The sequence below is a fragment of the Sparus aurata genome, chromosome 11 (assembly GCF_900880675.1).
Source record: "Sparus aurata chromosome 11, fSpaAur1.1, whole genome shotgun sequence".
In the NCBI taxonomy this organism is placed as follows: Eukaryota; Metazoa; Chordata; class Actinopteri; order Spariformes; family Sparidae; genus Sparus; species Sparus aurata.
Window position 1 is genome coordinate 10,521,080 of NC_044197.1, and position 265,395 is coordinate 10,786,474.

General features: G+C 42.9%; 8 protein-coding genes and 2 long non-coding RNA genes across 12 annotated transcripts; 6 read left to right on the forward strand and 4 right to left on the reverse strand.

Moving 5' to 3' along the window:
- Positions 1–952: 952 nt before the first annotated feature.
- LOC115591295 (mitochondrial coenzyme A transporter SLC25A42) lies at positions 953–10,008 on the reverse strand. The gene is made up of 8 exons (XM_030433164.1): positions 9,691–10,008; positions 9,096–9,243; positions 7,278–7,389; positions 6,973–6,998; positions 6,235–6,401; positions 3,045–3,161; positions 2,765–2,916; positions 953–2,649 (listed from the first exon to the last, which is right to left on the reverse strand). Exons 2-8 carry the CDS (start codon positions 9,180–9,182, stop codon positions 2,324–2,326), a joined length of 987 nt encoding a protein of 328 aa, XP_030289024.1. The 5' UTR covers positions 9,183–9,243; positions 9,691–10,008; the 3' UTR covers positions 953–2,323.
- A 631-nt stretch (positions 10,009–10,639) lies between these two features.
- On the forward strand, positions 10,640–19,238 carry LOC115591294 (MAU2 chromatid cohesion factor homolog). Its single transcript, XM_030433163.1, has 18 exons — positions 10,640–10,935; positions 11,257–11,340; positions 11,541–11,636; positions 11,914–12,008; positions 12,585–12,612; positions 12,823–12,978; positions 13,184–13,330; positions 14,076–14,166; positions 14,324–14,427; positions 14,575–14,652; positions 15,653–15,718; positions 15,853–15,936; positions 16,375–16,424; positions 16,527–16,604; positions 16,696–16,807; positions 17,425–17,515; positions 17,647–17,774; positions 17,905–19,238. The coding sequence occupies exons 1-18, from the start codon at positions 10,702–10,704 to the stop codon at positions 17,977–17,979; spliced, it is 1,797 nt and encodes a 598-aa protein (XP_030289023.1). The 5' UTR covers positions 10,640–10,701; the 3' UTR covers positions 17,980–19,238.
- A 3,707-nt stretch (positions 19,239–22,945) lies between these two features.
- gatad2ab (GATA zinc finger domain containing 2Ab) lies at positions 22,946–48,868 on the forward strand. 3 transcript variants are annotated; one of them, XM_030433387.1, is made up of 11 exons: positions 22,946–23,160; positions 39,678–39,986; positions 43,267–43,390; positions 43,541–43,672; positions 43,891–43,962; positions 44,128–44,244; positions 44,347–44,562; positions 44,717–44,966; positions 45,091–45,479; positions 45,601–45,829; positions 46,207–48,868. In XM_030433387.1, the coding sequence occupies exons 2-11, from the start codon at positions 39,691–39,693 to the stop codon at positions 46,338–46,340; spliced, it is 1,959 nt and encodes a 652-aa protein (XP_030289247.1). In that variant the 5' UTR covers positions 22,946–23,160; positions 39,678–39,690; the 3' UTR covers positions 46,341–48,868. The 3 variants fall into 3 exon arrangements, with proteins under 3 accessions (XP_030289247.1, XP_030289246.1, XP_030289248.1); XM_030433386.1 differs by lacking the exon at positions 22,946–23,160 and adding an exon at positions 23,306–23,462; XM_030433388.1 differs by lacking the exon at positions 22,946–23,160 and adding an exon at positions 23,306–23,462 and having other exon boundaries at positions 44,347–44,547.
- Positions 48,869–50,638: 1,770 nt separating this feature from the next.
- Positions 50,639–98,067, forward strand: yjefn3 (YjeF N-terminal domain containing 3). The gene is made up of 6 exons (XM_030433800.1): positions 50,639–51,484; positions 81,902–82,010; positions 91,310–91,420; positions 95,427–95,540; positions 96,873–97,023; positions 97,307–98,067. Exons 1-6 carry the CDS (start codon positions 51,417–51,419, stop codon positions 97,501–97,503), a joined length of 750 nt encoding a protein of 249 aa, XP_030289660.1. The 5' UTR covers positions 50,639–51,416; the 3' UTR covers positions 97,504–98,067.
- A 4,039-nt stretch (positions 98,068–102,106) lies between these two features.
- On the forward strand, positions 102,107–124,793 carry cilp2 (cartilage intermediate layer protein 2). Its single transcript, XM_030433750.1, has 10 exons — positions 102,107–102,426; positions 110,018–110,095; positions 111,860–112,129; positions 112,328–112,510; positions 113,798–113,953; positions 114,038–114,355; positions 114,866–114,974; positions 116,314–116,471; positions 118,342–120,767; positions 120,852–124,793. Exons 1-9 carry the CDS (start codon positions 102,363–102,365, stop codon positions 120,753–120,755), a joined length of 3,750 nt encoding a protein of 1,249 aa, XP_030289610.1. The 5' UTR covers positions 102,107–102,362; the 3' UTR covers positions 120,756–120,767; positions 120,852–124,793.
- LOC115591616 (uncharacterized) lies at positions 104,829–106,393 on the reverse strand. Its single transcript, XR_003985985.1, has 3 exons — positions 106,115–106,393; positions 105,478–105,563; positions 104,829–105,163 (listed from the first exon to the last, which is right to left on the reverse strand). It is a non-coding gene; the product is annotated as an uncharacterized LOC115591616 (long non-coding RNA).
- A 144-nt stretch (positions 124,794–124,937) lies between the features above and the next one.
- On the reverse strand, positions 124,938–129,848 carry LOC115591615 (Rieske domain-containing protein). The gene is made up of 3 exons (XM_030433751.1): positions 129,237–129,848; positions 128,517–128,632; positions 124,938–127,388 (listed from the first exon to the last, which is right to left on the reverse strand). The coding sequence occupies exons 1-3, from the start codon at positions 129,424–129,426 to the stop codon at positions 127,290–127,292; spliced, it is 405 nt and encodes a 134-aa protein (XP_030289611.1). The 5' UTR covers positions 129,427–129,848; the 3' UTR covers positions 124,938–127,289.
- Positions 129,849–155,796: 25,948 nt separating this feature from the next.
- LOC115590816 (granzyme B(G,H)) lies at positions 155,797–158,471 on the forward strand. The gene is made up of 5 exons (XM_030432260.1): positions 155,797–155,916; positions 156,823–156,973; positions 157,154–157,286; positions 157,443–157,670; positions 157,771–158,471. The coding sequence occupies exons 1-5, from the start codon at positions 155,859–155,861 to the stop codon at positions 157,921–157,923; spliced, it is 723 nt and encodes a 240-aa protein (XP_030288120.1). The 5' UTR covers positions 155,797–155,858; the 3' UTR covers positions 157,924–158,471.
- Positions 158,472–163,956: 5,485 nt separating this feature from the next.
- LOC115591531 (uncharacterized) lies at positions 163,957–174,813 on the forward strand. Its single transcript, XM_030433605.1, has 10 exons — positions 163,957–164,086; positions 164,285–164,447; positions 164,592–164,724; positions 164,884–165,111; positions 165,232–165,402; positions 172,785–172,929; positions 173,094–173,250; positions 173,443–173,575; positions 173,774–173,998; positions 174,103–174,813. Exons 1-10 carry the CDS (start codon positions 164,029–164,031, stop codon positions 174,280–174,282), a joined length of 1,593 nt encoding a protein of 530 aa, XP_030289465.1. The 5' UTR covers positions 163,957–164,028; the 3' UTR covers positions 174,283–174,813.
- Positions 174,814–216,418: 41,605 nt separating this feature from the next.
- On the reverse strand, positions 216,419–240,794 carry LOC115590817 (uncharacterized). Its single transcript, XR_003985837.1, has 3 exons — positions 240,623–240,794; positions 240,065–240,189; positions 216,419–216,812 (listed from the first exon to the last, which is right to left on the reverse strand). It is a non-coding gene; the product is annotated as an uncharacterized LOC115590817 (long non-coding RNA).
- Positions 240,795–265,395: the final 24,601 nt, after the last annotated feature.

Genomic DNA, 265,395 nt, shown 5'->3' on the forward strand with positions numbered 1-265,395 from the left:
ATAAATAATGCAAAGGATTTTCAATAAATATTAACAAATATTATGCAAAGACGGGGCATGACTTCTTTTTCTTACAAATTTCAGTTCATGATAATTCTCTGTCAATTGCACTATAACACCGGATTTCTGATTTCAGTGCATCTTTGCGCGGAAATAAACGGAAGAAATGAACTACATTAATTATTTATGTCATGTTTCAGTGTGTAATTAGACCCTTATATTGTTTTGTAGCAAATTTGTATAAATTCAATAATTCTGTTGTAGAATCAAATGTTTTGTATCATTAACCACATGGAGAGCAGCACTTTTTCTACATTCAGAGAGTTGCGAGATATTTTACACCTAATATTTGAATTAAATAAAACACAGAGGGATGAAAGAAAAAAATTTAACAATCAAAGTTGTGTCAGTGAGCAGAGGGCAGGTCAAGTTCAGGCCACAAGGTGATCAGAGCCTAACTAACCTCCATGATGCGTCCAGGAGGCAGCGAGAAGAGCCGCCACCCAATGCTGCCATCTACTGACAGTGAGTGGACAGGAGGTCCCTCTCTCTCACACACACACACACACACACACACACAGGTCAGATATGATTCATCAAATGTAGGTAGTACAAACACTGTAATTTTACATTGTAATATAAATGTGACATAATCAGTTATTCATACTTTAAGTCCTAGAATTTAACCTGTCTTTCAAGGGAATTGGAGGAAACAGAGAAAACAACACATGCTTCATAAAGTGGAAATGTAATTAAGACCAGTAAATAAACAAATCTGTTGTTTTACCCTTAAAATTGGCTGTCTTTGTCTGGTCAGTTAAAACCTGTCATATCAATCCCGGTCCAGTTCAAATGTCAAAAATTAAGACCGTCTTTCATGTCGCTGATGGCGTGATTAGCTCTGCTTATCTCATGGCACCCTCAAGTGGACAAAAGGACTCATAGCTCTCTCTGTTGTTGACGGACACTTTATTTTATGGTCGGTTTAACTCTGAGCAACTTGAAACTCTTTGGAAACACTGAATCTTTGAAAAGTACATTAGCAGTGAAAGTATAATTACTCCTTAAAAGGTGCACTGCGTAGTTTTGGAGAAGACATGTTAATCAGGAGAGAAAGATCTTCATTGACTGACAGTTTGTTTAGTTTGTTAAGACGTAAAAATAAAATGATAAAATAAAGGGACAACACAATTTCATACTGTTTTACTTTGTTTATATGTTGCGGACCCTGCCACCTTTCTAGCTTCAAACAGTTTTTGGGGAGCTTATTTTCCCCTGAGAACAGCTTGTTTATTCCATTGTGGAAAGAATATATATTTCTGAGTTTGTATTATTACCTCATTAGTATTGCAGATATCAAAATTCTGAGTTGTAATTTCCTCTCCAAAACTAAACAGTGCTCGTTTAATCACATGACACTTATGACTGAGTTTGGTGCTTTGGCATATTTTTAAAGTTTTTCCGGTAAACAACACTTTGCGATCAAGTCAAAGCAATGATGAACAGAGCGGAAACATATCAAATCTCAACTTGTGTATGAACAAAGAAAGGTATATATTTAGATTTATTTCTTATATATTTGATTAGACTCCACTTATTAGACATTTTAATACTACATCACGACTCCTCAGTGCTGGATGGACAGTGAAACCACAGTCCTGCTGACATGATCACCCTCCCTTCCGTACAATCATTCGCTCCATGTGTATCAATTCAATCCATACTGGCACCGTCATAACGTTGAAAATGAAACCGAAACATATGAAATAACCAACCATTCATTAATAATGATAAAACCGCATTATCAAACAATTTAAAACCGTGAACAAAAAAACCCAATGTGATTAAAACAAAAAATAAAATCTCGCTCAAAGTTAAAAGAAATAAAACTCATTAATAGAACTCTCTGACTCTGACACAGGATTCAGTTGAAAGAACAATGCGGGTTTAACAAAGTGCAAGCATTATCTTATTAACACAAAGTCCTCTACATCCAAAACAAACCCACCTTTATCCACCTTTAAATCACGTCAGCCACCCTAATGGTGTCATGACTTCAAAGTAAAATTGTGATTGTGCGGACGACAGTTTTAAGACACCTCTTTTTTGTCTCCTGACTCTCTGTGTGACTGTGCGTTTAAAAAGTGTTTCTATGTGTGCATCAGGCCTCCACTCCACTCATCCGCTCCTCTCTTCTGACATCCCGTCTGAAGGTGGCGTGCAGGAGTTGATCGACCGATAGACACTTATTATTGCCACGTGTCCGAGCTGACCGCCTCCCTCACATCAGTCTCTTCTGTGCCGTTCGTCACCCCTGACTGATTCAGTGGGTGAAGTAGTTTGTCTGATGCAGTTTGAGCAGAAGGCTTTGCGTGATGTCAAACGTGGTGAAGCTAACTCCCACAGCAATGGGCCCTTTGAGCCAGTTCATGCTCAGCCCTTTGTACAGTCCACGTATTACTCCCTCCTGTGAAACGATTGCACGCATGGTCCCCAGAATTGTGACGTACGATGAGCCGGTAACTCCGGCTGTCTGCATTCGCCGACGTACCACATCAAGAGGGTATGAGGCGGATTGTCCGATCAGGCCCGCGCAGGCACCGAAAGCCAAGCGCTCATGGGGGTACGGTTGAGACCTCCTTGTTTTTTCTAGAACGAGAACAAGAAAGAAAGAAAGAGAGTTCAGCTTCTAAATTACACATTTTTTTTCGTCAGCAAAACATTCAAAATGTCACTTCAATGGACAAGCATTTATAATCAGTACCTGTGTGAAGCTTTTTGAGGGTCTCATATGTGAAAAACGTGATTCCTGCATATGGGATGACACCCAGGATAGTGGGAGTGAAGCCTCTGTAAAGGGTCCTCACACCTTCCTCTTGGGAGATACGCACAAAAACATGCATGATGTTGCTGTACCTGTGGAAAGGAAAAACAAACCCGCTCAAAACCATTTGCCATCATGTTTGCCTGCTAGGATAGACAACAATGGGACTAATACACTCTAAAGGGTTAAAGGGACCCCTTGGTTCACATTATGTGCTTACATTTCTTTAGCTGTGACTGCCATCCTGGCTCGCACCGTGTCCAAAGGGTAGGTTAGCATAGCAGCAGTGGTGCCGGCCAGAGAACCAGCCAGGAGGCGTGGGAAAGGAGGCAGAGCTCTGAAACAGACAACACAATAATAATCTGTAAGTAATAATACAAAAAGCTAGAGTCTACAGCCATTGTACAGTCTCTCTGAGGCTCTACTTTGGCTCTTTGGTGCTTGAAACTAAACGCTAAGGTCAGCATGCTAACATGCACCAAGGGACAATGCTAGCGTGCTGATGGTAAGCTAAGTGTAAACCCACCATGACATCACGCGATAGTTTGTGGACTACTGTTTTGAAGCCTCACGTTTAGCATTCTGGCCATGTTTAAGACCGAAATCAGTGAGGTGGCTGTTAGCAAGAACGCACATTTAAGGCACTGCTGCATTGGTTTTACTTTCAGACCTAGAGGCTGCATCCACATTTGATATTATTTTCTACAGTCAATGTGTTAAGCAGGTATAACATTCACCATGTTCACCATCATAGTTGTGTTAGCATGCAAACGTCTGCAAATTAACACTCAACAGAAAGTACAGCTGAGGCTGATGACAATGGCAGTAATTTAGAAAACGTAATTTGGCCATTAAACCAAATGTTGGACAAAAAGAAAAACCAAAAAAAAAAACATTGAACTGATGAGACTGGAGGAAAAGTCAGGGGATCAAAGTTATTAAAAGTCATCCTCTGGGGGGACCATGATGTCTGCACCGAATTTCACAACAATCTATCCAGCAGTTGTCCAGACATTTTCATAACAAAAACAATCCAACAACTATTCAGTCTAAACAAATGTGATGGACGGACCAACGGTGCCATTCCCAGAGCGACGTCGTGAGCATGACTACAAACTCATCCATGATGTTTCAGAAAGCTCTGTTCTGGCTCCTGTCTCTTTAAATCCCCTCACGAATAGTCTGCTCTTTGTCTGCACAGCGGTTGAGTCACCTCTGCTCACAATGGGCCTCATTCACCAATATCTTCTTAAGAATCTTCTTAGATTCTTTCTTAAGTTGTTCTTAAGAGGTTCCTTAAGAAAACCCTACGTCAGATTCACCAACTCGTTCCTAAGCCTCAGAATTGTTCGCAGCTGTGTTCTTACATTGATGAAAGCCGCAGGAGCAATATACACTCACTGGCCACTTTATTAGGTACACCTTGCTAGTACCGGGTTGGACCCCCTTTTGCCTTCAGAACTGCTTTAATCCTTCGTGGCATAGATTCAACAAGGTACTAGAAACATTCCTCAGAGAGTTTGGTCCATATTGACATGATAGCACCACAAAATTTGTCGGCTGCACATCCATGATGCGAATCTCCCGTTCCACCACATCCCAAAGGTGCTCTATTGGATTGAGATCTGGTGACTGTGGAGGCCATTTGAGTACAGTGAACTCATTGTCATGTTCAAGAAACCAGTCTGAGATGATTCGCGCTTTATGACATGGCGCGTTATCCTGCTGGAAGTAGCCATCAGAAGATGGGTACACTGTGGTCATAAAGGGATGGACATGGTCAGCAACAATACTCAGGTAGGCTGTGGCGTTGACACGATGCTCAATTGGTACTAATGGGCCCAAAGTGTGCCAAGAAAATATCCCCCACACCATTACACAACCACCACCAGCCTGAACTGTTGATACAAGGCAGGATGGATCCATGCTTTCATGTTGTTGACGCCAAATTCTGACCCTACCATCCGAATGACGCAGCAGAAATCGAGACTCATCATTGCTTTGACTCATCAACGTTTCTACAATCTTCTATTGTCCAATTTTGGTGAGCCTGTGCGAATTGTAGCCTCAGTTTCCTGTTCTTAGCTGACAGGAGTGGCACCCGGTGTGGTCTTCTGCTGCTGTAGCCCATCCGCCTCAAGGTTCGACGTGTTGTGCGTTCAGAGATGCTCTTCTGCATACCTCGGTTGTAACGAGTGGTTATTTGAGTTACTGTTGCCTTTCTATCAGCTCGAACCAGTCTGGCCATTCTCCTCTGACCTCTGGCATCAACAAGGAATTTGCGCCCACAGAACTGCCGCTCACTGGATATTTTCTCTTTTTCGGACCATTCTCTGTAAACCCTAGAGATGGTTGTGCGTGAACATCCCAGTAGATCAGCAGTTTCTGAAATACTCAGACCAGCCCGTCTGGCACCAACAACCATGCCATGTTCAAAGTCACTTAAATCACCTTTCTTCCCCATTCTGATGCTCGGTTTGAACTGCAGCAGATCGTCTTGACCATGTCTACATGCCTAAATGCATTGAGTTGCTGCCATGTGATTGGCTGATTAGAAATTTAAGTTAACGAGCAGTTGGTCAGGTGTACCTAATAAAGTGGCCGGTGAGTATATATGCCATTGTTTTGCGGTCCTTGGATGGAGAAATGCCACGTATAAATAGGGTGGGGGGGTTACTAATTGATGGCATGTTTCCAATTTACTTGATTTATCTTAAATCATTAGCACATTTAATTTATTTTAGAATTTAAATTCTTTGTAAATTACCAAAAATATGAAATAAATAAATAAATGAATAAATATGACAGAATTATCACTGTAATATTGCATTTTATTGAACTACACAAGAGAAGAAAACACAACCATGCCAACATTTCGGCACTGAAATATGCGTAAGAGTACTCCTGAGTGTTCGTAGGATTTGTTCTTGCCTAAGAAAAAATCCTAGATAAGAAAAAATTCATGAATGCCACAATCTTCGTAAAATCTTCGTAAGTGGGACTTAAGAACAAATTTGTTTGTAAGAACGGTTCATGAATGAGGCCCAATGTCTCTAGACGGCTCTGTCAGTGTTTTCAGCTTTCAGTTAGCGTCACTTTTACCATAAATATGGCATTAATTACGCAAATATGTGACATTGTGACAACGTATTATGTCATAAAGTGTTGGAATTAAAGGCGGGACTACTGATGAGGCGTTTCAGGAGCAGTGTTTTCTGTGGGATAGAGGAGCTTCTGTAGGCTCAGACTTTGGGCTTTTAAACTTTCATTATCTTTTACATGCACAAGAACCTATAAGACACTGAAGGAAAGGGAAAAAAACACACAAAAAGCCCTAATAGGTCTCCTTTAAATAAATAAATGAACGAATAAATTAAAATTCTACTACTGAATGCAAATTCTCTACTCACTTTCCCTGGTATCCGTAGTAGCTTCCCAGTTGTTTTTTGTACTGTTCGTGAGAGCAGAACTGGATGGCCGCGTACGGCATGACCCTCACCATGGTAGCAGAGTTTCCCCTCCACAGGCTGAGCAGCCCATCCTTCATGTAAGTGCAGTAGATGAGTCTGAAGGCCTCCTGGTGGTAGCGAATACATTCGGTCAGGAGCGAGACAGATGCTCTTCACATTTTCCCACATGTATACATTAAACACGGTAGTCTTAAAATCTTAAAAAGGTGCAATATGTAAGAATTGGCAAACTGTCATATTCGTATTACAAACAAATAGGGGGCAGCATATCACCAGTGTAACTGCTGCCAACTGTAGCTGCTATCAGCTAGTTAGCTCAGTTAGCCTTGCAGCTAGCGGTCGTATTAGCTGACTCTACCTTGACTGGGAGCTCAGAGCACGGGAGGAGTTTTGGTGTTGTTTACTACTGAACTATCACCCAAAGTGGCTAGTGCTGGTTAGCATTACTATACATATTCATTTGGTCTGTTGCTTGTCTTCTTAGTCACAGAAACACAATGCACTCTATGTAGAATTGTATAAAGAAACATTCATTAGAGAAACTGTGACCACCAACTAATTTTTTTATTAGCCATTTTCAATTTCATCCTGGCTGCCACTCGTGCTCGTACTAAAGTGTATTAATTAAGGTAAATTAAGGATGACACATTTGCAGCTAAGATGTCAACATTAACTCACCTTAGCTGAGAATCTGTTTGAGGACACTGTGGAACAACAAAAGGAGACACAGTGAACGTCAGGGTTAAACAGCACACTCTCTCATGCAGGCTAAACATCGACTAAGAGGATTAGCAATTAGTTAAAAACAGTTCCCCGAAAAACTCTGGTACAAACCGGAGAACAGTGGACGCATTTTCTTTGGAGTGTTATGCACAGAAAAGTATTGTATAACTCACTTACATAAACAGTATATAGAGGCTTTTGTTGAGTGTGTGTAGATTCTATATTTAGAAAGAAATCTTTCTGCAGAGTGTTATTCTTGCCTTGGAAAATGATCTTGGTCCGATCGAGAGGTGCGATAACTGTTTTGGCTATGGCTCCAGCAAATGCCCCACACAGCAGGGAGTCCAGCGCCGTCCCTCTTGGCCTCAAGTCCTGTTTCAGACACACAAACAGACGACATTTAGTCACGTAGACACTGAACCACGCTGACCCTTAAGATAAAACTCAAGATACCTTCACAACCTTACACCAGATTAGCTTTTTTTGTGTGCGAGCTTAATAACATATCTGTCATTATGTTGCCATATGATGTCACGTGATCATCAGCACAAACACTCCCAGTATCTATCCCGTGGCGAGGTTGCTGCAACAACACGGTCAAATCTGCACGTGGATTACAGCCAGAGTGACCCAACTGCTGCGACAAAATCACGAGAGATAACACCTGCTGACGCTTCACTGAGGCCGCGCTGTTTGTTTGTGTGTGAGTGTGTGCGCACGTTTGGGAGTGTTCATTCAGCTGGAAGGAACAGTTGAACCCAATAAACAATCCCACAAACTGATAAGAAAGAGCATTTGGCAGGAATAACAAGCAGGTTTCACAACTTAAACCAGGACAGTGAGGACACAGTTCTGGCTCTCACTCCTTTTACAGCTTAATGTATGTCCGTTAAACTGACCTACTTAGACACTTTTTCTTTTTTATCTGGGGTCAGCTGCTGCTAATTTAAAAGAAACATTTTATTTAGAAAAAAAAAAGTCTGTTGTTCATTGACAACACAGTGAGGCTTACAGTAAACACCTGCTATGACTGTCCTCATTCAATGCCACCTATTGTATTGCTTTGCAAACCGAGGCCAGCTTTAGATTAGCTGGCACCTGCCTGCTATTTACAGCACCACACCGGTCGAGGCATGTCCTTTCAAAAGTATGTAGAGTACCAGGAAGGCTTGAGTTGTATGTGGCAACAACACTGAGCAGAGCCTCACACTATCGCTTGTTTCAGGATTTATGGTAAACAAGTTGTGCAAAAAGGGAATAACAGAATATCCTCAGAAGCGGCACATTTAGACAGATTTTCCATTTGTGTTAAAAAGGGGCACTATGCAGTTTTGGAGAGGAAATTAAAACTCAGAATTTTTATATTTACAATATTAATGAGTTGATAAAACAAACACAGATTTTTTTTTTCTTCAATAAACAAGCTGTTCTCAGAGGAAAATACAGTCCCCAGAACACTGTTTGAAGCTCGAAGGGTGGCAGGGTCCGCCACATATAAAACTGTATGAAACTGTGATGGATTGTTTATTCAGTTTATTCAGTCATGGACGCAACAAGAGTTTGTTTATTTTGTTTCTTTAGGCATACAAGAAAAAATCAGTCAATGGAGATCTTTCCCTTTCTTTTGTCACACCGCACCTTTAATGGTACTCCTTTTTCCTGTCTTTCTTCTGAGATGCAGGATTTCAATTCAAAACCTCCTCCTAAAAAAATTACGATTTTAGTGAGGAATGATAATTCTTCTTACTTCATATGCGACAGTATGAAACTGTGTTGTCCTTTAAGGTCAGTTGTCTATTCAGTCACAAAATCGAGTGTGTTTATTTAGTTTGTTTGGGCATTCAAAAAAAAAAAAATACCCACTAAAGATCTTCCTCTTCCTCTCTAAAATGTCTTCCCCTAAATACTACATAGTGCTCTTTAAATGCACTGTTATCACTCCCATGGCCCATTTGTCCTAATCAATCTTTTATAAACAATCCACATCCAAGCTCCCATCAACGTGCCATCACAAGTGCGACCTCAACTCATTCGTCCTGCAGCAGAAGAAAACGATCGAGTCCTGGGGAGACACTCACCTCTGCTTGGCTGGGAGGCGGCAGGGCCAGCACGGTGGCCTGGGCCACAGGCAGGCGGCTCGGATGGTCGTTCACACGGTGGGCCATGTGTGCCCTTCACAGATTACCCAGCTGTCAACACACTCGCTCACTCATCCAGCGAGGCCTGCTGCAGGGACATACATGTGAGGAAATATTAAGGAGACCATTTAAATACATTTTATTCAACACAACAGCCCGCCGTGTCGCACTGCCTCCGTGTTTTCTTTTAACAAAACGCGACTGCGTGATTACGCGCACGGTTTCATCCCCAACACGCACAAACAAGCCTGGCTTGTAAACAGGGTGTTGCGTTTCAAAAGCTCTGCTGTTTAATCCGTCGTTCAACCCTCCAGCACAAAAACAAACACACTGTACATATTTCTAAATCAATCCGGCCGACATGACAATTTTCCTTAAGTAATGCGTGCAAACAACTTAATGACCACACCTCAAGTAAGCTGCCATTCATAGTTACGCAATTAATGATAACAACAATGAATAAACAGGCCCATGCATCGCTACTGCAGTTCAATGAGGGTATTAATTTATTTATTAAATGCTGCATTTTTGTTACCTTCGTCTGTGTTTACAGTTCTTCGCTGTGTTATGTCGGTCACCAGCCTGCCATGCACGATCTTGCACACATTTCTTGTTTGCTCGCTGGAGGCTGGGCTGTCGCTCTCTTATAACTTACAACGCGCTGGGAGGTGTCTTCACGTCTTTTCACGTTGTTGACGTTTCTGAAGATGAATGTTAACAGACAAATGTCAAAGCTGCGACAGAGCGTTTCGTCTATTTATAGGTGATGGCTGCGAGGAAAGTCTGCTGCTGCCTGACACTGACACTGCGCACAAGATTATTTGGGCTTTTCAAGGTCTTAAAGAAACTGGGACAGCGTTTGGCAATATTTGGACTACAATATCCATGAGCGGGTCTCGTTGTATGGATGAAATCTCGCGAGATGATCCTCAACATTGGGTTGCCATGTTTGCTTATATGTTATATAAATGGTACTCGCGCTGTTGCCATGATTGCATATATGTTCGAATAGACAGAACCTTTTGAGTTTCAGCACAAAGCACACTGGACTAAAAGAAAACGTTTATTTTCTTGCAGACTGATTGCAGACTGATCCCTTGCAGAGTCACAACTGACCGTAACCTTTAAGAAATACTTTTCATGTTGTGGGTGACCCACAGCAGTGGTTACCTGGAAGCCTGTATAAAATAACTTCACAGCATATTTTACATATCATACTACGATGTTATAGATAAATTAAAGAAAAGATGTCAATGTGTTTTAAAGAAACATGATCAAGTAAAACTGAAATAATTTATATAGCTGAATTAATGTATACATGGTATTTCTTTATTATTACATTTTATTTTAAAATATCATAAATTGTATAGAGTCTTTATGAAACTGCGTTATAGTTTAGCCGTCATGCAAGATTAAATGTTAACTTAAAGAAGAAAATCAAACAAAATGGAAGGGTCGAGGCTTGTTGTTGTGGGTTCTACATGGCCGAACCTGGCAACCCGGGAGTCTCATCACAGCGCTGAAAAACTTGTTGTTGTCGGGGAAAATGGCGTCAAACGTAGAGGCCCCGGAGCGCTGGTATCTCGCCCTACTCGGCTTTGCGGAACATTTCCGAACATCCAGTCCGCCAAAAATCCGACTATGTGTGCACTGTCTCCAGGCAGTGTTTCAGTTTAAGCCCCCACAGAGGATCGAGGCCCGGACACATCTTCAACTGGGCTCGGTTCTCTACCACCACACCAAGAACAGCGAGTTGGCCCGCAGCCACTTGGAGAAAGCGGTGAGGGACGTTCGATGTAGGAAACAACGGGGATGCGGCGGAGAAGGGGACGGGTGTAGGCCACAGGCTGGAAAAACTAGCCAGCGACGGAAATACTTGAATAGACGGTCATTCGGGAAGGCCAACATTTGTAAAGAAGTTAAAATATACGATTTGTTGTAGTTTTTGTTAATATACATTCGTCCCGGGTCGGCCGCTTCGGTTCTTTCTCATTTGCTAGCTAACGTTAGCCGCTGCATGGGATTGTTTTTTGTTCGTAAAGATGGCAAACACCGACATTATGACGCGGCTAACATATTCTGTCTGTTTTCTGTTTCGCAGTGGTTTATATCTCAACAAGTCCCTCAGTTTGAAGATGTCAAATTTGAAGCTGCCAGCATTCTGTCTGAACTCTTCTGCCAACAGGTAAGCTATTTTTTTTTCTTGCTGTATTTGAAGTAACGTTGACGTGAGTTATGTGTCGTGAGTTATAATTAACATTAGCTTAGCTGCACTATAATGACGTGAAATGAACATGGTAGTAGAAGTTGTGTATGTCAAGATACATCCTTGGTAGGCTTTGCATTGGTGTTTATTATTATTATTTTTTTCAATCAATGTTTCAGAATTTGGTTGACTCTGCAAAACCCCTACTGCGCAAGGCCATCCAGATTTCACAACAAACACCATACTGGCACTGCAGACTGTTGTTCCAGTTGGCGGTATGTATTGTTATTGCTAGTGCAACAGTATGAATATGCACCTTTTTATTAGGGGTCAATTTGTTGCACAAGTCATTTCTTATGTACAGCAGTGCCCAACTGTTTTAGAGTTGATATTTCATAACAGCTGTAATAACATGCTGGTATTTAGTTTTAGTGGTGTTTGCTCACACTTGGTACTTTTTTTTGTTGTAGTTAGATTTAGCTGGAGTCCAGATCTGTGTCCAAATAGTGAAAGAGTCTCTAGTGACGACAGGAATGTTCTCATCTCTTTCAGCAACTGCATACTCTGGAGAAAGACTTGGTGTCAGCATGTGACCTGCTGGGGGTTGGAGCTGAGTACGCCCGAGTGGTTGGGTCGGAATATACCAGGTAAATGTCAGCCAATCCTCTGTTGACTGTAATATTTAAGGGTTTTTAGAGGTAACCTTCTCACACCTCCGACTTCACCAAACAACACTGTTCACCCAGGGCACACTGAAAACAAAATATCGATGGATCAAGTAAGATAAATGTAAATGTTTTTAATGTACACCCACACAGGTCCACTTCCCCTCGGTTTTCGTGTGTGCACAGAGGGGTTGCCATCTAAGAGCTATTCCAAACCAAATAATAGGAAGTGGACTATCTCTTGACAGAAGTTCTATTTTATTACTGACTTCTCATTTCCAATAACCCCTTTACTCAAGCACAGTTGACACAGAAAACTGCAAACACTAGTCACAGTAATCTAATTATAAACCCTAATTCCAAGTTCTGTTCAGCTACTTTGCGATTGTAACTTTCCTGACAAGGACTTTTCACCTTCTCACTACATTTCATTATGGTATTTGCCATGACACTGATGCACCTTTGCCTCCAACACAACTGTGGCAAGTGTTCATAAATGTGTGACTGACTGAGATATTGGTGGCGAGTAAACTAACTCCATGTTTTTTTGCTTTTCAGGGCATTGTTTCTCCTCAGTAAAGGCATGGTGAGTCATCTATTCTGCTTTAACTTCTTATTCTATCTGTGCTGTTAAATCGTGGTAGTATTAATTGTGTTTTATTTTCAAACACATATCAAAACATTTGGCACCATTGCATGTGTTGTTTTCTATTACTTATCTTACCTATTCAACAGTAGATGAATATCAATCAAGTTTTGATTGTGGCAATGTTTTTTTTTGTTGTTTATCTTTTAGTTGCTGCTAATGGAGAGGAAGCTTGGGGAGGTGCACCCTCTACTCACACTGTGCGGAACTATTGTAGAAAACTGGCAGGGAAACCCCATCCAGAAAGAGTCCCTGAGGGTCTTCTTCCTGGTCCTTCAGGTTACACACTACCTGGATGCTGGACAGGTAGGATAACCAGCCTGGAAGGGCTTGATAAAGTGGGGCAGGGTTTAAGTGAGGGTGCTTTGAAACACATAGGAAACTCACTGATTAGCATGCATGCACATACTGATTTCATAAAGGGATTTCAGTTTGGTAAATCTGTTTTTATGTCAGGATGTCTCAGACTACATGAAGTTGAGATGGGATTTGTTTTGTCACGTCGTTCTAGGTGAAGAGTGTGAAGCCATGTCTGAAGCAGCTGCAGCAGTGCATCCAGACCATTTCTACACTCCACGATGATGAGATTCTGCCCAGCAACCCAGCTGACCTCTTCCACTGGCTGCCCAAGGAGCACATGTGTGTGCTCGTCTATTTGGTAATGCTACTTGACTTTACTTTACTCACCCACTTTTTCAGTCATTTTTCAAAACAAAATGTCAAACATTTCCTGGTTCCAGTTTCTTTCATGTGAAAATCTGCTGCTTTTCTTTATCATTTATGATGGTAAATGAAGTCCTTGTTCTAGATTGTTGTTTGGGCAAGAGAAGAAATCTAATTTCCCTAAACATAATGAACAAAATCAAAGCTGCATTTTGGCTAGTTTTAGTGTAGTTCATATGTGGTTTTAGGTCTGAAGAGTGAAGAGTCCCTCCTTACAACACGAAGAGTGTCATACTGTTTTTCTGAAAACATCTTTTGAGCACATTTAGCTTTGTATTTGGAACGTGTGAAAGGAAGATTCTGTCAAATATTTGATATTCACTGTGTTGGTGTTGTGTTGTACACTATGGTGTCAAGGCAAGGCTTTTTAGGCCCTTAGCCTTGGAAATAGATTACAATACCTACTTATAATACCTTATTCAGAGCACATTTAGAAAGAAGCAGAGGAGAGCACAAAGACAAAATACCTTGTTGCTGGTTTATTATTATTTATGTATTATTTGTTTAGACTGCAAATAAGGTGTATCAACATTGTGTTGGCTGTATATCCCCATGGATAGATGATATGATTTCATTGTTGCAGAGATTTAGTCACTTGAAGCTTACCAAAATGTTTAACGTGCACATTATTGTGAACTGGTTTACAGTGTTAAAAGTGCGCTCTGTGTTGTCTTTTGCAGGTGACTGTCATGCACTCCATGCAAGCAGGCTATTTGGAAAAAGCCCAGAAGTACACAGACAAGGCTCTAATGCAACTAGAGAAACTAAAAAGTTTGTTCCTCAACTTATTCCTTTGCTTTATAAAGAAAAAGTATCAATCATGATTAACTACATTATGTGAAACTATGCTTCGTGAATTCTTAAGAAAAAAAAAACATTTTGCAGTCCCTGCTTGTATACGTCTTTAATTTTTATCTCTCTGTTTCAGTGTTGGACTGCAGCCCCATCCTCTCTACCTTTCAAGTCATTCTACTGGAGCACATCATCATGTGCCGACTCGTCACAGGCCACAAGGCCACTGCATTACAAGAGGTACATTGTTTCTGTAGCTGTGCTAATTACTGGAGTTCTGGTATATTTAATATGTGGCAATCTTGAGAGCTCCACTTTGTAGCATGTCACAAAAATGAAATATCATGCTTGTGGATGTGAACACAGATTTCTGTTCTGTCCACTCAGATCTCACAGGTGTGTCAGCTGTGCCAACAGTCCCCAAGGCTATTCACCAACCATGCTGCTCAGCTTCACACTCTATTAGTGAGTATTTCCATCTTAAATACTGTGTGTGCCTAAGAGTGAGCAGGGATACTTTTGCAAACCAAGACAAAATAACATTGGATTTTTCAGAAAACGGTCAGATTCAAGTAGATTAAGTCGCGCTAAACAAAATAAGTTTTGCTGTATCGTTCACTGTCAACAAATCCATGTGAGACATATTTTCAGTGGTCAGTTCTGTTTGACTTCTTTTGGTGTCATCATATGTTTGTGATTTAAATATTGTTCTAAAATCCCTAATTGTATTTATAATGGAGATAACTATCATTCGCAGTAGGTGTGTGGCTAAATGATAATTAAAAAAAAAAGGCAAAGACCGAAAGGGGATACAAGCAAAAGCATGAAAAGAGTTATTGATATATTTGATTGAAGTAAACAGACACAGACTCTTTTTACAATATTAATGAGGTAATTATACAAAAACAGAAATATTTATCTTTTACCTAACTGAATAAACAAGCTGTTCTCAGAGGAAAATAAGGTCCCCAGAACACTGTTTGAAGCTAGAAAGGTGGCAGGGTCTGGCACTTACAGAGTATGAAATTGTGTTGTCTTTTAAGGTCAGTTTGTTTATTCAATGTATTCAGTGATGAAAAAGAAGAGTTTATTTAGTTTGTCTCAGCATTAATAAATCTTTCTCTTCTGATTAAAATGCCTTCCCCAAAGCTACATAGTGCGCTTTGAATTAACTGAGAACTAAATCAAACACTCAGCAAAATCTGGACTTAATTTTCACAGCAACAAAAAAAAAAAACAGTTCATACACCCAAACTAAACTTGGAAAAAGAATTAAACAGATGAAAAACAGTGTAAACTTTATAGACGTAACATCTAAACAAAGGAACTCGCCATGAGAAATAACAGGGTGTCATATTCCCAAATGCTGTTTAGTCTAAATTAAACAAATGTTTTAAATACATCCCTGTTTTAATGAGAAATACACATCTGTAATCATCGATCTATTCGTCTTTTCACATCCCAGGGTCTCTACTGTATCTCTGTGAACTGTATGGATAATGCTGAGGCACAGTTTACTACAGCCTTGCGGGTGAGTTTATGGCAAATCTTTGTTTTTTATGCCTCGCCTCAAATACTCTCACCAATATCATCTCCTCTCCTCTCTTTAGCTCTACTTCTATTATCTGCTGCTGTCTCAAACATGTTCGATCTGTTGTGTTTCAGCTCACCACACACCAGGAACTGTGGACATACATTGTAACCAACTTGGCCAGTGTCTACATTAGGGAAGGAAACCGACACCAGGAGGTCAGTTTAGTAATAACGGGCCACGTCTTTAAAATGCAACAGAATAAAGCAGTAAACCAATTCTGAAGGAAGTGGTTAGTGTACATCATATGATGGTTGTGATACATTTTTTTTGTGTTGTCATCAATTTGTTTGTGAGCCACAGAGTAGGAAGGACTTGCAGAATGGAAAGCCAAAAATATACTTTGTTTTTTTAGAAACAGGCTTGCAATTACAGAGTTTGTCCACCAGAGAGCATTGACAACTATAACATGTCTCAGTGAAATACTTTGATAGTCAAATATCAGTGATCCTTCTTTTAAAAGCACAGTAACATGAAGTTATTTTGTTTAAAAGCACACTCATACTTTGACAGAAAGGTAACCAGAAAACACACAACTCCTTAATAGCTATGAGGTGCACTTTTAAATGTATTTCTTGTTTTCATTTCTGCTTTAGCTTTACAGCCTGCTGGAGAGAATAAACCCAGACCATAACTTCCCAGTGAGGTAGGAGGCATATAACATGTGACAGCAAATTAAATCAATGAATGTTGTTAAAACTTACATTGACAATTAAATAAACAATCACTGTCTTTGTTTTCGATTTAGCTCCCATTGCCTCCGTGCTGCTGCCTTCTACATCAGGGGACTCTTGTCCTTCTTTCAAGGACGCTACAACGAAGCCAAGTACGACAAATGTTCGATTGTTTCTTGCAAAAACACCCCAGGTCCAACCTGTTCATACTTATACATGTATGTATGTATTGTTGTGTTGCAGGCGGTTCCTCAGGGAAACCCTGAAGATGTCTAATGCTGAGGATCTGAACAGACTGACCGCCTGCTCCCTAGTTCTGCTGGGGCACATCTTCTATGTACTGGGCAACCACAGAGTAAGTTCAGTGGATGACAAATGTCCCTAATTGTTCAATTGAACTGGCCATGAAATAGCAAATACATATTTACCGGCATTTGATTGATTGGTAATGGATGCCAATTTGGGCTCTGACTGGGCTTAAACACCTGGGTTAGAACAGCTTGAAGTCCAAACAGAACATGTTGTCTTATTATTAATCATAGAATTAAAGGACAAGTTCACCCTAAAAATAAATTGAGTCATGGACTCTGTATTTTGAATTTTTGTAGACCACAAAATGTTTTCTGGAGCTTCACAACAAACCAGAAATTCAGCATTCTTCTAAACAACTGAAGAAGGCGGGGCCTCAAATGGCTTCCTACAGCTGGTGTAATCTAAGTCTCCGGAAACGCAGAGATCCCAAACTTATTTTAAAAAGCTGTTATGTACACCTTTTTTACGCTCTGAAGTAGTTGCACAAGTTCCACCATGTGTCGAAGGTATAGATAACATCTGTCCCCTCCTTTTGTAGGATGTAATAGCATACTCCTATTTCAACACCTTTTCAAAGCTATCTGTGTTGACAAAGAAGGATTGTCGTCTGATCATTTCCACCAATTTTGTTCTATAAAAAGTTGCTCTTTTCTATTTTAGGAAAGCAACAACATGGTTGTACCTGCCATGCAGCTGGCCAGCAAGATCCCTGACATGTCTGTTCAGCTGTGGTCGTCTGCACTGTTGAAAGGTATATTTTCCCTTATCCTGGTGAAACATGATTTATGTTTCATGTTTTGTTACAGGCTCACACTTAAAATGAAAACTCTTAAAGCTTTACAGTGAGAATACCTTGCCTTAGTTTTGTTGTCGTGCCTGCAGACTTGAACAAGGCCCTTGGGAACAACATGGACGCCCATGAAGCAGCCCAGATGCACCAGAACTTCTCCCAGCAGCTGCTGCAGGACCACATCGCTGCCTGCAGCCTACCTGAGCATAACCTCATCAGTGTATGTGAAACAGCAAGTCTTATTTCATGTTCCATATTGGATTTACATATTTCCACTTGTTCACTGTTGTGTATTTATTCTCTGTGTCTGTTTTGTTATTCTTGACAGTATTTCTCTTTATGTTTTTCAGTGGACTGATGGCCCTCCTCCTGTCCAGATCCAAGCCCAGAACGGCCCAACCACCAGCCTCGCAAGCCTGCTATGAGAAACCAGCTGTCAGACTTGCATATGACTGTAGCTGTTCTATCACAAGCAACAGATTGATGCCTAACAACCTGCTATCAGACCACTGTAGCTGAGATTTAAGATGATTTTAACAGGTCACAGAGTTCACGTCTTCACTTTATTTGCTTCTCAAGGTTGCTTCCTGATTGTCTGCTATCATATTTTTTAAAATTGTTGCAAAACAATTACGACTGTTGTACATGTATTTCACGCTCTCCGATGGCACGGATGCTTACGGGGTACCAGGGAGGGGTCGGACTCTCGATTAGAGTAGCAAAGGACACGTAGCGACGTATCACAGGGCTTCTCTGCCTCAGCTGTAGAGAAGCCTTCACTGCGTTTGCCTGGTTTCTTTTTTCCACTCGGTGGAAGAGGGTCGATAGCGGGGCAGTAAAGAAATGTAGAGAAAATTAATTTATTCATGTTGATATTTTTGTAACTGTTGGTAAATATTTTACATCTTGCCTTGTTTTGTAAGGATCCTGTTTGTATGCATGGAAGATACTAATGTGGATTCCCCTGTACACTAGTTTCTGACCTGGGTCGCTGATGATAAATTCTTGGTAGATCATTTTTGCACAAATCCATATTAGAAAGATTAGAGACATCTTGTAATATATTTTCACACATTAATCAGTTGAAAAGTTTCACGATAACAACTGGCAGTGTAACTTGTATTGAGGCCAGTGCACAATCCACCGTGTACAGTTCCTCTATGGACCAGGATATGCCTCTGTCTGGTTTTTTATCATTCGGTGGATGTGAGGGTCACCACATACCATTTTAAAGCAACTCATTAAACTGGTGTATTTTTTTCAGCTTTCAGAATACATGACTTCCCCACTGCATTCATTGATTTTTGCAGTTTATGTTAAAACTTTAGGAGCACACAATAATCCTCAGATACTCAAAATAGCGAATTCATTTTATTTTGTTGTATTTTAATTTCTCTTGATAGTTCTACTAAATGGTTCCTTTACAGTATGTTTGTATAGACTTGCCACTCGTTGAACCTTTATTGTACAGTGACATTTTATAAAGTCAATTTAGTAAAGTGTGATATGTATTTTTAGCTATCCTATGTAGAAATCTCAACGCTTGGTATTTAAGGCACTCTGTATGGACACAGTTGAAGCTTGAGTACTAGCCATATTCTATCCAATGCCTATGTTTTTAATGCTTACATTGTTTTCAATAATTTTCCAATAAAAATACAATTGAAATTTTGTAATTTCCCGATCAGGTTGTGGCCATTATTCCAATGGAATTGACCTGATTTGTGTGTGTTTGTTGGGAAGTTGCGTCATTGCCTGGGTGTATTAGAGGTGAATTGACACTGCAAAACAAGAGGAAGGAAACAGTGAATACTGGCAGCTGTATGACGAAGGACTGCTAGTTATTAAGAGTTAGTGGTGAGGATATCTCTAAGTAACCTGTAGGTGGTGCTAGAGTTTTCAAATGTGTTTACACTGGTGTAGTTATGTACTGTTTTCTTCAAGTGAAAATATGCTTAAATCAACACTAATGGGCTCAATACTGTTAATATTTAATATACGTAGTCTAGAATTTGTAAAAGAAAGCATTTCTTGAAGAAAATCAATTTAAAAGCTGTCACTATATAAATGTCTACATGGCTATAATATACTAACCCGAACCCTAATTACATAACCAGGATTGAATGTAAGTAAGTAAACTTAGTCAAGTATTGTACTTAAGTACTACTTAGTGCAATTTAGACTACTTTATACTTAAGCTCCGCTACATTTTAGAGGCAAATACTGCACTTTTTACTCCACTAGATTTATTTGATAACTTCAGTTACTAGTTAGTTTTCAGATTACATCCTGCATACATACGTACACGTGTAGATATAATTGTACTTTTAATACTTAAGTACATTTTATGCCAGCAAACTTTGACTTTCACTTATAGCAAAGAAATATTCTAACATGGTATCTTCATTTTTACTTTTCAACACTGATTATATACTGAATGATTTTCTCCATGTTCAATCCATGCTCTTCAGAATGAATGTACAGGCCAATGTCATCCATTTGTATTTAAAAACCATTTAAACAAGTTTGTTCTTTTTAATTCCGGTTTGCACAGGTGCTGGAAATCCTTGAGAGCGCCTGGATTTTAGTGCGCTGTTTTCAAGGATTGAAAAGTGCTTGGATTTTGGATAAAGTTGACATTGTAACTGCATTGCTCGCAAAAAATAAATAGCTTTATATTGGCTCAGCCACTTTATAGAGTGGATGCCCAGTTTTCTTACAGACAGGTGAGACATTATGAAACATGATTTCCCCTTCAGTCATCTTCCCTCTGTAGAACGCTGTTGTGGAACATCATTTTGGTTGCTTACATCACAAAAACATCTGATTCAATGTGATGAAGTGGACTAATCATTTTAAGCGTGTTTATGTACTGTGTATAAATATTTAATTTACCACAGGTGCAAGGGGCTACAAAGCTTAAAGTGCCACTTGAAAATGCTTGAATTCAACAATGGAAAATATGTAGGAACACTGTTAATAGTCTCCATTGTGTTTCCAATGCCTGATTCACTCAGACCTCTCTGTATCAAAACCCTACTTAATAAACTAATCAGCTAAGAGGTGGAAATGAGCAGAGACATTCTGTTTTGGTAACACTTGTAGTGGAAGTGAATGGTAACTGGTCCCATTTTCAGCACCAGCATACCCACGTGTTTCACCATACGTTTGAACTCTCATTCAACCCCCCACCCCTGTTTTTGTGTCTTGTCATTCTGAACCAGGACCATGCGTTGGGTTGCTCTATTCTCCAAACATTCCTTTAAACCACTAAGAAGTGCATTTAACTAGCTCTCTGATTAAACTGTGTCTACACCCAGCCTTTTAGTATCATCTGGGGGTTAAACCTGCACAGATACAAAGCAAGACCTGGACTTTCTGCTGGGATGCTGGTCCATTGCCTCCTTTGCCCCAAGGAGCAGACTGAATGGAGATAAACCCGAAATGCACTTCCTCCATGATGTAGTTTAGAAAACGCCATTCGTCTGCAGCATTATTTATCTGGCCTGAGCCTCCACAGAGATGGCTGTCTGCGGGTGGTAAACTGAGATTCAGAGGTGACTATTGTTAAGGCAGACTGAGCAGGTCTGCAATTAGCCAGGAAACAAAGCGTGTGTGTGGGGGTCTCACTTAGTGAGGATAACCACAGGAATTCCCACAGCAGCACCAGAGCACAAGCTGTGGCCCTATCAGTTGCCAGCATGGTTACTGAGCTGTGCCCTGTCACATGATGCACCTTGTGTCTCTGTGTGTACTTCAGGAACAGGCTGACCAGGTACACCCTGAAGATTGCACTGTGTTTCAAAAATGGACAGGGTGTCTCAGGGAAGGTGCCAGGGGCTAGTTTGGTACTGGACTCTAACAGCAAACGTTTGTAACTGCTGTTGATCCTGGAGCTGCTATGGGGTCCTCTGTGGTCACAGGAAGGCCCCGAGGGGATGGCAGCGGGCCAGATCCATTGTAATGTCTACTCTGCAACCAGTTGTTCTGTTTCTCCTCAACTGTTGTCCCAAGTAATGCAGGGTTATTGAACCGTTAAGACATCCAGCATAGGCAAATACACCAAGTCAAACTTTATTACCTTCAAATGATAAGGTTGTATTTTATATTAAGTATGACAGAGCGCCCCTGTAGCTCAGTTTGGTAGACTGGAAACCCACGTGCAGAGGCCCCGGCCTCGCCACAGCGGCCCAGGGCTCGAGTCTGATCTGCGGCCCCTCAAGGCATCCCACCCCTGACTCCCTCTCATGCCATCTCCCATCATCCCCCAAGCTGTCCTGTCAGTAAAAGTCATGAAAAAAGGCCCCCCCAAAAACACTTTAAAAACAAAGAAATCAAAAGTATGATTCACTGAACAAAATGAAAGAATGACACACTGTAAAACTACATAATCAGACTTACCATCATATCTTATGGTATCCTGGCTTGTTTTAGTATACGGTGGCAAGTTTAGGAATAACAAGTGAAAGATGATCAGTTTGATGCTTTTGAAACAGTCTGTGTGCAGTCTGGGTGCTATTTTATATCAATTTGGATCGAGTGGCACAAAATGGTAGTCAAGAAAGGAGTGCAAGCAGATACACGCGTAAACACATGCACCAAATAAGGCCTCAAGACCAGTGGCGGTTCTAGACCAAATTTAATAGGGGGGCCAGGTTGGGGCTGGCTTTTTTGTTAGGGGGCACATACAACCCTGAAAAAAGATGAATCCCTCATTCAGACAAAACAGTGTTTACAATTTCAGCAATTTTGATTGGGTAGTAAACTGCTAAGACACTTTATTTCTGCCTTTCCCTTCAAAACAAAATCATTGCAAGAAATCTGTCATTGTATTATTGATGCAGACTCCCTGTCGAGGGGGCCACAGGGGGGTCTAGACTCAGACTCAGGCCCCTGTTGACCCCCCCCCCCCCAGAACCGCCCCTGCTCAAGAAATATGTGAAATGACAAGTTTTTTGTCATGAAAACAAGTGCTATCAGACACAGCAAATCAGGATCATGTGGAGTGCATAGAGACCGGGGAGTGGATAAAAGATAAAATATCTCAAATGAAAAGATCAAATGGATCACTGACCTTTAATGCCTATTTGTCAATATGGTAAATAGCAGTGCCTGAATAAAGATTAAAAGAAGCGCACACAGTTCATTACTTTGATTTATTGTTTTTTTTTTCTTGGAGTAGAGCAAATACAAATACTACAAATAAACAGAGGAACTGGGACGCGTCTACCACAAGCACAGCATTGTCACACAAGCATCTAATCAAATCAAGTTCAGCAAACACAATAATGAAATCAAATCTGATTCATGCAGCAGTTTAGGTCCTCATGCAGTGTTGCTCTGTCTTGTTTTTTTCACTCCCCCTTGCACCCTCAGTCCGTCTCTCAAGCAGCTCCTGTCTGAGGAGTTGGGAACTTAACATTTCCGAGGTGTGTTTGAACGCAGCATGACGCCGCCTGTGGTGGCTCATTACATTATCTGGCAACCGGAGTGGCAGCGGACAGAAGAGAGGGGATCCCCGGGATTTTTACACCGAAGCCAGCTTAATACTAACACCAAACATCTGAAAATCGCGGGGGAACTCGGTCAAGCTCCTCCTAGACTTCGTAAGTTCACGTTTTTCATTCTCGCACCAACTAAGTTAATCCAATATTTTAATTTCCAATTAAATTATGACGACGAAAGGGAAGTTTCTCTGTCGGCGTTAGCTCAGCTAACGTAAGTTAAGCTAACTAGCATAGCTTGATGTCAGCTAACGTGCAAGGTAACAGTTTGTGTGTCGCTCGGCTACACGCATACACCTACCGAGCACGGACTGCCAGGAACAGACCGCCTCAAAAGTCGAGGAATATTAAAACTAACTTCCCCGGCAAACTTGTCCTGGGATGCTGCAATAGTTCGGTAGAATGTAAGTAATTGTTTTTGTTTATCCGCAATGAAGCGTCGGAAGTCTTTCCCAAAACTGTCATTTATGTATGTAATTAACGCTTCATTATTCGTGAATAAATTTAGCGACTGTCTCTCTGGGCATGCGAGTGTCCAGGGAGTTAGCGTTAGCAGGCTAACTTAGCTCGCTAGCTAGCCTATTAACACTAGCAGCTCCCTGAGATGGGGTCGGTTTCATTGTCTGTCGTGTATCGCTATTTGGACGCGAACCGACATCCACGCTAAATATCATAATCTATATCAGCAGATTTTATAGGTGAATGTGCTCCGGTGTTCAGCGGCTTTCATATAATCCCTGTATGAGACGATGACCACAATTGGCTGTTAGCTCGCGTTAGTTAGCCACTGGTTTAGTAGCCGGACAGATGGACAGGTTGTTGTTGGCAAGCCAAGTTAACATTAGCATGAGATAGCCTGTTGTTGTTGATGGGTTAGTTGGAAATAGGTAGCTATTCTTTGGGGCAAAGTTGGGTCAGTAAAGTTTATGAACATCATAAGCAGGATTGCCACCGGTTATTGTAAACCCGCCGGCTGTTCTCAGCCGCGGATGGGTATGATTATGGGTTTATGAGCCATTGATCTCAGAACTTTGTCAGATTAGCTCAACCGTGAAAAGCCTTTTTATGGAGGCGTAATGGTGGACGGTGGTGCCTCCGTCTGGGTGTGTGTCTCTCTGTCCACGACGGGTTAGTCATAGCATCACCTACGCCAGACTATGGACAACAAAACGAATACTTTGGGGGTTTTTTTGTTTTGTTTTGTTTTTTTTAATCAGGAAAACATTGTTTATTTGACGGATCATATTCACCATGCAAATATTTGAAATGAGATGTCTTATTCTCATGTCTAATGGGCATGCCCTACAACTACTGCACTATCAGTTTCACGTTAGGAATTTGAATGCATTCCTTCGATATGAATCATTTGATGTTAATTGTAAGATATATTGTTTATGACATATATCTGAGTAATTAAGCCTTGTAGTGACTCAGGGCTCAACATTAGATTTTTATTTTTTAAACAGACATCATCTAGCATGAGCAGTGAACCATGGGCCATGTTGTTCGAGTAGACAAATCAAGTCAGTTTTGTGTTCACCTGTCTTTGAGCTGTGTGTAAGCTTAACGGCAGTGTGTGTATCCTTACCTCTGCTCAGCAAGTGCCCTCCTTTTAGAACAGGCAGACAGTTGGCACCCTTGGCTAGTAATGGGGGACACATGTCGCTTTGCATTTTATGATGGACCTTGGATTTGCCTCAGGAGTGGTGCCTCTTATGAAAACCCTCCTGAGAGTGATGTAACCAGACAGGCATGACTCGAGATCTACTCTTATTCTGCTGCATCAGGACTGAAACTTTTTAGAGATATATCTGTATTTTCCACGAGCCGCTAGGTTTTGTCAAAGGAACATTCCTCATTGTTGTTGTTGAGTTTATCATTTTAAATTAATGTTGATGTTAATGGACCTTCAAGGAGTTTAATCTAGTTTTGTGCTGTGTAACAAGTTGTGAGGTTGAATCATAATGTTGAACGGTGGGAATGATTGTGAAGGATTGAACTTGAATATGAGATTTCATTTTTCAAGACAATTTATGAATGATATCAAAATAGAGACCACATCTGTTTTGGACAAGCTTGCCTAAACGTGAATTGTGTTGTTTTTACCAGAAATATAACATTCCCCGTCCTTAATTTCGTACCTGTTATAATGATCAACAACTATATGTGGGCTTGACCTAATAATGGTAGCATAGCTTTTCTTGTTTCCATCCATCCACATCTGGCAGTGGTGATGATAGAAGTACCTGTGTAGCTCACTGTAGGGACAGTTAACAGAGCAGTTGGAGTCTGCTTGAGTGTGAGCCCTGGTGAAACCACAAAGTCATTCCAGATTTGACCGGCCAGACGTTGTCAGTGTGGACGAGAGATGAGGGGCCCACATTTTACTTTTGTTTTTAAGTTTAAGCCGCACTGACATCATCGGGAAAATTAATTGAATGTAGATTTATCAGGCCCATTTAGACAGTGTTGGTCAAATAACTTATTGTAGCTGTTATCAAATAAGATGCAAAAGCGAAAGTGAAAATAGGCCTCTTGTTCTGTAGTTGCGTTGTGCTACATGGTACGTGCCACACTGAGCTAACTACGTTGTGCTGTATGTTGTTGTTGACCTTTTCCTACAGATTTGCCCCAAGGGCCTTATCCTTAGACCTTAAATAGGGATAAGAAAATTAGATAAATAAAACTAGATAAGAAATAAGTTTGTTGATAGGGAAAAATAAGAATGGTCAGACATGCAATTTATGTCACGTATAAAGAAAGAATTAAAGTATAGACAATCAGGAGGATAAAACCATAGAATAAAAGTTGTAAAAGTATATGATGATTATGGATCTGGGAGGGTATCATGCAGCTTTCAGGTGTTGCTAAATAGTCCTGAGCCACACATCTTCCTCTCCATCATGGAGGCCTGGAAAGAAGACAAACTTCAAAAACAAACACGAGGCAAAACTCAAGCACACTGTTCACACAGATAGTAAAAAGGAAATGAACACACAGAGGGAGAGAGAGACAATGACAACATGCACAGAAGGGAGAGAGACACAGACTAGAGGAGAGGCTAGATTGCCCAGAATATGATGATCCAGATCCTAAACATCTGGAATGAGGTACTGACAGCCAGGGGACATTGAGAGGTTCCTGGATAGTCAATGGTCCAGTACAGAGATGTCTGAGTGAAGAGAGAGGACAAGGAGACAATAGGGAGGAAAGAGAGATAAGCACACAGCTTGGATGCTCATGTGATTGTGGGACAACAGACAGAGGGTGAGACAGATGGAAAGAGAGTGGTTTTCAAAAAGTTAACAGTAATCTCATCTACATAGAAGGCATAAGAGGTACAAGGTCAGAAGTATTGTAAGAATAAGTAATTGAAAGTTTAAGTGACAAAAATTAGTTTTAAGTCATACTGTGTGATGTCAGCAGGGAGGTTATTCCCAAGTATGGGGGTACAATAAGAGAATGGGGACAGACAGGATCCCTGTATTTTGATAACAGAGACCACGATGTGGAATCCAAGGCTTAAGGAGATCATACAGGTATGAAGGGGCGTGCCTATGAATCATTTTGTTGTCATCAGAGATCATCAATCGTGATAATGTATGATCTGCATAGTAGTGTTTCAACCTATCTGATTTACATAGTGTTTTTGAGATCTGAATGAATGTTCTTGTCCTTTGAGAACTGCCTGTTGTTCTGTCAACGTCCCTGTTCGTTGCATCAGATGCCAGAAGACAGGAGTAGTCGTATTGTCCACAGGATCCCACCCAAATGCCTTGGGCAATTTTCAGAGCTCGAGGAGAGGAATCCTCTAATGTTTGACAGGCAGTTTCTTGTTTACCCTGTTGGACTTCATATTGACTCAAGCACGTGTGTTAACAGTGTGACCAACCTGTCTTAGACAGTTGGAGGTAGATACACTGTATAGAGTAAGTATTGGTTATTGTGTGTTTATGAAGCTAACTGCCTCAAATTTTAATTGCACTAAAACCTAACACATGGTCAGCTCAGAATGATTCATAGCCTCCACTAGGGAGATATCGTTTCAGCATGGACCTTCACTGCGCATGTGCAATAGTCACATTGCAGGTCACACGATTGTAAGTAAGGGAAGTTAACTCAAACATGTCTTGCTACAACTTGTTTGTAACTTGAGACAAATAGAAAAAACACTACATATTTTGTCTTATTTAGGGGTTTTTGGATACATAGTTTGATCACTTCCCAAGTGCTTGGGTGAAGGGTTGCACTGTAAGAATTTTTCCCGTCATCGGCAGCACATCATCCCAGTGCTGGCCGAAAGGTAAAACATTAATGCCACAAGGCTCATCCATGCCCCTTGTGTAAGAAGCACTTAACACATGCAAACAAATACTCAAAAATGTCTTTATAGAGGTTTGTCTTTACTTCTGAAATTCCAGCATACAGTTAAATCAGTGTTGCTTGAGTTACAGACTTTTACCATCCTCAGCTGCACCGGGCCACCTATTTATCCACAGATTGATCTGAAAATGAGGCATACATTTCAACATTGATTGGAATGGTAGATCACATAAAAAAAACTGCAGAATAAGTTAATTTGCGAAGCTTGTCAAGAGGCGTGTTGTTTTTCCCAAATACCTCTTCACCTGTCCTTTCCTCACCTGTCAATGCTAGTGGAGGCGTGGCAGACGGCTGACACTTGGGTCTGTGCACTCTGTCATATGAGTACGTTACAGGAAACGATGGCTACAGCTGCCAGTGTGATGTGTGTACACGTTCAGAGCAGAAGGAAGCACTTCAAAGTGGTCAACTTTACATCTGCCATTAACATGCATACTGCAATTAACACACTTTTACAGAGAAGAAATTTGTGCAAAGCACATACTGGACATGTAGCTGCCATAACTATAGTGCACTTTCACTGGACACACTGAAATGGTGGACACACTGAAACTTTTCAAAACATGAAAATAAAGTGCAAGAAGTATCCTTACTGTGTCCCTGAACACACTGTAAACATCATATGGAAATAAAGTGCTTATATTGATATCATGTGTCACTGTTTTAACAGTAAACTGAAATTTAGTTCTATGAAAATAAAATGCTAGTCAGGGTTCTCCCCAGAAATTTTTAGTATAGCGGCGCACTGTACCGTCAGTCGGTGTGTGTGTGTGTGTGTGTGTGTGTGTGTGTGTGTGTGTGTGTGTGTGTGTGTGTGTGTGTGTGTGTGTGTGTGTGTGTGTGTGTGTGTGTGTGTGTTCATAAGTGGGTGGGTGGTGCGGACGCTCGTCACCGTCAGTGGGGGAACGGACGGACGCTCGCTTGATCATCGCCGTCAACCGGGGGACGGACGGACGGTCGCTCGTCACCGTCAACCGCGGCAGCCCAAAAACACCCGCTATAAAGCAGCTAACGTTGTTGAGTATAGCGGCGCTGACCTAGCGGTATAGCGGCGCAGCACCGCTGTTCCACCGTCTGGGGAGAACCCTGCTAGTACTTGTGCATAAAATCCATATGCACAAGTACTCATTATTATCACTGTAGTATAGAAGCGCAGATCATGGCAAATAAGATGCAGCGCCAACTCGGAGGCTCAGACTTTGTGTAGTGTGATGTTTCACTTGGGATCACTCAGTTTGGTACTGTGCCCCAGTTTAAAACACACAGTAATGATCTGCCTGGTATCTTTGTTGTTAACTGTTACCTTTTATTCCATCAATGAGGACAAATGATCAAAAGTAGGATCAACATGCTGTTAGCATAACAATGTATCAGCTTTGCCTTTCAGCAAACTGATTAACGGGGGTTCTGAACACGTCACACGCATGGACCACAAGGTGATAGCCCCACACCGCTGCACAAGCCTGTGGGGTTTCACGGACCGCTGGATTTAACGTGAATGTACCATATTTTGTCAGCCATGCTGCTTCCTGCTCCTCTGAATCATTCACTCTGCTGGAAGTGGCACCTGGAGATTTGAGGTAACTAGCCGTACTGTGACATCTATAGTGGTGGAGGATGTAGGCTATTTAGAAGCCGTATAAAACATGAATGTTTTTTTTGTTTTTTTTTTCAAAATATTGATGTTTGAAGCTGGAAGTCAATGCAGTATATTGCGATAATTAATATTGCAATATTGTATCTTATCGATAGTGTTGCACAGCCCTGCCGCTTGCCTCTGCCTGACTGGTCATTTATACATCTATCCTGAGATTATAGGAGTTGTGGCACATGTTGACATTGACGTCTGCAGCCAATCAAAAGCTTCATATCTCCCTAGCTATAACTAGCACTTACTGTGTGCATGCGAAGCATACTGTTGACTTAGTCTGTGCTAATGCAAGAGAATTGAGCCTCTTTGCTCCCAAGTGATGACCCACATGACTTGTGTTGCCTGAAATGGCGGAAGAACAGATTATGGAATACACGTTTTATAAAGTTGTTTTTTCTCATCTGCCTGTAACAATTGCTTCCTCTGTGTGGCCAGTGCTGACATGGCAACTCCCGAACTCTCAGTTCAGCAAACGGGCAGACCAGCAACTTGGATACATGCAGCATCAAGGCATGTGTCCAAGAGGGGACGAACTGCCCTGCCTGACTCCCTGCCACATGGCTGTTTTGTGCAGATTGTGTGTGCATTTATTTCATCAGTGGGCTGTCATACCTGATCTACTGTAAGGTATCAAAACAGGGGTCAACCACGCTGATTTTGGAAGTTTGAGCCTGCTAGTCACTCACTCAATTTCTCCTAAGCAATGTCATCCATTGCTGTAGAACAAAGTGTATAGTTATAGAAACAGAATGTGTTTGTAAAATCACAGCTGGGAATCAGGGACTGCATGAAGAATCGGATGAAATGTATAGCATCAAGCCAGATGACAAAATGTAGAAATAGTTGTGAAATAGTCATCTTCATGTCGGAGTGTTGATAGGTGTTCCACGCACTACATTGATTGTCTTCTATCAAGTCACACTACGAGGGGAAAAAATTGCCTGATTATCATTCCTGAAGCTCATTATCATTCGCACTACCCCATATTTATGGGCTGAGTCCATCATCATACTGATATCATGTAGCATTTATATTTGTATTGATATTTTTAACATCACCATCATTACTCCAGAATTGAATTTTGGTTTTCATACTTCAGGCATGTGGCAGCCAATTTCTTTTATATTTTTAGTTTTTATATTTGTTTTCAGAGTACATTAAATGTCTAAACATTTCAGAATTTATGGGATACTTAACACTTGAAAGGTCACTATTTCTTCACAACAGTAAAGTGAACATTTTGGGACGGTGGAAAAAAATGTGGGGGAAAAAAAATATGAATGTTATGAATGCCTATTATGATGATACACAGCAAGGTTAAGCACCTATCCAGGTTACATCTACATTCAGGCACTACTCTGAATTTCATGGCTAGGAATACATTTTATGTATTTTATAATAACACTGGCAATATAAACTGTCTGGACCATTTACAGCGCAAGTGAGAAGAATGAAGAATCTGACCAAATATTTGAGTTTCAACACCTGTTGATTGTGGGGGCTTTAGGTACAGTCCAGTTACTCAAAGTGACATGATTTAGTAACCATCAATGACTTTACTGTTGGGTGTGGTAACAAATGCAAAAGACGAAACATTCGACCACACCCATTGATGACGCTTGGTGTGGCCATTTAAAACAGAATTAATTTGTGCCAGGGATTGTACTATAATCCTTGTCTGACAGTATCATCATTTCTTAATGTGGCTGTCCTTCAGTAGGTGTAGGCCAGCATTCATGCAAAAAACAGGTACAACCTATGCTCAAATGTTCATGCCAGTTGTGATATGGAAAATGTGTTAGTGGGCATTGATTATCATGGCAATGAATACTTAAATGAATATTTACAATAAGAATTGAGTTGGAATTTGGTTGAATACCCTTCATTGTTAGTATGTAGTCCCTGACCATCGAACAGCGACGTTGTAGAACCTCGAAAGACAATTTTGCTCACTTGTTGTGTATTAAACCAACTACACTTGAAACCTTATAGAAAAGATAGCTGCAATGGAAGCTGTATTCTTGTTGCCTAAACAGTCACCTAATCAAGCCTAACAAGTTATGGCATCATCCATCTTTAACAGCCTTTCACGGGACCTCGAACAATTAAATTCTCAGCCCGCTTGGAAAATGCTTAGTAATCAATCCTGCATGGCAAGAATTTTGAATGCATGATTGACTTAGATCTTGCTGCTGTTGTTGTTATTAGGAATGTACTGTCTGCCTTTGCCATCTGAATCCAATGTTTAATTTATAGCATCATTATATCATCCCTATGAATCAATTGGCTGCCAGTTAATGTGTAATCTAATCTGGTATCTTTAATCCGTGTTTTAAACAAATTTTGTCTCTTCTAGACCTGAGAATGTTTAATGTGCTGCGGACTAACCTTACCAACTCCTACTTATGAAGATCTTCTGAAAGTCATGACTGCTGACCTAACTCAGAAATATGAGTCAAGTGTCCTTCTGAACCTGGTTGTGTGCGCACTGATTATCGGAAGTGCTCAGCTCCTTGTTGTCTTGTCTGGTATGTTAGTCCTTTGCACCCTGTGAGTTCTTTTTCCCTCCTACTCTGGTCACTTCCTGCTACCATCCATTTCTCAGAAATGTAATCTGATAGCACCCTGCGTGTGTCCTGGCCCTCCAGTCTTTATGTGGGTATAGGCTTCTGGTTTTACAGGATTATGGAGTCACCATTTGGAAACAATTTGGCTGAAATTGGAGATTAAGCCTGTCTAGGGTTTTTGAAAACATTTAGCTATTCCTTTTTATTATAGCTTGTAAACATTTGTGGTTGAAAATGAAGCCAGTGATTTTGTGATGTGAGGCTGAAGAAAACTACTAGAGATGGTTGACTTGAGATGTGAAGGTGCTTTGGAGCTTCGTAATGTAGATGTTATGTCATATGGGTTATGGTCAATAAGTATGTTCTGTTAATAGCGTGCTTATAATGTGTACTAATTAGAGGCCGCTATAATAATGACAGTTGTGAGAGGGAAAAGGCAGATAGCCGATTAATCAGCCAGTTGTTTATTAAATATTTATGTATGTAAGTGCAGATTATTATTTGTTGGTGGAAACTGGACAGGTACAGCATAGTCATATATATATTCATATTTTAAAATTGCTTTTTAAATATATTTTTTATGTAACACTGTCAAAATTGAACAGTCTTTGTTAATAACTTTATTACGACTGTTGAACATCTAGACCCTCCAACCCTCTTGGTGGTTACAGTGAGTTACAGTTACAGTGAACCTCCAACATTCCTTTTTAATGTTGGTAAAATGGAGCAACTTTAGAGATGTGAGGGACACAGTCTTTAATTTGACTTGAGAAGCTAGCTAGCTAGTCTCTCAGCCTACATAAAAAAAACTTGACATTTATTAAAGACTGTCACGCATGTATGGCTGTTGCATATTTGACGGTTAACGCTTAGCAGTTACCTGTCTGTGTCAATTTGTTAATTTTAGATTAGGAGGGAGATTAAGAGGATTTATATTTTTTTGCGGAAATGGCCCTCAAATGATTGTCTCAGCATATCCTCCATGCAAAATGGTGATGTAGTCCTTAGTGGTCGGTGGAGACTGCGTAGCGATCGGCAACTATCGGAGCCAAGTTCATCCGATAACAATAGTTTGTAAAAAGATCCTATCACCGCAGATTAAACGGCCAAACCAATTAATCGGCAGACTTCTAATGGCTAATACCTAATGGCTTCTGTGTAGTTCACATATATGTCTGTGTGTGCCAGCCAAAATCAAGGTATGGTTTTGGCTTTGAAAAGAATGCTCGTTTTTATGTTACTTCTCAGTGTTCTAGGAGTACAGTATTGTGCGTTAAAATCAAGTGTAGTGATACATGTTTTATTGTGGCTATGTGCTTGTTCACATTGTTTTCTTGCGTACAGAAAATCTGGTTTGCACTTCCTAGACCTACTGGTGTTGTCGTTGTCACGTTGCTGAGGGAGAATCCAGGTGGAGACATGCGCACACATACATAGACTGTGTGTGGCTCTGGCTCTCATTCGCTCACTCACACACACACTCATACACACACACACACACACACACGTACACACACACGTACACACACACACACACACACACGTACACACCAAGGCAGTCTGGCAGATTCAGGGTTAAAGGCTTCCATTTTGTTAGGTAACACCCTAATGGTCTGATCTGTCAGTGGCGTTAAAATGGCAGGGGCTTAACCCTTGGCGTTCGGGACACAACCAGTAGGGGCACACACACACACACGCAAACACACTCTGGGCTGGCCGAGCCTACACCAGAACAACTGAGGAGGAGGGGAGGCAGTGTGAGTGCGTGAGGCTGGGAGGGGTAGAGGGAAGGACGGAGAGTGAGCAAAAGAGAGAGAGAGAGAGAGAGAGAAGACAAGACAAGGAAGAGTATTTTTCACTTGGGTACAGTTAGATTATGGCTCTGCTAACCACATGCGCTCTGCACCCTTCTCCCTCCCCCAACCATGGCACCACCTCAGCTGGGTCCCTGCCCCCACTCATAGCTTGCTGAGCACAGATTAGCATAGGTTGATATCCCAAATAAAAAGAACTTTCCCCTTGATAGCCTGAAATTATTTTTTAATTGGAAAAAAAAAAAGAAGCATTTTATGTGCAGGATATGGCATGACAAAAGCAGTAACCATGTATGGTGGTGAGTAGTAAGTAATCATCCTGAATTTAAGATAATCATCTTCTGGTTATGTCTGCTAGTAAGATAATTGGCAGTTTGAGTGATTAATTCAATATTTTAGCCACACAAGAAAAAGAGTTGTCGCTCTGCTGTCTTTTATTGGGCAATAATAATCCATAGTTGGATTTTTTATTGGACAGCATAATTGCTGTATCCCCTCTTGTCCAACCCTAAAGACACAGCCGGAGTTTTTTTTAAAATGGCTGTTAATGTGTTTGCTGCCTGGGTCCAGTCCCAGCTGGGAGATCATTATAGCAAGGAGATGAGAGCCTAGCACATTACCTGGGGGGGGCCTTCTATGAACTACTGGACACTATGGAAGACGGACTGAAAACGAAACCTGTAGTGCCAGTCCAAGTCACAAGATTTCTTTTTACTTTCAGACAATTGCATCTTATCCTGCCACACTATGCACACAGCTGAGAGATTTTCTTTGTATACTTTATTTAAGACTGATTTCAAACCTCACAGAGAAATGCAAGTTTGTTCAATCTGTTGATTGGAAAAAGGCAATAGAGATCTTCTCCTACTCCCTCATCCTGTTATTTTTCTATCTATGATCTGCTCTGCCGTTAGGCCTTATTATTCTGAGGGAATGGAGAGGGACATGCATCTACTCCTCCTCTGTAGTCTCCTGAGAGGAACAGACACACATGACTAATTGCTGGCTGTCTTCCTCTTGTTATGTTCATTGCTGTTGTAGGTATTGCATTTGTATATCAAAAGGATCTCATTCATGAGCTTTGACTGTCACATTGGCATACCGTACACTTGACAATGTAGAGTTTGTTCAATGTGTCACCAACATTATGCAGATATATATGTATACAGGTTTATGTTACCCTGACGTGCCAGATGATCAAGGAAACATATGGTGTAGTTGAAGCAAGTTGGGAGAAGAACAAAAACGTATTTTCCATCAAGAAATCGTTTCAATGCAAAAGTACTCTAGCTTAACCCATTTAGAGCTGCATTTTTTTTTTTCTAACAAACAGTTCCTTATCCCTTTCAGCACCTTCATGGTTATCACATCTACACCACACCTGTGCTGCCAGTAGTTCCTCACAGGACAATGGTTGGTGTGAGCAACCATGTTTCACAGCACAAATTTATAAATTGAAGCCTGACAAGATAGATTTTGCATGGTTTGTGAAAGGCAATGTTGTGGTGTCCACAAAATTCAAGGTTTGGAACAAGCCACATTTATGGAGTAGTGTAGTGATCGGTTTTGGTACATTGATGTCAGTCAGTGTACTGTAAAAAAAAATTACAATCAAGAGTGACTCATGGGAGCAAGGTTTAGCTGTAGAAGGAACATTGAGACATTTGCATGTAGTCAATAGGTTATCTCATAAAAGCTTGTTCCAACTTTTTACCAAAACGATGAGCACCTATTGAGTGAAGTGTATTGACCTAAAAAAAAGTTGGGTTCTACAGTCAAGGTCAAGTGCAGACCTTAGCCGTTTTTATACTGGGCAGCAAGCCACCATTTGGCTCCCCTTTTGGCGGCTAGGTCCGCAAATTTAGACAGAAGGCGGTAAATTGGGGTTCTGTTTTGGTCCGCCAATTTGATGCCTTGGGGGTACACTTTTTTCCACCTCCATTGCTATGTAAGTCCGAGCAGTCAATGTGCAGGCAATTTCGTGAGATAGGCAGAGGTGCCGATGACGTGCACTGTTGCAACCCACAGCCGGGGCGTTTTAAAACCAAGAAACAGCTGATCACAGCAGTCAGTCTATCACTTAATCCGTGGACGTCAAGATGAGCAACTGGAAAGCTGCTGAGATCCAGGAGATGCTAGCGTCTCCTCGGTCTCTGTAGCTGTCATGTTGTCCGTTTGTTGTCGTAGCGGCAAGCTACTAACGGTCACTACTTTCAAATTAAAAGCCCCCCGCTAAGAACCCAGTTCTAAACTCCAATGGGGTGCAATGTACTGTTTACTCCTACCCCAGTGGCAGCCAAGTGGCGGCTTTTTGGAAAAGAAGTAATATTACACGTCCCTTGTAGATAGACAAGGTGGCACATTGTAGCCTTTACCTTGCTGCAAATGTGCCACCTTTTCTATCTAAAAGGGGCTCTTGACTGTAGATCCCCCCCAACCCAACCCACATCTCTTATCCTGGTTACAAATTTGAGTTGTTTGATATTTTGCTCACCAGACAGTTACCTGTATAAGTGAGGTACACCTGCTAACTCAACAGCTGCTATGTTTAACACAGACAATCATATCCTACATAAAACCCCTTAAACTTAACTTCTTAAACCTTCTAAAATTAACCATTCTTCCATTATTGTTGTTGTAAACGCTGTGGTGATGTTGTTCACTCTCAAAGTTGAGTTTTTGCAACTGAAGGTACTTCGGTTTGATCTTCAAGAACAGGAAGCACGTCATGCAGTAAAATGTGAGGCACCTCCAAAATCAGAAACAAAATTATCCGCATTGTAAATTGTAGTGTGATAGTTAACGGGCAGTTCTATAAGTACCTGGAACCTTATCCCAGCTTTACATGGTGTGGGCAGAAATAGGCAGAACTGATCCCACAATACCAAAAAGGCTAAGTTCGAGGTACCAATTCCCTCCAGGCATCTCCCAATAGACTTGATGATGGACAAACAGGCTTGTTTGTGAGATTATAGTGTCAGTTTCATTGGGTCTACATGCTGGATGGATGGAGCTGTGGGAGCATCGAAACTGCCAGGAAGGCTGCTAGTACTGATTGATTCGGGATCCTTTCTCTGTAGGTTGCCTGGCCTTAAGAGTACAAATTCCTGATGTACACCATCAGTGTGTATTGGTTTAAGCAAAGGATGCTTTGTAAAAGATTGGCTCCTCTGAGATGTTCTCACACACACTGGTCTTCAAACCCAGAGATCCAACAGTCTCACATGACTTTTAAATTTCACTGGCTCAACCTGGACAGAGAAGAAGTGGCTTTGTGTCTTAGATAATTATTATTAATATGGGCTCATGTACCTGCATTATACCTGCTTGTTCCTGTGTTATGTTATCTCCTCTCCTCACACATGTGCTGTGCAGTGTCTCTATGGAGCAATATCAGCTTTAGGACGCCTTCTCTAGATGAATCCTCTAACAGTTTTGTTCTTCACATGTCCGGGGGTTGTGAATGACCTATCACACTGCACGCCCTCAGAGCTTGTATAGAAGACAAGGCATGGAATACACAATGGATTCCAGTGAGTGGTGGTCCTGAACTGAGGGCTTAGTGAGATAGAGTGTGATGCAACAATGAGTATGGGGACACATCCCTGTGCACATAAATGCATCTTGTGTGGGTACAAACACTTGCAATCAAAACATATGGATGGACCATTTTACTTGGTTCCCCTTCTTGTTGCTTAGCAGCAATACATCTAGCACATAAAAGATTGGATTCATGACGCCATCTATCTCTTCTGGGACAAAAGTTACCACGTGTCTCCAGACCTGAAACTGGCAGCCACAGACATCCTAGTAACATGCAGGTCTGATACCACACTGCCCCAAAGGGTAACAGTCAGTTTGTACCTTATACGGTTCACCGCTACAGCGTTACAGCTAAAGCAGCCACCATTTCTACAATGTTACGGGGGGAAGTATGGTTTCTGAAGCACTGTGTGCGGTATATGGGCATGCACCCACACCCACCCACACACACACACACACACACAGACAAGCTGTCATCTCTGGCAGATAAATAGCCTTTGTGTCCAGGGATGGTACACCAGGGCACATCTGTCCTTGTTGTGTACCAGAGCTGGGTGCATATTAGGCCGCAAACATGGACCTGAGTGTTTTAGCTGCGTTGCATTATTTTTGATGTGTTCGTTGGTTTAGTTATTTCTAGCAACTCTTGTGTCTTGTCCCTGTGTCTTATCTGCAGTAAAAATAAAACTTGGCTGAATTGTAAGATCAAACTGCAGCCTTACTGAAGACAGTGATTTGTTCAAATTGCTAAAAGCACTTTCCTTTTCCCATCAGTTTCCAACTTTTTCAATGATTTGCTTTACAGACAACAGGCCTGTAGTGAGTTTTCCCCCCCCAATACATCTAGATTGATTATGATTTATGATCTTAACTTTTGACATTTGACATATAGCAGAGAAAACATTTTAGGATGTGTACAACAATACTGTAGTAGTATTGTTATCTCTTAGGTGTATCAAATCCCATGAAACGTGTGTTTTGGATGTTTTTAATGCGTGTCAGCGGCTGTTGACTCATGTCAGCCATGCGTCCGCCTCCCTCTTCTCTGGTAGACACGTTTAGGAATGTCCGAAGACTACATAATTTTCTCCCCCTCCCTCCTCCTTCCTTCCCTGTGTGGGACGTGTCTGCGGCCTCCCTCCCTTCCTTCTTCTTCTCTGTCTCTCCAGGGGTTAAACCTGCGCCTTCTCTCAATCCCAGACCAGTTTAAACCAGTTTTCAGAGAAGCGCTGTTTGTCTCTCATGTAATCTTGGGATAGGGTCATGTGGAGCTATGATGATGATGATGATGATAATGATGTCACATTGGACTATAGAAATACCTTGAGTCAGCTTTCTGATTCAGGTATAGTGTGTGCTTGGTCATCCATTAAGCTGTCATCTCAGAATCTTAAAATCTGCACTGATAGACATACATTTTTATATTGATTACACATTATAAAACGTTTATTCAAGAGAGATTGTCAGTGCCTGTACCATAATAAGTGCATGGCCTACATTGGTCTGAGTGGTGCACAGTGTTGGTGCTATTTTTCTGCTGTGTAATAGGTTTTCCCGGAATCTTAATGGGTGAGATTTGGGTCAGCATCTGGGGCACTGGCAGTAGGACAGGACACGCCACGCCTATACACCTCAGGGTTGTCCCTTTTTATACGGCTAGAAGCATCAGCTAAATCAAACCGAATTTTCATGTTAATCGATACATTTTCAAGGATTATTTCCCTAAAAAACAAGTTTACACATGTGTATGGACTCTCTTGTATCTTGTTCTTTTGTAAGACCCAGTGGATTTCTGGGTCTCTATTCACATTTAATAGTGTGACATTCCTCCAACGTAGTATTTTATTTAAGTACACTAGTGCAGATTTGGTTGCACAACCTTAGTATACATATAATAATTGGGAATGATTGAGAGCTTTTGTTAAAGTGTCTGCCATTCAAACCTATTAATGGATATCTTCACTGTGTGATATTGTAGATATTATAAGTAGATTCAGTTTCACTTCCTCAGTCACTCTCTTGCCTCTGAGGCTGCCTTCAGGTCAGTTATCACTGTGAAGCTTACACCATCGAATTGAGGCACTTAAAACTTTCTGTGTCCCCTGCAATGGACGCTCCACATTGTTTACTGCGGCAAAAATAGGTCCCTTCTGTACCTCAGCCAAGGTTACTTGACTAACAGTTTAAGACATATAGGACAGCTTCTTTCTCTCTAGAGCAGTACTTGTCTTCTCTCTGTCAAAATCAGATTACTTGGTATCCTCTGGTGGCTCTGAATGTACTGACCATGGAAGATGATGGTGTGTTTTACTTTACACTTGAAACACACTGGAAACCTGCACAGTAGTGGAAATCAGAGATTCTGACACTTAATTGTGATTCAATAATGTGATAGAATACAATGATACAATAGTGCCAAGTGATACAATGTAATTAAATCCTAAAAATAATTAAGAGTTGCTACGATGAAACCTGCGTAATTTTTTGCTCATCTAATGAAAACTTCTGCTCTAGACAATGCGTGTCCTGCGGTAACAGTGCACCTTGATGTAAACCGTTTTAGTTTATTTATTTGGCTTATTTGTCATTGTTTGTTTCCTGTGTTGTGATTGTATATACTCTACAACTGTTTCCAACTGTTTGTGTCTTTTCTCTCTCCAGGGTGAGAGCAGCCATGTCAGAGGAGGCAGCGCGTCAAACACGCAGCCAGAAGCGGGCTCTGGAGAAGGACCATGCATCTCATGCTGTGTCCCCGGGGGAGGCTGACAGTAAACGGGTTAAGCTGGAGAAAGGGGATGCAGCTGGAGCTCCCCTGGCCCTAGTGGGATCTGGAGCTGAGGGTGTCAAGCTGAAGAGCGAGCAGGCTGCCAAGGTAGCAGCCAGCATCCTAAAATCCGGGGAAGTGAAGGCCACTATCAAGGTGGAAGTGCAGACAGGAGACGAGCCTGTTGATATGAGCACATCTAAAAGGTGAGACGGGGGAAAAGATCAGAGAGTTTGATGCAGTCACATGCTGTTTTTGTGTACTGAACACTTGAAAGGAGTATTAGCTATGTTTTGCAGTGCTCATGCAAAGGGGCTGAGAGTTTGTTGGTGATAAAGAACATATTGTTCAGTTTACATGATAATGTCAAAGTCATTAGTCTGTGAATACCAATGAATGGGGTTGCATTAACACGTTAGCTTAAACTGTTGCGTCTATTCCTGTACACTAGGCCTCAAGATTGCATAGTCAGCCAACTTTGTCCACAATAAAGCCTTTGTCAGTATTTCCAGCTGGACAAAATTCACCATAATCTCCTTACACACCAGTTTGTATCTGTGAGGGTATAAAATGCAAAGACTAGTTTACTGGTCTACTTATTCTTGGTTATGCTGAACTGATGTTGACTCGTATGTGATAAAGAGATGTGAATGGAAAGCACAACTTCACACAAGCTGACAACTGAGTCATTGTTTTGCACTGTTGTGTATGAGTTTGTTTGAAAACTTCGGCAGGATTATTTATGTGTTGTAGGCCTTGGATCTCATGCATGCATGCACGCACAGTGTCTGGTTGTGTGTAGAGATGTGTCTATTGGAGTTTCGGTTTTCTCAGTCTTTGCACTTGCGAGTGGTCTGACAGGAGTCATACAGGAAGTCGCCGTGTGGTTGTCGACAGCCTGCCCCCATTTTGAAAAGTTTGAGGCTCCTGAGGCCTGGGCTCCATTTTCTCCCACAGCAGCACCTGAACTCTGCCTCACACTTCACACAAAATGAAGGCTATGTGTCACAAACTGGTTCCAACTGGCCGTTGCCATGGTTTCCACATTGGAAGGAGCAGTTGGAGGAAGGAGGGGTGGTGGGTGTGTCACATGACCACACAGAGAAATGTCTGATGTCATGTGACGTGTTTGGTGGAGCAATAAATACACACACTGATGTAATGGCAGTTAAAGTGGGACAGAGAGGTGATTAAGCTGGAATTGTGCGTCTCTGTTTGTGGTGTATCATAAGTGTCACCTTTGCCCCCCGATTAACCCCCAGCATGTGTTTGTATGCTTACTCACTGCGTGGTGATTACCTCATTGTTGGACACAGAAGACTTCTATGGAGACCATCTTTGTATAACTGTGAATGGAATGAAATGCAACCCAAATTTCCCATCCTGGAAAATAAGGCAATAACTGGACTAAACATGTCTTGAATGGGTTCATGTATAAGCTGACTGTCGCCGAGAAGAAGCACTGCCCTCTTCTCTTCTGAAGTGGTTTGAATTCTGTGTTTACTAGTTAAAAATATTTGTGCACATATCCTGCAGGCCTGTAGTCTCTTCGTAGCTCAGCTCTTTCATACCTATCTTAAAATGGCACTTAGCAGCATGCATTGAGAACCCGAATGATAAAGACTGATTCAGCAATCCTATATTGGGGTCAGCGTGAAGCCATGATCTGAGAAGCCAAGGCATGCAGTAACACTGGACCTTACATAACCAAGCTGCTGTGTGTTCTGATGCTTGTGTAAGCTGTTCTCAATTGAGTAGTAGCAGCATAAGCTAGTCCTTGTCGTTTTGTCAGATACCAAGTCAGTCAAGGTGCTGGATTAGGTTTTCTGTTTGTGAAGGATGATGGAGCACTTGATTCTTTAATGCTACTTGTGTCTGCCATAGTTTATCATATTGCATGTATGGAATGTAAACAGAGCTTTAGAGAAAACTGCGGCCTGTTCAGGCTTCAGCTGAGCTTGAGGAGAGTAATCCTTCTTAGAATAGCAGTATGCTGAAAGTGCAAGGGCCCTCAGCCACCATTCTAGATTTGAATGAAACTTATCTAGGAAGTGTTTTCCAGGAAGTAGCAGCGTAATGTATTAGCAATGTTTGAGTATGTTCTTAGCAGCTGGGCCAAGAAACATAATGACAGTAGATATTTGGTTTCAGTTTGGAGATTGCTTCGTCTGGTGAAATTGTCATCCTATGGTGTAGGTGTGAACAGTATGATTGTTGTCATATAGTTGACCTCGTTGAACTGAGCATGCAACGTCTGTTGCGGGGAGCTGTTAGACAGCTGTTGAGAGGAAGCAGATGATGGCACAGAAACTTGTCTGAAGATGGGAGTGTGCTGAAAGAGTGTGAAGATCTGGGTCAGTGAGTTGGGGTATAAAAATGAACAAGTAAGTAAGGATGGGGGAGGGGTGTGTGAAGTAGTGACTGAGTGATTGACTGAGTGAGAGAGAGTGTACACAATAGGTTGGCTCCTGGCCATGTATTCCCCTCCCCCTCGCTGTCACCCTCTCCAGTGTCTCCAGCGGACCTCCGCTCTGCTCAGCTTGTGACTCTGGTGTCGGCAGCTGGGAGGGAGGGGAGAGCTGAGGCCCAGGCTGTGCTGATCCGGCTAGGCCATAGGCCTCGCCACGGAGGTAGGGGAGGGGTGAGGCCCTGTCTGGGTGGTAAACTGGGCCTAAGCTTTGAAACCCTGAAGCCTCTCACTCGACAGCGTCTGAACGATTCTATAACTTTTAACTTCATGTATGCACGCATAACTCAACATTATGGCCCAAACCTCAATCTCCCAGACACTGTCCTATATCACAGTCCCTACCTTTCTTCATCCTCCACCAGCTCTGCATACTGCTCAGAGTTCTATTTTTTTAACATGCGGACCCTCGGGACCTGACAGGATCCCCGCTGTGATAAGAGACGGATTTATTCTTCCACCACCACGCATCGTAAAAATTACCGCCACCCCCTACTTCTTATCTCCACCCCTCACCGGATTGATGCATTTGCAGCTTTCCACCCGTCGCCTTTGTTCTCTGTAGTCTCCTCAGGAAAAGCCACTTAACATTTCAAGATTTAAATGGTTTCTCCTTATCAAAGAACCCAAAAAGTGTGGTTAATTTCGTCTTTGTTTTCATGTTGTTTGTGACTGATTTTGCTGTGTCTGGTCGAAGGGAGAGAGTAGGAGGAGCTCTATTGGTTGGTGTTACCTTTTGCTGGAGATAATGGGTTGTTGCGATCTTCCCTTGCCGCCATTACTCCATTATTGATCTCTTGGTTCTTGTCTTCTTGTGTGTCCCAGTGCACGTTTGCACTAGAGCAGGGTGATGAAATCATAATTGTATACTGCCATCTACTGGATGTAAGACAACACTACACTTAAGTTACAGTTGATGCTAACACTGATATTTTTGGTTGATATATGAAACAGTGTTGGGTGATGGTTCAATGATGAAACTGACTATTGTTTTCTGTCTTTTCTTGCTCTCCCCATAGTGTCATTAAGAAAGAGCGGCAGCCACCATCGCCAGATGATGTGATTGTGTTATCAGACAATGAGCCATCCAGTCCGCTCATGAATGGTCACTCCTTCACGAAGACTGACACAGATAAACTTATGGTAGGAAAGCAACATTTGAACCTTGCAGACAACACAGTCTTAACTTGTTGTTATTTTCACAACATTTTTGGAGTGGTGAAGACTGACACAACTTTACATTTTACATGTATATCTACTAAGTCTCCTTTTTATCCAATGTGGTGTTTATAGAAAAGTTCTCCTGAGGAGAGGGAACGCATCATTAAACAGCTGAAGGAGGAACTGAGACTCCAGGAGGCCAAGCTGGTGCTGCTGAAGAAACTACGGCAGAGCCAGATTCAGAAGGAGAGCACTGTTCAGAAGGTACAAACCCCAGAAGACTAAGGACAGAGTTGACTGTTAATCATGTTTTGTTGGTAGAATTTACAGATGCATCAGGTTGTATCTTAAGTTTCCTCCAGTTTTATGAATTTGATATTCATGAGGGTTCAGTTTTTCCCTTTCCTATGTTCATTCTGTCTTCAAAATTACATGATCAATAAACGATACATGGACTAATATTATACCCTGTTGATTTCTAGGCGGCTGGCTCTGTAGCCACTCCTCCTCCTCTGGTGAGAGGTAGCATCACATCAAGCAAAGGACCCCTCCAGGTAGTTAGTACATTCTGTTTGCCATCTGCCACAACTAGTGTTTTCGAGCTGTGACTGATGTATGATATTCATTTATATTGTATTACATTGAGGCCTACATTGTAGCATAATCTTATAAAGCTCTACTGTGTCATTCACTGTATATTTCCATTGCTTTGTTTACAGGTGACAGGTCGAAGCTCAGGCACGGTGATCCCTCCTCCCTTGGTGCGGGGTGGGCAACATGTCCCGTCCAAACACAACTCTCAGATTGTCATGCCACCTCTGGTCAGAGGGGCCCAGGTTAGTCTGAGGAGCTATGACACCATTCATTTGAAGAAGTTTAGATTGTTAGAGCTCTTTGTTTATTTCTCCTTGTTTGCTCTCTTCCTGTGCTGCCATCAGCCTATTGCAATGACCCCCCAGCAAATAGCCAGTCTCCGTCAGCAACAGCAGCAGCACAGCGGTTCAGGCCCTCCTCCGCTCTTGCTGGCTCCCAGGGCTTCTGTGCCCAATGTCCAGGTCCAGGGCCAGAGGATCATTCAGCAGGGACTCATTCGGGTGGCTAATGTGGCCAATAGTAATGTCATGGTCAACATCCCTCAGGTGAGGAAACAATATGTAAGGAAAAACTGCACACTCATCTAAAGATATTAATACCAGAAATTTGATGTACATTTTCATGGCTATTCTTTTTCCACTACTAGGCAACTTAACTCTCAATGACATCATCAAGTGTAGTTGCTTATGTTGTTTTTGTTGCATCTGTGTCCAGGCCTCTCCCACCAGCCTAAAGGGCTCTTCAGCGTCACCCAACTCTAGCATCAATGACTCCCCAGCCAGTCGGCAGGCGGCTGCTAAGCTTGCACTGCGTAAGCAGCTGGAGAAGACGCTGCTGGAGATCCCTCCACCTAAACCCCCTGCCCCCGAGTTCAACTTCCTGCCTTCAGCAGCCAATAATGAATTCATCTACCTGTTGGGGTTGGAGGAGGTGGTGCAAAAACTTCTGGAGATGCATGGCAGGGGTGAGAAGATCTTTTTTCTCTGCTTCTCTCCCATTTTGGAGCTGTTGTAGTACGAAACTATATATATAAAAGGAGTATAAATGTTTACATGTAGCCTGAAGAAAGCCCTCTGTGTTTCATTCAGGTAATCTGGGCCCAGCTGCTGCCATGGCCAGCTCCATTCCCAAAGAGCCATACACCTGCGCCCAGTGTAAGACAGACTTTACCTCCCGCTGGAGAAAGGAGAAGGCCGGGACCATCCTCTGTGACCAATGTATGTCGTCCAATCAGAAGAAGGCCCTGAAGGCTGAGCACACCAATCGGCTGAAGGCAGCCTTTGTTAAGGCACTCCAACAGGAGCAGGAAATTGAGCAGCGTATCCTCCAGCAGGCGGCCTCCTCCTCTTCCTCCTCTAAAACCACCTCGTCCTCCTCTCCCTCACTGTCCAAGAGTGAGTTGCTGGTGTCCCAGCAGTACAAGCAGGTCAGGGCTGCCATGCAGCACAAATCTGTGGCCCACCACTCCATTAAGCAGGTGAGAATGGCTTTTGATTGTGTTGGTTTAAAAAACATAATTTCCAAGATCAGCAGCCAAACATCTGCATGTCACATCTGCACCAATTCACCACTTTTCCCCTTGCTGTCTCTCCACACAGAGTCAGCTGTCACACAGCCTCCAGTCTGCGGTGAGCTCTCGTGGTATGGCCCACTCATTCACCACCTCCTCTCAGCTGCAGAATGCAGTGACGGCAGCGGCGCTGAGCGGCAGGTCAGGTAAGCATGCTGCAGCACGCCCGCTGCAGCAGGGGGCAAAGGTCAGCAGCAGCGCCAGCAGCAGTAACCAGGGCAACATGGTCGCTTGGAGGAAGCAGAGCGGCAACACAGGTAGATAAACTTGAGTCAAGGGAGAGAATGCCCTCACCCGTTCTCCCTTTCCGCTCCTCTTTGGGGTAATCACTCTTTTACAAGGTGGATTTCTCTCTGATGCTGTCAACCCTCAAGTCTTTTCTCTTTTTCTTTAAGCTCAACCTTTTTTTTATTTAGGAATGACTTTATTTGTTCACCTTGTGTCTTTTTTCTGTCAAATAAGTTTAGCTGCTGCAGTTTCACTATTATAGAGAAAAATATTTAGAAATTTCCACTCGCCTTTCTAAATGCAAACTTTCTCCCTCATTTTTATCTTCTTACATGAGCTAAATTACTGAGTGTCTAACAATTCAGTTTTCAGTACACTGACCACCTTTGTGTTTGTTTCCCGATAGGTGTGACTATGGCCTACGTGAACCCCAGCTTGTCTGCCCACAAGAACAGCTCTGCTGTTGAGCGTCAGCGAGAGTACCTGCTGGACATGATTCCCTCCCGTTCTATCTCCCAAGCAGCCAACACATGGAAATAATGCAATCTTTCTCCCTACTGACATCATAACTATTACCCCTCTTAATATCAATAACAGCCATTCTCATTCTCATTTCTAATCCTTTCTATGGACTCCGCCTCTGGCCAAATTGGTGCAGAGGAGAATCAGCCTAGTTTTTTGTTGGATACAAGAGTTCTTTCACTTCTTCCTCAGATATTTCTGCTACCATCTTCCTTACCTGATGAATCCTCCATCCCAAAGTGGAGTTGTGCTACAGCAGCTTGGGCTCCTCGGATTCAAGGAATATGTCAAATAGCATTTGGGTACCTGTTTTTTGAGGTTTGGGGTTTACATGGGCGTGTACAATTTTAAAAACTTCTCTAGCAATGTCGCCTCTCCCTCTCTCTATATGTTTGAATCCACCCCGTTGCACCAAGAGGAAAAGATCCCTGAGCTCCCTGGCCTCTGGATTAGGCTGGGGGGGGGGAAGAATAATAATCACTATTATACAAAATAAGATACTCGCCTTACGTCCTACCCCTCTCCTGTCTGAGCCAGTCAGACTCAGGCCCATGTGGTGGCCGAATATAATGGAAGACCTCATCACAGGGACTGTGGTTGAGCTTCGAGGACCATCCACGAAATGATAACTGCTTCAGCTTTGCAAAAATGAATAATACAAAAAAAAAAGGACTGTAAAAATGATCTCTATCTGCACACAGACCGCCTCTTCTCTCACAGCGTGTATAGTAGAGAAGTCGATGTGTGTTGGATTATTTTGTATGGCTGAATGTTAGGATTTTGTCTTTTCTTCTATAAGTCATATACTGTGTTTGGAATATTGTGCTCCCCGATAACTTTGGAAGTGGCCTATTGTCGAGGTCTGAATTTACAGGCTAATGTTACTGTTGAGGTGGTTTTACATCTGCTGGGTTCCATGTTGTGGCCTACTTTTAAATACTTTGTTTTTTCTAAGATGAAGAGGAAGAATAAAGATTAAGGTTTCACTGGACTCATGTAAAGACACAGAGTGTGTGTTTGGAGGACTATTCTTATTGAATACTGAAAAAAAAAACCTTCCAAAGAACTAGTGGAGCCCAAATGGAATCCCTTCTGCTAGAAGGTTTCTAGTTTATTTGAACCCTCTCTGGATATAAACATGAATTCATGCTAAACTGAGGGGGTGTAAAGGAATGTCATATTTTTGACATCGTTTTGCTTTTAGTCATAGGTTGTGGTGCATTATTTTTCTTCTCTAGACAAACTGTCTCTGGGTTTATTTATAGGGTCATATTAGTAAAGATATATGCTTATGCCCTAAGTTTGAATGGATCTCCATTTTAAAATGATTTGTTTTTCTTTTGTGTGTCCAGTGGCTCCTGCTCACCTCCCAATCGGTCTGAGAGAAGCTGGACAGCTTTCAGAATGTAGTTATGCAAAAACCCCTATAGCAACACATGACATGAACTTCTTAGTCTTTAACATTAAGGTGTGTATGATTTATGTCAGGTCCTTCGATTGAGCTAACTATGCCTTTCACACAAGCTCTAGTGCATTTTTATCAGGTTGCAGCAGCACAGGATAAGCTAGTGAACAATATGTCCTACATTAAACAGGGGAGTTCCCATCATTGCTCATGGAGTTGAGTCATTTTATTAACCATGTGCCGTTTTCTCTCATTTCAACCACTGGGGTGGTCTGGTTTCTCTTACCCTATGACTTTTGAGATGGCTTTACTCATATTTCTGTGGCCTATTGGAAAATGTTACTAAATGAAAAGTTGCACACTCTGATGTGTTGATTTTAAGCAGTAAAAATGTTAGTGCATATTTTCAAAAATCTGGATGTTTTAGGAGCAATATGTTAAAAAAACAAAAACCAAACCACCCCAGGATTATTTTTTTTCAGTATCCCGTATCTGTCCCATTTTTAATCGTTTTCAAATTGAAACAGCTGTGATGACCTCATCACTATGTTATTCTTGCTGCCCTGTTTGATTTGTGTATCCAGAGTGCACTCTTTAGCTCACTGATTATTGTCAAGCCTCTGTACTAAAAGATGGTGCAATGCATTAGCTAACTGGGCTATCATCACTGTACATTTGGGTTTCATTTAGGACGATGCAACAATGCAGTATGTACATTTTGCTGATAGAAATACAAGTGTACAAAAGTTTAATTTAAAAATCACTCAAGAGTTTGTATTTCTGTTTCAAAGTAGCATCGGAAATGTTCCAGGTTGTCTGTACATTCCTGAGAGGCAGAAGGTAGTAGCCCGCGTCTTGTGGATGCAAAATTAAGCAATCTGGAAATCGAGCCCATGATTTTTGTGCCCTGCTAAGTGTAACCCTGTGCTGTCCTGACTACTGCCTGCTGCTGCTGCTGCTGTTTGACAACAATATCACCATTCCGTTTGTTTGTGGTTGACGCTCTGCTAAAATGCAGTGCAGCCCCGATGGAAAAGAAAACAATGTATGAGTAATATTTGTTTGTTTTGTTTGTTTGTTTTTTTTGAATTTTTTTCCTGCTCTATCAAATAATAATAAAAACTAATTTTAACCCCTCGTTCACGGCTGTCTGCCTGTTTTTTGTTTTGTTTTATTTTTTTACCTCCCCCAAGAAAATTATGTTTTCACCCATATCTGTTTCATGGTTGGTTGGTTTGTCATCAGGATTACACAAAAACTACTGAAATGATTTCTACGAAACGTGTGTCTAGGATTGGTCTTAACCCAGAATAGACCCTGTTAACTTTTGGTACGGATCCAGGAATCTTTTTTTTTTTTAAATAGCTCAAACATTGCGTTGTTCCGACCTGTTTGTTAATCTTTTAGGGAATAATGCATGGGAACAAAACCTAAAAAACAGCCATATTCACATGGTATTCATGAGTTACTTAAAAATATATATCCATGTACGGGTAATGTAGAATCAGCAGCTATATATATATATCACTCTACCTTGTTCTTCACTAATGTGGGTGGTTTTGAGTCACAACCGTTTATATTTTGCCCTCGGCTATGCGAATATTCGAAAACTTTTATAACGATTAAAAAAAAAACTAAAAAAAAAAAACGATATGTAGGCTTTAATTTGTCTGTCTTTCCCAAAAATTACGAAAAAAGGCCTGCTGGGAAAGTTGTTTGACTTATGGCCTTGCTTGCCACCTGTTACGCTAACAATCTAGAAACGCGAATCAACGACGGCAAGTTACAGGAAAACGTGAAAAAGTAAAGGAGGAGCTGAAAAGCTTAGAGAGAAAAGGAAGCAGGGGGGAGAAAAAAAAACTGTCCATCATGATCCTCAGGTGTTGCAGTGTTGATCTGAGGAGCACAGGAAGAGGTAAGATTAAAGTTAATTACAGGCTGTAGCAGGAATGTGTTGTTAAATGTGCGTTAAAATCCGCTTGCAGACAATTTGGTATTAGCCGTTTGTTTAATACATATTGATCCAAGTATCCTCTCCAGTTCCTAATGAAATGTCTCCTGGAATTCAGGTAGACTCTCCGAACTTAATGCTCAGACTCGCCTGTCATTATAAGACCAGATACTACCTCCGTGCTGAAACAAGTGGACCATGCGGAGTCTGTAAGCCTATGTATTTAAAAAAAAAAAAGCCTATGTATGAATAAATCCAAAACAAGCTGTGATCTTGTTGATAAATTCTGCAGGATTGTCTAAAGAAATGCACAATGCCAGGGCTGGGTTTCACTCCCCTGCCCACAGCTGTTAATGGCAGAGTCTCTTATTGTAGAGGCAACATGTTTTGAGTGAACATCCGCTGCCAACAAAACACAATCCTGCGTCACATTCTTTCCTTCTCAGCTGCATTAGCAACGTATGACCTCCAGGTGGCAGAATACGCCCACCGCTCCACAGCACCTGAGTGTTTGTCTTCAAATCCTCCTTGCAGGAATTCAATCCTCCTAACTGGGGAACATTCGTGTAATGCGATGGAGAAACAAAGACTCGCCGCCTAATCTCCCATGTGAGACCTCAGAGTGTACTCAGCTGTTCGTGGAGCTGGGAGCGGTTGGCCATGAACCCAGAGGGCAGAGAGTGACCTTTACAGAAGAAAGTGAGCTATTGTTTCTCACCACCACCCACTTCTGAGCTTCATTCCTTGGCAGCAGCACATTTCTCCCTGTGATACTACTGTACATATCCTTCCTCTGTGTGTGTGTGTGTGTTTGTGCGTATCTGGGCGTAATACTGTACATTTTAATGATGATGCTGTCACTCTTCTTTCATGTTTTGACCTGAATCCATATCATAAAGTCTGCGTGTGTCGGGATGTTGGGTGGGGGGGATGGTGTCATTGTGGTTCTGTTCATGTCGCCCATCTGTGTGTGCTGGATGCTAGGCATTTCTGCTATGCGCCCACTCAGGGACTGGAGTGTTGTTATCTCAGCTGTGGTGGTGCCGGGGCTTCGTTTACCTCCCACCATCATGGAAAAGGTGTTTGTGATTCAGTGAGCAGTCAAGTGTTTCCTCGCTGTGATGCTTGCTCTAGATTCTACACCAAGGGATCCTTCTGCAACTGAGGACAACGCGTGAACGTGTGTGTGTGTGTGTGTGTGTGTGTGTGTGTGAATCTGATTTGAGGGGGGGTTTTCCACCCTGTGTGACTGTGATCGCAGCAGACCGAGCCAATCAGCCGGCGAGCACCATGCCTCCTGATTCTTAATTGGCTGGCTTTCCCGGTGAGTGCAGCTGACACACACAGAGCCAGATGGTTTTATGAGGGAAAGAGCCGGGACCACATTGGGAAAGAGGCAGAGATACAGAGAGGAAAGATTCACGGCGTGCATCAGTTTGTGTATGTGTGTGTGTGTGTGTGTGTGAGTTTGAGTGTGTGTAGCAGCCAGTAATTACCTTCCAGCTTCTGAACCAATCAAGAGCCACAGACAGAGAGAGAGAGAGAGAGAGAGAGAGAGAGAGGGGAAGAGCTACAGAGGGAGGAAGCCCATTTAGATTCTCAGTCTATTCCCAGGGAAAGAGGTAGACAGTGTGTTTATTGAATCAGAGCCAGGGAGAAGGGACGGAAGTGTTTTCTTGGCAAACGGCGCAGCTCATCCTTTCTCATAATTTGCCGAGACGTGCCGGGTTGAAAACAGATGGACAAGATGAACCACAGCTCAGCCGAGGCGGAGGCTGAAACCATAGAGCCACTGCGTTACCTCAGGTAGGCACCTGTTCCTCCTCTGTTGCATGTCTCTCTCCTGATTCTCCTTCTTCTTCTTCTGTTCTTTTCCTGTTCCCCCCCCCCGCTCTCTGTTTGTTTGCAGTCACACACGTTTTTTTTTTGCGAGAAATGATGAGACAGACAGGCAGAATCAAAGAGGAACATCCAGATCTTCTTGCAGGACCCGTGAGACTTTGAGTGTACATTTCATCTCACAGCCTGAATCAGAGCGAGCGTTCAAAAGGAAAACAAGCACAGGAGGGAGTGATGACAGAGATCAATTATTTAAGTTGACTCGCTCGCCAAATGCCACATGAATACCAACACTGATGATGATGATAGTGATGATGATGGTGATGGTGGTGGTAATGAGGATGATGCCAGCAGCCCCCAGGAAACTCCTTCTCCGCTTCGGCGGCTTCTTCGATGCTCTCCTCTCACTCTGCTGAAGCCTCAAATTGAATTAGACATTTGAGCTGTTGTGAAGTCAAAGGGGCCAACGTTCAATTTGTTATTACCGACCAAATCAAGCATCTTATGGTTCAGCATCTCTGTGAATGCGATGGGTGATCCTGTTTTTTTGTTACGCAATCGAGGGTCAGTGTGGCGTGTTCGTGCCCCCCGGCGTCCTCTCCAGCAACACGTCCACTCGCGACGGCAGAAAACTAGAATGTAAAATTTGAGATACAAAGAGAGAAGTACTGATAATGCGCTTGACACCTTTTTTTTTATCTTTATTTTTGTTCATCTTCAGGTGAGTGTTAGGGCCGGAATTTTTCTTTTCATCAGGCACTCAAAAAAAAAAAAGAGTCAAAAATGTCGAGATTAAAGTGGAAAAAACATTTTGTGAATAAAGTGGAAATGTACAGAACAATCTTGACACTTCAAGATTAAAGTCGACATTTCGAGTATGCTTTAGTGGCTGGTTGATGATTTGAATTATGTTAGGTTGGTTATAATGTTATTGAAATTCTATATATATCGATTAACTATGCCGGTGCATCATGAAGAGTGGACCGGAAGAGTTGACTTTTTTTTTTAAAATCCATAATGACAAAAAAAAAAAAAAAAATAGTTTCTCCTCTTGTTTTTTTTTTTTTTTTTTCTCAAATCCTGGTCCTATAACACTCTTCAGTACTTCTGGGATGCACACTAATCAATAACCTTTAGTCATCATGTTCAAACCTGTCCAGGCAAGTCCATTTTATTCATACAGCAGCAATTCACAACAAAAGTTCAACTCATGACACTTCTCGGTTGGAACATGTCTTGACCATACTTTTTCATTGATTCGTTTACAAAGACCTAAACAACCTCGGAGCAGACCCGGACTCATGGAGGGCGGGTGTCTGGCTTGACCGGTTGTCTTGTGAGACACAAAAACCCCGCTCAAATGAAGACATAACCTAAAGATAATAACTTAAAATAAAATGAACATCAGAAAACTGCACTGATAAGAACAAAATGAGAGAAAAACAAAAACAAATTGACAAACATTGTGAAATAAATTTCTCATGGATAATTAGATGTAACGACTAACGGTCCTCGAAGAGGGGGGTCTGTGAAATCTGTTAGACGTCCTCATTAGAGTTCATTTGGATGCGCAGGAAAGGGAAAAGTCAGGTGACGTTGGTCGTCATGGTAACTCTGCTCAGGAGATCTTGTTGACTATGATAAACATGTAGTCAACAGGAATGCCGTCGCAGTTTGGTTAGGCTCAGGAAGAGATGATGGTTTGGGTTAAAATGAGTATGTTTCACTCAACAGTGCGTCTCTGGCGCACAAAGCAATTCATCCAGTGGGACATTTTTTCGCACTATTAGGGTTTCGGACTATTGAGCCATCAGAACAATGCTGTGGCACCCATGAGCCTCCGCTAAGATAACACATCCATATTTCCCAACAGAACTGCTTGTGGTTGAGTTCCATCATGGATCATGGGGGGACTCCGTGGAACTCCTGTGTTGTGCTGGAAGCTGGAAGTTAGTGTTTCTTAGTGAACTTCATTTCTTAACTAACATTTATCACTGTCTCTCTCCGTTAGCGGGGCAGAGAGAGACACTCAGTACGTTTACATGCACAGCTTAGTCCGATTTCAGCCATAGTTCGACTATGCTACTCAATCAGACAACTGCAATTGTCCGAGTTTACATGCCGGTGAGAAAATCGAATTACTGGCTGAAGCATGTCATACCCCGGTACGATAGGTGGCGCTGTACCCATTTCAACTAGTGGTAACAGAGCTACCTCCGGCTGACCTCTTTACGTCACCAGCAACAACAAACTCTGCCTCGGCATTCGAGAAAGATGGCGTATGAAGAGTGAGACGAAGCTACATCTTTGTACATTTCGTATACGGTGTACATGATAATTACACAAACTAGATGCACAATGGCGCTCTTGCTTGTGGTGATTTTGGAGGAAAGCCGCAGCCGCCGCAGCCACCGCAGCCGCCGCCGTCCTTCTACTTCCGGCTCACGGCCTCGGGAAAAAATCTCAAGCCTGCACAAAACGCAAAATCTGATCTGATCAGATGGAACGTATACATGCAGGAGTAATGCGACTATCAATTGAATAATCTAGGTGTATTAATCCGACTATGAGAAATCCGATCTGGTCCGATTTTAGTCAGACTAAAGTGTATACATGCATCTTAAAAATCCAATCACAGTCGGACTACCCCAGTAATTTCGATTTTCTTGAGTGTCATGTAAACGCACTGACTGAGACGAGCTGCACCAAGTCACATTCTTTGGTCTCGGTAAATCTCACCAGCAGCATTAAACAACTTAAACAAATCTGTCTCCGTCTCTGGCTAATCTACCGCAAGAGTGCATTGTCACTCACGAGGACGCGTCGCCGACTGTTGCCTTTCTTCCTTCAGCACCATTCAAATAGCATGACGTGCTTGATATAGCCCTGACAGATGGCTGAATCACGTTTTTCTTCTGCTGAACCCTTTATCTATATGAATCACTCCGTGAGCTCCGAGATTGATTTTTTTACCCTATGGGTGCCCATACGGTGCCTTAAGACATCTTCATACAGTGCACTCCCCTCCGTGTCTACAGGGACACACGCCGTCACTGTCGTTTATTTAGCTCCATCTCACAACTGCCTGCATGTTATTGTCATGTCAGTCAGCGCACACACCTACATATTACATCTACTCCGGGTGCTTTTTTGCTTTTTCTTTTCGTGTCGACAACGCACGCACTTAACCGCCTCGCACTGGCTGCATTAAAATTCTTCGCCGTGTGTGCCGACATGTTAGCATCTGAGGCTGGCAGATTAACCATCACCCGAGAGGTTTCACCCCGGGGTCCTCAGACACTCAGATCTCCGCAGCTTGATTGGGGCTGGCTGGCATTCAATTAAGGCAGTCAATTAACGCCCCCGTACGCTACTGCAAGGGGGAGCTGATTACACACAGTCACGATCATCACCGGGGTCTGTGTATGTGCATGTGTACTCTTTAGATTAACCTCTGGTTCATAATTCATTCCTAATTTATATCCGTCCTCTGAGTTGGTGGCCGACGAGCAGCTGCTGGAGCAGCCTGTTTACGTCGAAGCCTGTTGGGAGCAAAGACAGAAGTAGATGGAGAATATGACTGTCTTGAACTGTTGATTCATGAAAAAAAAAAAAAAAGAGAAAGAAACAAGCATCCGCAGGAGTTAATATTAGCCCCGCAGACACCCTCGTGATGAAGCTGTTCCGTGATCTGATATAATTATAGAGAAATTGTAATGTGGCTGCCAGAGGCGAGGCAGAAAGAATCCCATTAAGTTAATGCATGAGATTCTCAAACGTGCCAGTCCTGCTGTTTTTTAGTGCGGTGACGGTTGCGACCGCAGAGAGATCACGCCAAGCGCCGTTCGGAATAACGGATTAAACTATAATGCAACATAGGATGCCAATCACTGACTCCCAAAGACGTCGACGTAATCCGCTCCGAACGATGAACAAGAGGTGCACCGCATGGTTCTGGGGAACACGTTTCTAATCCGAGGAGAAAGATCTGCCACCTTCCCAGCTTCAAACGGTGTTCTGGGGACCTTGTTTTCCTCTGAGAACAGTTCCAGAAAAAAATCTATATTTCTAAATTTGTTTATTACCTTATTGATATTGTAACTATTAAGATTCTGAGTTCGAATGTCCTCTCCAAAACTGCATAGAGCCCCTTTAAAGTGCAGCGGATAAGCACCTGAAGAGGTGGACGGCCTGTAAACGTTGGTTCTGGACCGGTGAGTCACAGGCTGTGGATCTGAGCACAGACTCTGGTTTCTGGACTATTCGGGCTTGTGTGTTTTGATTCATTTGAGTAAAATAAAGCTGTTTTGCCTCTGTTCGTGGAAGGTCAGGGCTCCTGGTTGGTCACCACTTCACTTGTTCTGTTGTATCCACACTTTTTGTTGTACCAGCAGTAGAGAACTGAAAATAATACAAAAGGCTGTTCTTTTGAAACAATTTCCAGGGCTGACTCAACAAACATCTGTAACATCTGCCACTTTTTAAAATCGAAATATTTAAACTTGAGTGTTTCTGTGATGCGCTCTTTTTTTTTTTTTTTCACCTTCTTCTACCCTGACAGTGATGAATGTTCCGGCTCTCTGCTCCATCTTTTCCCCCTCTCCCCCATCACACCTGAGGCCCGGGGGCCAGTTGCACAGAGACTCTAGACCGGTCTGAGATACTCTCCCAATTGCCGGTCTGCCTACATGTCTATCCGGGCTGCTGCCAGTGTGTCAAGCTGTCTGTCCTTACCTACCTTCATGCCTCTTCTCTTACTTGGCAAACCATGCCTATCGGACTTATTGTCATTCCTTTGGCTCGCTTCCCTTCTTTCAGCTCCCTGCCACCAATTCCTGTGCTGGCAGCTCCAGTTGGCTGTGTGACAGCTCAGCTCATTTATTTATAGGCCAAATATAATGATCGGGGCAGAGGGTTGGCGACGCAGAGAGGAGGAACGGAGGGGACAGATGATTTGCAAGCGGTGCAGTGTTGGGCATAATTTTCCTCCTCCATCAAAGTCAGATTAGCTGTGAGAGTGCTCCATTTCCCATGCTTGAAAGAGGATCGTGTTGGCCAGAGTGGACTGGACGGGAGGCAAAGTGGGATACAGACTGATGGTTTGGTCTCAAGTGAATTATAGGAGCTACAGTGCGTCTGATATTTCTGATCTTAGCTTCCTGAGTAGCGTTGTACAGGTGTAAAGAGTGAGCGAACAGAATTAAAGACGGCTCTAAGTGCATTCACACAAGATGATTTAGTAACTGGGCCCACCTATCTTTGAGGTAGCAGCCCAGTCTCCAGGCTAAAATGTTTGCAGTTAGTGTTTCTGCATAAATTACATTTGAGCGTGTGATAGGCTATGTGCCATGTTGTCATATAACCTGACTGACAGTATCAGGAGGTGAAGGGGATGCTGGTGGAGTCACAAACTAAAAGACTGCTAAAGTCTGCTGCATGCTGTTTGATGACCCTGTTCTTAGTTTAGCTCGTTAGCCAAAAATGTATAACTACACAACAGGGTTTGGTGATGTTTGCCAAATCGACATATGACGATGTCTGCAGTGAAACATCGCGACGGACGATGACATCGTTGTTTATGAATTGGAGGCATTGTGTCCCCTCAGTGTTGTCGTAAGGCTCTCACATAAATCAGCAACCGTCTCACCCTGCAGAGGAAACTGTCTCCCGTTACCTCCAACATACATCCCTGTGCCAGGTTTAAAAGCTTCCTTGTCTCCGCACCACATGTCCGTAACTGAGCCTTGTTTTACCTCATATGCACAAAACAACGTTGGTCGACTAGCTAAGGAAGCCAAGCTAAGTAAAATGAGTATATAAAAAGCACAACTGAGAGAAACAGAGCCTGCAGGGGGAGAAACACTGCTAAGCGAGCATCTTGGTTTCGCCTGACTGAGCTGGTTTAGTAAGAAAATAATAAACAGGACATGGAGACGTGATGTTGGTGCACTGAGCAGCAACATATTTCTATAATTCCCCCCTATGGCAACTCTGAGGGGACACATCACTTAATGGGATCAGCCATCGGCTCGACCTTACTACACAAAGTGCAGCTAAGGCTGATACTTTGTGATACTGTGCTTCTGTGGTTGTTTAGTTGTAAACCATAATACTGCAAATTAAAGTTTAGTGTTGATGATGGCGCTGGGAAAAAAGTTCAGGGAAAGCCAAAATCTAAACAGTTCATCCCGAGAGGGAACTTATCTCGATCAAACTTCAAACCATCCAAAAGCTGTCAAGACATTTCGCTTGAAACCAAAAATGGGAACTTCATGGTCACCCTAAAAAAAAAAAGTAAAGGAATTAACAACCCAGGAGGAGGACCATGAATGTCTGTCCAAAATGTCACGGTAATCCTTTAGTTCAATAGTTCAGCCCAGAAATTAGTCGACTGGTAACCAACCAGCCAAACAGCCAGCGGTGTCGTCCGCCAGAGTAATTCTGCTAGTGTGGCTTAAAAATGCAAATAACTGAATTTACATAAGTCGTTCAGCACATTAGCTAATATATGAAAAGGAGCACAGCAGCTTACAAGCTAATGGGAAACAGGAAGAGTAAAGAGAAATGCAGGTGCGAGGTGTTGATGGTTTTTTCGTGTCGGTTCCAATTCTCCGGTGAGGTTGAGCTCACTTTCACGCGAGTTTTGTCAGCCTCTGTTTTGCTTCGTTTGCCCCCCAGGAAGAAAAAGCCCCTCTCTGTTTCATGTTTAAATTAGTCTCCAGGCAGCAGCCTTTTGTTAACGAAGAACACCAGAGAGCCGTTTGAGGGAGGCTGAGCCAAGACTGTGTCCTCCTCATTAAGACCACATTGTGAATCGTTTCAGGGATTTCACTGGGTATTAGGGGACAGGAGAGGGAAAACAATGTTCTCCCCAAGGTGGCCCAATTTGTTTGACACAAAATCGACAATGACAGATTTGGAGAGGAAACTCCTGAAAACTGCACTTTCTTCAGCACGAGTTGGTTGAGAGCAGAGCGAGAAGGTTACTGCATGTCGAGGTGACGGGGGTTGAGTTTTGGTTTGTTTACCGCCACTTAGAGTTTGGTGTGACAAGCCGTGTACAACGAGTTGTCCTTCAAACAGCGGCATTCGCCCGTGGAGTGTGTCGCAAGACAAAGAGACAAAGACAGAGAGAGAGAGACCACCTGTAATTGCAATTGTGAGGATTTTGTTTTTTAAGTGTGTGCATGTGTTATCGAAACACGGCGTAACGTGCCCAGATAACGAGCGAATGTGACTGTGAGCGAGCGTAAGGCGCCGGTGCGAATTTGTCTATTTGCTGAGAGAGAGGAAGCTCGGTACGTCTTGTCCTTCAGAAACTGACCTTAAAAAAGAAAAAGATTTAAAAATAAAATTCCCTGTCCTCCTTATTCCTCATCTTCGAGTTCTCTCTGCCTCTCTGCTCCCCTCATCGCTCCCTGCAAAACGCCAGACTCTGTCATCATGCTCCTGTTTTACAGCCACACATAAAAAGAGAACGGAGATGGTTACAGCGGGCACCTGCCCTCAAGGCGTCTTCTAACAGTAACAGAGCTCATGTATCATTCCTCTTTCAAGCACAAACTGTAACTCGGAGAGAATCCCACACTGGAGTCGCAGAAAACCAACAATATGTCCTGTTAAAAATGTGTACGCGAAGGCTGCTGGTGAGAATTTGTGCCTGTTTATGCAAGTAATGTGAGTAAGACTGATTTCACAAGGCTAGATGTACTAAAGGGTTTAACTGCCTCCAGGCCCCTACGAGCCAAATTCCCATCAAATGTGCACACCTACGTACAGAGCGATGAGAGTCAAAGGTAACAAACGGCTGCCTGGGAGGCAGGAAAACATATTTGTAAGAATAAAAATCTATACGGTGGTTACAGCTATGATATTCGTGGATGTTTCACTCTGTTTTCACCCTATTAATGCTGAGCCCCCCCCCCTCCTGAAAAGCCCAGTGTGCTCTGATTGGTCAGCTCTCACATGCCTGGGCAGGCACCACCCCACCCACGTTTCCACATCCGCACGGCTGACGGCTGATGACTGTTTAGTTGTGACATCACAGGCTTACAGAAGACCTGACGGCTCATTTAAAGGTGACAGGTTGTGCCACTTCTCCCTGAATTCACTTATTTGCTTCTTGAACAGTTACCTATTTATGATCAAAATGACATATATGGGACTTTTAAACAAGCACCAAACGATGCTAAGAGTTTATTCTATATGTATAATTGTCACAGCAGGGTGTGACTGGCCCACTGGACTCCATGTGGGAATTGATTTAAAGTCTGCTACCGTTTTTCATTTAGTCCTTTTCTGAGGTACAAAAGTGCTCCCTGTAATTACACAGGCTTTCATCTGACCGAAACAGATCACCACGCTATTATTAGAGGCGGAACATTATTTCACTCGACAGGTTCACAGTGTGCCTCGATTAGCTGCTTTTAATTAAACTATTGTGCTGCTTAAATGTCATCCTTTTAAATGATATCTTGGTAATTTACATATTGCAGGTGAAGCATACACTGTTGTTGGTGGCCTTTTCTCTGCCCTGACTTCTACTTTTGATTGTTCACATCCACCACTTTTACACATTTTCTTGTGTGATTCACTCACGACCAAGCAACACCACCTGCCACCATTAGAGTAAATACATTTTTACAGTTAATAAGGGACTAATGATAAAAGGTGTTTCCAAAGTGTGGGTCACAAATATCCATTTAGCTTTTCCAGAATTACTACTGAGGGATGTGAGGGATGCGTCTCTGTTTTATTTAGTCACTCGTGTTTTCCTTAATGGATGGATGATGGCCAGAAATATGAGAATACGATCTATTTTTTTTCAAGAAACAATCGTTTTCTTTCTGTTTCTTAAAGTGTGTTTGATGGTTATCTAAAAGGAGAGGTTCATCATTTTGCATCAGTTTTCTCATAACTGTCCAATGCTGCAGCTGAAATGCTCTGTTTTAGCTCCTCCTCTATTAAAGGCTCCTCCTCCCGAATACCCGGTCTGCTCTGATTGGCCAGCTCGCACACGCCTGAGCCAGCAACGCTAACAACAACAGAGCAGCTGTGCTGATTTAATTCTTACGTGCCAAACTAGCCGCTATGCATACATTATGCAAATGCGTTACATGGTGTGATATCACCCAGTCACAGCATTAACGGTGGGACCACTGACGAGGCGTTTCAGGAGCAGTGTTTTCTGTGGGAGAGAGGAGCTTAAACTCTCAAGATCTTTTACAAGCATGAAAGACGCATGTACAACACTGAAGGAAACGTCCATCATCAGTTTTGAACTGTTTTATACAATCCGTCTACATTACATGACAAATAGGACACAATAGATGTAAAATGATGACGTCTGCTTCAGAGAGACGACCAATAAAGACATCGGAATAACCATTTAAAATCATGTGTAAATGTCTGCGCTTTTGTGTGTGTGTGGGACGATTGTGTGTGTGTGTGTTTGTTTGTTTATATGCCTCGATGATATTTATGCACACTTTAATGCATGTAGACAGGATGCATTGTCATCCAGGGCAACCATTTGTTATTTTGTTTACCGGGCCCGCATTTAGAAAGCTGACAGCCATGAGAGAGTGAAGAAAAAGAGAGACGGATTACAGTGCGTGCAGTGTGCATCCCTCCATGTGTGTCTGTGAGTGTGTAAGTGCGCATGGGTTTAGGTTTTACAAAACAGGTATTGTGGCGCTCGCTCCTCTGTTTCCAGTACAATAGGGGTCGGGGTATTTGTGTATGTGTGTATGTATGTTTTCATTCACTTGCATTGTTTTTCTGTTCCTTTATGTGAATCTGTTTGTCCAATTTAATAACAACCAATCAGCCATGTTGAGTAGAGAGATAAAGAAAAGTATCTCCAAGAGCTGTCAGATTTACTGCGTTGCTCTGTAATCTTCATTTTCATGCTTCTGCAAAAAGAATCATTATCGCCCTATATCCACCAAGAGCCTCTGTCTTGTTTTTTCGGTATTGATTTCAAGTGTGGAATGACGTGAGGAAATTGATTATTGTAATAACTTATTGGCCCTTGATCCAAAAAACTCTTGGCTGAGCCTTGAACACGTGTGCCAAGGCATTGATCTTTGAGTGGCTCTAAAGTGAGCGGGACTAATCCATCAATTCTTATCAAGTGAGGACTGACAGAGCAGTCAATTTAAAAGACTTGTGTCACCGAAAATTCATTTATTCTCAAATTCCCCGCGGCGGCGTCGCTCAGGTAGCTTCGGTCGTCAGATATTTCCCCAGCGATCGCTTCTTTCATCGAGTCCTTAAAATAAGACGCGAGCAGACTCATCCTGAGCTCACGTTTGCCACTAATTCATCACCACGCAGTGTTTTTCAACCTGTCATTCCAGATTCTGTCATTTCCAGCTGCCACCAGTGCTCCTCATCAGTTCCAGTCATCTGCTCCTCATTCACCAGTTACCCCTATAGTATATATACCTGCCTGGGAAGCTCATGATCGGCAACGGAAACAGCCGTGGGCGTCAGTATATAGGTGTTCCTTGGTAGCCCTGCAGGCTTCACTACTCATACTGGAGAGTAAAAAATGGTGGAACATATTCTGTCACCTCTGCTTGGATTCGACGAACACTGATTCAAGCAGTGCAGATGCTTTGAGGGAAACGATATACATTTATTAATCATTTAACAACACCAGGGTTTGCAAAATAAATGTTTAATTATGAGTTTTCGAGTTTCTAATTTGAGTCCTTCACAGAAAAAGAAAAGAGAAACTATTTTATAAAATGGAGTGTTGATGATGAACAGAGGAGTCTCACCGCCTGATGAATGAGGCGGCTCCGTAGTCTGGAGGATACTTCTATATCTTTTGCCAGATGACAGCAGGGTGAACAGACGGAGGTGGGTGTTGTCTTTTAATATCCTTTAGGTTTTCTGTGCAGACATGTCACTTCACTTCATTATTAAGTTTCCCGAGGAAGGAGAGCCTTTCCTGTGAATTTTTGTTCTCCACATTTTAAATCTCCAGAGTGGCCGTGGCCTCAAAACCTTGAATCAGAGGAGTCCAAAAGCAACTTGCTGTACAGAGAATTCCCGAGAGGGATTTGAACTCTGGATAAGAGCACGATGGCCCTGGTGAAATGCAGCCGTGTGTTTGCTTTTGTTTCTCTTATTAAACGCTAACTGCCGTGAGATCTCCCTGATCGGGTGGGAGAGTGTTTTCTCAGGGCAGTACAGAAGTGCAACGATGGATTCTCTGACTTAGAAGAACCATCAGGGTTGAAGCCGGAGAATAGAAGTCCGTCTGGGCCGGTGTCTGGTCTGCAAGATAAAGATCTGGGGTGTCATTTATAAAACATTGCATAGGATCCATAGTAGATGTGTATGGTGCTCCAAAAGAGAAATTTCCTTGTATAAATCCCATATCAGTTTGTTCATACACATCCACATTCAACCATGAATGGCAAATGAACCGCAGATCGATGGTTCTTTGTAATGAATCACAGCCACAGCGATAGGAAGACGGAGAAAAAATGTTGTTCGAAGTTGGAGGTGGAGGTTACAAACACATATTGTATACGCTCATCCGCGTCGTCCACTAGCAGTGGGAGGACAGTGACAGTCAGTGCAGCATCAGGCAGGAGTGGCACCGCACCATTTATGTTGACCACGATCTGACTGTTTCACCTGCCAAAATGTCTGACGATCAGTGTTATCTGATTTGATACGTGAACAGTTTATTTATTTATCAAAGTGTCGTTACGGTGAACGAGGCCTGCGTTATTATCAGGACTCACAATGAGGATAACGATTGTGCGAGCGCTGTCTCGGACTCCATATTCACAAGTTCTTAACTTACACAGCCCACATGTGCTGGTTGTGAGGATGTACCGTGTGTGTGCGTGTGTGTGTGGCAGCCACGGCGCTGTCTCCTACACAACTTGGCTACATGGAAACTAATATCGTACCTATGTCATATGTGCTCAGTATTAATTCTTCGATGATGTAATCTTGGATTTCCACCACCGATGACGATAATTTCGTTATCAAACGGTCCGGCCCTCTCCTCTGCACTCGGGGGAAATGTGTTGGTGAGACAGCGCTGAGTGTAATATTGATTTCAGATTTGAGTTGGCTGACATCTTTTTACATTTAAAAGGTGTTCATGGAATAGTTATACTTCACTACAAGCGCGAGGACAAAGGACTGGTTTGAATGTTTGTGATAACGTAGACCTATAAATAACGTCTGACATGAAGTGAGATGTATTATTACGCCTCTGGCGTTTTAATGTCCAAAGTCCGCTTCAATTCGCCACCTTGCCAGTTACCCTTGCCTCCAAAATGTTTGCATGGGAGAGAGTTTGCCAACACATTCTCCCGTCAAGTTTGTTTGTAAAGATCACAACTTTTGTGTGGGAAGGAGGCGCAATCCTATTCCAGGCCCCATTTTTTTGCGTACACAATGTTTATAAATGAGCCCCAGGGGCCTACAGTGACACTCTTCAGTTATTAATTTCTACTTTTTTATCTTCCCAACCGCTGTGGCCGACTCGCTGACAGGGGTCAGGGCTATTCTGGGGAAAAGCCCGGCAGCTACACGCCTAATGTCATCTCTGCTGGAAAATCAATGGGAGGGGGAGACGGAGAAGGATGCAGATAGTGGTCCAAATAACAGGGAGAGGAGAGGAGAGGAGAGGAGGGAATAGAAGAGAGAGGGCGAGGACCGGTGAACCGATAATAAGATCCGGAGGGGGAGGTGGTGTCCTCGCGCTCACTTTTCTGTCAGCTGTTACCACCTGTCACTCACACTCACTGTGCGCCAGTTGCCATAGAAGCCGAACCGCTCGGCTAACGACCCAGCGAGAGACGTTTCCTGGCGACCTGAGACTGGACCAGGTGATCAGGACTCAGAAAAGGTGCTGCTTATATGTGTGTGTTGCACTCTCATCATTCTCTTCTGCAGTTCCAGTTATAATTATTTAAGACAACAACATCCTGCATTTGTCAGGTAGAGCGTCTCTTCGTGTGTGTGTGTGTGTGTGTGTGTGTGTGTGTGTGTGTGTGCGCGCGCGAGAGAGAATTTTGAGTTTGGTGCCAGGAAGGTTTTCCCTGTTTTGTCGGTAATTGGGTTCACTGACTCGCTCCACTGAGTCCTGATTGCGGTTCTGTTTTGTCTCCCTGTGCAGGAACACTGTGGCTGAATTCTGATTATGTAAATGGCTCGTCTTTTATACAGCTCCCTGTTGTTGTTTATGAACCTGATGGATTACATAAAATAAAATTAGAGCCGGCGTCTGAAAGTCTATTTAATGCGCAGAGGGAGACAATAAAGCTGCAAATGTAATCAGCTTAACGGTAGATTTTGCCCGTGTGCTGATTAAGGCACCTGAAAAACAGCTCTGTCGTCGCGTAACATAAACTTCTGGCTGCTTGATCGTTCAAAGCGGCTCTAAAAACGCCCCCCAAAATACAGTTTACAGACGATGATAAGATTTAATCATGAAACCCTGAAAACATGGATGAAGCATCTTGTTGTCTACACCGCCGAACAATTAATAAAACCTCTCGGCTCAGGCTAAACCACTGCGAGGATCTGTTCTTTTTCTATTAGTGGCGCCGCTGGGGAATTCCTGCCTCCTGAAAGCTTTGATGGACAGACTCCCCGGTGGCCTCTGAGCCAGCGGGTGAATGGTAAAGCTGAGAGAGAGGGCTCGCCGTTAAAAAAGGAAGGCAACCCAGAGAGCCAGACGGTTGAATCAACAGGCAATCAACTAAACGTTTGCACGGAGCGAGTTTCGATCAAACCCCCTCGAGAGGAGACGAGCGGAGGGAGAGAAAATAAGAGGAGCACAGGCGCTGTATGTTTATATTGGATCGCCTGAGCTCACATCTATCTGCGTCTACACTTATGGCTCTCTCGGGCCGAAAAAAATAAAAAAATCAAATTTCTGTGTTTGCGTTATCTTATAATTGCCAGGAGGGGGAGGGAGGCACACGTTTTTTTTTTTCCCTTCTACATTCTCTTGGATTTCTGTCAGCTCACTAATTAGTAACTCTAAAGCCCAAAGGTCTGCCACAGTTGTCCGACGCAATCGGAGTGGGTGGCTCTAAAAACTGTCAACACTAGAATCATTTTCTCGAGAGGCTTTTTATGCAACGCGGAGAAATTACCGCTATTGTTTGACTCTTACAAAAGTGCACAAGGAAGAAGGGACTGCGGCTATTTGAGGCAGCGGCCTAGCGAGAGAGACCCCTCGTTTGTGAGATAAAATCCACTGTATTTTTCTTTTTATAATGAGACGTCAGGATATTTTGCAGCATACTTGCCCCGATCCAAAATGTGAGATTCATGGAGTCTGTGTCTGAGTCTTGTTTCTTTTTCACACCCTTTACCAGGCTCTGGTAGCTCAGAGAGCAAAAGGCAGTGACGCGTACCTGCTGTGACAGCGACACAACGCAGGCGCTGTGGCACGCATCCAAACGATCATGGTCATCATCATCAGCTTCATGTTGTGGCAGAGCAAATAGCCACTCTTACCCCAAATCTCATGCACCACCCAGAGGGCTTGCAAGCGTGTGCTGTCGTGTCAATCCTCCAACAACACAGTTATGATGGAGGGGCACACACCGGGTAACAGGGTTAGCATAATGCTCTGAGGTGATCCCGGAAAAACACCATCAGGATGTGACGCAAACCCCAAATGGCTCGCCGCTAATCAGCCCTTCAATCAGGGGATAAAAGGTAATTACTCCCGCGATAGAACTGATTGCAGGAAAATCCCGTCCCTGCCTCACCGACGCTGGCGTACGAGTCTGAGTTCCGTCATGATGTAAACGCCTCTTGTCCCGAGCTGACCTGGAGACGCATCGAGGGACGTCTCCGAGGTCGCGCTTTGATCGGAGGGCTTTAACTCTAGCCTCCGCGTGCATCTCTGTTAATGGTATGGCTCCATCCTTAAGCGTCAGCTGTACATACTTACTCATAAACAAACACTGCTACGTTAACACATGCATATCCGCCTACTCCCGCTCCAGGCGTACTCTCTCTCACAGTGTGTGTGTGAGCCGTTAACTTGAATCAGCCCTGCTGTCTGTACAGAAGTGGTTCGTTCGGCTCACTTATTCACCTCCAGCTTTTGTTTTGAAGTCTTGGATGTTCAAGCTGAAAGTATCTTCCTTGCCCTGGGAAATTGGAACACATTCGGCACAAAGCACAACGACCCGGCTGGTTTCATCAGCTGTTACAGTGCAGGGTGTTCTGACGCCGAGTCACGTCTCTCTTCTGTTTTGTGTATAAACAGCACGAGCCCTGAACAAACCTTGTCTGTTATCCATTGACACACTGTATCGTCATTCATGATGGTGGAGGCACAACTGTCTTTGTTTTTTGATGATAATTTATCAGCAAATGTCACTTTTTAGTCAGACGCTGTAGCTTTATATGTCCACTCTCCTTAACCTCCCTACTTTTCCCCGTAGCTTTTCTGTTTGATTTAATTTCCCCTCCACAGCACACTGATGGTCCAGGTAATGGGATTAGCCAGCGTTCAGGAGATTTAATAATGATCAGCCATTTAGTTATGCATGAAAATACTGAAAGATCTGCTATTCTTAATTTCACTGAGGGCCAGGATTTCAGACTGCGCATAATTACCTTGACCATTAGTGACCTTCGTCAGGAGATAAAGGTTTCGTTAGTCCCGTAATGCATCCTGCAATTAAGGTATGAAGATCACGAGATAAGGAGTTGGAGAAATGGTCGTACTGACAGCAGTAGAGGCTGTCGAGATGTGTCTCCTAATTTCTGTCATGTTATGCAGATGTTTTTAACAACGCTGTGACGTGAATGAAACCTGGTGGATAAAAAAAAACGAGTGGCCAAACATCGTTCTGATCGCTGCCAGTTGGCTGATCGAAAAACAAGCCAGCAGAATATAAAAAACGGCGCCAATGAGGGTGTTTGCGTAGGCGGCAGTGACAGAAGCCAGCTTAGCGTGACGGCTCCTCCTCCACATCACACCTCCGCGGCGTGCGGCTCTCGCATCTGCACCTCCTTCCTCTCCTGCTGTGGCTTCTTCACCTCCCTTATCATTTCAGAGGGAGGCCACACTCACATAAGCTCCGCGTACGTGCCCACCAAGACTGTCTCAGAGGCACGCATGCAGGGACCCATCATTCCATGCGTACGACGCCCTGCCAGGCTCCCTGGGCCGCACAGCTTGTGTGACATTCTGTTCCTAATGTATGGGAAATGCCACATGCGCATACATTACAGATAAGCCTGTCAGTGCAAAAGCCGATGGTAGCCCGAGGTCACAGCTGCGCATGTGGACCTTTAACAGACGCACTTGTCCGTCAGTGAGGGTGTCGCCGAGGGTAAATGTTTGCGCAGCGGTTGGAATTTACATTTCTGAAGTCGTGTAGGGCGATTGTGCATCAGCAAAACAACAGCGTGCCACGGGGACCGGCTAATTGCTCATCCGAACTGGCACTTGACTGCGAGAAGACTCGACTCGCATCAGTCTCATCCTCTCGAGAGTTCACCCTCTCCTGTTTTGTCCAAGTTCTCGGCTCCGCTCTCATTAGATGTGGCTCACAGGAGTATTCGCTCACTCGCTCGCTCCTCTGCCTTATTTTGAACTCTCGCACCTTCGTCGTTTCTTATTCAAAACATCTCAGAAGAATACTCCTTCCATCAGCACCGCCACCCGCCTTGGTCTCTCTGCACCTCTCGCACATTTGTTCCCCGCCACCTGCCACCCTCAGCATTGTAAACACACCCACGCACACGCGGCCCACGCACATGCGCATATACATGCATGCATACACACGTGCCAGCGTGGTGGCGAAAGGTCGGCCGAATGCCAGATTTGATGCGATGGCTCTCTGGTCCCTCTCATCGTTCCCCCTACCGCTGTGCTCATCAATTATACATAGCCAGCACATTGTGTGTGTGTGTTTACGTGTGCAGGTGCTCTTGTGTGGCGTTACAAACAAAACCTTGCTTGTTGTGAGGGCTTCTGGCCAAATATGACTGTGGGAGATGCTGAGAGACAGTGTAGGCTCGAGGCTGCGCTCTCTCATTAATATGCTCTGAGCTGTTTATATGCCGCCTGTGCTCTGTATCTAATTGCCTTTCAGCTGACCCACCTGCCTTTTTTCCCTTATGAAAGCGTCTCCGCCGGATCACACATTCACATATGGCGGGACACGCGCACGCATACACGCACGCTCGCAGGATGATTAGGAGCGTGAACTCAAAGAAAAAGCCTCGTAGAGAAAACATCCGTTTCTTTTTTGGGCGGCTTTATCTAGTTTCCCTGGGCGCTCTCTCATGTTGCCTTTCACCGACAACGCTGCAAAACAGAGCCGCAAAAAAGTTCTCGCAGAAAGGGGGGGGGGGACACTTTTTTTCTCGCACCCTCGAGCACCAAATGTTTCCGTCTTCCTCACGCACTTCCTCGACTTCAGATGCCTCCTGTGCAGAGAGCTCCTCGTTTCGGCACGCGCAACCCCGTGAGGATCGCAGAGTAGAAGAGAATAAAACACGCGGCCCTTTTGGCGGGGCCCTCTGTTGCGACGGCTGAATCTGCCCTGCTGCTCCGCTGAGGGAGAAAACCAGCAGGGGAGAAGGTGCAGAGGGAGGGAGGGCGAATGCGAGACATGCCCTGCAGGTTCAAAACATCTCGACTTCACCTCCAGCTCTCTATTTTTGGCTCAGAACAAAACAGCGTTGCATGTGCAGTGGACGTAAACACCTTATTTTGAACCTGTAGTCCTCTACATCGTCAACGAATAACTAACAACTCAGTAAATGATCTCTTCACTGGTGTTCTGGTTTAAATTGAGTTCTTCTTCTTGTATGTTTGATCCCAGTATTCTTGTTGGTCTTCACATTCCTCTCAAGTGGTTTATTTCAGATCATTCTGACTTTTTAAGTCAAAATCAGGCTTTTCTCTTGGTATCAGACCCTCGAAACTCTCCAACAGCCTCTCTGAAATCAGAGTCAGAGGTTTCTTTTGAACCTCTTCCTGTGTAGAGAAAAACAATGTTTTTGCAGCAGCTGGTTATTGACCTTCATGCGTCTTTGTCTGCTCATAAATCTGCAATAACTGATTTTTTCCTCCACTCAGAACCAACGAAAAAATGTAAATACACGACGCTGACATGGTGAACTTAGTTAGTTGCTAATAAGACACATAAGAAATGAAAATGAATGAGTGTAACAAACACAATAGCTTAAGAAAATGAGACAAAAAAAACCAAAACACAAGATGATTAATGAATATAAAACAAAGGTATGAACACCAGAGTGTAAGCATAGAGCAACATTAGCATTAATTTGGGGTCATCACGTTTCCAGCAGCCCAGCCATTTTGGCTCACTGGTGTAATGTAGTTGTGCAGGGGCCTGTTGCCCTGTAGCTATAAGCTAGTTTATCTTTCTTATTCATAGGTTGGCTTTCCACCTGGTAGCAACCATAATTTAAGCCTGGTAAGCCTCCCGTAATGTGTGTATAAATAAACCCATGGTATGATTATTTAGCACTAATGTTATGTCTTTCTATCCGACCCTCACCTGCTGCGTGGTTGCTGTCACATCACAGAGGGCGGCGTCGATGCTAATGCCAGCTCAACTGCTCCATCGTACCGTACTCAAATTATGGGCTAGACTAGTCCTGTCACTTAACCAGAACCGGTGTTTTCCATACTAACAAGAAGCTAATCCTCATAATCAGAGCGACTTTATTGAGTGAATATTGCAATTATTATGACTGATGATTACATGTTACTTACGCAAGTTCTGCCAGGCAGCATAACCCAGGAAACCTGTGCATTAAAAAAAAAAAGGATTAACCACGGTGGGTTCTTCTTTAGACACATGTTCTAACTGATGAGGGGCCCGCTTTCTGTGCGGTCCCCCAAACCCGTGGTGGCCCTGGTGTTCTGCCTGCATTGTTTATATATAAATCTCTAGTTCTAGTTGCTAAATGCTATTCTGTGTTCACAAAAAAACAGCCGTCTTGCGCTGAAAACGATGCTGATGAGAACAGCAAGGGTGAACCGAAAGAGCAGAGCTGTGGGCCGTGGAACCAAAAAGTCGAGTGATACCTCGATAATGTTGATTATGTGAATACTCGAAATGGATGGCTATAGATATTCTGACTGATTCTTGTAATGTCTCACCCTCAGCTCTCTCTTGTGTGGCGTCTGATAAGAATTAAAGTGAAAACCTTGCATTGGCAAGGCAAATAAATTGCTCGGCTTGCCTTTATACGTTCCTCCCTGGAGAAATCAGGGCTGAGGCCTCATCAGCAGGATACTGAATGTTGGAATTCACTGACTTGATTGCAGCTTTTCGGCACATTTAAATCACAGTACGAAGCATTAATCGCCTTTAAATGCGAATGTTTTGCATGATTACATATTTTGTAATAGTTTGTAATAAGCAGCCCGGTCAGGGTTCCTTTTAATAATGAACCTGTAGTAATCCGTTCTTTCTGTAAATGTTACCTTGTTATTTTCCATGTGTACTCCGTGTCCTTCTCTCCTATCTTTTTATATCGTGCCCTCTTCCCCACGTGTGTCCTCGTGGTATATTTCTCCCCACTCTGTTACACTGTGTCCTGAAGCTAACCAGCCGTGACATCTGGAGCCACATCAGGCCTCGTGGGATTGCAGCCGGACCTGAAAAACAGCAAACATCGTGTTCTCCGCTTCGAGCTGGTTTCAGTGGTCTCGTCAATTAGCCACGTAATGATAGATCGCTGACTCCGATTAAACACTGTCTCATGCTGCCACGGTGAAGCATTGTGGTTTTTTAGCTTACAGCCCGGAGAAAAGTATTTATCTAGCCACATGTGGCAGAGAGATGGGCTGGGAGGAAATTGTCCTCCTCGTGGCAGGGTTTTATTAGTCTGACTCCTTCTTTGTCTCTCGGTATCGCCGGTGGCAGCGGGTCTAATTATGCCGTGTCACCTCCTCCTCCTCTGTTCCCCTCTGTCTGCTGCGTCTCCGCCCTCCCTGTCCGTCCTTCACTTATTTTCATTATGTAGCCATAACAGTTTAGACCCCTCTCCCTCTTACAACCCTTTATTCTCTCAATGCGCACTCTCACCACGGTCCCACATTCTGTACCGCATCGCTCTGTGTTCAAAACCCCATTCCTCCTCCGTATTGTGATTGCACCCAATTACAGGTCCGAAAATGGCATTTTTCTGCCAACATTCAAGACCGGCCCTCAAGCAGATTGTTCATTACAACAGTCGGCGCTCACGGTGATCGCCGCACTTCGAGGTCTGATTCATCCAATGCCACTCGGCCACATAACTCCAGCTGGAAGGCTAAATGTGGCTCTGCGCAGTGTTGTGGAAGCTACTTTGAAAGAACAGCTTTGTAAGCCACCAATTACTTCACACTGAAGGAAGCTGAGGTATAGATACCTCCCCCAGGGAGGAATCAAGTGGGGCTAATTAAAGCTACTTTGAAAGAGTAATTTAAAACTTTGTGGGAAAAATGTCAGATTACAATTTTCATATGATAAAAAGTGAGAAAAAAAATATCTTACTAAACAGTCACAATGCCGCTCTTAACTGAGCTGATTGCAATAAATGGCCACTTGTTCCCATGTCACAAAGTGATATAATTAAACACTTCACTGTTCGTCAGAAAGGTCGATGAATGTAAGATGTGGTTTTGGATTCGGTGTCCGTCAGCTGCCTCCCAGAAACTAGTTAAAAGAACCAACTGTTGACTTCTAGTTTCACATTCGACACGAACAACGTCCTCCTGAATGAAAGCCCTGCGCTTGTTTAACCCAACCGTCCATCACCTGACCCCCGCCGTGTATATCCTTCTCACTCTTTATACCACTTTTTTTCTCACTTAATAATTACTATAGCTGCTGGAGGTCACAACAAACTGAAATGTGAATCATAATAAGCTGTTTTCATTTCTTCCGCTCTTCTGGTAGAAAAATCATTCTGGCCTTTTTGCCTCGAACACAATAGTCTGGTTATACTTGGATGTGGAGTTGTGAGCATTTCATGAGCCGTGAAATGTTTCACCATCAGGTGAAAAAGAAGCACATGGTGGCAGCGGCGACGACTGCTGTGCCGGGGAAATGGGCATCAGATTGGTTCGAGAGGGGAAACTGCAGGGGAAAAAAGGAAGAAGGGAAGTTTAAAGGTGAACCCCTGTTGAACCCCGACGCTAAAATCCATCTCTGATCGATCGATCCCATCCAGACAGGAACAACCAATTGAGAGTCTTACCAAAATCGAACTCTAACCACATTTAAAGGTGATAGTTGATGCACACGACCACGTTGTTCATGATAGGCGCACACCAGGAAGGGAAATGAGGTCACCCTTCCTCTTTCCTCTGCTGCTGGCCGCACAGAAGCAAAGAGACAACAACAGACCCAGGCCGAATCTCCCTCCAAAGACGAGCTTTTTACCCCTGAAGCGTAGGGCAGCAGATACATTGTTGTCCCTAAACCTGAGGTCACTTTGTAACACAGATGGGTCGTCAGTCTGTCGTGTCCTCGCTGGCAGCTTTATAAACGGCGCTGGCCATCCTGCTCTGCCTCCGGTACCTGGAGGACAGAATCCCCGGCTCAGTGGATACATATCCGATGTGACAGCACATGGCTCCTAATCTGCGATACGGATGGCCTCCCGCCTCAGACTGAGGGAGCTGGTTTTAAAGCACAGGCAGAGGTTATAAATGGATATTCTGGATCAGTAGGTGAAAGGCTTAAAGACCACCGGAGGGGAGCGTGATGTAACCCCGTTGTGCCGTCGCTCATGTGTGTCATGTGCTCCTCCAACTAGATAAAAGCCCTTCTCCTTTTCAGATCACATGACACCTTAAAATGAGGGATAAGTAGACCTGATTCATGGTGGAGGGACATTTTTAGCTCAGGAGAGCACAGGAAATGCAACAGAATTGAGCTCGCCGACACCTGTGGCTTTTTAGACGAATATGATGCATGTTTGTCTCCGTATGTCGACAGGACCGCGGCTGCTGAGGGGGAAATAAAATGAGTTACGAGAGCAAACACAGGAGCCACTGATTGGGATCATCTAAAGAATGTCTGTCTCGTCGCACCGGATATGAGGAACATGAGCGGATGGCTAAACGGATTAAGGCCTGATTTGAAAGAACGATGCTGCGGGAGACGGTCGCATGGATGTGACTGTGTCTGTTTCTTTCTCGCGAGCTCGTCATACATACAGCCACTCCCCTGAATTATTGCCCGAGGAGTCTTGAAACAAAGTGAATCATGCCATCCTGATTAAATAAGAATTGAGCAGCATGAATGGGCTCACGCTGGGCAGTCAGAACGGGAACATATGGAGGCACAAGGCCAGCTCCTGTCTGCCAGCTGAGGCTGTTTATGAGACACTCCCGCCACTGCGGCACCTGATCCTCCTGCCCGTCATCAAATGATGCAGAGGGAAACATAATATATATCTTTATGCTTCCAGTTATCTTGAGATGGGAGTTTGGATGCTCCTGATTTTGGCTATGGGGTTGTTCTAATCGATCCAAATGCCGCACATCTAGCCAGGTGCTCGAAAAATCACCACCCAAAACTGCATATGCTGTTGGCAAACACTGACAAACCCACCTACACACTCCGACATAATCTCATGTACTGTAGGGCACAGGTTTTTTCATTTGAGACGCGCTTATATAACGATTCTTTAATTTATTCCATTCTCATTGAAGCGTTTTTGTCTTGAAGCTCATTTTCATTCTAAATTGGAGATACTGGAGTTACTCGAACACAGGCACATGTCAGTGTCATTGCACACACTTCTTGTCAGAAAATCCTCTGCCGTGCCTCTCTCTCTGCAGGGGGTCCCCACAGCTGCCTTTTTGAAAACGTTTTCAATTTAATTCTCAATTTCGGATCTGAAGCCCCACGGCATTTCTCTCCACTGCCCTCCACACCTCCACCTTTAACCCTTCACACCGTCTCTTAGCTGAACGCTGCAGGGCTTCGAGCTGCGTGAATGTAATAATCATTTCCACGACTGGAGTAACTTCGGCTGTAAAATGCTACACATCCAGCCGAATTGCATATGTGCCCAGAGAGTCTAGGCAAACACTACTACACCCACCTACGCACTCAGACGTAATCTCATATAGCCACCAGTAGGGCACTGAGTCTTCATTCGAGACACGCTCACGTAATGGCCGGATTCTTGCTAGTTTATGTTTTTTTCTTTCTGAAGACAGAAACAGTGCGTGTCCGTGTCACTGCAGGCATTTCTAGTCAGGAGATCCTCTGGTGTGCCCACTCTCTGCGGGTCTCCCCGTCGCCGCCTTTTAAATTCATTTTCAATTTCGATCTCATTTTCATTCTGAGTCTGGATCCGAACCCTCCTCTGCTGCCCTCCACGCCTCCACCTTTCCCCATCCACACCATCTCTCAGCTCGATGCTGCAGGACCTCCCGGGGGCTCGCTCCAGGAGGTGAGAGTGACGATGAAAGGTGTCCTGAGATGACACATGTTAAATTAGATGCACACCTGGGAAAGTCGACCGTTTGTCTCATTAAAATGGCAGGGGAGCCGTTCCTTCAGCAACATAGTACGAGTTATAACACGTCCGTTAACATGATGCCAAAATCGTGAATGTGACCTTTTAGCTTGACAAGGCTGAGTATTATCCGCAGTGCCATGATGAAAGACAGGCCTGGGTAATGATAGTAATAGTACATATTGTGGTGTAAAGCGACATTTATCTTCTGTAGTTTTCTTTTAGAGGCATTCCTCAGGTTAAAAACCTGTGTATTTAAAAACAACAAATTGAATCACCCGGCGTGAGTCATCTCCCATGTGCTCTCTCTGGTCTCTGTTTTCTCTCTCTCTGTGCGTGTCTATTGTTGTCACCACCACCACACACACACACATCTGCCATCACTCTGGTTCAGTGAAGTGTGAACCTCCATCACAGCACCGTGATGGGGCGAGACAGAGGGTGGCCCGAATAGGGGGATGAGAGTGATGGAGAAGGAGGTAAAGAATGGAAATAGAAAGGGGAAAAATGGAGCGAATGAATGGAGCCAAATCAAGAAGGTCTTAGATGAAGCTGCAGCTGCACTTTCGTACCACAGTGTTTGATACTTATGGCGTACACAGATGCATTTGCTGAGATAATACATGCAGCAAAAAAAGCCGTTGCTGTCCTTTGTTCAGGCACACACATCACTGTGATAGACTGCAGCAAAATGGATGTTAATATATATGGAAATGTGACAGATTTGTACTTTAAAGAGGGCAGATACAAGAGTGTTTTTCTCCTTAGTGACATGTTTGATGTGGTACTTTATTTGTGTTTAAAAAGGCCTGGAGCATCATTGACAGCTGTGGAGTGTTAGATGAAGCCGGAGGTGGACAGATAATGACAGAGAGAGGAGGACGGAGAGGAGGGCTGTGGACCAAATAAACACCGTGTTTTTATTGTTTCTGTCCTCTCTCAGGCAGGAATCTGATTAATTATTACCTGCTCTTTAACAGAGCGGAGCAGCCATCCTCACATAAATGGCCTTTTTACTAGTGGGGGCAGCTTAGTTAGTTACACAACAGTAAATCTGGAGCAGGGAGCAGCCGGGCTGTGTACAATCACATTTTATGAGGTAGAGCTGGTGATGAGGAGGGTGAAACATCACATGGGTAAATAAAAAAAAAAAAAGGGTGTTGCACCAATACCATGGAGCTTTTAACAATTTTAACAGTGAAAAACACAATGACACAAAAAAAGAAGAAAAAGTTCAAAGTAATACTAATAATAATGATAAGAATAATAACAACATTACAAAACATTCATGAAGATTTGAGTAAAGTGTTCTAATTGAAACAGAATCAGCCAAGTCAGTGATAACTATGTTTATAAATGCTATATTGTCTTGCAGGAAAACAGTCGTCTTCTTCATGTCTTCTTGAAAGTAACTACAGAGGGAGTTGCCAGAATGATCACGCGCCCCATTTGGATGAAACCAAACGCTTTGAAAGGGCCCACATCAAATAGAAAGTACTAGATTAAAAGCTGCTGCGTTGCATTTTGCATGTCACACGATAAAAAAACAAAAAAAAACACAAACTCAGTTATATTAATAATATAACTGAGTTGATGATGTGAGAGCCGATTGTTCCTAAAGAGAATCAGAGAAGAGTCTTTCTGATGATGTTACTACTTTTGCTGCTTTGACTCCGAAAAACAAATATAGCCCTTTAAAACAACTGTTTTTAGAATGGAGTTTGGTTTAACAGTTTGTCCACCTGAAAGACAGCTGGGAGCAGTGGTTATTTTAATGTTGGTAATTCACATAAATTGAGTTGTCCTACTTCCCAGTTAATAAACCTTGAACAGAATAAAGGAACATAGAAAGCGGGTATGAAACTGACCCGTTTTCTGTCTCTTACAACTTGTAGTAAAAGTCTCTAAATGGTTCCGCGCTTTTCATCCGTGTGCACGTCTGAATCTCTGCTGTTACGAATCCATTCGCAACAATGAACGCTTTGAATTCTGCGTGATGATATCGGGGCTGTTATTTTTGCATGACTCCCGGTTGTTTTTTTTCACATGATGCAACTAGAGCAAGTAACCCTCATCGACTCATGCAAAGAGCTCTTGATCCGTCTTAAGAAGTAAAGATTTGAAGCCGAGTGACCCGATAGGTGCTCATCAGAAGTGCAGTACTGACTATGCGCATCGATCGTTCTCTCATCTGCTGATTTTGGTCTGCCATCGCCTGATAAATGATCTTTAATGAGTGAGCTCTTACTCTGTCTGCTGCAGAGCATTCTCACATCTCTCTCTCTCTTACAACTTGTAGTAAAAGTCTCTAAATGGTTCTGCCCCACAATGGCTTTAGCAACGTCACTAAACTAGACTAGACAAACTAGACACTAAAAAAATTGTCTCAACAACAGAAAACGTCACTGGGGACAGAAACATATCATCTGGACATTCAATAAGGAAGTTGTGTATGTCGTGTTAGTACTCTTGGATTGAGGTGGACTGAAGCGGCATTCATCAACTCCTGTCTTTCATATATATAATGATACTAAGTGCGTATTGACAACAACACAACATGTTTGTTTGCAGAACAGCAGAATAACAATAATTAGCAAGTATCTCAGAATTTGCGACTATTTGAATTATAGTGGCGCTCCAATCCATTCTACAGCCATGCTAGCATCTCTGAGAGGCTGTATACTGTACAGTGTAGGGGTATGATGAGCTAATGTTGCTAATTTTAATGTTAGCATGCTATCATGCCGACAGCGACAATGCTAAGAAGATTTTAGCAGGTAAAATGTCAATGAGTTGACCCTCTTAGCGTATTAGGTAGCGTTTGCTTTTCTTTGCATTCAATTAGTTTAGCTTAAAGCTAGCTGGAAGAGAAGTAAACACAGCCGGTGTTTTTAAAAAGTTAAAGAAAGATAGAAATGTAAGGTTTTCTGTGGTTATTCAAAATCACCATGTTTATCTGCTCTTTATCTTTTTATTGGTTGGTGTTTTTGCTTTATTTCTGACAGTATCTGTCTGTTTGTGCTTCATGACACAGAGCTCTCCCTGGCAAGCAATATAAAACTAGAGCTCGAAAAAATTTCGACTACACTTTCAGTTATTTTTAATCACGCTCCTTATCTCACCAGCAGATCACGCTGGAAAGGTGGAAATTAGGCAAAGTGAGAGGAAGGGGGTGGAAAATGTGGCTATTTCAGTCCGTCAGCGTTAGAAAAATATAAAACCCTTGTGATTTTCAGAGGAGTTCTCATCTCTCCTATGAGACAGGGATGCTTCACAGCTGCAGCCTATATATGCAGCAACACGTTGTTCATCATTGGCTGATGTTACAGGATAAATTTAGCATGTTCATGTGCTACTTTGCTTTCATTGTATCTGTTGCTAGGCTGTTCACAGAAATTGCATTATATGCTATGTACATACAAATGTGTTGGTGCAACAATGCTGAGAACTGATTCAGCACATTATTTATTCATACTCTTGATTGGCACACTTTCATTCACACATTATGATTTATTCACGTGTGGACAATTAACAGTTTAATGTTAATGTAACTTAATGTAACCTGGCTTATCTTTGCTGTACATGCTCCATTATTTGCTCCCGCTGTATCCCCATTTCCCAACAGGGACCATTACAGTTACATTTTACCTTACCTCAGGTGTAAAGGTAAACAGACTTATTAAGCAGGTTGCGATCACAGTCGAACAGTGCTACAATGAAGATGACTCACCGCAGGAGCACATCAGGCTCAGCATGGGGAAATCAAGTGTCTCTCTCCGGGGAGAGGCTGACGGCGGCTGCACAGCCGGGGCTACAGGTGCAGCAGAAGCTTATAGTCAAAATGTTGTTTTTGTATCTGCAGCTGCACTACACATGCTCAAACCCACACGCCTACACGTGTATTCTTTCAAGTCAAGGTCATGATTGTATCTGCATACCTGTTTTTCTTTCCAAAGAAAATTGGTGTTGAAGCTTTCAGTAAGGTATAGATACAAGAATGAATGGTTGCATAGGGTTTTCCAGTGTACGTGAGTAGTTTCCGGAACATAAATGCTTGATTAAGAATGATAATTTGCATGGCGAGAGCTGGAAAATTGAAAAGACATTGAGACTGTGGCATGAAAGAGCCATCTGCTTTTAGTTTGTCCTGAGCGCTGTGTGCTGCTCCCTTGTGGTCGAGCCTCTCTGACAACACTGGCAGCTGTGGAGAGCTGTACACCCACATCACTGTTCTGTTGTGTACTGCTTCAAGATCAAATGTAACGGACTGTTCGGCAGCTACACTGTTCCTGTGATCATCGGCTCTGGGATCAGAGTTCTCCACAACAGCAGCGCCACAGATTTGGGATTTTAAAGGAGACATATTTTGCTCATTTTCAGGTTTATGATTTTATCTTGGGTTACTACTGGAAAAAGGTTTACGTGCTTTAATTCCCGGCAAACACATTGGTTTTCTCGCACTGTCTGCAGCACTGTATTCACACTCTGTCAGAAACAGGCAACAAACTAGTCGCTATACATAGACTATGAAAATGTGACACTGTGACGTAGCGTGATGTCACAAAGTCACTGAATTAAAGGCGGGAGTACTGACGAGGTGTTTCAGGAGCACTGTTTTCTGTGGTGGGAGTGGAGCTCCCGTTGATACGTATTTTAAACTTTCAAGACCTTTTGCATGCACACGAACCGATACAAAACACTGAAGGGAAGGAAAAAATAATATGTCTCCTTTAACAAAAATTAGACTTTCGCCCCCCATTGTCTCACGGAATCAATTCGTCTCAATTAAAACCCCTTAAAGAATCTCCGGGTGCTGCCGGCTGCCAGCGAGCACCAGAGCGGACGCCGCGGACCGAGGTGAACTTTCCAAAGATCATCTTGTCACAGTGACTCAGGAAACATCCCCGAGGTGAGCCGTGGGTGACAGCTGCTGCCGCTCCACTGGCTCAGGTAAATGCCAGAAACCCCACTTGGATACACTGGATTGCTGACACACAAACACACCCACACAGAAACACACATATACACCGCTGTGTCTTAAAGGAACCTAAAAGGAAACACAAGCAGGCTTAGCATTAGGCACACTGCCAGCACAGAGAATAGAGACGAAACAAACAGGATGAATGCATGTGTGCACATTGAAAGATGCATCTCTCTCTCTCTTCGACAGGGTAACCCAGAGTTTCAGACATAGTCCTTCACTGCAGTCGTTCAGCATAAAGAGAGCAATAGCAGAAGTGTTTTTTTGTGTGTTTATGCCTGAAAAAAGGAAGATAATTGCGAGACAGTGGCATAATACAGCATTATTACCACACAAAGGAACAAAAATTCTTCTATCCATTACAGCGACATGTGATTATTGAACATTTTAATTCTCCAAATATGATCCTCTGTGTGGGCGCGCTTTTCATCCATGTGCACGTCTGAATCTTTGCTGTTACGAATCCATTCGTAACAATGAACGCTTTGAATTCTGCATGATGATATCGGGGCTGTTATTTTTGTATGACTCCCGGTTGTTTTTTTTCACATGATGCAACTAGAGCGAGTAACCCTCATCGACTCATGCAAAGAGCTCTTGATCCGTCTGAAAAAGTAAAGATTTGAAGCCGAGTGACCCGATAGGTGCTCATCAGAAGTGCAGTATTGACTATGCTCATTGATCGTTCTCTCATCTGATAAATGATCTTTAATGAGTGAGCTCTTACTCTGTCTGCTGCAGAGCGTTCTCACATCTCTCTGCGTGATTTTAAAGCAAAGAAAATCTGGGAAAAAAAGCCTCGTTTCTACCTGAGAGTAATTGTGTCATCATCCAGGTTTTCTTATCGAGCTGCAGTACCCACGGACAACCACCAGGTGTCTGTAGAGTAAAAGGGATGTATCTGTCGCTCCAGAATCAGATCCCAAATGAAGAAGGCAGATTTTCTTTTTATTATTATTTCAGCTGGGCCTGCCCCTGCTTTTCATTCCCTCACAATCAGGTGACGCCACTGTGGCTGTGTCACCTGCCCGCTAATTGTGCCGTCCTACCATTGCCATTTGCAACACACACACACACACACACACACACACACACACACACCTCCATGCTAAAAGCAGCAGCAGCAGCAGGCTCCACTAATGCAGCATTAGTCACACTGTCACCCTGCAGAGAGGCGCCACAGGAAGCAAAGCACAAACACGTGTCAACATTAGATTGCAAAGTACGATAAGTAAGGCAGAAACACACATTGACGTCGGGTTGTGTTGGCGTGCACACAGACATAAACTTGACGTACGTGAGTGTCTGCGAAAAAGGCCACATGGTCAGTTCATCAGCCACATGTTCTGTTTTGAGTTTCATGTTTCCCAGAAGCTGTTAAGGTTTGTTATGAGCACACGTTGACATGTAGAGGGGTCTTAAAAACCTACCGGAGGCTCACAGACACGAGACAACCACCTAAGCATGTAAGCAGACCAATTTAGCCGTGTTGAAAATACCTTATTAGTGTGTCGTGAGTCAAAGTGTTGTTTATAGAGCTACTCAATTAAGTGTCATTTCTCTGCTGTGTAAAAACCAAACGCTGCCTTGTAAATGCCTGCCGCCTGTGTGTGTTTTTGTACAGTACATTAAAGCAGAGGTGACATTTCGATTCACATTACAGACGCTTTAAATTCACAGCGTATCTGCTGGTGGGCTACACGATGACTTACGCGTGAAGCTTTTTAATGAGCTCTGAGTATTTCGGGGAGAACATTTCAACACTGCAACACGGTTCCACTTACTCTCAGGATGTTTATATTGACGACGACGATGATGATAATGATGATGATGATGAACTAACACCCCTCTTGCTAACCTGTGTTTTTTTTCTGTGTTGACAGTAAAGAGGAGGCAGCAGCCATCGAGACAGAGCTACTGAGGGACTACCGGTTTGGGCAACAGCAGCTGATAGAGATCTGGGGACAAGCATGTGCCACCGCCATCACTAAGGTCTGTACGTCATCTCCCTTTAGTTAGTCACACTGTTGTAAAGAGTATGCAAAAGAAAGTACAAGTAAAAGTCCATATTTACATTTATGTTGCATATAAATGGTCAGGGAACCGGCAGAATCAGAGCTTTTAATCTGTTTGCCAATGTAATATATTTTAAATAAGAAATTTGCTGTTTGGTCCGAAGCATACCGGTAACTTCTTCTGTGTTTTTTGTTTCCTGTTTGCTTGTCGTCCCGACTTTTACTGCGCGCGGGAAGCAGAACACGGCACGCAAACGCTGTTTTTAATTCAGTCGTAATCCCCATCCGGCCATATCTGTCTCTCTATCCACCCAACCGTCCAATTTATGAGGTCATGCAATTCTACCGCTATAAATAAAAAGCTCAGACAGAAAACATCATTCCAGTATGTTTTTATAGCCACTTTTTGTTTTTATTGTGAAATGGACCTTTGCTTTGTGTGCTGCTGTGCTTTTTAATGCTCGTTTCTTTGGCCCATTAAACTGGTGGCACCAAAACACTGAGCACTGAACAGCGGTTGCCATTCACTGGGATATGTGCAACTGCAGAAGCAGCAATTTTCATTTTCTCTCTATTTTGTGACACGATTTCCATGAATCGCAGTGTTTTATCTTGTCCTCTGCTCAGTCTTTGTATTGCACTGAAACCACAAATTGTCGGGGAATGTCACACAAAGCTTTTTCTAATTACCACTTCCACCAATCTCGTAGCTGTCAGGTTTGAACACAATTTTCAATCAAGCCTTTTCTTTGACACAGCTTGCAAAATGCTTTTTGGAAAAATGGTCAAATTAAAGGAAGTCATGCAAGGTTTTTTTTTTATGATGAGCCCACTTTTTTCTGCATTAAGCCGTCCAGCCCTGGATCACAGTTACAAGCTCAAGTCAAATAAATTCAAACTGTGGCTTCAACCAACACGCTCTTGTGCAAATCTGCTAAATAGTCAGCGCTGTGTATCACTCAGCAAATCGTTTCTAAAGGTCACAAATTTCATCTGAAGTTCTTTGGAAGGCCACTGCACATTCTGCCTCTGTGAGCCTCCGTAATCACCACAAACCTCAGTAAGACCCTGATGTGACTGTTTGCTTGTACAAGAGGGCAAAAAGTCACAGCTGCTGCTACTTACGCCTTCCTTCATTTGCATAAACTAACTTACAACATGTCTGATTGTTATCTGGAGGAAATGTTCTAACTTTCTGTGACATTCGTGCGGCTCACCTCGGGGCGGAACACCTGAGCTCACTCTGGGCAGTGCTCCTCAACCACACCGGTCCAAAGCCACAACTCCTCTTCCCTGTGATCTGGACTGTGTCAAACTAAGACTGTGTGTGTGTGTGTGTGTGTGTGTGTGTGTCCGTGGAGGGCTGTTAGGAACACATGCGGTTCCCTTTGACCAGACCACTGGCTTGGTGTAACGCCACACTGGTTTCCTCAGCGGGCTCTTCAACAGGCTGTGATGAATAAGAGTCTGGGCTAAAAGACACACTACACCCTGCGATGCTGTCAGAAGGAAAGATGAAGAGAAAAAGACGGAAAGAGACAAAGACAAACAGAGAGAAACACAGAAGCAGAAAACAGACGTTATTAAGATGTCTTTAATAGAAAGAGGAAAGAAGAGACACAGCAAATACATTGAATAGATATGCAGAGATATGAGAGACACAAAATGATGACAACTGATGACGAATATCTCCAATAACACTTCACCAAACATCATCATGTCATCACCTTTTATATTGATGAGGTGAATATGTTAGCAAATGGTTGCTAAATTACTCATCCAGCAGTTACAGAACAACATTATTGTCTATTTTGAGCCATGTTTCTGGCCACCTGACAAATCTAGGTACAATTTTTACTCTCCTTTAACTCTGCTTTTGGTCTCTACCAACTTCTGAGGGAAATACCCCATGGCTCTTTAGCTGCTAAATACTCAACCAATTACTTGCTAACTTGTGTGTGCTTTTTGGCACAGAGTACAGTGGGGTTTTTAAACACACATGCATACCTAAACAACTCAATAGGTAGATTTTCAGCATCTACCAAGACAACACTGTGTAACAGCGAAACATGTACCTGACCTTCTTTGTACTGTCGCAGTCTGGTCAGGTTTAGTCACTAAAAGTACTTGGTTAGGTTTAGTCGCTAAAAGTACTTGGTTAGGTTTAGTCACTAAAACTACTTGGTTAGGTTTAGTCACTAAAACCCCTTGGTTAGGTTTAGTCAATAAAACCACTTGGTTAGGTTTAGTCATTAAAGCCACTTGGTTAGGTTTAGGCGCTAAAACCACTTGGTTAGGTTTAGTCATTAAAACCACTTGGTTAGGTTTAGTCATTAAAACCACTTGGTTAGGTTTAGTCATTAAAACCACTTGATTAGGTTTAGGTGCTAAAACCACTTGGTTAGGTTTAGTCATTAAAACCACTTGGTTAGGTTTAGGCGCTAAAAGTACTTGGTTAGGTTTGGTCACTAAATCTACTTGATTAGGTTCAGTCATTAAAACCACTGGTTAGGTTTATACATTAAAACCACTTGGTTAGGTTTAGTCATTAAAATCACTGGTTAGCTTTATTCATTAAAACCACTTGGTTAGGTTTAGTCATTAAAACCACTGGTTAGGTTTATTCATTAAAACCACCTGGTTAGGTTTAGTCTTTAAAACCACTTGGTTAGGTTTAGTCGCTAAAACTACTTGGTTAGGTTTAGTCATTCAAACTACTTGGTTAGGTTTAGGCACTAAAACTACTTGGTTAGGTTTAGTCATTAAAACCACTTGGTTAGGTTTAGTCATTAAAACCACTTGGTTAGGTTTAGGCGCTAAAACCACTTGGTTAGGTTTAGTCATTAAAACCACTTGATTAGGTTTAGGCGCTAACACCACTTGGTTAGGTTTAGTCATTAAAACCACTTGGTTAGGTTTAGTCATTAAAACCACTTGATTAGGTTTAGGTGCTAAAACCACTTGGTTAGGTTTAGTCATTAAAACCACTTGGTTAGGTTTAGGCGCTAAAACCACTTGGTTAGGTTTAGTCATTAAAACCACTTGATTAGGTTTAGGCGCTAACACCACTTGGTTAGGTTTAGTCATTAAAACCACTTGGTTAGGTTTAGTCATTAAAACCACTTGATTAGGTTTAGGTGCTAAAACCACTTGGTTAGGTTTAGTCATTAAAACCACTTGGTTAGGTTTAGTCATTAAAACCACTTGATTAGGTTTAGGTGCTAAAACCACTTGGTTAGGTTTAGTCATTAAAACCACTTGGTTAGGTTTAGGCGCTAAAACCACTTGGTTAGGTTTAGTCATTAAAACCACTTGGTTAGGTTTAGTCATTAAAACTACTTGGTTAGTTTTAGGCACTAAAACTACTTGGTTAGGTTTAGTCATTGAAACTACTTGGTTAGGTTTAGGCACTAAAACTACTTGGTTTGGTTTATGGAAAACATTGTGATTTGGGTTCAAATGTACGTCCTCTGTTATCTCCCAATGTTACCAAAACAGCAGTCTTGTAAATCAAAGTTCTGTGCTTGTTTAACCCAACCATCCATCCTCAACCTCCTCCCTATAAGGGCTATTAATACTACCTCATCTCACTAGCTCCTTTGCTGCTGTAATAATTAATACAGACGAAAGAGGTCATCAACTTATAAGCAAATATCTGTGGTAAGAAGTGGCTTTCATTTGGACCGGTATGTGGGGGGCGTCACTGGTGAGCACAGTGGAGCATAACGGACAGATTAATGTTTTGGTCAAACAATTGAATATTGTCTAACCTAATAAAGCTATTACATTCTTGGGGAGTGAGAAAACAGACAGACACAACAGCATCAGTTTAAAGACAGTACAATGGAAAAATGGGCCACATCATGTAAAAAGTGAAGCAGCCATCAGTCAGCAGTAGAGACGTTGTGCTCTCCCCTCAGAGTGTGTGATTAAACCCACCACATCCACTTCCCCTCTATTATCATCGGCCACCGCTGGCCCCATGCCTGGCCCTCCACCAGCAGCCCCAGCAGCATAGCCTTACTAGACAAACATGGCCAGGAGCGCTGCTGCCCACAGCCGCCAAAAGCACGCTACTGCTCACATGACATCACTGCTATTTAAGGAAAATTACAGTAGAAGGAGATGCAGACAGTCTGATTTCACTGCTTTGGCCTACTGCTGCTGGGTATACCACACGGACACGCACACACCTACACCTCTGGTTGCCAGATAGATTATAGGTTTTCTGTAAGTAATCCCTTCGCCGTTCCAACAGCAGCAGCCGCAGCCACCAGCTCCAGACTGTGTGTGTGTTTCTGTATCAGTCTGAGGCTTTTCAACACCTGAGTGCAGACAGAGAGAGTTTTTGTTACCACACGGCAATAAATTAGTCTATAGTTTACAGGAGCCCCTGGACTTTAGTTTGGTCTCCTAGTTCAAATATTAGCAGGCACTGTTTTCTGCAGATGTGAGAGTATTTGTGTTTTTGTAGGACCTTGATAATGTTTTCTCAGACTCAGTGTGTGTTTCAGGTTGATTGGAGGTGAAAGAACATGTGTCTTTAGCATTCATTTCAAAGAGGTATCCCCTCAGAGGCCTTATTACAATCAAGACAGACATTTGTAGATGCGTGAGAGAGTGTGTGTCAGTGTGTGTGTGTGTGTGTGTGTGTGTGTGTGGGGGGGGGGGGTCCTCCCACTACTTTGCACAAGACCCTGCACTCTGCTCACCTTTTAAATTTGAGCACTTACTGTACTGAAGCTCACTTTCTTAATATGTGTGATGTTCAGGGCAGCAACTAATGATTTTTTTTAGCAAATCACTTAATATATAAAATGTGAAAAAAAATGATGCTGATCAGTCCAGAGTCCAGAGTGACGTCTTCAACCCGTTTTTTAAATTTTATTTGTATTTCTTCCTTTTTGTGGTTTATTTGCTTTTTTCTTTTGTTTTCTGATTTCATTTTTCCCATTAGTTGTTTTCTTACTGGTGTTACAGGACACAGACATTTGTGATGATCTTAATCAACCATCTCATCTTTTTTTCCTCTATTATGTGTTTTCTTGTACTTACAGCAATTACTACCTAATTCTATATAACACGTTTACATATAACCTTTTTTTCTGAGTATGAAACCAATGATAAAAAAAAGCTTATTCTTCCTTTCAACAGTTCAAAACTCAACGACTATTTATGATCAGAAATGACAACGGAAAGCATCAAATACTCACATTTAACAAGTTGGATCCAGCATATGTTTTACAATTTTGCTTGAAAAAATCAACTAATCTATTAATCAACTGATAATCACATCCTATTGCAAAAACATGTTTTTAGAATAATGGAGAAGTTCTCTGACATGCTTAAATGTCACGTCCACAGCAAGCTAAGACAAAAAGTTCCACCCAAAACAGATAAAAAGAAGCAACCAGATCACAAAGCTGCTGCACAGATGCAACAAACCATCTGTCTGCACTTGTAGAAACCTCCTATACATCAAAAATATCGTAACTATCTCAAACACTGGAAAACATTTGAACAGGTTTATTAGGCTAAAACCGACTCGTAAAACCTTGTTTTTCTAAAACAATGCTGTGATGAAGTTGTTGCCAAGGCAGTTTGAACTGTTTGAGAGTTTTATGGAAACAAATGACATTATTTTGGAATAAAGTGTGTTGCAGATATTGAATTTAATAAAGAATGACATGAAGCTATCATCGCTTGCGGCTAGAAAATCCAATGCGACTTTTTTCTTGCCTTTTGATCATGCTGAGACCTTTTTATTTGTGTGTAGTACAAAAAAATTTCACCCAGAATTCGGTCATACTTGAAGCTGTTTTTAATATGATGGTTAAAGTAGCTGAAAACCAAATAGAGAAAGTTTTCAACACTGACACTGCAGATGGAAACCTATTAGAAATGCTCTTTATCTCCTCTTTTGATAAGTGTTTTCACTTATTCAGTCATCGTTTTGACAGCTCAATATCAGAGTAAATGCCTAGTTAGAATAGAAAATGTGTGTGAATCAAGTGAGTCAAACTTTTGTTAGATGAAAAAAAAGTGCCTCGCAACATGAGTGCTGCCTGAATTGATCCGGACCTGCTCCCTTTATAGCTGCTTACCTTCAGCAGTGTGTGGCTCTAATGGTTTTTCCAGCAGCATGACATGGCTCCAGCTTTGATATCACTGATCCTCCTGACGCTCCTCAGGTCATTAAACCTCCTGGTGTGAGCTTTTGTATGTCTGAAACAAGAGACAAGAGATGGAGACGGTACAAATGCGAGAGGACTATGCAAAGATTTTTTTTTAATGACGCTGACAAAATGATTTTATAGCAATATTTTATTTTGCTGGAACAAGCTGTAAATACAACACTGACACATTATCTATCACCTTATAAAGTTGTTATGGCTGACGGGTCAGCACACAAAAGACTATTTACTCTAGAGTGCAGCCTGGGCCGCATTTTTCTGTCTGAGAGAGTAGAAACAGAGTCCAACCCGAACTCGACAGGCTTTCTGTTTTTGATGTCCGGTCACACAGTTGTTAAGAGGGTTGCAAAGGTATTGTTCTCCGCACATATACATACATATTTTAACCTATCAATAGACAGAACCTGAAAACACCATGTCAATTGACACGTGACCACACGTGACTGAACCTGACACCTATCAAGACATAATTTCTTTCCAAACCCGGCAACCCAACTACCCCAATAAGTACAATTCTGCCAAAACACAGATAAGTTAAAAATGTACGTTTCTTTTTTGTTTCGTCACCTGCGTGCTTCTTTTTGTTGCGTTTGGGTCCTCTTTGTGTAAAAACCTGACACCCGTGAAAAACACCTGGTTTGGTTGCCCCCCAAAAAAACACCTGGAGATGGTCCGACATGTCCCCACAAACCTGAACTGCGGTCACCCACTGAGCAGCCTTGTAGTCTGTAATAACACCACCTACTTCCCTCACCCTTTTGTGGTAAAATTCCACTAATAACCATAGAATGTTCACATGATATGACACATCTGGTACAGATTTAAACCTGGGATGCATCTGTGTTTTACAGAATCGTCAATAGCTAATATTATATCCTGGTGACTGCGCTGACCATCGGGTCTTATAGTGCCTATATGGGGCAGCTCACAGCAGGGGACAACACAATCAGACATGGTTAGCATTTCCCTCCAGGGAATAAGTCAGCACAGAAAGCTTGACATTATACCCCTCCATCCCCACACCCACCACACACACACACACACACACACACACACACACTAAAAATGTCCCCTGTTGTCTTTCAAGTCCCCTGTTCGTGGAAGTGTTACAACAAGTCCACCGTTATATAAGTTCACGAGTACACACACACACACACACACACACACACATTAAAAATGCCCTTTTCTCTTTTAAGTCTTCTGTTCACACAATCACAAATGGATTGGGATGTGTCATTAGTGTCAGTGTGCTACTCACTGCGAGCTTCACCCTCATTTGATATGAAAATGAAAGTCCTGTTTTACTGTCTTCCACTTTTAGTCTCTACTCTCCATCTCTCTCTCTGTTCTACTCAATTGCTCCCTGGTCCTCTTTCCTCATATAACACACTCTCCTCCATCTCATTTTATCTGTGTGATGATTTCTCAGCTGAGCTGTTATGATGGAGATAACTGCGGCTGTGTCTCATCTCCGGGATTCATCGCTCTACTTAATGCACTCTGAGTCTTGTTACATCCAATTATACAATGAGGAGAAGAGCCTATTTCTCCACATGAACTTTTCTCCTGTGCCGAATACATCAGCGGAAGTGGAAGTGAATGGATTTTTTTTTTTTTTTTTAGAGGTGGCAGAGTTTTGGTCTTTTTTTAAGGAGGTCGAGGATCAACGACGTATGATTTCATCTTAGTTTCAGAACAAGCATAAGAGTCTTAATTCCAATTACCCAACAGGCTGCAAATTAGGTTGTAATTATCTTCTAATTATGGTGCATTTCTTTAATAATTAAAATAATTACGGGTTACAATAAAACATTTACAAGGCACAAAAAGTTTTGTAATAAAGGGCTAACTACTTTTTGGATTACATGTGTCAAAACGGTGCTGCATTACATTTATCCTACCAGCTTATACTCATTCGACTGACTACAACGACATCATTGTACCTTTTAATTACCATATTTATTCAGTAAGTGTTTATAAAAAAAATAGCTTAATTAGTTCACCAATAAATACAAAAATGTGTCTCCTTTGCTTTCAGACTTCCTCCTTAGTTCTATTTATTCATTATCCCGTTAATCCTTGATTTGTGCCCCATAGTCACAAAATACTTGCACTGTAATTTAAGGGGTTGGCTGTGATCTGAAGCGTTACTATGAACTGCAGTCACAGACAAGATTTAGTGGCGCTGAAACTTACTAACTTACGACTTTTGTTTCGACACAGGCATTTGGCTGTAATTGCACAGGATTTCGCAGAAATCTGGTGAATTGTCTCCCTCAGTTCAAGTTCCTCTTTTACTTCATGAAATGATGCTGTGACCTTTACGCTAATGAACAATCATTCTCGTTTTGATCTAATCGTGCTGAAACTAAACGGAAACCCCTAAAAGCATCGTCAGCAACAATGCATAATGTGGCAGCGAGTTCATGTGCTTCGAAGAATCTGTGGAAAATGGGGGCAAGACACCTTTGGGGCTTTCAGTAATGATCGTGACACACACACACACACTCGCTCAGCACTTCTGTTTAGGTGTTGAAGATGGAAGATTAGCCACTCTGGTTGACAGTTCTGCCGGCAAATACCTGTCTGGTTTAAGAAGGTGCGGGGTGATTTACGAGGGAATGTGCGGCCAATAAATGAGACGGATGCCAGCAGCCTGGTGCAGCCGGGGCCGAGACGGAAAGTGTGTTACATATACGGAAGCAACCCACGGCGTGGACACTGGTATTTTTTTCCACTGCTGCCAGGGTTATTTTAATGAGATTGGACCATTTCTTGTTGACGGAAGAGACAATGGAGCTGGTGCCATTTCCACCCTCGTCCGGCATGCTTGGCATGCTGCAGTCGGGCCAGAGGCACAGATGGGATGACCTGCACTGAATAAAAGGCCCGAGTCTGAAGGGATAAACACTGATGACCATCTATCTTGCTCTTGCATTCCTCTCACTCATGTTCTCTATCAATAACCCATCTATTTTCTCCTCTGTACATCTCTTTTAACCCAACGTCTCATTTGTTTCCTTTCCCTCAGTCATCAGCTCTTGTTTCTAACCGCCTGCCTTTCTCCCTGTCTCTCCACCAGGCCTACCCTCTCGCCACTCTAGCAAAGAAGCAGCCAACAGTGCTAGTCATCTGCGGTCCAGACCAAAATGGCTCCATCGGCCTGGTGTGTGCCCGATACCTGCGCATGTTTGTAAGTAAACTACTGTGCACAAAAACAACTTCTGTACACATGTACACACTTTCTTTACTCAAGGAGAAGCACAGAAGATTCTGGTTAAAGTACTGATTCAACTTCTTTACTCAAGAAAATAAAATAAGCACAGGCTCTGAAATGTACTCAAAGCGTAAAAGTATTATTTCTTGAAGCCAACAACTTCAAACAGTTCCCTCTCTGCCTGATTCCGCCTTGTTACGTCTTTAATGTCGTTTCATGTTGTTACAAATGGTCCATTGGAAAACGCAGTCTGGATCTCACCGAGTCATTTACAAAGGTGGCACAAGTACCCACATCCTTTACTCTGGAAGTGCAGTAGTAGTGGTTCAACTTCTTTAATCAAGTAAAGGTAAGAGAGTACAAGCTCTGAAATGTACTCAAAGTATAAAAGTAAAACTTATTATTTCTTGCAGCCAACAACTCCAAATGTACATCTGTATTTAAGTATTTGTATAAATAAAACACAATCCTGCGTACTTTAGCTTGCATCAGGTCTTACAGGGGCCCCCCTCCTGTATACGGGCCCTCTGCGCTTTACAGAATCTAATTTCAGCTCCTGTAAATGCCTCGGAGCAGTTATCCAATTACCCTCTCTGCAAGGCCACTCAGACAGTCATGATATCATGCTATTGTTACTCTCGTTAAAGCCGTCTGTGTATTACACTTGGGATGTCACGACCGTGATGTTGGCCCCTCAGAGCCACGTACTGCCTGCGCCTCTCCAAACATATCACAGATCAGGACTCAAGCTGTTTCTTCTTCAGTTCCTTTCAGTCCTCGGTGCTGTGGTCCCGCACCAGTCTGACTTTATTGGAAGGGAAATATTGGATATGTGTGTTTGGGATCTTTGGTTTGGATTGGAATGCATCTGTGCGCTTTACCATATGTGTGTGACGTGCTCGATTTACAGTGCATTGATAGCTCTGATTAAAACCATGTTAGATGGACGGCTGATGGCTCTCTGTAGAGTCTTTCTCTCTTCCCTCGCCTCCCACGCTCTCTCTTTTTCCCTCTTAAGACCAGGGACAAGGTCAGAGTCCAGCTCAGAGGGAGATTTTTATTTTTTTTTTCTCTGGTATTCCAGACATGAACGTAAACTTAAAACTTTAAACAATTAGGAATCGATTACCTCTTTTAAATCTATCTTCTGCATGCTATTTTTATCCCCTCTTTGTTGCATGTATTCTAATATTTTTACCTCCTGCTTCTCGTCTTCGTTATTCTCAAAGTGACTGCGCTCCACAGTAGGCCGATCGGGACCGCGCTTGTCTGAGTTCACTCTAACTTGAGAAACTCGAGTACTTACTTTGGACTGCGAATCGCTCTCCTGGTGTAAGAGTCTATGTTTTTCATGGTGCGATGCGATCCCTGTCAGCAGGAAGACATGCAAGGATACACTTGAGATGTGCACACACACACACACACACACACATGCATGCACGCACGCACGCACACACACACACACACAGACACCACACAGCCTTGAACCTCTGATGCAGAGCTGTGAATGTGATCAGACAGAGCATAGAGATGAATGATCAGCTGCAGGAAGACAGGCCAGCTTGATTCTCACGTCACTCTAGGATGTCCGTGTTCACAAAAACAGGTTTTGTCGTCCAACTTTGATTACTTCCACCGCTCCTGCATACCTATAGACACACATACTCCTTGATCAAAGCTAATGTTTGATGAGTGTTAAAAAATCACGTCCTGTGCACATTAGTTCTGGTGTTTTGTTCGTATCAAAACAAGCGGACATGATGTTATGTTTGGCTCCAAATTGCGTGCTACAGACGATTACTGCATGGAAACATGTTGGTTACATGAAATGAATGAAGAAAAATGCTAATTCTATTTATTATACAACCTTAAAGGGAACAAATTATTTCAAATCATATATAAACAAAAACATCTCTCAAACAGACTGGAGCAAACGGAGGTGGTATGTCGAAATGTTTCATTGGCTAACGACTTCATCCTGCTGCAGACCGTCATTCTTAATGGGCTGTGGATGGAAACAAAACGCTACAAGACACCGCCGTCCCTCCGGGAGAAGAAGTGTAACCCTGCTAGACATGAGAAATACTCAGAAAAAGACCTTCTCTGTACAGCGTGCTTGTTTCTGTTTCACGGCCCAGTTCTGTTCATGCTCAGTGACACTGGCGGTCATTCTGCGGCCTTCCTCAGTTTCACACGGTTTGACTGGATGGTGTAACTGCTGATGAGGTCAAGGGCATGCCGAGGCCACTAGCTAACCCTGAAGGATACACACACACACACACACACACATACACACACACACACACACACAAACACACAGACAGCGGATTGTGTCTGGCTCGGTTGCTCGCTCTGTGGTCTGTGGAGATTGTGACGGAGATGACGTCAGGTGATCGTACGGTTGTAACCGTTTGATTGGTTTAGGATCCCCGAGGAGGCAGCGGCGTGTCTGACCTGACAGATCACTTCCTCTGCACAGCAGGCTCAGCTCATCAACATTTTAAAAGTAGAGTTTCTATCATTTCTTTTTTTCCCTTTCTGTAATGTCTGTGAAAATAGCCTGGCTGGAGGAGCTAATGTTTTTTTTTTCATATTAAAAGGCTCTATGTAGCCATTTGTTAGCAGTTCGCATGTTTTAATCGCTTTATAATTGGCTTGTAATTGCTGGATTGTGGATTTCTTAGTGAAAGATTCAGATCAGATTTCCAGCAACTATCCAAAGGATATGACTTTAAGCACAGAGAGCAACAGTAGCTCAAGACAGTAGAGTCCAAAAATATAATCAAATGACCCGCTTCCACCAAAACTCAGAAGATCCACATTACTAACTATAGTACATACTGTTTTCTGGTGCTTTCTGGAGTATAATGCAACACTGAGAGTCTTTACCCACAGCAGGTCTGTGAGGCTATACACAGGCACAGCAAGGCTTAGAGATACATGCTAACCTTGGCATGCTAACATGTTTGCAGCGACAGTGCTAATTGATAAGCAGGTATAATGTCTACAATGTTGACATTTTAGTTCATAATGTTGGTATTTTAACACTTGCTCATTACAAAAAGTACAGCTGAGGCTGATGGGAATATGATGGGATTATGTAGTCATGAACCAAACTAAAAAAATCTCACCAAATGGTGGTGCTAGATGAAAAGTTAAGGTACTGCCACTATTATCACATCCCATGATAAGGGCGACATGAATGTCTGCACACGCTTTCAGGGCCGTCCATCCAATTGTTGTTGCGATACGTCAGTCGGAACCAAAGTAGAAAGCCATCCACCCCTGCAGCCATGCTGCGAGGACGGCTAAAAACTGCAACAGCAACTCAATAACAATGTGCCTGTCCAGATTCAATGACCCCATTAGTCTGCACAGACCTCACTGTTAAAACTTTCCACTGGAGCCACTTTTTAACAAATAATTTAGCCCAATGAAAGCTGATGTTGGTGTGTTCTGTGAATTATCAAGACTGATGGATTGTATTGTGATGTATGGATGAACAAACATGACTCACTGCCTGATTGAGTGAAAAAAATGTGTGAACTGCTCCTTTAAAAGCAATTATGGAGACACTTATCAGTATGTCTTTGAGGGGAAAGAAAACTGACAATACTGACAGCGGTTCCTAGTATTTTTAAGATTTATCTGTGGGGCCGTTTAAAGGTCACGGATCACAGGTGCTTCCTGCTGAGCATCACAGACCTTTTAGACTGCGGGTGTCTGGATTTCTACTCTCAGCTTCCAGTTTATAAAGGAAGTATTCATCCAGGAGACAGACCATAGAAAACCACAGCCTCTGATCACTGATCGACAGTATTTCCACTTGTCGTAAACTAAAGGTCAAATGTGCACTGATGCAACACACTCATGTCAGCGTTGGCGGAAATCGCAGCAGCTATGTCGGTATGGTGTAACTTGTTTCTCTCTTTCCTTTGTGACCTCCCACATCTTCTCTGTTGTTTTTCTTTGTCTGAACCAGGAATATGAGCCCACCATTTACCACCCGAAACGCTCCTCTCAAAGTCTACACCAGGACTTCACAGTTCAGTGTGAGAAGATGGACATCCCTTTTCTCTCCTATCTCCCCACAGAGGTCAGCGGCATGTTTACAGAGTAACACACACGTTAAAATCTGTCAATTGATTTAAAGTATCCACTTTTGACTAAAGGTGATATATACAACAGTCACTGCCACGAGTTATCTGACTAGAGTTAAAACGAATGCGTACGTTGTCACTCAATAAAGTTAACGGAAAAAAAGGGAAAATCACAAATATGAATCAAGATTCTGTTGCTACATAGCCTGTTTCTTGCTGCAGATGTTTTCAGAACAGTATTTTGGCTCACTGTTTAGCTGCGATGTTGAAAACAGACACAGGGAGAGACTCACATGCACCAAAACAAAGAACAGAGAAGATTTCAACACACTTGTTGCTAGTGTGACGTCAGTTTCTGCTCAAGATGTCATTCCTCCACTGTTTCTTTACAAAGCAAATGGTTGTTTGCTGCTATATTAGTGTACAAAATCTCTTATACCCAACCTTTAATCTATCCCAACACAACCGCTTTACTAATAAGGGTAGTTTTAGATTGTGTCAGTATGTGAAGATTAAGATCTCTCTCAGAATTTTAATACGCAGCTGGAGCCAGTCACACGTCATTTGTTTAATCCCCACACAAACTGACAACTGAACCAGATTTCTTGCCTCGTAGTAGTTTGCCTCCAAGCACCCATCAAGTTGCTGTTCCTCAGCTGGCGGCATTCAGAACATTATGACGACACAGTGAGGTTGACCTTTGGTGTTGTGGATATGAAATTTAGTCACGTCATCGTTTCATTTTGTAATCATGCCAACACATTTCCTCCAGGCGTTCCTGAGATATCATGTTCACAGCAACAGTCTCCCATGAGGTCACAGTGACCTTTGACCTTTGACCACCAAAATCTATGCAGTTCATCCTTGAGTCCTTGAGATATCGGGTTCACAAGAATGGGATGGAAGGTCAACCTGAAAACATCATGCCTCGGCTATTGTCAGCATGGAGGCATAAAACTAAATTTGCTTCCTGGAATCTAAACTGTTTGCCTGAACGAAAAAAAAATAAAATGCTAATCAGTGAGCTGTAGCGTGGGAGGTATTTTGACTTGTTTTTTCTGCATTCCATGCTAAATTAGGCTAATCATGGATGGATATGACAGTGGTGTTGATCTTCTCGTCTAACACTCAGATCTCTTACATTTTGACATTCCATTGCATCATTGTGACCCTTACAACGACAAAATGCTTTGTTTGATTTGCTTTCCTATGCTGTTTTTCAGCTTTTAACAACTCTAATTCATTCTGTGAACCACTGGGAAACATCTGATTTAGGTGAATCTTGTACAGGAAGTTGATTTACTCATTCTGAGGTCTGTTCTGTTCAGGTCCAGCTCATAAACGATGCCTACAACCTAGTGATTGACGCCATGTTGGGCCCAGAGGCAGACCATGGCAACATTAAGGAGCCCTACTCTGGTATTCTGGTCACCCTGAAGCAAATCAAGACCCCCATTGTCAGTGTGGACGTGCCCTCAGGTAAGTGTTTCGTACACACTGTAGAAATAAGGCCCGGAGGCTCAGAGACACTACATGATAGATGGGCCTCCAGGCATCTCCCTCGGAGCCTTGGCTCCCAGGCAGGCGTTTTCCAAATCTGGAGGCACACATGGAGGATAAATCTCATGCAACAGTCAGCTCAGTGTGAGCTCATCATACCCTGAATACATCACCTGCTGAGTGTGAGCACAACAAGCAGAAAATGATCACAGCCCTCCTCTCCTTAAGTGCCTCTTTTTTTCTCTCTCCCCGTCTCCTTCAGGTTGGGATGTAGAAGAACCGAGTCAGGACGGCATCAGCCCCGATGTTCTCATCTCGCTTACAGCACCGAAGAAGTGCGCCATGAGGTTCTCGGGGAAGCATTTCTTGGCCGGACGCTTCCTGCCCTATGACATCCAGAAAAAATACGAGCTTAACCTCCCAGACTATCCTGGCACAGACTGTCTCATAGAATTGTAACACATGGGGAAACGTAACAGCCAGAGTGGCCGCTCCTCGTTTTCAGAAACATATGGTTAATCTATTCTCTTGTTTTGTATTTTATAGATTGTTACTGTGAGTTAACGTTAACATCTCAGTTGTGGAGACCTGGCTACGCACTAGCCACATGTGTGCTGTTGAGCTGCAGTAGAGAGATAATATTGTCTTTAAAATGTCTTTTTAGGGAACGGCATGAGGAGTTTCTGTGTCAGTCTATCTGTAAAAGCTGTAGCATTGCACTGTTTACTGATTTCTGCAAAAGAAAATGTTATTTTCCCCACAGTCGACAAAGGAAGATGAAGTTTAACTCAATGGAATATTTTTTTTTTTTCATGTTCTGATGCTCTTTTTGTTTCATTTTACTTTCCACCCAAATGTTGCTGCTGAGATTTAATGAGTGTAGGTTGGCAAGTTTGAACTTTCTGTTGTGTTATTGGTTTGTTTGGTCAGCCGGAACTTACTTTTGTTTCAGTTCCTTCATAAGCTGTTACAAAAGACCCAGATAGTTCTTGTTGCTCAATTAAAAAGTTTCCTTTTAAAGGATGTTTCAGTTTCTGGTGTTTTGTTTCATTTCCACTTAAAGCTGCACCAATTAGTATATTTCATATCAACAATGACTAAAATGATTATACAATGACTACTTGTAAAGGGGTTGGCTTATAGTGACAAACCAACAAAGAAGAGAAGACCAACTCTCCAGTTTCCATTGAGCCTTTCAGCTTATTTGGATCTTGTTTTGGTTTTCTTGTATGCCTGCGCACATGCACCCTTCAACAATGTGTACAGGCAGCTCTTTAAGGCAAAATAGTCTGATGAACTCACTGAAAAATACTTACTCAGTAAACCAGCAGCAGACGGACAATTAGCACCTAGCTGGTGAACAAAGGGGAGCATTTAGCAGCTAAAATACCAGACTGATTATTCAGGATTTGGTCAAGACCAAAACAGAGATGAAAGGAGTTTAATGTTGAAGTAGCATTCATAAAGTGTGGGTGAACTTATGCTGCACTGCGTCTGCTGGATGCGTAAATTAGCAACTTCTAGAATGTTCAAAACACTTTTATCAGGTGACAATGATGTAGTTTCAGCTTGTTCCACTGCCCACAAATGGCCCAAAAACTCAATTAAGGTAGCTTTAAAGTGAGTTTAATTGATGGACTTTTATAATAATGTTTAAAATGACAATATGACTGAGGTCAATGCAGGTTGTAAACCTGCAGAGAACTACAACCCCAAACTGCATCTCTTAAAGCTTTACAGAGCTTTAAAGTGAGTTTTGGTTCACTTTCACTGCCCTCGTAGCTCAATTCGTACAGACAGACATAGTTAGAGACTAGCTAGTGAAGGCAGCTGAGCATTTAGCAGGTAAAGAGCGAAATATTTCCCTCAGGAAATGTGAGCCACCCAAAGAGAGAGTGAATATCCGACTTACATTCATCAGCTGAGCAGAAACATGGCTCCAAATGAGTGCTAATGTTGCTCTGTGTCTTTTGGTTGTGTAAGTAGGAAGCTGCTTGCTATCGTGTTAGCTATAACACCTTTACATGGTGGAAAAGACGTGCTCTCAAGCAAACCTTCATGTGGCCAGAGAACTCGGTTGAGGTGAAGAAGCTCAAATAACCACATTATTCTTACATTATTTTACACCAGCATACATGGATATTTTCTGATAAACAATGTTATTTAATTGGTCTTTTTTTTTTTTTTTTAATCTTCAAAGACCTGAAAGTGGTCGATTTAGAGTCTCTGAGTGTCTTGCTTAAGGACACTTAAGCAGGGTAGTGTATCGCTGACACGTCCCGTGAACACGACTCATTTCTGTTAAGCGACAGTCGGTTATCACATGGCGGTGTTACATGCACATTGCATGCAATTAGTGCTGATGAGCGCAGACTGATGCTTTTATATATTTGTTCCCAGCTGGATTCTGTTGGGTAAGGAAAGCCATAAACAGCTACGATCAGGCTACAATCAGCTGTGGAGGAATGGGCGGCAGTAGCTCAATCTGTAGAGACTTGGCTTGGGGACCGGAGGGTGGCCGGTTCAAGTCCAGCTATGGACCACAAAATGGAAGTGGACTGGTAGCTGGAGAGGTGCCAGTTCAATTCCTTGACTACTGCCGAGGTGCAAACCCCCATATGCTCCCTGGGCGCTGTCACAGCAGCCCACTGCTCCTAGCTTGCAGTGTTAATATATATGCAGCTAGTGATGGGTCAAATGCAGAGAATAATTTCCCCTCGGGGATTAATAAAGTATTAAAAAAAAGGTCTTATGATTGAGCTAAGGGCCGTGGGCAGGAGCGAGAATGACTACTCAAGACTGGGGTGAGGTAATATTTCTACAAAGCACAGGAGCTTCTTCTGATAACTAACGCACTGACGCCCGGTGTGTGTGCACGTGTGTGGGAGGGCGCGGAAAAGTCAGTGAAAAGGAATGTCGACCCCCTTTTTTTCTGCTTGGTGGTATTAAATCTGTCAGAGACGAACTGACGAGCGTTGTCCAAAAATGTCTGAGCACTTGGTCATCCTTGTCTTTCATGCCTGTCCAATCCCTGTCAGGAAACAATGACTTGTCACCACTCTGTCCTTCTTGCCTGTTCATGTAATGAGGTTTGGAGTCTTCGGTGGCCCATAGAATTGAACGATCACAACTGACAGCAGCACTTGTAGTAATATCCAGTGAAAGATAGTCTAACATGGAGAAGAAATGCAGTCGAAAGAGTTAGAAACAGAGCAGCAGAACATCAATCATAATGCAGAAAAGCTCAACAGGAGCTTTTCTCAACTAGACCAAAAGCGTTTCATCTGTGATAATTATCAGTGTTAAAGAATAAATGTTCAAAAAGTATGTTTCTGCTGAACCAGCGATAAGTTAAAACTGAACATTACTTTATGTTGCAACTTCACGTTTGTTGAGGTTGAGGTGTTTTTACCAGTAAAATGTTGTTAAAGTGTGAAAGGTTAAAAGTGGGTTTTCTGCTGTTAAATGTCCGCTGTGACTGATACAGTATCATACTGACATATCATTGTTAACACTGACACAATAAAATGGTTACATAGTGTTTTACTGTTGTAGCAGCTTGAAGTGGAGAAAATAAGTTCTGCAACATAATCTCTTACCTGTATAACGACGTTTCACTGATCTTTGTATTTTGTGATAATGGATTATTTTACCTCTCTGGGCCTCGAACAGTTGCACTGCAAACAACAAGACAACATCACAAACAACAGCAAGATCCTCAACTATTAACACTTTAGTTTGTTAGTTTGTTTGTTTGGTTTGGTTCATGCGTCACAGGGCATTTTTTACTGTTTGTAAAATCTTAACTTTAATAGCAAGGGTGTCAGATACATGCATTGGTATATAAAACTTGCACTATTTATCACTGAAATGCAGTGGAGTAGCAAAAACAACAATAAACAATAATTTTTTTAAATGAAAAAATAAATAAATAAATAAATAAATAATATAAAATAGAAAAAACACAAAATACAAAAATACAATAAAAATAGAATGAAATAAAATAAAATGGATTTACCTAAGTAAAGAACTTCTGATGTATTTAGGTACATCAGGATGAAATACAGGATTTAATTCCACCCTCACCCCTCAAACTTCCAGCTGGAGAAAGTCTTCCACTGTGTGACCTTCATGTAAATGTATGTAAATAGACGTCTTTTTCATGAAATGCGGTTATGCTCCGAAAGTTGTTGTAAACACCTTTTTATGCTCCAGCAGGGGGGAAATTTTAAAAGAGTTAAAAGTACGTAACGTATTTTAATTTCCATGAATTTTTTTACAAGCATCGCTGCTAAATTGCAACAATTGACATGCTGTAAATGAGTACATTGCACCTCATAAGCATGTCTCATGTCTGCGTTCTGAGGAGGTTTTCCTGAATGGCATGCCATATGACGCCACTTCCACTCTTTGGCAGCGTGTCGCCCCGCAATCAGCGACTGTTAAAAAAGTTACAAAACTGAACCAGAAGTTGAGGGAGAGGCAGAGCAGCATCTGGCACTGTCCTGTGTCTGGTGCAGGGACGGATTAAAAGAGTGAGGACATGACATTTTACAGGAGACGACCATAACCGCTTCCCTTTCGCTGCACTGAATAAAGAGACACAGAAGTAAAGCGCCGTCAATGACAAGATGTTATAAACCAGGTTCCTACATTTTTAAATGTTACAAAAAGAAAAGCCACAGCACATAAAATCTAATAAGAAATGAAAATGAAATGGGTCACCTCAGGCTCTGTTTCTGCACACACACACACACACACAGACACCTGCTCTGTGGATAAAGAACATTTTACAGTAGTTAAAGAAGATTACAAATCAAGGAAATATGAAAATATCCTTGCAAAGAAGTCAAAACTCATGAGCTCCTGCCTGGACGAACAGGAAAACACCTTTTTTATTTTCAGCACGCTGTCCCTCCCTCTCTCCTCCTCTGACTCTCTCTCTCTCTCTCTCTCTCTCTCTCTCTCTCTCTCTCTCTCTCTACCCCCACCGTACCCTCACCTTTTTTTTTGGAAGATGATATGGGGGACCCAGATGTTACATCTCACTGGCCAATGGTGAGCAGAGAGGGGCTGGATCGGTTTTGCACTCCCGATGCCCCCTTCTTTTAAAAAGCTCCTGTCTCGAACTCAGCAACTCAACTCACATGAGAAAGAGCTGCGGCTCGACCGGCAGCATCACTCACACCTGACAACCTGAAGCAGCTGCGTCTTCACGCCGAAGAATCCACTTTTTCCCTCTTAATTTTTAAGTCTTTAGAGGATCTGAGAAAAAACAAATTCAAATACAGATCAGCAGTACCTGAAGGTGTGGTACCATGTTGGGATTAAATAAGGTGGCACTACTGCTGTCTTTCATGGCTTCGCTGGCTTTGGGCCAAGGTAAGTGAGACTGAAAATGCAGCTGTTGTTATTGCTGTTTTCCAAAAAAAGGTGGATGCCAGAGTGACAGGAAATGACTGTAAAATGTAGAGTTTCCAGCAAAATGACAGACAATTTTTAAAATGATTTTTTTTTTTTAGTAGTAATCACACACTGTAAGAGCAGAGGGCCGGTGTATGAACACCCACACATGAGCACTACAACTAGAGTTTTCCACATTGACGGCATTTCCTCCGAGGATGTCAGAGCAACTGGTGGTGAGCTCATATGATAAGAGTGTATATATATATATATATGTGTGTGTGTGTGTGTTCATGTTATTTCATAGACCACCGCTGTAGCTCTTAATCTCTCATGTTAAGTCACCGGCACGTTTCACCACCAGGCTAATCAGCCACAGGTGGTGATAGAGGTCAGGGTTAAGAGGAGGAGGAGGAGGAGGAGGAGGAAGAGGAGGTCAAACAGCGAAAAACTCTTCATTCTGGCCCTGAGGTCGGATTTAATCAGCTCTGATGATGAGAGGAAACGTGACAAAAAGTCACTGCTGGCTCACATTTTGCATCAGCTCCATAATGTCCGTTTGACGCCCTGCCTCTTCCAGATTACACATTTTTTTCCGCCTCAGTATTCTGCTCTTATCATCCTCCTGAAAGCTCGCCTCTCTTCCTGAGTGACACCAGTAGCAGCACTTTTTTTTTCCTTTCCAAAGCTGTCACTTTTCTGTCCGCCTTACAGCTGCTCCCCATTAAAGGAAGCTGGCAGCTCATAAAAGCAAGCGACTGTAAGTACACCTTAATAGTCTCCATATCTTGCTGGACCGGGAGGCCTCGGAGTCGTAAATGTCTCTGCGGAGGCTGTGTGCCATTAACTGATGAGTATATTGAGGTAGGAGAGAAGGTAAATGTATAAAATGGCGACCTTAAAACGGGTTGTAAAGTTTCACGCTTCTCGAGCAGCGCGTCCACATGTTGCTGTGAGGTGGTGCGTTTCTTTTTTTTGTTATTTTTTTTGTCCTCGTTTCACCCGCGTTCCCTAAAGATATAAACCCTGTCACCTTGGAAACAAGAGGCAATAATCACAAAGCGAGTGACCCACTTTCCCACCTGTTGGGTTTGTGCTCGGCTCAGTGAGGGAATGGAATAAAAAGGAGGGATAAAGAGCACAGGTAAAATGACTTTACCGTCCTCTTTTCCCCCCGTCGCATTGGCCAGCATGTCACTCTTTCCCTTTTACATTTTAACGGTCGTCTCGGCCCCCCCTCGCTGCCCTCACAGCGACCGTATGTCTCCATCTGTCCAGTCGTCTTCCATTTCGAATGTGTCTCCCTCAGGTATTTCCCTTTTTCTGCCTCGCCCTCACTCCATCACATTCCCTCCTTCGCCTTTTCTCCACCCATATTCTCTCTGCCCCACTCCATCAAACGCTCTCTCCTCGACCCGGTCCCTGTCACTCTCTCCACACACCTTAGGGCTTTACAGATTTACGAGCTGTTTTCCTATTAAAAGGCGGCAGCTGTTGCTGAATGCCCACTGTAACTCAGAGGGGAACAGCGTGGCATTACCGGCTCCAACCCTTCTGTAACTCACTGTAACCTTCTATATCCGAACTCAAGGACTTCCAATCTTTCTCTTCCATCGCTTGCCGTCTTGCATAAAATGTCAAAGTCAGATGATGTGTGTGTGTGTGTGTATGTGTGTGTGTGTTGGAGTAGCTGGAGGGCCGTTGTGAGTCAGGCACTGGGGCTAGTTCTCCAGATGTTGACCACTGTCTGCTCCAAACACAGAGCTGTCTGGCCAGCTGACTCTAATGACCGAGACAGGGATTACAATGGATCAAACGACAAGGCGCAAATTCCCATTAATGACAGCCTCGGAGCCATATCGCATTGTACTTTTTCTCGCTCTGTGTATATGCGCCAAGTTTTTATTCATTGCGGGACTAATCAGCTGCTTTCAATCTGATCCTGGCTCGGTACCTGTGCACAGGTGCAGAGGTCCGAGCGAGGACTTCCAGATACGCGGAAATTCGACTGCGTTTCTAACAGCATCGAGGAGAAAATAACCGAGGAACACAAAGCCTTTGTTGTGCCTCCGCAAATCCTTAAATCATTTGGTTGATTCGCATCATTAGTTTATGTCAGGGGGGCGAGATTGTGGATTTTAATGAGCTCCAGATGTTTCAGGAATCAGACTTTGAATTTTTTTGAGAATGAGGGACATGGATGGAGATGGACGCGGAGAGAAAAAGCAGACTCCTCCGCAACCACACACACCTCGGTGAAGAAAGCAGGCCAAACACATAAACAGCTTCCATATGACATGGCAAATAGATCATCACACACACAGGCCCCACACACACTCGCATCACCCAATTCATACATGAAAAACCATCAATTCAAAAAGGGCAAGAACTGCACAGCCTCGCTCTCTGAGCGAGCTTTATTTTGTCCAACAGGTTACATAACGTGGGCAGGGTGGATGTTGTTTTCACCTCCGCTCCCTCTTGTAAGGATCTGGAATATTGTAAACAGAATCCAGACCTTCTATTTAAGCCCTGTACCGCTGCCAACATACATCTGGCTCGACCGTACCTCTCTAATCCGACTGAAACCATTCTGGGTGCAACTTCATAAAGTCCTGTGTTTTTCATCCCTCTTCTTCTCTTCAGCAGCATTTTTATTAGATTCTGGCGAAGGCAGAATACTCCCACTCAGAAAGTCAAGCAGAGAGAGGCCGGCCTGTGAAATTAAAGGCACTAGTGATTATTAATAGAGGATTTGCCTTTGTGTAGCCAGGCTGTATTTCAGAATGAACCACGGTGACGTAAATCGTTAAATCCAAAGATAGTCCTCTAAAATAAGAATAGCAGTGGAGGGGTAGAGATGACAATGAGTGCAGTGTGGGGTAGGAAGTAAGCCAGTAGCTATGTTTCAGATATGTTACTGGCATTCAGGTGCTTGGCATGTGGCTATATATGGAAGCGGATACTAACCAGCCCACAGATGCAGGTCTCCTTCTAATATATTGGTGCCATTATGGTGTATCTTCTTACCTTGTCCACGTTTTATGAGGGTCACGGTGAGGCTGGTGGAGGTTTATAATAACCGTCACATGGCGGGGTTCATGTCAAAGGTGTAACTGCAAGAGAAAAGTGATACATCCTTATATGCATTCCACTACACTAGCTGCGAAAAGACGAAGTGTGCGCCCCAAAAACAGCTCCCATTTGCATGCTGTCACTTCCAACTCACTACCCGATGACTTACCCCTCTAAGTGTCAGTTTTTGAACCTGAGCAACAATAATTATTATGAGTGATGTTGTTAAAATGGTTGTGATTTCAAAATATCATGGTTTGGATTAGATTAAATCAAGTGGATTTGTTACATAATGTAAGTTTAAAACAAGTCAACATTGGCTTTTGGTTAAACAATGTAACACCCGACCCGACTCTCCCGCGTTAAAGTCCTGTGTGTGACTCTTCTAACCAACCCAACCTCCCCCTGACGTGGACTGTTCTCACTCTTTATAAGGATAAAGGTAAATGGGTCTGGGAGTCTATTGAATGCTGAGCCCAAGTCAACAAACAGCATCCTGATGTAGCTATTGTTATTTTCAAGGTGTGTGAAGACTGAGTGGAGGGTTGTGGTGATGGCACCTTCTGTGGATCTGTCGGTTCTGACTACATACTGTTGATGGTCCAGCCTGGCAATGGCGTTGTCTCGATGTGCTGTAGAACCAGTTTCTCAAAACGTGTCATCAGGATTGAGGTGGGAGCCACCGGACGGTAGTTGTTAAGGCAGACTTTATCGGTGGCTGTTTCGAGGTAGGTGGGAAGTCTGCTGCCATAGAGAGAGATGCTGAAAGTGTTAGTAAAAAAGTCAGTGAGCTGATTGGCACATGTTTTAGCACCCAGCCAGGAGTATTATCTGGATCATCAGCCTGTTTAATGACTGGTAATTGCTGACAGTGGCTGGTTCCTTGGAGACGGAGTGGAATTTACGGCTGCCTGGAGATCAAAGTGAGTATAACTGTGTCAAGCTCCTCCAGCGACATGACTTCACACACGATTTTGAATCCACTGCCTCTACTGCACACTAGAGGGGTACCTACAGCGTCATAGTTTGAAGTGTTGGGTCAATAACCATTCTGCTATATTTGATGCATTGGAAGTAAGAATGGGCTGATTTGCATTCAAGTAACACAGCCTCCTAGTTATGATGAAAGCAAATAAGGAAGTCGTTGGAACGTTAGAGAGCGACAAAGTCTGCAGGCGGAGGAGGTCAGGGTGGATGGATGGGTCAATAACGTGAGACGCAGTAGTTTACAGTTGCTATGTTATTTTGTAAAGTAAATAAAGAATAATCCAAACAGGGGTAATCCAAGAAAGTCCAAAGTCTAAATGGCAACCCAAGAAAACTAGGAGCGAGCCAGACCACAGATAAACGTAGAAAACACTGTGGAAAATATAAGTTTTTCAAGGAAGTGTTAAATACAACATGACCCAGAAGGATTCACCTACAAAATAAAACAGGAGGCAACTAAACGGAGACCAGGAGCCATGGCAACAGTCCAATTTCCTGTTTCAAACTGGTAGATATGTAGTTTTGACCACTATCATTCCATAACCCCTTACCATGAGTGTATTTTTGTAACTATGATAACGAAGGCCCCTTTATCTTAACAAAGTAGATATTTAACAAGTCATTCAAATTCAAATGTCAAAATACATTGATGTCCATGCCCACTAGACCGACACATAGAGGCGTTATTTGATCTGATGGCCCTACAGGATGGATGACATCAACTCTTTGGTCCTTCCAAAACGGATTCAAATCAATAAAGAACAATAAATACGTTTCAGGATCTAAAACGCTTTGTTTAGAGGTCCTGTGTCCACGATTTAGCTGTGTGTAGCGGTGTGGTTGCAGATCGCGACCAAGCGAACACCCTTTGTCTTGAAACACTCATTTTGATTGTTGGTTCTACGATGTTAGCTTTGAAAAGTCAGGACTGTGAAGAGATTTGTGTGAGCGAGGCACACGGAACACATGATCAAAGATAAACAGGATATACAGTACCAGCGGAGCACTTGGATTTTTATTTTAGCAGCAAAGAGGAAATCATAAGTTCTAACCTTGCTCCATCTGGCTTAAAAAACGTGTCTTACTTGCCTCTCGATGAGGTAAATTCCCTCACATACCAGCCACATGAAGCAGTGCCCCAATAAAACCTCCCGGCTTTTAAAAAAAATCCGAAAGTGTTAACATGCCAGTCAGAAGCACAATGAGCTCTGTGAGTCCGCAGCGGGAAACCGGCCAGTTCATACCTGCCATAACTGAGGTCACTACCACGACGTTTGTCTTAATTCTGCCGGAGCTAATCTGGGTTTCCTCTTTTAACTTTTCTAAAACCATTAGTCACCTCATAAAACTCGGAGAATCGTTTTGCTATTTCGCTTTTCATTATCGCACATCTTGAACTGATCATCGGGAGCAAAGCGGTTCGGCTGTGAATTCCCTTTGTTTTGGTTCTGAGCGGTGGAGAAATGTTATGTAACCAGAAGGAAACTGCTTTGGAATTCCTTGGAAATTAATGGATGCACTTCAGAGTGAGGAGGGTAATTAATTAGCCACAAGTTTGGAAGTCAGGGTTAATTAAGTAGAACAAAAGGGATCTTTGTGTCCCCTCTGCATCTTTTTTCCGCATTTTTAAAACTTCTCAGAGTGAACCCACATGCGAGAGACGGAGACGTTCTGTCCGGTGGCAGAAGAGCTGTGTTTTAATTGTTTTTATAAAGTAATCAGGGCAGACAACAGGATTCAGGAGACAAAAGGAGCAGTGTGGAAAAACTATTTGATTTGATTTACTAAAGTAAACCTGCACGAAGAGCCACATCTGCCCGGCAGATCAGAGTGAAAGCATTTGCTTCTGTTTATCCAGCGATTCCACTGTATCAGAGAGACAAAGCCGATATGGAAACCTATCAATGTTTTTTTTAAAGCCAGGGGCATAAAACACAACAACCGTGACGGTCAGCCGAGTGCCTGTGTTGCCCTAAAGCTTATGTAATACATATCTGGACAGTAGATCTTTGTTCTGTTGAGCTACAATCCTTCTATGCTAAGTCTATCAAAAAATAAATTGTTAAGGGTGTGAAAAGAAATGTGCTGGCATGACAATAAAGACTCAAAGTGAGCCATAAAACCAGTGGGGACTGGGATCGATACTGGCCCCTGTGCTGGGAGTCTCTGCTCGTAAACTCAGCAGTGTCTCTCCGAAAGTGCTAAGTGCTTGCACATATTACTCTCTCTCTCTCACACACACACACACACACACACAAAGAGACACACACACACTCTTTGAAAGTTGCATAAGCTACTTTTTGTTTCGGTCACAGACCTCGACATTTATTTTTTCCCCGCGGCCCGGGCGAAAGGCGGGAGATGAAATGTCAAGCAAACAACCAACGTTTTTGAAAACACCAAAATATGAGTGACTGTAGGAAAATGATTCATTGCGCCTGAGAGCACGAGGAGGGGAAACATGCCACGGTGCATGTTTATTACATCAAACAGACGAAAACTGCGATGAATGCCAACTTGAATGTCTTCCTCTTTCTAATAAGGCAACATTCGCTTTCATCGTATCCACACAGTTGTGCTGCACATGCATGAGAGATGGCGAAGGCATAAGAATGACTCAGTGATACAGGCATGCTGTATGTGTGTACATTACAATCGTACATCATCAGGATCAAAAAGAGATTGACAACAAATTGCTGAAGTATGTGTGAGTGTGTGTGTGTGTGTGTGTGTGCTCTGTGAGAGGTGATGGAGCAAGTTTTTCTGGCTCGGCCGCCGGTTAACAGATGACTCCACATGCAATAATTTGTCGCAGCTGGAGCTTGATTAGCATCCTCAACAACGGCTTGCCTGTTGATGGATCAAGAGCAGAAGGGAGGACCTGGAGGAGGACAAGCAGAGGAGGACGGGGAGCAGTAAACTGAAAGGATGAGAAGATGTAATGACAAAGAGCACGGGGGGAGATGATGAATGTAGGAGGATGTTCTGATGGCTTGATGAAGACGGTGAAGCAGGAAGATCAGCAGCGAGATAATTCAAAAGAGGAGGAGATATGGAGGCAGAAAAAATACCAATAAAAGCTTGCAGGAGAAGAAAGAAAGGACGAAGGAGGGAAAAGAAGCAAAAAGCCTGTTGCCGTTTTCTCCCCATTCGTTGTTTCAGCACAAAAACAGGACAGAAGGCCTCTAGCTAGAATGAACACAGTGAAAAAAATGGAGCCAATATAAAGTAAAGGGCAGAGGGACGGCGAGTAATTAGAGGGACCTTCATAACGTCGACTGCATCAGTGTGTGTGTGTGTGTGTGAATAAGTTGCTGTGAAATGTAAGAGAGCTGGTGTTCCAGTTTTTGTGCTGCAGAAAATAACACCGGCATCATTTAGGCTAATAAACCATATCAGTTTCTGGGGGGATACGGAGGGAAACCCATGGAATTGAAATGTATGAGCTGGGGGATTGAGTTTATGTGCCTGTTGCTTTATATTGAGATGTTTCTCTCCTTGTTTACAGGATCTGTGAGGACCAGGAGACAGCTGGACAGGAGCCGGAGAGTGGCCCTCAACACGTTCACAGACACGCAGACAACAGGTACTGAATCTGTCTGTGACATCAGCAGTGATAGTCACAGCTGATATGTATTGTGAACCTTTGTATCTCATGTCATTCATGTGTCTTTGTTGTTGAAAATAAACAAACTGTTGATTGGATGTATTTGTTGCTCTATGGTTGCTGTTGTTGCTTGCTGTAGAATCACACTACATTACTATAATTCGAACAGTTACTGACAACAGACCTAATCGAATCAATACATCAAACTTGATCGATACAGTTCCTGTAAAACTAATCCAAAGTGCTTAACAGGCGACTGACAAACTCAACTGGATTCAGAGACTAATGGACAAAATTACAAAAGACGGGTGTTAAGATAGTAAAAGCAACCCAATCACCAGAATAAATGTTCTCCGTACATTTCTGCAAAAAACAAGTTGAAACTGATTTTTTCTATTTTCCTCTTGTCACAACGCTGTACCTATCCTCTGGTTTGGTTTATGCACAACAACCACTTGGTTAGGGTTCGGAAAAAAATCCTGAATTGGCTTAAAATACCTACTTTTGTCGCCACAATCGCTAATGGAGATGATCCGTCTCCTTGTGAAGAAAAGCCCGTTTTGGTCGCCACAAAAATGGCTGGAAAAATGTTCAGGTCTCCTGAAAAAAACAAAAAACCAAACAGTTTTGACTACTCAAAACAGCGGGAAATGTCCCCAGGTGTCTTTCAAAACATCAAGCGGGAGTTGTTGGCTTGTAACTCCATGTGAAGGGTGGCATGCTGGTTGGTACATAGAGGATGCCAACCTTGGAGTTATCTGTGGTTTGCGGGCACATTAATTGCTAACATTATATCCTGGCAACTGGAAGAAGGAAATAAATAATAATGAGGAATAAAACAAATATAGGTAATAAAAACATACAATTCTAAATCGCTACATACAACAGATGTGTTTTGACTTCAATACATTTTCAGCTCCTCTCAGATCCTCCTAAAGGCCGTTCCAGCAGCTCGGAGCATTATGGCTGGAAGCAGCATCAACAAATGCTTTCGTTCTGCTTTTTTGGAACAGCCAGAAGAGAAGAACTGGGGGATCGGAGTGGCACTTCCTGGTTCACAAACCAAAAGCATTTCTGAGACCTCCCTGTATCAGAGACAGATGGCTGACACATGTTCTTATTTCTATGTTTTTACCTCACTCACTTTGAGATTTTACCACATCACTGGGACAAAGGAAATGAGAGTTAAGTGTTCAGAGATTTTTATGACTTAACATCCTTTTTTCAATTGAACCAGCCTGTATGCAGGTTGCTGTCTGCAGCACGTCTTTCCTATCACCTCAGTGCAGTCCACCAAGGAACTTTATCTATTAGACTAGTGCATCAATTTGGGATCAAGAAGATATCATCAGATTCTTTTGTTTTTACTCATATTCCTCCCGAGGAAACACTCATGTTTCAGAACATGCAGCAGACTAAAAAACTAGACAATACGTCTCATCAGTCAAGCCAGGGGGCTGGAAAGAACCTGGACAGTGCGAAGCTCCCTTGGGGTGTATGAAGTCAGCTTCAAATTGTAGTAGCAGACCTCCTCTTAAAGTTCGTAACCCATCCGTGCTGATTTCCTCCTTGTGCTTTTTCTTTGTTCTGACCCCTGTCTCCCGTCCATGCAAAACCAGCCTCGCCCCCCCTCCCTCTTATTCCTAGATCCTGAGTTGAATTGTTTTCTTTCTTACTGATTTTTTCTTTTTTTTCCCATTCTGACCCTCCATTCTTTTGGTTTTCCCTTCCGTGTGCCCCCAGGTGTGACAGAGTGGACGTCTTGGTTCAACATCGACCATCCTGGAGGGAATGGAGACTACGAGCGCCTGGAGGCGATACGTTTCTACTACAGGGAGAGAGTCTGCGTGCGGCCCATGGCCATGGAGGCTCGCACGACAGACTGGGTCGCGGCGGCGGACACCGGGGAAGTGGTCCACTCCAGTCTGGAGAAAGGCTTCTGGTGCATCAACAAGGAACAACCCCACGGTCGCATCTGCTCAAACTATCACGTCCGCTTTCAGTGTCCCCCAGGTAGCCCTGATGACAGCCGCTCAGAGCTGTGCACACTGTCACTTTGCAGATACGAACATTCAGCTATGCACGCATGTAGCACTGGCTACAGGGTTCGAATCAGTCATCATACATTATGCCATGTTGTGATTTCCTGTCCTTGATTATAATGCCAGCGTTGCTCAGGAGGTCGCACTCTGTTCTTCAATGTGTGTTTAGTGCAGAGCTACTGGACCGACTGGAGCGAATGGGGTCCCTGTTCAACCACGGACTGTGACGACGTTGGCATCCAGGTCCGCCAGAGGAAATGTGTCAACACCCAGCCAATGCCTCTCCTGTTGGTGCCAGCGTGCCAGGGCCACCATTCAGAAAGGAGGGAGTGCTCCACCGCTCTATGTACAGGTGATAATCATAAAAATGACCAGTAAGTTCTACAATGTGACGTGGCTAAAACAACGACACTTACAACAGCTGTAAGGCCACAGGTGCAGCAGCTGTCTCAGATGACAAGAGGACGGAATACAATACTCAAAACTACTGCCAATCGCTGAGCATCTGTGTCAGCAAACAACTTCCCGCACCATTTAAAGCCCATTGAAAGACAGTAAAAGCAACAGAAACAGAAACTAAAGTGATAACTTCTGATTTTGGCTGCTGAGCTAACAACCTTATGAAAGCGCAACTGAATCTGAGTTTTGCACTGAACTGACGAGAACATCTCAGACCGATCAGAATGTACTGCTGAACTGAAGAATCAATGCCGGATGTCACAGCGATGTGAACAGTGACACGATCGCTCATTTTTGTACCGAGTGCATTTGAGTGGTGATGGTTATCAAAAAAAGTACATGAACAAGCCCACAAACAGTGGTCTGTGAACACCAACCAAAAGATGTCAATTGAATCAAAGTGATTGTAATGTATTACAGTTTCCAGTTCGCTGCTCAGTGCCTGACCCTAAACCCTGACCTCCCTTCTAAAGGTTAAGTCGGAAGGCTTGTATGAAATGTGAGGATAATATTAAACTGGAATCCAATTTTCCTGTATAGATTTTCACTACGCAATCAGCGCGACCCAACACGTTCACGATATTATCACAGTATCTATAGAAATGTTGAAAAATGCTGGCAATCGAATCTTTATCTAATCTAAAATAAATACACTCACAATAAGGAATGTAGGGAGGTGGAGAGTAGGTCCAGAACCATTCCTTCAAAAAGAACAATTACACTCAGTTAACCAAATGAATTATGTGTATCATTAACACAATAACAATATATATATATTTATTGCCATGCCATTATAGTGAATATTGCTACCCCTTCATGTAACACAACATGTAATTCATGTTAGAGCTGAGATTGTTTCAAAAACTGAAGCTCTGGTTTTGATTCTGAGCCATTTTCTGCTTTGACATTTCAAGTAGCACCCTCCACTGCAGAGCTGCCGCTAAACAGACCTATGTAACCATTAGCTCAAGTGTTCCTGATTGAGCTACTTCTAATCAGGCATCTTTTCATGCTCACTGTATAAGTGCCTACAGAGGGTGCCCGTATACAAGAGAGTTAACAACTCCCATTATAAAGTTTGAATGACTTAATGAGTTAATGATATCATTGAACACCAATTGAACAGAAAATAAGCAACGCCACTCCACCCTCACCTGTCTCTCTCTCTTTGTGTCGTCAGCCAAGTGGAGTCCGTGGGGTCGGTGGGGGACGTGTTCTGTGACCTGTGGTGGAGGTCGCAGGATCAGGAGGAGGACCTGTGTGCGGACCTCCCTGACAATTCAGTGTACTGGACGGCCTGTTGAAGTTCAGAAGTGCGGGAAGAGTCCGTGCCCAGGTACGCTGAGAACATGCTGTAAACGATGTCATATCTTTGTTTTGATCAGTCTGTGCTAAAGTCTTTGTGTCTGTCTGCCGTCAGCCAAATGTCAGCGTGTGTGCACCGAAGGCCGTCCCAGTGAGGACTGCAGCCGGTGTGTGTGCGACAGCCACGTGTTGCAGGGAGAAGTCCTCACTGTGACTGGTGTCCCTGTAGCAGGGGCCTTGGTGGCTCTGGCCAGCCAGCCCAAGGCGATCCGTGCTCGGACGGACGCCAAGGGTCAGTTTGGCCTCAAAGGAATCTGCTCCTCCAGCTCAACCTTGATCTCCATCAGGAAGGAGAAGTACGCCCCGGTCACTGTCTCCACTTCCAGTAACACCACAGGGTTGTCGTGGGTACAGGCTCTCCTCAAATCAGCTGGTAAGTCCTAATAAAGAAGATAATGAATTAAAAATAATAACACTTTAACAAGTATTTTGTTTCCTTCCATGAACACAAGCAGCTCACAACACAAAGCACGTTAATGGTATATTTAAGTATCAATTCAAGATTTTATTGGCTATTTCTTAGAGGAGGTATTTTCACAAGAGTTTCCTGATTCTCATTATTACTGCTCCACAGAGCCAGTAAATCCTCCAATCATATACTCAGACTGTAGAAAACAGGAAATTGACAAGACTACAACATAAACAGTCTGGTCTATTGTGAGCCTTCACATTGTCTGGAGCACTTACTTACTTGGTTGCATGGAGACCAAATAAAAATAAAGCCTGTGCTGCTTTTCAACGAGTTATTCCCTCAGCAATCATTTTTCATAAGCGCAGAGACCAATGTGAGAATAAAGTGACTGAGTTTTTATGCGGTCTCAAAATCTGCAGCAGCATTCACAGAAAAAAGCCTTGAGAGATTGCTCCTTTCGGTTTTCCACAGAAAAGCCGTACATTGTGAAGCACCCGGAGGACAAAGTGCGTTACGAGGGAGGACGGGTGCTGCTGTGCTGCAAGGCAACGGGATCACCAGCGCCTGACAAATACTACTGGTGAGATGAATACTAGCGCTGGAACATTATTAATCACAAAACAGCACATAGAAGCAGATTGCATTGGAGTGATCACTTTCACATCTGTTCCAAAAAATCAAATTTTATTTATGCAAGATACTTATGGAAGCATATGTTTCTCATTGTTAAAGCAGCAACCATCAATCACTTGTAGCACCGCTTGGGTCTCTACTAAACATCAACGCTGATGAGAGCAGTGACAGTGAATCAAAGCTGTGATAATGCAGGCTGGAAAACCAAAACAATGAACTGCAGAGTAGGGTGATATTTCTCAGTGGGTTAAACAGGCATCTCGAGGTGTTCATCAGTATCATGTATCATATCGTATCGTATCATATTACACCACGATATTATGTTGATTCTTTGGACAATGATATGATATTTGCAGATATCAAAAAGACTGCCGCGATACGACATTGATGGGATTAAGTTTCACACAGTTACAGAAGAAGAAGAAGCAGCCACCTCTTTCTTTCTTGCTTTTGGTGATAAAAGTAAAAAAAAAAAAACACACTTAAGTTATTGTAACCAGTTAAGCACAGTTGAATTTCAGCCTGCATGCATGTGCCAAATAACTAATGCTGTTGGACCGAGAGCAGATTAGCATACTGCTAAATTAGATGCCTTTTTGTTTGTTGACCCACCTGTATTTCCTCCAAAATCCCAAATAATTCCACACTGATTTATTTTTCCTAAAGGCTTTCCTTGGCTGCCTGCCATCACCTGCCTGGCGCTAGCTCTTTTTGAAGTTTAGGAAGGAGGTGCACTTGGATGTTAACTGTGGCAAAGACACACCACATGATATTCAAAATAAACGCGCATCTTAAAGCTGATGAAATGTAGCTGTGTTTTTATTTTGCATCAATTATATTGGATTGTTGGTCAATGAACTGATTTATAGATCCAGATGGATGGATTGTTACACCCCTAAAGAAACCCCTTTAACATTCCGCATTGTGTTTTGAGCCATTCACAATACTACACTGGCGCTCAGTAGAGTGTTTGCCTCAGCCCTTTTGAACTCACTCATAGACACCAACCACCTAAATAAGGCAAAAAAAAAATCCTGGATCTGTCGCTTTATCTGGATCTACACCAAAAGTCAGTGAGGTTTATTCTGGTTAGACTTCTGACAAACCAACCAACCAACCAACCAACCAACTAACAGACACACAAACAAACGAATGGCCTCAGCGGGGTAATTAATGATTGATTAGCGCAGCTCTAATGATCAAAACTCAATTTCAGAATACATTTATAAATCAAAATGGATATAATTATATGTAATATTTTCTTATCTCTGTAACTATTTTTCAAGGTACCACAACGGGACTCTGCTGGACAGGAAGGTGTACAAGTATGAAGAGGACCTTGTTCTGCGCGACCTGAAGCCGGAGCAGTCGGGGCAGTACTACTGCAAAACCAGCAGCCCTGCAGGCAGCATCAAGTCCTCGCCATCCTTACTCACTGTGATCGGTATGTGTAGTACGGATGTCAGTGTAGTTTCCTTAAGATGTTACTTACTACTGCACATTCCCAGTCACATAGTTCAAGATGTTCTGTTGGCCATTATTTACCACATGACTGGAGAAGTGTTGGTAAAATGTTAAATCCTTCAAAGTTCTCTTTCCTGTTAGTCTAAATGTGTACTCATAGTCAAAAGACACAAAAAATCCCTTCTAGTCAAAGGCACAGTGAAGTAACATGAACTGTAATTCATCATCATCAGCGTGGAGAGAAAGTAATGTACTATGATCATAGCAAGCAGCACACAGGGATTATAGCTCAGGGTGGCTGCTTTCCCAGTGCGTTCGACAGTGACGCATGTTGTCAAAGTGCTGCACAGGTTCAAGTAAAACCGCTGACAAAAAGCAAACAACGGCACTTCATTTTACTGTATAAAGAGCAGCTGCCTCGCAGATTGAATACACACTTCGAGGGGAATGTCAGTGCTAAGCTCCAACTAAGTCACCCGTGAGCCATGTCTGTGCATTAAGAGGATTCAAACAAAACCACAGTGTCCTACAACTGAAGGAGGGAGGAAAGTCAGTTAACAGACTATCTGTCATTGGAAAAAAAACATTACGAGCAAAGAAAATAGGAAAATAAAAATATTAGGGCTCGCACAATCCGGCTGTGCTTGGAGCAGTGAGTTTTTATTATGTTTACTTTGGTTGAGGTAACGGCATTTCAAACTGGCATTCTTCATTGTGAGGGATGGCTCGGGACGCTGTAAAACCTCAAACCCAATTTCTCCTAAACACCCAGTGTTGGGGTGAAATCCAGGATTGTCCATAAATCTCGTTTCTTTTCTCTCTCAGACAAGTAAGCGCTTCCACATCCACGTGGGAGGACGACACATTGCTTATGTCCTTCAGGTGCTTGTTAGCATAAACACAGATTAAGGAACAGGGTTTTCATGGAAGGCCACTAAAGCAATTTATCCCCGGCTGCAGAAGAATCCCTGATACTCCAAAAGTAATTATGGCAGGAGACACTGTATGTGTGCAGAACAACAGCTGCACCTCTGGGCAGGATGAAAAATGTAATATCTTCGACTCAGCACATTTTCTTCTCACAGTTTACATCATGCAGAAGTTTATTTGATTTCCCATTAAACGTGTTAACCACAGTTCACACAGGTGAAAGGAAGTTACATAACTTATTGTCGAAGGAAACTCCAAAGCCTGTTGGTAAAGCCATCAGCAGTACTGTGATGATATTTCATACACAACATCGCAGCGATCTGTGTATGCAATTATCGACCCACCGTCAAGATGGGAAGCTTTACAAGCATACTTGACTATAAGCTCGGCCATGATATCATGCACATTATTTATTCTGCCAATCTCTGGATGAACAATAATTCTTTCTTTCTCACTCCCATCTGGATGGTTGGTAAATAAATGTTCCATTCAACTTCATGTCTAATTACCCTTTCATGCACAATCCAACGTCCAACTTGGCAACTAACTGGTACTTTCAGGCCATGCAGACATTATGTGTGTGTGTGGATAAATCATTTATGTGATTGTGTGTCTGTGTGTATGAGTCTGAGCGCATCCATGTGTGTAAAAAAGAAAAGCATAAATATCCTTTTTTAGTACTCATTGGCAAGTTCCACTTCACTTAATATACACTTGTAGTATTCCATTCATACATTGATATATCTGAAAATTATATAATTAAACAGTTGCAGTAGAGAGCATACCTCCACCAAGCCCCATAATCCCCTTTAATTCAAGCAAGCTTGATCGAATATCAAAGTTTTATGTATGTATCTTCTAAATGTGCCATGTGAACCTAATTAAGTAGTAAATAATACAATTTGTTGTCTAATTCACAGCAAAAGGAACACCAGCATGCAATTCCACCCCGGAGACGCACCTCATCAGACTGCCGATGGACTGTGTTCAACCGGGAACTGTTTCCAAGTACTACAACGCAGGCCGCTGCCTTCTCAACAAATGTGCTGGCTCTCTAGATTTTGATATGCGCTGCAGAGACGGGTCTGCGTTCTGCTGTGGGGTCCAGAATATGGAAAGCCGGATCATTGACTGCGGGAGCTACAGCCTCCCTATCCGGGCTGTGACACAGTGCGGCTGTCAGAAGTGTGTGCAGCCGACTGTGCTGGTTCGTGGTAGAGTGGTCACAGCTGACAACAATGAGCCACTGCGCTTTGGACACATCTACATTGGTAAGGAGAGGGTGGGCACCACTGGATACCAAGGAGGCTTCACATTGCAAATTAGTCCTGATACACAGAGATTAGTTGTACATTTTGTTGACCCCACTCAGAAGTTTCTTGACACTCCTAAGGTGTTCATCTTGGATAAGAAAGGTGGGTCCATCTACCATGATGTAAAGGTGATGAGAAAGCAGATGCCGATTGATATCAATGCAGGAGAGATTAACTCTATAAACCTTGGGGAAATTAAAGGGGAGGACCCGATTGGTCAGTTGGTTATTCCTCCCAACTCCTTCCACAAGGACAATGGCGAAATCTATGAGGGAACTGTGAAAGCCAGCGTCACATTCATTGACCCGAGAAATATCACTACAGCGGCTGCGGCCCCTGGCGATCTCAACTTTGTGGACGATGAAGGTGACATGCTCCCTTTGAGGACCTACGGCATGTTCTCTGTGGACTTCAGAGATGAAACTAACAAGGAGGTACTCGGAGCCGGAGCTGTTCAAGTCCTTCTTGACACACAGCACGTCAAAATGCAAGAGCACATTCCCAAAATGAAACTGTGGTCTTTAAACCCAGACACAGGAGTCTGGGAAGAGGAGAGTGACTTCTACGCCACACAAACTACTGGTGGTCACGGGCGAAGCAAACGAGAGGAGCGCACATTCCTCATAGGCAACATGGAGATCCGAGAACGTAGGCTCTTTAATTTAGACGTGCCTGAAAATAGGCGCTGCTACGTCAAAGTCCGTGCCTACATGAGTGACAAGTTCCTACCCACTGAACAGCTGGAGGGTGTTGTGATCAGCTTGATAAACTTAGAACCCAAACCTGGTTATTCCTCTAATCCGAGGGCATGGGGGCGCTTTGATAGCGTCATAACTGGACCTAATGGGGCTTGTTTACCTGCTTTCTGTGATGCCCAAAGGCCCGACGCTTACACAGCTTACGTCACGGCAATGATGGGTGGCGAAGAACTGGAGGCAGCTCCCTCCTCCCCCAAGATGAATCCAAACATCATTGGAGTGTCTCAGCCATACCTGGATAAAATCGACTACCAGCGCTCAGACCACGAGGATCCAGCTCTGAAGAAAACAGCCTTCAGAATCAACTTGGCAAAGCCCAACCAAAATAACCTTGATGAGACCAATGGGCCAATATATCCATATCAGAATTTAATAGCCTGTGAAAATGCTCCCATTGATGCGAATCATTTCAGATTCTTCAGAGTGGAAAAGGACAAGTATGAATACAATGTTGTTCCCTTTGAGGAGAATGATTTGACGACCTGGACTGGAGACTACCTCTCTTGGTGGCCCAATCCCCAGGAGTTCAGAGCATGCTTCATTAAGGTCAAGATCCAAGGACAGAAAGAAGTGATGATTAGGTCAAGGAATCTGGGAGGAACACACAGAGAAACAAAAGCCAAACTTTATGGCATAAGAGACATTCGCAGCACCCGAGACATGCGAGAGGCCAACACCTCAGCAGCCTGCGTAGAGTTCAAATGCAGCGGCATGTTGTTTGATCAAGCTGAGGTGGACCGCTCGCTCATATCAGTGCTTCCTCAGGGGAACTGTCGCAGGATTAACACTAACAGTCTCCTACAAGAGTATCTCATCAAACATCCACCAGTGGCTCAAAATAATGAGTCCCATGCATTCACCATGCTGGCACCTGTTGATCCTTTGGGACACAACTATGGCATCTACACAGTCACAGACCAGAATCCCAGGGTGGCAAAGGAGATTGCTATAGGCCGCTGCTTTGATGGCACCTCAGATGGTTTCTCAAGGGAGATGAAGTCAGACTCTGGAGTGGCTCTGACCTTCAGCTGTCCAGAGAGGAAAATTAACAGAGAAAGCCTTTTCCAACGTCTGCAGACCAACCCTGGTCAGACTCTGTCTCAGATGGCGAGGGACATGAGGGAGTCGGAGGGTCTGCAGGCACAGAGATTATCCTCCCAGGTGGTGGCCTATCCTTCAGAGCAGCAGGGCAGGTCCCAGAGTCGCAGAGTCAGCTCTACAACCAGGAGGAGAGTGTCCACACGCATACAGCGGCGCCAATAGATGTGACAAGAGGTAGGCCTAGATAGGCTAATTCGAACTGTATGTACATTGATGGTAATATCAGCATTTTAAATGTTCTTTGCTTTTCATCTCTAGGTCTTCAGTCAATGATGTCATCAAGTCGAGGGAGTAAAAGTTGAACGTCTGATAATGAGTATGAACTCCCTCCTCACTATGGAAACCACAAAACCAAGGCAGACAGCAATTCAGCAAAATCAATGAGTGTGATTGAACATATTCATTAGTATACTTACTTGAAGGGTTCGGTATATCATTGTTCTTCCTTCCCTCGTCACAGAAACGCATCATTTGTTTGTATGTAATGCAGTGACTGGCATTTTTTAAATCAGCTTTGGTCTAACTTTATGTATGAATAGACAAACTTGACATTTGAGATGGTAACTTTTATAGTTCTAATTTGTGGCATTCCATTTTACCCATGGCGGGTGTTTTTGCTGACATCTCTCAATGCTTGAGTCGAAAACCAAACCTTTCAAAAAGTGTAAATACTACGCCAGGCCCCAAACACTTCATAATTGGCCATTCCTTTCCGCGGAACTTCATTCAAGATCGGCAAGAAACCAACTTGAGGTCCTTGTTGTCTGCAGCAGACACTGAACCCTTTTTCTACAAACTGGGAAACTCTCTCCACCAAGGGGAGGCAAAAGAGACATGTTGGGTGCAGGGAGGGTGAGGCATGCCACCCGGGGAACAGAGGATGTTTTCAGTCATGCTCCTAATGTTTTTCTTCAGCATGCCACATTGCCAACTGTGATTCAGCCAAACGTCTTTCACACCTACTTAAAATGTGCATGACTGAGGCCTTTGCCAAGACAAGCACCAATCTCTCTAGTGGCAAGCGGTCTAGAATGAGGATAGTCCATTGTGAGGTATGACATGATTTCCTTTTGTCCTCTGCACAGTCCAAATTTGCATCACCAAACTCAAAACTGTACTGTTTATTCAAGAATATTTCACTTTCTCAAAAACTCTCACAGAGATTCATTAAGGGTCTTGACTTACTTTGTTTTAATTGTCGGGTTATGTGTTTGTCAGCTGCCTTTGTATCTTGAAGTGCAATAAGTATATAATTTAACTTTTAACTCAGATCAGCATGTAACAAACAATTATAGCACATGAAAAGTGCTGCTGGAGAATGAAGCAAACTCCCTCAGTACATGTAGCAGGTAGTATGGTGAAGGCGTTTGTACGAGATCTTGCACAAGACCATTTTCAGTGATTTAAAGCAAGTAATTTAACTGCTATGTCGTGTAATCATTCTTCAGCTCTCTCAACTACGTAGATTCTATTAACCTTTCCATACTTTGCTGCATGGCTCATTTGTTTTTAGAATTAGCGGACCACGGTAATCTTTTCAAACTTTAGAGATCAGTCTTGTTAGTGGGAACTCTCAGCGGAGCCCTCTCTTCATTAACAAACCCCACTGTGAGACTCGTACACAGGAGAGTGACGATTAAAAAAATTACACGTGTGAATTTACTGGCCAAGTTTTTTTAGCGATTCCTGTCATTGTGGCAGAATGTGTGACAATCTAAGAACTCTCAAAGCATTCATCTTGATAGATATTCAGACATATGGACCTAAAAATACTGAGCTATTTAATTGCTGTTGCTAATAGAAAGAAACTTCACTTGGTGATAAAAGCTCAACAGTTGTTGTCTGCAAAATGGGCACTTGCAGACCCGAGAGAGAAGCTCCTCAAGCTGAACTAATCCAAAACCACATAAGGAGGACCACGGAGGAACTAGGAGGCGGACAAGTAAACACAAGCCTTGTTTTAATTCGAAAATAAATTACATAGTCTCTTGATAACTATTAAAAACAGTTTAACTCACTTTCACAAACAGCCAAACAAGTTAATCTCCTGGGTACAATGGAAGAAGTTAAGCAATCAAGAATATACTGGACCTATGGGAACTACCGTCCAACATATTTATCATCAAAATGGCCCCCAGTCCACTGTACAGCTAACTCTTCATCCATTCAACCCTGACTTCATTTTTTATTCTTAATGTGCAGCAGATTTATTGTTTAATTTGTGCCAAGAGGTGGCATCAAGAAGTTGCATGTTTAAATGAAAACCATATATCGTAACCCCACACTCGTACTCGGCCCCACTTCGAAAACAACAATCTCTGCCGTGAGCAGCACGCTTCAGAAAAAAAACACTCAGAGCTGTGTAATAAAGGGTGACAACACGCGTTACCTTCACCGTGATCACTGACGTCTCTAATCACAGGCCTGTGGGCCGTCCATGACTCAACAGTCCAGATCTCCAGATGAAAACAAACGTCCCCCCCGAAGCAGATGTAGCATCCACCCCGTAAGAAAGATGATGATTGAATCCAGGTGTGGGAAGAGATAAGTCCCATAAAAATGCAATGGTGTGTGAGGTCAGCTGAGGAGGCCCGACAGCTGTACAGCAACTGGAAAGGAAATGTTAGACCAAAGACATCAAGAGAAAGAGGAGCGAGATTATCTAGTGATGGATTTAATCATTTTGAGGCACTGTTTGGTAAATGGAAAAAGGAAGGGGAAAATATTAGTGGTCTCTGGCCTCACAGTCCATCACTTACAGAGTATCGGGCTTCGAAAGTGGTTGCACATGGAAGAATGCAGGTTTTCGTCAGAGAACGCTTTGACAGGAGAATTGGCTTATTCATGAGGAGAAGTTATCAGAGGCGTTTGAAGGACAAGGTAACAATAATAGGCTGAGTAAACCTTTATATAAGGCTTTGCATGTGAAAGTAAGCCGGGCTCTCCCAACAGTTACTTTGTCTTCTGGGGAACTTCAAAGAAGATTAAAGATCCTCCTGAGTGTTTGGTTTAATACTGCAAGAAAAAAAAAAACTTTACAAAGACTTCAGAATCAAATAAGAGAGTTTAAGACTGAATCCAACAGATAAAACACACCGCAACAACACCCCAAAAAAAGTTTATCTCTCTGAATCTCAGTGGGATATGTAGGAGCAGCAGCGAGCGTTTCATTTTTACAGGGATTCAATGTTAATATCACAAATGTATTTTTAAGGAGCTCAATGAATTTTTGTTTTACAGCCTAAAATGAATACTTTGACATTTTTGGAAATAAGATTATACGCTGTCTTGCTCAGAGTTGGATGAAAAGATCAACAGCACTCTCATTTCTGTCCATTAAATGAGGCCAGAGCCAGTGGAAAGAGGGTAAACAGCTTGCCAGTGTTTCCTAGAAACCTTGCTGAGAGATAAAAAAAACTTAATGCCTCTGGCAGGAAAGGTCATTTTTTCACTTGCACAAGTTCAACAAGGAGCTTAAAATTTGTTTTAGGCAAAGTTGGTATCCTTCAGACAAAACTAGGCTGTTTTTATCTTTTTTACAAAGTTAAAGCTAAGCTAAGATGGCTGGAGCTTGGTATTTACTGTATTTTGTGGAAGTGGTTTGAATCTTCTCAACTAAACCGAGCCGAAAAATAACAAATAACTGCGTTTCCCAACGGCATGCCGTTGTTTTATCCCCTCAGACTTACAGACTAAACATGGACTGTTTTTTGTAACAGTCAAAACCCGGTTAAGTTAATTGCTTTCGATTAATACTTAACCTCACTTTGCATCCTACAGTGGTTGCGCGTAATGCTAACCGGCTGCATTTCAGTTAATCTCTCAATCTACCAGAAAGCACCGAGAATTTCACAGTATCTTAAGCGTGTCAGAGCCGTCCAGTTTCTCTTCTGTACAGTGCAGCTGGTCTCAAGGAGATCATAATTTATTCAGGAGGTCATCCACAGAAAAAAAATCCTTCCAAAAAACTTTCTGGAGTCTACGAAGAAGAGTTGTATATTTGGCACTGTGCTCCAGGAAGCCGCCCTGAGCTCCAGTAAAAAACAATCACACAAATGAACTCCTGATGATTTCTCTGTCAGCGCTTAACTATTGCATGGTGATGCCAATCTCTCGTTTCTTTTTACGTGTAAATTGTGTATTGTATGAAATATACTATAATTGTATGAACAAGAAACTGTAAATAAATGATTTTGTGTACATGTTTTGATTCGTGCTCTTTATGGGTTGTGTGTTATGTATTAAGGGGGAACTCAAATATCATAAAATGTTGAACAATTTCCCATTTCTGAATGAGAAACGTGGGTTTTAGTCCACTTTCTATCACATATATGACAATGCTGCTTACATACAATAATTTAATTTGTGAATCAAACAATACAGGTACAATTTTACGTCTTGTATAAGTCACAACAATAAAAACAATGCCAAAAACAATAGAACTGGTAGGTAGTTTAACTTCAAGTGTATGCAGTCATTTTAACATACCATAAATAATTCAGAAAACAAACAAGAAATGAAATGTATTAAAAACATTTGAACATATGAAATAAAAGGGACGTGTAGCAAAAGGCTGACATGGCTGCTCGATGTAATGTCAGCATATAGAAGTGTATAAAACCTCTCCTGACTTGTGCAGAACCCTGAACTATGTTTACATTGACACCAAATAGCTGCATCTCCATTGTATCTGCCTCTTACCCCCCCGAGGGGATGAGTTACAGAAATCTTTCACCACTGGAATTACTAGTGTAATAAAGTCGCACGACGGGGAGCGCAGCAGGGAGGGAAAATGAGCATGTTGAGCCACGCTGTCACTGACGCTTTCATGACTGCTCTCTGTGCCTCCGCCAGAAGTGGAGCTGACAGAAAATATAGTGAGTGGCTGTGCTCACCACTGAGGAATAAAGAAAACACTCGCATCAGTGCATACACACATAAAGCTAGAAAAACACATTTCTCTTGAGTCAATGGTGCATTTCAGGTCGTGAACCTTCCCTCCGGCGCCTTGCTAACCGTTTCCTTTGAGTCCCATTGCGTCAGTAACAGACAAACCTGTCTGTGCGCAGGCCAGCAACGGAGAGAAACGCTGATGGAGACGTCTTTTGCTCGGACTGCCACCAGTGGTAATTGCAGTGCCCTTCATGTGTGTTCTGCTTGCTGGAACCGCATGTGGGTTAAAAAACTGTCCAGAAGCACTAATTCTGAAAAAGGGAGTTTCTGTCGCGTGAGATCACTGGAATAAATGTCTAAATTTATCCAAAGGCCACAACTCAACAAGTGTGACTGCTACTCTGTGACAATTAGAGGCCTCGGGTGACGCTCGTTAAAAAGACATGGAAGAGGATTATTGATAGTAAAGAATACAAGGCCCAGTTCGGTATTAGTTGCTGAAAAGACAACTGCCAGCACACGTTCACCATTACATGTTTACAAATTTAAAACGCTGAAAATCAGTGGAAGCTTTATATTCAGGAGAGGTGACGAGTACTAATTCTTCTAATGTTCTGTCCATCAGTTTGGACATCAAGAAAAAAAATCACTGGATTAGGTCTTAGATTATATAATGTAACAGCCCGGTCGCCAGGATATAATGTAAGCAGCTAACTTTTCTGCAAGCCACAGATACGACAAAGGCTGCCAGATGGCCGACTGCAGTTTGAATCACACCACTGGTTATTTTTAAGGAAACCTGGTGACATTCCCATCCAAAATTTGGGGTGTTAAAACCAGGTGCTTTTAAGGAAACCTCGGACAATTCCAGATGACTTCCAGACAACTCTTTTCCCGGCTATTTTTCACGGGACGTCAAACAAACGTGGTGACCATAACGTTCGGTTACGGGTGCTAAACAGTGATTTTATCCTAAACCTAACCAGATGTATTTTTTGGTGCCTGAACCTAAGCAGAAAGAAATAGAAAAATCGATTTAACAAACCAAAAGTTGAACTTCAGTTTTTACTTGTTTTGCAGTACTTACAACATTTATTCTGCTTGATTGGGTTGAATGTAATAACTCCGATGGCATCTGACGTGACTCAAAAACGCAAAGGCTTCATTTCTGGCTGCATGTGAATTCATCCCCTCATTGCAATAATGGTTTGAGCTGTGCAAATGATCATTCTGCATTTAATTAGAGAAAGGATTTGGGAGAATTCTCTGTATACCAAATATTTGCTTGCTAGTGCATACAAGACCGGCAACAGATTGGCAGGAAGGAGTTCGAGAACACTTTCAGATGGTGGTTAGTGGGTTTCAGTTAAACATTTAAATGCCCAAAAATGCAATGGGCAAACAACTTATGCTCCGCCTAGAATCAAATATGCTGATTCTTTCCATAACACCTGCGGAGAAAAGTCAATGTTCTGTATTTATGTTGCAGCACCGAGCTTCTGTCTGGTGCGTGAACAAAGTCAGCAGTGAGCTGTTCGTGTTAAGTGTCTGTGATGAGTCTCCACCTGGAAGGCCAGCAAGAAAAACTCTGAAACAATTTAATGATGTCATGCCCTCTTCAGACAATCAGATATAATCCTGAGTCCACAGCAATCTAAGTAGAAACAGTCTGCGAAAAAGGACAGATAAGGCTTAGGAATGTTTCAGATGGCTTGGGTTTGTGGAACAAGTCTTAAAAATAGCCAGAGTGGGGCTTCGCTATACAGTACAGCCGTCTCACGTAGGGCTCAAAGTTGAGGTTGTTCAACTCTTCGGATCCGCAGGGAAAGGCTGTAAGGAGAGACGAGTGGCGTGTTTCACGTACACGCTGCCGCCCTCCAGCTTGACTTCATACACCTTTTGCTGTAAACAAAAAAAAACAAACAAAAAAAACCCACATCATACAAAGAGAGCTGATGGGAAAACACCATCACGAGCCACTGTGGAAGCAGAGATAACTCACACAGCACATAGCAGGTGATGTAAATCAGCATCTTGCTATCAACACTCACATACTTGGGAATTATAGTATGTTGCAGCATCAGTGTTACCGTTATGTCCATGTCAAATAAATAAACAAATCTAAATCTTAACATGCAAAAGAGCATGTGGGCTCACAGTGAATTTAATGTCAGTTGTGACAAGTTATAATGTGGCAGATATTTGCTGTTTTTCATCTTTTGAACGACATTAAAGCAAAGAAAAAAGATGACATGTTTATGGAAAGTTCTTGTTTGGGCAGGTCACTGATGCGTGTATCCAAACAGCAGAAGAAGGGGGAGGGAAAGATGTTTGACTGAAGAAAAAAGAGAAAATAAATCTCAACTTTCACTTATGAGCTTTGATTTCGATCGGCGGAACATCCAACATCTAATACAAGAGGCTGATTTGGCTACGTATCGCTGCAAAAGTTCACATTAAGGTCCAGCTGCAGTCAGCAGGTGATGCTTCTGCCTTGATGGGATACAATCAAGGTTTTCATGTGATGTATCTGAAACGTATGTCATGATGATGATGTCTTTGATTAATCTTTGTAGGTCTCATTAGTATTTTTCACCATTATCTACTAGACCCTGACAGACCTATATATCATTTGGCTGATATTGCCTATATTTTGGGGATATTCTGTCTAATGTGTGCCGATACTCAAACTTTTTATTTTAGTTTTACAGAACATAATGTGGAAAAACATGCTAATGCTGGTCATTTAGAATGATTAAATTCACAGTGAACTGAACTGATGCCTCTGTTACATAATGTACTTTTGTCAACACAACTGTGATATGTATTCTGTTTATATGAGAATATCAGCCAATAGAAATTAGGAATAGGAATTTATTTACACTTAAACATAAATATCAGTATGGGACCCAAAAATCCAGTATTGGTTGGGGTCTGGCTTTATGTTAAATACTGAGAACAAGAAGACATGTAACTGTTCTGGTGACAGGAAAAAAAATCTGTACTATGAAACAAGAACGTCATATTTACCTGTAAGGAGGAGCCTGACTTCCCGGTTCTCAGGTCAAAGTCGTAGTCGTGCCAGGGGCAGAAGACCTTCAGGACCCCATCGGCCTCCTCGATGTCCCCGTCGCACAGAGGGCCGCCTGGGAGACACAGGAAATTGTTAATCGCATATTCTTCCTCTCCAAAACAGATGACTTGTGCCGTCTTCCCTTCTAGGAAAATGTGATTTGGAGGGGTTTGCACAACACGCTGCGAAACTGATAAACCTGTCACTATGGACACAGTAGCTGAGCAGCTGTAGGATAATTACACCAGAAATAAACCAGATGCATCTACCTACATTCACCATGTTAGGATGAATGCACTTACTATTGATTACATTTATAAAAACGAGATAGATAGATAGATAGATTGATAGATTGATTGATAGATCCACAATTCACATAAAATCACAATAACACACAATATAAAACAGACACAGGAATGGTAGAAATAATATAATATTTACAAAAATATACATACATATATCATACTGCAGTTTTAAATGGGGAAAGATAGATTAAATGCTGGAATATAAATCTAAAATGTGGAGTATTCAGGTGGGTTCTGTTCTGGTTGTGCCCTCTCCTCTCCCTCCTGCCCACAGAGTGACTGTAAACTTTGTCTGTGCGTGAATCTGCTCACTAAGGGTTAAATCTAATACGCTCAGCTCAGAGTGAGCGTGTGGATGCTGAGGCTTTTTACCGGAATGTGCGCAGCGAGCATCCATCGCAAAGAACTCCCCCTTCACGTAGAAGAGGCAGACGTCGGAGCCGCGGCCGAGCGGGGAGTACATCAGCCGGCAGCGCTTGCTGGCGAGCTCCGCGGCCGGGCCTACGAGCCTCCACGAGCCGCCTTCCGCGTTCCCCTCGTCATCTCCGGAGCCAGAAGCCATAAAGAAACAGCGAAATGAGCTGCTTTTCTAATTTGCCGCTACTACAGGGCTCATTTTCTCCCCCCGCCGGTGTGAACGAATTGGTCTGTGGGAATGTTCCATATTAGCCACCGGGGCCGGCTTGGTTTTGCGACGGTCGGCCGAGCGGGGTGAGCTGCAGCCCGGCCAGCTCCTCAGTCAGCCATCCGGGACATAATCATCATCATCATCATCATCACACACACGGAGCGGAGCAGTGAAGCCCGGGCACGGCCGCTCCTCATCCGTGCATTAACGTCCGTCACGCCCAATAAACAAGCAGCACCGACACCCTTCATTAAACTCACAGGTTTAATTTATAGTTTAGCGGCCACGACTGCTCTAAAAACACAACCCCCGGAGCTCGAACAAGCCAGCTGCAAACAATGGCCCACATGCAAAGGAGCTTAAAGGACAAGTTCACCCAAAATGTAAAAAAAATAAAATAAAAATCATTCATCGTCTACTCAACCCCATGCTGATGAAAAGTCAGGTGAAGTTCCAGGCTCCATACAGCTCACCTGATGTAATATACGCCACCAGAAGCCCTGAGATCCCATTTGAAAAAGACGTTATTTAGGCTACACAAAGCCGTTATGTTTACTGCTGCCGCTGAGCAAGTATGTCAGAATGAAACCTTTCTGAAGAAGGTGCACAAGCTCGACCTCACAACACGGCTGTAAATGATGTCTTTTACTCAAATCAATTTAGGATTTCTTGCCTTCCAGGGATTTAAATCACGCCCGAAAACCTGCAAGGATTCATTAAATGCTGTTCTCGGTTGTTGTTTTACGCTTTAAGATGAGTCCCCATCGTCTTCAGTCATTCAGGAGAATGCTGTGAAAGCTCCAGAAATGTTTTGTGGACCACAAAACTTCTGACTTTCCATCAGCGTTAAGGCGCATGGATTACGACCTAACTGCTGCCGATCATAAAATACATGTTTCATTATTAATGGACCCAAACAAACCCTGTTCTTTGATCAGAGTCGGTCGGTCACAAAAGCCGGCTGTTTTGGGTTCAAACAACGCAACTCTGCCCATTTTCTATACTTTCTTAGTTGGTGGCCCTGTTGAGTTTATTGAGAAACACTAAAATATAAGAGCATTGGACTTGTTCCCAAAGTTTGTGGTAAAATGTGGAACATTACTTTTTATGTACTGCGCAAATAGTTCAAAATTATTTCTCAATGATCAGTTATGAAGCCCGTTATTGTTCTTCCACGGCCGACTCCATACTGTACTGCGCTCCAGACAGGTATTTGGCTGATTTTTTCAGGTTAAGTTTTCCACATTGCAGTTTCTTGGAACAATTACAAATTGTTTTATGAACTTTCTGTCCCTTCTTGGTGGTTTAGTTGTAGAGCATACATGTCAACCGTGGGATTCTGTCACAACCAGGACAAAAAAATCAGTATCAGTCAGCAGCAGGCCTACTTTATCTAATGAAACTTGATTAAACAGATAAAACATATAACCGCGGGAAAATAAAAAGAGACACACACAGTAAGTCAAACCTCAGTCGGTTTGACCTCAATGAGAACTTTATATGCATTAGCCATCTGTCTTTGATCAAGGAAGATTAATGACTCTTAATTATATGCAGCGTATAAACTGACCTTTCCACTAAGCATTGGAGCCGAACTCTGTGCCACCTACACATTTGTCCAATTGGCAAAAATAAAAACAAAGAAGATTATCTGTATTTCTTCAACTTTTATTCACTTTGTCTCCGTTGCTTTATTGTGCCAGTACTAATGCTTCTGGCAGTTTAGCCTACAAATAATGTGAGTGACTGTCTAGACTGGCGTGATGCATAACAGAGGCCACTTGTTCTGATTCCTGACTTTAAGAAACTGACTCATGTAAAAACCGAGAGCGGTAATGCTGTGAAAATGTGTCACGGGGCAGGAGGAACGAAACGCTACTGCGTCTTGTCAAATGTTGGATCTTGGCGGGAGTGAAAATGTGAAGAGAAATCACGAAAGAGTAGGGAACGCCAGTGTAAAGAAACCTGAGCTAACTGACCGTATTCTCAAATATGTTGTGGGCTAAGCTAACAAACTGAAGGGTTGTCATTATTATACCTCACTCTACAAACATCCACTTATGACCATTAAAACCTTGTAACGGAGTTGTGTTACGTCTGAATGAGGCCACAAAAGACTCAACATGCCAGCAGTTTGATATGAAATCTAAATTAAATGGTCTGGCATGTCATGTTATAGTACTGTGATTATCTTTACATTGTTTTGAGAGAGATTTGCGGTAGACTATGGTCACACGGCGGCCATTTTCCTCTGTCATCAGGGTGGGAAGCTCAGACTGTTATCATTTCACTGCTTCCTCTTTAATCAGCAACTGTAAAGATGATGGATGGTGAAGATCCGGTGTTACCAGATTTCAAGGTAAAAAAACATTTTTGATAACCTGTTAGCTTCCATTGGACAGTATTTAGCATTAGCATTTAACTTCCATCCCCTAACATTAGCATCTAAAATTGTTACAAGATACGATACCAGAAGTTCAACTTAATACTAAATTAACAACCCAAAGCCTGGACACACTAATTTTTAAGTGATAGTTTGCATCTTATTACCTGCAGCAGATGACCGTTAGCATACCAGAGCATTTGTACTGCTAATCGGTACCAGATGCATGACCTGTTTTAGCCACCTAAAAGAAGGCACACCTAAAAACAAATTATGTTCCCTTGAGTGAATGCTATATTCTCGAACATTTTGAGCACTTTTCATTGCCTTCAGACAACCCTCTCATTTGGGACTGCATTAAATCGTAAAACCTCTAGGAAGGAGGTAGTAGTTCAATGCTAAGGTTAACTAATGGGTACCAAATTATTTTCCCTTGATATATGGCATGATGTACCTCTGGATTTCTGCTATCCATCATCTTTTCAGTTGCTGCTCGATTGGGAAGCTGTGAAAAAGATAACAATTTGTCAAATGAGCAACGTTTATACAACTTGCAGCCTGGAACGCAGCGGCAATGATATCCTAGCTTTCAAGCTTCCGATTCTAGTGGAGGAAACTAGCCACCATGTGATTAAGGTCTATTGTCAACATCACTGCCTTTACACATCGGTTTAGCCTTTATCATTGTGCAACATTTTGTACAACGGAGATATTCTGCTTATTCTGTGCAGTGTCATTCGTACCATACAAAGAGTGCTTTCAGTATGAAGTAAGAAATTACAGCAATGCATCTTTCAGTCCTTACACGTGCTTACCAAAAAGTAATGTTAAAATAGATTGAGAAACAAATGAGCCTAACATGACTTTTTAACCCTTTAGGCGCCAGAGTCGCAAATTTGCGACACACCGCGGTACTGAACTAAACAGCTGTTTTCTCCCAATAGAGTGTTACATGTCGTTCATACTCCCCACCACTAGTTGGCAGACATCCTATACTTAGACCTTAGCTCATAAAAACGTCTTGCTTCAATGCAAAATGTTCGAGGAAGTCCCATGCAAACTGTGGGGTGAGAGAGCTGAGACAGTGCGCCAGGAAGCCATTTTGCTGAAGGGGTACTGCTGGATTCAGAAGTTATTGAGACGAAATAAACGACAATGGCATGCAAAAAGTTGAAGTGATTGAGCTCCTATTCGGTGATTCTGATTCTGAAGTGGAAAATCTAGCTTTGGGAGATGACAGTCGGTTGATTAGTGAGCTTGCTAGTCGCGGTGCGTCTTTGCATAGCAATGGTGGTGCCGCGCAGAGCGAGGAAAACGCACAAGCACTAACACACGATCCTTTGCCCAATAGGTGGGAATGGAAATGATACACGAACTCGTAGTATCAGTAGGGAAGCGAATGGATGTGGTAGAAGTAGCGGTGGTGGTGAGAATAGCGCTGGGTGTCAGCGTTAGTGTTCACTCTTTCCACCGCGACGGTCACGTAGCCTCCATCCGCGGCAGCGGTGCAGCTATGCGACGCAGCAGTGTTCACAAAGCACACACGAGTCCAGATCTTCTCACAACACTAGAGGAGATAGCAGGGGGAGTCGTGGGCGAAGTGTTCGTAGAAAGGCTGATGGGTGTCGTAGGGGCAACAGGGGAAGGCAGAACAGGGCTGGAAATGATGATGATGATAATGGTAATGGTGGCTGGGCTTACTTGAGAGATGAAGTATATGGATAAAGCCCTTTGATGAGCAAATTGGATATCGTGGTGACAGAAAGCTAAGCAATGATTCAAGGTCTATAGTTTTTTTGTCCCTCTTTCTGACTGATGATTTCTGGTATCTTATAACAATGGAGACAATCCTCATCAGTATTTAGGCTGACATGAACTAATTCCAAGTTCACGGTTTCATGAATGGTATGATGTAAATGTAAATATATATATATATATATATATATATATATATATATATATATATATATATATATATATAATTAGTTCTTATTGTCTCTATGCCTTGCAATGAGAGGCTCCACACTCTACAAATATCACAAACTTTTATCTGGATAGATAGGCACAGATAAGGCCTCTGCAGCTAAAAGACGCCTACTGTTATTATTATCATATAATAATAATAATAATAATAATAATAAAGAAGAGAAGAGAAAACAAGAAAAAGGGAAGAAAAAAAGTGTCCTCCAATGGGGGGGATGGTGGGTAAAAAAAACCGCATACTGTTTACATGAGTTTTGTGGTGTACTAATAGTTCTAGTTTACGACTGTTGGCTTACAATTTACTTTTTCCCTGTTCATTTGATGTGTGGACAACATAACAAATGGATGGAGGGGATGAATCTGATGAAATAAGTTCAACTCTCTTTCAAAATACCAGTTATTTCATGGAAATTACATAATCCAATATGGCCGCCACCATATGACGTCATAATATGCAAATTAGATGGGAAAAATTACTCCCTTCATAAACTTTAGGTCATTCTCAATATTTGTCTCATTTACACTTTGTCTCTATCTCAAACTACATTCAAGCCAGAGCCTTCTGAAATTTAGATGTCAAAATCTAGTATTTTTTAAAATAAAACCCGGCGCCTAAAGGGTTAACATGAAAAATACATAATACATGACTATCAGTTAATTTTCAGTAGATGGGAATATTTTGCTATGCAGCACAGGTACGTTTGACTCATGCAGCCTCCATTATACAGCGAGATGTAATTGGAAAATCACCAAAGGTGTTTATTTTCAATAACGCTGCCAAGTATTACTTATTCCTGACGTTATGAAATGGGTCCTTTGGCGCCAAAAAGCTTTAGAGTAAAGTTGACAGACTGCAGCTTTGAGTTGGCACTGACAAACTGACAGTCATTACCAACAGCTCCGCTCTGGCATGCTGAGAGGTGAGAAAACTGCAGGGCACACGCTGTGAATCAAATTAAATGAGCTCCAAATGATTTGAGGTTTTTTTTTCAAGGAGAAAAAATATAATTACCGAAATCAAATGATGTATTGTGGAAAATTTGAATCAGTGGGCTGGATGGGATTAATAAACAAAGGTGCAGGCAGTGAGAAACAGGCCAAAATGATCACAGGAGGATACTGCTGTCCATAAATTTCTTCGACTTCTCGATGCAGTGCTCGGATCACTGGACAGTGCTTGCATGAGGCAAAATTTGGTGTAGAGAGAGTCTGGCTCAGATGAGACATTAGACTGCGAGTGGAGCCCAAACTCATCCATCATTAACTTCGTCTTGTCTACAACCCAGCAACCACCCTCAATAGTCTCCTAACTCATCCGCCAAGGATGGATGGAAGACCAAGTCTCCAGCCAAGTGGTTTTCATTAAGCAAAAGCTTCAGCCAAGCTTAAAACACCAATACCTGCTTGATTTGCTCCTTGTTCTAATAGATCTTGTCATTCAAGGGCCTTTTGTTTATTGTAGCGATAAGAGGAAAGTCTCATTTAAAGTTCCGAAAGGAGTCCATACGAGGATAACACTATTGTTTGTCTGGTACTGGATGTCCACTAAACTGTGGATGAATACACATAACGTCCCTATTTCCCTTCAAATGCAAATCCAGACTCAACTTTGATGTTTGGTGGACAGGAAACTGAACCCACAACTGACTCCTGGGCCTTTTCCCAAACGTCTGCCCTCACAGACCTGCATTCCCAATAAGCCCCAAGGCACTGCGCTGTCCCACTGTGAAAACGATAAGTGGTTGAGGGCCCTTTCATAAACGTTTCACCACTTTATGCACACTTTATATAAGTCTGCGTTGCTGCTGACTTTGCTTTCGGGAAAGTACCCAGAATTCAAAGTCTTGTGATGTTTAAAATGCGGATAGCAGGAAGATCGATGTCATCGAAAACAAGTTTACGTACAGCAACCAGCGCTGTGTGATTTATTTTATTTTTCTGTCAGCATATTTCTGCTCTAAAACCTCTGGTGTCTGGCCCTCAGTTAGCAATAGATACCTCTTTGCCTGAGGTACCTCATGGGTTCATGAAGCGCTGGCCCATGTGAAGCTCTTTCAGCTCTTCAACCCTCTCACACTTACATTTGATTGCACCAGTGATGTTAAAGTAACTGTTTTGCATTTTGAGAAACCTGCATTTGGGTGTCTGTATCTGACTGAAAAACGTGGCTGCAACACATCTCCGGTGAAGACACGCCCTCACGTCTGTACTGCAAACGTGAAGCTGTAGCTAGCAGCAAGTTATTCTAGCTCAGAACCAAGACTGGAAACAGGGAGAAACAGCTGTGGCCTGGCTCTGTCTAAAGGTAACTCTGCTGGATTATTTCTTGGCTGGTCACAGATCCTCCTGGAGTTCCTCCTCGTATAACCACAATGTGTCATTTTGACACGTAAGTTTTTGTACAGATGTTTTGAATAAACAAGATATGTACGGTAACATGTATGTTAGTGAGCATTAGACATGCTGTTCGGCAGTTTTTGTTTCTGTCAGATAGAACCAGTCAAACTGTTCCCAGTCTTGTTTCATATTTATCATACTGACACATGTCTGATATCAATCTTCTCATTTAACTCCTACAAAAAAGAACAAAAAAACCCCAACATATTTCCTGAACCAATACTTTAATCAAAGTTTGAAAAGTTTCAGTGCTTAGGGCTTGAGCCTCTTGTACTGCAGCACAAAAATATGAGATCCTAAGAGAGAGAACACTGATTAAGGTCAGAATCTGTAATATGTTTTAAGTCCAGGGAGTGGACAATACAATAAAAACAACAAATAATAGGAAGCCACAAAAATCCCCAAATAAGTGCAGGGGGATATTGGATCATTTGTCAAGAAATAAAATCCTCCAGTTCTGTGAGGGACGGGACAGAGGGAAACGCCAAACTCTCTACCCTTCAACTCATAAAGTGTCAATGGTTAGTGGGGAGACCATGGTCGAATCTTGTTCTTTATAGTGTTCATGAGACCGCACTTTGATTTGTTTAGCAGTGTTTATGGGCGCATCAGGATACTGGAAGACAGGACCATGGTTAGAGAAAAGTGTTTGCGCCACCTGGGCCTGTAAAATACGCTCATTCTTTGGCTGTTATATGACCGTGCAGAGCAATAATCAGATCTAATGACACAACATGGCTGCTCACACCATTACAGATCCACAGTATTAAACTGTTGGCAGCATTCGATGCAGACTGAAGGCATCCTTTGGCTTTTTCCGAACCTAAAGCTGCCTGTGTAAAGGAAAAAGGGTGAATGCGAGATGACTCATCAGACTAGATTTCGGTCTGAATAATGGAAACTTGCAGAAAACAGGAGAATGAGCAGACCTCTCGCTGTTAATTGGCAACCGATTTAAAATGTGACATGTGCAGCCTTATTGTGATTTAGCTACTTCAAGGTCAGTCATTTCCTGTGTTGTTTCCCTTCCTCTATCGCTCAGGATTATTTGTGCGGATCAAAATTCAAACAGAAACAAAGAACACCCAGTTTGAAATGTTGATTAATGGCCTTGTTTGCTTCTCTTGAGATTGGACCAAGTTCAATCGTATTAGCGTGATCGATGGTGCTGAAATGGAAGTCAGCGCCGACACTTCCTACTTTGTCTGTCCACATCTTCACAGTCTACTTTCTCAACTTGTCAACATACATCATTATGCAAACTTAGTTTGATATCCTTAATGCTCCTCAGCAATGTTATTTCTCATGTATAAAGGTTAGCGCTGACATTTAGATAGTGCATGCTGTTTTCTTGGAGATGTAATCTGACAGGATAAATGTGGTTCTGAAGTGATGTTGTACAGCACAATTTCCTCGGGCCTTCTGGGAAGCAGCATTCTGACAATACGGTAGACAGAGAGCAAAATTCAGACCAATTTTCCAAAACCTTACATGACCTGCAAGCATAGTAAACTTTAGAATATTTTTCTCGAAACAATTTGTGCAGGAAAGACATCCTTCCTAAATGTACCCATGAGACATCACGGACGTGACATCGAGCCGCTGAGTCATTCTCTGTAAAGTCTGCAACCCCCCTCCAACTCCACTGCATACATGTCTGCAGGAGAGATCAGACTATGCTACATTCCTTCCTTCATGTCCTCAGTCCTGATTATATCCAGACACAATACGTCTTGTTCTTCAAGGTCCCCAGTTTAGCGGACGGACTGCTGGGGGAGGTGGTGTCTGAAGGGAAGAGCAGGAGTTCACCATCTGAAAATGCAGGCGTGTAGTTGTCACGATGTGCCTCTGTGATGATGGTTTTACTGCGTACCATATGGTTTACATTGGATTGGGTTGATTGAAGGAAATAGGAGCGAGTAAACTCTGATGGTGATACACTGTGTCGTTTTAAAGACGCAGAGATTAATCAACTCATGGTTTGAGGCTAAACAGACATAATACGCAACTATATTGATACATACTACATGATACTTCATGAGGTTCGTAAGGCCTCTGCATGCATTGTTGCCATTTCATGGACTTTATTATAAGTGGCGTAAACATCACCAATCATGTTTAAACATAGCAACATCATCATGGTAACATCTGGCACATATGCGTGATACATTTTCCTTCTGCTTCTCCTTACTTTATAAAACCAGTCGCTTTGTTTTGGATTAAATAAAGACTTTTCCCATTTTCATGTTTGACCCCTTACTGCTGTTCCAGTGCCCTTTTGCCCCTCAGAATGGAGTTACAGGGAGTATTTGCCGAAATCTACTCTCATAAGAAGGGACTACCTTTCAAGGCCCTCACACGTCATCAGTAGTCGTAGATGTATACAGCTGTAACCGCACATTTCCAGTATGTCTTCTTCAGCTTTTTTTCACAATGCCTACTGCCAATTATCTGATAGAGATGTAAAAGTGTGGACGCTCACAATGTTATACACAACTTCACACTATTAATCTAGTCATCAAATAAAAAAGAACATTGTTTTATTACCCAGCCTCTAGCATTGCTTTATAGGCAACCATTAGCAACCTATGTTCCAAACCTGCCAGACTGCTCTGACATTAGAGGAGCGGAACTAAATGAAGCAACTCCACTGCTGGACTTCAGTTAAATTTTGGCCATCATCAGGACTATCATGTGCAAATTAGCATTAACAATGTAACATCAGCAAACTAGCTAGTTAACTACAGCCACATCAGAAAACAAGTTGTGATTGTTTCATGCTTTTAAAGAAAGGAACCTCAATACACTGAGACAACAGTGAGATCTCATAACCCTCTGTTGGAGTGCGCCTCTGAAAAACCTCTGTTTATAGGGCCATGTAGCCCCTCTGTTCCAACAAGAATCCCATAGGCATGAATGGATAAAACGGAGGGCTAAATGCCTGGGATAAGGAGTGTATTGAGTCTGCAGCCATGCTCTTAGCTCAAAGTCATAGATATCAATCTGCCGTGAAACGAAAAGAAGAGAAGCCAACTTCCTGGCTCCCTGTCGCTGTACTTAGGCACAGAGGCGCTTTTAGTTAATGCTAATGTCAGGATGCTGACACACTCAACAATGCTAACATTTTAATGTTATGGGGGTGTAATATTATCCATGCTCACCATTTTAGCTTAGCATGTTAACAGTTTGTACAGCTGAGGCTGATGGTAATGTGATTAGTTTAGCAGGTGTTTGGTCACAAACCAAACCAAATACACAAAGCCAGTCTTTGATCAGTTAGTCACGCTGGCTGATCATCAGGGTCATTAGCAGTCATTGTTACTGCGCCATGGACATCTGTACCAAAGCTACGTGGAAATCCAGCAAATAATAGAGGAGATACTTCACCCAAAAGCACAGACGCCAATATCATGTTAGTGCAGGAGGAAAAGTCAAGGGGATCCTCTGGGGATCATGATTGTCTGCCTAAAAAATTCATGGCAGAGTTGTTGAGATGTTTAAGTCTGGAACAAAGTGGTGACTGACAGACAGAGATTGCAACCCCCAGGGCCACAGCACTAGCGTGGCTAATGGGAAACAAGGGCCCTGAGGTTTTAGGTGATTACACTCATGAGAGAGAGAGAGCGAGAGAGAGAGAGAGAGAGAGAGAGAGAGAGAGAGAGAGAGAGTCGGAGCCGGAGCAAGAAACACATTTTCGTTCCTTCTTTTTTTTCACTTAATTCCGTGTCCTGTTTATTATTACTGTTTTGTGTAATTCCTGCCTTCACTTTATTTACCTCATGCTGTCAGAATGTTTACATGCCGTGGCAATATTTTTCAGAACAATAAGTCATGCCAATAAATATTCATTGAACTGAACTGAGAGATTGAAAAATGACTATTAAACTACTTCAAGCACAGAAAATCAATAAAATCTTAACAAACCTGCATAGAAGGACGGTCTCAAACACACACACACACACACATAAATGTAAAACATTACACACAACGATAAGCGTTCCCTCCACTACACAGGACAGAGTGTTCTGCTCACAGGCCTATAATCACTTGACTCCCTCGTTCTGCAGACGTCTACACTCCAGACCTTCTGAAATACATCAAGCCCTTCCACATCAACATATTATTCATATCCAGCCCTGAGGCACAGCAGAGACCAGCAACTACAACAATAATTTCGGCTCCACCAGCCCATCAACCCCACAATTTGTTACACTTTGTGAACTGCTGTGCGAGGCAAATTGCCAATTTAGCCTTAATGAAATTATGACCACAATTTTGACCACAGCGTGCAGGTCTTTGTCTGCATAGAACACATCTGACACAGAAAAACATGAAAAATTATTACTTCTTAGACCAAATACATGATGCATGATGGACTGGACAAAAAAACCCCCCCACATTTGGACCACTGCGTGTACAAAAAATATTCATCTCACAAGGGAATAACAGTTGTTAGAACACTGCGCTTAAAAGTGGCCCGTGGAGAAATGTTAAGCCTGTTCCCCTCTGTTGAATTCAGCCGGACTGTCTGCTGCTGCAGATTCCACCCCAGACTCAAACTAAGTCTTAGTTTTCCTCTCATGGATACTTCAGGCCTCACTGATCTGAATGTGTCCCATAACAGACATACTGTGCTTCCTGCAGGACATTATTACAGTCTGGAACGAGATGTATCGGAGGCAGGACGACAGAGGCCAGTTTCTCTCAAAGTAAACAAAAATGTAACTCGTGTGTACTTCCCATTTTATTAGAGACAGATTATAAAAAGGGTCTATGTTGTTATGGAGACATAGCTTCCAGGCGGTGAGCGCGTGAGACGTTAACCTCTCCATACTTATTTTGCTCAAGAGATCAACAGAAGCAGTTCAGCATACATTTGGCCTCAATTAAATTCCAGCATCAGTAGATCCACAGTAACATGTTCCCCAGTTTCCATCAGACAGGATGGTGTAATGGCCACAGGAGATGTGAAAGATCACTAAAACAACACCAAACTGGGCCTTGTCTTACAATCTCACATGGTCACACTGGATGTAAGGATTTAAGAAAAAGTAGGCTAAGCTCTATAAGAGGCCATTAAATAGAACATGAAAGCAGAGATGAGATCTGCGTTGGCCTCCGGCTTCTAACCACATCACAGCAGTCGGTCCAACGGCCTCTCCAGCCAGGCCGGCTCAATGGGGATGAGAGCTGACAGGACTTATGGAGGGGAGATCGATTCGTAAGGGAGGACCCGTCCATCTGGGAAAGTGATCATTTCAGGAACAAAGGTCTCATGGAGTGAAACTCAGCATGTTAGCTGTTGTTTTAACAATCTTCAGGGAGACATGTGCAGTGTCTGCATATATATATACTGTATATGTAGGGATGACTCTATAGGGATGAATTTGAAAATAATATTTGGTGTAAAAGTGATTCGATCCACTCAAGGGTTCAAGATAAAATTATTCTGTTAAAGGGGTAGGCCAAAAAATACAGACACTGTTTAACCCCCTCGCCCCCTTTCTCTGCTACATGCCTTTCAGTTGAATAAAGGCTCAACACGATTCTTTAGAACTTCCTTAGAAGTTTCAGTTTGACTAAAGAAAAACCCACAAACACTAAAACATCCTCTCTCACTGTCTGATCAAAATATCAAAGGAGACATATCATGCTCATTTTCAGGTTCATGATTTTATTTTGAGTCACTACTGGAATAGGTTTACATGCTTTAATGCTAAAAATACATCTGTTTTCTCATTCTGTCCAGCGCTGCAGCTCTGTATTCCCCCTCTGTTTGAAATGCTCTGTTCTAGCTTTTGTCTAAGATCTCCCCCTCCAAAATACCCAGTCTGCTCTGACTGGTCAGCTCTCACAAGCCTGAGCAAGCACCGCTAACAACAACAACAGAGTAGCTTTGCTAAATCAATTTGTACATGCTAAACTAGTCTCAAGGCATTGATTATGCAAATGTGTGCGTGCTGCTGTAGTGTGATGTCACAAAGTCACAGAATTAAGGGCGGAACAACTGAGGCGTTTAAGGAGCCGTGTTTTCTGTAGGAGAGAGGAGCTTCCCTTGGCTTGGACTCTGGCCTTATTAACTTTCAAGATCTTTTACAAGTACAAAAAAAGCACAACAGGCTCCCTTTAAAATGTTAATCTGGGTCAACTTCAGTTCAGCCCGAGGCAACATATGAGCTGCTCCACCTTCTTGATGGAGGTTGTTTGACAGCAGATGCTACTCAAGGCTGAAACAAAGAGACAACTCTTGCCGTTTCAGCAGTTTCTATTGACAGATTATTCTGCTAAAAAAGCCTCAAACATCACTTTTAAGATAGTACACTTAGTAAAGATAGAAATTAGAGATTTAATGGTTCTTTGTGGACATCAGAAATGTGAATTACATTTTGAGTGTGTAATACATATAATGACCATATTTCTCAAAAAAGTTTCAGGTCACTTTCATTGAACTTATTGGTTATTATTGGGTTGGTGCATTACAGGAGCTTTGACTACCAGTTTAATGATATAAAATTTTTTGCTAGATGATATGAATTTAGAATCAGAATGACTTCTTTGGCCTGTTATGTGTACACATACAAAGAATCTGAACCCGTTTTTACCACTAAAGAAATGTCCATATGAACTAACAAATTAACACTTATACTGCTTGTACTTTTATACTAGTTGTACTTTTACAAGGAGGTCTGACTCCATGTGCCTGGCTGAATAGTGATCACTTCTTTCATTTGCATTTAAAAAAAAAGATTTCTTTAATGCTCGCATACGTAACTGCTACCTTCTAATCAAGGCCGACTAAAGCCTCGTCTCTTTGATTAAATCATAATTTCATTTCACATGTGCATATCCATCTGACAGCATAAACAAAATCGCTGTCACAAACAGGGTATGTTAAGCTCTCTACAGCTCTGTAGCTAACCAGCATTGACCTCACTTGCTTTGCGAAGCTGTTTTTATCAGACAATACATCTCTGCACAGTGTTGTCTCTTAGCAGACCGTCTGCTTACTAAAGTGAAATTACTCACATCTTGGTGGGGCGATGGTGTTGAAACAAGAGCAGAGTGTACGTGCAAAGATCACAGACACGCATCTCACATATCCTCGGGGACAGATCGAGAAAGAAAAGTTGCCCCAGATAACTCACTGCTGCTAACAAATCCTTGTCCTGTCCACAGGGTCCCATTCCTAATTGTACCCTATTTGACAGATACTTTTGAACCTAGTGACAAAATACCACATTTATTTTGAACATAGCTAGAATAATCCACTAGAGAGGAGGATAAATGAGTCCTGTTCTTTGTGCTTTGCATGCATTGTACAATGCAACAGCTTCATTATGTTTTGTCTCACGCCCCAGATACCAACCTATTTGATTAAACTAAATCTATCTCAAAATTTATACCTTGTAAATATATATATATAAAATACAATATCAACTGAAAAAAATAGGTCTTAAAACTATATCTGACACAGGGCCCATTTAGATGACAGGGCCAGCTAATATTTGCTGCCTTTGTATATTAAAGTGGAGTATAGACCCAAACTAATCCTGCATAAACTTTAAAGGGGAGGCATCTCACTCTTTTTGTAATAAAAACTGGCAAACAAACCTGATTCTGATCCCAAATGCACTGATGTCTGAACACGCAATTTGTTCACAATCTGACACCAAATGAAAATGTCAGTTCTGAATGGTTTTCTCAAACATCCCATCATTCATTTCAGAAAAAAAAGCTGACGAGACATTGAGGAGCTGCAGTTCTCTTTTACCACACTTCACTAACATCTGGGGCAAAATTTTCCTCAACCTCAGACACCTCTTGTCTTCCACGTGTTGCTATATTTCACTTCAGAGCTGGCAAATATGATAAATTGCACTCTAAAAACTAGGTCGGGGTGGGAGCTACCTGGTTGGAATAACCTGAACATTGCCCAGGGAATCCTCCATGCTTTCCTGAGAGTAAGCTTGGAGTATTAGAGCCACAGTGGAACTCTAATTAAGTGCTGAGTGTATTTCCAGGCTGAGATCTGGAAGGTTAAAGGTCCAGTGATTGTCCAATGTTCATATATCAATCAGAAACAGGAAATAGGATCAAGGTATTCTGGCCAGTGAACATACATCTGAAGAAATAAGCCCTTAAAATGTCCATGTGCTGACGACGTGCTGAGCACAGAGTAAAGTCACACTTCCATTGTGTAATTATTATTATTGAGCTCCTCTGGTTTTTGCCATTCTGGCTGTGTGTGCATGTTAGTGCATGTGAGCCCCCTTTGAAACTGTTGGACCTGCCCCGTTTATAGACACAGCAACCAGGTGTGTGTGTGTGTGTGTGTGTGTGTGTGTGTGTGTGTGTGTTCTGGCTTATGCCACTTTTGAGGACACATCGCATCGCATCAGGATCGCATTTGCATGAAAAAAGGTCAACTTAACCTTCAACACTTCAAGAGTAGCCCAAGTTGGTGGGCAAAGCGCAGACTCGGGCTGCTAGGTATTTTCATGTGCATGCCATCAGAACACTCCCGTTTGTTTACTTCTAACATGCTGGTGCTGAGCTGCGACCACTAGTGGTACACAGTTTGGCTTTTCGGACCTCTAAGTTAACATGCCAGCTTGCAGCAGCCCGTCCTGGTCCTGAGCTCTCAGTCCAAATTGCTAACCAGATGGCTAACCAGCTAAGAGTAGCTGAAGTTGGCAGCAGTTTGCAGTTCCACGGGCTGCCATTTCTAACATATTGAATCTTTAAGGAATGAGAAAGAACGATGATGTGACATTCTGCTGCTTCACAACTCAGACAACTCACGCAGAGGATGTGGTTTATGATATTGATCTTGTACTACAAACATAGTTGCATAGTTTAAACCCATCTCAGGTTTTGAAATAACGTTCTTTCAGCTTCTGGCGGTAAGATCAAATCATAGATAAATCATAAACTCTGAACATGACCTCGTTACATGGCCTGATTAAACAAATTCTTTAACCTCTTGGTAACTTTACTAGTCTGAATGGTTCAGGGGGGAAGCGAGTGGAAAAGAAAGACAAATGAGCAAAACACTGAAATTACTTCAACAAATGGGGGTAATATGAAATTTCCACTTTTTCCAAGTTTAAAGTGATTTCTTGTATGGGTTTTGCTGAATCTGTACTTATTGCACAAAGTCGTTTGAAACAGCAGTTATGAATATTTTTTAAAGAGGTGAATCCAAGCCGTCTCCTTCGCTCCAAATACCATCCCTCAATCCTGACTGCTTACTCGTTTTTTCCACAGGTTAAACTGCTTATGCGGCTAAAACTCTTCTGCAGAAGTGGCAGCAACTTCTTTAGTCAACATTTTCAATGTAAGCTTTTCATAATATGCAACAACTGTGCAGCAGATTAAAGCAGTTTAAAGTGATAAAACTATGTGAGTACGGTAAAGTAATAGCCTGTCAGTGATCATTTATCACTACATCACTACAAATGTTCTAATATGAGTTCAGAAAGATACATTTAAACTGTTTATGATTCAAACACAGCTGATGCTGCATTTGACCCAGCTTTATTTCACAATCTGTTTAGAAAAGAGTGGCCTGTAATATGAAAGCTCTTAGACCTTGAAAGGAATATCATCTTACTGTGACCGTTGCATAAGGCCAGACCTTTGTGACATGAATCATTGTGGCAAAACAGGTTTGTGTTCATACTATTAAGCATGTGAAACTAAAGAAGTACGAGGCAAAACAGTGTTTCTTTCCAGAGGTCATAGCGCGCTTATCCTGCGGATGAGGCCTTTCTGCATGAAAATACTGTGAATCAGTATGAGCAACAGAGTGCCGCAGGAGTGAGTCTTGAAACTCATAAATCGGTCACCATTTTTGTTCTTATGGTTCCCTCGTCTGAAGTCAAAGGGGTTTTTTGACTGGGTTTTCAGTTATATGCCTGAAATAAGGCCTATCATTAACATGTGCGTAAGAGATTTTCAAGTTTTGTTCTACAACATAAAATATGCCAGTACATACCTTATGTTTGAATAATGAAGCGTTTACATGACTCAAAAACATTGATTGATAACAAGGCGGTCAAATAAGACTCTAGAAGTTGTCGGGGACATTAAACACGGAGACTCATCTATTCACTAGTCCGTCTTAACAGTTGACTTTAGTTGCAAACTCTAACAAAACAATTTTGTATAATATCTATAATTTATAGTGACACTAATTTTTTGCCTGTGCTGATTTCATTTACACTCCCAAAATCACAAAAGTGTTGTTCAACTGTGAGGATTATCTTGCTGAACAAAACGTGTAAATATCATAAACTTGTGTTTATCACAGAGCTCATCATCAGCAATAATCCAAAGTCCACTTCAAAAGTCCCATCGGCTTTTTGTTGAGGGAACCAGAGCAACGTTAACATCTGGGTTAGCCTACAAAAATACATCATCCGTGCAGCCCTCTAAAGAGGATACACATTTGCACGAACATGTGTTGCAAGAAAACCTCACCACACAGTGTCTCATTACATGTACATCATTAGTCTTTTGTTAGTTAAACGCATATATATAAGCTGGGTATCTTTGTTGCATGAGATACACTTCAAACTCTCTCTCCTTGATCACTGTCAACTTTATTGAACAAAGGAACATTTAGCACCAAAAATCACAAGAGAGTGAAATGCTTTACATCAATCAAGCAAAATATCAGTGGTGACGAACTTCTAAAACCTACAAGATAACGACGGTCAGTGATTCATGCTTTCATTTTCAGACTCTCAGCAATCCTGAAAATCATTCACTGCAGTAAAATGTGTCTTTCTGTTAAAAGTTTTCATGGGCTACCATGTGCCATGCATGTTACTGGAGGATTAACCAAAGGGCATGGCAGAGAATTCAGACTGCATTGTGACTCAAGTAGGTTACTGTTTTGTTAATTCTGAGATCGATGCAATCATGAGCAAGCATTTCGTCACTGTGCAGCGAGGACAACACCTCTCACAGACGCTGGTAATAAAACCCAAGCTTATATAACCCTGTCACATCCCCATACCATCCCTACATCCCCCTGACCATTCATGTGCATATTGCATCTTGCTATACCTTACTTTCTGAGGATGTTCACAACACACGGTCCAAATGGACCGGCGAGGCAGCCATCATGGATCATATGGCCCTGATTTGCCCTGCGAAACGGAGCCAGAGCCAGGTCAGTAAACAGTAAATGTGACAGTGACAAATAGCAGCTATTCAGTGAATGACTGAACTGTTGACGTCCAGTACTCAACTACTAAATCATGAAGAAAAAGGGCACAATGGATTAGAGGTATGACGGCGCAACAAAGCTGAACAAAATCTTTTTAAATATCCTGCTATGAGGCCACAGAAATGAATCACAGCCCAACAATTAAATGACTCTGACTGTTGTATGTTTTGGCGGTAGATCATAACAGTTTGTGCAATCTTTGTAACTTTGACTTTCAGTTGAACAGAAGTAATCATAGCACACGTTTGTGGTTGTGCGGGTGGTTCTTGGGAGCAAATGAGCCATGTCCCATTCTCACTACAAAAACAACACATAAAAGGACACGCACGGCGCGCACCCGCACAGGCTCATACAGTGTAGACACAGATGTGCACACACAAACACTCTGATCCCCTCATCTCTGATCGCAGCTGTCAGGAATCATCAGATAAGAAGCGCTCATCTGTTTTCTCCATTGAAAATTCTCCTTTAATGACAAACACAGACTGTCTGACTCGTCTTCCACCCCAAAGGCAGGCAACTCTAAAGATACACACTCTATTGTTCTCACTCTCATCCTCTTTATCCACCTCCCGTCTGTCCACTAAGTATCCAAATACCTCCAAATACCTGCCTTTTCTTCTCCCCCTTGACTGCCAAATACCCAGAATACCAGTGTCCTTTTCCATCTGGTGGGACCAATCTATTCAAGGTTTCCTGTGTAAAATTGAACACTGGGGAAATGGACATTGAGAAGCTTGGCCCCAATAAAAGGAATCCACACTTCACTGCAGACACTGAGTCCAGATAACAGAAGACATTTCTCAAAAAAATGATAAATATCTTTTTAAAATCCCCACATTGCAAAACACAGCAAAGAAACCAGAAGCAGAGGAGTTGTGGTCCGATGCATATCTCTACTAAAGAAATGAAAACACTGGGTGTGAGCCTTTCTTATCTCAAGCTTAATACACCCAATCTAATGTGTACGTGTTACATTCACACATGCACACCCAAACCGAAGAAGTCGTGTAAAAGCAGATACAAAATGACGTCTTGTGAAAGCACCTCGAGAGTAGAGAAGGCAGGGAGAGTAATGGCTTAGAGGATGGAGCTAAAAATCAAAGAGGCTACCTGTCACCCCATTCCTCGGGGAAACTGATCTACTTACAGTAACGATGGAGTTTCCAATTCTACATTTCTCCCTGAAAATAAAACAGCAAAAAAGAAAGAAAAATCTTCTCATGATCCATCACAAAAAATAGAAATGGACCCGGGGCTCAGCGGGCATTATGGTGGATATCATGACCCAATATGACCCAGACTAGTCCTAACTTCCACATCTGGGACTTCGATAATTTGCCTCAGCTATACCGGGGCTAATGTCTAATATCAGTTTACCAATCCTATCTGACCCCTAGTTAGCCCTCCATGAAGAGAGCTGATAAATCAGTCGTATGCTGCTAACTTACAGACCTCTTCTGCACCACAGTGAAAACCTATACAGCACACTTTCAAGGGTCTGTTTTTGTTTCCACACCATTTGACTGACACGATTTTCTTTCAGTGGCGCTCCCTGTGGTCAGAACACTGGATCTGTGAGCTCCCGCAGATGAGGAGACATACTGCAGAGGTATTCTGTCTCTGTACCTGTATATCTTCATGTTTACAAGAGAGAGGGGTTGTTTGTCGCACGCTGTGATATCTTTACATATTTATATACTGTATGTAGTCTTCAACAGGAGTCCACAACCTCTGCACTGTGACTGTAGGAAGGGGCACCAAATTATTGACGATAGGTTACTCATGATTCATGTGCAGTTATGTAAACAAGCTAAAATAAATGTTATGCTAAATCGCTGTGCAGCACTTATCCACACCAGCCAACTGTTTGGCTAAAATACCGATCATACCAATCATGTCCTGTAAGGCCTTGCAGTAGGAAGGCCTTAGCACTGCACTCAGACAGTAAAGGCCATGTTGGTATGAGATGCCGAGGGGGGGATGGGGTGGCAAAGCCACTTGTTTTTTGATGACCTGAGCTGAGATCATGTGGCTAAATATGTATTCCAGAAAGGTATTTGCCAGTTAGCTCCCTATAGTTGTAGGTCCCTTTAATATGCAACGATACATGTAGTAGGTGGTCCCTTCTCTGTATCTCTATTAGCTGAGGGGTCCTTGGCCTGGAAAGTATTGAACTTATTTAATGATTGACCATTTGCTAAACTTCCTCTTGGAACAGTGTCAAGTCAAGTAAGAGGCTTAACACCAAATCTAGACATCCACCAACCAGAGCAAAACACCAATGTTCCGCCTTGCTGCAGCCACACTACATTCATGTAATAAACATGACTTTAAACTTCAGCATTAACACTTATAAGCTGTTGACAAAAGCTTTAATTATCAGATTAATGTATGATTTTCTAAAAGACTGAAAATCCCACCGATGTGTAATGATGAGTTGATCTTGCTGCCAGGGCTGACATCAGCAGCCTGTTTAAAGTAGTTTGACCTATTGCCTTATTGATTAGTAAATATGTCAATAAAAAGAAGGACAGGCAAAGCTGTGCTGATCCGACAAACCACACCGTTTTATGCAATAAATCTGTCACTCATCACTGTAGACCTTGCCTATGTGGCAAGTGAAATGGAAAGCGTGCATAGCATAACAACAGGATCTGTTGGGGAACAGAGGCAAGTCAAAAGTCAATTATCTTGTGGGGAAAGAGAAATTAGATCTTCATTTCTTCAACTCTACATCCTCGTGACGAGACTAAAATGGACCAACGTGCAGGTCCTGCAAGAACATGCTGTTTACTTTAGTAATTATAAGTGGGTTTATACAATTTCCTCCTCTTTGACAGGTCCTCTTCAGAGACCTGATGAACAGCACAGCTGAGACACAAGAGCTTTTAGCTGCCGGTGTCACTTTTCTGGCAAAAATAATAAAATAAAAAATTAGGCCTAATTGTTTCGTTGGGAGAGCTTCATTCTTCAACAAAATGAAAAGGGGGTAAAAGAGGAAAATTCCCACCCTCTTATTCTACTGCTTTAAATCTGATACATCTAAATATGAATCCCATGTCTAAAGCGGATAGACACCATATGTTTTTTGGATTGAAAGGGGCTCAGGCAGAACAGAAAAACACCCTTAGAGCTGACATAATTTATGTCGTTCGAAGCGCAGTCAAATTATTTGTCTCTTTTTTTCTCTCCTTTTTACTCGCCATGTTACTTGAGTAGAGGCTTGATTTTGGCAAGAAGTCACCAGTGGTTTTCTTAGGTAGTTACATATAGTCGTTAACTGTCTGCCTATTCATATTTTCAATGTTCAGGTCAATATTGTGACTGGTCGCCTACACAACCATGTTGGCCAACAGGAAATTAATCGAGTGCCCCTGATGTAGTTTTTTGGTGCTGGAGGCCCAGAGAAGACGCTTGCGATAAAGACAAACAGAGCATGTCTTCATAGGTGCTGCAGATCTGCTGCCTGAGGGTAACTGCACACTCTTGACAGAAGGCTGTCAAACAGGCAGAAGCCACATAAAATCATTTGAGTTTGAATCATCAGATGTAATCTCCTGAGGATTTGGTCAGTGTGGTAGCACTGAACGTCACATGAGAAGCCAAAGTTTGCATCAGAAGTCTGTGAGTGAGTCTGTGGTGGGACAGCGGTCTTTCTTAAATTCCGGTTCTTATGTGTCCAGCACGTGATTGTCTTTCGAAGGCTTTACACATATACGTATTTTGTACGTAGACACTTTGAGAAAAACACATTTTCCTGTGTTCACAACAGTACTGTAACAAGTGTGCATGAAATAGGACTGACACACTATTGGTACCTTTACAATGTGAACTTGTGACACCATAGTCATATAAGATACAGATTGTAATTGAAGATATAAGTCATTTTCAGAGCTGGGGTTCAAAACTAGGTGACCCTGTGAAAAATGCTTGTACATTACAAGTCACTGTCATCAGGGCTTTACAGCTGCGTTAAGATAAACTGAAGTTGTAGAGGGAAATTAAGCTTTGGGGCACTTAGACTGTGTCAGTCAGGTAAAAGCTGCATTTCAATTATTAAAATAACACTTCAATGCAACACCCACTTTATTGGATGTTTTCATCGTGCAGTCTCTATCAGAGTTAATACGAACAGCACATAGCGAGCTATAATTGCGTATAAACAGTCAAAGCCTGACTTGGAGGAAAAATCTTTTATTGAAATCACAGGTGCACCAAAGAATGTTTTTTATTCTCTCTCTTCTTATAGACTCACTCTGGGATCTGTCTATCGGTGCAGCATTACCTTTCCAGCTGTCGAACAGGAGCTCAGAAAACCACAATATGAATGCATGATTTATTTTTTATAGTGTCTCAAAATCAGAGGCCGAAAGTGTGATAACAAACCTTTAGGAGATATTTAGGATATTCTCACAAGTCTTGCAATATTACAGCTAGAAGTATGCCTTGTTAAGGTATTAAGAAATTAGTTATAAAGTCATTGTAAAGAGTGCTTCAGTGGTTTTATATGTTATTAATGAGAGGATTTATCCGCTTCGATTTAAGGATGTAAAGAATATTGCTTATGCATCAGCGAAGAAAGATTTGGCTGCATGTGCAATCTCTTTATCTTTTGCCAGTAAATGTTCATAACGGAATCAGAATCTTAGTAACCACATGATTAGGTCTGTTCTCTAGTAGAGATAGCAGTAGCGGACATCATAGACCTGATGGGATCTCAGAAAATTTCACAATGAATGTTGGTGTAGATTTTAGATAATGATATTCAAATCAAACTTAAACATTTGTAGTGCTGCCTGAATTACATCTGTTGCATAAAACAATATATCGTAGTTGGCTGTTAGTGCTGTTCCAATTCTTTGATGCGATATTTCCAGAAAACCAATCTGCAAAATAAGGTGTCAAAACAAAGTATCATTTTGATTCAGTAGAGAACAGTGGGTCTATGTATAGCGTATATCTCTGCACAGTCCTCGAGATGTGTCATTTCAAATGGCAGGAAATACATATTCTCTTGTGACTCAAAATGCCTACCGGGGAAGAAATAAGGAAATTTATTTATGGAATGCATGTGCCGATTTTTTGTCTATTTTTTTTTTTAGGTATTGTATCGATGTTAGAAACTCCTGTATCTTGGCAACTCTATCATGTAACATTTAAATCCGTAAATAACTAATATCTGATTAAATGATGATAAATTTAAAATGCTTCTTTCTCGGGCTAAGAAAAGATTGTTTCATTCTCGGTGTTCTGTTGGAATCATATTAAGCAACTGAGGAAGCAATAGTATAAAAAAAAAGGTCAGCAATGCTTGGTGTGTGTGTGTGTGTGTCTGTATGCGTGTGTGTGTGTGTGTGTGTGTGTTTCTTACGCTCATCTGGGACCAGTCTTATTTCTCTTGACAGTGGTGACGTCCTGTCATCACAGAGGCTTAACTACGGTCTTGGAATCTGTTCTTATGAACAGGAAGTGCTTCTGTAAGGCTTCCACCTCCAGAGCGCTGGGCCACGACGCACTTGGTAAGCCTGCAGTAAGAATGAGCATACAAGGGATGCATGCTTGCTGGAAATACTCACACACATACACATGGTGATGACGATTGAACTTGTAAGTTAGCTAAAATCAGTAGGCAGTCAGTGGTGGTCCACAAAAGTGATGGAGCCCAAGCAGAAAAACCCTAGCAGACATTTTTTTATTGTAAAGTCTGAGGTGAGCTTAAAGTTAATTGACTATTTGACCGTATTCATGCAAAAAAGATGATTTGTGAGACGCAGCACAGACATGAGTCAGCTACTATCAGGGTAATTGTTGAACACAGTCAATGGCAACGGCTCTCAGGCCGTAAACCTCTGTTACCATATGTGATTCCGTTAAGCCCAAGGTTTGATCTATCACGACGATGCTAGGAATGTCTGTTTCTCTGTCTGTTGGCTTTTATTGTTGCCATTTTCCTTTCTTCATAATAAACATGTAATTTGCACTGTGATTGATGGTTTTTTAGTGGCGGTTATTACATTCCCTCTTTCCTTGTTGCTGTGTCCAATCACTAAACCAGCCAGTCCTCTCGGCCCCGTGGTCCCCATAAAAGTGACGGGCTAGCTAAAGGCCCTGTTTCTTACTGAGCAAGTTCCTCTCTGTATCTCCGTCTGTAATTCCCATTACTGCCCTGGACTCCAGGAGCTCACGTCCTAAAAACCTGTTCACTCTTTTGCTTCCCATCTTCCCCCACCTCCTCTTTTTCTCCCCTCTCCCTCAACACATGAAAACTCTATTGTGCATCACTCAAAACAATTACAATAAAGTTTGTGACTAACATATAAGAGGGACATACTTGAGTCTAGACTAGGGGAGTGATGTAACAGACATATCTGTCCTCTGTGGTCAGCAGGCTGCATATTTTCAGGCTTGACTACACTGCAAAAAAAGGGGCAACAGGTTATAGTCGGCAGTTTCTCAAATCTCTTAACTTTTAAACACCTCTTTGTATCTTGTCCTCATCATCTCTCATTGGTTTAAACTGGTCGGTACCTCACAGGTGTATTTTTCTCTATTCTTACCAAACTGAAAAAAATAGGCCATAAGCTTATATATCTGAATAACTGGATGTTACACATACATTTTTCTCATAAACAAATCATAAAGTGGCTCCGTGCTTAAAAGAAAAGTGTGACGGAAATATTCCTTTACTATTTTTAATGCCGGTTCACGAAAACGCAGTCTGCCAACTGATCTCTTTTTCCCTCCAGCAGAATCCTAATGACTTCTTCTTTCCTCTGGTAGCTCAGGGGTCACATTTCACTTAAAGTTCCACCAACCACACGTTCAAACAAATCCTATTTTTATGTCTTATGACGTGATAACATCAGAATAATGTTACCTTTGGGGCTGTGTGACAGACATAGAGGCTCCTCTGAGAAAGCCGCAGCTTTAAACACTGAATGCCAATAGAGGTTCCTCAAGGCCGTGTGAGTGTTACCACAGAGGGATCAATGGAGAAATTATGGAGCATCATATCACAGTTCACTACACCGGTCTAATTTATGCTCAAGCTCGGGCACCATTTGATTCAATTACATGTTAACTTGCGGTCATGGACACAGTTAAGAGGTGACTTCTCATGTGATGTAAATGTATTGAAGGTCAGATATTTGTGAAACAAAGAGAAGAAGAAGCATCACTGTCAGTGTTTGTGTCATGGCTGCACATTGTTACCACACACATATTATCTTTCCAGCACACATATAATGTTAGGTATTATATATATTGTATGAAAGAGATCCAGATTATATGCCTGGTTGATTATTTGGGCCAATTTGGTAATTGTGATTGTGATTGTGATTTATTTGTTATTTCTTTTGTCAGATTGGTAATTAAATAAACTAATTCAAAAATGTGCTACTTTGGCACTGACACAACTTCCTCTCACACAATGTTTTCCACCCAAGCACCATCTGATTGGGAACACATCACAATTTACAGCCTATAATCAATAAACCAATATGATTCTGCAAAGTAGCTAGCATTGATTTTAAAAAGTCATTGTTGAGTCAAAGTAAAGATATTGTGTTTAAAATGTTACTGTAGTTAAAGTGACTTTCACTCACACAAAGAGTACTTGACTACAGTGCACAGACTAAAGTCTCTGATGTTAAATGAACTTAAGAATCGAAAGTAATTTTCTAGTAAAAAAATAACTTTAGTATCATATACTGTATATCACAGGTTGTTTGATTAACGGCCCGGCCTATTATTCCGATTAGCAATAAGTAAATAATTAACATTTGAATTTATTTGAACTTACACTCACAATGGCTTTGATGCATGCATTATAAAGTAACAAAAAATACTCAAGTAAAGTACAAGTATTTCAAAAGTGTTCCTCAGTACATTATTTTAGTAAATATACTTAGTTACATTACATCACTGGTAACTAATTGTATCAATTAGATGTAGTGGAGAGGACATATAAAATAGCAGAAAAAGAAAATACTCAAGTAAAGAATCTCCAAATTGTACTTTAGACCAGAACTTCAGTAAACTGTTGTTTCTATCACTGGTCTTTTCACTCAAACATTTAGTATTTTTTACTGCAAATGTGTATCTGTTCCAAATACTGTTAAGTATCTTTGATTTCCTGTCAGCCCTGTAAATCTATTAAATTAAACATTGTTGAAAAACTTCAGACCTGTGCTATGACTGGAGGCGTCCTCCTCATCAATTTGGTTCACACTCGCATTATCTGCATATGCAAATGTGACACACACACTCCCTCCTCTGCATAATGCACGGAAGCATTTAAATACTGAAACTGTCAGTGAGCTGTGCCACTGTTCTTCAGTAGTTCAGCTTCTCTGTGACATCACCATGTTCATCCACTGTGAACTGATAATACTGAGTCTTGCACTGGCTCTTGATGGCAGAGGTAAGTAAAGTAGCATTTCTTTATTCTATTTTGATTTATTTGGTACTTCTGTAGATGAGAGAGAACCTTACACAATGTGGGACATTCAATGTACAAGGATGAATCTGTAGTTAACGGGTCAGTTTTAGCATATCTGTTAATGACATGATGAAGAAGAAGGGTCAGCGATGTTCAGTTTAGTTTTGTGACTTTATCGTCCTGACTACCGGTAGTTCAAATTTGTCCTCTGTGGAGGACATTTCTAAACCTGAATATATCCCACCCACTGCATACTACTAAATTAACTCCTTTTGCTATCTACAGAGAACATTTAGGGCTTTTCAATGATACCAAATGTGAAGGGGTGGGGCTTTGGTACCTTTCTCTTCCTCATTTAGGAAAATGGCAAGCACATTTATGGGAAGAGGAAAAGTAAGCGCATAATATTTTTTATTAAGCAAATTTTGGCTTGAAATGTTGTTGGCATATTTTATATAAGTCTCTTAACAACACATTAAAACATTGTCTGAATTTTTTAACTGTATTTTAGCATAGTATTTAAGTGTTTAAAAATGTCCTCTGTAGTGGACATTTGTAGTTATTTCCTCCATTTTGTTCTGTTTTTTCAAATGAAAAGAATGGGAGTCATTCTCAGAAGCACCTTGGTTGCCATCAAGGTTCAGTTTCACATGTATGGCATTCCGATGTCCACTGTAGTGGACTGTTACTAGAGGGTCGTAACATGGACATATGATATCTTAAAAATAAAAGCTTTTTTTAACAGAAAATGTTTTCAGTATTCTAATTACCTTACAAAGATTGGGGAATTTAAAAAAAAAATGTGATTGGACAATATTTTTTTTCCTGGTAGTCAGGAGAATATAAATATGATATCATGTTATTTTCAATATTTTTTTTTGTCCTCAGTTCATTCAGCAAGAATCATTGGAGGCCACGAGGCTGTGCCGCACAGCAGGCCATACATGGCAATTGTGATGGGGAAGGGCGGTAAAATACACTGTGGTGGCTTCCTTCTGAATAAGAATTTTGTGATGACTGCAGCCCACTGCCAGGACAAGTCAGTTTAACACATTTAGTATCTGCTTATTGACAGTGATGGTGCTCGGAGTTCTAAGGCATCTGATTGAATTTTTCATTTTAACAACTAACAACAAAAATATTGACAATATTTTATTTTGTGAAAACACTGCGATCATGAAAAAAAAAAAACTTACATTTTTTTATTTTGTCATTTCAGATCCTATGAAGTCCTCCTAGGAGTTCACAATATCCAGAAAATTAATGATGCACAGCGAGTATCTGTGGAACAAGCCTTCCCACATGAAGGCTTTAATAAATCTACTTATGAAAATGACATAATGCTTCTTAAGGTAAGAAAAACTGCCTTGCAAGGAATTACTATTGCTATTTTTGTGATTTACCATTTTGGTTTCTCAACATGTTACTGTAAATGCTTCATCTATGCTATATTTTTTAGTTTAATATTTTATTGTTTTTTGTTTTTTATCCCTCTCTCTGGCCTGAAGTTGAGCTCCGAGGCAAACTTCACCCAAAACGTGAAACCCATTGCTCTTGCAGAACGAAAAGGTGACTGTCTGCCAAAATCATGTCTCATCACTGGCTGGGGAAGAACATCAGCGAATGACCGCTACATGTCTGATGTACTTAGGGAAGTCAATGTAACACTCATCAAGGATGAGAGGTGTGAATCTGAAAACTTGTACTGCTCTACAGGAAACAAAGGAACGGGTCAAGTATGTACATTTTTGTAACATAACATTGACAAACACACCCTAACAATGACAATTCTTTCACTGTTGGAGCACTCACTGCATATTGTGTATGTACTTCCAGGGAGACTCCGGTGGTCCGCTGGTCTGCGAGGATGGAAAGGCATACGGGGTGGTGTCCCATACCTACCAAGCAAAAGATGGACAGCTCTTCTATTCTTATGCAAAGATTCCTGACCACAAAAGTTGGATCTATCTGACCATTAAAAATGCATGAAAAAAATTGTTAGACTGATCAAATCACATCATTTGAGTTTCATTGTATTTCAGTTCATTAGTGTAACATGTAAGAGCTGATAATTGAAATGCTAATATCCCACAGCAATGATACTGTCTGACCAATGGCTGGCTTTACACAGATTTAACAAGTGTTTTATTCTGTTGCGAGATATTTGATTGTGATTTGGCACATTTAAGATAGACGGATGCTTTCGCTTTTCTGCTGCATGTCAATTTAACAATAAATTAATACTTGTCAAACTTTCAGATTATAATCTAACTTTAGATCAAGCGCATGTAGCTTCTCTTAAGACTAAACTTCAAATTTAGATTCAGTGCTATTTAATAGAAGTGATGTAGACGATTTTAGGTACTGTCTATCATCCTGCTCTCTCAAATGCCACATAATATACATTAAACACATTACTGCTTTTTGCATCAAGTTTGTTGTACCATTTTTTTAAACAATAAACTGCTGCTTTCTCGTCATGTTCTCTCGGTACCTCTGTTCTGGCCACAGTTTGAACTAAATAAAAATAAAGACAACACCGCCTCCTTGTGATGAAAGTTGACTGATGCAGCTAGAGTTTGATGAATCACTTCTTACTGTCAGAGCTGAAACTTCCCTCTCATTTAGAGGCTCTACACTCAACCAAATATCTTCCTGCAGTTCAACCGACCCTGTCATCGTATTTTTAGCAACACACTTCCCTTCCCAATATTGTTTCCAGATATGAAATGATGCTTTTGTGACTGCTTTGGCATTAAATTGGTTTAGTCATTAAATAGCACCCACTTGCCTAATCCTTACACCAAATGTAGACTAAATGTACTCCATATGATCAAGCAGCTCATTTATGTTAAATGTTGTTTGATATCCCAATCACTCCTCATACTATCTCATACCTAAGGTGTGAGAAAACATAAGATGGGATAACAATGATGTTGTGCTGTAACTTAAAATACTTTTGATAGTTTACAACAATATTAAGGAAAACAATGCCAAACTGCATGACCAAAAACAAGGTTGTCACCTGCATCTGGAAGCAAATAATATTATACTTGTTTATCTGTTTATTCTAATTTTTGACTTAAAACAGACACCATATTTTATTTATTATAGGTGTTTAGCTACCTTATTTACCTAATATACATTGTCAGATTTCCTGTTTTATGAGCTTCATATTCCTGACACTGTTTGCTTGGTCACATGCCTGAGATCTGCAGCACCAATGACTTGCAAAATTCCACAAAACATCAGACACACAGTACATCTAGGGTTTACAGTGGCCCATTGGTGGGAGCCTCAGGGCACTTCCCAACTTTGTTCAGTGGGTAGTTCTGTCTTTATTTTGTGACACATTGACATGTCAGCCCCCTTGTCACATGCTCCCCCCCTGCTGGAGGTGAGATGTATGACCAGAGTCTAATGCCCTTTGTTTTGTGCTTCCTCCCAGGTGGCCCTAATTTGATTCAGGGGGAGAACCTATAAAGAGGGAGAGGAAGGTGGCGGACTCTCTCTCTCACTTCTCCTGCTGCCAGCATGAGCTGCGACTTGAGTTTCGGCTGTCTGATCTAAAATGTGTCAGTTTTGTGTCCTCAGCTTACGGAGTGTTTTGGTGAGCCCGGCAGCCCCTGTTTTCACGGCTTTGTTTCTTTAGTGGTAGTTTGGGTGACCCTAGGTTAGAGGGGAGAGCCCAAGTCCTACGAACCTTTGTTGCCTTGGCCTGGGTGGCTGCCCTTCCTTTGTGTTTTTTCCTTTTGGCTGGCTCACCAACCTCTTGGGTTACTAAAAGTCTCTGCGATCAATAAATTGACTGATTATTGTGTCATTATTGTCTATTTGATTATGTTAGGCCCTCTGGGGACGAGCTACACTTGGGGGTCGTAACACCCCTGAAACATAATTTGCTATTTGGTAAGGGCAGGAAGAACCTCTGAGAAGTCTTCTACGTCTCTCTGACTTTGAGTGTGAGCTAGGAGCATTAGGTCCAAAACCTGCTCCACGGGTTCAATATGTTAAAACTGTCACCTGTTGATTTCTTACACTTAGATAATATGAGCTGACTCTGCCCTGGCTGGGAACCCAGAGCACAAGGGGAGTGTTGGTGATGTATCCTGTCTTACCATCACCCCCTGAGGTACAAAGTAGGTAGGGCCTAGCCTATTAGCACGCTAACGTCAATAGATATCCTTTAAATGTCACACATACAGCTTTGACATAACGTTTAAAAAAAAACCTGTTATTCTTTTACATTTTGTTGACGAGAAATAGAGATGTAAGATATGTGCTATACTGATAATACTGCAGCATGCAATAGCTGACAATGGGTAACAGCATAAATAAAAGCTACAAAAATGTAATAAATAACAGAAGATATGCTTCAATCATTATTATGTACATGTCTCATATATATTCATACATAACAACAAGAATTTAAAACACAAAAGACTTGCACAAATGTGTAATATACAAATCATACATACGTATATACACAGAATATTATGAAAAAAAACCCATCACATATATTCTTGTACATAAAAATTATCTAGAATATCTAATACCAATATTTGATAACATGGTCAATACCACAGGGAAAAACTGTCACAATTTTGGGGGAATAACATTTTTGATGTTTATTAAAAGATAATTATAGCTAAGCTGCCGTACTGTGTGATAAGCAACACAGCATTTAAGATGATTGGGTTGTGAGGAGGCGGGCCTGCACTGCAGCAGTGTTTGTGTCGACTGGCTGTCAGAGAAGGGAGAGCGAGAAAGCACAGCTGGTATCAGTATCGATTCTGGTGAAATTGAGCATTGAAACAGTTTAAATATTCTGTATCAATATTTCAGCATTTTTTGACAACACTTCTCTCACTGAGGTTATTAACACCTCAGTGCACAATGAAGCCATGAGGCCTCATCCAGACTTGCCAACACTGAGTCTTACTCCTTGGGTTTCTCTCAAACACAGGTCTTGACATATTTTATCACCATTCAGCCCTTCACATCACCCTCTGCTCCATCCAGTCCCTTTACCACTCACAACGAAACTCTTAACCCTGCATGCAAAACCACCAACAAATTCATCCCTGTCTTACATTTGAATTCTTTAAGGTCATGCATTTTGTTACTTTATTAAGAAAAGGGGATGGGATCCAATCTGCCCCATGAATATAACTGAAAGTAAGCCCTCGCAGAACGAGAAATGAACAGGGGATTTACTGTTGCTTCACACCATAAACAAAAAGGAAATAGTTTGTGATAGTAATCAAAACTTCCTGATGATTAAAAACAAGATAAACACCGCAACACCATTTCACACGTACGAGAGCAACCAACACTTTGATAATCAAGAAAACAGAGTACGTCGGAATCAATCAATCAAAGGCTGCTATATTTAAAGTAAAGATCCAGCACAGACAATTATAGATATTCTACTCTGGAGTTTGGAGAGGGGTGCATTCTATGAAATCATCTTTCCAAAACTAAAAATATGATAGCAAACTTGTAAGGAATAGAGTCAACTGTTGGTGTATCTGCTCTAATGTTAACAGCAAACGGTAGCATACCCAGCTGACTAGCTAGCTACCTATAATAGTAACCAGAATGATTTGCAGAGAAATGGGTCATGTCATTGTAACAGGTAATGCTACAAAGTACTGTTTGGACATACAAACATTAAAGTATAAATCTTACTAGCGGTGCTGGTTGTCCAACTATGTCTTGCTAAAGTGAGCATTTAACCAGTCAATAAGTTATTTTGATGCTGTAACAACATGATTTCAAAGACTTGCACGGCTCTATATCAGCCTGTCTTTCTTTCTGCAAGTAAGACCTTCATTGGCAATGCTCTCTCTCTTTTGTCTCTGAACAACCTGCTGTAGTACCTTGAAATATCAAACAGGTTTCATCCATTGTTTTCTGCCCTCTGTAGGATTTAATGAGGAGCCAGACCCTCTGAAATCATCTGCAGCAGTGCTGGGTATAGTAGATTTCGTAAATGCCTTTTTCATGAGTGTCAGTCAATATTTCAGGTATGCACATGCCTTTCTGTCGCAGAGAAGATCATTACTGTGAACAGCAGTTTTGTACTAGCTCCAAAAACGCCTGCCACAAACTGATGTTGGCATTCAATTTCTTAATCATCAACTTCAACGAGACAGGCTACTGTTGAATCAGACACAATCGCTGCATATCACGTAGCTTACATAGTGGCTCATTAGAAACTTAACTAACTGTGGACTGTTTAACCTATTTTATATAAAGCTCATTGGTCACATTTCACAAGTCTTATTTTTATGCACTGTTTTATGACATGACAAAAGTAGAACAAACGTGTTTAAAACAATGTTTTAGCGAATTAACTTTTTTGTAGATATATGCCTTTTCTGAGTTCAGGTTCAGGTACCATTTTTTTTAAACAAAAAACTTGCTTGTCACCATGTTCTTTCAGTCGGCTAACTAACTATGATAGTAAGTCACCTTGCCCTCTCATTATACTTGTGGATCAGTTATATTTACTAATGTTCAGTGGTAAATTTAGATTTGTTAGAACAGAGCTCATAGCTATTGTAGGAGTATTTGGAGTGTTTTAACATTATAATGCAGTGGAAAAACAACATCTTGTTTTACGTTTTTTACATTTCTTTTCTTTTAATAATGATATTTAACTGAAGCCACCCTTCACTCATCCCTGTTTTACTTGCCGGTCCAATACACTTGCATACGTTAACTAAATGTTTTTTGGTATGGTGAAGAAAGAGAATTGCACAGAATGTTCTCTGGCCTGTGATAGGCCTTGAAAGTAAAACCTCAAAGGATGAGTGATAACCAAGGGAGGATTTACTGCTGTTTCATCGCTCAGGAAATGGAAAAAGTGACTATATTAATCTATACCCCCTGCTGATTTCGAACAAGATAAGTGATGCAGCACCATTTCAAACGGATGTGTTCAGCGAACACCTTGAAACACGAGTTGCAAAGTGCTCTGGAATCAGAGGCTGCTTAACAACGTTTTTCCAGTGAATTAAAATGGAAGACAGAACCTTCCTTTTTAAAACAGAATAGATTTTGATTGAAAAGCACCAAGAATGGAGGACTGAAAGTGTAAGCAGTGAGAAAAAAAGGAATGCAATAAACATTTCAATTAATAATAGGGGCCAATATTAGATCACATAGAATTAGCGCATATACAGTAAGGCTGCAATATCTGTATCATGACTTTACAAAACTAAGATAATGTTTCCGTTGGGATTGTGTGACCTCAGAGAGACCTCAGCCCAGTAGCTTCCTATCAGCTTTACCAGTTACTACTGACAGGGCTGTGCTTTGTGCTACCGTTAGCTGCTGAACAACAGTCGTTCACTTGTTCTGTGGCAGGGGATTGGGTGTGTGCTTTATGCTTCTGAGTTAGCTAAATGCAAAAAAACCAACAGGCTCAAGGGCTGTGCACGGTACCTATATCCAGCTAGCATTACCTCATGTCTCACATTTAAGAACACTTAACATTGTCATCTTGAGCGTGAACACTGAACAAGGCTATTGCTATTACTCGCCGCTGTCACATCTCTCTTCCACTCTTGTGTGACAAGCAGACTAATAGCTTTGGCAATATATCTGCCAGTCAAGCACAATGACTGCGCACAGGCAGGCAGGTGTGTTCGTAGACAGACAGGTTCAAATCTGTTCGTATGAGCTGAATGAGACAATTGAATGTGCTTATTAAAAGCTCTTCAACAGCCACATGTACAGGATTTTTATTTTATTCGTCAGAGCCTTTGATTAATTGATTGCTATCGGGATGTTACAAGACTTTCAATAACAAAACTGCTTCAAGAATAACTTACCAACCACAGATTTAGTTAAACACTGTCAAAAGAATTTTACTAATTGCACTATGAAAATCAAACTTGAATCATGCTCTATAGTTCATAGAGATGTGGAGGTGTTTAAACCCACATCATTTGCATGAGCTGATGACATGCGCTGATGACTGTCAACACTTCCTTTTCTGCCTCATGCTTGGAAGCATTTAAGAACTGATGTTGTAGTGAGGTGTGCCACAGCTCTTCAGTAGCTCGACTGGCACGCAACCTCACCATGTTCAGCCACTTTAAACTGGTGCCACTGTTACTGGCGCTGACTCTTGATCGCCAAGGTAAGATTTGTTATTTTTATGGAGCTACTTTACTGTTTCACAGAGGTTATAGCATGCAGTTTAAAGAAAACTAAGTACAAGAGGAATATTCCACATACAGTACTATGAGACATGCAGGGTAAAAAGACAACAAGGTTTGTTTTAGATTCTTTAGTCTCTTTAGTTTAAATGTGTATGATGGATCCCTTTTTTTCTCAGTTCATACAGAGGAAATCATCGGAGGCAAAGAGGCTGTGGCACATAGCAGGCCATACATGGTGTATTTGGAGAGGAAAACGGACAATAACTCGAGAACAAAACTCTGTGACGGCTTCCTTCTGAATGAGGAGTTTGTGTTGACTGCAGCCCATTGCAAGGCCGAGTGAGTTTAACTAATTTATGTTGATCTACTTGGAATAAGACAACTGAGACCCATGACTTAAGACTTCAATTTAAAGTATAACAATTGATTCCCTAATTGTCAAATAAGTCTTTAAATAAATTGTATTCTATGAAAACAATCCAGGTCCTACAAAGCCTCGCTGGGAGCTCACAATGTCAGTAACCAAAATGGGGTACAGAGTCTCTCTGTGAAAGAAGCATTTCCACATGAAAACTACAGTCAACTAACTCACCACAATGACATAATGCTTCTTAAGGTAATAAAAAAAATAAAAAATATTATTTGGTTTTGCCTTTTTTCTCTGTCTTTTGATTTTCATTATTCCATTTCCAAATGCATTATTGGACACATTAAACAATGAGCACTAGAATCCTGTACAGATTACAATTATACCTTGTATCTTTCTGTCCTCAAGTTGAGCTCCAAGGTGAAGTTCAACAATGTGAATGTGAAAGCCATCATTCTCGCAGATGAATGTGACGGCTCTCTGCCAAAATCATGTCTCGTCTCCGGCTGGGGAGTAACAGAGAACAATAAACGTGGGTCTGATGTTCTCATGGAAGTCAATGTAACACTCTACGATGATAGCGGGTGTGCTGAGAGGAACTGTTACTGCTCTGTGGGAAAAACTGGGCCGGGCGAGGTACGTACATTTTTGTAACATAACATGGGCAAGCAAACATTCAAGCAAACATCAACAATGATGATATACACTGTGATTCACTGTTAAAGCACTCACCGCATATTGTGTATGTAACTCCAGGGAGACTCTGGTGGTCCGCTGGTCTGCGAGGATGGAAAGGCATATGGGGTGGTGTCCTTCAGGAGCAACCCGAAAGACTCAGATCCTGTCTACGTCTACACAAAGATTCCTGACTACAGAAGCTGGATCAATTCAACGATTGAGCATCATGGAAAAAAAGTAATGACTGACTGATCAAATCACAACATTTGAATTTATGTTGCATAACACTGAAGTTGAACTGTTAATTTCCAGACTGAATCCATAGCAATTAGACTGTCAGACCAAAGCTGGGACTTCAAAGACATCACAGATAGATAAAAAGATAAAAAGATTTGTTTTATTTGGAAAGTTAAAACAACTGAAAATATGAATGTGATTTGGCTTGAAATCAGACATTCAAATGTAGATTTGATGCTGTTTATTAGGTGTGATATATGTTAAACTAGATGCTTTTTGCGTCCTCCTGCTCTTAAATCCAACATTACGTTCCACTTTGTGTATCTTCTTCTTGACTTGATAAAATCAAAACACAGGATACTCAAACTTTGTATCGTAGCATCTTTTATAAATGATAAACTGCTGCTTGTCTCGCCATGTTTTCTCAGTGCCTCTGTTAAACCTGTTTGAGCATGAATTAAAAAACACAAAAGACAACACTGCCTCCCTGTGATGAAACTGTACTGATGCAGCAAGACAAGGTTCACCTTTCATTTCTTTAAGTTTTCCTCTACTCTTTTAGAAGCTCTAAACTTTAAAGCAATGATAAGTATTATAACATGTGTGGAGGAGAGACTGGGGAATTCAAACTGATTACTCTGACTACATGGAAATGTGGGAGTTTACGTAAACAAACCCTTTTTATTTAACAGTTCTCTAGGTTGCCACCCCTTATTATACTTGTGAATCAGTTGTTATCTGTTTACAACAGACACCATATCTCGATTAATATTGGTGTTTTACACATCTACACCGATGGTAAGACATTAATGAACACGATATCTCAAATAATATAATAATGGTTTTAAATAGCTTTGTGCTTTTGGTGCATTAATGTTCACATCAGGAAGACGCCTTTTACATTTTGTTACTTTGCCTTTTGCACCACCATCAGGCCATTTCCATTACTTACACGACTTTAATTATGGCTGCATTATTAAACACACATACAGGCAGCATGTACTCTATATGTATACTGTAGATATATTTACATATATAATAATACATGCTATAAACCAATTTGGAGAGTTTTGCTAATTAAAAAGGTATAATTTCTTATAAACTGGAAGCAAGTCCAAGCCAAGCAATGAAGCAACCACTAAGACTCCAAGATAGAGCTCCTCTAATGGCCACTTCATACTGGCCCCTTTGCTTTCTGCCCTGAACTTTGCTTCCAAGCTTTTATTGAGCCGTTTTCAAGGCCGCTGAAATAACTAGTGGTGCTGCATGCCCATATTTCAAGCACCAAAAGGCATGTCTCCTGGTTTTATAAATATATATACTGATTATATACTGATATACTGATTCAAGAGTGAGAGTCATCCATATCCACACATCAGTATAGACAGCAATATACTTTAAATATGGACAGCCTCTGTCATGATGTTTATAGGCGCTGCTGAGCTCGGTTTCATTGCCCGCTTACCTGGATCTGATGCCCATATATGGCAGCACTCCCCTCCAGCATTCCCCGCTACTTACTGTGGCTACAGTTAGCAGTAGTAGCTATTAGTAAGGGTTCCATCAGGAAACTCACGGACTTGAGGTAGAGCAGCAGAAAGCGGTTTCTCATAGTTGGTGGTGCGTGAAACAATGCACTTTTTGTGGGTGATCGTACCCAGGTTACATGGTTAAAGAATAGGCATTTGAGTGGGAGAGACGGGGGGGAACACTCTCCCTACTACAAGTCAGTGTCCCATCATAAAGATTTTGAAACTGTTCTTTTAAAAAGGTTCAGAACAGACATGAAGGACAATATAAGCATGCTTCTGACTCTATTAAGGGTAACTTTTGGACTTCTACAACTAATCAAATAGACACTGCAGAATCCAGGGGCGCCGCCAGGGATTTTGGGCCCCATGAAAAGAAATCTAATTGGGCCCTTGTATAGGCTGGCAAAAAAATGTGATGCCATTTTATATAAAACTATGCATTTTAATGATATTTTTGACTATCCATTCCCATATTTGTGAAAAGTACAACATGACAGTTACTTGGTTACTGCTCGCTGTCTCTTTTGTAGTCCCGCATGAAGGTCTAATTTATCTCCACAACTGTAGACTCACAGGTGGTAGCTTTGGATTTGGGGCAAGAAAATACATATATGAGGCCATATGGTCGTTGCGATTTAATCTTCTGATTTCCAGAAAAATATAAACATTTCTCTGATTGTATTGAGAGTTGTATTGAGTCACACAGTCTGCATGAACCAGAAATGTTCTCCTCTGTTCCTACTGCAATGCAGGGGGTGAGAGTCCCAAACTGCTGACCAAACATTCTATTTTAGTGATAGCTGAATTTGAACTATATTATATATACACAAACATATGCTATTTTTATTCCAGAACTGTTTTTAATACATGAAAATCACTGAAATAAATAAGGATTATAGGCTATTTTTATTTAATAGGGGGCTGCTGCTGCTGATAATGATGCACTTGACGTATCTGTTCGAACAACATGTTTATTTCAATTATACTCTGCCTCATTGATCACCATGATCTTAAAGTTGGAATTATTCTCCACCTCAGTTCTTGGCTTTCTTGGCATACTTTTAACCCTCTGAAAATGATGGTGGAACATCTGGTATTAACATTACTGTCTTCTGAAGGATGTCAGGGGCTCAGTTTTTAAGATGATTTTAAGCCAGCATCATAGAGATCTTGAAATTGAAATGAATCCGCTGATACCAAACATGTCATGCTAGCTTACTGGGAAAGGAGCTAAATATCCCTCTCAATGTGAAATGATTACTTGTAATAATAACTTTCAGTCACCACTTAATGAGGGAGGAGATGAGGATAAGGAACCTGCTGCTGCTGAAATTGAGAAACTAGATTCATGGCTGACTGACAGTCTTCAATCTTTACAACTGCTGACATTAGCTTTAACAGTTCTTAAACTGTGTTGGCTGTGAACTGTGCTCACCTTTCTTTTGAAAGAAAGTTGTGAGGAGTGGCCTCCCTCTCCTTGCTTTCTTTCCCTTTCTGCCTTTTTCTTGTGTTTAAGGCTCCCTGATTTTGCTTTCTTGGGGAAAGACAAGTCTTGGTAAGCAGCAGCCACTCCGCTACTTGAGCTGGTTGGAGACGCATCCTCACGCACCTGCGGTGGACTGAACCATTATGTATTGTGAGGGGTGAGAGGGGCCTCAGACAGCCTCCACTATTTTTTTTTTATATGGAGTATTTGTCTCTCATCCGATTTAATCTGTCAATTTTAAGTTAGTTATGACACTAATTACTTAGAAATAAAAAAATAAATAAAATAAAAACAACATTTTTATTTTAGGCCTTTCGAGGGCCCCCTCCCCATTGGGGCCCTGGGTAATCACTCCCACTTTTCCCCCCAGTTGAAGCCCCTGACAGCATTCTATTCCTACTATTTTGTAATGTAATGGATAGACGAACGTATTTAAGGGGATGTTGAACATTTATCCCTCTAATGAAGGAAGGTAAGTGCTTTTAGAGTTTCCAGAAACTGTCGTAACAAAGCAGGGTGAGGACTTTTCACATTTCAGCATAGCTGCACATTAACAGTGCAAACACAACTACAACAACCTACTTAAGTTGCATTACTGATACTCACCACAGTAGTTATACAGCAGCTAGCTGGCTCTGCGATGGATCTCCATACAATCCCTGACTTCTGAAATGTAGCAGAAACAAGAAGCAATAACCAATGAAAACAGACAGCTTTATTGAAAATATTATTATACAGATTCTCCCATGAAATGTCTGTTGACATTGTTCTCATTGCTATCCCTGAAGTTACCTCCTTGAGATGATCCACCTGCATTTCCACCTTCCATCTACAGCAGATTTGCCTTTTTCCTGCAACATGTTTTCATTATTAAGCCCTACACAGTGTAGCGAACAGCTAATATTCCTCTGTCACTATAATGTTGATGTTATCTTATATTAATGAGGCAGTGAAAGTAATATTTTATATCTTTTGCCCTGGCTACATTATGCTAACTATGCTAACATAAAAACAAGTAGTCTTAGCATCTAATAGCTAGCCCAGTTTTCAACATGCATTTTTCAGCCCTACACAGTGTGGTTAACAGCTATGCTAACATTCCTCTGTCACTACAATGTTGATTTTAGCTTATATTAATGAGGCAGTGGAAGCTATGTTTAACATTTTGGGTTTCTTGCCAACACACTTCCCGACATATTTTATCACCATTCAGCCCTTCTCATTGGGCTCTCCCTTAACCAATAAGAACCCTCTTTTAACCCTCCATTCGAAACCATTATCGATTCATCCCTGTCTTACATTTGAATTCTTTATGGATGTGTGTTTTGTTAGTTAAGTAAGAAAAGGGAATGGGATCCAATTTGCCTTGTGAACATATATAACTGAAAGTAAGCCCTCAAAGAACACGAGACAAACAAGGGGGTTAAGGGGCTTAACACAATAAACAAAAAGGAAATGGTTCACGATAGTAATCAAGACTTCCTGATGATTAAAAATAAGATATACACCGCGACACAATTTCACACGTACGTGTGCGACCAACACTTTGATAAACAAGAAAACAGAGTACGTGGGAATCAGAGGCTGCTATACTTATATAGTAAAGATCCAGCACAGACAATGATAGATACTCTACTCTGGAGTTTGGTGAGCAGACGTGTAAGGAATAGATTCAACTGTTATATCTTCTCCAATGTAAACAGCAAAGAGCAGCATGCCCAACTAACCAGCTAACTACCAATAATAGTAACCAGAATGATTTCCTAAGGAATGGGCCATGTCATTGTTTATATGATATATTTTATTTTTATTTTTTTCAAAACAGACAAAGTAGGCATACAAAACAACTACAAAAAAAAACCTCTAAACCAAATACACACGGGCAGATGACTGCCAGAGTATCAGTCATGTTGCAAAGTCAGTTTGGCTCAGAGTAAAGACATGGCAGCAAGAGTTACAAATCAGACAATAAGGTCTCATCCAGCGTAACAAAAATGGTTACCACACCCTCAGGAAGTAGTTTTGTGCATTCCCCTTGTCAAAACTATTATGTTCCATCTTGGCAATAGAAAGGCAATGAGTTTAGTTTTGGAGTTATGCAGTCTGTGTAGGACCTTAAATTGAATTAATATGTATCTAGAACTAATAGAGCAACTCTGTATTCTGGACAAGCCCTCCTCCCACAGTTCATCCGACACAGGGGCTCCCAGCTCTGCAGCCCAAGCTTCCCTGAAGTGACTGGCCTCTACTGGTGTCGTTAAAGCAGTGACAAAGCAGGAGATTAAATGTTTGGAGTCAGGTTGAGAGAGAAGTAAAAATATTTAGTTTGGAGCTGTTGAAATGAAGTAAATGTATCACCCATGTTAAAATCACCAATACAGCACAGCCCCCTCTCTCTCCAGTCCAGAAACACCTTGTCCATCAGTGCCTTAAATGAGTGACTGTATGCTACAGGGCTCTGAATTGAGACATCTACCAACCTGGTTGTCCAACTATGTCTTGCTAAAGTGAGCATTTAACCAGTCAATATGTTATTTGGATGCTGTTACAAAATGATTTCAAAGACTTGCATGGCTTGATACCAGCCTGTCTTTCTTTCTGCAAGTAAGACCTTCATTGGCAATGCTCTCTCTCTTTTGTCTCTGAACAACCTGCTGTAGGACCTTGAAATATCAAGCAGTTTTCATCCATTGTTTTCTGCCCTCTGTTGGATTTAATGAGCCAAACCCTCTGAAATCATCTGCAGCAGTACTGGGCATAGTGGATTTCCCAAATGCCTTTTTTTACAAGTTTAAGTCCATATTTCAGGTAGGCACATGCCTTACTGTTGCAGAGAAAATCATGGTCAACAGCAGTTTTGTACTAGCTCCAAAAACATCTGCCACAAACTGATGTTGGCATTTAATTTCTTAATCATCAACTTTGGCGAGAAGGGCTACTGTTGGATCAGACACAATCGCTGCATATAACGTATCTTACGTGGTAGCTCATTAGAAACTTAACTAACTGCGGACTGTTTAACACTTCAGGTTTCCTTTAGTTTTAGAATTATACCATATAAAAGCTCAGTGGTCACATTTCACAAGTCTTATTTTTATGCACTGTTTGACATAACAAAAGTAGAACAACGTGTTTTAAACAATGTTTTACCAAAATTAACTTTGGTTCATTTGGGTTTTTGGAGATATATGCATTTCTTGAGCAAAATGGAAGATAAAATGTTCCTTTTTAAAACATACTAGACTTTGATTGATAAGCACCAAGAATGGAGGACTGAAAGTGTAAGACGTGTGAAAAAAAGGGATGCAATACACATTTCAATGAATAATAGGGGCTATTGTTAGATCACACAGAATCAGCACACATACAGTAAGACTAATATCTATCTCATGACTTGGCAAAACTAGGATAATGTTTCCTTTGGGACTGTGTGACCTCAGAGAGACCTCAACCCAGTAGCTCTTGAAGATTTGTGTTAGCGGCTAGTTTGCTACGTTCTAAAAGCTCCCTGATAAATACATAAATAAATCATTCTGTTAAATGCAACAATCATAAAAACACAAGCACAATAGCTGTCACCAACGTACCTCAGTCCAAGAAGGCTTCCCTGTGTCAGAGTTACTACTGACTGCTGCAGGTCTATGCTTTGTGCTACTGTTAGCTGCTGAACAAGCCTGTTTCTACTGTAGCAGCTCTGTTCTTTGGCTCAAGGGCCGTGTGCTTGGTGCTCCTGGGTCAGCAGCTAAGCAACAGTTGTTCACTTGTTCTGTGGCAGGGCATGAGGTGTGTGTTTTATGCTTCTGAGTTAGCTAAATGCTGAACAACAGGCTCAAGGGCTGTGTACTGTCATCGCTACCGATATCCAGCATTACCTCGTGTCTCACACTGAACAAGGCTATTGCTTGTACTCATCGCTGTCATATTTCTCTTCCACTCTTGTGTGACAAGCTGACTAATAGCTTTAGCAATATATATGCCAGTAAAGCACAATGACTACGCACAGGCAGGCAGGTGTGTTGGTAGACAGACAGGTTTAAATCCTTTCATATAAGCTGAATGAGACAATTGAATGTGCTTATTAAAAGCTCTTCAACAGCCACATGTACAGGATTTTTATTTTATTCTTCAAATTCTTTGATTTATTGATTGCTGTCAGAACTTAAGAGATTTTCAATAACAAAACTGCTTCAAGAATAACTTACCAACCACAGATTTATTTAAACACTGTCAACAGAATTTACGACTTGCACTATGAAAATCAAACTTGTATCATGCTCTAGAGATGATAGAGATGTGAAGGTTTTTAAACCCACATCATTTGCATGAGTTGTTGACATGCGCTGTAAATACTTCCTTTTCTGCCTCGTCCTTTGAAGCATTTAAGAACTGATGTTGTCAGTGAGGTGTGCCACAGCTCTTCAGTAGCTCGACTGGAGTGCAACCTCACCATGTTCAGCCGCTATAAACTGGTGCTACTGATACTGGCGCTACTGATACTGGCGCTGACTCTTGATCGCCAAGGTAAAAAAAAATTTCAAGGCGTTACTTTACTGTTTCACACAGGTTATAGCAGAATATTCGACATTCATTACTGTGAGACATGCAGTGTACAAAGGTAACGGTCTGTTTTAGTTTCTTTGGTCTCTTTGGTTTAAATATGTATGATTCATCCCCTTTTTTCTCAGTTCATGCGGTCATTGGAGGCCAAGAGGCTGTGGCACATAGCAGGCCATACATGGTGTATTTGGAGAGGAAAACGGAGAATAACTCAAGAACAAAACTCTGTGCTGGCTTCCTTCTGAATGAGGAGTTTGTGTTGACTGCAGCCCATTGCAAGGCCGAGTGAGTTTAACTTTATGTTGATCTACTCGAAATAAGACAACTTAGACCAATGACTTGACTTCAATTTAAAATATGCCAACAACTGATTCCTAATTGGCAAATAAGTCTTTAAATAAATTGTATTCTATGAAAACAATGCTGTGAAAAGACTCCTTGATAACCTTCTTGCGCTTAATTTAATCAATCCTACAGGTCCTACAAAGTCTCTCTGGGAGCTCACAATGTCAGTAACCAAAATGGGGTAGAGCGTGTGTCTGTGAAAGAAGCATTTCCACATGAAAGCTACAGTCAACTAACTTACTTGAATAACATAATGCTTCTCAAGGTAAAAGGCAGAAAAAAATTTGTATTATTTGGTTTTGCCTTTTTTCTCTCTCTTTTGTTTTTCATCATTCCATTTCCAAATGCATTATTAAACACATTAAACAATGAGCACTAGAATCCTGTACCGATTACAAGTCCTTGTATATATATACATATATAAATATATATATATATAAATGTATCTCTTTGTGTCCTCAAGTTGAGCTCCAAGGTGAAGTTCAACAAAAATGTGAACGGCATCGCTCTCGCAGATGAAGGTGACGGCTCTCTACCAAAATCATGTCTCGTCTCCGGCTGGGGAGTAACAGAGAACAATACACGTGGGTCTGATGTTCTCATGGAAGTCAATGTAACACTCTACGATGATAGCGGGTGTGCTGAGAGGAACTGTTACTGCTCTGTGGGAAAAACTGGGCCGGGCAAAGTATGTACATTTTTGTAACATAACATGGACAAGCAAACATTGGTCAACAATGATAAGTGACTCACTGTTGAAGCACTCACTGCATATTGTGTATGTACCTCCAGGGAGACTCTGGTGGTCCGCTGGTCTGCGAGGATGGAAAGGCATATGGGGTGGTGTCCTTTTGGAGCAACCCGAAAGACTCAGATCCTGTCTACGTCTACACAAAGATTCCTGACTACAGAAGCTGGATCAATTCAGTGACTGAGCATCATGGAAAATTAAATGTATGTGCAATATACTGAAGCTGAACTGTTAATTTCCAGACTGAATCCAAAGCAATTCGACTGTCAGACCAAAGTCGGGACTTCACACAGACGTCACAATAACATGATTATTATAAAGGATGTTTGGAAAGAAAAAAACAAGAAAATATGAATGTGATTTGCTTTTAATCAGAACTGAGACCTATTTTGACTTTTAATAGTATAGCTGTTTCTTTCTGCTACTAACACTTTGTCAACTTTACATTATAAATAGGCTTATAAATACAAGTATGGCTTGAAATCAGGAATTAAAATGTAGATGTGATGCTGTTTATTAGGCACGATATATGTTAAACTAGATGCTTTTTCCGTCCTCCTGCTCTTAAATCCAACATTATGTTACACTTTGTGTATCTTCTTCTTGACTTGATCAATTGAGGACACAGGATCCTCTAAGATTGTATCGTAGCACCTTTGTTAAACGATAAACTGCTGCTTGTCTCGCCATGTTCTCTCAGTGCCTCTGTTAAACCTGTTTGAGCATGAATTAAAATCAAACACAAAAAACAACACTGCCTCCTTGTGATGAAACTGTACTGATGCAGCAAGACGAGGTTCACTTTTCACTTCTTGAAACTTTCCTCTACTCTCTTAGAAGCTCTAAACTTTAAAGCAATGATCAGTATTATCACTTGTGTGGAGGAGATACTGGGGAATTCAAACTGATTACTCTGACTACATGGAAATGTGGGAGTTTACGTAAACAAATCCTTTTTATTTAACAGTTCTCTAGGTTGCCACCCTGTATTATACTTGGGAATCAGTTATTATCTGTTAACAACAGACACCATATCTTAGATATAATAATATTCAATTAATAAAATACATGCATTAATATTGGTGTTTTACACATATACAGCTATGGTGTGACATTTATTTGTACATATTTTGTGAGATTCTCTATTTCATGTGTTTCATTTACTCTTTCAATTGGGTACATTAAACCTTTTTTCCCCAAATAAAGTAATAATGGTTTTAGTAGCTTTGCGCGTTTGGCATATTAATGCTCACAACTGGAAAAAGCCTTTCACATTTTGTTACTTTGCATTTTGCGCCACCATCAGGCCATTTCCATTACTTACATGACTAACTAGTGGTGCTGCATGCCCATACTTCAAGGCCTGTCTCATGGTTTTTCACTCAGGAGGGCCTTCCGCATAGCCACTCTAATATAATATATTGATTCAAGAGTGAGAGTCATCCTATCCACACATCAGTATAGACAGCAAAGGCCTCTGTCATGATGTTCATAAACGCTGCTGAGCCCGGTTTCATTGCCCGCTAACCTGGATATGATGCCCATTATGGCAGCACTCCCCTCCAGCGTCCCCCTGCTACTTACTGTGGCTAAAGTTAGCAGTAGTAGCTATTAGTAAAGGCTCCATTAGGAAACTCACAGACTTGAGGTAGAGCAGCAGAAAACGCTTTCTCATAGTTGGTGGTGTGTGAAACAATGCACTTTTTGTGGGTGAGCGTACCCAGGTTACATGGTTAAAGAACAGGTATCTGAGTGGGAGAGACAGGGAGGGCCATTCTCCCGACAAGTCAGTGTTCAATCATAAAGATTTTGAAGCTGTTCTTTTAAAAAAGGAACAGGAAGGACTATATAAGCATGCTTCTGACTCTATTAAGTGTAACTTCTGAACTTCTACAACTAAATCAAATTAAACACTGCAGCATCCTATTCCTACTATATTTTATAATGTAGTGGATTTAAGGGGATGTTGAACATTTATCCCGAGATGACATGAACGAGGGTAAGTGCTTTTAGAGTTTCCAGAAACTGTCGTAACAAAGCATGATGAGGACTTTTCAGATTTCAGCATAGCTGCGCATTAACAGTGCAAACACTACAACAACCTACTTAAGTTACATTACTGATACTCACCAGAGTAGTTATACAGCAGCTAGCTGGCTCTGCGGTGGATCTCCATTAATTGTAGACTCCTTAATTGTAGCAGAAACAAGAAGCATAACCAATGAAAACAGACATATGATAAAAATATCATATGATTGCTTCCTGTAGGCCTTTTTATACAGATTTTCATTTTAAGCCACATGAAATGTCTGTTGACATTGTTCTCATTGCTATCCCTGAAATTACCTCCTTGAGATGATCCACCTGCATTTCCACCTTCCACCTACAGCAGATTAGCCTTTTTCCTGCAACATGTTTTCGTCATAAAGCCCAACACAGTGTAGCTAACAGCTTTGCTTATATTCCTCCAACACTGTAATGTTGGTGTTATCTTATATTAATGAAGGCAACGAAAGTTGTGTTTAACATTTTTAGCCCTGGCTACATTATGCTAACTTCAATCATGAAAACAAGTAGTCTTAGCAGCTAATAGCTAACTGTTTAGCCCAATTTTCAACTTGCATTTTTCAGCCCAACACAGTGTGGCTAACAGCTATGCTAACATTCCTCTGTTACTACAATGTTGATTTTTTCTTATATTAATGAGGCAGTGGAAGTTGTGTTTAATATCTTTAGCCCCGGCTACATTATGCTAACTTTAATGAAGAAAACAAGTAGTCTTAGCCATAGACATATATGTCTATCTTAGCGGCTAATAGTGAACCGTTAGCTGTTAATAGCCACATTGTTTTGAGCTAATAAAGAAACCTGAGCATTGGTAGTGTTGTAGCTAACCAAACAGAAAAGAATATTCATACATGGCTAACGTTACTCCAGTTGGTAAAAAAAAAGCTAAAGCCAGTCTAACATTTCAGTATTAATGCTAATGTTACCTTATTATCAAGCTAATGATGCAGTGTGGACAGCTGGGAACAAATAAGAGCTCCACCTTGGTTTAATGAGCAAGTCAGCTCAGTTACAGTTAATTAAACATAGCATCACTGAAAAACAACATGGGAGGTTTTCATTATCAACGGTGGCTCTGTTCCATTTCAGTGTCCTAGTAGGCCAAAGCTTTGTCACTGAGCCTGCATGAACACACCTGTGCCCTGGAGATGACCCACCTGATACAGAATACAGAGGTTTTTTTTTGTTTTTGTAACACCTGTGTTCATCCTGCTATGACATGTCAAAAAGGCCTGGAGACATAATCAGCGGTAGAATATAACATTGTACAGTACATATACTCTTGTATTTGGAAGGTAGATGGTTGTACTGGTACTGCATTACACTTCAGGGGTAAATTACTAGAGAAATTTATTTCACAGTTACAACTTTTAACTTTCAGATTAAGAGTTGACATGTAAAATATTATTATCAGTTTATAAAAGAAGTTATATCAAATGTCCTCAAGTTTTGAAAGTAATTTTATGGCAATAAATGTAACTGAGCATCAAAAAGTAAAATTATTGAATATATTAATACATAATATAGTATATTAAATTATACAGATATTTACATGTAGCCCATATACATATACTTTAGGTTTATCTTTCTTTCTGATAATTCTTCAGTACTGATTTTATATGCAGAGCTTTCGATTGAGTACATTATAAGGAGGTAGTACTACTTTTAATCAAGTAAAGTGTAGAACACTTCTTCCACTACAAGAAATCGTAATGAATGCACCATCTTATCTTTTCTTTTCCTAAAATGTCAGCAAAAACAAGTTCAAATTTGTTTTTAGTTGTCTTGAACTATGCTGCTAAAGTGGCTTTTGTCAAAGAATCACATCTACAGGTGCAGTGAGAGAAGGGAGGCATGAACACACTCATGCTATTCTAACTGAGTCCACCAGGTGGCAGCACTGGATCTTGATAAAATCCCTTGCAGGAGTCTTTGTTGTTGCACAAAAAGTTGCTGCACACTTTTCTGAACTTTAGGCTTAAAGGAAACTTGACACACAACTCGACACATTGCGTATTAAGTGGTGCCTTAGCCAGGTACAGCCAAAATTATATAATATGTGTAAAATAAATGATTTAGAGTTGAATGACAAACAAGTTCTAATCATGAACCAAGTCTGACTGCTAATGAGATTAAAGTCACTACAAAGAAAGCTAAAGTATATTGTTAACTACAAACACACGTGCAGGCTGCTGAGCAGAGAGCACATGGATTCTTGCAATATGCTGTTTTAAAACTTGCAAAAATTCTGGACCGTCTCTGAATCAAACGCGCTTTGCTGTAGGCAATTGAGATTAGAGAGTAAAGACCACAGTCGGGGTTAAAAATAGAAGCAGATACTGCTGCAGTAAGCACTCTAACATCTGAACTACCCTTTTTTCTACCTCGGCGCCTCCTACACACCAGTGCACCTCACGGCTTCCTGTGCAACACCACAGTTTTCCATTGTGGTGGAGCTCGGCCTGTCGAGCCTCGCTGACAGATTTAGTCAGGTGAGCGCCTGCAACACAGATCAGAGGAGATATTTAGAGAGAATGTCTAACGTTGAAGAAACCGTCTGAGAGGGGAACGCTTTAATGTTGATCCTTGCGCGCACCTGTTGATTTAATGAGTCAGTTATTCTTCACCAGGCGGGGAGCTGTCAGTCAAAGACGCAATCAGACTGTAAACAGAATAAAGACGTTATGTGTGGCACGCTTTCATCTTTGTCTATATATATGTTTTCTACTTTTGCCATGTCATTTGTGTAATCGTTATTGATGTGACAGGAGGGGGCACTCTAGGCACACCTACCGCAGGCTATCTCCCTGCAAGCTGGAGTCTGGACCAGCGCCTCCTCTGCTCTAGCTTCATTGACTGCAGCCAGCGAGCGCTGCGTCCTGCTCTTGACTCTCTATTTGATTGTCAGTTGCTCTTCCGGGGGCCACAGCTATGCAGGGGCCTCCCTGGAAGATATGGCGCTCCGCTGGTCGAACGTGACAGCTTTGTTTATCTCACGTGATTATTTAGTTATGATTTATTATTTTTTTTGTTTTTTTATTTCTTGTTTGAATACCAACAGAATCCCAGAGGTAACGCAATTATATCCGTGTGAGCTGGTTTTTGATTAATTCCACCAGACATCTGTATCACGAGGATGACATGAAGTCCTGAACTGGAAGATAATGATGCAAAAAAAAAAAAGAAAGAAAAAGAAAAGAAAAGCTGCCTGTGTGCCTTTAAGAGGCGAGATCACATTGTTATTCTGGGTTTGTCCACAGGCCGACTGTGGAGGTGGACAGATAGTGGTTCTGAGGGTGGTGTGTGTGGGGGAGAGAGAGAAGGTGTGGGAGGGGCATGTGTAGGAGTCTCCTAATATGAGTCTCCGGGGATCAGTATGGATTTGAAAGAGAAGGAGAGAGAGACACTGCGATGTGGATGAGATGTCCTTTGGATGCATCCCGTGTGGTTTTTTTTTTGTGTTTTTTTTTTTACAGCACGTCCAAGGAGGCAGAGATTGATCCCGTGCTCCCCTGTTCTCAGAATGGCGTTGCGGGGCTGAACACTCAAGGCCAAGCCGCCCATTAACGAGCCAATAATTTGTGTCATTATGTGAAGACTGCAGCTGGTGCCACTGATGCACTGCTTCTCACATGTCAGGTCTGAAGACTGAAAGGACTCTTATAGTGCCCGCTCATTATGAAGCCGGCCTCTCATCCCCGCTTCCATCCTTTGTCTCGGAACCGTGCATGGCAGAAAAGGCTTGGCCTGGATAGCTTATTTGTTTCCTCCCCAGCTCCCTTTTTCTTTTTTTTTTCTTTTTTTTTTCAAACGCAGCATGCTCAATATAAAATCAATGTATTAAGTGTTCTCGAGTATGCAGAGTGACGTGCCGCCATTCCCACTCTTTGCCTTTGGCTGTGATTACAGCTAATTTGAATGATTGAAATGCTTCCATAGTGGAGCTGGAGTGAGTGAAGTGAAGGGCTCACACAGATGAAGGGGGAGGAGGCGAGAAAGGCTTGGCTCTACTCCAGGTGGAGGAGGTGAGTCATTCCCCACACAGATAGACAGTCTATCAGTGTGTGTGTGTGTGTGTGTGTGTGTGTGTGTGTGTGTGTGCATGTTGCCCAAATTGTTGCTGAGCGAATAAAACAGAGCTGTGAGCAACAGGGAGATAAAGAATGAATACCACTGTATACACTGTGCATCTGTGTGTGTGTTTGTTCTCTGTGGCTTTGCGCGCAGATTACAGTGGATATCTCCGGTTAATCTGTGCATCCTGCAGATGAATAGCGACCAAATCTATGGTCTTTAGGCCGTCTGACTCCAATTCCCAAGGTGGGCGTGTGATTCACGCGGCTCGGAATCAAACAAAATAAGGGCAAACAAGAGTTTTCAGCAGACTGAGAGGATTATTTGAAGTTCACCGTTCATGTTCATCTGTAGTTTTTATTTAACCTTTTCAAAATGATAAAAAAAAAAAAATACACAGTGAATCTATGAAAGAGTATCAAATGTTAACTTGTGGAGTGGAGTGCAAAAGTAGTCTTTTGTGGTTTCAGAGAAAGCTGCATGTTATCTGATAAATTGCCTCCAGCGATGTCACTCAGCAACTGTTGCTTTGTGGGTAATGTAGGCATCAGGTTTTGAGTGTGTGGTTTGTGTTGAACAAAGAAGGTGACATTTTTATGGAGAGATTTTTTTTTTTTTTTTTTAAAGCATAACACATCTACGGAACTTGTTGAAAGGTGCAGGATAAGATGATCTCTTCTGCTCTAAAAAACATTATTATGATTGCAAAGCAGTCGCTTTAAAATGTTCGTTGGGTCCAAAATGATTGTTTTATTTATCTCTAACTAAGAATTCTGACAGTTGGTTCCAGATTCTACCAAACTTTGTAGGCCAACGTCCGTGTTTTTGACAGCAGAAAAACTGAAGAATGGCTGAGTTCTACAGGACGCACCCAGCATACTGTGCTACCCTAATGGCAGCTAGCTAGCGTTAGCAACATTAAAGTTTGTGAGCTTGCATTAGCAATGGTAGCTAACATTTGCTAGCTAATGTTAGAATGTCCTCGGCCGAGAGCACCATTAGCGCTGGTTAATCTGTTAGCTGAGTGCCATTAGCTGAGTGCGCAAACTGGCAACGCCCTGAGGGAGGCAGACGATTCAAACAACAGCGGCGTTGTGACGTGAATGCAGTGGAAGGAGGAGATGGAACATCGCTCTTTAAACTGTCCATAGTCAGCAGTGCAATGTAAGACCAGTTGGCTGTGTTTCACAACCTGCCGCCTACGTTTCCCACATTGCAACTCAGCCATTGAGTGACATCACTGGAGGTGATTTATCAGATTACATGCAGCTAACCCTTAAACTAAAAAATAGCCTCACCAATACAACAACACCGTGCAACACACTTAGTTCTTCGGCTTGCATTCATGTTGCATGATTTGCACACTTTTCAATAGCTATGTCTGCACATCCGTGCGCGCAAAACAAACACCGGTGCATTTGTTTACCTTGCAGATGCTTTGCGACTGTATTTTTTCGGGCCACCTGACTGCGCAGCCTGAGGTGGGCGTCAGATTCATGTGGTCTCGCTATCAAACTAAATGAGGGCAGATAGAAGTTTCAGCAGCACATTCTCCTGATCTGAAGAAACGAAATCACTCGGTCGCACGCCACTTGTGCGTCATGTTTTAAATTTAAATCTAACCAGAAGCCTAGTCTGATGATGAGGTTGAGACGAGAGACGTGGACAAAGTGGCAGATTACTTGGCTCTGAAACACATACACACACACATACACACTCACGTCAGCACACAAACACCCACCCACACTAAATGCTTAGGCACACACTCTCATTGTTCCGTTTTCCTTTCGAGGGGCACGCTTGCTTCTTATCAGATACTAGTGACAGACACAGATGTCACTATGTTCATAAGGTATTCCTGGATGACTTCGAGCAAGTTGTTGGTTCCTTGTCATCCATCATGGGAGGGGTGCACACACAGAGGACATTCTGTTCTAGACAAAGCAAGCAAGCAGGCATACAACTCTGCTGCCTTCCTCCACCCCCGCCTGCCCATGCACCACCCCAGCCCACTAAGCCTGTCTCTTCCTAATAACTCCGCCAGACTCTCTATCTATCTATCTATCTATCTATCTATCTATCTATCTATCTATCTCCTCCACCAACGCCATTGAGGAAGCGCAAATAAAAAGTTGTTGTCATGGAAACCTGCCGTGCCTTTCCTCCTCTCCCCTCATCACCCCCTCAGCACACTCAAACTTGTAGACACACAGGCGTGCGCGCGCGCACACACACACACACACACACATCTTGCATTCATTCTATAAACACTCGAGAGGCGTGGACAACTTCAAGAGGCGATGCGGAAAAAAAGACGTCTGGATCTTGTGGGGAGAGACCGAGTGAGTGTGAATGCAGAGGAACAAGATGGGAGATGCAAGTTATTATCAAAAGTGCAAAAAGATACCTACATGTACAACTAAGCCTCTTCACATAGTATCTGGAGTACTACTCAAATGGAGAAATTACCTTTCGTGGATTTTCTGCAGGATTGTCGGATCGGTATACGTGAAACAAAACGTGCTGATGAGAAATGGGTCTCCCGCTCAAATGAAGACGCTTACTTTCTGAATGACCCTAAACATGACGCGATTGATGTTGTTGCACATTAAAGGTGCACTATGTAGTTTTGGAGAGGAAATCTGGGACAGAAGAGAAAGATCTTCACTGAATGGTGTTTAAACCAACCGATCTTAGAGGACAGCAACATTTCATACTGTTTCACTTTGTTTACATTTGGCGGACCCCGCCACTTTTCAAGCAATAATTATCTGTGTTATTACCTCATAACCGAGTTTGAATTCCTTCTGTAAGACTACATAGTGCCCCTTTGACACTGCACCAGACGCACGGATACGGACAGTCATCTGATCGGCGAGCAGCTGGTCGAGGGCTTCTGCTACTGATGTTGTTGTTGCCGTTGTTGTCGTCCCTGCGGTGACAACAATGGTCCTGAGGAAGCCAGCTTTGCTTGTCTTCTTCTAGGAAAGCAAAAACATACGCATAAACACACACACACACAGGCACACAAACAGTAAGGCAGGTTGCCGTGGGTGTGTCCCCAGCTGCTCGTTGGGCTGACGCACTTCCACTACGCCCCCTATGCATGCTCCCAGGGGGAGGGCACGTGTCCCGCAGGTCTCCATTCATTCAAGGTGAGACGCAGATGACATGACAAGTTGCTACCATGACAACGGTTGGTTGGGTAAAGCCATGCGGCATGAGCCTACATGTTGGCTGATAATGGAATTGCCCCTCCTTTCTCCTGCTCTCCCTCCTCCACTGGAACAGGAGAAAGACTGTCACGGCGTTCAAGTGTTTTGTATCCTCTACCATCATACCTAGTTTTCATCATTTCTTTGTCAGTGTCCTACAGGCCTCTGTTGATCCGCAACTTGTGTGCCGAGGATCTGCACATTCTGTTCAGGTGTCTGGCTGCCCCCAATCAATATGTAATCAATTCACCAGAGGTAATTGTTCAGGCGCTGATTGCTTCTCGAAGCTGTTTCACCTGAGATCTGGCTTCTACCCTGCTCGCAGGCGATTTTAAGGGGGTTGGGTTTCGTCGCATTGTTGCTTGCAGGATCAGACACAGTGTAATTTGCACGTTAGCTTGCCAAGGATTGATGAGCCTGCACTTCCCAACTCTGTCCTGATGTGATGCATTGAGCGTGATTGGCATGTGGGGAGAGAGAATAAGCCAAAAGAAAACAGAAGAACAAAGTGTTTGTCAAATTAGTCTATCATCCCCCAAACAGCTAATGTATTTGATATGATAATTATGTTTATTTATTTTCCAGCTTCTCGTTACACTAATTGGGCTTTAACAAGCTTATCAGGCAGAGGTCTGCACGGGAGAGACACTTTGTTGTCATGTTTATATTGTTGGGTTTTTTTTCCCCCCTTAAAAAAACCAAAGAAATTCGGCAGAGATAGAGTTGTACGCGTGCTTATACACAATCTATAATCAGTGTTTAAATCAGGAGGGTTGGGTACTGAGCTCGGAACCTCTACGTGTTACTGACTGAATTACATCAGTCCCGCAGAGTAATTCACACCACGCAAATCAATCACTGACACATTTTCAGTACCTGAGAGCGCGCATAGCGAGAAAGCGATGAATACCCATGTTCAGGTCACAGCGAGTCAGCCAAAAGACACACTCGCTGAATTATGCGTAGTGTGAAATGCACGCCTGGCGTGATAGCCTTAGCCTATGCAAATGCAATTTGTTTAGCAAATATTAAAATGGAAATATCACAGGGCAGAAGCGGAGTTGTTGAACTCCTGGACAAAACTTTAAAGTAAGAATTGGCCTCCTCTCAAATTCAAACAAAAGGCGAGCAGCGTATCACCAGAGTTAGTTGTCGATGCTGTGCAGCTAGGCAGTTCCGTTAGCTGTTAGGCTAGCGGTCTGGATTGGGGTGGTATACTGACAAAGGACAGGCCGCAGCTACTGCAACACAATGCGTAGCTGCTCTGATATATCAGCAAAATGGGTATTTCGTAACATTTTGATGACTACTTTAGTAATGGATGCTTTACACAAAATGTCTTAGCTTTATTAGATGCATCTATTAGCAGGATAAGTTGTTGTTGAATGTAACTTGACTTAACTTTACCATCCACTTACATAGGGCCTATAAAAAAGTGATATGTTAAATACTACAAATTGTTGCATAGAGCAGTTTCAAAGAAAGAACAAAGAAATCCCTGAATCTGCACCAAAATGTACGGAGGTCTATTCTGGGTTGCGACCCACTCTCCAGCCGAGTTGTGTGTAAATCCGTTCAGTAGCCTTTGTGTAAACCTGCTGACAAACCAACACACAAACGACACGACGCAGGCGAAAACGTAACCTCCCGGGCGCAGTGGTTATGAAGTGTCTGCGCCCCCCCTTATCTGTGAATCGCTGTGTCCAGTAAATGCTTCTTTTTCTCTGCCTGCATTCCAGCTCATTCACTCCGCTCTAAATATTGTATTCAAACAGACTGCCACCACAACAGCCCCGGAGATAAGAAGATACATTGCCGGTGACATTTAAAAAGAGTCGCTACCCCCTCATCTGCCTGTCCATTGTCAGCATCCTCCGTGGCCTATAATGAGAATGTGCACGCCCAGGCCATTATAAATAGTCTGTGTCCTGGTTAAATGCAACACCTCTCTTTGGGTGCTATTTGGGCTCCGTGATTCACTGTGATTCATGCCAGTGTGTGTTCTCTCTGTTCTCACAGATGAGCTGGATGACCGGGGGCAGGAGATAAGGACTGCAATGGGAACATGGATCATGTGTGTGTGTGTGTGTATGTGTGTATGTGTGTGTGTGTGTGTGTGTGTGTGTAGGTTGTGCCATGCGTGTGAGTGGCACATTGAACATAGAGAGAAAAAGAGATGGAGGGATTGAGAGTGCCCAGCTGAAGTGCTAAATTTGTCAGCCCACTTTCAGAAAAAAAAATAAATAAATCAGGCCTACTTGAAGGAGGGAGGGAAAAAAGTAGTGAATGGAAATAAACGTTGTTTTTTTTTCCTTCACAGCGCGCTGCGTGTGTGAGCGGGTGCGCGTCAGCGTGTGGCGTTCACGTGCAGGTGCGGCCAACGTAAGGATAAACTGGAGACCTTGTTATCACGCCGCTGGTATTTTCCTGCTGTGCCTGCACGCTGGTACATCACCTCCTCATTGGCCCTGATAGACGACATGATGGAGTGATGGACACCTATTTAATTGCGCCCCGCTGTCTGTTTGTCTGTGTACCGGCAAAGGTAGGAGGGAGAAGCAAGAGCTAATGGACTGATATGAAAGCCAAGCCGCGAGGACACATACTGTACAGAACACTTCGCCTGGCTCTTTGTGCAACCGCCGGCTTGTTGAGCCACTAATTATTTACACTGAGATCACTTTTGTGCATGTGAGTGTGTGTCCGTAATTTTTCTAGTGCACACCAGCTCCCAGTGGCCATGTGGGTGTATGGTGGGTAGCTCAGAGTTACATTAATAGCCAAAGGGCAGGCTGGATAGACAGGAAGGGGAAATACAGTTTGCTGGTCGCCCACCGCTTCCTGTGTGTCTCCTACACTCTCAGCCCACGGACCAGAGCTGCTTCTAAAACCAGTTTGTTTGCCTCACAGTGTGCGACAGAGATAAGACACAAGCAAAGGTAAACACGCTTGACAAAGGGGTGAGGAATGGCACCGGCGATGGGTTTGTCACCTAAGCGAGGTTATGCAAGTTGCTGGAAATGACTTGCCCCACACGGCCCTGCCCTTTCGGCTCTTGGCTTGTCATGTGTGAAGTAAGTGAGGCAATCAAGTGTTACATGACAAGAGCAACAGCAGATAACAGATCAGCCTCTTAAAGTGATGAGCTGTGCTCGGTGCCAGATGCTATCGCTGCAGGAACGAAACCTAATATCAACATTTAGGAAAATGAAAGTTATATAAAAGTTGAACCTTCTGTGAAACCGAGAGCACAGACTCGCTGCACTCCTCTCCAGAGATTGCAAGGAGGTGCAGTGCCGAGACTTGTCCAGCAGAGGTCCTTCCGTCATTAAGTGTGTCAGTGTCTGTCTCTGTCCTGAAGTGGAGAGCAGCAGTGACTGGGTGATGAAGGTGGACCACAACAATTCAAGGAGTGTTTTCAGCCCTAACAATGTAACAAGGAACAGATTCTTACATGATATCAGAAGGCAAAGTTTCAACCTTAAATGCGAGCTACGTAGTTTTGGGGGAAGCCTTTTTTAATCAGACGAGGAAGAAAGATCTTCATTTTTTAATGCCCAAACAAACTGTGACAGAATTCAAAGACTGACCTTAAAGGACAACCCCTCTGTTAACATTTGGCGGACCCCGTCTCTTTTCCAACCTCAAACATCATTCTGAAAGAAGAGAACAGCTTGTTCATTCAGTTATGGAAACAAATGATGTTTCTGAGTTTGCATTATCACCTCATTAATATTGTGAACATGAAAATTCTGAATTTGAATCTCCTCTCCAAAAACAACACAGTGCCCCTTTAATGTTGAGAATCTTTTGCATATGTCCCATTCGGGACACATTTTGGACATTTCACCCACTCTCAAGGGACTCCACTTCACCGAGCAGCCACCCGCCACTGCTGACAGATCAGAGTGGCTGATAAGAAGGCCCCGCTTTGCACACACACGGGCACACACACACACACACACACACACACACACACACACGCTCTGGTAAGAGGCAACCCCCACCTCCCCCCTCCCCTTGCCCTTCTGGGATCCCACATCCCCATTGAACTTTCCACCCACTCACCAAGGAATGCAGAGAGAGGGAGGGGAAGAGGGGGCTTAAAACGAGGGGAGGGGAGTGAAGAAATAAGTCAAAAGGATGCGGAAAGACTGAGCACAACACATTTTGAAATGCGGCAAATAACAAATTGCCCTCGTGACAATACTCTTCTCATCTGACTGTTTGCATTGTAATTAGATGATGTGAGAGTGGGGACGCGGACGGGAATGGCAACGGCAAAGCCAGCGATGACACACCGCATGCGAGTCCACGATGCAGAGGAGGCCGTTGGAGGGCCGACAGGAAAGGGCATGAGAACAAAACGGTGACAGCGACGGTGACACGTGCACATAGACGTACACGTGAAAACACAAACGTATACAGTCACCTAATGACGCGGTGTGATTTGTCATTATTACCACTTGTCCCAGTTCTATCATGTGCGTGTGCGTGTGTGTGTTACGTTATGTTTTGTTATCGTCCCAACTGTAAAAACCTGTTTGTGCCACATGACGTCACGAGCCCTTGAGGTGCTTGTTTCATTTTGTTTTTGCCACCGGAGTCTTGTCAACAAGTTGCCGATGCCGCCCTCCATCCCCCGTCCTCGCTCTCTTTTTCCGTGCACCTCCACAGAGGACCTCGGCGCTGATGAAAGGCAGGTGCCTCGGTACGCCTCTCATTGAATTAAGAATTCCACGGCGTAAAGTGGCGGCATTGTGGATGAAAGGTTAGAGCTGTTTCGAATTCCCCTCCCTAAATGAAAAGGCCCTCTCTCCAGCGGTTGCACAAAAAGAGGGATGACATTTTGGTTGCATCAGCTGTATATCTAAAGTGTCGGCAGGAAAATGCCAAAACGATCAAAGCCAAAACAGCGAGGATAATACACAGGGAGAGCACCTAGGCGCTTTTTGTTAGGCTATCTTCCCACAAACCTTAGTCAGGCCTCATAAAAAGTCATTACGCCCCTCAGTGATAATTCTGTGAATGCCCCCCCCGTTTAACGATAAACATTTACATGGCGGCGGTGAAAGGAATTTATCAGGTCTTTACATTAGGGATTAGACGCGGTGGTTGAATTAGTGTCTGTTCAAGGGCAGAATGGAGGATTGGAAACTCAGTGGGTGGAACATGAAGAGATTTCATAAGAGGAGGCAGGTGGTGGTGACACAAGGCATTAAAGCGCGCTCGCTCTTTCTCGAGATCAGTCCCTGCATCTCGCTCTTTCTTTCTCTCCTCGGGCCCTCCTCCACACACACACACACACACACACACACACACACACACACACACACATACACACACACACCTTGGTGACATATCGCAGTTGTGAATGAACTCACTGCTTTGAAGTGCAGGCCGGAGGAGATAGAGGTAAAACTTTGCATTTTTTAAAAGCGGAGGATGTGAGAGAGAGAGACTGGATCATATCTCATTGCCCTGTGATAAGTTCAGCCGTGGACACGTCACGCTACTGTTACAAAGAACATGTATGCTCTGTGATCACAGACCTGCCGCCATTCCGGCAACGCTGGCTCTACGTATCCAAAAGTGACTCGCGCTCGGGCTCGAGCACTTCATGTTCGCTCCTCATATCCAGCCAGTGGCACCCCGCGAAAAAAAAAGGGAGTCGTCAGGCTCCAGGTTCAGTCATATATACGGATTATCAAAGGAACATGATGTCGAAAGGTAAACTTCAACTCTGCGCCCGCCCAACAGGCAGACAGGGCTGGGAGGCAGCGCAAACAGAATGGATTTATTTGCTTTTCATGTGAAAATCAATGGGCCCAGACAGATGGCGGTTTGTTTCCTCACTATTTACTCCCCGGCTCCTTGACAAATGTCCTCGCCGCCCCTCCTGGGCTGACGGTGCACAGGTAAGCAGAAAGCCATCCCTTCCTTTTCCCACCCCAAATGGATGACAGATGTGCCGGCTACCGCCCCGTCTCTCTCCCCCAATCCATTCCCCCGCTGTTGACCTAGCTACGGCAGACAGCCCCGAATTTGTTTCGAAAGGAGAAGGTTTATTTTGTTTGATAAGCTACTCCATCAGATAAACATCTTTATTTTTTATTTTTTTATCAGAAACATTGGCCACCTCACACGTTACAAAGCCAACTGGAATTGTTCTGCTATCAGGAAACACAAGGCTTTTATTCATGCAGTATGGTCGATGAGTCACATCGTGGAACAGGAGACAGACAGTGTCTATGGTCCATTACCACCAAAGATAGATAGTGACAAATATGTTGATGAATACTTCATGCCAGCCATGCCTGGAGTGTCTGAACTCAGAGGGATGGCTAACTCGACCTCACCCGAAGAGGTCGAGGTGCTAAAAGCAGCAGGCAGACGAAGCATGCTCGATCATTCGAGGGGTTTATTAGCAAAACAGACTTCTCTTTTTTTCATTTATTATCCTGAATTTTGTGTTTTTTGTGTGCGAGTATCAACCAAATGTCGGTTTACTAATTCTAAAAATGGCTTTTATCAGTTTTTCCAAATGCACTCTTTCCCTCCTGAACCATAGTGAGCAGCAGTGCACAAACGTTCTAACTTGGCTGGCCAGAACTAAAACTAATGCACGGTCCACACCTTTTGTAAATTATTTATAAGATGCAAAATCACCACTGATTTCAAAGTGTCCCTCTGCCCACCATTCTCCGATTGGGACAATGAAAAATACATTTGGGATCATTCATATTCAAAGACCTTTTTTTTTCTTCAGAATTATTTGAAGGTGCAACATGTTAGAATTTGCCACCTGTCGAATTCATAATTAGAACCAGAGGTCGTGCTAAAGGCTGCTAGCCATTAGCAAGTAAGCTCAGGTAGCAATGGAGCTAATGGTCCGGATTGTGAACATGGGAACACCAGGGAAGTGTAGGTTCTTCCACTAGCAGCGAGCTTTGGGCTAGCTGGGTAGCCTAGCATGCTAACTTCAGTAGATATATCTTCATCATGGTGCTCCACACTCATTTTCTAATTTCTTCAGGTAAAATATCATAACATACTGCACCTTTAAATATATATTATTTTCTCTAGAAACATCTGGTGGGCAGATTTGAACCTTATGGTGGGCTAAGTTTGGCCCACGGGTCCCACTTTGGGCAGCCCTCATACAGAGGAAAGCTCCTGTATGACTCAGAGATATCAGAACAAATAGACATCTCCTGTTGATTTGGGGCACGCCCACTCTGAAGTCTTTTTCCCCAGACACAAATTTACACAAATTACTTTTACTGGAATCTGTTTCAACTGGGACGGTGTGTGAATATTCTTCCCGCTCTCGCTCAGTGCAAACTCCAGCTCTAGAGGCAGGAATGATCCTCGCTGGAATCAGCCTGAGGTCTGCGCCGCTGAATCTGTGGGTTTTAATAGAGCCTCGTGTGGAATCAGACTTTGCTTCTGCTGCTGCTGCTCGGAGAGATATTTTTAGTCAGACAGTGGCACTTCTGCTTAAGTTTACCAAGACATCGCATCAGATATATTTCTCTGATTCAGAAGTTTTTAACACAAGAGTGATTCACATTCACAGACGGACTTCGGATCGCACAAAGCCGCAGCCTGAAACAGTGGATGCAGCTTCCCCTTTATTTTCTCCCTATTTTGCAAGAGAAGGAGGGGTGAGAAATGTAGGGGGGGGGGGGTGAAAGTCAGCATTCCAGCTAGACCAGAACGGAGCAGAGGTCGTCCGGTTAGAGAGCATGGGTGGAGGTGTGGGTGTTGCGGTGGCGGCAATGCAGGGGCGTAGTAGAGTAAAGAGCAGAAGAGTTCCTGATTCCACAGCCCTGAGCTCACCACCTTTGCGCCTGCCGCCACGCCACTCCTTTTTCTCCTTCACACCATCCTCCTCCTCCTCCTCCTCCTCCCCCTTCTACCATGTCTCTCCATCTGAGGTGTTAACTCCTTGTTGGGCAGCTCCGGAGCCACTGGCATGGAAGCCCGGGGAAGAGGCGGGCGTGCTGCTATGGATCCTTACTGTAAGTGAAGGCGTGTGTGCCGGTAAAGTCAAAGTGATTCACTGCACAAATGTTTTTATCCGCTCGCAACGGCGCATAATCTGCCTGGCAATTAGCTGTGGCCGGGCAGGACGGACGTGTCAGCACAGACACACGCACACACACACACACACACACACTGATATAGCAGAGGATCTGTCAGTGTGTGAGGGAAGGAGAGATGAAAGAGGGTAGACTGAGGAGGAGCCCTGGATTGGTCACGCCTGTGTTTCACCCATTAACACCGGGTTTAGTCAAGCTACGCTTAATCACGAATGTTGGCTATATGAGCATTAAAAAAAACAACAATAGCAGATTAGAGATAAAGCCAGCTGTTACTGTGTGTGTCATCCCATTCAATATTCAAAGGCTTGTCCACAATGGAGCATTATTTCAGCAATACAATAATAAGACCCATTAAGCCAGACTGACAGGTGAATACGAGAATAACACAGGACAGGAGACGGTGACACACATACAGGAGGAATAACATCCTAATATGGATGGAGGAGGACGAGGAGGAGGAGGAGGAGGAGGAGGAAGGGGAGGAGGAAGGGGACAGGGTGGGAGCGCCTTGCATAACACAGCACCTGTAGCGTCCTACAGGGTAGGGCATAGGAAAGGTACATGCGATCATTGTTCACTTCTGTTTTCACACAACACACACAAAGTGTCGTTGTGCGAGCGTGGCATTGCACAACACCAGGCCGTAGACGGTGACATTTGAATGTGCTGACTGTCCTCTGGCAGACGACGCTCAAGTGACGTGTTGTGGCGGCGGAAAAAGATGACCTTATGATAGATCAACTGTTTTTTTTCGCCCTCTTTACTTCCTCGGCCCCAGTCGCTGTCCTTTTGTCTTGTCCTACCCCCCACCCCCCACCCCCTCACGCAACAGTGCCATGTTCTCTTTCTTGCTCCCGTTTAATAAAACAAACATAGCGCACACGTCTACATGTTGTCCTCTGACTCGCCGCAGCTATAAAAAGATCCCACTTGACTGCATTTATTTTTTCAATGAATCTGCCCCCCCCCGCTTCACTCTGCAGGATCAGGTGGTATATGATTAAGGGCGCTATTACAGTTAGGCAGCTCTTGACTTTACTCCGTAACCTCTGCTGGCATAATGTACTCTAATGTGTTTGAGTTCCATTTGAACTCCCAACCGCGCTGCCATCCCGAGCACGCCGATGAAAAATGTCCACCTTTGGAGAGCGCGCCGCCATGTGCAAGTGTAATTAGCAGAGACAAAGTCAAGGGGTCCTGGAACGTAAAGACATAAACCACGCCGCCGTTATAACGAAGCATTACATTACGTATGAACTTGATTTGGGCGCATCTGTGTGTGTGTGTGTGTGTGTGTGTGCGCTTCTGTGGTGCGTCGGTCCACACACAGAAGAGAGGATGTCAATGTAAACACAGTCAGTCAGTGCAAAGGAATGCGTCAGGCATGCAAAAAACCCTGGGGACAAACTCCAAAGGAGGAAGGGAGGGGTGAAGAAAAGGAAGGAAGGGGGAGGAAAATGGAACAGAGAACAGGAGAGCGGCTGGAGAGAAAACTAGGTGAAGAAGAGGAGAAGAAGAAGGAGATACAAGATGATCCGGGACGCTGGTAGTCTGTCCGCGGTCTGCTAACAGCGTTGTAATAAATGGTGCGCTACGTTCATGTTTTTTGTGTATTAATCTGAATAATTATTGACAAAAATGTCAAACAATCTAATGTTTTGCATGACGGCAGACAGCAAACACAGACATAAACATACAACAGCTCAAAGCAGCAGAAATTCCCCAGACTCCCTTATAAAATCACTCAATTTTGTGAGTTGTTGAGTTAGGAAAGACAGTCAACAGGTTATATAATGCCTTTTTTTAGGGCGAGCTTCAGCCCCTTCGGCACCCCTACTTGTGGGAGACGAAACAGACAAAAGAGGTGGATGTGAAAGTGCTGAAGAAGAGGAAGAGCTGGCGAACGAAAAGATGGAGAGGAAGACAAAGAAATGAGGGATGAGGACCGAGGTAAGAGGCCAGAGGGAGGGAGAAAATCATAGGAGGGGTGGGGGGTGGGGGGGCCTCACCCTGCAGGCAGATAGATGGAAAGAGAGAGGAGGGGCAGATGGAAGAAGAAGAGGGTGAGACTACGAGGGAGGGTCGGTGGAGGGCAGAGGTGGGTGAGGAAGGAAAAGCCATGAGCAACTTCAAAGGCCTTGGGAGGCCTTGACACAGAGAGAGGGGTTAGAGTGCTGTAATCCAAAAAGAGGTTAGAGGTCTGCAACTCCGGTTCCTGGTGCTGCTGAAACTCATTTAGCCTGCAGGGCCCCAGAGGCCCCCGAGAGAGGGGGCCAGGTCGTAACCGGAGGAGCTGTGAGTGACAAAGTGCAGGGGATTGGAGGCAGAGAAAGACTCGAACACTATACACATGACAGGGCAGAAGACTTTAAGTGGCCCTCACTTAAGTACACACACACACACACACACACACACACACACACAGGTTTGTCATGTACAAACACACGCATACTTTCATTCAACAGTTGAAAAGGTGCAAGATCATACATATTAACATAAACAGATGTTCTCCCTCACAACGGAGATGTTGTTAATAATGTAATGTGTGTGATATCGGGGCTTTCTTGAAGTATTCCATTTGTGCCTCCGTGTCTGGGTGTGCCTCACACTGTGGCTGGGCCTCCACACAGAGATGGAAATGATCAAAACAGACGCCTCTCCATCCTAACCATTGTTGTAAAGAGTAACCAAGAGTTATCTTGTGTAAAAGTGAAGATTGCATGTTAACACTACCTTGGTAAAAAGTAAAAGTCACCAATTTAATAGCGTTAAATGTGATTGATCATCAAAACTGAGAATTGTCCCAGCTGATATTGGATCCAATGTAAACAGAATGTACATTGAGAGCAGTCTCTCTAGAAGGATGACATTTGCCTCCTAAATGTATTGGAGCAGAAATATAAAGTAGCAGAAAATTTAACTACTCAAGTTCAAGTCACACTTTGTACAGTTATGTAAATACAGTAATTGAGTAAATGCACTTAGTTACATTCCATCACTGAGCCTAACTAAGTCTAATTGGCATGACGGAGGATGGAGGGAGGGGCGCTTCACCTTTCAGATCATCCAGCGACACACTACTCAAATTCAGGAAAAGTTGAGTTTGAGTATTGAGTATTGAGTTGAGTATTTTCATTTTTTTTATTGCTCAAGCAATTACGTTTTACAATCACCCACAGTGAATGTCATCTTTGCTGACACACATGGAATTACTGTACTGGCTCCCAACCACCCAAAATGACAGAAAACCGTAAAATAGGAGTCGGCTGTGTGAAAGGAGACACTCTTGTGACGAGGCTCCGGTGCTCGACGCTAGCCTTTGAATGGACTGAATGTCAACCGCGGAGTCCAAGTGTAGTCACACTGAATAAGAACATCAGCAGCCACAGCCTACATATTAAATGCACAAAAAGCATTTGACATCTGGCAAGAACTCTATGAGTGCTGAAATGTGCGTGGGCGTGCGGAGTGAATACATACATATATCCCTTTTATGTGTTTAATGATGTGCGTGTACACCTATGTGTGTGTGTGTGTGTGTCCATGATGGGAAGGAGTGACTCACTCCGTATTAATCATACTGAAAACCTTGGATCTCATTCACATTGTTTCCTGACCGCCCATATGAAACTGACCGTATACTGTGTGTATGTAAACAGGCCAGAGATCGGACACGCTGTGATAATAAAACCAAGAAAAAAGGGGATGTAATGAGTTGACTCACAGGCGTAGCCACACAAGTAGCATGCTGTTCTTAAAAGGGAAAAAAAAAGGGATTATCGACAAGGTAGGCAGCAAAGAGGCTGTGGGTGTCTGGAGTTCTGTGGAATAAGAACACAGGAAGAACAATTAAAAAAGCTGCAGGTAACACTCAGAGCCATGTGAGACTGTAGGTGCGCCAATGCGAGCAATTGAGAGTGTCGACGTGAGTTTTTTTGTGTGAGGATGTGTGCAGTCATGTATGTGTGAGCGTGCGAGCGTGGGCTGCTGGCCCCTCTGCTCTGTGTGGGCTTTGGGTGTTGGTTTGATTATAGTGTCTTTGAGCCAGGAACTTTAAGCACTTCTGTCTGTCACAGCCATGAGCAGAAAAGCACAGCAGATGTCTGCAGAAGAAGTCGAACTGTTAGGATCACACACGTACGTGCACACGAACGCAGTCTTTTCCTCCCCAGCTGTGACGGTGATTGAATTCTCACAGGTATAGCAACTAACTACAAACATGTTTAGACATGTTCAATTAACAACGCCGATATGCTCATGTTGCCACAGTGGCGACGTGAATGCAACCTGTCCCTATAGAACCTATAGATGATGACGAAAGTTTAAAGAATCGTTCAGAGGTTGGATCATGGTTGAGAAATGCGTCAGAAATGTCAGTGCTTTCATTAAAAAACAATAAAAAGCTTCGACTTGCATTGATATCAATTGTACTTAAGTATCAAAAGTATGCGTAAAACTAACATTTTGAAATGTGATACTTTAGCTTTACTTAAGTGGAGCGGACGCACAAACTAGCACAAAAAGGACAAGGACCTAAAATTGTACTTAAGTGCATTACTTGAGTAAATGTACTTAGTTACATAACATCAACAACCTGGAAACACACACACACACACACACACACACACACACACACACACACACACACACACACACACACACTGTTTATTTGAAAAGAAAGTCCAACTCAGGTTTAATTTTGTTTTTGCTTTGTTTACTAGAGCAAACATGTCTGCTCTGTAAACCACGAGTCCTGGGCTCCCCTTTGATAAACACAGAAGAAAAACAACTTAATATATATCTTAATATATAGTTTTTCTGACATCCACCCCCATGTGTTACTAAACTCCATTATATCGTGTAAGCATCAGCATATACAAAAGTAAGTCATCTGCATATAATGACACATTTTTCAGTGCAACCAAAAAGATACTTCTACCGCTCCCTTTCTTTCTACACTTCTTTCTTCAACATCTTAAACATTTAAGATGAGGATGATTGAGGATGAATAAAAATAAATGAAATCAAAAACCCTTTAAAAGTGAGTCACCAGTTTGTTTGAAGGATATGACTGAGAGTAGAATATTTTCTAGAGCAGAGCAAAAAAACCCTAATTTCACAAATAAAAGTGAATTTACAAGTCTTGGGGAGTACTACTGGATATGTGAAAGAGGTAGTATGATGCATTATGGGTAATGTAGGAGTCCACTGATTGGACTCATTATGGACAGTTTAAAAACACATGTTCAAAATCAACACATCGGAACCAGAGATAACATATTTTTCTATTCCACTGGCTCCTGCATTACCCACAATGCAATTGAACTGTTGAGTGACATCAGTGGAGTAAATTTATCAGATTACATGCAAATGCATAAGCAGTTGTACCACCCAAGACCTTTAAACATACTTTAATGTGCAAAAATGTGTGGAGTTACCCCTTAGATGAATGTACATATGCACATTTTGACTGATACAGGTTACTTCAGCTCAAACACACCTTCAGAGAAGCGATCTAATGAATTTCACAGAGGAGTACTCCTTTGAAAAGGAATCAATAGGGATCTGTCGACCTCATTTTAGTGATGCATACGCAGCACAAACGACTGACCGGAGGTGAAAATAAGTGTTTGCCTAGGGAAATAGAAATGCAAAAAAAAAATGATCACGGTGTTGGGATAGGGCATAATGAGCATTCCCCTGATGGAGATTAAGGTGGACATGATAGATCCCACATGCCTCTATTCTACCTTAATGGAGAGAAGTTGGCCTCTCTTCGAAAAGTGCAGTGCTCACCCAGACACCCAAAGGTCCTGGGTGACCTAGTTAGTAAGTCCCTGTGGTGGGTTTTAGTAGTTTTTTCTGACAGGCTCCCCTCGCGTGTGCGTTCTGTTTTTAGCTACTTCACTTCCTATCTGACTCTTGCACTGCTGCTCACTGTGCTCTGCCTCTCTGGCCCTCACCTCCTACTCCTGCTGCTATCTGGTGTTTCACCGTGTAGGTGACACCAGGAGCTGCATATGCAATGATGAGTGTGGTTCACCTTTCAGCTGCATGTATGTAGGCACATGTGTGTGTGTGTTTGCATTTATGCGTGGGCTCCTAACGCATGCACGGTTCTGCTTAAGGTGAGAGTGATTCTAAGAACTGTCTGTTCAGGAAGAGCATTGAGGTCATGACTGGGCAGGTGAGTGTGTGTGTGTGTGTGTGTGTGTGTGTGTGTGTGTGTGTGTGTGTGTATTTGTGTGTGTGTGTGTGTGTCATCGATGAGATCATCGGATGACAGCTGTGGGGGCTTGAATGTCACCGCGGGGAGAGCTGTCACGAAGGAGGCACACCAGCGCTCGCACCAAAACATGACAAGTTTGTTCTCCATCGCTTCTCTCGGCTCTGGCTCTCGCTGCAGGACGATGAAGAGGCAACACTGCTCTCACTCAAGTCACAAAACACTGTACATCTTCTCAGCAAGAGAAGGACAAAGAGTCTTTCTTTCTTAAAGAAGGTAGGAAACATGCTATCCCAGCAGACCCTCCTTGTTCTCCTGTTCAGACTGCTAATTAAATATGCAATATGTCAGAATTGTCCAACTGTCAAAGTCATGCTCAAAATAAACAGGGGGCAGCATACCACCAGAGTAACCGCTATCTGCTGTTAACAATAGCTGACTTAGCTAATTAGCACAATTAGCCATGCAGGTAGCAATTAGTACTTTTATTTAATTTTAACCTTGACTTTTTCCCCCATAAGAACGATATCTTGAATGACGGTGAAGGTGACACCCACTTACACACACTGACCCAAATGCAATATACACAGGCGGTCTCGGCTCTACGTGGTTGCCAAGGAGATCAGGTGACAGACATAATTACCTGTTCTTAAGTGTACGTAAACGCAAACGCACATAAGATAAATGAGCAAACATGTACACATTTTAAACACCTAATATTTCAAAGGCATTGTTTTCTTTTACACGCTGGCTCGACGATGAATCGCTAGCCGCGTAGTATCACTGATAAATTGGCCATGGCTACCACCTGGGCAGAATAACATTCATGCACAAACACAATGGTTAATATAGCGAGGAGTTATTCAAATGCTCTTTAACGAATAGGCGTGCTTGATGCATCAGCGCTACGTGCAACACATTGTCTTCCGTGAGAAATGCAGAGGTGAAAAGTGTGAGTGGGCAGAGGCAGCTGTCATTTGTGGGATGTGATGAATGACGGATAGCGGGGGGGGGGCTCATCCCGGAGCCTGTCGTGACTCCCATCCTGACCCAGTGCAATGACCAGGCGAGTGGGAGGAAGAGAGAGAAAGGAAGACAGATAAACAGAGAGCGATGGCCTGATGTGGAGGAAGGAAAAAGGGACGAGAGAGAAACGGAAAAAAAAACGTGGGTCGACCTGTTTTAATGTTTCTCGGCAGCGAGACGAAGGACACGGCAGGAGGGGTAGGTGGGTGTCAGAGTGGGACTGGAGCATCATCTATTTGTCATCTATCTTTCTCGCTCTCATCCCGCTATCTTTTTTTCCCTCCATTTCCCTCTTTCCACGCCTCTGTCCTGCTGTTTCTAGCTTCTCGTGGGAGTGTAGCGAAGGCAAATAAACAGAGGAGATTGTTTATTTCTGCCAGTGGGGAATAACAGCGCATTATTAACCTTGTATTACCTTGCCTTGGGTTACCTCAACCCACTAATTTATTACGGAGAACATAGTGTAATGATTTCTTCTACTCTGGATATGTCTGCATGACACAGTGGCTGTGTCAGAGGAGCAGAACCTCCTCCGTCTCTCACAAAACGCCAAACGCACACTCGGAACGAATGGGCACACACGTACCGCGTGCACAAAGTTTCAGGGGCGGTGCACGCTTGGGAACAGTCACACATACATCAGAGAGGACTAATACACATAGACAGGAATACATATCGTGCAAACACACACACTGAGATGCACAGATACATGTCCCTATGGCATCACACAAAAACACACACACACACACATAGAATATTAGCTCCCAGTGCCAGATGTGCCACCCACACATAAAGACACAGGGCCTCATCGTTTGTCCTCAACAATCACAGGAAGTTGGTCTGCGTTGCTTCTAATCTCCCCATGGAGGATGTGTTCCACCAAACAGGGACATATTGGGCATATGAGTGAAAAAAACAAGCTTCATCTGTCACTAGTTTGCAGCATCACACACTTTCTGCTTCACTGCTCTTCGCTTAAAGACACGTCGTTTTTTTGTTTTGTTTTGTTCTTTCATCTGAAGAACAGTGGAGTTGCAGAGGTAGAGGAGCCGATGGCACCCAGAAGTGTTTTTTCTTCGTTCCGTATTCCTCTTTCACAATCATAAAGATTATATTATCAGGACCATTAGTTTGAATTTTTTCAGCTCTATTTCCGAGAAGTTTTTTCCGTCAGCTCGGCTCCACAGTAGACAGCAGACAAGAGAAGATACCAATCAGATAAAATGTATGAATGTATGGACAAAACACAGCACCAAAGTAGCTAAAATGCATCCAGAATTGACCCAGCATATTAAAAATCTATCTATAAAGCAAGAAATGTGAGTCGTTCTGTTATTCGCATATTGCGAGAACCATTCATCCGACCTACTTCACACTTGACAGGTGTGTTGTTCAGGACCTAAGGCGGTGCGGTCTTGAATTTGGTGCAATTCGGACATGCTCGATATCAATAGATTTTAAATAAACAGCAAACACCTGACCAATTTTTGTCACGCGCATAAGGAGAAACTTTCTCCTCTCAACACACTTCAAGATTTCAAGACAATGGCACACCACATCACACAACCCCTCTCATGTGATCTCACGGATAAGCAGACTTAAATAAAGTTGAGATCAACACGATGCAACAACTTGCCGTAGTGACGTGGTGCAATGAGAATAAAAACAAAAGCAGAAGGTTTAACAAGCCTGGATGAGCGGGCGGAAAGCATCGCTTTGGACATGTACCATGTTTATCGTTTAGTGTCAGCAGGATGCCTCTCTCGCATAACCGATGTAATAATCCAGAATTTAAGTCCATTTTAAACATGTTTGATATTTTTTGGGGGGCAGGCAAGATGAGTCTGTGAGCAGTTCAGGAAGCTGAAGAGTGGATCTCTGAACCCCTCATGTCGCCAGATAATCTTTGCAGAACAACATGCTGAACGGGCACTGCGTTAGTTGTTTTAAACTGCAGATTGCATCATCAGTTTCCTTATAACGCCATAATCTTTCATTTCACCCTGAAGCATTTGCACACAAGCTCTTCCTCTGACCATCAGATACTTTAACATTTTCTAACACAGTTGTTCTTCGCTCTGTGCTGATTCAACCAGGAGAGTTTTACGTCCATCTAGGCTGTAGAAGTGCTCAAACTGTGACTCACCTAACACTGTCTGTAGAGAGAGAAAAAAAAATAAATGAATGGGACTTTGAGTTGCAAAAGAGGATGCCCGAAATAGCTCCTCCCACTTCCCAACTCAAGAAAAACAGTGTAGGGAGCAGCAGTGTAGGCAGTTTATAATATCAAATAATATGATATAATACAACACGTAACAATGCCATGTCCGCATTCAGCTTCTGATCCCAGGACTTTACAGAGGAGAGACACAAACGATGATGTCTGAGCCTCGATAATAATGTTTTAAAATGTTGAAACAGCTTCCTTCTTAGTTCAACAGCCTGCTTGAGATACTACTAGTACTTACATAAAGGGTGAAGCACTCTATGTGTGTGACAGGAAAGTAAAAGTCAATCAATCAATCAATCAATCAGTCAATCAGTCAATCTTTTGCAGGCACCAACCAGGCACTGTAGTTTTGGTAAATCCACTAAATCAACACCTCTGTGGCACAATATGACAACATGTTCTTCACCATGAATACGCTGTTCATTGCATGGTCGTTAAAATGGATTAATGCAGAGGTGGCGTCCAATATTTCTCCAAAAGAAAGAAAGTCAATCTTAAAGAGCGCTTCAACAAACCACCCTCCTACAGTATGTGTCTCTGGTTTACATGTCCTCCTCCGGCTCGTCGCGTCAGAGCCAAAAATGTCCCGACCAGCTAACCCTGCGAGTCAAGTGCTTCTAAAAACATTAGTAAACTACCCTGCCCACACAGTCGTGCTCGCGAACTCCCCAACTAAAAATTACTGTGGAGGAGAAGAAAAACAAATCGGAAAAAGCCATCCATGCGACCGCCGAGCAGAGACGGAGAGAGAGATGACAGATTTTTAGCATGGTTTTTTTAACATCTCGGGTCTCTGCAGGTCAAGTGGGAGTGGCAGCGCTAGCGAGAGAGGTCGGTGTTCTGGATATCTATGATAAAAAGAGACAACAGCCGGCAGTGTCTGAGATTCTGACACACACGCACATGCATGCGCTGGGTGTGTACCTGCTCCCCTCCAGACAGCTTCATAGAGAGGCGATAATTAGCTCATGCTGTATGCTGGTTGACCCGACACATCAATGTTCAAAAGCATGAGCAGCCTGTTTGTCTCACAGCGAGGGCTCTTCTGCGTGCATGCGCTTGTGCACGTGTACCGCGGTGCCCCCCCCCACCCGAAGCCCCGCTGAGGTTTGCACCTCCCTCCCGTGGTGTCTCCGTTCCTCTGACCCAGTCTGGAGGTGGTGTGGCTAAAGCGGAGCTCCTGCCTCCGGGGGATTCACTGAGTAACAGCACAGGCTGCCGGGCACGAAGCTGATGTCCACCCTGCTAGAACGCAGACAGAAGCACGCCAACAGAAGCTTCTCACACATGGGGCGCAAACAAAGAGGCATACTGCCACATGCGCTGATCCTCTCCACCCCCTCTTCCCTTTTCTCCTCCATGCATGCATGAGGAGATGAGGACATGGGGGGCGAAAAAAAAAAAAAAAAAGAACGGAGAGAGGGAGAAAGAGGAGAGGCAGCATTGATTTTTGCTTTATCGTTTCAGAAAACCTGTTTTCTTGGAGAAATCTGACGCTGAATTATTAATATCTTCATTCAATTTTGATGCTTTTTCTCTTGGCGGAAAAAAAAACGACTAGAAGTTCCTGAGTGAGGAGGCCCCGCGTAACCTCCTGAACGCATACTGGTGCTGTGTGTGGCTCCACCACCTCCACACACACACACACACACACACACACTCGTCTGCCTGTCTGTCTGTCTTTCACCTCCTGGCACTCCCTCCATCCTCTCTGGCTTGTGTGGGAGTGTGTGTGTGTTTGGAGAAATAGGAGGGGAAGAGCGATAGAGAGGGAGAATTAGATCATGTAATGAGAGCTGCTGGCAGTGTGACTAAATTGGCTAACTATAGCTAACAACATTACACACTGTCCATCTGGGGCCGAGCCTGTCCTCCCTCTGCTCCTCTTTGTGTACTAGTAAAATCAGCCGTGTAAAGGACTCCCTATCTCCTGGCCAGGGCCTCCTCTCTCTCGGGAATAAAATGTGGAGCAAGCAGAAAAATACTGGAGCGCAAGGACGAGTTTTTGTGAGGAATGCTAAACGCGTCTGAGATTTGCGGGCTCCGCTGCTCCCGTCAATATCTCCACAGCGGCTGAAATGTCAAATTTAAAATTTAATGTTAATTGAATGATTCCAATCTGGCAATCCGATACCCATTTTGGCAAATTACCGTCCACGTATAGATGCATAAGCGCCGGTATTGGTCTGCAAGGAGTCTGCAAAATTTCTCAAACCCTCTGCAGCGTCCTCCCTGCTGTCTCTGTGTCCACAACTGGCAGCTTGCCTGGGTAGGAGGCCAGCACCAGGCAATCTGTGCTCCGGCACCTATGCTGACCTGGCAGCTGCCGGACACCGTTTGTGCCCAAGAATGTGGGCACTGGGCAGATGCTACGAAGGAGGTGAAGACAGAGGGATGTTGCAGAAGAAGAAAGACAGAAGGGCAGTGGTTGCTTTCTGGCCGAGCATGAAAGAAATGAGCGTCGTCCCCCAAAAAGTTGCACACAAAAAAAACAACAGAGTTCAATGCAGACGCTGGATCGGAGGCTCAAATTGAGTGTTGCTTTGTAGTAAAGTTATCTCAGAGGGAGTAGTGAACGGATATAACGCTGTACAAATTGTGGGAGGATGTTATTTTTTCTGTGAGATGGGTGATTTGGACGAGCTGACGACGGATGGAGGCGCGGAGGGTCAGCGAATAAGCACGGGCGAATGTGGCGGAGGTGAGTAGGTACGAGTGCAGAGGGGAGAAAAGAGAGTAGAAAGAAGAGACGGTATGAAAGAGAGGGGATAATGGCCAAGGAGTAATAGTGCGAGGCTCCCAGGCAAAGATGAAATATTTGCAATTCCACTGGGTCCCTGGGCTGCAGGCTCTCACTCCATTTGTATGGAAATGAGTTTGTCTTTCTTTTTTTCTGAAGCGCCGAGGAGACCAAAGGGAGGGCGAGAGGGATGGAGACGGGAGGGAAGGTGGGCAAACTGACTGGCTGTCAAGGATATTGTGATTCCTGCCAATGCTGTTGGAAGGCTGGGGCCCTGGTTGTTGCACATATGGATAAAATAAATCTATGTGTTTATGACAGACTGATCTATGCGCCTGTCGCAATGGGAGCCAGTTTGCTTGTTGTAAAAATGCCTTTGTCTGTTATTGACAATTTTCTCTTTCTCACTGAGCTCTCTCTCTCTCTCTCTCTCTCTCTCTCTCTCCTTCTGTCTCTCTGCTCTTGCTCTCTACTTCTATCAGTGCCATCCTCCGGTCCAGGCCCACAGCTGGGACTACTCTGATCCTGGACCTGGGCCTGCTTTCTGCCAGATAATTGGCAGATGTTGTGAAAGGCCTCTGTTTTGCTATTTTCAGCTGCTCCTGTGCGTCCGCAAGTGTGTGTATCCGCGTCTGTGTGTGTTGAGCGCGTCGCTGCCACGCATGTATTCATGGCCAGCTGCTCATCTCTGCTACCCAGGGCAAGTGGGGAAACAGCCTCCCATGGACGGCACCCTCCACTTCCCTCTGTTCCTACTCGCTCCCCCCTTCCCCCTTGACCACCTCTCCTCTCCTCTCCTTCTCCCTTTTCCCTTCCTTGTTCTGAGTCACAGCCGCCAGCCACAAGTCTGCGTAGGGCTGAGTCATGCCTCGGCTCTCGTGAGATGGGCCCTGCTGTCTGCGAAACCACAGACATGAGATATGAGAAATGGGAAATGAGAGAACAAACAGACACACACACGCTCGCTCGCTCACTCGCACAAACACTCGCGTACACACACCCACACAAACACACACACACACACACACACACACAAATAGAGGGTTATATTCTCGTCCCGGGAACATTCTGGGATGAATAAACTCAGAGTCAGACCGGAGCACCTGTCTCTCACTATGACTGCGAGCCGCCCCTTGTGAAGTGTCTGAGGCTTTGTGACACAAGTTTGATGAGTTCACTTTGCGCAGCTACTGCTCGCGCAACTGTCACTTTGTTAAGATGCTTTGCCGTCAGATAAATAGATCTATAAACCATTAACGGGGCTCGAAGAAAGGCCTATACAAAGTTCCAAAATGAGCCGGTGCTACTTCTCCTGACAGCGGCCTCAGTGACACTTGTTGGGATAATGATCGACGGTACAATAGTAAAATTGTAGCACTAGAGGAGGAGAAGAATACGGCGGCCATGAGAGCTCAACGCACTGCGACTCAAGAAAAAACACAGGAAAAACATCTTTCCCTCTTTCTCGACACATTAAAACACCGCATAAGCATGAAAAGCAACAACAAGCGGGCAAGTGAAGAAACACATTCGCCCGTTTGACAACAAATACACAGTGAATACAAAGCGAACAGTTGGTCTTGCGTGCCAAAACATATATTTCTTGGAAACAGTTGATAAAACAGACGAATACGTTTGTCCTTTCAGATGCTGAAAGCTAACAATGTTAGTTTGGATGGCGTGATTCATTTGTTGCTACGTGGAACATCAACCAGCCTTTTGACTAATCGCCAGCATGTCGATCAGAGATGCAAAAAGTCCAGTATGTAGCAATTTGAAGCATGTCGACATGTATTAATCACTTTTCTACCGGCCATATGAGAGCGGATTGTAACGTCTCTCTCGGTTGTCTGTACAAGCCTGTGGATCATCTGTTTAAGCTGTTTTAATGCCGCTGGACTGTGGATTTCTTTGTGAAGGACTCAGGATGGATTAAGCAACAGTCCAAAGGATGTGACTTTGTGCACGTTCCCTAGTGCCTCTTTCCAGTCCGCTAACGGAGAGCAACAGCAGCTAACGTCAGTTTGGAAAGGGAGTCCGCTAACGTAAACCAAGCGAATAGGTAGTAAATGAGATTATTTAGATGTATTTCTAAGTGTAAAAAGATAAGATGTATAATGGTGTCGGTAACCACATGTCTTGTTTTTCCTTCTCCAGTTCCTTTACGCGAGGAAACTGCGCTGCTGAGGGTTCAGTTGTGTCGCCAAAGGGACATGATTGAGTTTACGGTGACGTTTTTTGTTAACTTTTGGCACAGTGCACCTGAAACACTTAGGTTTCTGTCTTCTGTAGGCTACAACTTCTGGTTTTCTGCAGAACATGCTAGCAATAAAAACTGTTTCAGGTAGCCAATGCATCCAATTCTCTACAACTCTACAGTATTCATCAATAGCTAGCTCAGTGCTTTTTCATCCCTATTTTTCACAGTTTGTTGATCGTTTACCATTTGTTTTTGTAATAGTGTTTTGAACATTTTTGATCTTTTAATCTCGTAGACGTTCTTAACTAGCGACGTTAGCCCATCAGCTAGCCTAGCTGGCTTTCTACAAATCTCTGCGTATACAAATAATAGTAGAACCAGTCACCCTTCTCTCTGATTTGTGATTTAAATTTCTACTCAGCAGTGTGGTCGAGGCTTTACTGCCTCCTTGATGGTTAATGTCTAACATGGTTATCTATCCATCCAGTGTACCAAAAATGTTCAGTTCAAACAAAAACAAAGCAAACTGTTCAACATGAACTTCTATGACCCCTCAGCTGAATATCGTGTGTACTGGCTGGTGTTTTCTATAGGCTACCTGCGGCCTATTTGATTGTGTGCAGCACAATGCTACTCAGAACAATAGAGCAGAGCATTGAGCTCCTTCAGCCACCACAGAATTGATGAACTGACCATTAATAACCATTGTTCTCTACATCATCAGCAGCTTCTCATAAGAAAGCGTGTGTTTTGTTGCCTCGTCTCAGAGCTGGGCTTTTGCATTCAGACCTGTAGTTACTGAACCTGTACATCTGGTACATACTTTAAGTGATATTACATTATCTGCAGGGCGATTGATCGATTCATCTGTCCTTTTTTCCATGTTGTCTAGCACACTTACATGGGCACAATGTCCTCAGAGAGTAGAATGCATTCATTGTTGTGCTGTGTTATGAGTCACTGCTGTTATAACACCCTCAGCATATCTTTTTTCGCCACCGTCTGAGACCCACTATGCATTTGTTAGTGTGTGCCAGCGCGATCCTATGTGTGTTGGAACAGAGAGGTTCAAGCCTGCCGTCAGAACGAGGCTGGAAATCGTCACATGGGAATACGGATACGAATGTTTTTTTTTGTAAGTAGCCTAATATCAGAGTCTGAGGCAACAGCAAAATAAATGCTGGAAGGGTTTTGGAACCGCAAAGCCGCCGCCACACACAGTATCTGCTCTAATGTAGAGACTGAGGAAGCTTTTCCAACTGGAGATCAAAGAAGAAGTCTACCTTGCTGATTAGGATGCAGGGCGGCTCAACTTTCAGACGCCGCGCTGCTGCACCATTCCGGCATAAGAGGATTAGTGATCTGACTTGTTAAACTACACAACAAAAACCACAATAACTAAAGGATCAAAATGTGGAAACCTAGTTTGAAGTGTGGAGAGAGGTAGCCATGTATGACATGAATAGATTGGGGGCGCTTGAAAAAAAGTTTTTCCGTTTTTGGCGGGGCTTTGAAGTCATAACTTCGATGTTCGTCTCAGTTTTTCTTTTGAAAGGGATTAAATTGCTTGCGCTTTGATGCATTCAAAATCTACATAGCCGTGTATGCGCCGATGTCCCCCTGCCCTCATCAGATCCAATTTCAGAAGAAATCTCCCACATCATCATCGGTCAGCAGCCCTGCCCTTTGAGGTCAGCTGCCTCCGATAGCCTGCCCCTCCCACCACCCCCCGCTTCCACCATCCTGTGAATTCCCTCCATCGTCCAGAGCGCTCTGGCCTGAGGCCCGAGGCGACGGTCAAGAGCTATTGATCCCTGGAGGTGGCAGTTCACACGAGGGCAGCACTGCCAGGGGTCGGAGGTCAAAGCTGAGTGGGTCAAGTGAGATTGAATGTGCCCGCCTTGTTGCCAGGAGCCATGGAGGTCAGCTAGGCCCAGTTCATTCTGTGACCCCGGCTGGTCAATAGTGCCTCACCTACATCTATAGGAGTCTGATTCGTCATTAGATTTTTTAATTCACAGCCAGCACATATTATTCCCTTGAAGATAGAGGAAAGGCCATGCAGATGCACGCGTTACTCTCCGGGATTGATTTTGGATAGCAATCATCTTGACCTGCAGTCGGGGGGGGGGGGGGGGGGGGCTAGGAAGGGATTGGTGCTTGTCAATAGAGAACAATGGTTGCTGATTTGCTGTTGTTTTCGGTGCGTACTCCTTCCGTTTAAACTACACAGCTCATCAGCCGGGTCAGGGGGGCCAATTGCAGATTTGCATGGATAGACATTTTTTCATCAACCCCTTCGCCAGTTCAACCTGCATCAGAGAAACCTTGCTCTAACAAACACGCTTCTTTCTTATCGTTGTCAATGACATATTATATTATTAGTTTAAGAGGTGCAGTATATAAGATCTTAGTTGAAAACTTTCAAAAATTAAAGGGGCAGTGTGCAGTTTTGGAGAAAAGATTCAAACTCAGAATTCTAATAATAATAATGTAGTGAATTGAATTAATAATAACTGAATAAGCAGGCTGTTCTCAGAGAAATAATGTCCACAGGTGTCGGGGTCCGCCAAATATAAACAAAGTAATAGAGTGTGCAATTGTGTCGTCCTTTGAGGTCAGTTTGTCTACTCAGTTTATTCAGTCATGAAAACAAAGAGAGTTTGAGAGCTTTCTCCTCTGATTGAATGTATTTCTCAAAAACGACATACTGCACCTTTAAAGTTTCTATAATTTCATCTACACTCTGATTGGCTGTTGGCTTGGAGCGAAAATATTGGCACCCGTTCTCCAGACTCCGTCGCGAGCCGTCCAAACTCCCTCGGAAAGAGACTGGGAAGTAATTTGTATTTACCGGGAATTCTCTGGCTGTCCTGCAGACACACATGCGCGCAGCCAAACACACACCTACAGATACACAGAGACTCTCTCACACACACACACGCACACACACACACAGTTAGGGATGCTCACACAAGGCTTGTTAGCTTTGGCACAGAGCAGGGAAGGGAAGAGAGGCCGGAAGCGCGAGGAGGAGAATGTGGGAGGGTATATTTGTGAACAGCGGAAAAAAATAAAGACAGATCTACAGAAAAAGAGGTTACAAACAGTTTGTGTACACAATAATTCAGAAAGGAACACGCTGGATGAAAAAAAGTGGTTCGGAGAGGAGAGGAGATGGAAAGCGTGTATGGTAATTATTGTTTTGTTTTTTTTTCTCACTGAAGATGGAACAGCAGCATGAACACAAGCTTCTACATTCTCTTCCATATTAATAATAAAAAGGGAAAAAAAGCAATATAACATGTTGTACTTCTGGCTCGCGCTTTCAGCCACGCATACTGCTGCGGACATTCCCCCCCCGCCTCTCCTTTTCCCACTCTTCATTTTCTTTTTTTCACAATTCGCCGTTCATTTATACTTGTGGCCCCCTCCCCTCTTTTCTTCCTCTCCTGCTCTGCCTGTCACTGTGCGGTGTGTGTAGGCAGCATTGTGATAGGAATAGATGTTCACCCTAAGCGAGACCTGCAAGAGCCATTTGAAAAAATCAGCTTAATGGAGAACAGTAGGTAAGGAGTGGGCAGCTTGTACTTTTTTTTTTTTCTTCTTCTTCTTCTGTTCTCTCTCTCTCTCTCTCTCTCTCTCTCTCTCTCTCTGCTGCTCCCACTGTCTGTCATTTGCTCTAGATCTCTGTCTCCTGCTCTCTGCCTCCTGTTCTCTGTTTTGTTTCCCTCTCAGCGCCCTCGCTCTCAACCCCCGTCTTCGGCTCGAGTCCTGCCTTCCTCCACTCCAAATGTTTCTCTCTCAGGTGGCACATACCCCCCCCCCCCCTTGTCTTCCCACCACCTCTTCCTCACCTGCCACACTCTCCCTTTCCCCGGCCTCTCTCCGTCTATATCTGTGTCTATCTCTCGCACTCTCCACCCCCTCGCTTTGCTATATTTTTCTTTCACTTTTTCTTTTTCTTTTATCTGGGCGAACATTCCTCTCCTCCCACACTCGAAATTCTCACTAAATGATTCCAAGTGTCTGGGCCCCGTGCCTCCCTGAGCAGGCAGCACAGCCACCACACACACACACGCACGCACGTACGCACACACACTTAGTACGCACAGTTACACCCACAGAGAGACGTACGTAAGCACACACACGCATCATTCTGGCTGCTGCAGGAAAGGGGATAACAAAGTTAACAAAAGACAGAGAGAGAGAGAGAGAGAGAGAGATGGGAGGTCTCTTTGTTCCGGTCTGTATTAAGAATCGCAGTTTCTCCAGTGGATCCCAGTCATTTATTTTTATCAATACACTTGTTAACCATCCGCCCAAATAGCACAGATATGCTGTATTTCCTGTCGCTGTGTCCCACTTCTGGTTTTGAGTATAAAATGTGTTCCTGCTTTTGAAGGGTGGCACAATTAGGTCCACTCAAAAGAGAGAACATGCATACTAAATCAATTTTGTTTACGAGTGTGCTATCGATGTACGCTGTTATCCCACAATGCAATTCACAAGTGGAGAAGCTGCAGGAATATCGAATAATACATTGGCAGAAGGTGGTGTGACACCAAGAATACATTAAGAATCAAAAAGATAACAAGACTGAAGCTGCACTCTAGTAGCATGCTTCTCAGTATGCCAGAAAAAAGATTTAGCATGTTCCAAGACATAATATGTCAAATGCAGTATGCTGAAAGTACCAGGATGTCCTCCCTCCTTGGCTGCTGCGCTAAGTACAACGCCAGAATACATGTTAGCTAAGTACGTTTCTGAAGACCAGTTCAAGCTGTACATTACTTTATGTAGCAACATTGTTTGCTTTTTTTATGCAGTCGCTGTGCTTATGCTCTCGTTAGGTTAAGGCACAAAAGCCACCTTGGTTAGGTTGAGGGAAACATCATGGTTTGGCTCATGAACTATTGCGGCTGCAGTGAACACGGGTGGAACTGTCCTGAAGTTTCCTTCAAAGCATGCGCTTCTAATGGGAAGTCGAGGTGGCCCGAAAAAAATATCCGGTTTTGGTCACCACACACACAGATGGAACGAATGCCAGCTCGCCCTTAAAAATAGTCAGCGGTCGCCAGTCTGGCAGCCTCATCGTCTGTAACGCCACTCCTGACCCCTCCATCCCCTGATCTGAGAGTCTGTCAGCAAACAGGTAGTGTGAGCATGATATACACGTTTTGTAGAAATGTCAACACGGTGTGCATACGTGACCTATACAACATTAAATCTGGACGTATATTTGGTTTGCAGATGTGTAAACTGCTAACATTATATCCTGGCATCTAGGCATACTGACTGTGAAAAGGAAAGTATGCGCAGCTTGTTGTAGGTGTCCTTATGCACAGTAGCATTTTGAGATAAAATGCTAACGTACGGTGCTCCAGTTATTTGATGTTTAATAGGCACAGGCTACTGTTCTTATCTATGTTCACCATCTTAGTTTAGCATGGTTGCAGGCTAGCATTTTAGCAACACAACGTATAGCCGAGGCTAATGGGAATATCAATAGTTTTGCAGGTGTCAGATTCTTAGCAATGTTAGCAATGTTGTTGCAACTCATCCTCTGGGAAGCATGAATGTCTGCGCTGAATAACCAACCCATCCACTGGCTTTCAAAACATTTGAGTCAGAGCTACAAACCTCCTGATGAAACTAAAGAAAATAGTCAGGGGGTTACCAAAGTCTTTCTAGGATTCATCCTCTGGGGACCATGACTGTCTGTACACAGTTTCACGGTAATGCATCAAATAGTTGCTGAGAAATTCAGTTGCTTTCAACCGTATACACACCAGTGTAAGACACACATTTGTGTTTTTTTATTGTCTACAATGTTATTTCTTCATAAATTAGAGCGAACTAATAACAAAACATAATAAACCATGAGTTTTATTTTCATGGCAGCAATACAAATACTTATATATATATTTTCTTTTATCTGATTAGACATCACATTTTTCATTTTGGTGAATAACTCATTTTGGAGCGAGAAACTGTAAATAATGACGAAATCGTAATTCTTTTCTACATCTTGCATCATGCCCTCTCCCTCCAGACTGCTGTTTTTCTGCTGCCTGTTTCTGTATTCTTTGAGACATCAATAATTCAGGCATGAAGTTGAGGATGAATTATTTACGTGCTGATGTCAGACGTAAATGCACCGCGCTCTTGTGTTATGGGCCTGTACCCCACTTTCATAAATGCACCCAAAAAGGAAAAAAAAACAACCCGGTCTGTACCTGCGTACCACAAAGTCATTTCACATTCAGGCCAACACTCCCACCCTCTCTCTCCTCATGACTCTATCCCTCTAACCTCTCCGCGTTTCTCCTCCTGTCAGCCGTCCCATTTTCGCTCCTTTTCATACGCATTCAATTCCCTTTTCAGTCTTTCTTGTCACCTAGATTACATGCATGTAGAGCAAGGCGCTTCTGTTTGAAAGAGACAACACAGGGACAAGGATAAGTAGTGGTGGCTGAAAAAAGGATTTCGCTGCCTATCCTCTCAGCGCACAATGCGAGCCAACAATCCTACAAACTAATCCCATCGCTGCTTAAAACTCGAGGTGTAAAAACATTGGAGGGAGCCAGGCAGGAGGCAGGAGGCAGGAAGGCAACAGGAGCCATACAAAACCTCTCTTGTCACTTCTCTCACTTTCCCTCTTTTCCCCATTTCTCCTCCTCCCTCAGTCTTTTTCTGTCTATTTCTCATTAAAACAGTGCAAGTATGAGTCATAGGCTATTACTGTATTATCTAGCCTCTGGGTCTATTTAGACACACACTGCCTCCTTAACAACTGTTCACATTAATCATTTGATTCAGCGTGACGCTAATTAGGATTTGTCAATACTATTAATCTGCTCATCCAGCCCTCATGTGGCTTCGAAAATCTCTGCGATTATGTAGACCAGCACTTGATAAAGTATTACCTGTTTCCCGGCCAACGCGAGCAAAAAGAAATGATGAGCGGCGAGGAGGGAAGCCGCCATTCAGACAGTAAAAATCCTGCTCAGCCTCCTGTGTTGGCAGGGATTCGCCACGAGGAAGTGTTACAGAGCGAGACGCTGACAAGTCATACGTGCCTAGAAGATATCAGAACCAGATATGGCCAGAATTCAGAGCTATATACAGAAATAGAGGGGCAGCATGTCGGCTTCGCAAGAGCCATCTCGTCTGCTGCTCACTATAGTCATGGTGCTAGTGGCCCTGTTGGCTGAAGTGTGGCTCTCCGTGGCTTCCAAGGGAACTCGGCTGGACACCCGACTAGGAGCGGACACAGCCTCCGACACTGACTGAGCCTCAGTTTGGTGGCAGGAGATCTTGTGCAGCGGTGGTTTACTGTGGCTCCAATGAGGGCTATGACTTCAGGGAGCAGAGGAGCAAGATAGAGTATACAGAGAATGTTCTTTTAGGTGATTTTGACTGTTTTGACTGTTTTGGTGAGTTTTATCTCCTTTGTGTGACATTTGAATTACATGTGTTTAACAAGGCAAACAGCTGGTCTTAGTTCAGCCAAGTGGACTTCCGGTTTTAACGCCTGGCTAACCCGAATGGGGATAGATTAATTTAACTTGATTTAATTTTGTGCCTCGGCAGCGAGGACACAGAGCTCGGCTACAATCGGATGCAGCCTGAATGAGCACCAAATGTTTATATTGGAGATCTCGGACTTGGACGGATGCATGGATCGTGACGAAACGACTGGCCTCGCCCACCCTGAGCTCCAGAGATGTTCCGCAAATGTCTAATTCCTTGACGCGAATGTTTCCAACTACATTAGATAGACAGAACTCCTTTTTGTATCGGCTTCTCTGACCCCGACCTCCTGAGGAGAAAACACAAGGACATTTTCAGAGACTGGAGATCCCTCAAAGTCAGTAACGACGTGAATGAAGTTGAGAAAAAGGCCATAATCTGCTTCTTTGCACTATCCCATAACTTTTAAAGGACACGCAGGAATGAAACAAGATGAAACTTCACATAAATAAATACATTAATTTCATTAAGTGACAATCAAAACAATTAAATGGATGATATGTGTGAATATATTCTGATGTGTTGGAGGTTGAAGGACAATTAAATGAGATGAAAAGTGATGTTAGCAAGAAAAAAGAAAAAAAAAAAGTCCTGCATAGGAAATCAGAGAAGGAGCGAACAGGAGAAGGAGCCCGGCAGAAGCTGCTGGAGAGACGAAAGGCCCAGAACATCCACACTGAAGGCTTCTTCTAGTGTGTTTTTCTCCTTCAGAGAACTAGTTTGAAAATGTACTTTTACTCCGCAGACGTGCAGATCTCCAGGGAGTGGGCCGAGGTGTGACAGAGCCAGACATTAAACAGAAGCTAGGCCAGGTTAGAGGGGCCAGGCGTGGGAGACAGGAGAGAGCCTGTGGGATAGAGCCCTGTGTAGGCACCAACTTAACCTGCCCCCCTCCCCCTCATCGCCAGTCCTATCTGCTCACCCACGCACTCTCCTCCATCCCCACTCCCCCTCGCTCCTCTCCTCTATTTTCTCTCCATTGTATTCATCACCCTCTGCCCACACTGCAAACTCCATGCTGAGACAGAGAATAAGAGCTCTGCTTGTGTGTGTTTTTTGCGCGGAGAAAAAAAAAAAGTGACATGTAAGTATGCAGGCAGTGCTGCCGAACCCCCCACCACCACCTCCACCACCTCCCCCTGACTGCCGGCGTTTTCATTCCACACTGAGGACAATTTGAAGTGGTCTGTACTGCTCTAAACAACATCAGCAGACATATACAGAGACAGCCAGAGAGGAGGGAGGCGAGGTAATCAGTCCCAGGCTGGTGTTTAGTGAATGCACACAGTCGGTGGTGAGCAGAGGCAGCCCCGTCCAAGCCACGTTAAACCTCGACTGAGAGACCAGCCAGCAGGATATATGTACTGTACACTCATACATTCCTAAACCAGGGCAGTGGTTTTTTTTAATGTTTTTGTTCATTTATTACCACTGTGATCTGACCAATCTGCCGACTGGGGATCATTTTTAGGGAACCAATACCAAAATTCTGATGATAGAATAAAATCTACAGGCATTAAATACCAGCGCTTTAGCAAACACTGGCTAGAATAAGGGATCATTTCCTGTAATCTGTCTGTAGCGATAAACAGATGACTCTCTCAAATGAAGAGGTAGACAAAAGCACGCTTTTTCTACTTCTTTTTTATTTATTTTTTTTAGACAGATTTTCTAATGAAAACAAGGGCAGCAAGGGACGCAAAGAAACAAAGAGAGTGGAGGCAGTGAGCAGAAGACAGGAGATCTGGAGCCACTGACAGACAGTGGGAGCAGCAGAGAAGGAACAGAGAGAAAAGGGCTGGGAGAAAGAAAGAGAGAGAGAGAGAGAAAAAAAAAAAAGTACAAGCTGCCCACTCTGTACTCGCAGTTCTCCACCGCGGTAGATTTAGTACAACAGGTACACGGCACAGTTTTGCAGTGGTGAGGTAGAGTTAGGTACAGTTACTGCACCAGATGGAGAACATTATTCGGATACACGCTTATTTGTAGGGATGCACCATAGTGATGATTATTCGTATCATAAGTAAATATCGGCACCGGCCCAAAATCAACATTTCTGCCAACATGACTGTCTGTTAAGATGAAGCTTTAATTCAAAATGACAAAACAGTTTTTCTTATCATGGCCAGTAAACTGGTATATTTTGCATTGTAGAGCAAGCATAATAATATGTTATTTCTACTACAGGACAGACTTGATGGTCTTGGTGGAAGGGAGACAAAATGAGTTGGAAGATATCGGTATACTGAATATCTGTAGTCGCTACTTATTTGTTTGGGGGTTTTTTTGTTACCACGAGTTAGATCAGGAAATCGGTCCAACTCACACCATCTGTAATGTAAATATGTAGCTGAAACCGCCAGCCGATCAGCTAAGCTTTAACATAAAGACTGACGACTTATGAACAAAATCCACGTTGCAGCGTCACTAAACTATGACACATAGTCACCATCTTGTTTGTTTATCCCGAATGTTAACTTACCATGCTTATGCTAAGCTAAGCTAAGCTAATTGGTTGGGGGTCCAGCTATATATTTACTGTGCAGGCGCGAGAGTGGTATTGATCTTCTCATCTAAACATCGGGAACAAAGTTAGCAAAGTCATCTCTTCCAAAATGTTCAACTTGGATGAAGTGCTCGCAGTCCCTCGCAAGGCTTGACCCCACAGACAGTGTTGTTGGATGGGAAGCCAGAGAAGGACCATGTCCTTGGTGTGGCTCTAGCAACTCCTTGTAGCAGGTCTGTCTACACCATCTGCCAATAGTATAAAAAGAGTACAGTAACTTTATATTTTCTTAACATTTCCCAAAGGTACATTCTGGTCAATGACATTTTATGTCCTTGTGAAGGTACAACAAGGAACTGAAAAGGTTTTTGTACTTCGAAAGGTTCAATTCTAGTATTTTTTTCCCCCTTTTTTCACTGAACTCTAGACACAGTTTAGAGCCACTCTGATGTGAAGGTCATACAGAAAGTGCTTGGAGCCCTGAGCTAAAGGCCTGTGGTTGATGTGGTCAGCAGTTACTCCTCCTCCTCTAAACCAAACACAAAGGGCAGGGAGCGCTCTTTACAAACGGGGACAGTACCTCTCTTCTCTTTCTGCTCTGCTGCTTTTACAACACAACCGTCCCCCTCTAAAAGAGCATTGTTCAGGTCCGGGCCCTCTCCGTCTCCTCTCTGTGGCTTTTTTCACTCTTAATCTGTCACCACTTTGGAGTTTCTGCTCATTCATGTGCACTCATTGGCCAGTGATTAATAAAGCCTCGTGCTCTCTGTCTCTTGCTTTGCCTGGTGTCGGCACAGAGTCTGTTTGCTGTTGATGATCATATCTGTGATAGAGAGAGAGAGAGAGAGAGAGAGAGAGGGAGGGGAAGAAAAAGGTCAGAGCCAATAGGAAATGGCCTTGAGCCACAGGTTGGCTGGGTTCGCTTGGCTGTCACCAAGTCCAAATTTAGCACAGGGATTAGGAAATAACCTGAAGAGCAAATGTTTGTCTTTATTATTCCCGACCGGCTCCTCTGTCGTGTGCGACTACGTACTGGATACCCGACAGTACGTCACATCTGCTCCCTGCGCCCTTTTGCCTCGCCAGGCAGCCGCTTGTGTGTGTATGTGTGTGTGTGTGGCATAATCCCCCTGTACTGCTGGCCCAAGGCTGTTCAGGTTGTCTGCAGGTTGTCTGACCTCGGCCTAAATGTGCTTATGTCTGTGGGTGTTTGTGTGCGTGTGAATGTTGTGAGCAGTGTCCAGCATCCTCCTGTATAGCCAATGGCAGTACACAGAGCCACCTCAATCGCAGAGAATTCCCACATTATCCCAGGAGGACGAGGGCAGTCGGGGGGGAGAGGAGGGGGGGGACGTACTGTACACATGATTCACATTTACTCCACTGTGTGTGTGTGTGTGTGTATGTGTGGTTTGTGTGCCCTTGTGTTGAGTGCTGCTGTGCCACTCTGATCCCTGTCAGGGCCTTAAGCCAAGCCTGCGGCAGGTCCAGCAGCAAAACTCATAAAACTCTAGAAGTCTTTCCCCAGCTATCAGACACGGACTGACGCAGAGCGAAAGAGAGTGCTGGCAGCGCTCCCGCTCGCTGCTACATTAGTATTTTTTTCGACAGTCAGGAGGCAGCGGGGTTTGGCTGTCAGCACAGGACTCCCTCCCTCCCCCTCGCAGGCTGCATCCATGAATACGAAAGCAGACAAATTGCAGCTTGTACAAGACGCAAAACTCACAGATTTGCATCAGCGGTGATACGTGGCTGACGTCACACAGTTCGCTCACACCTCTCCTGACATACTTTCGGAAACAAGCCCCGCGGGCCCAAAAAAAACACGCGCATACACGCCCGAACCCACATCACACGGAGCTGAATAGCAGGCCCCTTGTCCCATCTCTGCTCCGTCCATGCACTTCTTTTGGGGGGGCGGGGGGGGAGGAGAATGATGGAGTGGAAACACAAACAGCAGAATCAACCATAAGGAGAGGAGTATGAGAAAGATATCGGAGGAGGGAATATAACTCACTTTGTTATGACACAAAACAACAGGCGGGGTGAAGAGAAAACATACAAAACTTGGAAATGAGAGACAGGAAAATGTTCAAATGAAAGGTAAACAAAGCCTGACAGCTAGGATAACAGCCACAGCAGTTCCTTGACCGTACAAGCACAAGAGCCTGCAATATCAATTTATGTTAGCAATCAAAAGCTCATAGGCGGAGAAGGACATGCTGCTTCCTCAAAAAAAACAAAAAAAAACCCAACTAAAAACGGAAAGGGCGATTAAAGGATCGGTTTGACATTTAAGGGAGACATTCTTATTGGCTTTCTTGCCAAGAATTTAAATGAGAAGATCGATACCAGTTGTCTGTGTGCTGGAGGTGAAGCTACAGCCAGGAGACGTTAGCTAGCTGGAATTTGTATCTAAAGGCAACAAAAATCCAGCCATCAGCTTTAGCGCAGTGCATTTCTTTTTGTATGAATTGGACAAACATGAGTGCTAAGGTGTATTTTTGTTAACAGAGCCTGACTAGGTGTTTGCCCAGTTTCCAGTTATCATGCTAATCTTAGCTATCTGTCTGGGTTATACCCTTTTTAGCTTGTGGCTTTAAAGCGTTAACAGACAGAGGTATGACTCATGTGAAGCTCTCAGCAAGTGTTATAATGTGAGTGGGCTGTTTCCATAAAAAGTTTAAACTGAAAGAGAATAAGTGAAATCTGCCTGTCTGTTTACCATGGTCACATAAAATCTGTAACCATAAGCACTGTTGATGTTTCACACAGAATTAAATTGACCGAAACGAAGATTAAAGGAATGCTTTGACACTTTTGGGAGATATGTGTGTCAGCTTTTTTTGCCCAAAACTAGATGAGAATGATACCACTTGTCTGTCTGTTAGGTCTGAGGCTACAGCCAGGAGACGTTAGCTAGCTGGAAATTGCTATCTGTATCCAAAGGCAACAAAAAAACAGCTATCAGCTTTAGCGCAGTGCCTTTCTTTTTGTGTGAATTGAACAAACATGAGTGCTAAGGAGTATTTCTGTTAACACTGAACAGAGCCCGGCTAGGTGTTTGCCCAGTTTCCAGATATCATGCTAATCTTAGCCATCTCTCTTGATTTAACACTTTTGGGAGATATGTGTGTCAGTTTTCTTGTCCAAAATTAGATTAGGATAATGAATCTGTCTCTAAGATATGAAGCTAGGAGACATTAGACAAGTAGCTAGCCTAGCTCTAGCTAACTCTAGAGGCGCTGTTAGGTGTATTTTGTAGACTTTGATCGTGGGGCCAAGCTGGCTGTTTGCCCTCTTAACATATGACATATTAATGTTAAAATGAGTAGGCTACTTCCTGAAAAGTTTCAAACTGAATGTAAATCTGAAAATTAAAGGGAAATCTTGCTCTTCACATGTAATCAGTAAACGTATAAGCAGCCTTGCAGTTTCAGTTTCATACTGAATTACTGCTGAATGGAGTGTTTGGAAAAATGGTGATTGTTTTCGTTGGACAAGGATCAAGTTTGTCCACTCACACTTGAGATATGGGTGACAGCTGGGCCTCCCACAGCGCTCCAGTGAACAGACAGCACGCTGATGTTTCCCCGCAGTCCTAACTACTCACGAGACCAACCCACCAGTTGGCCCCTGGCCGAGTCTGCCCAGCAACAATTAATGCTGAAATGTATGCTATAGCGCACGGGCAGTGTCATTTACCATGCGTTTCAATATCTCTGGATTGATTGGAACAAAATCAATGTTGTTCAGGGACTGACTGCCAACATTTATAGAGTTGTCAGCGCAGCCCTCCTGTAGAGGGGAGTGGCACGGTGTACGACGGCTGTCAGGGTGATTTGTTTAACGCTGGAGGCCTGTGGGTGTTGACACAGCTGCCAGCGGAGCAGAGATGAGACGGGAGAGAAATTTGGGTAAAACCACTTTGAGCGTTGGGGGTTAATGGCGTCGAGATGGAATCACGACGAGCGGCGAGGAAGTGATCGCGTGTGTCTAAGTTTCAAACTGGGAAACACATTTGACTCTCAGAACATGATTTTGGTTCCCTAAAATACAACGGTCACAACGGTCATCGGCCAGATGAACACTCTGTTTATATGTGTGGTGAAACATGTGCCTGTGTTTGTGTTCCTCTGGAGTCGTGGTGGGGAAGGGCTGTTTTTATCATTATCAGCATTTATTCTACAGGGTGACCCCTGGATCTCTCATCAGCAAACTCCATCCGAGCTCGTGTGTTACTGCATGTGTGTGTGTGTGTCAGGGAGTTGTTTGTCCTCATCAGGATTAAAGGGCTTTTTCAGTGAGAGGAAGCTTTAACGCTACTTAACCCGTGTTGCCTTAACCCCGCAGCTAATGACCTTTGTCTGTTTCTCCGATCTTTGTACTTCCTGTCTCACACAGCACACAACTCTCCCCCCAGTAGATATGACAACGTGCCAAAAAAAAAAGAAGAATCATGTGACAATGGCCTATAAAGTGAAAATAGGCTGGGACCGGTCTCCTAATGGAGAACACATTGAGTCTCACATGAACGCTGAGACACAGCAGAGTAGCATATAGTGGCTTGTTTTGACTGAAAGGCTGGAGGCACAGGGAAAATTCTGCCTTTTTCTTAGATGATGTAACCGCTCTTTATTATGCAGTTAGATCAACCCCCTCCGCACACACACACTCACTGACACACACACAACAACGCTGTCTTGTAGTCATAGGAGTCAGACGCTCGCTGTTCCAAATACCAGGGGGGGATAAACTCCAGCGGTGTAAAGACCAGTCAGACCCAACAAACTTACGTAACAATCGCTCGACGACAGCGGCGCGTCTTCCACAGCAAAACACTATAAAGCCATCTGAGGAAACAGCAGTCTCATTTTACTGTAGCCTACAAACATGGAAAAGGTCAAAGCATGTTAATAGTGTGTTATTTCTGTAATTGCAGTGTCATTAAACACACATAAAAGATTTGACGTAGTCATAAATTACAATGTTATTGCAGATCTATAGGAAGTGGGTCTTAGGGTGACAGTGACTATTAAAGACTCTAAACGTGTCATTAAAAGGTGTTAACGCCTCATAAGCCGCATCGTTCCGCAGACCGGTCATGATGATCTATTAGAAGTCTGCAACAGTCAGATAAAGTGTCATATTTTATAACCTTTACTTTTATTACTTCTGATGTGTATTTATATGCTGTTTTTTTGTATTACCTAATTGTTTTATACATTGATTGAGGTTCCTGCGTGTTTCTTATCTAATCTGCATACAAATAACACAACTTTTCACCTTCAAATCACATTCAAGCCCAAATTTGGATGCAGGTGAGGTCAGTCCTTCCAATAAAATGGTTCACTTCTTGGTTGGATGTAGGAAAAGACGATGATACGTACATCAAGTAAGATTTTTTTTAATATTCTATGCCTTCATTATGTATAACATAATGATATATATATATATATATATATATATATATATATATATATATATATATATATATATATATATATATATATATAGTTAAAGAGACAGAAGACAGGAGCTAAAACAGTGTTTCAGATGGAGGGGGAATACAGTTTCAGGTTTTGTTTTAGTATCAGAGCATGTCAACATCCTCTAGAAGTAACCTTGAATAAAAAGGCACAATATGTCTCTGTCACTGTTGACTCGGGACACAAACAACATTGTCCTGGGTGAAAGTCTTATATTTGCTTGACCCAAACATGAATTCCACCCTTTCTCACTTTTACTGTATTTAACCTGACATTTGGACATCACGTTGTCTGTATGCAGATGGAAGTGAATGGACTGGTAGTTGCATGTAAAAGCACAGTTGTACTCATAAGCACATTTGTCCTCACATCCGATTGGGCTTTCTTCTCTCTGTTCACAGGCTCATATGACATTGGAGGCGTTTTGAAAGGGTTTGCTGATTACTTCTCAATATGGTTGCCGTGACAGTCCTTACATTAAAATACCAAGGAAACCTAGATAATTACCTTAATTTCTGCTGATGACAGACATCCCCCCCCCAGCTACACAACAGTCAAAGGTTTCTGATTATCACCCAACAACATACACAGCCGCATATACTGCTGCTCACCTACGGTTCATTCTCATTTACCAATATCGACATTAAATATATGAAAACAGCTATGGTGGTGTGGGACCAGAATTATTGCTCTCAGTCAAATTAGCCTCTGGAAGCTAATGTAATTATTTAGCACTTCAGCGGGCCACAGACGTCGGGGGCTGGGGGTGGAAGCGGCATGATTTCATGCAGAAAATTTATTCAACTGTCAATATCATTTAGATCTGTCCTGGTGAGCACTGGAGGCTGCGAGGAGGGGGGTCACAGATTGCAGCTCAATCATAATGACTTTGTCTTCAATCTTCACGTCTTTGATGCCGAGGCCGTGTCTGTGTCTGCTGTGCATGTATGTGTTTATATACCATGTACATGGGTGGGGGGGAGTGGGGGCATAGAGACAGTTGGCAGACAGGAATAAATGGTCTTTGATTTGATATGAATATAAAACAACACTCCGATTTTGTGTAAATGTGTTTTGGATTGTCAGCGCTCGAATGATTCTATGCGCTTTTAATGGATGGGTTGTTTGTTTCAGGTTCTCAGGTTTTCAGGATGACTAAGACTGTATTCAGACCAAATCAGACATTGAAGCGATTAGCACAGGGTTGTGTGGTGGTGTGGGAATACACATCCGGGGGAGTATCATCGTTTGGTCCATGAACTCCGCCTGGAGAGCGCCCAGTTTCTGGCTCTCAGCTTGGGAGCGACAACTATTTTTTCCGTCAACAACAACAGACCAGACTATCTGTCGACCTGGCTTGGTGTTGTTTGAAGCACCAAGCAACATGAAAGAAACTCGAAGCAATTCTGCGGTTGTGGATTGTTGATGCTTGTCCTTTTTTTGGCCTATAGGAGGGTGTCTGTCTCACCTCGACACTGAACTTGTAATGTCAAATGAGAAAGATGAAAGAAAGGTATAATAGATATAATAGCTCCTTGTTGGAACCACTAGCTGCATGGCTAATTGAGCTAACTAGCCAAGGCAGCTACAGTTGGCAGCAGCTAGTGGTTACTCTGGTGATATGCTCTCCCCTGTTTTATTTGAGTGTGAATTTGACAGATGGCCAATACTTATATATTGCACCTTTAAAAGTGTCCTTCTCTAAATTGAGTACAAACGGCTTGAACAACAATAACTTTGACCAGCTGGTGTAATAGACCCAGTAGCCATACACACAATGAATAGGAGGACTGGCGTTTTCATCACAATTCCTGATTTGATCTTGAATGAGGCCTCAGGAATGGTCAAATCAATCTCACACCCCTCATCTCACCATTTCATCTGCAAGTGGCCGGTGCCACTCCTATCATGCCATCCCAGATAACGTCCCTCCAACCGTGAACTCTATTTGAACCCACGCCTTTGCAGAAACAAAGATATGGACGAGAGAGAGAAAATGAGCTAAAAGAGACTTTTATTCAGATTCCAAGGCTGGCCAGAATGACCAGGGACAGACATGGATCGACAGAGGATGGAGGGACCAGCATGCAATCTCATACGCCGCAGTGCTGATTCTAGGCATCGGAGGCATTTAAAAAAAAAAAAAATAGAGAGAGAAGGAGTCAGACAGTGAGTGGAACAGTCAACAAAGCCAACCCTCTGCGAGAGAATGGATTCTATCTATCATTTGCATGTTTAAGCTTGGAGCGTTAAAACCCACAAAGAGATATTTGCATACTCTTAACAGTCATTTGCAAAGGCAATTCAGGAATGACAAGAGTGTCTGCTGTGGAGGAAGAATGCGTCCCGTCCATCATCAACAACAAAATAAAAGTTTAGGATGTTTCTCTGGGAGCCCATCTCATTGTTGGCTGTCTAGTCTGGTGTCACCTTGCCCCGGATTTTTGAATTCCACTTTGTCTGACTTGTGTGACGTACAGGTTAGACTGTTGTGTAAGTTTGTAATCTACGTGTCTGTGCGTGTGTTTTACTTTATTCCCTCGGGGCTCTGTGAGTGTCCCAAGTATTCAAATACTCAGCGTGTCCTGTAGAGTACGAGGAGGGATGGAACGGAAGAGTCTCAGACGTGAGCAGAGGGGAAAAAGAAAACAAACGGAGGTGAAGATGATATATTGTTGAAAGAGTGAACAGAATGAGCCCCCAGGCTGTCCTACAAACAGACAGGACCCTGCAGGTTGTACGAGAGTGCACGTACGGCTAGACAGTTAAAACGTATACATGACATTTAGAGGGGGGGAAACATATGATATGGTTTATGTGTTGACATTTCATACCTGCAGTTTCTCCCCTGGAGTCTCGGTCTGAGGAGACTCAGGTATGAGGCAATAATGTTAACACAACAGACGGCAAAAAATGCTGCAATAAAATCACTTTGAAATACAGACGTGTGATGACTTCATGTCACAGTTTCAAGGAGTTTCAACAGAGCTATCACACCAACTTAGTTAAGATCCACCCACTTTTTTCAAACTTCGAGAACATATCAAGCGATGGGCAGACCAGAGTGAGCTGCAATGCAAGTCCATCAGACCTGATCCAGACTAGAAACTCCTTGTAATAGACACTAATCACTATGTAAGCCTGTCCAGAAGTCAAGTACTCCAAATAGGCAAAACGTAGGCGGAAGCCGACATGCCACCATTACTATCTTGGCATCCCACTCGTAAACCAGCGTACTGTATAAGTAGACTGAGTGACGCTGTAATGTATGTGTTTCTCATTTAAAAGGCTAAAAAATATAGTTACCATATTCCACAGAATAAAGGTTGCAATCTAGTAAACTTGCAATGTTTATTTCAGTTTGATCACACTGACTGAGGTCTTTTCTGGGCTGTGCCATTCTGCTGACTCTATCAACAAACATCAAATTTGGAAAGGCTGAAAGTGAAAAAAAAAAAAATGAATGAATTCCTCGATTTGATCTCATTCTGACCGGCACACCAACAAAGGAGCGACCAAAGACCGATAATGACCGAGCGTCCTGCCCACAGATGGTGAGACGCCAGCAGGCTGATCTCTTGTGAGCTTCGCGCTACGTCTCCCGCGCCAAATTCCACTATTAGAGCGTCACATGTTTCACATTTTTATCAAATGATGAATTTCTTCATATCGCAAGCGGCATCTATTGCATATCTGTCAGAACTGGGAGGAGGATCCTTCCTCTGGTTTCTTCCATTTTGTTCCCTGCTACAGGGTTTTTTTAAGTTATCATTCGGGGAATTTGTTCACTTTTTTCCCAAAGGTGCATTTAGTACTACTGCTTTGAGACTAAATATATTACATGTACATAGACCAGACAGTCATGGCAGTGGTGCGTCAGAGTGTTTATATTGAAAAAAAATCTTTTAATTTGTGAACCCATAGTGTTTTTGTCCATACTTCAGATGACTACATTAGCCCACATTACTGTGATGCTATCTGTAGAGACTTGTTATTTTTCTTCTCCTTCATCTGCTCCCCTTTCTAATTTTTTTTTTTATTGAAACCACCACAACAAATGTTTTATTCATATTCTATTATGGTGATTGAGCTGAAAGCGATCTGTAAAAAGAGCTACCGTACATTTCCCTACAACTGTAGTGCACAATTCTTCCCTGTCATTCTTTATCTGACAAGCCGTTATCACAATAAAAGGACATATCTACGCACTGGTAGCTGCTATTGTTAGTTGGCGTTGAGTTTGTGTCGCAAGGGAACGCATTTATATTTGGTGTTTACAACCTTGACATTAGCCGAGCTATTAGCAGCAAGGGATTGCATGGGGTTTTTGTTGCGATGTCGAGTAAGGGTGCTCAACAAGCCAAGCTCCCAAGAAGTTGTTGTAAGCACTACTCTTTTGTGAAATAAATTCATGAAATCTGTTTTTTTAAAACTCAAGTGCATACTTTGGCATGGACAAGTAAAAAAAAAAAAAAAAAGAAAATTGTAAACTCCTCTCACTATCAATTCCCACTTTTTTCCCTCCCTCTTGCTCTGCTCTTCCTCTCCTTCAGTTTTCTTTCACTTGTTTCCTCCGCACTGTTTGCTTCTCTTATTCCTCCACCCACACTAATCCTATTTTATTCAAGACATACTGTATAATATAACACAATATGCAGGACCTTGGCTCAGAGAGTGTTTCTAAAGGGCCTCCTCGTTGGCTGGGGCCCCAGTTAGGGTTGAGCGGTCCATCTTCTCTTACCATCCACCATCTCTCGTCTACCTGAGGCCATGGTGGGTGCTGACAGAGGCTGCGGCCAGGCTTGCGTCACTGAAGGGCTGAGAAAGCAGCGTAAATGTCAGAGGAATTAGCTGCCTCGCTGGCGCCCACGGAGCCCGGGATGACAATGGGTGGGAGAGGAAAGAGGACAGTGGGTACAGTAGAGCATTCGTAAGCCGCACCAATCCACTCTGCTCTTAACTCACCTCCCTCTCTCCTTGTTTTTTCCTTTCTGTCTGTGTTTCTTCCCTCTCTGCCAACTCATTTCTTTCCTTTACTTGTCCTCACCCCCCCCCCCTCCTCTTCCTCCCTCCCCTCTCCTCCCCTCCCCTCGCTCTCTCCATCCCTTGCTCTCTTTCTGTATCACTGTCTCGCCCACCTCGCCTCTGCCCGCAAGCAGTTTGGAGCAGATTATAGCCCTGCCACCCCCTCTCGCCCATATACACAAACATTCACTCTGGCGCTGACGCACACACACACACAAACACACAGACGCACACACACACACACACACACACACACACACATAAATAAAAGCACGCAAATACACTCCGAGACTTTGTGTATCTCCGCCACCTACAGTGCCACTACATCATCCTCTCCCAGCGGCGCTGAAGCATGAACTTGTTTAGAACATCCTGTCCAGTCCAAATGTGGTCAGACATGTGACAAAATGGCCCCCGCAAGCCAAATCACAAAACATACCCATTATCAAAGTTAAACAGACACCTCCTCTGACAGTTAAGGTTGAGGAAAGTGATATCGGGGTGAACCGCAATGCAACCAGTGATTAGATGTCCAACAGAATCAAGCTGTTTTTATAATCACATGTTTACTCTGTGTAGTGGTAAAGCAAACCCACAATTAAGACCCATGGACTCTTATGTAATTGTGGCTGGACGGTCTGTCAGAGAGAAATGACAGTTCTCGAGGGCAAACAAAAGCACACGTCTTTAAACACTTCTCATCTGGTTAACCTTTTGGAAAGTATTGCAAAGTGAACTCTTTCCTATTAAACCGTACTCATGCACATGCTCATGTTGTGTGTGTGTGTTTTTTATTATTATTTTCAATTTGACACATTAAAGATATGATATGTGTAGTAAGAACTGTGGCATCCTGTCAAATTCATTTTCCAAATGAATAGGGGGCAGCGTATCACCAGAGCAACTAACTGCTGCTGACTGGAGCTGACGTGAGCTAGGTAGAAGATATCTCCACAACACAACACGTAGATGTCATAAAGAAAAAAAAAACCTTCCAGGTGTGTTTACAGGTCTTCATTGCGTACATTACCCACAATGCAACGTATGCATCACTGGAGGACATTTATCTGATTACATGCAGCTTCCTGTGGAGTCACAAATGTCCAGAGTCACATATGCAGTAGTGCTCCCCAGTAACTGTAAACACACACTTCAACATGAAACATTGGTGGAGTTACCCTTCAAAGCATTGTGCCTTTTACTGAAAGGGGGCAGCAATGTAATGCAATGCAATGTAGAGGCAAAGCAGGCACTGAGCAAATCGCATATGTAAGTATGTGTGTGTCTGTTTTTTTTTGTTTTTTTTTGCCCGCATGCACGAGCTCCTCTTTGTTCCGTCTGCCATTCTGGCCCCTGTGCAGCCGGTGTGTGTGCTGCACACTGTACGGCTGAATGGGGGACTGCGTGGGCCTGACCTGCGATCTCACCGCCCACCACTCGCACAGACACACAGGCCGGGATCTGCCTCTGTTTTAGCCTGCAAGAAAGAGTGTGCGCTCGTGTCTATGTATGTATGCGTGTGTTTGTGTGTGTGTGTGTGTGTGTGAGTGTGTGTGTGTGCATTTGCAGGGTAAATACAAATCATCCTTTCCTTTTAACACCTAGTCTCTCTCTCTCTTTCTCTCTCTTTCTGTATGTGTCTCTCCCTTATCATTAGTGTTTCGACATCCTCCTCGGGGGACAGCGAGGACTGCAGCTGTCCCTATGACAACCTCAGTGCTACTGTCAATCAGCCCGGGCTGCCTTATCCCTCCTTGGCTTGTATTTTACATATGTGGCCCTCTCGGCTTTGACAGGTGTGCAGATGGCGCGTCACACAACTGTATAGCCCCCATCAACAAATGCACATCGCGCTGACGTTAACCTATGGTGTTGTTGTGCATCTCTGACAGCGTTCTTGTCATCTGCTTGCCACTGCTGATCAAATTATTTTGTTATCATTAGTACATGCTCTGTACGTTCGGATTAAACGGAGTCAATGCGCAAAATAAAAATCAAAAAAACAACTTTGTCAGACACAACTCGGGAGAGTAACGGTTGTTGGTGATGTACCTGATCCAGTGGAGATGCACGTGTGTGTATCTGTGTGTGAGTGCGCATCCCGAAAACTCTACAGTCTGTTGGTAATGAGTGCCCTGAGCGCTCCCTACTACACCTAACTGATCCAGTAATTGCTTTTCCTCCTCTGCATTTATCATCATCTGCCCAGCCTGTCATGTTAGCTGAGCTGAACTGAGCTGAGGTGGACAGAGAGGGGTGTAGTAGGACTGCGAGGCGGAGGAGGTGGCGGCGTGTCTGTCTGGATGGGGCAGAGGTATCGGTCCACTGCCTTGGGCGGTGGGACGGGGGGAGGAAGGAGGATGGGGAGAGAGGGGAGGAGAGGACAGGGGGAGCGGGGCGGAGAGGCCAGTGATGTAGCTGTTATTATAAACTATGACCTCCTGCCAGTCGCCATCATCATAAGGCAAATAAGCAGCAATTACATTTTCATGAAAAGATCACGTTTCTTTTAATAAAAGTTTAAATTACATCAGTTACAATCACATTTGCTGGACATTTTCATAATAAAGTTAAGAAGTAGGTAATATTGGGAATGACAGCTTCCCGTCAGCTCAGATGGTTTGTAGATAATGACCACTATGGGAACCAAGGTGACAGTCAGAATGGCTGCTGTAATGCATCGGCTGGAGTTAAAGGGTAGCTCCACCAATTTTACACATTAGCGTGTGTTTAAAGGTCTTGCGGACGACTGCTGCATATGTGATAAAAGGTAGTATAAAAGTTCCAGAAGAAAGCTGCATGTAATCTGACTCCAGCAATGTCACTCGGAGGCTGAGTTGCATTGTGGGTAATGTATGCGACAGGTTTTCAAGAGGAAAAAGAATATTATCAATTTAAACCGTCCATAATGTGTTCAACAGTGTTGTGTCGGAGTGCAACGCTAGTACATTGGACTGCTTTTTAAAACCTACATTACCCACGATGCAACTTAACCAGCGAGTGACATCGCTGGAGGCAATTATATCATATTACATGCAGCTTCCTCTGGAGCCACAAAAGGCTTTACACTACTTGTTTGACATATGCATTATTACTCCGCAAGACCTTTAAGAAAACACTTCAATGTGTACAATTGGCGGAGTTACCCTTTAAGGACAGCAGTCCTACAAATGCACAAAACATGCAGAAGGCTGCACAGAAGATTTAAACAAATAGCCTCCTTTTCGCAGGGGCCTGCAAATGAGGTGTGTGAGTGTGTCTGAGGGAGCATACTGTATGTGGGGGAGGGCGGGCTGCTGCTGCTAGTGGGGATTTGATGCTGATGAGGTCTGTAATGGGAGTGAACAGGGAGCGTGAGGGGAATAGATTGGGACTTCATTGGCAGGCGGACTCTCCCTATGCACTGCAGTATGCTTGCCTATTTATTCCCCCATTTCAATGCGCCTTTGCTTTGACCTTTCTCCAGCCAATGACAGTAAAATCGCATTGCCACTAGAGAGCTACACATCAGCTACCGAGCACCCCTATATGATTCCCTCATTTATTTTTTCCCCTATCGTTCCCCATAGACGCAGGGAGCGGAGCTGCAGTGCTTCATCCAGGGGGAGGGAAGGAGGGAGGGAGCGTCGCTCGGACTGAAATGAATTGTACCTATGCCATCATGTAAATGATCACAGCTTTGACTATGCAAATTGAAATGAGACGCAGTGCGAAGAGGAGGGTGATTAAGAGAAGACATCAAATCACGTTCAAGCTCAAGGATCACCCATGCAAACAGTGTGCTGAGGCTTTGTACACAACAGAGAGGCACATGTGATGATTAATAATTCAAACACAAGGAGCTATGTCATTGGTGTCACATGAAAACCTATCTCCCCTTTTAATTTCAATGTCTGTGCAACTGAAAGAGCACACGAATCTCGCAGGATTAAGGCAATTATTAAATTGTTGGATTTAGATAAATCTGAGGATAAAGGATGGTGATATACTGTCTTTTTCATAATGACGACACATTTGTTGACAAGTCAAAACCTACAATGAACTGATTCTGCGAATACGTATTACCTGTGTGTCCAAAGTCTGATATGAAGTAGGTTATTTCTCTGTGCCTCACACTTAAATTGTCCAAAGATTACATTTTAAAAAAAGCATCAATGATCCACAGTGCAACCTGTTTCTTGACAACAATGAACGTGGGCACTGTTGTCCTGATGCCTTCAATAATTGCTAGCACACCGAATCAGCCGCTGAAAATAGTCTGCAGTAAATACACCTTTCACTCCTGTTTCACTAACAATTACTATAAACCCCAGCGCCCTGCTGTTTAACACATCTCTGTCTGTTCACAGGTCTTCGGCAGTGGTGTCGTGCATGAATGCACTAAAAGAGCACGTTCTTTGAACACGCGTATATTTGTGACGATAAGCAAACTGATGAACATTGTAGGGAACCTGGCTGTAAATAAAAGAGGTTAATGTTTCATACACAGCGATGTTCTTATGTACCATGCTGCTTTTCTTGAAAAGACCTGCCCCATTCTGCCTCTGATTGGTCAGCAGACTCAACCCCATGCATCATGTAGCTCCTGTGGATGGCTAAAAATGATACTAACCACAACAATAACTGCTTTCGATCACAAAACATGGATAAATGATCATATAGGACATTCATAGTCATTATTGATTTATTTTACAAAGTCTCTAAAAAGACACTGGAGTTCGAGGCTGAATTTCAAAGCTACTAAAAGGGACACAGTCACACTGGAGCCCCTTTAGCATAATGGTAATCCTATGGGCAAAAACAAAAGTAAGTTACTAACATGCAGCTTTCCTGAGATATTTACTGCGTCATATACAACATATTACGATATAGCATATGACAACGTGAACCCCAGGCGTGGTTCTCCATGAGGGCTGGTTCCAGCTCCAGCTTAGACACTCTGGTCTGCTCTCCACTCGCTGTGGTGGATGGCTGACCTGCTAGTGTCTCAGTGACTTTTTTTTGCCTGCATGTATTTTTTTGCTCTTCCTTCGATCTCACTGTGCTTCTCCTCGACCTCTCCGGTGTCGGTGCACCTCCGTGCCCTAGCTCCTCGAGCCACCATGCCACCCGGCCTCCTGCGGCCCCTGCCACCCAGCCTCAACTCCACCTTGGACCCTCTGTGTCTCATCCACCGGCCTCTCCTCTCAAGCCACAGCTGACGTTGTGGTGAGCCACAATACCACTTCAGCTGACCCCCAGCCTGAGCCCGCACCTGTGTCTCCCCCTCCAGTGTCCCTGCCGAGCTGCCCCACAACTCCACCCGCTAACCGCAGCCTGAGCCTGGGACTCCTATCTCTGCCCAGCACTCGAGCTTGTTGAGTAAATTCCTTTAAACCTTTTCCCAGTGTGGTTGTCTGCTTTTGGGTCCTGCTACTATCACCCTCAAATCAGCACCAAATGCTTAAAAAGCTTTTTTTTTAGCTCTTCAAATGAGGGAAATGTGTTTTTTAAATCAAAATAGTAGCAGCAAGGTAACATCAATACAAACCGGCAAACAAGACCAGTCTGTATTCGAGGAGTGTTGTCATGAACAACAACAGAGGACTGCCATGAGTGTGTGTGTGCACACAGCAAGCACAAACACCGTATCAACAAGGACAAAGACTATGTTCTGTAATAGGTGATGGTCCAGATGGTGAAACAACCATATTCAAAAACAAACATGTTGCCCAGCATGATGGCCTCAGACAAAAAGACTACATTCAGCCAAAATTGCAGATGGAAAACACTCCCTCCGTCTCTTCTCCTCCTCCCTCATCCTCTTTCCTCCCCGTCTCTCCTCCCCTCTTCCCTAAACCCTCACTCACACACTCACACACACACTCACACACACACACACACACACGCACACACACACACACACAGACACACAGTCCTCCCTTTACCCTTTTCCCCACTAATCCATCCTCCCGTGTGGTTCTGTGGAACAGATGCAGGCAGCGCAGTAGAGAAATACAGAGGGGTTAAGCATGTGTGTTCGCCCATGAAGCGGGCAGAAAGAAGAACAGACAGGAAGTGTGAGATGACGCTAAAAATAAATGTATCCTTGGGTGAGAGAGAAACACTCAAAGGTCCCAAAATAGCCGGTCAAACAAAGGCATGAATAAACCAGTTTTTCTTTGCTTCCTTCTTCTTCTTCTTCTTCCCTTTTTTCTTTACATTGTTTTATTTTTTCCGAGAGGAAGCCCCTCTCCTCTCTCACATACACAGCAACTCCCCGGTTGCTAGGTTACGACACTTGTGGCTGCCATCCACAGACTGAAGGTGCTTTTTTTTCTTTTTTTTTGCCTCCGCGAAACGACAGCCTTTTTTTTTTTTTTTCCTCCATCATTTGAAATTTAAAAGAGCAGAAATGGAAACACATGCATTGTCAATTAGGGGAACACCAGGCACAGTATGAGGGGGACGTCCTACAGATCAATTTGTACAAAGACGGGCTTGTGTTTCAGATGTGCCATGGAAACAGAGATGACTCTTAATTACCTCGACTAACAGCCACAGCATGAGGGACTTGAAGGGAAGTGGAACATTTCGAATCCTGCTTGTTTGTTCGTCTGATATTTATAGAGGATACCGGAGCGGATTTGGAGCGAGGCGGCGACATATATACTGTGACACGAAGCCATTTTGTAACGTAAGGTGATGACTTTTAGACAAAGAAGCTTAAAAAAACAGCTTTTTTAACAGTGGATACCACACAAACCCCCCCATGTGTCCGCCTCCTGCTTTGTCATGCTTTTTGGTGCAAAATAGCGACTTATTTTACAGCACCTCAGGGAAAGTAGACGAAATAAGGGCTGACTTATGCGCCTGACTTTTGGGGGGGGGGGGGCAAAATAGCCCTTAAATCCTCGCCAAATGTCACAGTTCAGCTGCATATACAGCTGTTATCAGAGGGCATAAATCCTCCCTTATCTGAAACGCAGAGTGAGAAGCTGCTCATCAGTATGGTAAAGGTCACTGTGCTTTGCTGATGGATCATGTGCCAAGAACCATATCGAATATGAACGAAAAGAGCAACTGGTATTACACATAGGTCATTTCCCGAGCACATTTATCAAAGCACGGGCTTGGCCTAAACACTGCTCGTAGCTCCCCGAGCTCGCTCAGCCAAACCTTAGGAAGATTTCACAGGAAGTACGACAACTAATAAAAGTCATTATCGCACAGAGTCATAATTAACACAAAAAAATGAGAATGAACATGTGTTCACTTTTTTTGGCTCCTGAATCAATAAAGCGTGAACGAAATGAATTTGTAGCCTACATCGAGCTCGGGCCGTTATCTCAAATGGCGCGGAACTGAAATCAAAGTGTCTTTTTTTTGGGCTCCAAAAAATGCTGCTCGAGTCATAATTTTTTTGAGTTATTTGCAATCACATAACTCGTAACACGTAATGTTGCACAACACACGCTCACGAAGAAAGGCGCACAAACACCAACGGCACGATGAAAAAAGTGCACATACACCCTCGCCCATTAGGGACTCGAGTTCAAAAGAGCTTCCACCACAGGGCAGGGCCCATATTTCATCAGGGAGGGAGGGGGGGGGGTCAAAGTTGAAGCCCCAAGGACATGCTGTTTCCTTTCCCTTCCAGGGTTCCAGAGGGCGAGGCGGACATTGTTTACTGGACACAGAGTCTCCCTGGGCTCCCTCTGGACTGGAGGGAGCTGGCTCGCTTTTTAGAGCTCGCCTAGTCAAGTTGATTTAAACCACCTAAAGCCCAGGCATTACGGACCAGGCCTGGCTCCCCGCTCCTCCAGTTCCTGTCTTTCATTCGTCCCCCACAGTAAAAAAGATCACAGTCCTTGTGTTTCAGTGTTTTCAGGAGGTTGTTATTGTGTCCTTGGGAGCTGATTTACAGGGTAACCTTGTGTGCTGGGGGCTACTTTCATTGGTTTGTTCTTCTGTCTTTAATTGTGGGGCTGCGGTATGGTGGCCCTGAGGTGCACAACACAACATTTGAAAGTAAAAACAACATATCAGAAAAACACATGATGAAAAGCCGCATAACGTCAGGAACCGGGAGGGAGAGATCTGCCCCGACTTATTTCTGAATGGATGTTTATGACGACTAGAGCAGGTGGCAAGAGCAATCAGCCCAGTATCCCTCTGGGATCACATCCATATTGGATCATTTAACACCTCAGGATTTACGTGCTATGCCAACATTCAGTCGCAATCTGGGAAGTCGCGCGGTGTGTATGTAGTGAAGTGAAGAAGTATGGCAGTGAAGGTCGATGGGGTAGAGACGGAAGTTTGAGTCCTTAAATCGTGGCCCTCTTATTAAGAGCAATGATGGATTCCCCACCATCCTCAACAAAGGGTTTAATTTACCCCCAAAAGATAATTCAATCGGAGGAGAAGGATGTTTATTGACTGTTTTTTAACAGCTAAAAAAACTCTCTTCATTTTCACAACTGAATAAACTGAAAAAAAAAACAAACCTTAAACCTTAAAAGACAAAACTATTTCATACTGTTCTACTATGGTTGCGTGTATGAATATTCGGGTGGTCGCACTTCACTTAAAGTTCCTGAAGCTGTGCCATCTTCCCGCTCAGGATCTATTAATTCATTTATTTATGATGTTAAAATGTACGGCTTTGAAGTAAAGAGTGGACGAGACACGCGGCGCTTCGTCACAGTGTCTCCTCTTGTCTCCTGCGAGCTCGTGGGCACGATTAGCAGTAGAGGCGCTAATCGACACGCTAAGCTCTGATAGGGCAGATCCTGATACCACGACGAAGCAGTTCATCTCCCGAGCAATGCGTCTCTCCGTATTTCTCTTTCAAGTCCTGTCGAGAATCTGGAGTTGTTTTTTTGTTTTTTTTTAACTGCCACGATGAGCTTTTTCCTGCATTTTTTGTTTGAACTACTTTTAACGTAGTTGATGTTCGAGCAAAGCCAACTTCTGCTTCCCTGGGGGGGGGATGAAGATGATTGGCCGTCTCCTGGTTGAATCTTTTTCTCGACTTACCCATGTTGCTCTCCTGAGCCACTTTTGAGTACTGAGTCAATGTGAAGGAGAGCTAAGATATTATTTCAGCGCTCAGATTGCAGCGAAAAGTCATGAATGAGTTCAAAGAAAGTATCAAACCATAAATGCGTGACTGTGTTTATCGAAGCACTGCCTGTAAATTTGTTTGCCACGTCGTATATTTTACCTTGTTGTGTTTTGCATGTCAAGGCCACCATACAGCTGAGACGTGGGTGCACACACACACACGCACACAAACACACACAGTAACACACGTACTCAGAGAGCTTTAGCCGCTGGCGAGCAGGCAGTAAGGCAGGAGATGAAATGTCTTATTAGGGAGCGAATGGGAACCAGGCGGGCCTGAGCTAGGCCAGGTCCTCTATTAACCTGTCCTTCCAGGGGAGAGGCTCGTAAACAAGGCCGTGATGGCAGGAAAGGGGCTGGAGGGGGGGGAGGAGGTAAGCGGAGGCCTTCACGAGGGTTGGTATGAAGGGGAAGGGGGGGCACCTCGGGGACAGCGCTTGTCCCTTCAAAGGAGAGAGGGGAGAGCATTGATCTGTGTGATCCCTCTGATGTGGAGGACGTGAGCACAAAAAGGGACTAACGCACGGAGACGCTCCAGATGACAGGCTGTCATATTCTTTTAGGTTCTCCGTGCCGGGCGATGTATTGTTTGTGGGAGTAAAGATGAATCTATCCCATTAGCCCGTGGCTAGGACTTTTTAGGGCCAATAAAAATCACTCCAGCGGACCTGTGATTGATTTCGAGCGAGTGGAAATGGCAGTGTGGTAGCTCCGCGACGTCCATTGCTCAACGAAAAAGCTTCCATCGCGCATTTCGTCTTCCAGCACGCGCACACACACACATCCCGCTGAAACGCACTGTAGCCTCGAGGGAGTGGGTTAACGCGGGGCACAGACAAAGAAAGGGGGACATTTCAGACGAGATGGTCTGACTTGACTGACAATTTCAAAAACAAACACACGCTAAACCAGCAGACATGTAAACACCGTCAAAGGCGGCGAGGTTTTTTTTTGTTTCTTTTGTGGTACTTCTGCTGATGAATAGAGCAAACACGGCAGAACCCGGAGATTTGGGAGGAATGAATACATGGCGATGCCAAGAGAGAGAAAAAAAAAAACAAGGACGTTGATGGAGATGAGGAGCAAAAATGGAAAACAAAGGTCCTCTCTCCTCTATCCTCTCTCCTTTCTCCTCTCCTCTCCTCTCGCCCCCGCAGCCTCCTGAGCACAGCTGTCTACATGGCTGGGCTGTTTTCACTGACAGGCTGTGAGAGCCATGAAACAGGAGGGCACCAGGGACCTGGGCCACCTCGACAACATGCGCCCCCACAATCTGCTGTTCACAGTGTACCCCAACCCTCTCCCTCCCTCCCTCCATCTCTCTCCACTCTAACAATCTCCTTCACTATTTCAAATATTCCATCCCTCAGGCTCTCTCTCTTTCCCTCCTGCACAATATTTTTTATTTTTTATTTTTCCCTCCTCCTCGCAAAAGTCTTGTCTCAGTTCTATCAGATTTACTGTTTGTGCCTGTCATTTTCTCTCCCTAATACTCCCTCCTTCTCTCTGCCCTCCAGTGGCCCCTCTCGTACTGTCACATCTGCATGTTTTCGCTGCTCGGCTGTCATGTCCCATGGTTTGTTTTTTTGTTTTTTTGTTGTTGTTTTTTTTGTTTTTTTGCCTCAGCCGCACATCATTTTCTCGCAAACAAAAAAAAAAAAAAAGGGGAGAGGGAGGGCGGAGAACGAAAAACGAAGAGAGAGAAAACAGAAAAGTCCGGGTGCTGTTTCTTTTCAGAGAGGGAGGTTAAGAAAGCGCGCGGAATAAGACGAGGGAGGCAAGGCTGAGTAAACCAACAACAAACAATTTCTTATTTTGACTGGCTGCGCGGCGCAATTGCAACGCTGTCTGGGATTTAATAAGCACTTCTTTGGCATTAGGAGTCTGCTTGTTTTCCCTTTTTGTCGAGGGCAGAGGCGCTGCGTGGTTTTCCCCCCCGTTCTCAGCTCCAGACGGGGGGAAGGAGAGAACACGGCCGAGGGCTACGAGAGGAGAGGCTCTCTTTCTCTCTGGCCGGGTGGAGCTTAACTGGGGGTTTAGCTGGGGGGCAGGTGCAGGGGGCCGAGGTAGTGATGGGGACGAGCTCCCCTGGAAAAGCCCTAGAGGGACACAGCTTCTCTGCCGTAAATAAACAGCCCACTCTCCCTGCATGGAGCATCTCCTCCCTTTATGCATCTTCAAAACCCTCAAGGACAGTTTCTCCTCACTGTGTCCGCCCCCCCCCCCCCCCCCCCCCCCCCCTCCTCCTCCTCCGTCGTACACTTCTCGCTTTCACTGTCCCTTCCTCTCACACATACTTTTTTTCTCTCTCTGCTCGTGCAAATCATTGTCACCACCCCTACACGCCAACTCACCAGATGAAGAAGAAGAAGAAGAAAAAAAAACCCCTCCTCTCTTTACACATCAGATCAAAGAGGATGAAAATGTGATCTTTGCGAATGTCTCTGGTTTTCCTTTTTTCGTTGTTCAAGGGGGAGACAAACAACAATGAACAAACGTGGGATCTGGCGCGTTCTTCCCAGGGGGAGAGCGGCTTCTAACGGCATCCTCTATGAGGGATGGAGAGGAAAAAGACGAGAAGAAAAGAGGAACACCTCCACCGCGCAAGCACAATCAAAGTGAGAGCCGTAACTCACACCTCAACGACGCTGCGTTTCAAATTTGTTTAGTGTTTACTGTACGTGGATTCCAGTAAGCTTAAAAAAAACTGGAAGAAAAAAAAAGAAAAAGTTGTGCACTTTGCAATACAGCAAATGAGTGTGGGCTGTAATGTCTTCACTTGATTGTGGGAGTAGTTAAAAATAACTCAATCCTGCTGAACAATCATCTTTAATTGCATCATTTGACACATCGCTGTGTGGGTCTGAAGGGCTCGTCTCCTCCCCCCCGCCTTGTCCTTCAAAAAAATGCCAAAACTCAGGCTGCATGTGAGAAGTCGTCAAGCGCAGCAGCATGAAAGTGAGACTCAAGGTCAAAGAAGGATTTCACACATATTCTGCGAGCAGCCTCGCTTTCACCCCATACAAATAACACATCTGATTAGCTCACCGCTCCGTCCACCCACGTAGGCAGCACGCGCTCGGTGTGTATATATGCCGTGCACGCTATATGTTCCTAGCTTTGAGAGGAAGAACTCAGATGCCGCCTCTGATTCACACAGGCCTTTTGCTCCTCCTCCGTCTCTCTGCATCTCATAGACCTGTCACCGCTCGACTGTCACCGCTCAGCACAGTGGGACTGACCCACTTCTTACACTGGTGGGCTCAAGTGAAGGGTCCCAGGAGAGCACACATAGCACACAAACACACACTGGGTACATACGACCGCATGCGCTGATGAATAAAACATGTCATTATTGGTGTGTAATAATTCCATCGATGAAGCGCAGCATCTGTTGCTCCTCTGTAACATGCACACGACAGAGGCTTACAACACTTGACAGGGATTTCAACCCAATACACACATAAGTAGAGTCGGGATAAAGGATAATTCAGGCTTTTTCAAACTTGACTTAGCTGTCTTATAAGTAATAATAAGAACACAATTACCAGTGGTGAGCATACACCGCTAACTGTCACAGTTACCACTAACAGCCACTATCTGTAGCTGCTGTTAGCTCAGTTAGCCATGCAGCTAGCAATCAGGACTGGGAGCTCAGAGCACCTAGAGCGGGTTGGTGCTGCTAAACATGCTTAGCAGTGCAATACATAGAGATCACCATGTAAAAAAAACACATTCTGTTGATAATTTCAGTGAAGCTTTGAATGTTTTCAACCAAAATTCTTCCATATTGCACCTTTAATTTTGTAATGCACCATCTAGATCACTGCCAGCTTCCCAATCTGGTGGTATGGCAGCAATACCTCTGTTCTGACAGACAGCAGCAGCTCAACTGGCTTATAGTATAACATCAGGGAATGTTGGTAACTTTAATTACACTTTAGCAGAACTTCTATTAACTATTGAACTGTAGGTTTACATGATGTCAAGGTGTTTGAATGGTTACAGCAACTAAACATTTACTTTAATTCACTTTAATTTACTGGTCTTACATCGTCACAAATGGATGCGCTACCTCATCGCTGAGCATCCTGCAAACAGCTGTGTTTAAAAAAAGAAAAATGAATCTAAAACTTAATCCTGCGAGTATCGAAAATGAAAGCTGTACCCACATATGACCCACAAAAAACACTGTGCCACTCACTTCCAAAACAAATGCACATGCTCGCAAGATCAAGACTTTTGTGACAGGAGGTTGAAACACTACCACTTGTGTCCACAGGGGGCGCCAGAATCAACAAACGAGGAAGCTCCTTATAGCTGCTTTAAGTAACATTTAAATGCAGGACTTGTGATAGAATATCTTTTTACTGGGTACTGAGTGACACTAAAGGTAGTTTCTATGTGAATGAGAGCTGTGTCTGTTTTAAACAAACATGTAAGCCAGACTTACTTTGAACTGAAAAAAAGAAGAGATCGAACGGTGAAACGTGCCTGTTGACTGTGACTGTGTGTTGTCAGCATCCATCACAGTTTGCATCACCCGGCTCTTTGAAGTGGAGATCACACTGCCGATAGCTGGACAAGAAGGTACAAGACAGGAAGACAGAATGTCAGGCAGACACAGCCTTGCAAAGCCACAGCTCATTTACATCAAACTCACAGAGAGGTGGTGGAAATCCTGCTAAAAAAAACAAAACATTTATCAGTGGAAAGTAAAATGACATTTGACAGTGTCACCCTTTTCTAACCAACTTTTTGTGTGTGAATTGCTCCACTCGTTCATTAGCTCAAAAAGACAGAGGTCTGTGGCTGCACCAGATTCTTGTCAGGAGCCAAACTATTTCCTGTCCAGCATCAGCCTGCAGTGTTCATCTGGTCCATTACGTTGTCGAGTGCGTCCACATAAAGGCCAAAGAGATGAAACAGGGACCACAAGAAATGTATGCACAAACACAAACACACACGTGCACCATGACCTGCAGGCATGCATAGGAAGCTTCAAGGTTACCTCCAGCTACCCTCCACGTTAAGAGACAGATATCTGAGCAGCGTCTTTGATGTCAGAGTGATGAGAGAGCATTTTCTGAGAGCATAGATGAACACAGAGGTAGTGGTCCAGGGTCAGATCTACACAGGAGGATATCTGAGGCTCACAGTCGCCTCTGGTTTAACTTATTCATCAGATGCCTCGCACCAGGAATACACAAAGACATGGATGGCGATTCAAAAGAGGAATGGTGCTGTGTGGGGGTGTGCTGCAGAACACTGAGGAGTTTTGGATCAAAAGAAATATACATATGGCGTGCACATGGCGGCGTCTCACACCAGTGATTCTGCCTCGGTGGTGTACAGACAGCATCAGATGTCTCTCTGTGTTTTATTATTTTGTTTTCTTTAACCGATTGTAAATTGTTTTATTTATTTTTTAAGTCATCTGTGACCGTGTATTTGTTTGAATGTCACAAAATGAAAACTTAGTAATAATCTAAGTGTTCACTACTGTCATTGGATATTTATCATCATCACCACATGCACGTGTCACGTATTATACTATATATCATATAAGATTAGAAAGCATTATGCTGGTAACATCAGGTAACATATTTAAATAGCAACTGTTCGGTTGTCTTAATCAGATTTTCATCATGATCTGCATGAATACGACTTATTCTGAAACACACATTAGGCTGCTCCACGTAGGCACATATGAAAATCCATATTCACACAAATCCATAGATTCTTCAGCAACTAGTTAGCTACAGCACATTTAATATATCATTTGCCCTCCTAGAACTGTTGTGATGCAACAGTAAGGTACAATACTTTTGGTTCGGACAGCGCTTCAAAAGTTTTCTAGCAATCATTTTGACATTACCACAGTCTTCACTAGAAAAGAAAGTTCTTTAGCTTGAACAGTGACATCATATTGAGTGTATTGAAGCTCGAGGACGTAGTCGATTCGTCTCTGCAAAAAACTACAATTATTTCCATCCAACAAGTCTTTGCTTTGGACAAGAAATAATCATTTTTAAATATACATATATTGTGTTGCAGTGATATCTGCTAGTTAGCATGCTTACCAGCTAGATGCATTCCCATTCTAATTCAAAGCTCCTGTGCTAACAGTGTAAAAACAAGCACAGCATCTAGTCCATGCCGCTATAGCTGCTTGGTTACTCTGGTGATATGCTGCCCCATTTTTTCTGAGTATAAATTCAATAGGCGGCCAATTCTTCCATATTTTCCCTTTTTTACAGTGACGTGCCAACATCAACATCTTGAACAGTCACGTGCACAACAGGCACAATGAATCAGGTTCATTTCAATAAATTCCTCCTGTGCATTTCTGACAGATAAGATGTGTTTATCCTAGGGCAGGATTTCTCTTTTTAGTTTCAGGGTCACACATTTCTATCGCGGATACGTCACTATACGGTGTCTGTCATCAGTTAATTCACTGCCAGAAATAGGTATATCGTGAGCATCCTGTTGCCTTGAAGACTGCCGAGATGCAATGATAACGACCATATACTTTTCAAGTGTAGTGAGCGCATTTGGCAGGAAACGTGGCATGTTGTATGTGTGTGTGTGTGTGCGTGCGTGTTTGTATGCAGGATAGCAGGTTGATGCAGGGAGGAAATGGGGATGCTCAGGGAGAGGTCACGATACAAACACACTGCCTGGTTCACCAGCAGCACACCATGCCTGTCAAAACAGAAATCCCTGCAGTTTTGCCCAGCGTGACATCATTAGTATGGGGAAGTGAAACCTTGCCGCCGCTCCGGAGCCTTGTGAGTGAAGGCTACTTCTTCAGCCCAGCATGCCGGCCGAAGCAGTTGGTTCACGTCAGGCAGGAACATTTTCGAGTACATGACTAACTCCATCCTACATGGCTCCTATTTGAGCTTTTGCAATGCAAACCAGAAACAAAGCTTGTCAGGGCCAAACAACAAAAAGACAGAGACAGGGCTGAGGAGTGGGAGGAACGGAGGACACAGGAAATGGAGTGAGAAACGCAGGGCACTGCTAAAACAATAATGACTTCCACTAATTGTGTTTCCTATGGCCAATGTGAGTGTGGTGACATTTCAGTTCTGTGTTTGTCGGTCAAAGGATGAGCTAATTAATATGGTAATTTAGCCCCGACGCCTCCAGTGACAGCCACACCCCCTCGTTAGCGGCCACAAGGACAAGGGTCGGATGCACCGGGAGCGAGAGAGGGCGAGAGACAGAAGGAGAGAGAGAGATTGAGAGAGAGAGAGAGAGAGAGAGAGAGAGAGAGAGAGAGAGAGAGAGAGAGAGAGGTTTTTTTTCTTTTCGTTGCCTCCTCAGCAGCCCCGGAGTCACACGACTCTGTCTCTGTAACGGGAACAAGTGATTATTTCTGAAAAATGGGGAACTTTGTCAAAACGGATCCCACCCACACACTCTCTCTCTCTTTCTCTCTCTCTCTCTCTCTCTCTCTCTCTCGCTCTGGCTCTCTCACCCACTCACACACACAAGCACAAGCTCTCCTCATACACATACAGGCAGATTTTAAACTTTCATTTTGAGCATGTGTGGGCACAGACATACATTGGTGGGTATAAACATACACAGCTGTGCAAATATGCAAACGCACACTTAGAGGCGGTGTGTGTGTGTGTGTGTGTGTGTGTGTGTGCATGAAGTGCCTGTACGCAACGGACACGCGCACGTTGCAGGACTTCTGAGGCATGTTGTCTGATCGATCCCCGTCAATCCAAGGGCATCTCTGCCCCTGTGAGCAGTCATGTGGCGTTCAGCATCATTCTGACAGCAAATCAAGCCTCGCTGATGAAGGATGAGAAGGGAGCGAACTCCAAATAAGGTCTGTTCACATCAAAAAGACAATACAGGAGCTCTACGAGGAAACATCGGTGACGTAGGCGCACTACACCTGCAGAAGGGTGTCGCAGGATGCAGCAGTGTTGTCAGAAGTCGTCCCATCCTTTCCCCCAAACGAAACAGTATGTCGTTTCTGCCGCTAGGGGTCTCTGTCAAAACAAAGAAAAACAAAAGATGTAGTTTTTTATGATGCTGGGAAGGAAGCGCATGATCATGGGAGTTGTTCTCTTCATTCGAAGTGACTCAGGCAGAGATGTTCGAGGAAGAGGTGATGAATGAGGGTTTAATTTACAGTCACGGCAGTTAGTTATTCACAGCCACGTCCGCCGACTTCCTTCCTCACTGTCTGACTTGTCATCTGATGTTTTAGCAACAGGCGGCTAAATGAAAGGCATCATGACCTCGAATAAAATGACAGATTTTGAACATTGTTGCATGTTATATCTTGCTGAAAGTACTAACACTACAGTGTGAAAACATTCAGTACATTCAAAGTCCTGCAGAAGTGCAAAAGGTTTTTATAAAAATGTTCCTTGTGAGTGTTGATTTTATTTTTACTTTATAAAGCGATTATTGATGATTAATGCGTAGGCTTTTATGGTGTAGCTGATCATTTTGGGACTCATTTCTCATACAGTAGGATGGCTTTTGAAGTGTTATGGGCAACATTCAGCAACTACATGTTGCATTCCTGCCTCCTATCATTGCGTTCATGTCATTTGAATCATCTGCCCCCTCAAGTGGTTGCCAGGTTGTTGCAATGCCTTACATTGCCATCGGCAGCTAGCTAACGATAACATTGCTAAACGCTAGCTAGCAAACGTAATTAATACGTAGCTGACACTCGTTGGCTAACATTAGGGCAGTACAGTATGCAGGGTAGCCATTTTAAATTTTTTCCCACAAACTGGCAACTAGGAAGACTCTCAATCACTGATGAAATACAGTTACCAGGTGATACCAACAGTCTCAATATTACCTTTAAATACATTTAAGCCGTGGTTCTCATATATGGGTCGGGGCCCCCTCCAGTGGGTCATCACATAAATCTGCGGGGGGCGTGAGATCATTCATGGACTGCATAAGAAAAGACAGAAATAGAGTTCTGCAACACAAATTTGTATTCATTTGTTCTTTTTTTTTTTTAAATCTTGCCTCCTTTGTGTTTTTTTTTTCTTCTGTGAAATGTCAGATTCATGTAGGTGATTCCTCATTAGTGAGTAATTGCCGCAGTTTGGACAATTATTCAATTTGCCTGTTCTACAACATTAGGCGAGCGGGGAGAGGAAGAGTGACTGCATATTTTCTGAGATGATGGAGCTGGGACATGCTATTAAACTGAATTTCTCGTCGTGCGGTTTGCCCTCTTTGCCTGGATCCCTTTTTTGTAAGCTATTAAAAATAAAAAAGAAAGAAAGCAGCCAGAGTCTGCCTGCTGCCAAAATACACTCAATGTTTCACTCATGCAAACAAAAGGAGACGGCCTTGCGCTGTAATTTGAGGAGGCACATAAATGTTTGCATGTATATGTTCCAAACAAACCTAAATGCACCGCAGGCTGTCAATTCAGAAATGTTACCTAAATGTCACGTGGGGGGGGGGGTAAGGTTTGTTTTGGAAAACTGTCAAACAAATGCTGTTCAAAATCAAGGTTTCGGGTTCAGATTGCCTCACACTGAGACTCTTTTGTTTGTATTTCTGATTACTTCCATATTAGTTTCTCTCATCTGACCTTGTTTCTCCCAAGTGTGGATATTTTTGTTTTATCTTTCCCGTATATTCTCAATGATTTGCAGCCAGAAAATGAACTTAAAGCTGCAATGCCCAGTATTATTAAATCAACAATGGATAACGTGAAAACAATCTCTGCTCAGCTCCCCCCAGCTACACAGAGATATATGGCAACTTTCAGTTTGTTGTTTTGGTTTCACAATTTTTTACAAAAACCTTTTAGTGCTTCAATCTCACCAGACAGGAACCCAAAAAAGCTCTAAAAAATCTGACCATACACTACCTGCCCAGAACAAAAAAAAAAACTGCAGTGGAAACACGGTCAAAAGTTTGTCTGTGTTTCCACTGCTGAAGCTGAAACTTTCCTAAGGGTCCAGGAAGTTTTGGAGGAACTTCCACCACAGGCACTAAATTCAGGATGAAAATGAAGCTCTAGGGAGATAAATTCAACCTTCAAAAGTCCAAAAGTAAAGTACTTTCAGTGGTGCGGAACATTTCTGTAACCACAGCATTTTAATTTCAGCCACCTTTTTAAAAAATTGCAGCCAGAAACCAGTCTATCTTCAGCACATTAAAGGTACTATACGTAAGAATTAGCCACCGGTCGAGTTTGTACAAATAAGGGGCTGCATATCAGCAGCGTTACTGTAGCTCCGATACCTATTAAGTTCGGTTAGACTTGTAGCTAACCGATCGTATTAGCTAACTCTACCCGGATTGGAACATGGGCGCATCAAGTTAACCCCAAAATGCAGTGTTGGAAATGGCGCCCCATTCGTGCATCAATCTGTGTTGTGCAGCCAATAGAGCATGCACATGGCTGGCTAACTTCTGGTTGAATAAGGATGAAATGATTTCATCGCGCTTCTCTTCCAGACTTTCCAAATTTCGTGGGGGGTTTGTGATGCTCAAAAAAACCCACCGTTACGCCATTACAGAAAAGCAGAACACTGGAATACTTTAAAGCTATCTTTAGAGCCCTGCTTACAAAAGTAGCCGGAAAGAAAGATTTGTTTCCTAAAAATAGATTGTTGAACTATACTTTTCAAAGCTCCGGTGCTTTTTTTGTGAATCATCAATCCATTGATTCTGCATCAAACGAGGAAACACCTTATCTGTAGTCTGTACCTTTTAATGAGCCAGTGAGCCACCCACCACATCATTCCTCTTTGCCTCCCTTCAGTCGCCTCACCCTCACACACACACACACACACACACACACACACACAAACATTTGCCTACCTCATTAATTAAAAGCACAAACAATTTACGGAAGCCGGCTCCTCCACCTCCCAGACGTAGGGGCCTTTTTTTTTCTCCATTTGTGGAGGAATGTTTGGGTGAGCCAAGCCTTCTTGTTAATGTAAATAATTTACCTTTACCTTTATCCTGACGGAATCTTAATTGTGCCTCTCCAGCCTGCCTCGCAGCAATTCATCAATGTCCTCCTTGACCAGAAAAAGATGCGCAGCCTGTTGTTGGGAGGCGAAGGGGGAAAAAAAGCACCGGCACTTTGGAAAAAAAAAAAAGTACGCCGGTGCGCAGACAATGGGAGGCGCACACACATGCAAAGTACAGCGCACACATCTAGTGTAGATTAATGACATCTCTCCGCCAATTAAATGAGTGTTGGTTGTTTTCATCTGATGCTGCTGGTCATCTATTGTCTCTGGATATTGATCTTGATCTCAATGGAGCAAATACAACAGAGAACAATAAGAGCATTACGGCCCGATGCCATGTTAGCCCCAGATCATTTGGAGCTATTATTGGCGAATCCATTCATTCCAGCACAAGGTATTCATTATTCTGTGAGACTGATAAATGCAAAGATGAGCTGCATGCACATATGGGGCTGGAAGGCATTCAGAGGGCAAGTTACCGACTGTGTGCATGTGTGTGTGTGTCTGTTTATCTGAGTGTGTGCAAGGCGGGGGTCAGATTGGCCGTTGGGGGGGAGGGGGCGGCTCTTTATTTTTCATTCTTGGCATATCAGCCTTGGAGGGCCTCACCGGTGCAATAAAAAGCCATGCGTCTCCGTCACGTGATGCTCAGAGTGTAATTGCTAGCCTGACGGCTCGAAATGAAAGCAACGCTCGTCCATTTCTCAACACGCCGGGCTAAAGCAAGACCACAAAAACCTACCACTTCCCTTCGCGAGAAATGTCCCTGCACTCCCACAGTGTGCGCTCTTTACCAGAAGCAGCAGCAGCTGACAAGGCAACAGTGGCTGTGTGTGTGTATGTGTGTGTGTGTGTGTGTGCATGTATGTGTGTGTGTGTACACAGGCAAGGCCTACGCGGGTCTCTGCTGATTTATCTGTGCTTAATTATGTTGCACTGTGGAGTCACAAGCCAATTATTTGCCCTTTCAAAAGCTTTAGAAGAGACTCAGAAAGAGCACAAGATAGTCATATTTTTAGCATAGCACAAAGTACACATATGTGCTGTCACGGGTGTTCGTGAGACCAGAAGTGAGCCTTTTCATTCACAGTTGCGATTTTAGAAGTACAGCAGCCAACATTAAAGGTGCGCTAAGTAGTTTTGGGGGATGACATTTTAATCAGAAGAGAAAGATCTTCACTGACTGATTTATTTTAGGCCTGAACAAACTAGATTAACAAACTCTTTTTCTTTTCATGACTGAATAAACTGAATGAACAAACTGACCTTAAAGGACAACACAGTTTCATTATTTGTTTATATGTGGCGGACCCTGCCACATGTCTAGCTTCAAACAGTGTTCTAGATTTTCCTCTGAGCATAGCTTGTAGCATGTTGAGTTTGAATTATTAACTCATTTATTTTGTTAATAATACAAATTCTGAGTTTGAATTTTCAGTGTGCACAATTAAAAAATCAGCCGAAGCACTGAATTTCACTGTAAAGGGATACATCAGTGCGCTGTGCCCCCGACTGTTGGAAATAATGGTGACGGAAAGAAAGTAAAAAATGTTCTCAGCTGACGTGACGGCAAACCGATGAGGTCAGAGGTCAACTGTGTGTGCGTCCCGGGGACAGGTGACATATCGTGTGTGTCCTGGTGATGAAGGGTCAGCTGAGGGTCACGGTGATCCGGTTACGCTCACCTTTCTTCCTCATTGATCCCTCGGATTCCTCTGATACACTGCTGTTTTTCTATATTGACATCTAACCGTGCAGACGGATGCTTGGAGGCATACAGTCTTCCAGTGCCTGAGCTCTTTATTGAGCCAATGCGAGGGACGCTAATGAGCGAGATAGCTTCCAGCGAGGCCTGCGTGCCGCTCTCCTCCACCTCTTTTGACCTCTGTTCTCATCTCACGTACGATCGCCCGCGGCCAATGGTGTCATCGGGACCTCATGCCCATCTTTCAGTGTTTTTTTTATCAATACTCACCTCTGTCTTTCTCCAATTTGTCTTTTTCTTCTCCTATAGTTTCCACTTCCCTGTCTGTCTGTCTCTCTCCCCCTCTCCCCCCTCCTCCCTCCTCTCCTGTGTTTCCACGCCCTGCACACCTGCTCAGGGACCAGGCCCTGTGCCTCCAAGCCCTGGCAGGGCGGAGAACAGACGGCCCCTGTGTTTTCTGATAATCATCACATAGCTCGCATGCCTGCTCCTCTCCCTCTCTCACTGTTCTTTCTCCTCTCCTCGGCGCCCCGCCTGCCAGCTTACCTCAGCCAAGCCCATAACCGCCCCCGTCAACCCCTCCCCCCCCCCCCCCCCCCCCACAGCTCTCCCTCGCCGCATCTGCCCAGCCATACATCAGCCTTCTGACAGGCTCACTCAGCACCCACAATGCCTCGGTCTCATTCTTTTCACCTTTCGTCGTCAGTTTCATCAATTGCAGCTGTCAACTGCAAAACAGACGTCGAGGATGAGTGTTTTTTCTCTTTACAGGAAGCGAGGACAAAACAAGCGATGTGCATTTTTAGGAAGGGTTTAACGTTTAGGGAAGACAAAAAATAACAAAAACATATTTGCTTTCATGCAGGTCGGTAGATAACAGGATTGTTAACACTTATGTCATAAATGTAAGTTCATAACCAGCAGTGGGTTAGCTTAGCCTAGCAGACAGGAAAAGGGCGAAACAGCACGTATGCCTCTATCCGAGGATTAACAAAAGATTCACCTATTAACAGGGTTTATTTAATCCATACAGATTAAACAAACAAGATATGATGTGTTAGTGAATTAGTCTGTTACTCATGAGTGACGGTTAAAGTGTGGTGTTGGCAGGCAGACTTTTTTATGCAACATCTTAAATCTGCGTCCTGTCCTGTCTGAACCCGGAATGACTCATTAAGACAAGATGTTGTCCAGGGTGGCGGCTCAGGAAACTCCATAAATCACCGAGTTGAGGTGGAGCAACCGGAGGAGATCAGAGGGAAAATGCTTCGTTTTCTGACTGAAAATACCTGGCTTGAGTCAAAAAATCTTTTCAGGGCTTTTCAGGGCTAACCAGCAATGAGAATCATTCTTTCTTTCTTTCTTTCTTTCTTTCTTTTTTTCTTTCTTTCTTTCTTTCTTCCTTTCTTCCTTTCTTCCTTTCTTTTCTTTCTTCCCCCCCTCAACCCCATCTTTCCTCTCACTTAACCCTCTCCACCTCACCCTCGACACTCCTTTCCCCTGCCGTGCCTTGTGTCTCGGTGCAGGTGTTCCAATTGCCGGGGGTGAAAAGCGAAAAGGCAAGAGGAGGCTGAGCTTCGCTCCATTCAGCTATTGAGCTAATGGTTCCTCATTCACCACCCACACTGCTTATTAGGCCTGCTCTAAATAACCGAAAAAAGAAACAGAGAAGCGGCAGTCGGTTCCCTCCCAAATGCTATTCACAGATCCCACACTGCGTATTACTCAGACGGCTACATGAGCGCGTATATCAGCCCCTGGTGTCATTATTTGATCAAGTGGTTCTCAGTCATGCGGCGGTTTGTGTAGTTAGTACTTGAGGGAATGAACATCCCGGCGGGCCCCTCTGAGTATCTATTGTGTCCGTGTAAAGAAACAGGGGGCCCCCGTCGTAGAAGAAAATCGTTCATTTATTAATTCATGCTATCAGGTTGCCGGGTTTCATGTTTTACAAAAAGCGCCAGCAATGGCAGATTAGCTATCAACACCAGCTGTCCAGACGAGACTGGCTAGACTCTCACGATCCTCCTCCTACACCGCCTACAGTTCCCAATGCACCGTCCTATCTGTGTCCTTATCTGTTTATCTTCTCCTCGCTATCCTTTTTCCACCCTCCCCACCTCTCCGTCCTGTGTACTCTGTGGAATTAAGGTCTGGATCAGGCAGATGGACAGAGCCTTAGATCAATCAGAGAGATCAATACCTCCAGACTGGCTGAGGACGATCTGTGCAGACTGACGGACGTCTGACGGCCGGTCCGGTCTGGGCGAGTCCCCTCTGGTCATGGATCGGCTTAGCATAGTTTGGTTTGGTTTAAGTCCTGTCTGGTCTTGTTCAGGCCTGACATGTTAAGATTTCAGTTTGAATGTTGTGCAGTTTGTGAACAAGTGCCATTTCCAATTCATCAATCATGCTCACAAAGGCACTCATCCTGAGATTTCTCTTTATTCTTGGACACAACCCATGAATCTATTTTACATGTGTCCGTTTCAAAGACGGAAAGCTGCAAGAGAGTGACTGACGGCTGCGTGGATTAGACGAACGCAACAACAGTCGCACACGTTACCTCTTCTCTTCCTTCGTTCACAAGTCATTAAGTCAGAAGACAGTGCTGCTAAATGTCAAAAAGCTGCAGGGGGAAACCGCAGAGAGACCCTGGTTTCATCTTTCTGCTCTTTGATTATACACAGGTCAAGTGGAAAGTCTATCTCCATCCTCTGAAAATAACCTTTTCCCTCAGAAAAAAAATTGGCATGTACTGTATTTTGTAATTGCCCGGCTCCAACAGAAAGGGTTGCAGATGAATGAGGAAACAGTGGCCACTTGACACCGACTCTGATATTCTCATTTTCTCTCCCCTCCGCGAACACAAAGTTCAGACGAGGCTGAGCAGAAGAACACGCTGACAAAAAGCAGACTGAGCGTTGGCTCGCCTCCCTCCCCACCTGCCCGACACCCCCGTCCACGCAGCGCCGCTCGTTCTAGGTCAGTTTTTTGATGATAGACAGTGACAGAGCCGAGCAGAGCTTCACGGTTCCTGCCTGTCTTCCGGCTGCAGCGTCTGGTGCGCGTTTGATGTAGTCCAGGCTCACCGCCGGCCCCGTCTCTGACTGTTGGCCCATGACACCAAACTCAGACAGAGCCGCAATCTGGAGGGGAGGAAGGAAGGAAGCACACTTCCAAGACAGACAACTCAGAAAGAAAAACAACAGCCAGTCATCGCTCAGTCAGTGCTTATACATCGTGACAAAGTTCAAGGGTTCTGCCGAGTTGTTTTTGATGGCGAGAAGAAAAGCAGAATGAAGATGAAATGGAAATATAAGCGATGCCTGAGCCATTTCCAAAAATAGGAATGATTCCTCCTGTTCAAAGAAAACACACAGCCAGTGACACATTTGATCCAGACTGGAACAACTTACAGTACAGATGGATAGCCGCTGTGATCCCTTGACTTTTTCTTCAGTATCCTGTCAAGCATTTTAACAGCTACAAGTGGCACAAACTTAGATCCAGACATTCATGATCCCCAGAAGTTGAATCCTCATGACTTTTACGATCCTCCAGCACTTCCACTAGTGTCCCCAGAAGACTGATGTTTTTGTTTTTTGTGAAATACCTCAACAGCAATCGGACGGATCAAGTCAGACATTCAGGCTCCCTTCAGGATGAACCGTAAGAACTCTGCAGTCTCGTGCAGAAATCAGTGTGACTGTCTCAGAGACAGTTTCATTGAGAAGTTCATGATCATATAAGTTTATGAAGTTGATAATAAAAATGTGATCATTAAGACACGTGTACTTTGAAGAGTTTGGTTAAAAAATGTGTTGCCTTTTACGTAAGGTCTTTATTTAACGCAGAATGTAACAGGATCACAGTTAAGTTGAGAACATTGTGGGAAAGGCTGCGATGCCACTTGGTGATGTCAAGGGTCAGAGGAAGAGGATACGGATCGAGAAGATTGTTTCTCCACGCGTTGTCCAAGAAGTGCACTCGATAATTGTCTTTTGCTTCATTTCATATTTACGCGTAATATTGTTAATGCGCCATAACTTGGTCACTGGTGAGACATTTTCAGTTGTTTTATTTGATTTTAGCACATTTCTGTTGTGCTAGTGTCACTTTGACAATGAGCGAGAAATGTATGTTGTGAAACTCTTATGTCCTTTCATTTGTTGTAGTTTTCACAGTGTCAGCTGAGGAGACTGAACGATTCATGGCCATTATTTCATTGAACTACAATCAGGTTACATTTTATATTTGTTTATCTGGGTTAAAACTAATGACTTTCCCGACAGCCTCAGCTGTACTTTGGTGTTAGGCACTACTTGGCAAATGTGAGCATGTTGACGTGGTAAACTAAGAAAGTAAACATGTTATGCTGGCGTAACTAAAGGTGATACATTGCATGGCTTATTTTTATTCAAGCGATGTCTAATGTCAAGAATTAATGCAGAATATGTTTGTGAATAATTTATTATTAACTCTTTAAACATCAGCATAAAGTAGAGCAATTTAAACACTGTTATGCACACATCAGGTCTATTACATGTCGAAAACTATAATAGCCAAACAGATCAGACAGCAGAGAGGTCCACTGGATTGTCCCAGTTTTTAATGAAGGGTAAATGAGTATTAAATTGTCCTGATCTGGGGCATGGCTGAAAAGTAATATTACAACAAGTGCAACAAATCACCACTCTGCAGGAGGGGATGATATATATTTTTTTAATGAATAACAAGAAATTAGTATTAAATTATGTTTTAATGCGCGCCAGAGGCTCGAGAATCTACATCTGCGGTTATTAGACAGAGAGAAGTTGTTCGTGAGGTCTTCAAAAGCTGCCTGTAGCAGTAACCTTTAGAAGTAAGTCACTGCTCCCCCTCAACGTGTTCGCCACTAATGGTTTTAGTGAACTTTATTTCACAATTTCCCTCAAATTGAAATTGCTTGTGGAGATGTTAGCTAATGGGGAGATTAATTTGAGATGCTCTCATTTACAACACAGTATGATGTTCAGAACGGACCCAACCACGACGGCTTGTTCACTTCCATCTGAAGTTCCTCACCGACTTGTCTTCAGTTCCACCACGTTTTACACACTCACTGAAGTCAGCGGCGCCGAGTAAGGATTGATGGAGCTCTAGCTGAAGGTGGGGAGCTGTTTTTTTAAGAGCCCATAAAGCGTGCAGATAAATGAAGCTGACAGTGCATCTACCACTGTGGTTGCTTTATTGCCAAGTGTTAGATGATAAGAGTGATACAACGCTCACAGACAGCAGCTGGTTAGCTTAGCTTAGCATAATGACTGGAAACAGCTAGCCTGCCTCCGCCCAAATGTAACAAAATCCACTTGATTGACAACAAGATTCAAGAAAGTGATTGCCCTCATAGTCCAGCACATAAACCACATAGGACTACTTGGTATAGGTGAACCAATATTCACGTTGATTAGTTAGTGTTAGAGGTGCTAGTAGGTAGACTTTGTTATCTTCAGAAAGTGTTGGAAGGTACATTTAGTACTGCACTGTACAATTTTGAGGCCCCTGTACTTAACTTAATTATTCACATTTTATGGCACTTTAAACCTCTATTCTAATCGAACCCCAACACTAAATATTTAAAGTGTGAATACTTTACTTTTAAGTTATTCTTCTACTTTTATTTTACAGCTAGATACTGTGAAGAACAAGGTTTTGCATATAATATGTAGAAATATGCATTTTTTACAGTCAACAGTATATAAAGTAGGTTAAAAAATGTCCCTCTATGCATTGCAGTCACACATAAAATGTCCATTCATTACAGTAATCCAAATGTAATACATGACTTTTCTGTTTTGTAATACTTGAAAATTAAATTAACCTAACTTATTGTGTTCTCATGTGTTATTGAATGTATTCACATCTCCTAATACTTTGCATTAAAATTAAATTCCTTCATAGACAGTAATGCACCAATAATAAAAATCCAGTAGTAGAACAGCATGACGAATAGTTTTACTTTTGTTAATTTGAATTCGGGACTTTATACTTTTACATTGTGACACTGATAGTTTTACTTCTTAATGTGAATTCTTCTTTAATCGCTGAGTGTAATGTGTTGTAAGTGTAGTGATTATGTCTGACTGAGCTGTTAATAGGCCTTTGATGAATTTTAATCGTTAGATTGTCACTTGTCGATGTGCTCGCGGCTTTAATGAGTGTTTTAACTCTGCTGTGTAACAACCAGACATGCAGCAGTCTTGCACATTCATACAAGAGGATGTAAAAAAAGTGGAAGCTGTCCACGCATCACTTATATTTTACAAAATATGAATAAGACTTTTGACATTTTATCACTTCTGTACTGTTGCATTAACGCATACAATAGCTGCTATTTGGTTCAGTGGAACCACAGTCGTACAATCTAAATGTCTCCATCTTAAAATAAAATACCATCAAAAGTTCCAAAAACACAATCTGATACAGTCTAGTTATGTGAATTCAAGTGGAAACTCTTACTAGCATCAGCCCCCGCAACACTGTGTTCACCCTCATTTTCCCGTGGCTACGTGAGGTTAATGTTGGTATTATTTTTGTTAGAGGCTAAATTTATCCCAGAGTCAGAGTGTAATTGTTTAAGGGCCTTGGCAAAAGTCAACACTGTTCACCGACAGAGACGTACGAACTCACTGTCAGCGAGCACGCTTGTATTCGTTGAGCATTTAAATTTCCCCCTGGGCACTTCCAAATCTGTCATGCGATGAGGGTTTGGCTGAAGGTCACGACGTGAGTCACAAAGCAGAGCGAGCTCGTTTTCCTGCCAGGGGAGATGGAGAGTGTTTTATGCTTCCTTGCTGGGACAGGAAGTGGTGGGGTAAACAGAGGGAATCCCTTGTGCTGACGAGGAAACTCCGCGGTGCCGTCCTACACTCACCCCGCAGAGACTACCTCCCGTCTCTTTTCCCTACGCACATACATACGCATGGATGCACCGCTCCCCACTTAAGTCAATATGTGCATGCGCGGAGTCCCTCATGTCCTCGGTTTGAGACAACAGATTCCTGTCAAGTGTCTGGCCGAGATAAGAATTTTAATTTTGCTCTGTAAAGATTTTTGCTTTGTTCCATTCACCAACTTCCACTTGCCGAGCTTTGTTTTACGATGCACAGCATGAAGCGCGGTAATTTATGTATGTGCTTGTTGTGATGGCTTATGTCTCTTTGACGAGGAACATTACCGTGCACAGAAGAAGACGAGAAAAAGAAGAGCTGCAAGGTGGAAACTCTGATCTGCTTTTAACATGATCACCATGGTGATGCAATAATGTGCAACGTGCCCTTTCTAAATTTTCAGGGGAATTAGCCTAGTTTGTGAAATGTCATAGCCATTGCTCACCTTGGCGTCGCGCCTGCTCCCCTGTTAGCATGTGACCTTATTTCCCTTATCTGTGTCAGCCATGCAGGCCCTCTCGCGCCTCCGTTTCTGTGTCAGTCATTTGTGGCGCACCGAAATATGTTTGGGTCTGAGGCCGTGCGCTGAGAACGCGTGGGCCGCTGTTTTGTTTTTGACAACAGTGCAATACCACAATCTGCCTAATGGGAAAGTGATCTGGAGCCTCCTGAATATTTGATGTTAATGTAATAGGAAAGTCATAAAAGCCTTTCAGATCTCAATTTATCCCGTCAAAGCGGCCATTGATTTAACCTGCAAATTTATAGACGGCCCCCTTCCTGCTCTCCCCCAATCGGTTCACCGCAGTGAATTTTATGCCCGTAAATCGCACGTCCAAATCACAATGAGGACTTTTTTTTTTTCCTCTCCGCAATTTATATTCCAAGGGGTTTAACTATCTCATTTGAATTATTTACTTGTGGGTTTGATGGAGAGACTGGGGAGCAACTATTGATCTGAAAGATTTAGAGCCTGTTGGCTAAGCTAAGTGGCAGCGTGTGATGGTTAGTGGAAGTGGTGGGGGGTCTGGATATCAAATCTTTATAAAAAAAAAAAAATATATATATATATATATATATATATATATATATATATATATATATATAGATATATATATGCAAGGAGGAGTTATGTGAAAAGGTAGAACAGAAGCAGAATCCAATCTGTCATGTCCCAAAATATACTTTTTACCAAAGGCCAAGACTCATTCAACAAACATTTCACGCTGACAAATTTTCATAAAAGATGCCTCTCGAGCATTGACAAAGCTGTCACAACAGATTTGGGTTTGTGTTTTTCCACTCGAGCTTCAGAAGCTCACATCCTACCTCACAGTCTTAGGTGTTGCGTGGAGCAGATGTAACGCAGGGTCGCCGCCAAAGGCCTTAGGCCGCCGACCCTAATACTGGCTCAGACTGTCACACTTCTGTGATGATGATGATGATCCGAGGAATCGTGCATGTGGGTCAATGACCGCCTGCCAGGGCTGCGCAGAGGTGGGGAGGGAGGGGAGGGCAGGGGACGGAGCACCGGGATCAATACATAATATCTTACAAATTGAATTCGACCTGGATCGACCCAGAGGGCGTGTGTGACCGGCTGAGAACGGTGGACAGAGTGCACAGTAAATCCTACTGATCAGTGCGGAGGGCAGCGAGGAGGGAGGGTGTGGGGAGGGTGGGACGTCCTCTCACAGGGGGGTGTCTGCTCAGGGGAAGGAGGCGTGAAGGGTTGGGTTTAGAGCGGCGATGGAGGGGAGGGAGTACGAAGCTGGAGAGGTGATGGAGTGAGGGGAAGAGACGGCGGTAGTCTCGGTTTATCACCTCCAGTCAGGGGGTCACTCTCTTCTCCCTGTCATTATCTTCAAGAGGCTTCACCCCCAATCTGTCTCTATAATGGCGGGCTTGTTTGGACACAGTCAATTTTATAGTCTCATCTGGGCTCTTCAAATGTCCACTTGTGTCTCTATGTGTGCCGGTGTGTGTTCGTCCAGGTGTGTCCAGGCTCAATGGAGCAATAATCTTGCATCTTAAGCTAGCTTTGAAGCGAAAATTCAACATTTGGGCTGATAAGCTTCTTTGATTTGTGGTTGAGAGTAAGAGGAGAAGATTGATACCATCCTCCTATCTTAAATAAAAGGCCAGCAGCTGGTCATCATCGCTGAGCACACCAAGGGAAACCCTTAGCCTGGCTAACAAATTCCACAATTTCCACCTTCTGTCTTGTTTACTCTGTGCTAAAAGTGTAAAAATGGCAATTATACTTTGCAGGTTTTTTTAACTATTTCTCGGCTTGGATTAGATGCCAGTCCACCAGTGTAGACACCAGGTAGTAAGTGATCACAGCCAAGACAGTCTGGTGCATAATGCCCTATAAAGGACTCAACTGTCTACTTTACACATGTGGGTTTTGTCTGGATAAGACAAAAAGATATTAGGTGTTAAAGTGAAAGTCTCGCCAAAAAGCAACCAAGGCTTTATTTGTGATTGAATATGAGTCAAACCTTCATGTAGAAGCATATTTACGACGAAAGAGGCACAGATTTACCACTAATTTTCAGTGGAGTGCTTGCATCTTTAAAAGTTTGATTCATATTCAATCACAAATAAAGCCTTTTTGGCAAGAGTTTCACTTTAAGAGAGTTTTGGAGGTGCTTTTCTGCTAGTGTTTCTCTTACCTTCAAATGAAAGCCAGGCTAGTTGCTTTAGCACTGTCCCCTATCTTTGTGCTAAGCTGAGCTAACTAGCTGTTGGCTGTAGCTACAGACTAGCGCTGAGCCAAACCAGAGTTGATTGTTGGAGTTGTTGTGTCTCGCTCTTGCCTCTTGAAGTGGTTTGACGAGACAGGGCGGGCCTGGGCCATCTGCTTAGTGCGCTCACTTCAGTAGATATCTCTGCAGCCCCATACAAAACATCAAGACTGTTGTGTCTTCACACTGTTGGTGATGTCAGTTCCTATTTGCACATTTTTGCACACAAGTTGAAAAGAAATCTCTCCATATCTTACAAATTGCACCTTTAATGGACGCACTGCAATGTATGTGTGATACAGTATAGTTGTTTTATGATTACATTACCATTATTAGTATATGAATCAATGGTGAACTCTGTGCATTAACGGTTTTTAATTAAAGTGTTTTCTTCTTTGCAATAATGTGCAATTTTCACTCAGCATGGTTCTTTCAGTAGAAAAACCTGTGTGATCTTTTTCTCAGGTAATTTTCCCCAAGCCCAAACCACTTCAGTTTCACACTATTATCAAAACAAAAATACAAGCTCAGGGCGCACCGTTCCCCTGCTTTCATTTTAAACGGCAGTTTGCTTTCAGAGAAACCAAAAGGAGAGTCAGAGCCATAAATGGTAATTCACCTACACGATGTCTGCCGCGTCACACACTTTGTCTGAAGGCCGGGGTCAAAGTGAAAAACAATCTGTGTAGCGGAAAAGCTCTCGGTCAATGCTAACCCAGAAAGGCCTTTTGGTATTGGCCCGGCTCTGGTGACACGGGGGCTGATGCGTGGGTGTCGCTTACACGGGAGGCTCGGCGCACGGTCGGCCTGCTGAGGTTGAGGGCACATTTATTTGAATCTGTCTAATTGACATGTTGGGATCGATGGGGGAACAGAAAGCCTCTCTACAGAGTCTGCCAATACAGAGCCGCTCCCCTGGGCCCCCTACATGCTGGGGCCCGCCACCCTATCAGTCACAACCATAGCACTGAACTAAAAGACACCACCCCCTCCTCACATCACTTAAACACACACAGATGGAAACACACATACACACAGACTGGGGAAACAGACACCAAATGACCGGACACACATACACACAGTCAAACACACAAAATCCCTATTGATCATTGGCCCCCCTGTTGTACCAGAGGCCCCACACTGTTTTGGGGGAGGCGGTAGGGAGGGCGGCATAGCAGGAGGGTCCCGGATGATCCACTGATCCCACCGTGGACAATTGGATCACACTCAGTGGTATCTACTGGAGGGCTGGTGATGTGTCACTCACGGCTCCTTTGTTACTGGACAAACATGACAAACCGTCTACACCATTAATGTTAGAAATAAAAAATGACTGTAACAAACATTGATTTTTTAAAAAGAGTCCTTCCATGCTTGTCTCCTGAAAATGACTTCATGTACAATTAAGGAGAAGAATTTTTTTCTTTTTCATCAACATTGCAAGGAAATCTGTTTACTCCCAGTACCATGTATTTCACTAGCATTAACAATGTTGTCATGGCGATATTTAGGCTACTTAAAGAGCTATGTTGAATTTGGGTAAAGACTGTAATTATGGTTAAATGCAATAAAAAGTCACTTTTACTGTTTTAATAACTTTTACAAATCACAGCCTGGAGTTTGTGACCTGTGTCCACATGTTGAAGATTATGTGAATCCAACTGCTTAATATTGAAACATATAACCATTTAAAGGAGGTCTATAATGTTTTTTGTTGTTTTTTCCCTTTCCTTTAGCTTATAATGTAAGTTCTTGTTGCTTTAAAAGTTTCTTAAATATAAAAACCCCAGATCTTTAATTCTGTGACTTGGTGACATCACACTGCATCACCAGGCAACACATGATGAATGCCTATATTTATGTTAGAAGTGAAGACTAACAGAAAGCTGAAAATGTGACAGAGCCGACTGGAGACATGGTGAGCAGTACTGGCGTGTGAGCAGACCAATCAGAGCAGGCTGGGTATTCAGAAGGGGGTGGGGCCTTAAAGACACAGGAGCTAACACAGAGCATTTCAGACAGAGGGGGGAATACAGTGCTGCTGCGCTGTACAGTATGAGAAAACTGCTGTGTTTTTTGAGCATTAAATCTTGTAAAGCTATTCTAGTCGTGAACAAAAATAAAATAATGAACCCTGAAAATGAGCATAATATGTCTCCTTTAAATATTAAAAAAGAGACGGATGTGTTTGGCCAACCGTCCACACTAATCTCCTCCCTGTGACCTCGGTACAACACACAAGCCACATTTCCTGGATGGGAAAAACATTACCATTGACTGCAATCTGGACGGCAATTACTTTTTTCTCTGAAACATATTTTGGAAGGAAATGAGCCGTACATAATTATATTTTGTGGCAGATAAGGTTGCTGATACCTCAAATTAAACCCCTAAATATCGGCAAAATCACTTGTCGTTGAATGTGTTGTATTTTTAGCAGTTTAGTGGGCGGTTAAGCCTGAAGTTTGAATATTTCTCAACATCACTCTTCTCTTCATCTCATTTTTATGCTTTTCTTGTCATATTAATTTTTTTTTTAACTGTTCATGTAAAGCTTCTTTTTTAATTGGCATTTCTATGAATAAACCAGACTGCCAGGAATATAACTCTGGTGGTGGGAAAATAAAATCCCTTCAATTTACTTTTATTTCACATGTTCTGCCTACAAACAGTCACATTTGAAGATACTGGACCTGAACAATATCAGAATCAAACTAAAAAAACACATGTTATCTGTATGCAGTTGTTAAACAGACTCTTGTTAAAATCCCCAAAACAATACTCAGGAGGAGGATCTCAGTGTCTGGCTTGTATTTAGTTTACTGAGCTAATAACATTTAAACAGATACATAATGTCCCAAACCTACATAGTACTATCTTTGGATTCCTGACCTGACAGATTGAGTAAAATGGTTCCAACAAAAGCACAATTTGGCAACACAACTGCTGACACCCCAGAATCCTCCTTACTGCCACAGACGCAGATGTTTCAACGTATGGCCCTTCTGAGAGATTTACGGTCATAAATCATAACCAATGACAGACATGGAATAACAATCCTGAGTTTCCATCATTGTGTGTGTGTGTGTGTATGTGTGTGTGTGGTATGTGCAGAGGGGGCTAATGAGTGGAATACAATTTCTGAGGAGTTTAAAAACCCACGAGGCTGCAGCACCTGTCCCTCGCCACTCAGAGTATTGTAGGGGAAAGAGGGGTGATGGTGGGGTTAAGAAGGTGGGGGAGAAAAATTCAGATGTTTATCTGTAGGTGTGTGTGTAACTGAGGCCAAGCTCTCGTCATAAAAGCCACGCGGGCTCAGTGCAGGTGGTGTTGGGGCTCAGGGTTTACCCCAGCCCTCCCCTATCTGCATGCATACACACCCTCCCTTAAGCCCCCCTATCCTCTTGCACGTGCCTTATTCATTATGAGCACCCCCACACCAACAAGCACAGACGCACACTTGTATTCACCCCCCTTTTTTTTGTTTTTAAAGAGGCTTGTTGTCTATGGATTTAGCCTTGAGGGCCAAACGAAATCTGACCCCTTTTCTTCAAACCTAAATTCTAATATACAGCTGCGGCATTAAGAAGCAACAGCTAATTACAAAGGATAAGGCTAATGAGTGAGGGGCTGTTGTAGAGACCGAGCTGGATAAATCTGTGTGGATGCGGAGATTTTAATTAGGCGGCGAGGGGGGAGAAAGGAGAGGGTGAGATGAGCCGGGCCATGAGGGACTAGCTTTCTTGGCCCTCTTTGACTGACAACAAATCACCTGCCTAGACAGCGGGAGACCATTTTTGTTCGCTGTTTTGTATTCATTGTACTCTCTGACTTTTTTTTACATATGTGTCAACGATCACTGTCCAACTTAAAATTGTGAGCAAAGTAACTAATAGAAGGAAAAGCCTACATTATGGACACAGCAGCTTTCCTGCAGAGATTGTTAAAGGGGTAGTACGTAGTTTTAGAGAAGAATTTTAATCTTTACAATATCAATGAGGTAATGATGCAAACTCAGAAATATTTATTTTTTCTATAACTGAATAAACAAGCTGTTCTCAGAGAACCACTTGAAGCTAAAAAGGTGGCGGGGTCCGCCAAGTATAGGCTGTGTAGTCCTTTAAAGTCAGTTAGTTTATCCAGTTTATTCAGCCATGAAAACAGAGAGAGTTTGTTTATTTAGTTGGTTTTGAAAAAACAGTCAATTAACGTATTTCTCTTCTGATAAAGATTTCTACACAGCGTACCTTTAAAAATGTTTTGTATTCAACGTACTCTTTGATGTTTTTTAACCAATGCATGTTCAACTTTAATTGGCATCACAGTGACTAAAAGTCAAAGGAAGGAGGGAGCACCCTGCTTTGAATGATTTCAAAACCCTTTTCCTGGCAGAGATAGTTAAAGGAATAAGTTAACTCCTTCAGCCCTGAAGGCATCACGGGCTGCAACATACTCCATTTGAGCCCTGACCTAAAAATCTGACAGCATGACATGAGTGCTTCTGGCATTTTTATTTTTTTTGTATAATGCATGCATGCCCACAGTCCTCCTCCATTTCCCAGTTTGCACCATTCTCAACACCCTTCCAGCTGGTGGTGATAATTGCTTTGTTCCCTTATATTTCATCCTCTGAAGCCACACAGAGTAATTTCCCAAAATGATCTGATTGCTTCCACATTTCCCTCTATCATTTTGGTAAAAAAAGTCCTGTTGGCACCCACTCTGGTTTTGCATTCTCAGCCAAAACTGAGCAGCGCAGATTTACTAAACCAGTGGTTGTGTAAACAATAAAAACTGCACTCGTTTCACACGCCACTAAGCTGTAAAAGCGATAGTGTTAAGAGTATAAAAATGTGCTGCCAACATATTGCTAATTTGGCACCAACACAGCAAACATTGAATATTCATCAGTCACACTGTTGATAATATGCTATTATTATTGGTAATGCTGCCATTGCTGCCTTTAAATCATTGTCCTTGATAGTAATGAACATATGGGGATTTTCCAGCGCAATGAGGACAAAACTGGCAAAACACTCATTATGTCTCTCGTCATTTTTCTGCAAGCCTTCGAAACTTCCCTCTATCTTTGTTTTCTCTGCGTGTGCTCTGCAGCTGCTGCCTTCTAGCGTACTAGAAATGACGTCAAGACAGTGAGAGAGGCGAGTCTCTCTCTCTCTCTCCCTCAGTCGCTGCTTCGGGTTTCAGTGTGTTACCATGGCAGCAGCTGCCACTTCCTGCCAGTGTGGGTCTTCCTGTGTTCATTCATTTTTGTGTGCACGCTCCAGAGGCGTTACGAAGCGCTCTGTTTACATTGCCATATATGGGGTTTTATGAACAATGGGCACAGGGCTTCCCCCGAAGTCAAATAAACACCATTAATGATGTCCACACACACACACACACAGGAGTTGGTACACATGTGCACAACACACACACACACACACACACACACACAGCCGTGCTCCTTATCAGGCATTCTAAACTTCACCTATTTGCACACAATTATCTCCACTTAGAGTTAAATGGAATGTAAATGTGAACGCTACTTGACACGGGATTTCAAGGGACTGTGGAACAAAGGATGAAGCATAAAGCTTTGGTTAGGTGAGGTTAGGTCGGAGCTGGTAATGTTAATTATGCCGAGGCTTTAAAACACTACAGCAGAAGAGCAACCTATTTTTCTGTTGCTAACGAGTCCAACAAACAACAGTTATCAGAGCCTTTCTCCGTCTCGTTGCAATTTTCAGTAAAAGCTTTACAGTAAGGTACACCAAAATGTGAGTAGTTACTGAGGAGTGAGTGAGGAATTCATCAGGGATGACTTGATTGTTAATGAATCGTTAATGAGTAATCTCTGAATAACTGTGATTCAATATACTAACAACTTCCTTCATGAGCTGTTTCTTATTAACCATCAGCTGCCAGCTGATTGGCACGAACTAGCGATGACCTAATAATTACTAATTACTGAATCATCAGTTACTGTTTTCATGCACCTTCAAGACATCAAACTGAGTAGTTACCCAATAGGCTCATTACATACTACTTACTTAATCATTAGTTACTGTTTTTATGTACATTCCGGTGGAGATTTTAATCACACTATGTCCAGTGATGTTGTATCTCCCAGTCTGTTCCCCAGTAACTCATCAGTATCTACTATATAGTCCTTGAATCGCAGTTGTTCAGGAATTACTCATTAATGATTCATTAACTGTCAAGTCGTTCCTGATTAATCCCTTACTCGCTCCTCAGCAACTCCTCACATTATTGTCTAACTTATTGTGATGTGTTAACCCGTTTTTCTGTCGGTTCTGTAGATGAGCTTCTCCCTCCATTTAGGTGGTTTGAAATTCACCTTTTCTCAGTGGAAACTGTGTTAAACCCACGCACTCAACCGGTGTTTCCTCGCTACATGTTCTGCACTGCAACAGAAGAGGAGGGGGAAAGACTGAGAGCGGCCTGCGACGTGACAAGAGGAGGGAGAGCGAGAGCGAGGGAGGGATGGCTGTCAAAAAGTGTTTTGTGTGTTAAGAGGAGCTGGGTCCTTAGCTCTCACAAAAGAATCTCTGTCCTCGTCTAAACACTGACTACTGTCCCACATACTTTGGGCTGATTAGCAGGATCTCTGCCCTGCCTGGCGTCTCGGAGGGCGGAGCCCACGAGATCGTGCTCGGCTCCTGGCTGTGGAAAGGCCAGCTCATTTACATTCAGCACACGAGGCCGCGTGCACTCTGTCTCTATACATGACCTCAGCTGTTTCAGCACACCGTAAAGCCATTCCATAACTCATGGTGCCACATTCGCTTTTGGGGGGCCAAAGAGTGGATGGGAGGGGAAGCTGATAAGTGGGGCGAGAGGGAACGAGGAGGTGAGGGAAGAAGATGTAAAAGAAAATGTACATTTATCAGCCTTGCACTCATTCTTTAACTCTGTCTCTACCTCCCTGCCTGCGCCGGTTGCCGTGAATACCTGTTGGAGGGCGTCCAGACCGCTGGCCTGGCCTTTTCATTGAGTGCTTAGCACGAGAAATCACATCGTTTGTACAGGAAGCTTGGTCAGCATGGAGCAGCAGCGCTACACCTCGCGCAATTAACTCAGACGCGGGCCCAATTAGGGAACAAGCCCCAGGAACTACTGTAGGTGAGGCTCTGGATGTTCCTCTGCATCTTGTTATAGGTGAGACCAGGTTTGTTAATGATGGACGGTTCAGGCTATTTGCTGCCATATCAGGCAGTACAGTACTTAAATGGTGGACAGGGTGGATATTTGTGTTGTCGGGGCTTTTTGTGCTGTGTGCCATGTTACTAAAGAGGTGGTGCAGAAAGATTAACAGAAAATATAATTTGCTTCTGACTGTCTTACTTTAATATATATGATATGGCAGCTCT

Coding starts and splice junctions, on each gene's coding strand:
- LOC115591295 (XM_030433164.1), bottom strand. CDS start 9,182: ATGGCCCACCGTGTGAACGACCATCCGAGCCGCCTGCCTGTGGCCCAG. Junction 6,999..7,277: donor GACCAAGATCATTTTCCAAG/GCAAGAATAACA, acceptor GTTGTTCCACAG/TGTCCTCAAACAGATTCTCA. Junction 3,162..6,234: donor TACTACGGATACCAGGGAAA/GTGAGTAGAGAA, acceptor TGTCTGTTTCAG/AGCTCTGCCTCCTTTCCCAC.
- LOC115591294 (XM_030433163.1), top strand. CDS start 10,702: ATGGCGTCAAACGTAGAGGCCCCGGAGCGCTGGTATCTCGCCCTACTC. Junction 11,341..11,540: donor CTGAACTCTTCTGCCAACAG/GTAAGCTATTTT, acceptor TCAATGTTTCAG/AATTTGGTTGACTCTGCAAA. Junction 14,653..15,652: donor CTCAGCTTCACACTCTATTA/GTGAGTATTTCC, acceptor TTCACATCCCAG/GGTCTCTACTGTATCTCTGT.
- gatad2ab (XM_030433386.1), top strand. Junction 39,987..43,266: donor GATATGAGCACATCTAAAAG/GTGAGACGGGGG, acceptor CTCTCCCCATAG/TGTCATTAAGAAAGAGCGGC. Junction 43,391..43,540: donor CTGACACAGATAAACTTATG/GTAGGAAAGCAA, acceptor TGGTGTTTATAG/AAAAGTTCTCCTGAGGAGAG.
- yjefn3 (XM_030433800.1), top strand. CDS start 51,417: ATGGACAAGATGAACCACAGCTCAGCCGAGGCGGAGGCTGAAACCATA. Junction 51,485..81,901: donor GAGCCACTGCGTTACCTCAG/GTAGGCACCTGT, acceptor CTGTGTTGACAG/TAAAGAGGAGGCAGCAGCCA. Junction 91,421..95,426: donor CCCGATACCTGCGCATGTTT/GTAAGTAAACTA, acceptor TGTCTGAACCAG/GAATATGAGCCCACCATTTA.
- cilp2 (XM_030433750.1), top strand. CDS start 102,363: ATGTTGGGATTAAATAAGGTGGCACTACTGCTGTCTTTCATGGCTTCG. Junction 110,096..111,859: donor CACAGACACGCAGACAACAG/GTACTGAATCTG, acceptor GTGTGCCCCCAG/GTGTGACAGAGTGGACGTCT. Junction 116,472..118,341: donor ATCCTTACTCACTGTGATCG/GTATGTGTAGTA, acceptor TCTAATTCACAG/CAAAAGGAACACCAGCATGC.
- LOC115591615 (XM_030433751.1), bottom strand. CDS start 129,426: ATGGCTTCTGGCTCCGGAGATGACGAGGGGAACGCGGAAGGCGGCTCG. Junction 128,633..129,236: donor TGCTCGCTGCGCACATTCCG/GTAAAAAGCCTC, acceptor TGTGTCTCCCAG/GCGGCCCTCTGTGCGACGGG. Junction 127,389..128,516: donor AGTCAGGCTCCTCCTTACAG/GTAAATATGACG, acceptor TTTTGTTTACAG/CAAAAGGTGTATGAAGTCAA.
- LOC115590816 (XM_030432260.1), top strand. CDS start 155,859: ATGTTCATCCACTGTGAACTGATAATACTGAGTCTTGCACTGGCTCTT. Junction 155,917..156,822: donor ACTGGCTCTTGATGGCAGAG/GTAAGTAAAGTA, acceptor TTTTGTCCTCAG/TTCATTCAGCAAGAATCATT. Junction 157,671..157,770: donor GAAACAAAGGAACGGGTCAA/GTATGTACATTT, acceptor ATGTACTTCCAG/GGAGACTCCGGTGGTCCGCT.
- LOC115591531 (XM_030433605.1), top strand. CDS start 164,029: ATGTTCAGCCACTTTAAACTGGTGCCACTGTTACTGGCGCTGACTCTT. Junction 164,087..164,284: donor GCTGACTCTTGATCGCCAAG/GTAAGATTTGTT, acceptor TTTTTTTCTCAG/TTCATACAGAGGAAATCATC. Junction 172,930..173,093: donor GCTGACTCTTGATCGCCAAG/GTAAAAAAAAAT, acceptor CTTTTTTCTCAG/TTCATGCGGTCATTGGAGGC.